This window comes from Haemaphysalis longicornis, unplaced genomic scaffold (genome assembly GCF_048455015.1).
Source record: "Haemaphysalis longicornis isolate Haplotype H1 unplaced genomic scaffold, Haemaphysalis longicornis Haplotype H1 scaffold_5, whole genome shotgun sequence".
Classification (NCBI taxonomy): domain Eukaryota; kingdom Metazoa; phylum Arthropoda; class Arachnida; order Ixodida; family Ixodidae; genus Haemaphysalis; species Haemaphysalis longicornis.
The window spans coordinates 192,238,098-192,483,362 of NW_027526385.1; the positions used below are offsets into that span (position 1 = coordinate 192,238,098).

Below are 245,265 nucleotides of genomic sequence, written 5' to 3' on the forward strand. Positions count from 1 at the left end.
TCTAACCAACAATCGTGCTTTTCTAACCACACTGCTCACTCGGAAAGTATCGATACCTGGTAAAAATGTTAAAGTTGAAGATTGCCTACTAAGTTTGCCCAATCGCACCAAAAGTCAGAATAACAATTTTCAAATTTGAAAAAATCACGTCTCGAAATTCCGGAGAATGTAGTTGCACAGGTCACGCAATAAACTAACATCTCACAGCGTCAAAGACCGCCCTTTCTGAGCAAACACTTTGAACATTAAACGTTGACTCTACAGTGGGCGCTTTGCCGACTACCGCCACAAATCTTCTCCTCGAGAACATGGCTCCTTATCTGACGAAAACATCAGGCAGGATTGCAGCCGCTCCAGAAATCTGCGTGGGGGCGACGACTCCTTTGAACATGTCTGGCGTGAGAGGCCGTCGGGTCGACAACAAGGAAGTTTTAAACAGACAAATCGTGTCCCCTATATTATCTCGCCTCTCTGCTTGAGTCTTACGCCCAGCTGACACCCAACAAATACTATTTAGTTTCACAAACGATGGAAGAGAAAGTTCCCGTTAAATAAAACAAGAAGAAAACTCGATGCCTATTTACATTACGTCATTTTGTTGTAAAAATATATTTACGTACTGCGCATATAGGTCACATAAACGCCTTTTGCATCACGTCTTTGGTCGTAAAAATTGTGCGTACTGAATTTATTAAACAAAACGTGTCCATTATGTTTTACGCCGGAACGTCGGGCCGTTCTCGCTCATAAAATACCGCGGTGAATGGAATTTTCAAAACTGCAGCAAAGCCTACCCCTATTACCGGGCTGACGTGTTTTTGAGTTTCGGCATTAACATTTATGTAATGCTGCAGGAAATTCTTGCAGGCACATTGTATGCCCTTTGAAGTCATCTTTGAGAACTTTGAGGTCATCATTGAGAACAGTTTTTTCTAAGCGTGGAGTGGATATGGAGTAGAACAGGTCACATTAGAGAAATGTTTTCTTTCTAAGCATGAAGTGGATATTTCTAGAACTTCAACTGGTCTGGTACTGGAGCGCAGGTGTATGTTGATTCCTAGTTCTCCTCTTAGCTGAGTCAGTGCCAGCACTCCTTTCTCGCATCCTTATCGGAGAAGAGAAGAAATAACGAACTTGAGAGCAGGCGCAGAACGGTTCACATGACACCCTTGCTTTAGTTGGCGGCTGTTCAGAAAGCGCTGAGCATTTGCCGCAAAAAAACATCAAGCAGTTCCTCGTCGCTCCACGAACGAACAGCGCTACGTGGTTAGCCGGTCGGCGTCGTGTACAATGAACGCTGCTTTGCTCGTCGCAACTATTTTCCTGATCTACGGTAAGCTCGTTTGTTTAATTTGGTGATATGTTCTTTTCTGACTCCCCAAATTGATATACCGCACCTGTGTATGTGAAGCCACTAGCTTTGGTGACGACTTCATAGTAATTGGGGAAAGCAAGCCCATTGATAATATTGTTTTGAATCCCAAAAGTTCGTCAAATGTTAAAGATTGTATCTATACCACAGAATCAAAGTAGAACTTCAAGCACGAGGGAGTAATAAAAAAAGCGCATGTGGCACAATAAAAAAAATATACCCGAAACAATAAATTTTCCTCAGCTTGATAAGCGTATACTTTAGTTTAGAATGCAATTTCAGCACACTTGCAAAATGGCCACAATTTTTTTTGCAATGCTTCGTTGTTGCAGAACTTCTTAAGCGCAAGAATTTTTTCATTGGTATTGAAGGACTGACATTCACTAAAACTGCTGTAATTACACCATATATTTTTTCAGCCCCAATTATTTTTGCTGTACAATTTTAGATGTATTCATTTTTTAAATAAATAGAAAGATTATAGACAATACGCAAACATTCGTTCAATCCTCCGGTGGCGCAGCTTTTCTCAAATCTAAAATGTTATCTCCTAAAAACCTAAATGTCTAATCAGTGATTTTTTGAATGCCACGGTTCGCAGTACTTTTTAGGAAGGGGACACACAAAAGTAAATGTACCGTTGTCGGCACAAGGATCAGGTATTCGGTTTAAGGTAATGCCTTACATTCCGTTTTTTGAGGTTTTGCTTCACAACTGGCAACGTACAGACAACGTATTTCTCAATGCTGTATAAGCGTCAATAAACTGGTACTAATTGAGCTCAACACGAAGTACGATTACAGATTGTATGTGATTCCCAAAACAACAGCGGTAAGTTGATGAGGTGGACGAGATGGTGTATTTTAAAAGCAGCTTAAAGAATAGGAATCACCTAGAAATAAAAAAAACTACATCGAAGCAATATGGGTACGAGAATTGACACTCTGGAGTGCTTTCAATCGCCTCACGCCTGGGCTCCCGCCTGCCTCAGTTGAGCTGGCTGCCCAAAAACTGATTTTCCTAATGCTGCATATTTCTGAATCCTAAGCTGCTGCAACGCAAACCAAATGAAATTCCCATGCCCGGAGGTGTTTGACAGTGAGCAGTGCAGTGTGTGTGGAAGTGCAACAGCGACTCTTACCCACATTCTCTGGGACTGCACTTCGGACCTGTGTCCACCCGGGTCACACCCTGGGGGCTTACCGACGGACGTGGTTTGGGCTATGCAGTCAAGAGACTATGAAGTGCAGTTGCAGGTAGTCCAGCGGGTCGAGGCGGCTCTCGCCCGGCAATCTCGAGGGCGGGCTGATGCCGCGCGGGACCAAGGGATGCGAGCCCTCGGGACCGCCCGCGGTCCGGCCGGCCCGAGTGGAGGTCGGGGGGACACCGCGCCTTGACGACAGGCCTAGAATAGTCGGGCTGTGGGCGATCCTGCGTGGTCCGCCTGCAGCCTCTGTAGGATTTTTGATCCAATAAAGTCGATTTCTCTCTCTCTCTCTCTCCCCTGATCAAAGTAACGAACAAAGGCCCAAGCTGCACCTCACTCAAGCGAAATGAACCTTTTCCCACGTTTTGCGAATTCACAAAATATTCCCAGCCTCATATTCGAAGGTGCCCTCCAAGTGCAACCAACAAGCCACACTCTACCTCACGGGAGCAGGGTGCGACCACATTAGCAAAGTCCCTCTTAAAAAACATTGGCCACGAATCTGCTCCTTTCTTTGCAAATGTCGTCAAAAGACGATAGTCTTTGTAGACATTTGCCAAAGAAATGGCCCCCTTTGCTTTCCCGCTCACCTCTCATGCTGTTCCTGTACCGTCGCGCTCTTCCCAAGGTAAACACACTAAAGGTTTCCGCAAGGCGATTTGAATTTACCGCGTTCCAACGCTACAGGCCGGGTTCCTCGATGCCAGCGCTGCAGTACGGCGGAGACACGCGTGAATGGAGGCGGTCGACTACAAGGTTTATAGATCCGCGTGGCCGTGCCCTACGTGCGTTCCAAGCAAAACGTGGAACCTAGCTAGTGGAACCTTACGTTCCTGTTGCCGCGTGATTTTTCATATGCCGCCAGGAGGCGGCGGTTTTCTACAGCATATGTAGAATATCATTTGTTATCAAGAAACCAAGCATCCATGAATTTTTCTAATAAAGGCACAATGTAAATATCCCTTGTGTACTAATTTCCTGCCTTATATTTGCGTAATGCCTTGTTGTTGTTCAACAAATTGACAAGTATGAGCATGTGAACCAGGCTTAGACGTTTGCATTTGGCTGTGAGTATGTAAGACTATTGCGCAATATCAATACGCTTTCTAGCGGCAGAAAACAAGGAGGTGGCACCCTTGGACCTGGTTATGTTGGTGGCCTTGCATAGCATATGGCGCTCGCGCATGGCCTGGCTCCACGGTGATGTGGACGCCCGCCCTACGCGGCAATGTTTTCGTGAGTCCATATCCCAGTACCTAGAAGTGCAGAAGCGCAAGGTTGCCGCTCCTGAGTGGCTCGGAAGGATTGAACCCTTGACTACGCTTGGGAAATTTTAGGGAGACATCAGCCTTCATAGGTTGGTGGCTTGTCGCTCGAGTTGCTCATGTAAATAAGTTTGTTTTGTGTTTCTGTGCTGTGTCGAAAACCGGCATTAAAAAAGAAAAAAAAAGACAGACCTACGACAGACATACAGACAGACCAAAATTTCTGGGTTGAAGTAGCCCGAGAAAGACTATCGTCTCTAAAAGCGCAGCAGAATTTGGGGCAATCTAGCACCGACTGTGATGAGCAATGACTAAAAATCGCCAAAGCAACAGCCGGTGGCCTTGATATTGAAGCCCTGTACAAGGGGCACCTATTAACTCATAACAATCAAGGAATTGATTAGTTATTTCTCTCGGTGATTAGTTTACGCTGGTTCAATATAATTGCTGGGGTTTCCTTGCTCCTACTGATGTTGAGGCCTGGGTGTTTATTGCAGTAGCTCCAGCTTTCTAAAAGCGGAGCCGTTTAGCAAATCGTTATTTTTGCGTCCGCGGTTAAAAATGCTCCGAGAATGCAACGCGCGCGCTTGAGCGCGTGCCCCACGGCAACGGGCAGGCCATTAAAAAAAATGACGAGCGCTCGTGTGTGCGTGCCACGCGGCGACCGCCTAGCGTCTCTGGCGCAGGATTGTCAAGCCAAGCCACGGCCGGACTGGAGGAGCGGCGAGCGCGCACGCGCCCGCCGCTCCTCCAGCCCGGCCGTGGCCAAGCATACCCAGTTAGGAAGATTCGCCAGGATTGGCCAAAGTACGCCTGCGCTCGCCTAAATCGTGGCAGCGCTGCCGTTATCGCAATCACACTGCTCGCATCACACACTAGTTATGGCTCCACCCACGCTATAGGTTTGTGCGTTAGTCATTCGCGTGTACTACAAGTTTGCATAATATTCCGTCTTAGAATTTTGGAAGCTCAGTCGAAGGAATTTGTCGGCCACGGATCGTCCGCACGCCCGATGAGGAGGCGGCTTCCCTCCATGCTGGTCGTCCTATGGATCTAGAACGGAAACAATTGCAGAGAGGCAACACGGACCACGTGGCCACACAGAATCCGGCCCAGAGGCCTTGGTTGCCCAGAACGACTCTGTTAAGCACAAACAGGCCACATTCTAAAGCAAGGTCAATAGCTAATGCACAGATAAAGTTTACTGTCCAATGATTGTAACTTACGCGTTACTGTGAGCTTCCCTATAGGAAAAGCGAATCCACTGCTATCACAAATTTACACCGTCGTGAGGTTGCTTAACCCTCTTCAAGTCTTGGGCCTTATTGTGAGCTTCCTTGCAATTTTTTCGCTGCTCTCCTCGCTGTTTTCTTCATTATTTGCTATTCGGCTTCGAATGCAGATTGCTATGACGCTGGTTCGGCTTAGTTCAATGCGTTACCGCGCTCTCACTTCTGTCGTTCATCGCATTGACGCGGCCCACTACAATTCATAGCTGCAGCTGAAGTAGATAATCAGGAGACCATCACCGAAAGCACCACACTAACAAAATAAAAATCAGTGTGGGGTATGCGATTAGCGTAAATTATTCTGCCGGATTTAGCAGTTTATAAATGCTTTGCCCATTTAAACATCTCGTTCAAGCATACCCAAAAAGGCACAGACAACCGATTTTTGTGGAGTGCATGTCCTTCAAGTCAAACGAAAACCACCGTTTTATGTAACTGTAAAGAATTTCTAAAAGAACAGACGGGAATAAATTTAATTTTGCACTAAAACTTCGGAACCCCTAAAGGTGGCGCCATGAATTGCTTAAACGGGGCACTACAGAACGTGTCCAAACAAGTCCGATACTTTGAACGTGTGATTTAGAAACAGCACAAAGGAATGGAAAATGCCGCACATTATCGGTGTCTTAGTGGGGGACAAGCTTTTAAACACCTGTTTTCATCCAAGGTGCAGTTAGACATATTTCCCCGTGCGTCTCTGGGTCATGGTTGCCAGTACAGTCGAGCCCACAAATAACGGCCCCACTTAAAACGAACATTTGCTTATAACGAACAAAACTCGTGTGACCGTCAAAGTATACGTTATTGCAATTGCACAAAATCCCACATACAACGAACGTCTTTGAGCCCTGCCGATCGGTTATAGCGAACGCTCGACGCCGCGATGTGTGTTGAAATGAAGGCCTCTGCCCAGCGCTGCTGGCGCACGAGGACGCGCTACGGAAGTGGTTTGTCGACGCACGGCTGGCAACATACCAATAAGTCACCGAATGATGCTGCGCAAAACCAGAGACTTCGCATTCATGTTCGATTTTCGCGACTTCTTCCTATGCCTGGATACATCGGTCCAGAGTGCGGCATGACATTGTTTTAGTCGATCGTCGGCCTGGCGGCGTCCTCAACTGATCATAATGTTGCAGCATGGCTTGAAAAAAATTGAGAAGTTTTTTCAAGCTATGCGGAGCGTGACGTCTATAACGCAAATGAAACTGCGTTATTTCTCCAGATGTTGCCGGATAAAACGCACGTTATGAAAGGGGACACGTGCAGTTGCGAAAAGCATAGCACGGTGAACGTCACAGCACTTCTGTGCACTAACATGGATGGCAGCGACCGGCGCATGCCCTTCGTGACTGGAAAATTGAAGAAGTCGCGTTGAATTTAGGAGCTATGTCTCCGTGCACTGCAGGAACAAGGCTAAGGCGTGGATGACGCACGACTTATTTGCGGAGTGGATGAGTGAGTTCTACCGTGACATGCAGAGGCAAGGCAGGCGCGTGCTGCTCGTGATTGATAACTGCTCTCTGCACCACGTGCAAACCTCCCTGACGGCAGTGACCCTGCTTTTCCTTCCACTTCAAAAGTGCAGCCGCTTTGTTTGGGAATAATACATGTCTTTAAGGCATCGTCTAAGCGCCGCGTTTTGGAGCGCTCGGTCATAGCTGTTGACCACCCGTAAACCAACCTTCGGCTCCGAGTTTCGCTGTATTCAGCTGTACAGATGGTGACGGCTCCCTGGTTGAAGGTGACAGCCACTTGCGTGCGGAATTGTTTCCGCAAGACCGGCTTCGTCAACACACAATGAGAATCCGAGCCTGGTGCTTCCGATGGTCAGACCGGCGACGATTTGTGGCAGCCAGTCATCGACTCCAACATGGGCTGTCTATGACACCGGCTCGGATGATTTCGTTTGCGCCGATGAAGATGCTGACACTGCGGAACCGTGCACGGACGAGGGCACCATTAATGAGGTGCGGGTCAAGAGCGATGCGGAGGAATCGGACGCGGACGACGACGAAACTTCTGAGCCTGCGCCTATGAGTGCGCCTGTTGCAATGGGCTACATAGAGGACCGTAACGCGTTTACGCCAAGGGACTCAGCGAAGAGCACGCGGCTGCTCTAAATAAACTGGCGCCCGCCCTCATCAAGTCTGCACTTGGAAACAAACAGCCATCACGGACTTCTTTGCTAAAAAATAAATACTGTTTTTACTTCTGCTTTTTAAACTGCGGTTCATTTACTACAAACTTCGGGATATAACGAACAGAGGCCACGTGACGCTCAGGTTCGTTATAAGCGGGCTCGACTGTATTGTTTTACGAGGGCCCCGTATGGCTGACGATTCTAAACATTCCGATTTCAAATGTTCTAGGTTGATATCAGCAAAGCAATTTTGGGCGTGAGTGTTTTACGTCACGCGCTTTCATTCGGTATAAAGAAGATATACTCGATTGTGCGTGTAACTTCTGGCCGTAGGGATGCGTCTAGGTCCGACGGACAGACCGACGGAGATGGAGAGCAAAGTTTTTGCGGTTAAGTAACTCAAAAAGCGTATCGCCTATAAAATAACGCCACTTGATGCGTTTTGAAAAATGCGATTAGCTGTATTTGCTGCTTTGAACACGGCAGTGTCTAATCAGCCGTAAATGCAAAGCCTGACCGACAACGGTACCATGCTTTAGAAAACAGGCAAATGAACATATCTAGTCGAAGCAGACATTCCTGAAACTAAATTTCCCGTTAGACGGTAGTGCCTGAAGTGATAGGACCGAAAAATTAAACAACCACCTAGCAAACCAGTAACATCTCTGCGACGTCCCAAGAAAATACGAATGTCTATGTCCCAGCAGTATCTCAATTAGACATCCGTACAAAGTGCAGTATTTTTATAAAAGTTTTGTATGTTGAGATGACGTTGCTGGTACCTTAATGTCAGATGCTCTTTCAACTATTCGAAAGACGTACTCTCGATGTTGCTGCTGCTTTATTTGTGGACGGTATTTAGACATATTTTGCTGACGTTCAGATGTGGCGGGTATGTCCGTTTTTTACTTCGTACATGTCTATCGCAGTTACATTTATTTTAGCTATATCTGTTATACTTTATTTTCAACCTCTCCGCAGGGGTACTCTTTTGAAGCTACCAAAGGGTTTTGTATGTGTTTTGTATGGGTTTTGTACCAACGGGTTTTGTGCAACTCTTCAAATCCACCAATATTTCTTTTACGGAAATATAAATACGGAGGACTAAATAAATAAATTAGACTCAACATATGCCTGAACAAAATTTGATGCTCATAGGAGGTTTTATTCAGTGAAACCACCATTTCACTTGGTCGTTATACCTTCGTAATGAAAATACTAATGCTGACCTGAGAAATCACTGGCGACACTGTTCAGCCACATATGTCGCCAAAAAAAGTTCCCCAGCTTGTACCAATGGTGAAAGGCTGGAGGAACAGGAGAAATGGCGGGCTTTCCCCCGGCCACTTTCCTCAGCCTACGCACATGTTACCACGCAACGGCGGAAGAGGCGGCAATAGCCCTAGCCCGCATCACGAGGATGCCACCACACATCGTAATCACTTATTCGAAGACGGCAATTCAAAACTTTATTCGTGGTAGCGTTTCGGCTACAGCACTCAAGATTCTCCAAAATCCTCATACTCAACCACTCGACATCGTCGGGCCTCCGGCACGTGGCCCACAAAGCAGCACGATACCTAAAAAGCCGTGCTGGGCTCGCTCCTGCTCTCTAACACAGAGCACGGTCGGCACGCGATCGTCTGCTCTCGTATCAAGAAGCCACGGAGCATTATCGCCTCTCCCGCCACCGTTTTCCCACTGCCCACACATCCCTCACCAACGCTCAGAAGCGCCAATGGCGACTCCTTCAGACCAGCTCTCTCGCGTGTCAATCCCTCCTCCACAAGACCTACTCCTCTGAGTTGCCGGCACCCAACTGCCCCTCGGTTACTCCCTGGACGCAATAAGCCACGGCATGTGGGCCTGTCCTCTTAGCCCATCCCACCCCATCTCCGGTGTCGAACTGTGGGAGGACGCAGTCGGCAGCTCGCAACCGGCGGCGCAGCTACCTCTGGTTGACCTAGCCGTCACTGCCGCCGGCAGCCTTTGGCCGGCAGCCACCACGCGTTCCTACTCAACTTGCTTGGAAAATAAAGTGATTTCTCTCTCTTTCTCTCTCCCTTCGTCGGAGACCCGGCTGTTGCTCATGACATGGATTTCCTAACTTGCTCCTCAAAGCTCTCCATGAGTGGCCGGCCGGAATTGTTTTGTCCGTTGGCTTAAACATATTTACTAAGGTTGACCGTGTAGTACGCGCTCGAAACGGCGGCTACAACGGCGTCTGCAGCGCGAGCTGTTCAGTGCTGCCTACTTCCAGCGCAAGCGTACGTGAACTGGCGAGTAGAACAGCACGCCAGAGATTACGTCACAAACGCTGGGCAGAGCATTTCAGAAGGGCAAGTTGCATGATGCCGGGTGCTCGTCCCGAGGCGCACGCTCACGTGCACTCGATAATTTTTCGTTTTTGAGTGCCCCTCACGTGGCGTAAACCCACGCAAAAGCCTAGATGAGGCTGGGCGCTCCTCGCGTGATTCACGCCCACATGCTCTTCTGTTTTCTGAGCTCAGTATTTTCTTTTTTGTGAGCTCCAGACGCTTTTGTGAGCTCCAGAACGTGGAACCTAGCTAGTGGAACCTTCCGTTACTGCTTCCGTTACTATATGCCGCCAGGAGGCAGCGGTTATCTGCAGTACATGTAGAATATCATTTGCTATTGAAAAACCAAGCATCCATAAATTTTATAATAAAGGAACACGGTAGATATACCTTGTGTACTAATTTTCGTCTTATATTTGCGTAATGTCTTGTTCCTGTTCAACAAAGTTGACAAGTATAAACATATAAACCACGCTTAGACTTTTACATTTCGCTGTGAGTATAAAAGACTATTGCGCAATATCAATTTTACTTTTGCCGGGTGGCTGAATCGAGTCACAGACAGACAGACGGACCGACCGACAGACAGACAGACAGACATACAGACAGACCAAAATTTCTGGGTTTAGGTAGCCCATGAAAAACTATCGTTTTTATAAGGCGAAAAGTTCAGTGCGCGAACCGCTATCACAAGGGCGCACACAGCGTTTCCCTCTCCAGGGTAAAGTCACGCGCAACACGAAAAGCGTTCAGGCACCGATCCGCCTTTCGAGCCACGCAAATTCTCGTAATATGGCTTGTGATGAGGCGTACCCATCACGATAATGTTTTTGTTGAATACCACAACAGATAAAAGGATTGAACAGAAACTTAGCCGAGCGAAGCGGGGCAAAAGAACTCAGAAACACGCCGTAGTTCATGTGGCCTACATCTTGAAATGCCGCAGCAACGACCAATCAGAAGGGCCGTTTCAACGCGCGCCGACAGAAAGGCCAAACTCGCTTTAGCATCTATGTCTTACTTCGTTTGTGCTCCTTTCTTTTTCTGCCAATCATGCGTTTGTGAACGAACGAAGATAAAAGAAACGGTAAGGACCGGAAAGAAGGTTGCTCGGCCGATCCAATGGCACTGAAATGGCCGCGATCGGCGGCCCCATTGGAGAGATACAGCGCTACGAAATTTGCCGTTTTTTCGCACATTTGAGCTGACATTGTACCACCTTGTGACGGTTTACGGCTGAAAAACTTTGCAAATGCACAGGAATATGTGGCTTTCAAAAAAAGGCGATGTTGTGGTCTTTTTTCCGAAGTTCAAAGACGGGTCCCCCCTTAAACTAATCAACCCAAATATTCGATAATGGATGATTTTTCGAACCCGTTCAAATATTCGAAACATTTTGAATACATAGTTGTCGAAGCGAATACGAATATATCATGTTTAATATTCGAGTAATATTCCAATATTTGGAATATTCACACACTCCTAAATTTTAATCTTGCTGTGTTCCTGCGATATTGTAAATTTTGAAGTTTGTTTTCATTCATTGGTTCATTTGGTGAGTCCGACTGTTGAAAGCGGTTGAAAACAAAACGGACGGCTAATCTTAATATTTTCTCTAGATTGTTGATATCTTTTTTAGAATGCGGTTCCCACAACTCACATGCATATTCCAAACCACACCTGGTTGTTGTATTGTATACGAGAAGTTGAGTACTGGGGGGAGAGCTTTTGAGTTTATGCCTTAACATGCCCAATTTCCTACGTGCGGATGAAGAAATCGTTAGCGCGGGAAGACAGAGTTAGTTTGCTAGTGGTTATTACGCCAAGATATTTGTAAGTTTCTATTAGTAAAATGGGCATTCCTTTTATACTATACCGGTAAATAAATGGCTGTATACTATACGGGTAAGTAAATGGCTGTTGCCTGTTAGTGATGCGCATGAACATAGTTTTATCAGGGTTTACATTCATTCCCCCGCGGTCACTGTAAGAATACTTCTCCTGTCGTTGCAGGTTTTTGAATTAACCCAGAAGAAGCACTTCGATATTTCGTTCGTTAAACTGTTTATTTTCACTTCTCGTTGGAGCCAATTCGAGCAGTCGCAGGAGCGATGCTCGTCCGTGGGCCCCTCCGAGTCGTTGTCCTTACTTTCCGCTTTCGCGGTCACCAAGCGCCAGGCCACTCCCCCTGGCTTCCCCGAATTCTCCGAGCGGATTCTCCAATTCTCGATTGGATTCTCCCGAATTCTCCAATTGTTACGGCCAGAGGCGCCTCTTAATGGCTTTTCCTTTCCTGCGCCCGGCCGTTCTGTCGTCCCTCTGTGGTCTCTCTCCACGACTGGAGGGAAGGTCTGCGCACAGTTCTAACAGTCACAGCACGTAGTTATGGCTTGGACAGATTGGTCCAGCATTGGCTGGTCATTTAAGGAGTTAATTGAACAGAATAAAGGACAATCATCTGCAAATAAACGAATTTCGACACCTTGTTTACCACATGTTGTAATATCAATAATATAAATAAGAAAAGTAAAGGCGCAAGGGCACTTCCCTGGGGAATACCGGAGTTAACAGGGAGGGGGTTGGAATAAACACCGTTGATGTCTACAAACTGCGTACATGAACTTAAATACGATGCAACCCATTTAACAATTCTAGAAGAAAAACCAATGAAATTAAGTTTTGTGAATTAGTTTGGAGTGCGGTGTCGAATAAAATGCCTTGCTGAAGTCAAAGAAAATTTATCGGTTTAGCCTGATTTATATCGAACTGAGAGAATGAATGGACAGAAGAAGTTAATTGGGTAGTTGTATAAAGAACTTCACGGAAACCGTGTTGGAATGGCGAAAGAACATTTTGCGTGTCTAAAAAATTGATAATTTTATTTTAGATGATGTGTTCCAGCAGTTTACAACAGGTGCTTGTAAGGGATATCGGTCTGTAATTGGTTATGAGGGGATTCTTTTCTTTTTAAGTACGGGATTGCTCGAGCGATAAGCCAGTCTGCGGGCACAATGCCTTGTGAGAAGGAAAAGCGAAATTATATAACAAAGAACACCTGGTTAGCAATATGTAGTTTCAGATAATACCATCAATTGCAATTTGTGCGAATATGTCATAATCAATCATCGATAATGAAGGTTATTTCAAATTTATATCAAACTCGACTGTATAATGCCAGGGAAAATATACCGTACAGACGAAACTAGTATAAACTGTAATTGCTTTAAAATGCGTAATATTTGGCTATAGGTAATGCAAAGCCAAGCAAAATACTAAAACAGCGACCAATAACTGCAAATGTTGAGTTTGCCACAGTTATCAGAGCTTTCAATAGAAGGAAATAAACTGAAGATAACATTAAAATCTTTTTAGTCAACAACCGTAAGTCGAAATAGACATTTTATGATATCGAAGGTTTTCTGTACATTTAGTCCCACTGTTTAGCAAGCTCCTACGCTCGTGCTGCCGCACCCTTTATTCTAGCCTTGCCAACACTTTTCGTTCCTGACGCCCTACAAAGTTTAGTTTCTCCTCTCGAAGCCACTCCTTAAAGCAACAGTGCACGCGACGCGATGATCTCTTCCTCGCAACAGACGTCCTCCGACATGTCAGTAGCGCCTGCGAACAACCCCCCCCCCCCCCCCCACCCCCGTAATGAAAAATATCCACTAAGTTAGAATAAAGTTAAAACGTCTTGAATAATGCTACATTAAAATTTAAAATATTATGATGATACGTGTCCAGTACCAACTTATTGCTCCAAATCGGTACAAGAACACAAACACTTTGATGAACAAAGAGAGTGAAGCAATAAAAATCAGTTATATTTTGCCCTAAGCATATTTCAAATATTTTACTTTACGTTGCGTCAAAATAAAAATATGTATATAAAACGTCAACCCATTATTTCGTGCAGGCTGGGTGAGGGCTCCGTTGTATTCGTTATGAGATGCACCCGACAGGGAATTGCGTCCTGTTTGCAAATGCTTACGCGCACACAGGGGGGAAATTTCGAGCGCTGACGCTTGGACAAACACGATTATCTTGCGAAGGAAGGGAAGAGCGCAAGTTATCACAGCACCAGACACGAAGACTAAGACTACGCTGGCGCAGCGCTGTGTCTATGGTTATTCTTGATCACTGGGGTCGGCATATTTGCGCTCTTCCCCACCCTCATAATTATTTAGAGAATATGAGGACAATACATTATTAGGCGAAGAATTTGAAATATATATCGAATTTGCCCTACTGGCACAGCGCTCATTCGTCGAGATGATCATGAGGATGGCTTACTGTGCTAGTTGGCGAGGCATCATAAAGGGCTTATTATCGACGGCTTCGTGAGCTGTTACGCCCTCGTCAAGATGATCTAGCTCAAATTAATGGGTCTAGAGGGAGGCTGGCTATGAACAGTTGAGGCACAAACCATCGTTATGAAGCTATGGTGCAGGGCGGGCAGGTACCCCGGTTCTTTGATTGGCGCTGCCGAATGCTTCGGGTGCAGCTACGGGGTCTGTAGTCAACGTAACCTACGAATTGTGAAGCCAACAATCCCTTCTCTTGGTTTAGGTGCCGGGATGTGGGGAACGCCGTCCTCAGGCTCGTACGGCGCGTTCACCTTTATGCCAAGCAGGTTTCTGAATAAGGAGAACACTTCTTGAAAGACGAATGGCGATGGTGCGCCGCGGGGAAGTGAGAATTGGGAAAGGGATGCGACAGGGAAAAGTCCCAATTCGTACAATGTGTACACTTCCAGTCTCTGGGTTCTATTCACAAAATGAGCGGTCAGCTTAGAGCATGGCACCAGACGTGCACAGTTCGCACTGTTGACACTGACTATAAGGGTACGGTCCGTCCGTGACAATCTGTCAGACTGCTACACCATTTGTAGAGAGGGTTTTGAAGGGCGCACTGGGTAATTGCTTCTACAGTAGCGGGATCGTCACGGACACGATTAAAATGCTTCAGTACAGTGGCGGTGCAGGACCTACAGGTAACTGATGCTGGTCACGGACGAATTCAGCACAAAACCAAATAATGTGGGAGAGATTTGATATGTCATCAGGATTACAGAGGGGCACCACCGTAATTCAGAGCATGCTGGACTGCCCATTTATGTGCAATCTGGGGAGTTCGGTGCATTCGCATGTACTTATTTGCAAATACCTAGCCCGCATGCGAGAAGGGCTTGAGAGGGGTAAGGAGGCAAACCGGTGGTTCATCTTGCAAACGCTTGCTACTTTCGTTTTTGTTGGAGCTGGAGTTGCCAATCTATTTGGAGAGGGGGATGGACGTATCGGCCTTTGTGGGACGTGATGATTGTACGAGTACACTAGCGCTCGGCCGCAGGGCGGAGTTGCTCATGTTCCTATAGCATCTCCTAAGTGGCTTTGAGGAGGGGGGAAGGCTCAGCCTGGGTGGACATTGCCCGGTTCGAGTACATGCAGCGGTCGCATGAAGAACAGCTAAGGTCAATACCTCCAAGGGAGGCCTGTAATCACTTGCGCCATGATAGGCGTGTCTCCTGAAGATTCGTGTTTCACTCTCCCGTATTTTTGCCTCCATAGTCTGCCTAAGCCAGCGAGCTTGTGTGATCCGAAAAGCCTTCTAATCCAAGTTATGTGATGGGATTTGCTTGAGTTTGTGGCGAAGGGTTAGTGGTCAACAATATTTTAACAGTGACCAATTGTGTTCTTAGAGATGCATTGCTTCTAGGAGGCGGGAAGCTGGAAATCTGACACCAAGCTGATATTTTTTTTGTTATTCTGAAATTGTTTGCCCAGTAATATGAAAATATTTTGAAAATACCCAGAGCACAACTAAGTGCAGGTTGAATGCCATTCTCGCACATGTCCCCAAAAATCTATCCCGGAAAGTCCGCCTGAAATTAAACTGCCTTTTGTAACATTGCTGTTGATATATTTTCTTGATTTGGAGTTTATTTCTCTACAGACCTCAGGCAACCGACCTTCCACAGCTTTCTGTTTCTTTCAGAAGGTTTTATTTTCTTTTTTTAATATTTCGCGGAGAATGTTGGAGCTTACGCGAAGACGGCGTAGAAACGGCGTAGAAACGCGAGATACAATGTTACTCACAACCCCTGCCCGCAATACATCTGGTATCACCTCTTCTGTGACAACACGTATCACCACCAGTGTCCCCACTGGTTTCAGTTGTATTCGGAAGAATCTAGTCTTAAGTCAACACTTGACTTCGCTAAGTCTTTGCAAAGATGCAGAACACACAGGGCGAAAAGTGGCAAATATCTTCTCCAACCATCCACCAATTCAACGTTCTTGAAAACTATCTAGTGTCTCTGCACCCAGCAGACGTACTTCACCGTGAGGGTGAAGCGATGACCGCAGTTCACAACGAGCATTTTGTTGTTCGTCACAGCGACCCTGATTGTAGATGGTAAGATATTGGGCTGTACTTCTCGAAAGTCTTAGACACTTTTTTGTGTCTCATGCATTGTTATCCCAGTGTTTATCACACTGATATTTCCCGCGGTAGCATTTTCGTAGTTAAAGAAACCAATTGCAACCACTTTCTTACACGGTCACCGCATTGCTTCAAGTATAATAGTGCTATCAAATGTGACGCGATTACAGCTCCACTTAGGTTGTGCTTTATCAAGAGCAAACGTATTCATGAAGTCGTGCATGCAGTTTAATATTTATGTCCTCAAAAATAGACCCACAATACACTTTATTACTGTGCAAGAACATTTTATTAGAAATAGCGGAGCGAATGACTTCTAGCACAAACGGCGCATCCTTGTGACGGGTTTCGTCTGCGCAGTATACGTTACAGGAGATCGTGCCTAACCATCATTAGTAAAAACCATTGCACGGGGTGTGAGCATTTTTATTTGCAGCACCGTCACGTCTGTCACCTTTTTCTGAGCCATTAATGTAACATTGTCGCTGCGTGGTGTAAAAAGAGCACCCGGCATTAGGTTATTGTTTCTTTTCACGCCACAAGCCCAATAAAAAAGTTTGGCGCGAAAAGTCAAGAATCTTTCTTGTTAATTGACGCTGCTCGATTGTCTTCTTTTTGCAGCAAAGAGCGATAACGTCAGTGTTAAATGGCGCGGCAGACGATGGGAGGCAAAATCAAAATGCGTACACGCGGAGTTATGATGTTCACAAAAAAAGTGTGGAGGTGTACGAAGCAGCCGCCAATACTCACGCCTACTCTCGTGACCTAATCGTACTGGAGATATGAGGCCTTTTTATTCCAGTGTGCGCTACACGTTCAGAAAGCCACGCTTCGTTATTCGTATTTGAATCCATTTTGATAGTACAGATGGTACTCTGACTGTAACAACGTTAAAGAAACGAGCACAGATCGTTTGATTAATGCGCTTGCAAAATCGACAGCTGTTTGTTCAATTTTTCTATGATCGCAGGAGTGATTACTGCCATTTTACGTGGGAAAGCGTATATAATAAAAATTATTTATTTTAATCGTCGAAGCAAAAGCACACTTTGCAATAGTTTTCTGCTAATTAATTCTAATGGTCCGGTTATATTTACGCTATTGTGTTTTCAGTGTTGTTTTAATGGTCACTAAACTACCGCCTCTCGGGTCTACGGCGTGGCTTCGTACAATTAGGGCCTGGGTACTCAAAATCTAACCTTTCATTATACAAGTTATGTTTCTCGTTATTCACGTGTCTTCTGCAATTACATGTTTCCGAAGCTCCATGTGCAAACAAAAATACAGACTGAAGCAGGCGCTCAGCTGCAGAAACCTGAAATTCTGTGTTAAAGAGATATAAAATTCTTAAAATAAATGTTTACCACTATTTACACAACCCGGTGAACAAATGCCGTGAGTGAGAAAAAAAATTGTTGCGGTACCAGTTCCAGATTTCTTCCAGGACTCAGCAGGTTCCAAACCCGCCTTTTGTTTTTTCGGAAAAGGTAAATTCTTCGCCTGCAAACCAAAATTACGGCACAAAACTCAGTATAACTACTACATTGATTTTTGTTGATTGTAATGTAAAGGCTTCTGTTCATACCATTCGCCTCGTTTTCTGTTTTCTAATGCCAACCGTTTCCCTTTGCAGTCCGTAACCTTGAAGGACAAAATGAAAGAAGTCATCCTGACGGACCAGAGAAACATCTGACCACACTTACAACAGCCGAAACTGAACCTTATCCGAGGAGGAGAGTTAAACGAGGTAAGTTTGAAATGATTTGGATCTTTATGTTTGGGTAAGTGCTTAGTAAATATACGGGACAGTTTTCATTTGGCAGCAATAGAAAAAAATTGGTACTCGCAGCCTCATTGTGTTTATGTGAAACGTTGTGGTCATTTACAGTACAGATGTGATAGCTGTCAAAAAAGAGAGCAGGGACACAGTACTTCTCCTAATCCTTCAGGCAAGGCTGCTTGACTGGCAACTTAGGATATGTGGGGAAGTGTGCATATCCTTACACGAAGTTCGTCACCGAGTCTGAGCAGTGCACAACCACTCCTGTGTTTCCTCGGACCTTTTTGATACGACAGCCAAGGGGCACTGCCTTTCGGCTTCTACGTTATACCTTCGGGACGGCTTCGTCACCTTCGGCAAAATTAGAGATTTGCTGTGCAGTTAACCGTTCATGTGGTCACGGTATGTTGACCTCTAACTGCTATTTCACAATTTTGCACAGCGCAGGTAATCGGGGGTGCATTGCAAGGCGTAACTGGGTAGTCTTAGAGGCAGCAACCGCTGTTGCTAGTGTTAGTGTAGCGTCTGTTACGTGAGGAGATAGTACGTTCTCGCAATGCCCTTCCCGGTACCGCATAATTTAGGCTTAGGGGTGCACAGCCTTGCAGAGTCAATCTCCAACCAATGTAGCCTAGTTTGACCGGATCTTTTAAATGTGATCAGATCCCTTGTAAACATGTCTGTGCTCTCTCGTAATATTCAATATTCATTTGCCACCTCATAAAGTTGAGAGCTAGCAACTTGTAGAAACATCCCATTTACCCTGAACTTCAGATTATTCTGGTAGAGCAGAGGCCATTCAACTACGTTTTACACACTAGTAGGAGTCACATAAATTACCAACAGCCAGTTGAATGCTCAAAAAGCAAAGTAAATTATCCCAGATGTTGTTCTAACGACTTTTTATAAGTAATTTCTGGAAAGGCAGCCGTTTGGCTTTCTTCTTTTTTTATACAAATTGTACAAGTTACACTCTTGCTTAGCAGTTTTGGCTGGCGTTCATAAATCACTCAGCCATGCAGTTGTGTACGTGCCCTTTATGTATAATCATGCCCTTAGATCTTTAACGTGACCGCGTTACAGGCTGCTCGCGGACGGTACTTTTTACTACTCTGCATCTCTCAAGGTTAATATTTGAGTCTCACGGGGCCTTCAGCAACGGGCGCGCAATCAGTTCATTTTTTATCTGTTGAGCCGCTCTCAGCATGGCCGCTGTGTTACCCCGTCACCTGGCCAAGGGTAAACGGCTGCTTCGCCCGCGCATGATCACTCAGCACAGGCTGGCACGTGGATGCATGCGGTTCACCGCAAGCGATCCGAATGAATAGGCGAGGTTTTAACGGCTGCTCCACCAGCCCTCGTTCCCTCAACATCGATATCGATCTCGCAACGGCTGGGCTTGCATTCCTGCCCTTCGCCGCAACGGAAGAGCAATTTCAATCACCTGATAGATATATCGAAACAGCTGCGTGGAAAACTGCAAGCAAAACCAACCGTTCCCATAACACTTTGTGTTTTTGTTTCGCTCGTGACAAGTAGGTTTTGAAGTGTTAAACCTGAGCCATTTTTGTAGTACTCGGTATTTTTCTTCCTTTTTGGTGGTTCTCTTCACGTTCTACTTGTTTTATTATCAAAAAAGTATATTTTTAGGTTTGTGATGCGTTTCTAGCTTCCTTTTATTTTCTGTGACAGTTTGCAAAAGACCAGCATTATTCATTATTTGAGAAAAATGGCAGAAACTCTCCACCTAATTGCTACAATGTGGCCGTGCATTATTTCAAAGGTTTTGTTTATTTGTGTTAAGCATTCTATATGTTATTTAAACTGTTTTATTTTACTCTGCAGAGGAATGTGGAGGTGACATTGATGGGTCATATGGGATAATAACAAGTCCGTCGTTTCCAAGGAACTACCCGGCCCGCACTAACTGCACCTGGAATATCATTGCTTCGGAAACGGAAGGAATTATACTTAACTTCACAAGCTTCCAGCTAGAGCACCACGTGAGTAAACAACTACAGTGAAATATAGCAAAGTATTGGCTTTCGTTACTCTCCAACATCGCTAGATGGCCAAATAATGGTTGTTCCCCAACTGGCACTTTCAAAAAGCATCGCTACCAGAGAAAGGGAGCTGCGAGACACGTGACCAATGCTTTCTGTGGGGATGAATTGGCCATCCGTGCTATAGAATGAAAATATTTCTTATACTAGTCAGTAGACAACTACCCGCGAGTTAAATGCAAAAAACGTTAATGTATAACTACAAACATCTTGTCATGGCATAGCATCTAATTCTATGTTAAAATCATTCGTTGGAGCCGGTTTAAACTACATCGCCGTTTCTCCAACCACTTTTCGCGTTTCCTTCTGTTCGATGGGTGGTGTTTGTTTGCACGTGTTCAAAAGATAATTGTTTGAGCCCTGGCTGCTCTGTCAGTTATGCCAGTAGCCACTAAAGTACGCACGTCCTTCATCAGCCGTTGTCGAAGATTCTCGAGTAAGTGTGAATGGTTTCCGGTCATTTGCTTTTTATTCGCCCCTGGTGAATTCATGTGTAATAATCTGAAAGATGTCTGTGACCTTTAGGGAGTGGGCGTCTTTACCTGCAGGGCAGCATCCAGGAAAGAGGACATCTGTACTCAAGTATAAAGCATCTGGAAATAGTATAACGATGATTTTGATGCTTGCTTACATCTCCATGGTTTTGTGCTGAAAAATGACGTCTCACTGCCGGCTTTGCGTCATCACTTTCTGTGATACGTAGCGCGCAGTACAGCCTACGACGAACGGAAATGGTGGTGCAGAGTGGATTTTACATCTGAAGGGAGCCCATTTTTGAGCTTTCGTTGGGCGATTTTTGCGCAATTGGCCCACAAGTCACGGCCGTCGGTGTTTGAAGCACATAACACGGCTATTTCACACCATCTGCAATTTACATCCGAACATTGTCTCTATAGACACTACTTATAAACATTTGCAACACGCATGTACAATTTCAAATGCTCTTAAACGTCGCCTGTACACGTGACATTTAAGAGCATTTTTGTGAGTTGCAATCGTCGTCATTCCCACTTCAACCGCTCAGCCAGCATTCACGATTCCCGTTCTACGGTGAGAAATGCGAATGCTGGCTGAGCGGTTCAAGTGGGGTTCAAGAACACCTACTGAGCGGTTTGAGAACACCCACTTGACACGCCAAGTGCTCGGCGCGTCAAGCAGGTGTTCTTAATTTTACGTTTTCTATCTAGTTAAAACGTTTATTCAAGCAAAACTGAAGCTGTTACCTCGTAAATAAGGGCTACAAATCAGAAATATGTGTATACGTTTATACGTTTTCTATTGCAGCAATGGTTAGAAAATAGTGGTCACGTATACGATAGCATGTTTACGATTAGGACTCGACCTAATTTATTAACTACTTATGCGATTGAGTTGCTTATGGTTTTAAGGGGAAATTTTGGTTATCAAAAACATACACAGCACCCTCAAATTTTTCTAACGGCTACATCATAATTCGTGTCGCAAAGGGATAATTTTCGTAACAGCGTACTGCTTTCGTGATTCCCCAATCTTGGTCGAAGCATACGGTCTGGCTATTGCTTGGCTTCACTTTAACCTGTACCTTACTAGTATTTCAATCTCCGGAGCTTCCACTCCCGGTGCCACAACATTTGCTTGCGCGCAGTTCCTGGTTCAGGCTCCGTTGCCCGCACGCTTCTTTATATGGACGATTCCCTGAAAAAATTTTCTACCTCACGTGTTGCATAAAATGCACAGGTATAAATCGTTCTCCCAAACGGAAGAACGGAAGATCGTGGCTCCGCAAAGAAGGCAGTCAAAGATAAGGCGAAGTATTTCTTTCCCTGTATTGTATACGTTTGTTTCCCTGCATTCATGTTGCATTGTATTTCTTGCTTTGAAAACTATGTAATTTCCCACCCTGCATGAACCTTCAATGGTCCGCAGTATGAAATAAATAAAATAAATAAATAAATATATAAATAAATATTAAAATTGGTGATATGCTGCCAGCAGTAGAGAATTCATAGATATGTGCGCATAACACCCGGAATGCATCTTGAGGAAGTGAATTCTGGTTCATTGAACCACTCAAAAATGATTTTTAAGCAACCTTCTGTTCTAGCCTATGATATTGTCACGAAGACAAGGACGATGCAGCATTCTTGAATGAGAAACACGTTTATTGGAGCGAACTTGTGCTCCCCTAACAACTCAAAAGAATACAGAGGCGGCGAAGCAGCGGTCAACAAAGTGACTTGCACGGGCGAGTATCGCCGAATCGAATGCCCCGGCGTCCGCACTGCAGTCTTTTTATCTTTCGGCGCGCGTGGTTCTCGAAACGTCGATTCGCATCGAGAACATAGTTGATACAAGAAGATTATTCTGGGTTGTTCACGTTAGATCGGAATGCTCTCCCTATCACAGCAGATAACACATGCGGCACAGAAAGTAAGAATGGAACACGCGCTTCCCTTGGCGCAGAGATAACCCAGACCGGAGCAGCCCGGCGGTAAAAGCAAAACACAAATAAACAAACCCAATGTATGGTTCGCGGCATTACCCCCCCTCTAAGAGTGCATCGACCCGATGCTAACATAAGCGACAGTCCGAACAAATGAAAATAAAAGTTCTTCATCGTCCGTAGAAAGGTTTTAAGCGAACGACGTGGACGACTTCAGGCCGCGTGCGTTGTCGTGATGTGCCGGAGTCACCATCGGGGATCACTTCGTAGGTAAGTTGGCCAACACGTCGTAGAATCTGGTAGGGTCCGAAATACCGTCGCAGGAGCTTCTCACTGAGTCCGCGTCGTCGGATGGGAGTCCCAACCCACACACGATCCCCTGGTTGGTACTGGGCGTCTCGGCATCGGAGGTTGTAGCGGCCCGCATCCACCAGCTGCTGGTCCGTTATACGAACTCGAGCGAGCTGGCGGGCCTCCTCCGCACGTGTAAGATATCCGTGGACGTCGGCGTTGAGGTCGTCGTCTTCTACGTGCGGAAGCATGGCGTCGAGCATCGTAGTCGGCCTTCTACCGTAGACAAGCTCGAACGGCGTCAGCTGCGTCGTCTCCTGGATAGCCGTGTTGTACGCAAACGTGACATACGGAGCACTTGACACATTGAGCACATTGACAGCATATCTGCGATTGTCTTGTTCAGACGTTCTGTTAGTCCGTTCGTTTGGGGGTGGTACGCCGTCGTTCTTCGGTGATCCGTGTTGCTGTAGCGTAATACTCCTTGCATCAGCTCCGCAGTAAATGCCGTTCCGCGGTCTGTGATTAGGACTTCCGGGGCTCCATGTCGCAGCACAACTTGGCTTATAAAGAACTTCGCCACTTCTTGTGCAGTCCCCCTCGGAAGAGCGGCGGTCTCTGCGTAGCGCGTCATGTAGTCTGTCGCTACGACAATCCACTTGTTCTGTGATCGTGACGTAGGGAACGGGCCTAAAAGGTCCATTCTAATCTGTTGAAATGGTCTCGATGGGACGGCGATCGGTTGCAGAAGTCCGGCGGGTCTTGTCGGCGGGGTTTTTCGTCGCTGGCAGTCACGGCAGCTCCAGACGTAGTGGGTGACGTCAGAGCTAAGGCCGGGCCAGTAGTACCTCCCCTTGATTTTTCCAATAGTGCGGGCTGTGCCCATATGTCCGGAAGACGGGTCGTCGTGGCACGCTTCCAAAACTTCCTCACGAAGGTCCGCGGGGATGAGGAGAAGGTAATTCGCTCTTGTTCCGAGGCTGAAATTCTTCATCACGAGGACGGAATTTCTCAGGCTGAATGCTGGTAAGCTGCGTTTGAAGGTCCTAGGAACGGCAACGTTGCATCCCTCGAGGTACTCGAATATGACGCGTAAGTCGGGGTCGGCACGCTGCTGGGCGGCTGGGTCGCTCTCCGTCACGATCCCGAAGAACGCGCTGTCTTCATCAGAGTTTTGTGGGGGTGGGTCGAAGTGGGCGCGGGACAGGCAGTCGGCATCGGAGTGTTTCCTGCCGGATTTATAAACGACTGTAACGTCGAACTCCTGCAGGCGCAAGCTCCACCGCCCAAGACGGCCAGAGGGGTCCTTCAAATTGGCGAGCCAACATAGCGCATGGTGGTCTTTTACAACCTTGAATGGCCTTCCATACACGTATGGGCGAAATTTTGAAATCGCCCATATAATAGCCAGGCAGTCTTTCTCAGAGGCAGAATAGTTTTCGTCCTCCTTCGACAGACCACGACGGGCATAGGCGATTACCCTTTCGCAGCCGCTTTGCTTTTGGACAAGGACGGCACCCAAGCCTATATCACTGGCGCCCGTGTGCATTTCCGTTTCGGCATTTTCGTCGAAATGAGCGAGCACGGGCGGGCTTTGCAGCTCGCAGAATGCTTTTTCTTGGTCCTTTTTCCAGATGAAAGGGGTGCTATCTTTCGTCAAGCGCGTGAGTGGCTCTGCAATGCGTGCGAAGTTTGCGACGAAGCGCCGGTAATATGCGCACAGCCCGAGAAATCTTCGCACGCCCTTCTTGTCTTTCGGCCTTGGGAAGTTCGCAATGGCTGAAGTTTTTGCCGGGTCAGGTAGGACTCCCGCGGCGTTCACGACGTGGCCCAAGAACTTGAGTTCCCCGTATGCGAAACGGCACTTTTAAGGCTTCAGCGTCAACCCCGACGTACGAATGGCCTCGAGTACAGACTCCAACTTTGCAAGGTGTTCATCGAAAGTCCGGGCGAATACCACTACGGCGTCGAGGTATACAAGGAAGGTGTGACACTTAAGGCCAGCTAGCACAGTGGCCATGACTCTTTGAAACGTCGATGGTGCTGTGCACAGCCCAAACGGCATCACCTTGAACTCGTATAGGCCGTCTGGGGTTATAAATGCAATCTTCTCTCGATCTATCTCGTCCACTTCAATTTGCCAGTAGCCGGTCTTCAGGTTCATCCATGAGAAGTACTTTGCGTGGCAGAGGTGGTCGAGGGCATCGTCGATTCGGGGGAGGGGGTACACGTCCTTTTTCGTGATTTTGTTCAGTCGCCGGTAGTCAACGCAAAACCTTGATGTGCCGTCTTTTTTCTTCATGAGTACGACGGGCGCAGCCCAGGGGCTTTTCGATGGCTGTATAATGTCATCGCTCAGCATGTCGTCGACTTGAGTCCGGATGGCTTCCCGTTCGTGTGAAGAGACGCGGTACGGTGACTGTCGGGTAGGTCGGGCTCCATCTTCGGTTATTATTCGGTGCTTCGCTAGAGGGGTCTGACGTAGTTTTGCGCTCGACGAAAAACATTCGCTATAGCGACGCAGCAAAGCCAATAATTTTTTCCGTTGTTCTTGCGGTAGCGCCGGATTCACGTCGAATGGCTGCGGGAGCTTGAATGTTTCTACGGGTGTGCGTTCAAAGTCGGCGACTGCGATCACATCACTTGCTTCTTGCGTTTCTTCGAGGAACGCAATTGCAGCTCCCTTGTTTAAATGCTGGTACTCTTCGGTGAAATTAGTGACCAAAACGTGAGATTGGCGTTGCTTAAAGTGCGCAATGCCTCTTGCGACGGAGACACCGCGGTCGAGAAGCAACCTTCGATCACTCTCTACGATAGCGTCGATGTCAGAAGCAGCATCCTCACAGTAGACAGCGATCATCAAGCTTGCGCGGGGTGGCAGGGTGATGTGATCGTCGGCGATCCTGACAGCAGCACGGTGATCGGGGTTCGGCTGCGGCGTCGTGGAGTGATTGGAGGAAAATGTTATCGACTTGGTCTGCAGATCAATTATTGCGCCGTTGTCCGTCAAAAAGTCCATTCCGAGAATCACGTCGCGGGAGCAGTTAGGCAGAACGACGAACGCCGCAGGGTACGTTGTGCCGTCTATGGTGACGCGCGATGTGCACGTTCCACTTGGCGTCACGAGGTGGCCCCCTGCTGTGCGTATGTGCGGACCGTCCCATCTGGTCATAACTTTCTTCAGTTTAGACGCAAATGGTCCGCTCATTACCGAATAGTCAGCTCCCGTGTCTACGAGGGCGACTACGTCAAAGCCGTCGATGGACACCTTGACGTCAGATGCAGTCGTCCTCGAGTTCCGGGTTCGTCGGGGCGTCGTATCTCTGCTTGTACGTGTTGATGGTCGGGCAGTGTGCATCGTCGTTGTGGTCGTCTTCTCAACGGACGTCTCGGTCAGGTCGGGTACGCTTCGCGGCGTATAGCTGTTGTCGTGTACGGGAGTCTCGTCAGGTCTGGGTCGGGTCGTCGGGATGAGGGCATGTTGTGAGTCACTGTCTTCCGCGAGTCGTTGCGTCGTTGGAGGGTTTTCATTTTTCCACGATCGTGCAACTTTACCTCCAGAAGTTGCTGCTTTTAGATTCCCCCGCGTGGGCTGGGGGACCTTCCACGTGAGAACTCAGCATTGCTACGGCGGTTCGGCGACTGGTATGGGTAGGGTGACGGCGAACGGTTGAAACGGGCTGGTCGACGGCTGGTGTTGGACAGGTACTCTTCGATCTCCGATGGGCGCTGGCCAGTTCGGGGGCGGGGTGCGTCGACGGAGAACCCTCGCAAACCGAGCCTCCTGTAGGGGCAGCGACGGTAGACGTGGTCGGCCTCTCCGCAGTGGTAGCACAGCGGACGATTGTCGGACGTTCGCCACACGTCGGTCTTCCTTGGGGCAGGGGGTTGCGCCGCAGGTGGTCGGGCCGGCGAGAGCGGACGACGGTACGGAGCCTCGTGACGATAGGGTGCAGGTGGGCGAGGGCGATGTACAGCAGCCGCGTAGGTCATGGCTTGCGGCTCGCGAGGTGCTACTGGCGTCGTTGAAGTTCCCAGCGCTTGCTGCACTTCTCTAATGACGTCGGTCAGAGAAGCGACTTGTGGTTGCGGCGGCGTCGGGAGCAGTTTCCGCAGCTCCTCCCTCACTATTTCGCGGATAGTGTCGCGTAGTGAGTCGGAGTTGATAGCGCTGGCACCAAGCGTCTCCGAAACCAGCGCATTGATTGGGCGGTCGTACTGCCTCGTTCGGATTTCGAGCGTCTTCTCCAGCGCGGCGGCCTCAGACGCGAATTCGGACACGGTCTTGGGGGGGTTGCGAACAAGGCACGCGAAGAGCTCTTGCTTCACACCTCGCATCAGAAACCGTAGTTTCTTTTCTTCCGTCATTCCTGGGTCCGCACGGCGGAAAAGTCGCTTCATTTCCTCGACGAAGATTACGACTCCTTCGTTCGGGTGTTGCGTTCGAGTTTCCAGTAAAATCGCAGCTCGTTCTTTTCTCACCACGGTCGTGAAGGTCTTAAGGAACTCGCTTTTGAATTGCGTCCAGTCGGTCAAGGCGCTCTCGTGGTTTTCAAACCAAGTTCGGGCTGCATCCTCCAAGTAAAAGAAAACATGCCGGAAGGTTTCTTCATCGTCCCACCTGTTGAAGATCCGCACGCGCTCCAGCTTCTCCAACCATTCCTCTGGATCTTCAGCGGGGGCTCCCCGGAACGATGGCGGTTCCCGGGGCTGCTGCAGCATGATTGGCGACGTTGTTTCTTGTACCATGGTGTTGGTTGCAGCGTTCCTTCTCTTGGGCCCTTCTGGCATCAAACCGAACTCGGGTGGAAAATCTTGCAGGCGGAGGCTGGCTCTTGTTGGACTGGCTTGGCGGCTTCCCGAGGTTGCAGTGGGCATGAAGGGTGCGTACCCCGCACCTCCACCAGATGTCACGAAGCCAAGGACGACGCAGTTGTCTTGCAGGAGAAACAAGTTTATTGGAGCGAACTTGTGCTCCCCTAACAACTCAAAAGAATACAGAGGCGGCGAGGCAGCGGTCAACAAAGTGACTTGCGTCAGCGAGCGTCGCAGAATCGAATGCCCCGGCGTCCGCACTGCAGGCTTTTTATCTTTTGGCGCGCGTGGTTCTCGAAACGTCGATTCGCATCGAGAACATAGTAGATCCAAGAAGATTATTCTGGGCTGTTCACGTTAGATCGGAATGCTCTCCCTATCACAATAGATAACACATGCGGCACAGAAAGAAATAATGGAACACGCGCTTCCCTTGGCGCAGAGATAACACAGACCGGCGCAGCCGGGCGGTAAAAGCAAAACACAAATAAACAAACCCAATGTATGGTTCGCGGCAATATATCCCTTCTTGCAAACCCCAGCTTTGATGCGCCAATAGATAATATAAGTGTTATCGATAAAGTCAACCCCAACCTCTCAATCGGCTCCTTCAAACACAGTTGTCTAGCTGTTGAGAAACGGCGACAGTCGAGGAAAAAATGGTCGATTGTTTCGGGGACCTGGCACCGCACACATAGTTCTGTAGGTGAAAGTTCTGATCTGAATAGCATGGTGCTGGTTGCGACGTCTTTCTTCTTCGTCTTCTCCGGTAGTAGACCAGACTCGGGTGGTAAATCTTGCAGGCGGAGGCTGGCTCTTGTTGGACGGGCTTGGCGGCTTCCCGAGGTTGTAGTGGGCATGAAGGGTGCGTACCCCGCACCTACATCAGATGTCACGAAGACAAGGACGATGCAGTTGTCTTGAATGAGAAACACGTTTATTGGAGCGAACTTGTGCTCCCCTAACAACTCAAAAGAATACAGAGCCGGCGAAGCAGCGGTCAACAAAGTGACTTGCACGGGCGATTGTCGTCGAATCGAATGCCCCGGCGTCCGCACTGCAGTCTTTTTATCTTTCGGCCCGCGTGCTTCTCGAAACGCCGATTCGCATCGAGAACATAGTAGATCCAAGAAGATTATTCTGGGCTGTTCACGTTAGATAGGAATGCTCTCCCTATCACAACAGATAACACATGCGCCACAGAAAGAAAGAATGGAACACGCGCTTTCCTTGGCGCAGAGATAACACAGACCGGCGCAGCCGGGCGGTAAAAGCAAAACACAAATAAACAAACCCAATGTATGGTACGCGGCATTCTGGGCTATTCACGTTGAGATCGGAATGCTCTCCCTATCACAACAGATAACACATGCGGCACAGAAAGAAAGAATGGAACACGCGCTTCCCTTGGCGCAGAGATAACACAGACTGGTGCAGCCGGGCGGTAAAAGCAAAACACAAATAAACAAACCCAATGTATGGTTCGCGGCAATATTAACAGTGTGCTATCTAAGCTCGTCATCATCCTTTCTTCTCAACATTCTTCCAACCGCAAGAATGACGCTTGCGGAGATATGCAAAGCACCCGCCGAGGAAACAGCACAAAATAAATTTATTTGGTCTCGTAATCTAGGTGGTGAGTCGTTGAGCAGGGCTAGTCTCAATTCGTCAGCCGGTTTCGTTTCGAACAGTGCTTTTTCTATAAAGGTGCTCTTTTTATTCGCAGCTTTGGTTGCGTGGGGGCCGCAAGGGAATTAAAACTCTATGAAAAATTGAGCAAAACACAAAAATGTTACCGAAAAACGTATACCACATCCCTAACTTACGTCCCAATTAACGTCTTGATGACTCGCACCAGTAATGTCCTAAGGTAATTTCCACGAGGTCGCCCTTTCCTTTTTAGCCACACTTCTTTGCCGAAGCTCGGGCCATCACTATTCTGTCTTCCTCCCTGAAATGCTTGTGTTGGAATGCAGCAGTATTCCGCATTGTTAAAATTGTATACCATCCCTTTCCTGCGAGTGGAGTCTCTCGCCTAATAATTTCTTAATCTCATTTGGAAGAGGCTGCCCTTTCCTCCTCAGAGCCACGCATCTTCAGTGCCCATCTGATTGTCACCTTTCTATCAGATTTCTTTATTTGAGGCTACAGACTCGGCGCTGATACTCGCATGTGTCTCATTTTGACGAGGGCCCCCTAACCTCCTCAAATTTACACTTCTTTACCGCACCTCCGGCTTTTCCCTTTCCTTTTTCTTGATAGAAGACGTATGCTGGAATCAAACAGCTGTCCGCAATGTTAAAAAAATTTCTACCCTTTGAACTGCTTGTCGCTGGAAACTAGGCCCTACTTTCCTGAGTCTCATTTTGAAAAGGGCACGCCTTTTATTATCAAAGTCACTCGTTTTTCGCGAACATCCGGCTATGATTTTACGCCCGTCTGATATAATTTTTTGCAATGTAGTAGTGGTTTGCTGTACTGGAAAGTATGTACTCTCTGTTTGGTTTCGGGCTATTGGCCCCGCAATATATTTTCTTAAATTTCGTTGTGGCCGTGCCACGCATTTTTTTCTCTGACCCATCCTTGGTTGCTGCCTCCACGCGTGTTACCGAGGATAGCTTACGCAATCTACCTCGAATCCGCCAGTTCCTTTTCCCAGACCCTACCTTTTGCCTTCCACCACATTTATTTTGCCTTCCAGCCCATTAGAAAAACTTCAAAATTAGGTATAGCGTATCATTACTTTCTTGCACCTGCAGTAACCATAGTCACATCACATTGTCGCCATGTTATTCGGTGTAATATATATTGGCATTGTATAACATATGTTCCCTTTACATTTAATGTCCAAACCTTCTCATACACGTTTTGCCTCTAAACATAAGAGGTTATTGCCAAAGGAAAGAACAAATCACGAAAAAAAACTATCGCATTTTCCGCAATAAGCTGTTGAACCATCTGATGCTTCGACATTACAAATGTAAATCCCCGTTTTCCGTCAAAAAGATCTTACAGATACACATTATGAAATAAAAGGAATTGGGCCACGAAGTTATTACTGGTTTTGGGCCTGTTGGTGGCTTCTGGGCTGTTGTTTTTGCCTACATCAAAAATTTTTAACCAATGTGGTTTTCAAGAAACTGCAATCAATTGTATTTTACTTTTCTCTTTTTCTTGTATAGAATGTCGTCACTTGGTCTATTATCATCATCATGTACATCATCATCATATTCATCATCATCAGACTTGTCTATTCCAGGACGACGGCCTCTCACAAAGACCTCAAACCGCCCCTGTCCTGCGCTGCTTGAATCCACAGATTTCCACCGCATTGATTTATTTCATTTCTCTATCGGGTTAGTGGCCTTCCCCTTCTCTTCGTATCCAGTGTGTTAATATACCGGTCCACCATTTGTCGCTTCGCGTCATCACATGGCCAGCCCAACTTCATTTCTTTACTTTATTTGAACTACTACATCTTCTAGTCTAGTTTTTTCACTGATTCAGGTAGGTCGTTTCCTTTCCCTGTGTATTATTCCTACCAATATTCGCTCCCTAGCTCGTTCAGCCGAACTACGTTTGCTGTGCAGTTGTTAATAAGGTGCAGAGTTTCAACTCCGTATGCCATTACTAGCATTATGCACTAATTGTTGATCTTTCTTTTCAGTGAGAGTGGTAGCTTTCTTTTGATTACTTGGGAGTGCTTGCCTTACGCTCCTCAACCCATACCTATTCTGCGACGTATTTTTCACTCGTATTTGGGCTCATCACTAACCACCTAGGTAAGGTAGCCATATTCTTTTGCTTCTACAGGCGTTTAGTTCCCTAGTTAGAACAGGAAGTTTTATGGTACGCTTATCCGTCATTACTCTAAATATATTCATATTTATTTTTAGACCCGCAGCCATGCTTTCTGATTCCAATTCACTGAGCATTGTTTGCCTGTGGTGGAAAGGTTTCCTCAGCAAGACTATGCCGTGCGCAAACCTCAAGTGGCACAAGTATTCACCGTTTATCCTCAATCCTAGGTATTCCCAGTCAAGCTCCACACCCTCCACACATGCCATGAATAGTTTTGCCTAGTAGGAATCTTCCTCTCTTACTCCCTTTCGGATCGGAAGTTGATCGCTTCGCTTGTGGAGGTTTATCCTGCCCGTGCATTTCTTATATATGTCTTCTAGGAGTCTTATGTAGCTTTCCTCAATTGATTGGTCATTATCGCTTTCACCACGCCCGTGGTGCGTACGGAATGAACCGCTTTCTCATAATCTAAAAATGTCACATAAATGGGTTTAGTGTCCTCTGATAGTTTTTCAATCACTCGATAGACGTCTTCAACGTGAAACCCAGCCTGGTCTCTATTTTGTTGAGAATCCAAGCTGTCAGTTATTCGGCTAAGTATAACTTTGGTAAAAAGCTTGTAAAAAAGTGAGAGTAGGCTGATGGGTCTGTATTGGGATCGCCCTTCTTATGAATCAGAATAATGCTGGCGTTTTAAGAGTCTATCGGCAATTTTTTACTCTTCGAGCATTTCTAAAATGGTACATAAAGAGTTTTAAGTACAATATCTACACCCTCCTTGAAATGAACCACGGTTAGGCCATCATACCGTGCAGTTTTGCTTTATTTTTGTGCTGTCGCGAGCCTTTCCAACGCCCTCTTCAGTTACTAATGGAACATCGCCTGTTGAGCTGGTACTCTCAGCAGTTTCCCCTGGTATAACGTCGCTGGCGTACAGCTTGGTGACGAATCGTTCTACTACCTTTATTATCTCGTCCGAGTTGTGCGTTATGTTACCCTGCTCGTCTCTGTGTGCGAACATCCTGTCTTTACCGACTGCCACCTTTCTCTTAGTTGCTTTCAAGCGTCCCCCATTTATCAGCGTTTTCTCCATCACTGCGGCGTTATCTGCACGACCGTTGTTTTTTCCCCTGTGTTAATTAGTTTTGAAAGCTTGGCTAATTCTATTCAATCCGCCATAGTTAAAACTTTCATATTTTTACTTCTTGAATTTAGATCCTTCATTTTCTTTTATAGTTTTCCAGTTTGTTCCCTACACGTTGTTTCTACCACATTTGCTGCTGATTCACTGAACGCCGATGTTTTGTTGTCATTTATCCTCTCTACACCGACCTCAATCTTCTATTTCAGAAGCACCAATTTGTTTTAAAGGGTTATTTTAAATTCCTGCGATCTGGCTCTGACTAAGTGCATGCGGAGTTTGTTATTTTTCACGAGTTTACTTTATCCTCTGTTGAAATTCTACCTTACCTTGCATCTAACTACGCTATTATCGCTGCTCCTAATCGTTCTTAGCACCTCTACGTCTTGCACGATACTTGGGTTGTTAGTTAAATAGGCTAAATTTCATTTTTTGTTGTACCTTCGGGACTTTCACCTGACCATTTTATCCTCTTTCGTTTGTAGACGAATGCGATCATCTACATGAGTGCATTTCTCGCTGAAAATCCTACCAGTGTATCTTCTCAACTGTCGCGATTGTCTATTCCGAAGTTTTCCACTGAACTCTCACCCATTTGCTTTTTACAGACCTTTCTGTTAAGGTCAGCCATCACTAACGTGAATGGCGTTGTGCCTTCTTCATTGCTGATTCGACGTCCTTGTAGAAGCTGTCTACGGCTTCATCATAATTACCGGTAGTAGGCGCATAAGCCCATGCTATTTCTAATTTGTATCCCTCGTTTAGCTTGGTCGCAACCGCGCGTCTCTTTCGCGAAAGCTGAAAGATCCTTTCACGTTTTTTCCTATTTCTCTGTGGATCAAAAATCCCACATCGTGTTCTTTCTTCTGAAGTGGTCCACTGGATCTGTACAGTATATCAATTCTGTGTCTTATTGTTCATAACCTGTACTATTGTTTGGTTTTGTACTATCTTTGTATTCCCGGTTCACATTGATTACTTGGACGACGATGAGCTAAGTATTTGCTCATTTTAACGTATATCTTTGTACAATGCGCGCCATTTATGGTGTAGAAGTAAAGGAGGTCCCGCCTGGGCTTTCTCAGCTTCTGGTCTCCTCCTGTATACATGCATTATGTTAAACATTTATGACCAAGATATTCTTTTTGACTTCAAACTTCGAAGGCACCCTTACGTAAGCATAAATACGTAACTTCATGTCTTTATTACCATACCAGCAAACCTCTAACTATCGAACGCCTTCGCCCCGCATCTCTCTCTAGATGTACGTGGGAGGTTCTAGAACACCTAATCCTTTCCCGACGCACCCCTCAAATCAGGAGCACGGCGGCCTTTCCACCCACAGTTCTGGATGTAGACGTAAGCTCTCCACTCAGGAAGTTTTCCTGCAGCTGCACCAAAACATCCCTTTCTAGCCACATAAATACGACGCAGCGGAAAAGCCTTAGATAGAGTCTCCGATAGCGCCATTCTTAAAGGCCTATACTCTGTCCGACCTGGTGATCGCCCTAACAACTAGGTGGCTAATTTTCTCACCGCACGCACCTCTCAACTTATCGTAGGCGCGCTCCGTTCTGACTGTATTTTTATTCTTTCCATTGGCACACATAGGATTTCAGTATTGTCCCCTCTCGTATTCAGTCTAGCAATCCAGAACATCCCCAATAAGAGAGATTCGGTCCCTGGCCTAAGATGCAGTCTATTAGCCGACGATGTCACGTTGTAGGTACTGGGGCCGAGAGAGGGGGGGGGGCAGCGATGCTCAGATAGAACCCCTCATTCAACAAGGTACCAATATTATTGGGACAGAGGTGCAGCTCGCTGGGTTATCCCGTCTTCACGAAAGATCTGCCCTTCTCATTCGCCATGCCCGGTCTTGCCGTGATTCACCGAGCACTACACCACGCTTGAAACACTTTGCGTCAGGCTTGGTCCTTAAAACAGCGCAATATCAGTGTATCCTCTAAACGTGGAACACTCAGCAACTGAATCATTCCAGAAGTTCAAACGCTGAGAGTTCTAGGCCTCGTTATACACAGCAGTCGGGGTAACAATTGGTTTCGTTCTCTCCTTAACACTCTCGTCAATCAAACAATTGGCCTCAATTGAAGAATCACTAGACGATGCCATACATGTCAACGCATAAATATTGCCTAGTTTGTTCGAACTGTGAAACAATGTATTTGGCGCGGTAAAGACCGGACAAAAGGAAAGACCACATAGGACTTGCCATGGACAACAACTGAAACTTTTACTACACACATAGGAAGATATTCAGGAATGGTGCTTCTGTGAACATGGCTAAAGCAACAAGAAAAATTCGCGACAAAGTTAAGTGGTGCACTTTGTTACGCACGTGGTAAGTGCGCATTCAGGCAATTAATTTCTTTTTTGACAAACCAACCGATGGCGCGGATACACATGTATCACCGGCTCCCATGATGCACCACGCTTCAAACTCTTCACGTGTGGCTTGGTCCTTAAAACAGCGCAATATCAGTGTATCCTGGGAAAGTGGAACACAGTGTGGAACGTACATGCAGCATCGGGAACGGTCACCTAACGGCCCCCGCAGCGAGCTCGCAGAGCCTGTCATTAATGCACCTACCACTCTGCACGATATAAGATTTTGCATAATATACAGGTCCAGTGTATACAACACCTTGCTTGTAACCAAAAAACTGCGTGGCATGCCTCTTAGCTCAGCGGTTGCCTTTATTACCTCGCCATTCACAACAGAGCATATTCGTGCTTGTTTTTCTGGGGGGGGGGGGAAACACAACGTCGGTATGAAATTTCCCCGCTACCCTTTTTAAGGTGGTGGGAGAACTTGCGCATGTAAGGGACCGCCATAGGCCTCCTGTTTTTGCGAATTTCATCTCGGCATTGACGTCGTGCCCCTAACTTAACGTCACGCAAACCGCTTTCTACCACTGATGCTATTACTTCCCGAGGGAAGCCGGCATCTTTCAAACGTGCAACTTGGTGCTGAACACTATCGGTGGTACTGACGAGACTACTCGAGGGCACGGCGCAGACAGCTCACGTCAATACCCCTCTTCTCTATTTTCGAATGTGCTGAACGAAAATCCAAAGTTGCTTTTTTGACCAAGGCCTATACACCCAAAACACCATGCTGAAGGAAAGAGAAAAATCTATATTTCAGGTTTTCCTCATCAGTCGGATCCCAAACTCAGTCCCATACCTTACGCTTATCCCCTCCGACATAGGCAGAATTGACTGCCTATCTGAAAGGCATTCAAGGGAGCAATACAAATTCTCCTCCACGCGTCCACTGCCGGACTCGCCTCGTTGGCAGCATACAACACAGCGTAGAAACTACTAAAGGCCCACCTTATGAACCAGCTGCGGCGCATTTCTACCACTCAAACAGGGTGGCACATTCTTCACCAGTTGCGAATAGACATCCCGGTAATAGTACAAACCGAAGCTTGCTTGCCTCCAGACAGCAGAGATAGCTTCCACATCCGTTCTGTCAGGCGCAACGTGTACCCCTTAAACTACGTGGGGCGTAGGTGCCAGCGCTCGCTTGCGCTTGCAGATAAACAGCCAACAGAGCATGGTCTTTCTAGACTGCATCGGTTCAGATAGATATAAACCCCTGCCGTTTGCACCAACACACTGTCTTCCCCTACAAAACTGTAACTCAGTATCACCTGGGCCACAAAATATCATTTTCCTTTTTGGTGGACAAGATATCCTTTTGGTGGACACAAATGGGCAAAGAGCTTGCAATGGGGAGTTGTTTTGCTAGGGCGAGATGGGATTTTTTTTCAACTAGAAAGCGCGACTTTGATATGTTGTACAAGATTTATTACTCAATATTAAAGGGCACAATTACAAAACACGCATTTGTTTCAAAGCTGTCGAGATTATTCGACAAGTTCGAAAGGTATTTTTGATGTAAAGTAGCTAGTGTGCCTCAATTGGACAGCATAGAAAACGAAAATAAGTAAAAAACAAATAGGTTCAAGGCCGAACTTTTGGGCCTAATAATGGCAAGCACAAGCCAAGGCGTTTTGTCCTACACACATTCACAAATACAATTAAGCAAACAACAAATACAATTGATGCCGAACCTCTGGGCAAAATTGAAACATGACACAAGCCATGAAGACCTGTTTAGATTCGCATACATTCAAGTGTCTATCGTGTAATCAGTCCGCGTTTTGCTTTTGGCAGCCACTTCGCCGTTATATGCTCTTGTCTAAACAGAAATTGAAATGTGCCATGTTAAACTAGTAATAAAAGACACACTTGGAGGAATGTACCTTCTACAAAAGTATTGTAAAAATAACTGTCCGCTAGCAAAATAAACAATAACTGGCCGCTGGGATTTTTTCTCAAGTGGCGACACTGTTACACTGAGGCCCTAGCGAAATACCTTATCTTAACCAAGCCAAAATATGGGTTTTAAGACACTACAGCGATAACTGGGCTATGAAGCGTGCAGTAGTGGAGGGCTCCGGAGTAATTGTTGCACGTAATTGTACGTAGCGCGCCGAAATCTCGACACAGAGGCCTTTTCCCAACTGGGTTTCTTCTAACAAACGCCGACAGCGGCCGTGATCGAAACCCTGCCCTTGGGCTCAGCAAGACAATGTCTTAGCCTTTGAGACACAACCATTTTATTTTTATAAAACGACATTTTGTGGCTGCATAATTCATAAATAATATGAAGGCAGTATGTTGCCTCAACCTTTATTGCTTCGCAGTAATATCCGCGGAACACGTCCCTCGGGTACGGCAAACGTCAATGTTTTAAAATACCCCTAAACGGCGCCGTTTAAGCATCAATTTCTATGCCGTTTTAATTCTTTAGTTTATTACTTAGGCTTTGTTAACAATGCAAAATGAATTCGTATAATGTTAACAACATCCGCACATTGACGAGGCGTGCACTCACGGTGCTATGCTTGGTGCTGATGACGATTGGCACAAGGGAGGTACCACTATATTCAGGAGTATCTTAACAACCACACCGCTTTGCGGACCTCTCTCATCAGTGGTACCTGAATATTAACACCCTTTATTTACTTTTTTGTAGGAGAACTGCAGTTATGACCACGTGGAAGTAAACACAGTCGAGGGCGGTGCGGTTTCCAGCACGCTCGGGATCTTCTGCGGTTTCAACCTGCCCCCGCTGATCACTTCCTTAAAAAATCTGGTGGTGCATTTTAGAAGTGATCCCGGTACCGAGTTTTCTGGGTTTTCGGTCGTGTACCAGAAAGGTGAGTGCCACTTTTTTTTCTCGCGGCTAATACTCAATGTACAATCACCTGCAGTATCTTTCCTGATAATTTTCTACGATAGAATACCGTTTGTGCAGTAATCGTGCACTGAAGATGGCAGCTCTTGTCAAATGACGAATGATATGTGAAATTCATTACACATAAAGCCTAAATGTTCAGTTACTTGTCTTAAGAGTCTCATTTTAGGGTGGTCCGAGGGCATGACGAAATAGCCTGTTGTAAAAATTGTTCTCGTTATATATGTCATTATCTTAGACTCATAAATTTACTTCGTGTACAGCCCCAATTTCTTGTTTATTGTTTATCAGAACTTACTGAATGTAAATCAAATAATGGAATCTGCTCTAGTTTTTTGAAGAACTAAGTTTACAAAACGCCCGTGAAATCCTTGCTGAGATTTAGTCACTTGTGAAACCCATGTTTTCCTTCTTGATTTCAAATGTAAAGCCAATGTAAAGTGCCAATTTGAATCCTGGGTGCGCTAATTGGCTGGTTTTTTTCTACCTGTATATTCAGTTATTGCCAATTTCACTCACCCAACCATTGAAAATCTTCATTACAACTCGATACAAACACTTAAGGGTTGGATACTTCGTCCATTTTTTTTTTCAATACCGCGAACCTGAACCAGACTGTGCGCACAAACATACCCAAAGGGAAGGGTCGCGAACCAAAGATATACAAGAAGAAGTGGCGGCAATTGTGGAAGTTTATATTCAGATAATATTTCTAATTTTTTGGATTTTTCTTTCCGGTAGTGCAATCCCACACCTAGGCTATGAGACCCACAAGTTCAGTGTGCCTACAAATTTGGGAGTGGGAAAACTCTGCTGGAATATGCGTTTACTGTAAAGGAGTAGAAATGTCTTACCGTAGCTCGGGATCTCTAGCGGACGCCGAAGTCTCATCACACGGGCGATGTTGTTTTTCGTTACAAGGCGAGAAGCGTAAGCCACAATTGGAATGAAACCTAACTGCACACTTGCAATGAGGAGCACAAAGTCTTAGTACTGAAACATCATGAGTAAAAATATTCACAACTTGTAAAAATACTATTAAAATATTCAGAAATACAGACGTCCTACTATAACGGTGTGCCCAGCTAGTAATGAAGGCAACAAAAAGGGGCGCATGGTTTAAAATGACTGCTTTTGATGCGGATTTTATGCCGCAGGCAAAAGAAATGTGGTCGGGTTGAAATGTAAATTCAAATCCACAATTTCTGAGGAGGGACAGTAGGAGGGAGAAACAAGCATTATTAGCACCAAAACTCTGGGCCTGTGGCGCAATCGCCGAAAAACATTTTGTTACATCGTTGTGGCTGCTTGCTATAAGATGCCTATGTCTAAGGACAATTTTATTGCTATATGTGCGTATACGTGCTTAGTTGCTGTTTGTTATAATTTTTGTTACAAAATTCAGTTTAGTGACGCTATTACAGGGGCAGCAGCGCCTGCGGCCGTCAGTGATTTTTTGTTGCGTATTTTTCCCGGAACTAACATTTATTCCTCATCCCGCTGAAATGTGAAAGAACGAATTACAATTCATTAAGACTGCTGGGGACCATGACATGCTATTGTTCGTCACACCGACACCACTCCTGACGCAGCAAACGCACATGCATTTTCTTGGAGCAATACGTTCATGGGAACTAACGCGCTGCAGACATACCTTGCGAAAATAACAGGAAATATTTTGCTTTTGCTGATGGGTTTGATTCCTCCCTCATTTGCCGGAGTGGTTCGGGCTCCGGCGCGAGCAGCGACTTGCATTCGCTGTGTTGATAGGCGTCGCCTTTGTAGGCTTGCTTTTCCCTATTCCTTTTTTGCGCGCGTGTGTTGACACCATAAATTTTGGCATTCTAGTTATAGAAGCTTTACTTATTATTCCGACACGTGTTTACTATATTTTTAAGTCGCGTTTCCTGCCATCTCCGCTGCATAACAGGAAATCACTAACATCTTAGTTCTAGGACAGCGGGGTTGGCTGTGTGCTTGTGTGATATCGTCCTCTTCTCTTCAAAAGGCGCGAAAAACACCGACGTACAGGGTGATGCTACTTAGCTAGGCGGCTTGTTTCTTTCTTGACATCCCGCGCGTTCTTCGATCCTCCTTCTTGCGGTGGCAGTGAGCCTTGACGTCCCATTCTCGGTTTTCATATTTTCTTCACGTGCTCCGTAGAACAGAACGCTGTAGGCAAACCTTTGACTGGCCTTTCGGTTTTAAACAAGACTTTTTACCGCTCAATTTCCGTATGTCCTAACTTACATCAGCTTTACAGCGGTTTAGGGGAGAGACTCTTTGACGGCGGACAGGCTTAACTTAGAACAAACCGTTAGGTGAAATGGTAATATTCTTGATGGTCTGGACAATTTTCTGAACTTGCTTTCGCTCCGCTGTTCCTTATTTCTGTGCAGTATTCAAAGAATGCGCTATTAACAACGGCGGCTGCAAGCAAATCTGTGAACGCGGAACGGATGACAAAACCTTGTGCTCCTGCCGAAGTGGATTTGTGCTTCATCCTGATGACCGCGATTGCCCCGAAGGTAAGCCTGAAAATATAAAATCCACTGCAATTTTTGCTGTTTTTGCTGTTTTTACAGTACATGACATCTGCCGGCGGAGTAAAGACCTATAAATTCGAATGACTTCCACTTAAGGTGAAGGTGAAAAATGCATATTATATTGTGTGCCTTTGTCTCCACAATGTATTTTTGCTGTTATCGTTACCGATTGTGCACATAGGGTTAATGCCGTCGCTGTGTACGATTTTTGGGAATTTCTAGCTCTTCTATTTGCAATTGGTCGGGGTCACCTAAGCGAAAAATACTGCTGCTTCGTGATAAAGTTCGACAACATGCTAGGTGTGTTTTAGCATGTGTTTCACCATAGAGGACACATTTTCAATGTGTGCACTGGCAATCTGACGCTTGTGTCAGACAATCACGGCCCTAATATAATGCGGCAATATTGGTAAGGTCAGGGGCGTGATTTATAATTTTGTGGAAGTTTGTTGCAGCTTGATATCACTCTATAGATTTCAGTGGCACAAAGCGAGTACAGGAACCTGTGCTGCGTCACCGCCCAAGAGTCTGCAAGTCCAATTAATGACATGGCGTCAACCTATCACAAACCCTTGCGAAGTGATTTTAACAGCTGACGTATATTGACGTATGTTATTGACGTATATTGGCGTACAGCTGACGTATATTTGGCTGACCTAATTTTGTACAATCATTTCTCCCAAACCCCATATAGAGTAAAAATAATGTCACATAATATTTCAGCATTCATCCTATTCCCTCCCATACACGCACGCTACTCTGTATATACTGACAGAACCTGAGATCACGTCGCATAGTTGCATGCATCGTTCTCACATTTCGCCCGTCCCAAAACGTAGCTTTTAAGCACCCGCCCACACCTTTGCCTAGGCTCGGACTGGTGAAGGTGTCTGGGTTTCTCAATTATGCTTGTTTCGTTTCGTAAAAAGGCAGGGCCTAGGGGTAGATATATTGCAGAATGGAAATCAGGCAGCGAACAGCAATTACTTACTTTTTGGAGGCTTTCAGCGCCTAATTCTTCTACATTTTATTCATCACTAGCAGTAATTTGCTGCTAGTCAGAAACACAGGAGCTGGTAAAGAATAAGAAGTGGGGCCCCAACTTCCCGCTTACGTTATTCGCAAGGCAACTGCAATCGGTTTAAAAGTTCCTATTTTTGTTTCAGTAAGTGCAAATCAAAATGTCTTGCAATGATGTCTCACTTGATATAACTTTCCGAAAACCATACTTGTTGGGAAAAAGAACTGGTTATAATCCAGATGGTTGTAAATGCGAGAACCGAAAATAGGACAGAAGTTGCAGCAAATATTTTTCTTGAGATTATAGTTTTTGTGTCCTGTTTTACGTATGATTTACACATGAAGGTAACGCTTTAATTCTTATAGTCCTGGGGTATTTTATCAGAGTAATATAACTTCCAGGATATATGGCGTTCACTTTTTGGTGTAATGGTGGAGGTACATTTTAATACTGTTGTAGTGATAGAAACACGTCCAGCTGAAAGGGAGGCCTTCAGGTTCTTATGACACGTGTAATACCCTCGGCCGTGCTTGAAATATATTGCTTTCAGTGGTAGCCCCAATCCGGCACGCTAGGTCAAGTGGATTTGTCGGAGCGAGTACACATTGAGACAAAAAATACTTATTAAAGGAGAACACCACTGGCTGTTAAAAAGAGGTTCGTGACAGTCATCGTATACAGTAGTGCACAGTAGTGCGGTTAGCTTTATGATGGCGAGATATATCCTACCAAAAATTCTTTGGATTGGGTTAACGAGGAAATGAAAGTTTGTAGAAAATATTTCAGTAGAAAGTATAGCATAGCTGTATGCTTGTAAAAAAAGTTCATACTTTTCGTGAGCCCTGGCTCTGTGTTGGCGTTAAGATTTTAGTTAGAAGTTTCTTCCTATTTACAAGCTAGCTCAGTGTCTTTGTGACCTAGACGTTAGATATATCATTGGATATGGGAATCTACGGCAACACAGCTTGGCTAAAGTATACTTCAATTTGGCTGTTGATGTCAGCATAGTTGGCTTCATTGTGGTCGAAATTTTTTGTTGTTTTTGCGGGAAGAAGTAGAAGGATATTTAAAGCGTACTTCAAAAACACTCTGGTCGATAAAAACTTGTAGGTGTAGAATTTGCACCGGTGTTTGAGCAGCTGTAGGATGCATGAAGTGTAAAATATTGTTTTCAAACGAGGAAGCGGGGTGGGGGGTGGTAACAAATTGTGGAAGCTTAAAGGCGAGGATTAGATCGATAAAATTGGTTGATTCATCAGGCGGAAATTGTGCCAGCTTCCACTCAATCCGCGGAAAGTTAAAGTATAAAAAGAAAGACACTTTCAGCGCCACACAAATTTATGACATCAATAAGAGTTTTGCAAATTCATATGTGAAGCAACTATTGGAGTGAATAAAGCCGTAACAATTTTCATCAGGCGGAAATTGTGCCAGCTTCCACTGAATCCGCGGAAGGTTAAAGTATAAAAACAAAGGCACTTTCAGTGCCACACAAATTTATGACATCAATAGGAGTTTTGCGAAATTCATATGTGAAGCAACTATAGGAGATTATAAAGCCGTAACCATTTTCTATAGGAACATTACTGGGGCTCCATTTAAATGCTACCCAAATTACTCAAGCGTTTATTTTCGGTCTATAAAAGAAAAAGGTACTCTTTTTATTGCCAGAAAGACCCTAAAGAATATTTCTCTCAGCGTGGTTTTTCTTGTATAGTTAAATGCGTTATGATTTAGAAGAATGTGGGATGTTAAAAACAGACCAAAATATAATAGCTTACAGGCCTACCAAAACTATAATTTCAGCTGTGTTTCAACCGTATAGCCATATTGCGACCACACAAGGCGAAATGACGGGATAAATAAATTTAATCATGTTGATTCCGCAATTTTACTGGATAACTTTGCAGCCTATTGATCGGCCATGTTTGGATTGTTAAAAAGGTTTTGTGCATTTTGCAATCGGCTTCTTCTTGTCGAATCCCGCAGAGTACACCACCGGAAAGATCGTGCAGCTGACCAGCCAGACAAATCCAAACGGGTCTCTGATATTTTCCTGGAAGTGGCGTGATGGGGCGGCACCCAGCGAACTCACGGGATTCTACTTCAAGGGAACCTCACCGGTTCATAGCTTCCAAATGACTTTGCCATCGGTATTGACCAACCTCACAGTTGGCCACCTCCATTTGTATACCGAGTATGACTTCACGCTGTGGCCGGTCTATCTTTTGAAAGGAGCCCCTTCTGAAAAGCTGGGGAAACCAATCATGGTTAGTGTCCGAACTCCTGCTGCAGGTGAGTTTGCACTAATTGAAAACTTATAAATATCCATGAAAGTGTCTTCATTATAGTAAATTTACAAGATATCGTCACAGTACCTCCTCTTCCCAAATATGTTGAAAAATTAACGTATTTGCCGCCTAAAAATCTTCATAAAAACATAGCCGCGATACATATAGGCGCCTTTATTGCACCATACTAGCAAGAAGCATTCCTGGAGCTGTAACTTCAAATTATGAAAGCAAAATGTTTGAGCACTACCTAAAACAATGCTTTTCATGGTGCCTCCTTAATTGCAAATGTACGTCAAGACAAGCGCGACGCTTCGCAGTAATCTAAAAACTAACAGGTTCTTTAATATTTTGAGTGGACGAAATAAAAAGGACCTGCAGATTTTAGCTGCACATTTATGTCGCCAAATACTAGTAATTTGACTCCTTATGACTGCATTACTACCGAATACATCTAAATTTAAACGCTTCTAATTGGGGCTGTTGGAATACAGCATTAATAATCTCAATAACTTCAAAATTGTGCACTTCGAATAGCTTCGACAAACTAGGGAAACAAATAACAAGTTGAAGTAAATGACTTCCAGATTTTGCACATCCGCATAATAGCATAACCCGTTTGTTGTTGCCCGCGGCTGTTAAACTATAGTGCATACACAGAACACTGAGTGGGCACAGGGTCACTACAAAATTGACCCGGGAACGTTTGAAGAAATTTGCTTTTGAAATGAAATTTTAAGCAGAAAAATTCGCTTCTTATAGAAGTTCAATATTCCAGAAAATACGTCTTAAAAACCACCAGCATTTACAATGCTCGCTCCTGTGGCGACGAATGCATGGCCCAGTTGACAACTGTTCTCCGTGTTCGATATTTTCCGCGTCTGGGTTACACACGGACTTTTATTTCGCATTAAACAACGTACGTACGAATTTGCTGTTGTCTCCTTGAGTTGCTGAGCGACTATGAAAAAGATAAAGACAGTATGGGCAGCCTAAGTACTAAGAGCATGACGCAGAATTCTGCTTCCATCTCTCATTGGAATACTATGAAGGCATAATGTTATCATTCTTCCATTAATTTATTAGCATAATTAAAGCAGGATCATCCGCGAAATGTATGATTTAGCGGCCAGTGCAAATATAAGAGCGAACATATTCCGACCCGAGTATCTTATTTCTGTTCTTGAGATAACCTTAAACTAATCAAGCTGGACTGTATTCAGAATTGTCCTCCGCACTCATAGAGATTACCGAGAATAAAGGCTATTCGAATGTCATTTTCATAAAGCTTGTGTAAACAGCTATTGCTTTTTTGAGAAAGCAAACAAGGACAGGAGTGTAGAGGCTGTTAGGTTGTGTCCATGGACGCGACATTTTTTCTTTGTTCTCAATAAATATTTTAATCCTTTATTTTCATGTCCTAACAGATTCACATACGATAAAGGCCTAACTAGCGGTGTTGCGTCGTGAGTTTGTAAATGTGTATTGTGCTTTCTTGTTTTTGTTCACCGCATTTTGTCCAGAAAATACGTTATGCAGTTGTTACGGCACCAACTAATCTTCTTTGGGTGTGTTTCAGTTCCAATGGCACCCAAAGCTGTTACGCTTTGGCTTCAATCAACTAGGGCTGAACCGGGCCTGCTGCCCCTATCTATCATCGGACCACTGGATTGGAACTCCAAGCCAGTAGGTTTTCTTGTGCGCTGGAAAGAGGCATACGCCGACGGTGAACACGAAAGAATGGTGGAATTTCCTCAATTGGTCGGAACTGCAGAGCGGAAGAAGTACGACGTTAACACAACACTGTCGCTGAAACCTGGGCGCAGGTACAGCATTTCTGCCAGCGCCTGTGGCTTGGGCGACTTTGGAGAAATTCTTGCAGGACCCGAAACTTCGGTGATATTTGGAACCGTTCCTTTGGGTAAGATGCAAACCTCTAAAACTAGACTTTATTTTGTGGAGACCTCTAACGTCGAATGACGGGGGTAACGGCACTTGAGTAGTTCGACGGTAAAGAAGCGAGCTACCAAATATTCGAATTGGTGACAGTTCACCTGACAGGAATTGCCCTTGTAAATCTCGTTTTTAACTCAGCTTGCCACACTCCATGTCTTGTTTTTGTCGTGTTCAAAAATGAAATGATGTAGCAGAGATATATTTTTGATCAAAAGTGACCTGTGTAGATATTTGTAACACCCACAATGCCATTTTTCATGTCTCAGTGAGCAACGAATTTAGTATTTTAGCGACAAAATCATGAAGATTACTCCTAATTCCCACCCGTACCAAAGAAACACAACAGGGAACTTTTGCGGCAGAAAAATGACAAACAACTTTACAAAATGGTGGTCAGTTCTGAGTCAACGTAATTTTCGGATTAAGTTTTACGCAAAATCTGCAAATGTAATGATGTAGGTAAAGGCGTGCGCAAAAATTCCAGGAACTGACGATTTGGTGCAGCGAATAAAGAGTTGTGCTTTTTTTTACAGTTGGAACTAATTCCAAACAAAAAAAAAATTTTTGTTGCACTGTCTGACGTTTTAATATTTAGTAATTCTAGGTTAAAAACAACACACCCTTCACTTTCACGGAACATAAACTTTCGTCGTAGTTTCTTCTTTTCGTTTTCTAGTTGCGGCTATATGGAGCCCAAAATCTAGTTGCAAGTGGGTTTCCCTACTTTTGTTAACCTTACAAAACCATTTTGAATTTTCCCGCCTGCCAGATGTCTTGACACCCAGCGTGGCTAGTTTATATACATTTTTACTGATCGGAAATATACCGGAAAGAAGGCGATACTCTAAGAATGTGCCTTGTGATTTTAATAATAATTTATCTAGAGCATTACGAAAGGGACTGACAGTATATAATTTCCGGAAAACAAAGCTTGTTTTCTTTTAACCACCGAAGTTTTTCAAAAAGCATTTATCTGCAAGAAATACGAATGGCTTTATATTTTTCTCTGTAATTTTTCTCCGCGTTGTGGCTGTAGTTGCCAAATAAAATTTTCTTGTGGCCAGAAAACGTCACTGAAAACTACCACAAAATAACCATAACATCTTAAACCCACAAGAAACATTATACAAAAAATTAAAAGCGAAACGTTTTAACTTGAATTCATACGAAAGTTTTATAGTCTAGCTCTACTTTGAACAAAATATAACCCGAATCTTTTGCTCCAAGACCAATCAAGAGAAGAAAGAAAAAACATGTATTGGTCCTTCCTTCTCTTTCTTGTAAAAGTTTACCTAATACAATAACTGTGAAAAACCCCTTGGTATACAGAAGCTGTTTAAAAAACCTCATGATGTACTCTGCACAATCATTAAGCAAATAGTTGAAAAACACTGTTATTGTTTACACACAGAGAAACCACTGCAAAAGACGGACATGTTTAACTACTAAGTTATGTTTTATTGTTGTTATGGATCGTGCCTTGAAACGGTGGACTTCGGATTAACCTGAATTTCAAACAAAGTGTTGTGCCAGCACTCAGAAATTTTTCTATTTACAACAAACAGACCATAAATTTGCATGTCACTGTGATACAATATACTTTTTCTTTCTTTTGGGACGGCCTAACCAGATAACTACCGTGGTTAAAATTATTTTGAGAAACCGACGAGGCGGACCAACCTACATTAGTAAGGTTTAAAACACATCAAGAAATACGTGTTTGGGTGCATTATTACGCATGTGCGGCCGTGCGTGTGCTTGGAAATAAAGTTTTCACTCTATATAACTTCGAAAACGTCTGAAGAAATGTATTCTAGGAACCAAATTCCCACAAAAACACACCAGAAACTTTAATAGCACATAGGTAGGTGACGGTGTTGTGAAGGCGTAGAAAGTACCTCGAATGCCTAAAAATACACCATCTCAGATATTGGTCCCCGGCTACATACAATGTACACAGCGGCACTCCCGCAAACTAAGGTGAAGAGGCCTTTTCATGTCACTACCTTGTCATGCCAATTCGGATTATAGGAAATGCGGGAGAAGTACAGTATCACTTGGAAGCTCAAGTAACTTGGACACAGAAACTGCTGGAACCGACGCGCTATGTATATATGCAGCTTATGAGCATTGTTACTGGCTGGATCGTTGGTTTACAGAGGAAAAAAGCTATGAGTCAAGAACGCCAAGATGGTGCTCTAGTGGAGTAAATTAATATTGTTTGTCGCAGTAATGGGAAAGTTAAAGTGTGTAAAAATTCGTGGAAATACAGACAAGACCAGACCCAAACGTTAGCGAAGGATGCGCCATCCCTTTTCTGCCTCACCATTCGAATGTAGGACCGGCTATATTCTGTGGCGCTTCATGGGACATACAGGGTGTTACATCATTAAATAAGCGTAATTAAAAAAAATTCCTGGCGAGTCGCACTTCGTTCGCTCCCACATGAGGTCCCACAGGGGGACTTCATTTTGGGGTAGTTTTTTTTGACACGGAAACAACGACAGTACATACCTACACATTTAAAAATAAACAACAACGACTGTGTTCTATAGGCAGATGCCGACCTATTCGGACGTTCACGCCCAATTGGAACGGCGCTGCCACCTTCCGTATGCGGGACTAAATGCACGATAAAGGGTTATAGCACCAAGGAGGCAAATGAGGTGTAGAAGATAGGCAAATCTTTTTCGTCGATAATTTGCGACCCCCGGAAATATATACATAAAAGTTCTTACGAATTACGGTAAGATATCCTCACGCTTTGGCCTTACAAATACCAATAAACGTTTTTAGACTGGTTTTGGAACATCTGTCACCTGCTGCGTCAGGTAAACAAGAATTACGACATAAATGATACTCACGACATCTTCTTCATAGTTTATTCTCCTTCAACGTTTATTGCGTACTTATGTTTCTGTGATTGTGACGGGTCAATATGCGATCGTTCGAAGGAGAAAACAGGCAGCCTTTTTTGTTCGCGGTGAATGATCACATATCGGTATGTCTCCAGAGCTGACAGTCATGCACAGAAGAATAAATGTAAAATGAGAACAAAAAACCTGCAACAGCAGACGGTAGACGATCCAAAAGCACATGAACAAATAATCACAGGATGAATTCTATTGGCAGCGGTGAACCGGTCAAACAGTCTAATATTTTCGTAAAAACGATTATATAACTATTTGTGGCCATCTGAAACCATCAACGAAGGCGGCTTCCTGATCCTTCTTTTGGCTCCTTCCGACTCTCAAGCGGCTTAGAGCGTTTCGTCAGACACATGGCAGGAGGAACCACCGTTCCAAGTTATTCATGAACGTCAAAATTGGCCGCGATTTTTTAATAGGCGAAAGTGGTTTTCATTCATTTTCTGAATAACAATGTAAGTACCCTCGTTGGCGCCGGTGTCAAACAAAATGAAGCTCAAAATACGACCTCTGTTTAAAGTTTGGGCGCGAACGGAGCTCCGGTTTTTACAATTAAAATTTTTAAAGGCGCTCATTTATCAACCCTACAGCCTGTATCTACATCTAACCTTAACTTTGCTTTGTGAGAGTGGTAAGAGCCTCTCCAAACACTTGGTGCTATAAACTTGTTTTTTCCTGTTTGGGCCACGACTCCAGTGTTACGAGTTGTCTTGATGTGGGGACGAGCGCCTGCCCTCTGAAGCTTATTTAGAAACCAATAATGCTAAAAGTGACACCCCTGACAGCAACACGGATTGTACACGGGCCAGTTCGTACATAACGGAGTTATAAACAGCGCAGGAACAGGATGACAGGACGATCACAAAAACAGGGGCGCCGAGTTTGTGTGTTTGTGTGATCCTCCTATCGCCCTGTTCCGGCGCTGTTTGTTAGTCGCCCTGACAGGCATTTATTTGACGCTTGTAATGGTGGTCTGGTTGAATGAACCCAGAAAGAAAAGCCAGCAATTTATAAGGCTGCTCATGCCCAAAGGAACAATTTGGTATGTTCTTGTTAGAAAATCCGTAACTCTCGAATGTTGAAATACACAAAAAATAGAATATTTGCGTCAGCACACCCAAGCATGCATGATTTTGTTATTTCGCATTGTTAGGTCAGAAAATCAGCCTCGTATAATTCCTATTCAAAATAAATCTAATCAAAAAGTTGTACGTCGTATAATATGTAAAAACATAAATTTTTCATTGATTTTGGAGGAGTGATTGCCCCCTGTGTTTTCTCGTGCCGGTACGATGGTTTCTGGATCATATTTTTAGTATTGCCACGTCTTTGACATCATTTTTTCTCTCAGGTGCATTTTGAAAGTCGGCTAGTAATATTTCGGGCTATATATTCACATGTTTATTCACAATTTTAGGGTAATCTCATACTAAGAAAACAGAAACTGTGCCAATTAACTGATAAAGGAACAAATAAATTATGACAATAATTCAAGTTTTTGCTATTTTATTTTCTTGTTTTGTCCAGCACCCACAAATTTCACAGCTCAAATTGCGGACCCAACCAGGGCTCTGCTTCGATGGGACGCCCCTGGCCAGGCAGAGCGATACGAGGTTCGTATACTTTACGGCGTATCTATTTACGCTCACATTATCCCTGTAATGCAGAGCGTAAAATTGTAGCGGCATTGTGAAACCCACACTGCGGTTATAAATGAACCATGGCTTGCGTACAGGGCGGAAAACAAAGAAAACAAACGCACGAAGACCGCGTCCAGTTCTCCCTTTCGCCCAAACTTGATTTGATGCTGTGTGTAGATTTTGTAAATAGCTATTCTACGTATCTAAAGCCAGTTTACCACACGGTTTTATTCACAAATAACTATGAAAAGAAACCTGGTCTTACCCAAAGGACTACGTTATAACTGTGAAAAAAGGCATTTCCGCTATCAAACAGCCATCTTGTTTGAAGCGCCGTCTGTTCCAAAATCTGACGCCCTCAGAAAAAGTATCTTATATCTAATCAAGTAGCATCACCTTCCTTAGAAAATTAACAGTTTTTATCCCGCCGAAAGGCCGGTCGGTGTCGCTCAGGTCGTCTTTCAAGCCACTCTAAATTGTTTAAAGTTTGTTCGAGAGCGATTGCAGTACAAAACGTACCAGCGATAATGCAATAATTACCAGTGAAACCATGTTCTATGAATATGCTACTGAAACATCACCACCCCAAAAAAATACAACTTTACCAGTCATTCTTATGCGGCAAGCCGCTTGATTTTTCACATTGTTGATACGCTACGCAACGACCATTAGTTGGCAAGCGCCGTTTTCGCAGGGCACCCAAAAGGAGTCGTAACGCTGGCGTCGTAAAGCTTCTCGTGCAAGCGTTACGTTGTGTTATTACTCAAAGCTACGATTTGTGGAACCCAGAACTGTTTTTATGCCGAGTGTTCATTTTGACGAAATTCATTTTTCAATACCGAGGGTCGATGATTAGAGCAGTCGGGGTCTTCGACGAACCAAATGAAGAGAAAGATGAGAATTCACAGACATCTGTTCGCGCTTTCGGTTGCTAAACGTGTCACTCAAGAGAGCGTGCCAGATTTTTGACGGTTTTCTTTCTACCCAAAAAAAAGAGCCAGCTGTTCGCCATGTCCAAAGCTTATTGGCGAAATTCTCCCTGCAGTGTCGGATGTCCATCAAACTCCGTCAAATGCGAAAGTTATTTTGGTGTTTGGCACTTACAAAGGGGTGTGGTTCGGCAGCCATCGCAGAAACGTTTTACGTCTTCTATCGTGGGCGAATACAGCTACATTTTTTAAATAGATTGGTATGAAATATGGTGTCACCGCTCAGGCACGATGTCAACAAAAATGTTGGATATATCTGAAATGTGAATGCACCTTTAAAAGACGGTCACCGTAACCAATCTCACCAATGCCAATAACACAAACGTTTCAGGTCACTGTACGCTTGCGAAAGATCACCCATGAAGAAGATTCCGAAGCAGAATTGTATTTGCGTGATGATTTTTCGGTAAGTATATTTTGTCCACTTTAAACACGCATAGCTGATGTCGAGCAGAGCAGATGCTTTTTTCTTTTTATGATGGTAAGGATGCGGACATTTTTGTTCTGCAATTGCAAAAAGTGAGGTCCAGAATTAACATGCAATATTTAGCACGAGTCAAACCACTGCGTGAAGTTCAACTCTATAATAGTCAAAGAGGGCCACAGGCCAGAAAAGCAAAATACTTTATAGTTTTAAACTCTGCACATAAACTTCTGCTAGAACAAGAATCGTCGAGGTCAGTTGGGAAATAAAGAAGTTGGTGAGCTATCAAAACGCACGATCTATTTTCAGGACAAGCAGACGTCCGGGTGGATGTTGTTATAAATATTTAAAACTTTCACTCCCATTAACGCCGTGTCAACATTCGCAGACCCGCCTTTTCGGTGGATTTTCTGACGTTTCCTGTCTCATATCGTCTTTTTCCCTCGAGTTTTCGGTACTGTCCTAATAATATGGTTCCATTCCTCTTTTCGAATTTAACTTTCCCTTTGGCGTCGTATTTAAACGCCGTCTATATTGTGTACTCCCCAATTTCACTGCTCATACACTCTTATAAAAAGAGGGAGCGTTATGGATGCGCAATTGCTACTTCTTAGAATTCCTCCCCTGAACGTGCGATGGCTTTAGATTGGGCTCTCATTGTGTGACCAGATTAGGCAAAAAATTGTTAAGCTACTATGTAGAATAGAAGAGAAATGTGCTTATCAATAAAATTACTTTTGCATTGCTCAATTTTACCAAACATTTAAGGTTTGAAATCACCGTACTCCAACTAAAGGGGTGTTGGCTTCTCGTGTTTTTAAAGCACCTATTTTCGTTTTTTCACGTAGAATTTGGTGACATCTTACTATATCTGTGGTAGGCTTCCCCCGAACCTAAATTTGCTATTATCCAACGTGTGAAGTCCGTCGCGCTGCTTGCGGGTGCAACGCAAAGAACGCCAGTGCCTATTGGGGGCAGCGTTGGAGCGCCCGCTATTTGAGAACATTCGTCTCCTCCGAACGCCAGGTGATTTTTTTTTCCACCTCCGCTGATGCGCCGCCACTTGCTTCCGAACTGACTTGAGCGATTGTGAGCACAGCGGCTGCGGGAACTGCAACTAGCGCGACTGAACTGAAGTGGCAAAGCTCAGTTTGCGTAACCATGCTTAGGTGGGTAGCCGCAGTTTCGTGTGCCGTGTAACGTAGCAAACTGCGGGGTTTTCTGTAACCGTGGTTCGCTTAACCGTGGTTTACTGCGCCCGAGTAACTAGGGTATTATGGGTAGTCGACCGGGGAAAGTCCGTCCAGCCGTTTGTAGCGGCAAGAAAGCCTCCTGAAATGAATTGTTCCCCTAACGATTGCATGCTGATGCAGTTGCAGTGGTCAGGGGAAGTATAAGATAAAGCAAGCGACTAGGTGAGACGGAAAGCTACCTTCTCTTCGAGCGTCGAAAAACAACGCGCTCACGCCGAAGGCAACAACCACGACGCACCACGATAACCTTGACCTCCGATCTGCTTTCCGTCGCTACCTCAAGAGGGCGCCACACCGCAGCGAAAAAGGCAGATTCCAAATGTTTCGAAACACCTATTTTCTCAACCTGAGAACCAGTATGCTTGAAATATGCTTTCGCTTTGAAATTTTTTATAGATTTGACCAGAGCGAAGCGTCTTTGAAAGAATTTTATATACTGCGAATCTACGTACCTACGGTAATCGAGCCACCCTTACGCAACTGTAACCCTGTGAAGACAAAAGAAAGATATGCCGCCCAAAAGCAAGGAGACACCTAAGACACCGCTGTCAATCAAATCACTGATGAGCCAACGTTATCTACAGCAGTGTTGTTTGGTGGGGGGGCGTTCGGAAGGAAATACCAAGAAAATACCGAGCGCACGTGAGCGAGCGCCTTGTGACGAACACTCGCCGTCATCCTGGCTTGCGCGCCGGCTTCAACCAGTTTAGAATCTCGAAAAAAATACAAAACAGGACCGAGTGCCCGTAGGCACGCGCCTGGTGAGGACCGTATGGCCTCGTTCATATCGAAATATTAGAACCCTCTGTCGAAAGTTTGTAATTGATTTCTCGCGTTCTCTGCGCCTCGCCAGTTAACGTGCGTTCGCGCTTGAAGTGCGAAGCACAGTAAAGCTCGCACTCCAAACACATATTTCTTGAAGCGGGGTTCAGCATGTCCTCATGCCTGATTATTTGTTCAAATAAGCTAGGCCCAGATGAGGTGTCTGGGGCCCACAGCCGGCGTTGTATCTCTTATCCTCGCCTTGTAAGTAATGTAAGGCATCACTCATCACCTGCCACGTCTCGGGTTTCCTTCATCCTAGCCTATCCTACAAATAATAGCTTATTATTTTTAATATTTACGCTGCTAATAAAAATGTAACGGCTATGTTGTAATAAAGCTAATAAAGGTTTAAATAACAAGATGACACATCATGTGCCCACTTCCCTTATTCTACAAAATACCAACTTGCCGGAAGCTGTATGAAGTGGCAGTCACAGACAGCGTTTTTTTCTCCATGAACCCCTGTTGCCGACCGCGCAAGGAGCAACTTCATTGCCCTCTGTAATCTCTTTTGTCCACACTTTGTATAATGCAGCGCGAGGGTCGTTTGCGGAAACGTGCTCATTCTGTAAGTTTCGGGTTTCAGTTTCATTTATATTTGCCTATATTCTGTTTTATCTGCAAAAAACTCAATTAAAGGTTTTCCCTTGTGTCGGCTGTCAGTTGAGGCTATTGCAGCGCCAAGATGTTGGTAAAGGTCCGATTTAGGTTCTGTCAGTTTAAATAAAATTTCAGTTGCGAGTCAGTGCCGTGGTTTCTTCATTTCCTTCCAATGTCTATTTTAAGATTCTGCTACTTGAAGATCTTGAACAGGGCTAGTGTACTTAACTCATATAAACTAGGCACTGAAGACGATTACCAACCTTAGAAAGCTGGTTTTTTTAATGTGGTAATACCGAGAGTGATACATCCATCGCGTGTGTCATCCCTCCTTTCCTGTCTTTACACCATAAGCTAACACATTTTTCTAAAGGACGAGACTTTGTGGGCGTATTTGTTAATATATAGACTCTCAAGATGAAATAACTCCACCTTAACCATTTGTCACGTATTGTGTAGTGCGAAAGGTCTGCGTCAACCACAAGAAATCGGTGACCATGCGCTGAAACCAATCACTGTTTTCTAAGAATCTATAAGGACAGTTTATTGACATGTGAACGCGTAAAAAAGTCTCGAAATTGTGGTGCTCATCCTCCGGTGGCGGTACGTTAAGCGACAACGCAGATTAACTCAAAGCAGCGTAAATACGGAGATGCAGACAATTTTCCCGGTTCTTCACAAAATGTAAATACTTATATTCTGACCTATTTTTTGCGGCGTTATTCCACCACAGCAGAAATTTTTAAAACAATAGAAGATGGAACGGCTTACCTCGCATGGTTGTGAGCCACGCTGTTTTTTACTAAAGGTTTGTTTACTGAAAAGTTTATTATATCCCAATTTGATCACAGAGTACGAGCCTCTTTTTGTTTTATCATTTCCCGAATGTTCTAAACGACCTCCACAAATTTCTTGCCCCACGAAGTATTTTTATGCTTCACAATTTATTTGTGTAAGCCAGCAACGATTCCTTCATTGCATTTTACATAGTTGATAGTCTAATAACTTGTCCAACTTGACATAAAGAATTTCAGTTGACAGATCTTTAACCAAGGAATATCAGCAGTTTATTTACCATCTTAGGGTCGACATATTAGGGCTTCCGGAGGAACGTATTGTGAAATATATGGTTAATTGTGTTCCATTTTTGGTGCTTTTGCAGGCCCTGTCTACTATAAGAAATGGGAGCGGAGGTTCTAGTTTTCCCCAAGAGCATGAAGATGTAATTTTAGACAACACCACTGAAACAACGCGGCTTGACAAGCACCCCTACTCACAGATTGCCAAAGGGAACGCGGGCAGTGACATCCTCAACACCACCATTGTTGTGGATGGCAGCTCCTCGACATCATCTTACAGCCTTCCTGTGTTTGGCTTGAGGACCCAGCGCGCCTATTCAGTTCACCTCCGTGCATGCGCGGCCAACGCCTGCAGCCAGGACCAGTCTACGCTCTTGAGAACACCACCGTCAAGTGAGAGCAATTGTAAAATAACAGTGATCACTACCTAACGTTTTTTAGCGTTGTTTTTGTGTGCATGCCGAAAGAAGGCGTTGCAAACCTTGTACTAAAGACAGTGTTCACTGCAAATATTTGTGTACACACCTTTTGTAGCATGTGTACAAAGCATGTAGTCACAGCGTGGACCGTCAGTTGTCATTTGTGTCATGCAATAGGAGAGGTTAAAAACATGCCTGGCACACCGTACGTCCATTGGCATGCTGTGTGTCAAACCTCCCAATGGTCCCCTTTGCACAATAAAGCACACTAAAAAGCTACATTTGCAAGGTTGTCATGTCCACGTAAAAACCCCACACCACTCAGGTACAATAAGAAAAGAATTATTATTGTCGGCCGCGGGACTTCGTTAAAAGAAGTTGAAGTTGCTAATTTTGTGGGCAGTAAATGTAGCCTGGTTGGTTTCTGCTTGAGAAGTTTCTCCGCGCTTTTAAATGGTGGTTAAAGTACAAACACCAATGCTGAAAAATGGCTGCGGCTTATCTGTTCCAGTCCCAGTTTCGCATGTGAGAGCAGACGAAGCACACGTTGCCAAACGAACGGTATGGCTAGATGAACGTTCCATGTTGCGAGCTCTGATTATCATCGTTTAGTCGGTTTCCAAAGCAGTCGCCGATGTGGAATGCGAAACGTTCATTGCCACCTCTAAAGGTCGCCGCTCTTGTTATTCTGCGTCCTTCTTGGAGTGCTTAGCTCGGCGAAGTTTTTGTTCTTAACAAGTTTCATCTTCCCGCTGTGCGCGCTCCTACTCGCCTTTCACTTTTATCTCAATTTTGACGCAAGCGTCCTACTTGAAGTTGGTACGCCGCAGCAGGCGGCTGTCAGTGCAGCGGGGGAGAACTGGACAGGCAACTTTGTTTCATCGTCAACCGTTGGCGAGGACGTCTTGACGCCTCAACCATTTGTCGTCACATGATGCGCCTCTTTCAGACCGGGGAGGCCGTCGCTCCTCCGAGTTCTACAAATTGTCGTCAACTGTGGCTATTCGCCCTCGCAACTCGCGAAACTCCGTGGACTAGGCCAATATTGATTTCACAAGAAAATTGTCGCTCTATCAGGTACACAAAGGCCATTGCACAAGGCACAACCTAATTAGGAATAAAACATCTACAGTGTAAATGTTTTGTATTGATATGGCGCTTACAATGACTGCTAGAGCAGTCATTGCAAACGCCATATCAATACAGCCATATAATCCCTCCGTAGACCCCCCCCCCCCCCCCCATGGCAGTTTTGGGGACATTTTGCTACTTCAGCATTAAGTTGCACTGTTGCAACAATGCTTATGAAAAAAAGTAATGTGATTGAAAAAACACAGGCGCCCCGCTGCTCTTGGACCGCCAATATTAGGCCTGATAACCGTGGAAGAAGATTTCCTATGGACAGTATCGTCTCATCGACGGTGCTTTCACACCCGATTTAGACCAGAGAGATTTCATCAGCATTCGTTCTAGGTGCTTTCTTGTGGTGTAAAACCGAGCGAGCAGACGAATATTAGCAGTGAAGCCCACACATGAATATTTGTTTCTCGATTGAAGCGTATTCGTTTTTCGGGCGGTCTGAATCCTACTGGTCGAATCGTCCCCGCGTGCTACACATCGGATTGCACAGGAAGCCAAACAAGACGTGCAGTTTCGGTTTCCATCATGCTATTACTTCACCAGCAGCTAGCGGCACTAACTTCAACGCATGTGTTTTGTTTTTAGTATTTGTTCACTTACAACTATATTGGGAAATATCCCCCCCCCAACATCAAATTCAAGTAGAATTATATTTTGCGACGAAAGCACCTACACGTAATTTCAATGCCTTTTACGCGAGTTTTGGCCTAACATCGCACCCTTCATACCTAACTTACCAGCAGGTGTCTAAATTTAGCTAGGAAACACCAGCATTTAGGCAAGGCTACCTTTGATCTTAATGAAATTCAAAAGGCGCTGTTCGCGAAAAATACGGGAGACAACTCGTCAATAAACGTGCTTTTCCTCATAAAACAGTCCAAAGATCCACCCAGAAGGTCAGACGGGAGTCAGCGTTATTCCTTGTTGCATGGAACTGGAGAGCCTGACATTTGTCATGATGAATGCCTCCACCTTGCGCTATACACCATTATCCCTCCTGAATGCGAAGGCCAAGAGAGTGCTGCCGTGCTCCTTGGTTGCGAAAGCACTGGCGTCATTGTATTTGTCTTTGAATATAGCACAGCAGCTTTGCCCTCTTCCAACCTGGACACTAGGACGCGGGAAGCAGAATATTTCGGTTTTTTGGGACCCACTTTACTTCCTGTGAAAAATGGCACAACTGCCCGACTAAGACAATAAAAAATCACGATTTTCGCCTTATTACCCATCCTAGAAAGAGTCACCCCATGTTTTGCTTGGCTCTCTCCTACCTCTGTTTCATTAATGTATGCATCAGATTTCCTTACTCACGGCAGCACGGAGCTTTTTAATGCTCTATTAGCTCGCGGAAAAAACGGTTGCAACGCCACTACTATTTGTTTATTCAATCATACCCTCTTTCTCAATCGTTCACACATGAAAACACGTTTTTATTCTACTCACTGACCCCACTGACACAACGGATGGCAGTTTGCAAATAAGGAAAACACAAGTAGCACCTTGAACTACCCAAACACTGACAACTTTGTTGGAACACTGCTCAACGAATAGGCTTTTTGGAATGGTTTGTTTTTAACAGAATTTACTGATAACACCGTCGTGTACGCTCTGCGGTCATCGCAGCCGCGGGCCTTGTTCTTTGGCCAACCCTGTTCGCGCTTTACCTCACTCATGGTACTTTATTCCCGCCCATCAGTTGTCTGTGGCATATCCAACCACATATCAAAGCCATTATTGTCTCTGGGATGCCCCTTACGTGCGGACGCCCTGTGCCACCTGCCTCAAGCCTGCACCTATGTTTCGTAGCAGCTCTAATTTCATCGCATTCTAGAAACCAATATAAGCGCCAACCTGGAGAACTCAGTTCTACTCTGGCTGAGTGTTAGCAAGCTCTAGAGCAATGGTACCGGCTGTTATAAAGTGGGCAGTTTGTAGCTCTAGCGGAGGATTTTTCCTGTTCATATCAATATTTTGGAGTCTTCCGGGTAGGCAAAAATTTCCTTACATGCTCATATGTGTTGTCTGTGGCCAAAGATTTCGCCTATTCTGGGAATCAAAGTAACACTTTGGGTGGAGCTATTTCTATGTAGGATGGTTCCCTCCTTTTCAGCGACGGGTTATCTGACAACGTGAAATGAAGTTCCCGCGGTCCCATGTACGCCGAAAACGTGTTTGCGAAAACCAATACGAACAAGAAAAAAAATTTTGAGAGGACCTAAAATTAAGGGCATATAGTGTGGCTGCGTCATGTCACTAAAACATAGCACGCCCGAAGATTGCGAAGGCGGGAAAAACAGGTCAAGCAACGACGGTGGCCAGTAGCAGCTGGCGGTGCGAACGAAGCAGCATCGACGTTACAATGAGGAACACCTACCGCAACCTAATCCGAAATTGTAGGTCACATGTGGCGCTTACTTCCGAGGAGCAGTCCGGTTACGACCAGGAACATCGCGAGAAGAAAACATGCACCATGTACTGCAAACGACTTTATTGAACCACAAAGACTAGCGCAAGCGTAACCACCGGCAGCACATTACAGCTCCGTGGTTAACCATCTCTGCGTAATGCTTAGGAACAGTTTATCATTATTAAACAAAGGTTGGGAAGTGATGTGCGCAACATTTATTTGCTCTCTACCAATCAGGTATTTCCGGATTTCGCAATTTTCTGTACGCATGCGGCGTTTTGAAGCTGCATACAAGGCGGCTGGGGGCACCTTGGACACTAACTGCGCAGAAAAATGGAATACTCCAGAAGGTTTGAGTGACCATTTAAAGCGCTTGTTACTGGCTGAAGTAGTGAACAAAAACATAGAACGGCATTAAAAAACTGTACGCAATAAAACTTATATCTTCATGAAGCGAGTAGTGAACCACGATTACGCGTTTTTTAATTAGTGGCGAAATTTATGTATGTTGTTTGTTTTCTGTGTTTGAATGGTACCTTCGGATCAGGATTCGTCATTAGCTTGTTTCCTCCGTGGCCGATTAAACGTATTGGTTTTGCGTCCTCATCACCCTATATCCTTGGTGCCTTATTTCCTGTAGCGCATGTACCGTACGTGCGGGTGGGCGTCATTGTTTGTATTTAATTGATATTAAATGATTTCCCCTAACTGCCTCACAATAACCACTCCCTCGGGTGCCATTGTTCCAAAATGTAGATTGTATAAACGATTGTAATTTACTGGCCGAATCCGGAACCTCATGCACGTTTTAGATACAAGTTTGCAGGATTCGTGACATCTTTATCGTTCCTTAATAACAGCGAAACATTGCCAGTGTTCCAGAGGGGAGCGCAAACATTCACACTGTCACCCAGGAATTCAATTACGAAGGACAAACAATTAAAGATATGTTTGTCGTCTTTTACCTTCCCGTCTCTCGCGCAATGGAGTGCGGGTTGCAGAGACCTGATTATGGTAAATGGCGAATACTCTGAAGAAAGCTGCTAATTATCAGTAACTTTAGCATCTGACAATGACAAAAAAAACAGTTTGAAAAGGTGGATAAAATTGCAGCTTCGAAACCAGTTGCCCTTGAAACTTGTATCCAATGCTGTTGTGATTATTCGTATTTCCGCTATAAATACAGGATTTTTAGGGAAGACAAACATCAGCTTCTGAAATTGGGGCACACTTCTAACAAACGTTTTTTCCCGAAATAGATCTGATGTTAATGAAGCGCAAGAAGTCTTGCAAATATGTTTGAAGTTTGAAGTATTTATTGAAACGCAAAAAGGTAGAAGTACTATGTACCCAGGGACCCATTAACGTTGTTAATCGGCTTAAAATGGTCTCTAGGACTTCACCTGCGCAGGGTACAATAATCCCGCTTTGAGCGAACAAAGCGCATTCGGTTTATTTGCGCATGCAGAAAATTACACAACCGAATGGATTATAGTTATAATTTAAAAAAAAAACGTCATATTCTTTGAGGGGCACATATCAGTGTTGCTCACCTTACATTTCTGTGTGCCCATTAGTTTATATTTCAATACATGTGCCAAATCACTCTTCAGAAATAGTGGACATGACTTTCTTGAACTTCTGTGCAGTGTTGCCCTTCCAGAATATCATGTAGTTGTTACAAGGCTTCTGAAGTTGCCAAACAACAAGTGACACTATGTCCCTCTTATGTGTAAATACACAATATGGTAAATATATAACTCCAAAAGCATAAAAAAACGCAATTACATGCTACTAAGATAGCTGAGCCATTCTATCCATTCGAAAGTAAACTGTAGTGTGAGGTAAACTTCGTAGGCGGCGATACAAACAGTCTGATTAGAAAAAAAGGCTCTGCCTTTGGAGTGAGCCTTTGGGAGTTATAACCAACTTTGTCACGAATGAAAGCCTACGTCTGTTTTCGCACTTTCACAACAATGTGAACTTAATTGCGAACCACCATTCCAATCATAATACGAAAAATTACAAGTTTATATAACTCTCAGTTTAGCATTTATTCGCCAGTATATTCGCGTTCAGAACATCTTTAGCTTTTAGCAGGTGATATTGAAAAGGCTTCGATTAATCATTTGTTCTTGTCACTCTTCCTTTCTTTAATGACTGCTAGGTATGATCTGTAATCATTACCCTTGCGATAATTCCTACGTGCTCCCTACGTGCTCCCTGTAATAAATAAATAAATACATAAATAAATAAGAATAAAATAATTACTAAAATAAATAAATAAATAAATCTACTATACCGCGGCACGTATGAAGAGCTGATTTCTTGAGACGTCTTTCAAACGTACTCAACACTGAGAGGGATAAAGGGATGAATCAGCATACATACATACACACATACATATACACATTCGTACATACATACATACATACACACACACATACATCCATAAATACATACATACATACATACATGCATGCATGCATACATACATACATACATACATACATACATACATACATACATACATACATACATACATACATACACACACACACATACACACATACATACATACATACATACATACATACATACATACATACATACATACATACATACATACATACATACATACATACATACATACATACATACATACATACATATATACATACATACATACATACATACATACAGCGAATCAGAAAATGGGAAAATGAGGGGCTCCGAGAAATAACACAGAAAATAAGGGTTGGCAGTCAAGAAAACCTCGGAAAGCAAAGGGGAGGTTGTGGTGGATCCTAGAAAGATGAATAATTTTTTTTATTCGAAAAGAAAGTGGTGAAAAAATGCCCGCCGGGTGGCATTTTTTCACCACTTTCTTTTCGAATAAAAAAAATTCTTCATCTCTTTCTATGACCCACCACAACCTCCCCTTTGCTTTCCGAGGTTTTCTTCACTGCCAACCCTTATTTTCTGTACATACATACATACATACATGTATACATACATGCCCCTGTACGACGTATTGGCTTAAGTGGCCAAAGACAACCTGCGATGTGGCTTGTTTCAGTGAGTGATTAAATAATCTTAGGAGTCTACAATGCCGCAATGCCATGTCCTTGAAGGCGGTAATTTGTACACTACAAAACCAAACCATCCTTAGAGTCACAGTGTGTACATTTCAAACGATGATTGGTTTTAAGATGCAGATACGTTTTTGATAACCTGGAAGTACGAATTGAAAGTGCCGCCTTAGTCCAACACGACAAACTGTCCAAGCTGTTCGCACAGGAATATTTTCTTTAAATGAACGTTGCTCTCTCCTCGGCGATGAATGCGCTCTACCAAGGTCGGCTAATATTTGAGCCTTTCGCGAACGTTAGGCTTGTATAGTGTCTCTTGTTCTTTTCTTCTGGAAAGCGAGAAATAAAAGTTTGATCAAGCAATCGCGGGTCTGAACCAAGACTTCAAGGGCTTGTATTCGTGTCATTTTGCGTTTTTTATGCTATCAATTCTCAGACATGCAGCCCCGTAACTGGTTCGTTTACTGGGGCCACGAAAGAAAGTATTTCACTATTACGACATTATTTAAAGGAACATAACAGTTCTTTTCCAGTTTGTAAGCGCTTACAGCATTTAATTGATATTTTCCGCCTGTGCCTGGGGTTAATGTTATACAGATACTCTGTAATATTGCTGTATTGCTCTGTGTATTGCTTTTTGAAATATTGCTCTGTATTGCAATATATTGCAATATTTCTCTGTATTGCTTTTTAAGACTGATAAAGTTCTGTTTTTTTGTTTTGCAGCCATTCCAGCGCCGATCATAACAAATATTTTTTCTAACACCTCCAATTCTATCAGCCTGGAATGGAGCTCTCTGAACCCGCAAGTAATGCTAAACGCTGACCTTGAGTTTCAAGTACGGGTGTACAAGGACAACTTTTTTCAACTGATTCAAACGACACAATCTGCAATCACAATCAGCAACCTCGGTTCGAGCACAGAGTACACAGTTGAGGTACGAGCTTCCTTATTGGTGGCGCCGGAAAGGAGGAAATACAGCAAACCGGCCAAAACAGTTATAACCACTCGGCCACTTGGTAAGCATAACATTGTATTATCGTGCGTTTATGTGTTTGTTTCTCAAACGTGTGTTTTTGCTGCGGTTTTTCACAGGCAGAGGTGTGAGGGTGAATTTCACACATGCACACGGCTACACTCGCAGTAAAATGTTATCTGTGTGTGTTCAACTGGTCGGTATCCCAAGACTTGAGCGATAGCGCAAAGTCGGTATTATCATAGTCGTCATCGTCATCGTCTCCGTCATCACCAGCCTATCTACGCCCACTGCCGGGCTATAATCTCTAATTATTACGGCCCTGTGCTTACTGCTACTAATTTATCCCAGCAAACTTCTTGATCTCAGCATTCCATCTAACTTTCTGCCGCCCTTTGCAACGCTTGCCTTCCCTAGGGATCCACTCTGTTACCCCTAATGACAAACGGTTATCTTCGCTTCGCATTACATGCCCTGCCTACGTCCATTTATTATTTCTAAAATCTACTAAAATGTCCTTAACACGCGTTTATTCTCTGACCCACTCCGCTCTCTTCTTGTCCCTTAACGCTACACCTATCACCTTCCGCTCCGTTGCCCGCTGAGTCGTTCTCAATTTAACTTGAACCCTCTTAGAGATCCTTCAAGTTTCTGCGCCGTAGGTGAGTACCGGTTAGATGCAGCTGTCATACACTTTCTTCTTCAGGGACAATGGTAGGCTGCCATTCTTTATTGGAGAATGTCTGTCGTATGCACTCCACTCCATTCTTATTCTTCGAATTATCTCTGCCTCAAGATTGGGCTCCGGGGTCACAGCTTGGCCTAACTTGATATATTCGCTTACCACTTCCACTGCCTCACCACCTATCTCAAACCGCCGTGCTGTCCCGAGGTTTTTGATGATTACTTTAGTTTTCTGGATATTAATTTTCAGACCCAAGGTTTCACTCTGTCCATTGCGGAAATCATGCTTTGCATTTCGCTTTCAGGGTTACTTCGCAAAGCAATGTCATCAGCGTATCTGAAGTTACTGGGGTATTTTCCATTAGCCCTTACTTCCATCAGTTTCCAATCCAATTTTATGAATATCATTTGTAAACAAATAGCGCATAGTACAAGATCGCAAACAACAACACATAAAACATATTATCAAACAAGGACACTCTGAGAAGCTCGCCCCACGCGTATTGATTTCTTTTAAATAATGATAATAAAAGGTTGTCTTTAAAATTACAAATCCATGTGTTCCTTCTTACTTGAAGGCCTTAAGAGCTGATTTTAGCTATTTTCGGAACGTTCACGGTCGCAAAATAGGCGCTGTTATTAGGATTCATAGAAACCATTGCATAAGGGGCCACTGAAGAATTTTAAGACCACACCGATGTCTCCATTAGGTAATGCGTCAGAGTATCCGAAATTGGTATCAATAACGGGTTTTCGTTCTTATTTCCCACGTACTCGCGTCTGTAAACGGCGAATTGTACTGGGGAGACTTCGACTTTACAACATTATGGCCTCTATTTTGTTCTAAAGCTCGGCTGATACAATGAAGGCAGCTGCCCTGGAGAGAACCTGCTTTCTCTTTTATTTTGATTGTGTGGAGCACTGCGAAAAATCTAGGCTGTACAACTTCTCGAAAACTGTAAGAATTCCGGTTTTAACCATTACCGGCGGATGTTAGCACACTGATTTTTAAAACAAACAAGAGCCGCCTTGTGGAATTATTTTAATGTCTAACTGCTGTTTAGTAACTAAAAAATTCCTTAATTGTATTATTCAGGTTAAGAATAAACGTCGCAGCTTACAGGGCCTATAATTTATTTTAGATCATACAGGCCCACGTTCTGTAGCAAAACGGTGGAATTGAAAAATACTGTTGCGACCTGACAGAGTAGTAAAAGTTCTGAGCGATTTCCTGCCGGGATGTTGGATGGAAACTCAACCTTACTGTCTTGTCCCAGCTGAAAGTAATATAAAAACATGAGATTCACCTATATTAAATTCAGCGGCATAATTACTGGCTTTTATTGCATAGATATCATTGGGGCTCCAGTATTATGGACATTAAAGAAGTGCGGTATAAATGTGCAGAGGTGTCTTGAAATATAGGATATGGTACAGGGAGTAGTACTTGGCTAAGAAAGTATCATTGTTAGTTGTGCAGTACTGGGGTATGCCCTTTAAATTTACTAATTTTACATGCGTCCTTTATTTTGATACGCGGTTTTTCTGGAAATAATTTTGAGGCTCTGTCGGAAACCCATCCAAATAATGTCACAATAAAAATACTGGATCCAATCCATGCTGTGAAGGTGGTTGGAAAGCAAAGCTTTAAGCGGTACCCAAAACAATCGCCCGTATGACGTCACTTGAATTCACACACGTGGCTCTACAAGGAGTGAAACAAGAGGTTCTAACAGCCGTTACATAGAATTCCCGATGGCGGCGTCCCTAACGCAGCAGCAGCATCGGCCACGGCCGGGCTAGAGCGGCGGACGCCGCTACTGTAGCCCGGCTGTGAGTGTAAAGAAAGAAAACAGAGACGAGCGTCTTTCGAAGTGTGAGACGGCGGAACGTAGCCACCCTGATGTCACAGCCTGCGGCTAAGCCACCTCGCGACACAAGCGCAGACACGGAAAAAAGTCGGCTTCTGAGCATAGTATTTCCAGTTTATGCCCATTTAAGCTAGTTAGTTTAGTAATATTGAGAATTGCGAGAAAGCTGAGGAAACTTTTTTAATCGCAATTTACCAGAACCAGCTGATACTTTCGCCTTCTTTATTACGTCTTAAAACATAATTAAATTGGTATTCCCCAATTTAGAAAATATGGTACCATTCCTGGCAAGCAGTGCGCAAAAGGTGGCGTTTCTCAAGCGCCCTTGTGTCTGTATGTGGCTTATACAAATTATTTTCCCGCCCTGAAAACCAATCCTAAACCTATGTTTGCCGTACGACCACGTAATTCCTTCGGGTATGGGTAACCCTGGAGGTGCTGTCGTACAAGTGAATCAAGCCGTGCCTAGGCAACCCCCCTTTCCCCCCCCCCTTCCCATCGCCGCTGCCTCCGCCCCGTTGGACGTTTGTTGTCCCGCGCACCACAAAAGAACCGTTGTCTGGTAGAGCCAGAAAGCTTTGCTTTAAAACCATGACCCTTTTTTCTACGTTTCTGTTGTACGCGATCATTCTGGAGTAGGGGATTTTAAAAACACAAAGCTTCGGTAATGCTGTAGTTTCTAGCTTGAAAAAAATAAAGCCAAAAACGTGCACATCCGTCAATCGTTTTGTCCGTAGTGCACACATTGCTTACATGTTCTAAACATATTTGAGGTATTTTTTACTTATCACCACCTTTTTTTTAATGAATATGTATGCACCCGTAGGCCTTTTTAACATTTATTTTCCTTCTTGGAACAGTTGCCTTGCCCCCAACATTATCGACCAAGGGCTTCGAGACTGCGCCGGATGTTATTGCTGTGTCCTGGAGTTTTGTCAATAGCAGCGTGGAGAACGTGGAGGTAACTGGATTGCTTTATTTTAAGGATTTCGTGGTGTTTTTCTGGTTGTTGCTTTGTTGCCGAAAAAGTATTCTTTGTGTGACAAGCACGTCGTCTGAAAGAAAAAAAGTGCCAGCCGATTTTTTGGTTTCCTCTCTTCAACTGATATAATTTTGAAGAGAAAGCTTTCTTAGTGAAACCGATGCCGTCCTGTCCTAAAAACTAAAGCTTTGTCCATAGAGCAGTTAGTCGACTGAAAAGCTATGATAAGATCCCTGGACAACCGGCACGTGCGCGAAACTTCACTTTCCATTGTGGGAAAACGGTTACTTCAAAATCGTGGGAAAGAAACGCTCTCAGATAAGACCGTACACCCATCGACTACAAAGCAGTGCAATTGTATACATTTACCTCCTATTAAACTACGTATTGGTATACTTTTCAATCGTTCGTTGATACGTTTAATTATTGCGCGAACAATTGTCGCAGAGGTTCTTTCGTCGTTTGGGATTTGGGCCCTCGAGGATTTGACGATCCAATGGAAGCAGTTTAAGCGAAGATTCCACACTCTTGACCGAATGTTGTGATAGACTTTTGAGGCAGGTTGGGTGTCAGAAAGCTTTCGCGCGTGTCTAAAATTTTTTTAAGAAGGGATCGTAAAACTTCTTCTCGAGTGGGTATGGACTCCATATCAAGGAAGTATTCTACTACGATCAGAATACAGGGCCTCTTCTTGTATACAGACAAGTGGTGGAGAAACCCATGGTACTACTTAAACTCAGTAAACTAGTAAAGACGTATGTAGAAAAAATAAACACCTATACAAAACACACCGAAAAAAAAAAACAATTACAACATGTGCTACGCGCCCTCCGAAGTAACTTGATAATATTTTATATTTGTAGAACATATTCGAAAGTCGCAGTTTCTCTTCGAAGACGCTTACTTTTTCTGTCGTTCAATCGGTATAGTTTACATTTTTATCCGTTTTCAGTTTCCAGGAAAACATATCCTGCTGCAGAAACCTTTCAGGTGTAGCAATGGGAATGATAAGGCCCGCTATACTATAGAAAACGTGTTTCCCAGCGGGCACCACCGGTGACAGTGGTTCTCATGCAACCTTGTGCCGCGAAAGATATTTAGGCAGATTTGGGGCAAATAAACGCCAATAGCTGTGGCTAGATTAAACTTTTTCGACAGCATGCAAATGCTCTTTTTATCAAAGTAGTGATGCAAAAATAGGCCTTCCTAGAAAAGGAGGTAAATAGAAAAACATTTTAGCGGAATAGTGCCGGAGAGTTTACTTTCCGTCAGCCATGCGGTGAGTTATGCGAAGGCGCTTGGCCTTCGTTACCCGGGCTCAATAGTTTCGGCAGCATGGCTTAATCTATGAGCATTCTTTCTCCACAATTCGCAGTAATCCATTCATAATAGAAAAAAAATGCCGTATGTGATCCCCTGTACACGAGTTTTGACGCAGAGAATTGATTAAAACTACACGCTTGATGGGAAATACTGTGTTCCGAATTCGCGTGGCGCACCTGGAAGATCACCGGCTGACCTAGCGCTCTGGGGAAGTAAGTAGAGCCGAACAAGTCGCTGTTACCCTGGAGTGTCCAGCCCATGAAGAACACGCGCAATCCCATTGACATTCTGGCGGCTTGCTGCACTACCTCAATTCCGTAATAGTATTTGATCGCAATGGTGACATGCTCATAATGCACATAATTGCAGTCGCAAATCTTTGAAAAACAGGTTCTGCCCTCTTCGTAGTCAAACTTTTGAAGTACGGCTCCTGCCACCTTGCGCAAGCTTAACTGAGAAGGAGAGTCCTCTGTGAAACTGAAACACAGGGCCGGTAGAGAATGTCGCAGGAGGGCCGAAACGTTTGTGCCACGTGGCTATCTGAATCAGTTGAAAACAGGGCTGGGTCGGCATTTACAAATTCGTCGGCAGCGGTGGGCTGCCGTAAAACATCTGCATTGCTAAAGAAGTTTCATGACGCTAGGAATACAACAAATATTAGCAGATGCAGATGTGGTAGAGGTTCTTTTCTGTATCTTTATTATTCGCCGATAACAGCAAGGAACCGGCCGCGCTGCCCTGTTTTTGTCTGTGAAGCCGTACCATCCCCGATCTCAGTTGAGAAACAGCTGCCGAAGCCGTTAGGTAACTCTTCGGGCAACGACGCCTGTTGAAAACCACAAAACATAATAGCGTGCAAACGAACAAGAGTCCCGACCACGCTTGCACGTGCAGGCTAGACATATCTGCTTCTTCTAACACACTCAAACTGTTGTTCGCAAAACTTCCATGGTAAAGAGCGCGGTACCTAGACCCTTTCATGTAACAAAACACCCGTGTCGAACTGTAATACCATGTAACGTTCCGCAACATACGTGGTCGTACATCGGGCTACCAGAAATAAATCTACCGAATTGGGTAATTTTGCGGGACAGAAAAGTTATTTGACAAACTGGGCCCGTAAATAAAACTTACAGACAATCAATTCGAGTGGTCCCAACAGCGCAGGTCCGGGAGTCAACTTAATATATTCGCTTTTGCGAGTTACTCGGCTGTGTTGAAATTTCAGAAAAATGTCATGCACAGACAATGTCTCTCCCTGCACGTGCATGATTGTTTTAAAACTGCCGCTTAAGAAATTTAGAAGTTCAAGGCAAACCATTACGTCTCAGTAATATGAAATTCCACCTCCGCTTTGCATCTTTTAGGGGGCGGTGCGCCAACGTAATACGTAGAGAGACGCCATACAAAAACGTACACTTGGCACGAAGCTAGCGCGTAATATCAAATGCCTGGACGCCAGCGTGTACTCCTTGAAGTTATCTGTCTCCATGATAAGTTTCACCGCAACCCTCAACACTGCTTTATTAACTAGCCCGAAGCCATGCTTCGTTCGAGCTATTCCCTGGCTCTAATCGCTTGCTCCTGAAGTCTGTCATACTTGCGCTGCCAATTGTCCATGGCACCTAGAAAAAATGTGGTTGTTTCCTCTTCTACAGGAACCGGTAAAACCCCAAAGTACAATGGGCCCTCACAGGAGCTGTTAAATGTCGATTGTGCATCGATATAAACTTGCACACCGCTATTTATATTTCGTCGGTATGGAATCGTTATACGCATCAACGTTAGACACTGGATTGCACGCGCCGGAGCATTGCGTAAATCCGACTGAAACCACATGCGCTCGCAAACCATCCGTGCGAACAAAACCAAACGAGTTGTCACCGAATCATTTTGTGAACACACGGTCCGCTACAGCGAAATGAGCAGCGGACCGTAAATGAGCCGCGGACCAGGTCACGAGCGCGCCACCTGCAAGTCGGCTTCTCCGCAGCTAAAGCTGCGTGTTCCCCGTACACGTAGGCGCTGGCATCGAGGCTGCAACTGTCGGCGCTCCTTAGCATCATGGCGCGCTACTTCGCTTCACCTCTCCTAGATGGCAGCACCTTCTGAAATGAGAGATATAAGGCGCGTTTGTCGTCCTATTCGCGCGTGTGTTCAGGGACGCACCACGCAGTTAGTTATGAATACGAAGGGCAGAAAATGCGTTTCTGTGTTATCGCCAGTTAGGCAAGGTTCCCCTATGCTGCCCCTCCTTTTTTGCATGTTTTTAGAGGCTTTTTGTTTAAAAATAATCCAAAGTTTTGGAGTTGGGGAATTTAGTTTGAACTCAAGTGAAGTGCAGTTGTTGAATTATGCGGACGACGTGGCAGTCTTTGTTACAGATAAGGAGAGCGTGCAAAAAGTGACGGATATTACAAAAGATTTCTGCGCAGAAACTTGTAGGGCAGTAAACTGGGAAAAATGTTCAGCACTGTGGCACTGAGCATAGCCACCGAACCCGAGTTTTTGGAAAACACCCAGGTTTCAGGTGCCGAAAAGATATCTTGGCGCACCGCTTGAGTGCTACCAAGGTAGTACAAAGCATTGTCAGGAAGGAGCAGTAAGATTGCGTGAAAAGGCAACCAGATGGGGAGGCCGCAACCTATCGATGTTCGCTCGTGCCACTGTCTGCAACATGTTCTTCCTGGCCAAGCTATGGTATGCCATGCAAGTAATACACTGTTCGGGGGTACATGTGCCGAAACTGTACCTTATATTTTCTGTATTTATCTGGGGTTCCTAATGGGAAAGAACCAGCCGTACGAATCTTTTTCGTAAAGTGCGGCGGGAGGGGTGGGCGCATCACAATTGTTTTTGTGACAACCTGTCAGCAGATCTATGTTTCTTCGCGATGCGAGTGATGCCTTTCTCCGCGCATTTATGCAATGTGTTTTGGCGGGTTCACTTCCGCAGTTTGCTGTTTCTAGTGTTGATGGACGTTACACGTTGAAAGGAAACTTTCAACTTACACGTTGAAAGGAAAAGGAAACCTGAAGGAAACTGTTGAATCTTTGAGATTCCTCTCTGTAAGGTTTTCTCTTGAATACCTTTCATGTGTTTCGGGAAAACGTCTGTCAGAAGATCCAGGAGATATTCTTTTTCCAGTACCGCTGTACGAACTGTGTACCACATTGGGCCAGGGCAACATATACTTTGTCGCGTCAAAAAGATTGCAGTCCCAGCATGTATTAAAACGTTCTTTTTAAGCTTAATTCGGGACCTCCTCTATTCAAACATGAATGGCGGAAAAATGGTTGTTTGTGCCATGGACAACAGAATTTTTTTCGTGTAAGAAACCCGAAACAATAGACCACGTTTTCTTACACCGATGGGATGCCATCTTTTTTTTTTTTTTTGGGGGGGGGGGGGGGGGGCGGGCGTCCATCAGCGTACCCTGAAAAAAGACTTGCCTGTGACACCAAATGGAATCTGCTTCATTCCAGTAGGCAAAGATGACAGTGTGCCGTATGACCTGATAATGCTTTCCGGCCGACACGCCATCTGGCTGAGTCGTGTGGTGGTGCGCCACTGTGATGTTGACACCAAGACTGTCAGCAAGTACTTTGCTCAAAAAGTCAGTAGGCTGAAGGAAGTAATTGTTATGCAGTGCACTGAGCTTGCGTGGTTACCCATTTTGAAGGAATTGTCTTCTTTCGATGTTTATGATAGTTTTCGCCTACCAAAGTTTGGTGAGCGGGTTTTAAACCGACACTGACGTGTTGTAGACGATCATCAGAGAGAGTCACGTGACTGTTTCTTAATATGCAATAAAGAAAAAAAGTGTTCGTAGTGCAGTCGGGAGCGCATTTTGTACCTCCTGTTGCGGCGAAAGAGTTCATGGTTCGAATCCCGGCTCTGCCACGTCAGTCGACGTTTTTCGGCAATGTAATTTCCGTGACGGATATGACGTCGTGAGATCTTGCTGGACCCCGGCATAAAACACTTCCGTGTTAAAAGAAGTAGCCAGGCCACCTTCGTCTATGCTAACTAGGCCGAAAGCTGTGCGCAACAATTGGGTATTTATTCACATTAGTTTTTTTTCGCAGCTGACCTGTCCATGCTGCGTAAACAGGCCATCCGAGTACAGATTGCAGTGTGTTCGTTCCCCAGGTACACAGATAATGAGTGGCAGGATGTTGCAATCAATGATTAGCGCCCTGTGCCTATATGTACGACTGAATATACGAAAATACATCCGTGCTAGTGAGGAATTAACAGCTTTCCCGCCATCGAAATCGTTCGACTCACCAGTTGAATGGTGGCGATATATTATGTTGATGCTTAGCGGCTTCCCTTTAGTAACGTGGTGGCATTGCACAGAGCCTTTAGTCGTAAGACGACTGTACAATTATCGCGCAATTAAAAACTTTTATTGTATTGTTGTGCTAGTCTGATGTCTTAGTTCTCAATTGTTCCTAGCTTCTTCCCTGCTCTTTTCCCGCCATCATTCTAACCTTCTTCTACTAACCTTTACTGCTGTCCAATTCATTTTTCCGTTAATATTAAAGCCGAGGGGTTGCGGGTTGCGGAGGCTAGGTGTCTCCCTCTCTTAGGACTGGACAGATACCTTAGCACTGCGTCACAATATGTCGCATGGTTTCTGGCTCCCTGCAGCAACCTGCGCACAGCTTTCCCTGTGCATGCTTGCGGATAATCGTTGTTGTTCGCAAGCAACGCGCCCGTGTTTCAAAAAGCAATGCTCTCCCTTTGGTATTTTGGAAGAACTTTTCCATCGTATCTCCCGCTTCACGATTATGTAGATATCTGCGCACTTTTTGTGTTCATTCTTTTTTTCCCAAATCGTTTTTTTCTGATTCTTCCCCTTCATTTTATTGTGTTGTGTGTTTTCCCTGTGCTTCCAGGTTTCCCATGCGTTGTCCTAAGCGTTCTGATTCCTTTTCCCCAATGTGTTCCTACGCTTTTCATGTTGAGATACCGTAACAGTCTGGCAAGCCATCTCTGGTCATAAATATTTCTAAGTAGTTCGTCAAAACATATTTCGGTCTGCGGTTCTGCCACTTAAACGGAGGCCTACTCCGCGCCTCCCTGCACTGACTTATTTGTTGTTTTACTGTGGGCTTCTTACAATATTTATTAAAAGCTACATGAAAACCATTCACAACATGTTTTTGCTTATTTATTTCCTTCACTAATGTTTTATTGTACTTGTTTTTGCTTCCACTGCTGCTTCTGAAACATTTGTCGTCTACTTCACCATCGAGGCTCCCAGTGCAGTCGCTGACTTCGGGACCCTTGTCTGTAAAATTCTTTCTAACCGTTTACTTTTGAGGAATGAACTTCAACTTAACTTGATTTATGCCAATCGACGTACCGCCATCTAATTGACATCTAGCCCTGACTGAATTTAGGACTCGTAGATCAATTCCCGTGGAGTTGGGCACCACCTAGGGCGGAGAGAGGTTACCTCAGGAGACGAAACGCTCTCGGAAACCTCATGCAAGTTGCGAAGTAAGCTCAAAAAAGGCCAACCTGTGACTTTCGTCGAAAGTATTCGTCAAGACTCCGCTACTGTTGGCGCGGGTATAGGAGCCGCTTCATTGATGTTGCTTCCAGACTGAAAGAACCCGGTGCGAGTGATATGCATGGGAGACGTTCCCGTCGTGCGTGCACAGAGGGAGTTGCATAAGAGGCGCTTTAAGTGGGAAAGCTAGCAAATAATGGTTTGGTGACTATTCTGTCCCCCACAAGGGATCACAGCGTTCAACTTTCTAGCCTTGAGGTAAAAACAACCTAGGCGGCTATAAGTCCGGCTGAACAAATTTATCCTCATATGGTGTGATTCTCGCCTACACAGCATGCTTCCCGCAAAAATACCATGTTCCGAAACTCCGCAATTGCTTTTTTGATTGAGCCTCAACTACACGGGAAGGACGCAAGCTTCCAAACAAAGAAGCTGTAAAAAATTTTCAATGCGCAGAAGGCTACAAAAGCACACTCCTCACTGCGTAATTGCACTCACGTACAAGCACTGCAACGGTCATGTAGGCGCCAATTTATTGAGGCAAATTAACACTTTTCGATGGTTACCGTGGCATTATATTATGTAGGTTTGTCGATCTGATTTATTCTTGGAGGTAGAATGTTTGTTTACTGCGTTCAGCACTCACGTCAAACATTTTTTTAACTTTTATGTAATACTGTTTAGGTACTAACAACTGTGCGATTGGCAATGGTACTGCAATTGAGGCGAAGGTAATAACAATGACTTTACTTTGTAATTTTCGAACAGTCATCGTCTGAGGCGCAAAAAATGTGACGGTAAAATATTATTATTCCACGGTCATGTCTTCTGAATGCAAGAATTTAAATGGCCAAGGTGATCCTAAGGAGAGCAGGCAGTACTCTTCCATAAACCAATGTTATGGTATGGACTTCCGCAACACACAAAATCTTGTCGAACAGAAATAATGTTTGAATAACCTTTGAGAGACGAGTACTTGTAGATACTTTGAGAATTATGTCTTTGCCATGAATTATGTGTTTGCATAAAAGGTAAAAACCTTGGGTATCTCGTTCCGCACGCGGCCTGAGCAATCGTGTGGCAAAGCTGCCGTAGTGGGGTGATGCGGAGGCGTAATATGGGAGTTTGATGTCAGGGGAGAAGGGGAATTTAATTGCAGCTGTCGCACACGCTAGGCAACCAAAGCAGGTCGTGCTGAAAAGAATAAATTCGTGTGGCACGGGCTTCATACCAAAATAGTGGGAGCGTTAAACTAAGGGGAAGTTCCAACAAAAAAGCCGTTTTACTACACGAAGATAAGGTTCATACGCATCGTGTAAGTAAGCGCAAAATGGACAAGGACGAACGAAGTGAATGGGACACGGCGCTCTATCAACTCATTTTATTTTCACTATGATGTCCGATTTTATACCGGAAGATACACAGCTAAAGAAAGAAAGGAGGAAAGGGGGAGGAGCACAAGCAAGTACAAAAAAACAAAAAAGTGAAGGATGACATTTCAAAGGTCGCGTTACAAATGCACTTTTGCACGGTAAATTCTAATGATTTGATAAGTATTGAAGTTCTTTCTTTGTCAATGCTAAAGAAGCTGTGCTAACGCAGTTGTCTTTTAAGGAAACTATCTGGTGGGCCTCGATGATCGCTCGTGTCAACTGATCCTCGTGACAAGCTACAACTCTAGTCTTATCAAAAAATGGCTTGCACTCACAATTTCTACAGTCTCTGCAGTGTATGCCCAGATGTCCTTTAATCTTATCTACATTATTCCTGTGTTCTCTAAGCCGATCGTTTAAGCAACGACCCGACTGTCCGACGTACTGCCTGCCACACGGTAGAGGAATAGAATAAACTGTGCCTACTGAGCAATTCACGAACAGGTCCCGATGCTGCGTTGCGCACTTGCTTTTCTTTTTTTCTTTTCCATTGACTCTGTTCATTAACTTCGACAGTTTGTTGGGAGCAGAGAAGACAGAGACAGAAGACAGAAGACAGAGAGCGCCGTGTTCCGTTCACTTCGTTCGTCCTTGTCCGTTTTGCGCTTACTTACACGATGAATGACCAACTCGCCCAAGAAACCACTCATTCATACGCATATTACGGTGTCGGGGGGCACTCAAAACATACAATAGTTCTTACACTCCTATAATGTGTTGCCGGCTGATGGTGCTTCAATTTTTCCTTCTAGGTCGCCACGAACGGGAGCAGCTTCATCAACTGCAAGACATCCTCCACCTGTGACCTAGTCGTGCTGCACGGCTGGAACTCATCTCTGATAGCTGGCTTCGTCAAGATATCGGGACTAAGCCCATACCAAACTTACATTCTCTCCCTCAGAGGTTGTAACTACCACGGGTGTGGTGAGGCGACAACTGTTGATGTCACCACTGGGATCTCAGGTAACGGCGGCTTACATATACCAGCAGAAGCGCGGAACTTCAGCATAGATATCGCTTGTTGTAGCTACTTCACAAAAAAGTGTAGGTTGTAAAAGAAAGTTGTAGTTTTAAGGGGTAACCAACGAAACCAAAAAGGATCCTGTGTGGAGGCTACGTATTTCCTAAGCAGGAGCTTTATTGCGCGCCTGCTTTCCAGAGATCACATATCGCACTAGGTGTGTTTGAAAATATATGCTATTGAAACGGTATTGTTAAATGATTCGGATCGCGGAAAATACGGTGTTCTCACTTAACTGTTCTGAAATATACAAATACCATATTCCTTAAATATCACTAAATATTGGCTAATAGATAACGTGCCTCTACTGAGTGAGGTACAACCAAAGAAAACAAAGCACCGCCGACACGATTCTTCCATAAAAATGTCAACTCAATTTCGCAGATTGTGGGGTGTAAAATAAAGACTAAAAGAAACATTGGTACAGCTTGCGCAAGTGCTATCAGGCCGGAGAATGAGCCGGGCTGGCGGCCCCTCTCCCTTTGTTGGAGACCTGGCTATTCACCTGACATTTATTTCCAAAGTAGTCGCTCAAATGTCTCCGAGACCGGCATGCCCGGATCGTTTTTTCCGGTCTACGGCGTTAGCATGCACTGGAACTCACGGCTAAGTCCGAAGCGAACGCTTGCGCTTCTAACCAAAAGAAAATTTCGTGCGCCCTGTATTTGATGCTAGCTCAATCTGATAGACAGGAGTTTCCTAACGCGAGGGACATGGGTTGGATTCCGGAAACGGGAAGAGTTCCATCGGGAGAGAGTTCTTTCCAATTGGCTGCACATGTTATTGTTCACCGCCCGGCTAACCACGTGCCTCTCAAACAATTCGGGTGGCCCAGTGCTTTGGTTGCCGGTATCGTGGAGTTGCCGGTTTCGTGGTTTTGTGGGGTTTGATCACCCAGAGCTTCCTAACCACGTTTTTTTATGGTCGGAGTTTGTGTGGCGAACGAACAAAGCTCTGCCTAAAGAGGTCTGCTATTAAAAAGGCGTTTATCCTGTTCCAGTACGTAGCAGGAGTCACTCATGTAACGAAGTGGCCGAATACTTAAGCAATTAAAATACATTAATGAATACTTTTAGCTTATGAGTCCCGTGCACAATTAAACCGTGGTGGTCATCGTTTGTAAGGGCACCAGCGAGTTTCTAGAACAGAAAAATTTAAACACTCACGCTGAGGAGCGCATAAAGAGTAAAACCGTAGAATAAAATACCCACAGATATTAACGCTGATATAGGTGCTTTCAGCGACACCCCCCTGCACGGGGAAAGACCTGCTATAGGAAGGTATAAAAACATAAAATATATAAATGATCAAAATGTGATTTTTGCCACATTCAAGGACAAGCTGCTGAGATACTCCCCTGTAAAATGATAGAGAAATATGTTCTGTTTTACGATAAGTTACTGAATGTGCGTGTTTTACATATCCTCAACATTATTTCATACCTTGCGCTAGTAATTATCAATATATTTCAGTGTGTCGAACAGAACAAAAAATAGCGTTGCGGTTACGGTTCGGGTTCGGGTGAACTTATTTTGTCTCGGGTCAGTTTGACGTCTACTAAGTCACCACCTTAACATGTACGCGAATTGGTTTGGTGAGTCAAATAATAAGGAAGGCGGAAAAGTACCTCGTAGTTAAGAGCGACGACAACGACTGAAATAGATTGTGGTTCATTCAAAGTTCTCCTTTTTCGCAACAAAACCTGTGCCATTATAAAGGCAACAGTAAGAAATAAGGAAGATACAACGGAAAACAGGTACGGAAGTGGTGATTTTGCACCTACTTTTTTATCCAACGATTGCGTTGTTCTAGGCAATGGAAGACACTTTCTTCCTTTTAACTGTTTTTGCTGGAATCTCAATCTTCTCTTCTAAATTTGTAACTCCCTTAACGAGAAACTCTGAGACAGGCCTTCGTACGGGCGAGTCACCTCCATACATAAAGAGGGGACACGTTTAAATACCACCGGTGTACTTTTTTTGTATGCTATTGCATATTAGAAATACTACAGCGACCACCTATATTTTTCCTGTGAATTTGATTCCTAGACCACCTGGGATAACTCTGTAGCAATGTCCTTCTCAACGGTGTGAGCCAAAACCCCAAATATGTTTTAAAAGTAAGCTTCTGTAACGCTCAGTGGCTGCCTATTGCTGTGATCAATGGATTGCATTTCGAGAAAGCTGCTAGTACGGAAGTGTCCGTAACCGTGAATTTGTCTGTGTTCCGACTGACCACCACCGTCGTTCCGTCTATTAAGTTGCGGAATTTTATTACAGATTACGCGATTTCAAACTGGAAAGGTGATTCGACGCGTGAATCACAATATAATCTCTTTTGAGAAGGCGCTCTTAAACTCCACCCTCTCCTTTGGAACATGTAGCGGGAGCATCAAAGTAGCAGGTTAAACTAGTCAGGAACAGGGAGCATTCCAAAACAAAGCTGGGCTGAAAGAGACCAAACATCAGAATAAGCAGTAAGGATGAGCGTTGGGCCAATGGGACAGCGCGGGCAGGGCCTGCCTTTCCGCATGGGCCATCTACTGTAGTGCTGTTTTTCTTTTGCGAAACAAAAAAAAACGTAGTACCTGCAAGTTGGGGGATGGAGGTTCTTGCATGAAGTTCGAAGGATATCGTAAGATTATACGGCTATTACCATATTCGGATACGTTAAAAAACGGAACTTGTCCGCTCTATGTCTCTTGAAACACTGACGATTATACCAGGCAGCGCAGCGCTCGCTGCCTTCGCATTGATGACAAGTTCTATTGTGAAAGGTCATACAAAGGAAGGGATGTCTACGGAAAAGTCCACGCTTGGGTGTTTTGGTTATTAAGTGGCCAAAGGCAGCCCAAAAAGAGGGAAAATGAGATATGTGGCAAGGCGGCGCGAAGTAATTCACAACCACGTGGTGGGCGCTATCTTTTTTATTCCCCGTAGAAACCCACCTACCAAAAATGTTGGTTTGTTTCATACACAAAAGTTACTTAGGGCTGTGGTATGGCCCGCACCGTATATATCATGCCGGTAAAATAACTAAACCAGCTGGTGATTTTTCACGTAAGCCGAAATCCACATAGACGACTTTTTATCCTGAGTACACCAGAAAAAAAATGGCTCCAATCCACTGTGTGAAAAAAATGGCTCCAATCCACAGTGTGAAGGTGGTTGGAAGGCAAAGCTTTAAAAGAAACCCACTAAAATTCACCATGCAACGTCACTTGAATTCACACACGTGAATCTCCAAAGACGAAACCAGAGATTATTCAAGCCGTTACCTGGAATTCGCGGGGGTGGCGTCCCGAACGCAGCAGTAGCGTCGGCCAAGACCGAGCTGGAGCGGCGGACGATGGCGCAGCTGCAGTCCGACCGTGCGCCGGGGGAAAGAAAACAGAGAGGAGCTTCTTTCCAAGGGCGACACAGCGGAACCTAGCCATCCTGATGTGCTAGCTCGGGGTACACCACTGCGCGACAGAAGTGCACACAACGAAACAATTTGGCATGTGAGCTTAGTGATTCCACTTTATGCAAATTCAAACTAGTTATTTTAGTAATTTTGAGAATTGCGAGAAAGCTCACGGAAATTTTATAATTCCTACTTATCAGATTCAGTTGCTCCTTTCGCATTTACTAATACTTGTTAAAACACAACCGAATTGTTAGTCACAGATTTAAAAAACGTGGTCCGATTCGTGGCAAGCAGTGCCCAAAAGTAGCGTTTCTGTAGCCGCTAGATGTCTGTATGTGGGCCCTACATTTTGCTCTCCCGCCCTGAAAACCAATCTGTAACGTATCTTTGCCATACGAGCACTTAATTCCGACCACTTAAAACCTTGTACAATGGCACACACAAATATCGGTCGAATGTAATGAAGTTCAGATAAAGCGACGTTGTAATGCTCTCTTGTAAACGTAACGTACCTCTATAAAAATGCATTCACTGCGGCAGCCGCACTGCGCCCTGTATGGAAATGTTATGAACGAACACAGCACGGCTTCTCGATGGAAACAAGGTTTAGAGCGGCGGTGAACATATCATGCTCGTGAACGATGATTGAGAAAAGAAGCCCTTTTTATATCCTTCAGTAAAACTTGCCAAACACTCACTTTCTGGATAATGTTTCCGCAATACATAAGGGAAACCCTTACGCAAAGGTTGCGCAGTGGTATTCCTTCCGTTCTAAGAGATATGTGGAAGGCACATCACATTCTTTATAAAAAAACACACTCACTATTAGAGAACCTTCTAAGAATCATTTGTTGAGAAAAATATTTTTTGACTTTGCCAGTGCTTGATTCTTAATTTTATGTAGTTATTTTGACAATTGTACAAAAACACATGGGACAAATAGGAACCGTTTTACACACATCAATCGTACAGGGTGATCAAAGTTAAGTCGGCAGGTTTTTTTTTTTTTTAAATTAGGCGTGTAATAATATGTGAAGACCACCTCTACAGGTACGTTTAGCGGCCAGAGGGAAACAGGATGCGGTGCTAATTAATGATGTTGGTCACTTAATTACTACCATTGAATAATTACTTTTTCTTGGCTGAAATAAGCAGGCAAGCTTGTATTGGAAAGTTAGAGGCAACAATGCCTCCATTCAGTTTCATTTGGCAGAATTCTTTTAGCCCATCCGTACTCCGACATTTCGAATGCGAAGTTTACTTGCCGTTCGCATGATTCCGCATGCCAGACAGTGACGACCGGTGCAAAGCTCCTCCCCTTTGTTCTGTTTCGATAGCCGTTTCCAGTGCTGCAGATTGCGATAACGCCAGCCAAGACTGAAAGGGTGCTAGTTATAACTTTTTCCTATGCCTCCACCCCGTTGTCGAACTAAACGCCATACACAGCAGGCGCGTCACAAAGGGGAGGAGCATTGCGCCGGTGTTCACTGTCTTTCAGGCGTAATATTGCGAACGGCAATTAAACTTCTCAGTTCGATATCTAGGAGTACCGATGCGCTAGAAATCTGCCATTTGTAAATGCGTCGAAACATGATTGCCTCTATCTTTTGCATACAAACATACCTGTTTACTGCAACCGCTAAAGGTTAATTATTCAATTTTAGTTAATTAAGCCACCGACATCAATAGCTACCACCTCACTGTGTGTCCCCCTTGTCTCATAACCTCAATGTAGTGGTGGTTTTCACTTACACCTAAGCGTGTCATTTTAAAAATACCTGTCGACCTAACTTCGATCACCTTGTATACAGCTTGCCTGACTATCCAGAAAAAAGTTCCTTCGTTAGAAGGGCCCTTGTAAAACATTTTATTTGGGAGTTAGGATATATTTCTTCGAATTTTTAGTTGTAGGTACATGTTTTGTATTAAACATGCCTTACAGGCGTTTGCTGGGTATCAGTTTTCGAATATTCTTTCATATTTCTACAGTTGAACTACAGGGGATTGGAAACGCTAGAAACACAAGCAACCGAAGATTGGCATTCACTGTAAGGGGGTGATATTTATCTTTATCAACAGAGAAGGGCTAATTACAAGCGACGTCATACCGTGTAACAGCCAACCAGAAAATAGTTTCTGGTTTTAGTATTCTTATCCTAATGATTTTCTTTGATCACTGTACTTCCCCTCTTTCTTTCTAGAGCCGAGTGAGCCGTTTGACCTGCAGGTGAGCCCGGTTGACAATTCGACAGTAACCTTCGAGTGGCAGCCACCGATTGAGCCCGCCGGGCCACTCACGGGCTACCTGGTTTCATGGCAGTGTGAAAATGGCCCCATCATGGCTGCCACAACGTTTCAGTGCTTTCTCACAATACCCGGTGAGAACGCTACCCTCCTTCTCATTAAATGCAATGTCAGAAATCATTTTTATACTCAACAGTGGACAATCTCACGAGACCGCTGCAGCCTACATCAGTTGTGTGCCTGGTATCTCACAATGTTTTGTTAAGAGTACGGCAACACGGTGTTATTGTGACTTAAACGCATAGGATGAAGTACAGCTAAAACTTGTGCCGTTGACTCTTTTTTTTTGGGGGGGGGGGAGTCTAAGAACACTATACAAAGTTAGATTGATTGATTGGTTGTAGGGTTTAACGCGCCGTGATGGAGGGCGGTGATGAGGCGCGCCGTAGTGGAGGGCTCCGGATGAATTTCGACCAACTGGGGATCTTTAACGTGCACCGTAATCTCGTAAAAACGGGTGTTTTTGCTTTGCGCCACCATCAGAAAAGCGGCCGCCGCGTCCGGGAATCGAAACCGCGACCTCGTGCTCAGCAGCGCAACGCCTTAGCCACTGAGCTACCGCGGCGGGTTATACTAAGTTTGGGTACCCAGTACAAGCATTAGGCAAAAAGCTAGGGTCTCGAATATTGGCTAAGGCTGAAAATATAACTCTTATGCCTCAGTAGGACCTCGTGTGACGGCAAAAACTTGCTTCAATGCTAAACCTAATCGTTCGTGACCCGTTACTCCTCCTTGGTTTGCTGAGAGAGGGGAACACAGTGACCGCAGGCGGGTGCTGAATTACGCTTGAAGTACGATCCCGTCGTTATAATGCGGCACGCGACACACCTGAGGCTAAATCAGGCATAAGCCATAACTTTTTACAAAAAGAGGTCGCCATCTCCCGAACAATCTTTCACTAAATTTTACACCGTGCGAAGAATGCCTTATATAACAGGTTTGGGTATATTGATAAAGTTTGCGGTTTTCTCCAGAGATTCAGAAGGGCTCATTGGTTAGAGAACGTGACGGTCAGCCAGCGATTGCAAAGCTAGAACACATTCCTGAGTGGTACCGAAACACCTTTTTCACTTTCGATTTTTTTTATCTTTTCAAAAGTGAATGCCAGAAATCGCGTCCACTACCTCTAACAGGCGATCACAAGCAATTTCAGCCTACATTTACTGTTTCATGCCCAATCTTGTAATTAGAAAACTGACGAGGGATTCTTGCTCTTTCCCGGTTTAGTGATTGTCTGCACGCTCCACTGCTGTTAGTAGAACCGTCAGGCGGGTTTAGGTCGGCATTTTATCATTTACAGCCGTAATGCTGTTATTAGTCACATAAAAAAACTGCAACACAACAAAGCGTTATCTAAAAGGTTATATCTTCTGTGACGAGCGAAGCACGCAGTGCCGCCCTTTTTGGGTGTAGAGTACTTTAGGACCACACAATGTCGGTCCGCATTCGTGCGCGTAGCATTTACAATGGCAAAAAATCACACAGGCACCGGCAGGATTCGCGCCTGTGTCTGGTAGACCAGACAGAGTTAGTGTCACTCGTCTGACCCATCGGGCTACGACCGTGAGTTAGTACCCGAGAGTCAAACGGCTTACGCGCTCGCCTGTAACGGTGCGGAGTACCTTAGGACCTCCCAATGCCCGACCGCCTCCATCCGCGCACACCACCATCAATCGAAAATAAAGCCACATTCGATTTGAGCGGTGTGTTGCAGTTTCATTTTAGGAATAATGAAGGTGGAACTCACGTGTCAAATAGAATGACGGTCGGGGCGCAAATGGGATGTCACTATTGGCGCAACTTGTATGTCATTTCGAGTACCCGTACTCGACACCCTCGCCATCATCCATGGCGTGGAGATGCTGCAATTTTTTTTTGGCGATAGCTACCGCTTTCGGGCTGCTTCCAGGCACTGCGAAAGGACCTACAGCACCTAGTAATGGTATTCCTGTCCCAGATGAAATGGAGCCAACCAAGGGCCTGTCATCCTTATTTGTGAATTAAACTTGGTATAAGGAAAGGCAAATCAATCTCGTCGTGATTTACCCAAAAAATCTATTATTGCAAGGCGCAGTCTCATTCTAGAGAAATAGCAGCCAGCCGAAAAAGCGCCGGGAATGTTGCAATTCTCGGCAATTAGAGCAGTAAAAATTGTGGGTTAATGGGTTTGACAAGCTAGTGGCAAAAGTTTACACTAGAGTAAAAACCGTTTGTAAGATAATCTACTGAGCAATATGCAAGAATGGTAAACGAGCTTTATTTTGCTCGTTTACTATTACCTTTACCGATAAAAAACAGAGCAATAAATATAAAGAGCGGCTCCTCAGCCTAAAGTTGAGCTCTATTACTTAGTCGTCATTATGCTTCAGCAATGAATAACATTCTGAGATGTTTCTAACGTTAGAAAATACTACTGAGCATGTAGCAGCTTTGCTGTGCAACAAGCGTTTCTTGGATTAACAAAATCGCGAAAATTACGCGTGTTTCCTTAGCTTCACCACAGTAAAACAAAGCGCAGCAACACTGCACCACAAAACTAAGGGTCATACTAGAAATTAGTGGCGGTCCTTAAACCATTTACTGTTTTTGCGCAGCTTTGGCATTTTGATAATCGAGGGCCAGGATTTGGGCCCAGTGGTTTGTTTACGTTTCTTAGAATCTGTGGCTGTTCAGCGTTGGATGTAAGTACTCTGCTTCTTAATCATAATAGCCGCGTTGTACTCAAGTCAGTTCATCACAGAATATTCTGAATATTATGGCTACCCACAGTAGGGCTCTCAAAAACAGGTTAAAACAAATATCTAGGAACATCGCAATTGGGACCTACAACAACCAGTTGCACCTGTGACTTCAATTTGTAAAATTTGATAAAACTGTTAAAATACAAAATATATTTTCACATCTGCAAGATACCGGTTGAACTTTGATGCGTGAGGAGCTAAGGCACTGGCCTGCAAGGCTGGCCGCCGGTGCCGTTTCTCTGCTGTAACAGAAAAAAAAGGACTGGGTATTCATATATGTGCACCCATTAACGATGCCGAAGTAGTCCAAATGACCCCTATGAATGAATCACGTTTTTATAACCTACGTAACCTAATTGCCGAAACAGTAGGCCATTACTGCTTGCTGCTGAAAATATTACGGAGACATCTTACGCCACAAAGCATTATTCTCACATAAAATAAAGGGAACGTTGATTTCACTTACACACTGGGCTTTGAATGTTGGCTTGGATGTAGGGCTAACAAACAGGGGAAATTGGTTCGCTTTACACTAATCAACGTATTCTTAACGAGCGACCGCAAATACTATGAACACAGTGTTACGTTTTTTTGCCTGTTCTTTAGATTTCGCAGCCCGCTGTGCAGCTGTATGAAGCCGGATTATTGGGTTCACCCTTTCGCTTGCGTTGAAGGCCGTGCACAGGCACCCCAGGCGGTGCACCGCAGATTGTGAGACTCAGGGACGAAGCGCTTGCGAGGTGCCGTAAACACTCGACTAGTCACGTGCTTTGCTTGCTCTGAAGCGTACGTACAGGTGGCCAATGGCGCTTAGCGATTGGGTGCATTCGATGCAGCCGTTTTGCCCAGGTATGGTCACGTGGTGGAGCAGTAGCGATGCTCAGAGCAAGTGAAGTGATCAAAAAAGGACCAGCCTAGTGCCAGCAGAAGAAGGTCGAATGCAACACTAGGCATAACTGTAAAGTTTTAGCGCAGTGCAGCGTTGGATGTGACATGAGCGTTGAATCGCCGTTGTAGTGCCGTTGCTTTTGTAGGACATTTTAGGCAATGTTTAGAGGAATACTAGCACAGAATTTAAATAGCTGGAAGAGCAAAAATGTACAAGGTATCTAGGCGCGTTGACTTTTCTCCTAGCCTGAGTTTTGAAGTGCTGCCAGTAAAGACCATCTTCACCAATGAATTTTGCATAACCTCGTTTACAAGGGAAGCCTGTAGCAATCATCTTCATCGCATGAGTGCTAGCGCGAAAACGTACTCCTCCAGTTGAACAATTTCTTCACGACAGGAGAGCAAAACCTTGGTTCCTGAGTTACAAACTCCATGCTCTGTAAAAATGTACCATTGATGAACGTAAAAATTTCAGTGCCTAATTATTTTTTTCCAAAATGTTTGCCACTATTCATAATTTTGTTTTTTCTTCACCAGACCTACCGCCGCAGCTCGATGAATGCTCGTTCTCTGTCTGCGCGTACAATGAAGAAGAAGACGGTGGAGAGCTCTATGGGAAAACCGCAACGCTAACCTGTGGCACCACGATTTAAATAACTGTCATTCTGGGTGTTATTGCTTTGTGTAATAACAAAGCACGTGTGCTAGGCGCTTCCGAAATGTGTTCTGTACACCCTACGGAAAACCCATGTACACTTGACAGACATGTAGCCTTCCTTTGGCAAAATAAAAAAATAAAAGCTCAGCTCTTCGTTGTTTGAGAAAGAGCGTGTGAAAGTTCCATTGTCCTAATCGGCACTACAATCGAGGGATGAACGTAATCTGAGCGTTAGGTGATGTGGGCAGTATTTGCATCAGAAATATATCAAATACCTTTGTTCTTTAAGGGAGTCTCCGTTCCGGATTAATACCCTAAAAGCAACTGCATTTATCATCGTTTATTGAAACAATCAAACTGATTAATTTGGTTGTCTTTGTGGAAGAGTTGTATAATTATCTAATATTTTTAAGTCTGTACGTTTCTGCTGTGCCAAATTTTCCGTCGCGTGGTAAGTTTTATAACACTATACCGTTGCAAAATTGATTCTGACCTGTGCCAGTTTTCCGCGTTACATTTGTAAAACTTTCTCCCTTTTAAGGAAAAGCGTTTTAATTCTTAAGGCACTAAAAGCAAAACCTCAATACTGGGCCTTTATTACTCAAGTGTTTTGTTTTTCAAGTGTTCACGTGTTATCATATGCAATCAGATTGAAATGTTTCCCTGTGTTTTTTTGTGGTAATATTGTTTTTGTGGTAATATATGCTTGGTTACAGCTGGTTTGTAGTACCAAAAAAGGTACCAAGACGGAAGCCGCTCGCCGGTCTTCCATTTGAAATACACAAAATAAAGATTACGACCGACATTGCAACAAAAACGTGTACCTTAATATAGTACTGAACATTACTATATAGCGGTAATCATAAACTACACAAAACCATAGCTACAACAACAATATTCGACACATATTGAGGTCAACGGAAGTGTAAACAACAAGCTACAATCCTAAACACTTACCTACATGTTGCGGTAAATGAAAGATTTGACTTCAAGCAGGTAGTTTCTCGTAAAGTTTCGAGCTTGTGGAATTATTCGGTTTTTCAGTTGAAGGGAAGGAATTATAAAGTAATATAGATAAAAATTGCTTTTTCTGTTTGCCGTACTTGTTTAGAATGTTAGGAAGAAAGGAATGTTTTGGCTCAAAAAATGCATAACATTTGTACTAGTGATTAAGTGACGCAGAAAGATGTCTAGTACAGTTTACGATGAAGAATTTCGACGAAACCGAATACCAAGGCTGTAGTGATAAAGTTGAGTTACAGGCAGGATCTGAAGTTACTGGAAGAACAGCAATGATGGTGATTGAAAGGAAGCAGTGCTAATAACGTGAATGGCTTGTTTCTGTAATTTATGGAGTACGAAAAGCCCCACGATGTTATAGAGTACTTTAAATGAGAGCAAAAGAACGCGAAATACAAGCCACGAAGCAGTTGGAAACTCAAATATGGGCATGCGCCAATCAACGCGCTGAGACCGAAGGACGCCTTTTAGCAACGGAAATCACATGCTCGTTAAACTTCAAATTAGAGTCGACGACAACGGCAAAAATTAGCACTGTTGCACACCGAAAGGTTTTTAGAAGATAACTAAATCTTTGGAAAGGCGGGTTAGTATTTGTTATGGGAGTGATGGAGCGTAAAGGAGGTTTTGCTAATGTTAACACACAATTTATTGAGCCCCATCTGTGAAGTAAGAGAAATTAAGTTTGTTTTTAGAGAATACGTTGCTAATATTGTTGCCACAAGGAAAAATACTTTGATCGTCATAATGCAGACTACATTGGGAACTTACCCACCGCGGTCACTCAGTGGCTAAGGCGTTGCTCTACTGAGCACGGGGTTGTGGGTTCAATTCCAGGCCGCGGCAGCCGCTTTTCTGATGGAGGCTAAAAGCAAAAACACCAGTGTGTACGAGATTTCGGCGCAGATTAAAGATCTCCAGATGGTCAAAATTAGTCCGGAGCCCTAACCTACGGCGCGCCTCATCGCCTGAGTTGCGTCGGCTCGCTAAAAACTACAATCAATGCATTTTCAACTTGTTAAACAGTGGGCAAATTATTATGTGCAACAGATCTGGGGGCACACTTTTTTCTATAATAACAGGGTGTGATAAGTGACCATTATCGCGCTCACCCAGGCGCCTATTTGTAACAAAGGTTTTCAAAATAGTAATAATGGTGCAACAAGTTCATAAAGTTGCAGTATACTCAAAACTACGTTATCATCAATCACATCAAAATATTTGGAATGCGTTCGAAAGCTTTCGATAGATGAAAAACTAAATGGCTTGATTACCTCAATGAATACCATTTGTTTTATCTCTAAAACATAAAATTTCGTGTTCAGTAGGCAACTCACAGCGAAACGTGAACTGGCAACTGCTGAGGTATTTAAATTTTGTAAAATACCGGAAGAGTAGTTTTTGAATAAGTTTTTCGAACACTTTCTGTGAAACCGAAAATAGGCAAAATGACCTGTAGTTTTCAATGAAGCTGCGATCCCTTTTTTTGAATACTCGATTTATTTTAGCCAATTTAAACTGCGTTGGAAACACACCAGTCAAAAAACAAAGATAAAAATGTGACTACGCGCATGAGAAATAGGATTTAAGGCAAGCCTCCCGTATGTAATCTAAACCAGTGCCTTTAGATTCAATCAGCTCAATAATGGACTGAACTTAGTAAAGTGCCCGTGCTTATCAACAATGTCAACCTTGTTCTTTTTAAGATTTTGTTTAACTGTAAATGACGAAAGTCGAATCTTTACGAAACCACATAATACAATTGCCGTTACAACTGAAAAATGTGTGTCGATCTTTTAGAAGTACACAAAATTTACTCATGCGTGTGTAACCTGCAAATTGGCTGCAGTGCGTCTCAGCTGAAATGGCCTACTGCATTATCAGAAACTCCATGTTACATAATGACTCTTTGCTTATAAATCTCCCTGACTGGCCTCGGCATCGACAGGGACGTCTGACTGTCAATGTATTATATGGCTGTCAGTTTATGAAAAGTCTTGCCAAAAAATTTCCCTAGCACCTAGAGAACAAAACCAAAACAGCTAGTTTTCTTGCAAAATTTCTTCTCTTTGAGGACACCTCTTCCGACGCATGTCCACATTATTAGATTTTTATATAGCCGAGGGCAAGAAAAAGGATGACGTTGCAGTGAAGACCAGACTGACGCCAGGGTGACAGATGGACTGAAATCCTAGTTTGATGACGTGGCTGTAAAACAAAAAATACTTGCACTACCAGCTTCATTTTTTGTAGGCCGGATAGTGCTTTTCAAAATTTACTAAAACAAGATAAAAACATTTTTGGGCTGGGAAATAAGACTTTTATGACCTGGTGACCTAATGAAATATCGGGCCTGTAAATGGCTAATTACGTCCAGCAAAAGCTGAAGTTTTGATTTCTAAGCTCATTGCGTTGAACAGTTTTAGGGAAACGCACCGAAATATTTTTTTCTTAATAAGTATTTTTTCTTAAAAATAAAAAAAATTCGGCGGCTGAAATGGGTAATGAAGGAAAACAGCCATACTTGTGGTGTGCATCTCCGGAAAGACAAAGAGGAATAAGAAGCGTTAAAACCAGGTAGAACCGACGACTACGTTAACCGAGACACATGGCGGTCATGCGCGAACCAAATATGGAAGTTCTTTTTTCGATTGGGCTACAGAGGGACCCAGAGTATGCCATGATAAAAGAAGGAAACGGTACTTGGAAGGCGAACAATCGTCATCAGAAGGACCAAATCTCTCTGTAGAAGAGGAAAGTAACGTGCAGCTACCAAGATTAAATCCCCCCCCCTCTCGTGACACTAGTAGCATTTGCGGAGTGCTGAGCGCGCCACTTTTGTACGCCGTGGGGTCAACCATGCTTCCCCTGCAGTGCTTGGGTTGTTCGCCGAGCTCACACCGTCTCAGAGGATGCCTGCGAAGGAATTACATATTTCTGTGTTCTAAGTGTCATTGGTAAGCACGTTTCAAAGAATGCCTTGCTTGCTCAGGTGTTACTTGTAGGGGCCACGACTTCGCCAAGAAGAAATAGACGGAACTCTGGACAACGGCCGAAAACACCGTTAAACAGATTTGGAGGATCACCATTTCACCTCTACGTGCCCGTCGTATGGACAAGTTCAAGGATTCCAGCAACATTGTCCACACGACGGGCACGTAGAGGTGAAATGGTGATCCTCCAAAGCTGTTTCACGGTGTTTTCGGCCATTGTCCAGAGTTCCGTCTATTTCTTCTTGGCGAAGTCGTGGCCCCTACAAGTAACGCCCGTCGTATGGACAAGTTCAAGGATTCCAGCAACATTGTCCACACGAGAGGGGACGTATGCCCTGCCGCAGTACGTCGAACACACTGTATGCCTCAGCACAAAGTTCGCAATAGAACTCCGGTTGGCGGCCACAGGGGTTATCATACTCGTCAGCAACTACTCGGCGCTGCACCACTGACGACAGCGACCAGTGTGTCTATGCGTGTGTCGACGTTGTTTCACGTCACATGCCGCTACGAACTACCGCACCGATGAATCAAGTGGACGCCTTCCTCAGAAAGGGTAACTTGCGTGTCAGTCGTAGCCCAGACAGGGAAGGTGGTTTATGGAGCTCCTTATTTACGTTCTTCACTAAAAGGCACGCGCGGCACAGAATGTGACGTTTCAGTTGCGCGACGACCTTCCTTTGTCTGGCATAAAAAACGAGCGAAGCAGCTTTATGAGCAGCTCCGCCTATAAAAGCCTTGCTGGGAGCGTCTAAGCCACAAAAACCCGGGGCCACATTTCGAGTAAGCTTCTCAGAACGAGAACTTGCGGAAGTGCGTTGCTTTGTTTTTGCAATACAAGTACGGCCTCCTTACGGCCGATGATGCGTTTCTTTGCGAAGACTCTGCGTCAGCCTTCCGTCTCCTGGCTTCGATTAGGGTTGAAGGCGTTCAGTGTCGCTGTCAAGGACTTATGCTATTCGCTGCCTCCAAGCGAGGCCATGAGGTGCCTAGAAGAGCGCATAGACTAAACAGGGCGGGTAAATTTCAAGAATACAGCGGGGGAGACTACTGGAGGTATCCTGGAGTCAGTGGCGTAATTACGGTGGGGCATGAGGGTACAAGTGCCCGGGCGCCACTTGTGAGGAGGCATCCAGCCGAGTCCGCCCAACATGTGCCCGAGGGGAAAAATGCACCAGGGCGGCGTAGCCGCAAAAGCCGCTATTGGAGAGAGTGCCACTTTTCGCTTGGGGGTACGACATTGTCACAAAATAGTAGCACTGTAAAAGACAAGGGCAAAGAGAGGGGAACACACACGGTACGCAATGCGGGGTACTGACACAGATTGGGCGCTTGCGCCCTGCGAATCCTCTCGTTAGCGTGGCCCTCTCTTCGTTCCTGTCTTGTTCAGTGCTATTACTTTGTTACAACGTCGCTGTTCAAGTGGTTGAACTGCTCTCCTTGTCGTGAAGCGCCTCACCTATATGTGTGAATACTTAGGTACGACCGGATCAAAGAGTGCAGGAGGCACCCCAGATGATATTAAGTGGGCGTGCGTGCGTGCTGCATGCATGTTTTAATCTGTTCTCGTTTGTATTAGAGCACCAGGGGGGGGGGGGCAGAGGATAAGAGGGGTGCATAAAATGTCCGCCTCTATATTTCGAATAACACTTTGCAGGTATTCTTACAGGAGAGATGATCCCCGTGCAGTGCACTGCATGGATCCTGGTTTATTTACTCACGAAAGCTTTATGGTCATGTTTCTTCAAAAACTACCCGCGGCGAATGCTCAGTGGGAAGAGTTGCGTGGCGGAGCTCCCGGTTGGTTCTATGTTTCCAGCCGCAACGGTTATTTGCTTGATGGCGATGAAACGTTGATACACCTATCTGCATTAAATTTCGCGGCACGTTAAAGAGAATCAAAAGTGTTTAACATTTATTAATAAACCAGTAAGGCAGCGGATCACTGTTTAGGTTTGAACTGTTTGATCATTCAATCGCATGTAGCCCATGCTGCAACGGTGGTGCTCAGTCGTTTTGCAACTGAACAGTAACAACAAAACTCATTATCTACAGAAAAAACTACGGGGGACGCTTATAACTTTCTAAGAATGTGAAGGCAGAAGTGGACCTTCCGTTGACATGCTGTTTAACCTTCTGTCGAACTTTCCGGCCACGTGCGTGACCGCTTGACCAGTCTTTCCGCGGGTTCCGTTCCACTCGCAAGCTATCGCCAGAAGAATCCGGTTGATCGGCTGTTGAACTTGCTGTACCAATTTGCGGCCGCGTCTGTCACCATTTCCCCGTAGACAGCACCCTCCGAACCTCGTTGCCCACCTGGCAAAGACGATCTCGTCGTAGACAACCCTTCTTAACCACCTGATCACCTTCCGCGGGGAGATCGTTTGAGCGCCGACGTGGGTTGCAAAATAAATATTTACTCTGTCTCCCTCGTTCCACTCGCTAGCCATCGCGGGGAGCATTCTGTTCACTCCGGTTCGTACCGTCACCTCACATGCTATTCCACTGCGGTAGCGGCCCACCATCCTCTGGCATTCCTGTTTCCCGTTCACGGCCCGGGCTGCGTCGCTCTTTTTCAGAGCCCTCCTTCTACCCTCAAGCCGCACTGCTGTTTCCCTTAAATGCCCGCGATGTCCGGCTCACGCAAATGCAACTTTTTTCAACCACCTATTATGTGTACCTCACAACGCGCATGCTCCAACATGTAGACTTAAGGCTTTCGTCTTAAAATAAACAAAATTTGCTCTGGATGTTGCTGAAGCGCAAGCACCTAAACCCACCCGGAAAAAGTCTTTGGAGGTCCAATCTCACTTCCCGAAAACATCATTGGACCAATTGGAACCCATTGCATTTTAAAATGGTTCCAAATGGTCTATGGGTGTTTACGGCAAGTCCACCACCAATGGTTTTTTTAGCTGGAAAGATTTCCAAATGGTTTAAATATAATCCGAGGCTTCTCCTACGGCGAGCCTCATAGCCCAGATATAGCTTCGGCGCGTTAACAAGTCAAAATTTTCACCCTGAAGGGGATTTCGAACTTTTTGTAAAGCCTGGTCAACGTCACCTTTTATTTGTAGGTGAGAAATTTCAGTTAGCCCTAAATTATCATAGCGGTTGCCATTGTGGAGTGAAGGTTGGTTTACGGAACAACCTGAAAGGCACTTGATGTGGTTCATCACCAAACACAACTGGAAAAAATTTCTAGACGTTGTTGTGTTGACAGGGAAGTTCTGTACGGCGAAGGGAAGGGAGATTAAGATCGAACATTGTTCTATCTGAATCAACTTAAATTTCGGTTGCCTTCCTATCATAATCTCTAAAACCACCAGTTCGCTGGAGGCGTTTCCCCTAACATAGGTATTTTCGAGTGGTGAATTTTTCCGCGCCTCCACACAAAAAATGTCAGGTTATTTGGAGGTGGTGCGAAAAAATTCGGAATGAGCCTCAACAAAGCATTTAGCCAGCTTTCAGAAGCCCACGGGGAACCAACTCGAGTCAATCAGTATCAGTTGTGGGTGCTTGGTTTGCCGTTTTTTTTCTTGATGTTTGTTTTTTTCTTTCGTTTTCTTCTAAAATTGTTAGCGTTATCTTTCACCGATGAACTTTCATTTACCGGCCGTGCCGGAACTGGCACATCGTCTCCATCCGTGTCAGATTTAATCATGTACAAGAAATTCCCGCCTGTCTATGAAATTGCTGGTTGCAGCTGTTCTTCGCGACATGAGGGAATGACTTCAATGGTGTTGGTAAATTTCAGACTTTCTTGGTGATCCTGCAGGGCATCGGCCCTTTATTTCAATGCTAATCTGCAGACTTTAAGCATGCAATAAATAGTTTTGAGCAATACATTCTATGCTAACTTCTCAAAAAACGAGAGCAACTGTTTACCTGTCTCCTTAATCATTTTGCTACGTGCGGTTATGCGTAATTTATGAGCTGCATTTATTCATTTATATCGTTTATTTTATTATTTCAAGCAGACGACAACAGGACAGGTGGATTTCTTCTTTCATATTTTAGATGCGACTGCATCTCATTCAGTCGCCTTGTCCCTCCATACGGCGTTGTCCGTCCACACCCCTCCCCCTACACTATAAAAGAAATAATAGTTAGCGGCACCCGGTTTCGATCCCACGACCCTGTGGGCAGAACGCGAGGTACATGGTGCTCTTCCCACTGCGCCACAAAACCGAGACAGAATCAAATGCTACGAACGCGCCTTATATCCTTGACTCATTCAAACTGCGTCAAGATGCTACTGGTACAACGCATGATGGGGCAATGATTAACACTTGCAATAAAAGAAAAGAAGCTCCCACTTACAGCAACAATGATTGAGTAAAAGTAGTTGCGACAGCAAGGCCCCAAGCATACCACTTAGAGAGATTGACAAAGATTGGCCAATGAAACATAGTATTAATATTAAAACATAAAAATCATACGCGTTCCTGACACGTTTCAAGCGATTTCAGAATCAATCCAACGGAAACACCAAGTGAACCCCACGATGCGTCGCATCTACACAGGGTTCCCCTCGCGGGGATGTGGGCGCAATGTTTTTCTATCCTCGTGGACTTCTGGTACCTGGTACGATGCATAGATGTGGTAAGGTGGCTATAGTCCACTGTAGTGAACAATCAACAAAGAATTTGCTCATTTGTTTGCCCAAAACATCCAGAGGTCGTTTGTTTCACATAGATGATGATGATGACGACGACAACAACCACAACAGCAACAACAACAACAACAATAATAATAATATTAATAATAAAAATAATAATAATATAATAATATTATAATAATATAGTCACCATCATTATCATCATCAGGGGCGTGGTTATATATGTGCCATGGGCGCCGTCCTGTCTAGTTACGCCACTGCTTGGAGTTTCGCCTCTTTCTACTTGAGGATGACGTTTGTGGACTAGAACGAAAACATGTTTATTCACAAGCAATATGCATGCTTCGGCTTGTGCGTCGCTCCGTTCATGAGTGAGCAGTTTATAGACCCACTGATGGAAAGTTGTCGGTGCATTTAGAAGGGGCAAATGTGCTTCGGGTGTTCCGTTATGTGGACGACTACCCATTAGTCATCCACTCATCGGTTCAGTCCTTCGACTCAGCGGTATCCCAAATCCTTAATTTCTTTCAGTGGACTACACGCGCGCTGGTGATTAGCCATGATGCACAGTACGGCCGCACGATCCGCATCTTGGATACTCGGCTACACTTCGGAACCGACAATTTTATTCGTTGTACAAGCCCCCCGCCAAAAAACACTGCTCAGTATTTTTCGGGTTACGCCAAAGTAGTGAAAGCGGAACTAAAGGGTGGAAACACATTGGCCTGTATCAATAAATTACGGTGCCTAGAATCTTAATAGACCATTCTCACAACAAGCAGGGGTTTAATAAGACAGAAATTGCCAGAAACGTAAAAAAAGGGGAAGACGCCCCATACGTTTTCATGTACCACGGTGTGAGACGTCACAAAAGTGGCGAACGGCTAGAGGTCATTGGAGAATCATGTATAGATGTTTTCCTGAAATAAACAGTTCCAAGGTTGCTGGAACCTGAAATAAACGTAAATTATAGCTTTTCGGGAGCTCATCGTATCTAAAAACACCGACTACAGGTTTTATACACTTGGAGGCAGGCTGCTTTCCTCACAATTAGGTCAGCTATCATGCGTTCAGTTTCCTTTCGAAAAGAGTTTGTGCGCAAGTAGCGAAATCAACCAACGCCGCTGAGCGCCCGAGGTTCCCCAACTAATATACTTGGCAGGGAGCAGCTAAAGTTTCTTCATTGTAATCGGCAAAGGAACCAGTCGCACAATGGGTGGTTAAGCGAGCCACCCGAACTGCCAATCTCCCGGTCTCCGCGTGCGGAGGAGATGGAGTAGGAGAAGCTCTCGGAAAAGTGCACCCGAATCGAACCTAATCGCCCTGAAATGAGCTCTCGTGAGTGGTTATCTGACCCATACGCCTGTTCGCTCCGAGCAGCTGTTGATAATCTGTAAAGCGTGCGGCACTCCCCGCGGGCGGCGAGGGCCGCTGGACATGGCTGCAGCGAGGAGTGTTTATGTCATGCTAGGTTCGCGCTGCGCGAGGGAAGATAATATCAGATGGCGGTGATTGCCAGAAGAGGTTATCAGCAAGCCGGAAGCCACCCGGGAGCCCCCAGCCGCTTTAGTATCTAAACACGTTTCTCATTCACTCCGTGAAAAATCAATAGGCCAAGCCTGCCTCTTTTCCCAGGGAGACCTGTGCGCCGCGCCACCGAGCCGCCTCCGGATGCTGCTTTTCTCGCACCGCTCTGCGCCGCCGCCCAACTCCCCAGCTCCTATTTTGTCACGCAAAGGTTACGTCACAAAAAATGATAGAGAAACGGGTGAGATAAACGCCAGCTTTGTTTACTTATTTCTCAGCAAATAAGGCATCGTTACTCGCTGAACAAAATCCGATTAGATTCGAAACGCATGATCTTTCAGTTAAAACAAAAGTTTACTCAGCCTTTAATGTCCCTTTGAGCGCAGCATTGCCAGACTTTGCCTCACCAACTTCCTCAGTAGCTCTTGCTTCCAGAGGTGCGGAAACCGTTTTGAGGGTTACGCAGACCGGCTACCCGCGGCATTTAGCTGCTTCCATCGCCAATAAACTGTTAAAGAACGCCCAACGTACGTCTCATGACGACCGTGGTGAAGGTAGGAAGAATGCCGGAAATCTGTCCGTAGTCACTTGCATCGACCCGGAGCCTCACAGGCTTAAGGTAATCAGGGCGAGTCCAAAAGTAAGTAAAGTTTTTTTTTCCGCACACCCAAAATTTCCAAAAAATGCAACTAGAAGTCTCCCACTAATAGCGAGAAGAAATGCTGCCAGACTTAACATAATGTAAGTGTGTGCATTGTGTTGCCAACGTCATCTACGTCATTCCGCTCTCTTGCGGAAGTACGTACGGCGGTCCCACTTCAAGGGGCCGCAACATCCGCCAACGTGAACATATTAGGATTGTACAGAGTGCCAACACAGGACACTTCACCGCCGATAAACAATTATTCCGATGTTTCTAATCAGTGTGCGGTCATATTTAGGAGCAATAATCTGTTAACACGGAGAATTGTAGAAGCCGCCAAAGTGGCAGGTTTTAGCGAAGGAAGCATCAGTATGTCGTCCCTCAGCCTTTGAGAAGAAGAACGGTTTGATGTGTTCCCTACGGCGGTGCCTCGCACGCGCCTAATCACGCAATCCTTTTTGATTTTTTTTGTTTTGGGACCTTCGTAAGAGATAAGTTGTTTTATTTTCATTATGTGCAGTGGCAGGTAGTTTGCCGGCTTGTTCCCGCAGCTTGGCTGATGCGGCAATACTAAAATACGTTTCTTGCAAAAAAAATTGTTTTTCAGGTCAGAGCTGGTCCGTACCACCCTACTTTGTCATTCGTCTTGTTGTTGTTCAAGCTGTATGCGTTATGCTCATTTACGCGCTACGTAATGCACTGTGAAACTTGAAAAATTTTGCTGATGTGTCTAATTCTTTTTTTCTTCTTGCCATTGTACTTTTATTTGCAGTAAGAATCACGGTACTGTGTGCATTTCAGTACTTAAAAGCAGGTGTTTCAATCTGATGGCCGAAACGGCAATTTCGCATGGGCCGCAAGGATTGCATGGGCTGTACTGTATGTTCCTTGGGTCTATTGTTAAAGAGTACTTAATGTTGAATGTTACTGCCAAACCAACGTTGTCTTATTTGTTTTTGTTCTGGTTGGGTGCCTTATTTTGTTTTCTAGTTCCGTATACCTTGTGTATTCAGGGTTTGGGAAACTTTCTTGTGTATCTGCCTGTAAAATGATACGCCCCTATATTACCACCTTATTTGTCAGCATCTCCAAATGTGGCGAACGATTAAATCACTTTTTCGTCTTCTTTGTGTCTTTTTTTTGCCTTCAGCAGCATAGTGTTTACATTTGATGAGTTCGGTGCGCCTGACATGGTGCACATTTTCACACAGTCTTTTCCTGTGGCTTGCTGCACCGTGTGTCGTGTTTACGCAACAGCCCAAGCGGCCCTGGTATATCCGACGGCAATTTTCCAGTGGTCTGGCGCCGGGTTCCAGACCACCACTCGCAGTCGAGCGATTACGTCTCATAGAGGGGAATGTGTGTGTGGGTTCTGCTTGTTCATGGCGGTTGGAAAAGACCTTATGTGAGCGCGCTAAGAGTGGCGCTGCACTGAAGAATTGACCTTGTTGTTCAGAAAAACAAGGCAATTATGAATATTCCGTTTTTGTTCTCTTATAATACGTGATGCAGTTATTATTTAATTAGCTTGAAGAAAAAAAGACGCACAAAAAGAACGTTTACAATTCTAGAAGATAACAGAGGGTGATCTCAGCAGAGACAGGGTTCACCCATTATCATCACAAATTCATTTCTTAGCTATGTCATTACCACAGGAATTATTTGAATGAGCCAAACACCAAATTGTTTTTTTAGGTTTGAAATGAATGAATGAATGGCATTTATTAAGATGGGGGAGGCCACATGGCCGTAGTTGGGGAAGGGGAAGAAGGTTCGAAAACTTGTAGCCTGTGTGTCAACATCTTACATCGCCATGCTATATAGAATTAAGACTGCACAACAATTACCAAGTCCTTGAAATAACGTTAATACTAAAACAGATTTGTTAGCGTCCTTTTTTTTTTACTTTCATAGTCATTATCTGTATATACCTTACCAGTTGCAATGGGCATCGCGATGGTTAACACTTGAAAAACGTCATTATCTGACCAATTTTAGACTTCATTGCGTTCGCCTTTATTGTATATCAGGTCATCCGCTCAAACTAATAAAACACACAGTTCATAGCACACACATATTTATACCGACGTTTACAGAGATTCTCAAAACACTTTCGCAAAAGCATCACCAAAAATGAGATTAAAACCGCTACGCGTATTACTACGAATACACAAATGTTCCTTGAACGTTTCACTTGGAACTTACCCACTAAAGGAGCACTCACAGGTGTTGTGCTTGAATCAAGCATCAGTGATCAGTTGGTAAGAATTGTTTTTTTACAAATTCGTTAAAGCAAACAAAGAGTTCAATACCAAAACATAAAAAATTTCAAATAATACAGTGTGCTATTATAACCCTTTGTTTGGGATATCGTTGCAGTGAATTTGGTGTATACACTTAGACACCTAGTTGTGGAAAATGAGATTTTGTTCTGCCTTTGCAGCAAACCTTAAATCTTTTTCATTATTAGAATTTACAAAGACTACGAAGGCGTAAAACCAGATTTTAACCGCTTACTTCCATATAAAAAAACAGAAAGATAGGCTGTACAAGAACATGTACACAAAAATGTACAAGAAAACCCCAGGCCCATGACTCCAGCGTCTACGACATGTCGAGAGTGGTCGACCAGCGTTGAACCCTCTTTATCTAACCGTGGTACCAAGACTTCAGAACAGAGACCCTCGCTATGCAGGTAGCGAATGAGAACGGGAAATGAGGGGCTCTGTTAATTAAGGCAGAAATAAGGGTTCGCGGTCAAGAATGCCAAGGAAAGCAAAGAGAAAAATGCATACATCATTTTTTATCGTTTAAACAGGTGCGGATGTTTGAAAAATAGAAAGAGAGTGGAGCAAAAATGACCGCCGGGTGAGATCCGAGCCCGCAACGTCCAGAATACGCGTCTGGTGCGATAACCGCGACGATGTCGGCTTCGGTATTCACCCCTCCACTTTCTTGGGTATTTATGTTAAGGTATTTGTTTCCTGCGCTTGGGGGTGGTAGCTGCGCCATTTGGACTAATCGGGTTCTTTCTAATCCCCGGGCCGTGATACGAGTGTCTACGACATGTCGAGAGTGGTCAACCAGCTTTGAACCCTCTTAAGCTCCTTTTGGCACCAAGACTGCCAGAACAGAGGTCCTCGCTATGCATGTAGCGAATCAGAATGGGAAATGAGGGGCTTGTTGAATTAAGACAGAAATAAAGGTTGGCAGTCAAAAAAACCTTGGAAGGCAAAGGGGAGGATGTGGTACTGCATTGAAACCGATAAGAAATTCGGAAACACGTATATATATATATATATATATATATATAGTAAGGAAATGAGGGGCTCGTTGAGGAAATACAGAAAGATAGGTCAGCAATCTACAACACCAAAGGAGGCATAGGGGTATGGTTAGGCTCTTTTCTTTTTCACTCCGCTTAATTAAGTAAACTTTTTTTTAATTATACAGAAGAAAGAAAGAAAGGAAAACACGCGTCCAGAGTGGGGACCGAACCCACGCCTTTTGATTACATGTCGAATGCCTTACCAATTCGGCTATCTGGGCGACTGTGTTCTCCTTCACTTTCTGGGCTATTTATTATTACTAGAAGTGTATCTGACGCTTGAGGGTGGTAGCCAGCGCCACTCTGACTACGCGGGGAGAAGGGGACCTTCTTTTTAACCCCCGGGGCGTGACTCGAACGTCTACAGCCTTCGACATGTTTTTCTTTCTTTCTGCGCGTGTTTTTCTTTCTTTCTTTCTTCGGTATAATTAAAAAAAAGTTTACTTCATTAACCGTAGTGAAAAAGAAAAGAGCCTAACCATACCCCTATGCCTCCTTTGGCGTTGTAGACTGCTGACCTACCTTTCTGTATTTCCTCAACGAGCCCCTCATTTCCTTACTAAATTATTCTGCGAAAGCCTAGCGAGGGTCTCGGTTCTGGCAGCCTTGATGCCTAGGTAGCATAAGAGGGCTTCCCGCCAGTAACCCGCTCATGACAGGCTGTAGACGTTCGAGTCACGCCCCGGGGGCTAAAAAGAAGGTCCCCTTCTCCCCGCGTAGTCAGAGTGGCGCCGGCTACCACCCTCAAGCGTCAGATACACTTCTAGTAAATATAAATAGCCCAGAAAGTGAAGGAGAACACAGTCGCCCAGATAGCCGAATTTGTAAGGCATTCGACATGTAATCGAAAGACGTGGGTTCGGTCCCCACTCTGGGCGCGTGTTTTTCTTTCTTTCTTTCTTCAGTATAATTAAAAAAAAAGTTTACTTATTTACCGTAGTGAAAAACAAAAGAGCCTAACCATACCCCTATGCCTCCTTTGGCGTTGTAGACTACTGACATATCTTTCTGTATTTCTTCAACGAGCCCCTCATTTCCTTACTAAATTATTCTGCGAAAGCCTAGCGAGGGTCTCGGCTCTGGCAGCCTTGATGCCTAGGTAGCATAAGAGGGCTTCCCGCCAGTAACTTGCTCATGACAGGCTGTAGACGTTCGAGTCACGCCCCGGGGGTTAAAAAGGTCCCCTTCTCCCCGCGTAGTCAGAGTGGCGCTGGCTACCACCCTCAAGCGTCAGATACACTTCTAGTAAATATAAATAGCCCAGAAAGTGAAGGAGAACACAATCGCCCAGATAGCGGAATTGGCAAGGCATTCGACATGTAATCGAAAGGCGTGGGTTCGGTCCCCACTCTGGGCGCGTGTTTTTCTTTCTTTCTTTCTTCGGTATAATTAAAAAAAAGTTTACTTCATTAACCGTAGTGAAAAAAAAAGAGCCTAACCATACCCCTATGCCTCCTTTGGCGTTGTAGACTGCTGACCTATCTTTATGTATTTCCTCAACGAGCCCCTCATTTCCTTACTAAATTATTCTGCGAAAGCCTAGCGAGGGTCTCGGTTCTGGCAGCCTTGATGCCTAGGTAGCATAAGAGGGCTTCCCGCCAGTAACCCGCTCATGACAGGCTGTAGACGTTCGAGTCACGCCCCGGGGGTTACAAAGAAGGTCCCCTTCTCCCCGCGTAGTCAGAGTGGCGCTGGCTACCACCCTCAAGCGTCAAATACACTTCTAGTAAATATAAATAGCCCAGAAAGTGAAGGAGAACACAGTCGCCCAGATAGCCGAATTGGTAAGGCATTCGACATGTAATCGAAAGGCGTGGGTTCGGTCCCCACTCTGGGCGCGTGTTTTTCTTTCTTTCTTTCTTCTGTATAATTAAAAAAAATTTACTTAATTAACCGTAGTGAAAAAGAAAAGAGCCTAATCATATCCCTATGCCTCCTTTGGCGTTGTAGACTGCTGACCTATCTTTCTGTATTTCCTCAACGAGCCCCTCATTTCCTTACTAAATTATTCTGCGAAAGCCTAGCGAGGGTCTCGGTTCTGGCGGCCTTGATGCCTAGGTAGCATAACAGGGCTTCCCGCCAGTAACCCGCTCATGACAGGCTGTAGACGTTCGAGTCACGCCCCGGGGGTTAAAAAGAATGTCCCCTTCTCCCCGCGCAGTCAGAGTGGCGCTGGCTACCACCCTCAAGCGTCAGATACACTTCTAGTAAATATAAATAGCCCAGAAAGTGAAGGAGAACACAGTCGCCCAGATAGCCGAATTGGTAAGGCATTCGACATGTAATCGAAAGGCGTGGGTTCGGTCCCCACTCTGGGCGCGTGTTTTTCTTGCTTTCTTTCTTCTGTATAATTTTAAAAAAAAGTTTACTTAATAACCGTAGTGAAAAAGAAAAGAGACTAACCATACCCCTATGCCTCCTTTGGCGTTGTAGACTGCTGACCTATCTTTCTGTATTTCCTCAACGAGCCCCTCATTTCCTTACTAAATTATTCTGCGAAAGCCTAGCGAGGGTCTCGGTTCTGGCAGCCTTGATGCCTAGGTAGCATAAGAGGGCTTCCCGCCAGTAACCCGCTCATGACAGGCTGTAGACGTTCGAGTCACGCCCCGGGGGTTAAAAAGAAGGTCCCCTTTTCCCCGCGTAGTCAGAGTGGCGCTGGCTACCACCCTCAAGCGTCAGATACACTTCTAGTAAATATAAATAGCCCAGAAAGTGAAGGAGAACACAGTCGCCCAGATAGCCGAATTGGTAAGGCATTCGATAAGTAATCGAAAGGCGTGGGTTCGGTCCCCACTCTGGGCGCGTGTTTTTCTTTCTTTCTTTCTTCTGTATAATTAAAAAAAAAGTTTACTTAAGTAACCGTAGTGAAAAAGAAAAGAGCCTAACCATACCCCTATGCCTGCTTTTGCGTTGTAGACTGCTGACCTATCTTTCTGTATATATATATATATATAATTATATATATATGAATATATATATATGTATACATATATATACTGACAGATAGGTCGGCAGTCTACAACACCAAAGAAGGCATAGGAATGTCGTTAGGCTGTTCTATAGTACAGTTCTTGCAGTTCCATTTTTTAAAATATACGTAAGAAAGACAGAACAACAGGCGTGTGGCGCATGTTTTTCTTTCTTTCTGCGCGTAAATATTGAATATACTAGAAACAAGCTAAACCCCGACAATCGCGATCAAAACTACCGACTGAATAACATAACTAGCTCTGCATGGATTCTTAGATCAACTATCTCTCCTTCGTGCCCTCTCACACGTTTTTTAGAATCATTTGTTCAAAATTGTTTTCATCCTTAGTTTGGTGTATTAGACGTTTTTTTCTAATTTCCTCTGCTTTAAATCTATATTTTGTATTTTATTTTCCCCTTGCTAACCACCCTTCCCCAACTTTGCCTAATAAATTGTCTTTCAAGTTTTGTTCATGTCTTGTGTGGTTTTCACCTGAGATTTCTTTGTCCTTTCTCAGCTCGCCTCTTATGTAAGGCCTGTTTGCCAGACCTTTGAGGTATTGAAATAAGTAAATGAATGAATAAATAAATAAACGTGACAATGAAAATTCTCTATGCAATTACTGTCAAACTTGCATTGTTCTAGTGTACTTAAAGGGGGGAAAATAGTCGACTATAGAGTAAGCTTAGTTTGGGTATCTGGAACGTTGCGGTTTTGTTATTCGCAGATCTGCAGCGCTCGCCCTCGTTCTTCCTTCGCGAAACTGAAGTTTAGAAGTACTTCAAGACAAAAGTTAGTTGCGGATGAAACTCGTATCTTTAAAAGAGTTTGTTTTGCCTAAACGATGCATCTATACATAGAAAACTGAGATTACACGGCGTACGAGACGTTCCACTGGATTCATTGAAATCGTGGGTCATACGTAAGAAGTTGGAATATGTATTTTTGTCGGATTCTGAGCAGTTGCATACTAGTGTCCAATAAGGGGCCGTTATCTGGGTCACTAGAATCAGCTGCTATATCAATGATATTATTAGTATTAGCTAAACTTCGCGGTACGTCTTATACAAAAAAGACAATATAATTTTTTTATCTTTAATTGCTAAACCCATGAATCTGAGATTAACAAAACAGTGATAGACTTCAAAGATGTAAGTGGGGATAATTATAGAGTAGTAGCAACAAAAAGAGGTTGCTTTGTTCTCTAAAGCATCACATGCACTCCCAAACACAAATTTAGCTCTTATAACAATACTATACGACTAGTGGCTTCAGTAAAGACAGATGGTTTACTTTTTCTCCTATTTATGTCTTCTAATGGTCAATATACGTCGTAATCACTCTTATATCAAAAACCTAATTTTCTACCCAAACATAGGTATTTTACTGGCTGCTTTTCAAATGAATATCTACGTCGTGTTAGTTATGTCTCACCGGAATTAGTACTTTCTTTTGTCGGGAAACATAATAAAAATAAACATAGATTACATGCTCAAAATAAAAAAATGCTCAATTACATAGTGCTGGCGCGGATCCGAATGCACACACAAAAATCCCATTTACCCAACTGAATTACACTTCATTTCATACACTGTTTAGTTTTTCTACCTCGCTCTTGGCGAGTCGGAGGTACGCCGTCCCATAGATGATACGCGATGCAATAAAATCTTGTACTAGCCGTGTAGCCTCCCGTTCACCGAGTTCGTGGCGTATATTTCTAATTTTTCTTATCATCCTGATGACTTGTTTTGTTGCTGCCCCGAGTTTTTTTAGTGTAGTGGCATTTCCCATGCCTTGTGGAATGTGTTGTCCCAGTATTTTGATACAGTTGGGTCGAGGAACCAGCTCGCCATTGATGTGAGCTGCGATGTTATCGCTTGCTCCTCTTCTGGGGTCCTTTAAGATCAGTAGATAGACTTCTCTGGAGCGCATTGCTGACCCCTGCTTTTAGCATAGGCATCAACTACAGCGGCGGGCCTCTGCAGGCTAACCTCCACTTCTGTGTCGCTCTCTGTTCCGCACCATACCGTGATATAGTCTGCATATAAGGCGTGACGAATTCCAGGAATGCTGTCCAGCGTAGTTGGCAGGTCTCTCATCGCCGAGTTGAACAGAAGGGGCGAGAGAACCGCTCCTTGAGGAGTACCCCTGGAACATAGAGTTATCGGGTCCGATTTGATGTTCCCCAGAAATATAGTAGCTTGTCGCGTTGTGAGAAATGTGCTGATGGAGCGGTAAGTCTTATGCCCGCATCCAATGTCCCACGCCCACCGGCAAATGTGCTCATCATACGGATGCCAGGACATACGGGTCACAAATGGAATGAGGCCGCCGAAGCCATAGCCCGAGGTCTTATCCCCGCCCCCTTGCACCAATACTCGTTCTTGGACATGGTGAGCATAACCTTCGCTGAATATTTTTGAGCATATTGAGGCTCAAAGAAGAACATTTTTACCACCTTACAAAAGCGTCACTGAAGAAGAAGAGCAGCATCTCAGGAGATTACAGACAGACACATTACCCACACTGGCTAGACTACACTGCTGGTACCCCAAGTTATATTCTCCTTTTTGCCCGCACTGCCGGGAGAGGCAAGACGCGTACCGCACAGTGTGGGCATGCCAGTACATACGAACAGTACACCCACTCACAAAGACGTCAAGAGAGCAGTGGGAAGCCATCCGCCGCGGCGATGACCCTGCCTGCCAGCGATGGCTGGTTAAGAGAGCCATAGTAGCGATGGAGGCCAGTGGAATCCCGGAATTGGGATAGCCACCTCCTTTCCTCCCTCTTTTTTTCCTTTGAATAAAGATATTTTCAATCAATCAATATACACTGCTCAACTTTAACCCGAAGAAACTATAACAATATCCTTTGCATAATTCCTACACGTACATCGTAGTTTGTGAAACTAACACAAATAACACGTAACAAGCCAACGCGTTCAAGGAAATATAGCTTGCGCCGTTATTGCTATTATTTGTGGTCACAGTACAACTAGGCATTTTGCCTTCTTTTTTAACTAGCGCTGCGGCCATGACACTACTGGTGAGCTTGTATAAAACGTTTTGTTAAAACTTTGCATTTCACAAGAGTCATTCTTAAGAAAATACGTTAATGATGCCACAAAAGCGATATTTTGGCAAAATATACGCGCTGTGATGGCTGTTGCTGTATGAGTTGACTAACTCACGCGAATTAAACTCACTTTCTTCCAAGCCAACCTTTGTGTCAGAAACAAGCAATTATTCGATCATGTCGTATCTTTTTGTGCAGTTGTACGGATGATTTGTTTTGGATTTGAAAACATTTCTTTGTGTATGCAGTGAGCTATCACGTGCTCCCACGGGGTCTACGTCGTCTTCGGGGCGCCTGCCGCGCGGACTGGTCCCCACTCGCCTTTGCCGGCTCGCTGGGTCTCTGCCGTGCTAGCGCCTCGATGGCCTGCTGAACGGCCCAGTGCTGATCTTCGGGGTTTCGCACCCTGCGGCTACTTCCAGTCGCGGTGGGATCCTTCTTCAGTTGGCTTCTTCCGAGTGTTTGGTGCAACCCCACAGGATACGTGCGTGAAGCTTGCCGTCTCTCCTCGGCAGACTTTGCACTTGTTGGTCAGGTGCGTCTCAGGGTACATGCGATGCATCACTGACGGGCTGGGTAGCGAGCAGTTTTGGGGCTGTCTAAATAAAACGACTTGTTCTGCGGTCACGTTGGCGGGAGAGTTCAGTGAGCCAAGCGGAAATCCTTCATTATTTAGCTGTACTCGGTCATATGATATTTCGTACAGAACCACGTCTGAAGCTCTGCCGAGGTGCGGTCCGGGAGTGCTTGCGTCTCGGCATGCGCCGTCTCGTTATGGTTGTCGTTGCGGTCCGACGCGTTGCCAGCGTCAGTCGGAAAATACTTGATTCTTATTTTTCTGCCGTTTTCGGTAACCGTCTGCAGTGTGCGTGCCGCTTCCGTTGCTACCCTAAAACCCATCGATTGTGGTTCTAGTCTGCTGATAACCGAGAGCGGCGGGGAGAAGCGGACAGGTGGTTACCCTACCTGCTTAAACATCCTGCCAAGATGAGTAGTGTCAGGAGCAGTCGCTTTAATTTGGCTTCCCTGGAACAGTCGCCGGGTGAAGGTCACTCAAGTGGAGCAACACTCGTATATCTCACCAGGAGGTTAATGTATGGTACATTGTAATTTGGTTCCATGGTTGGCTGCAACATATCTTAGATTTTTAGTAGGCATATTAGACATGTGATAACTACTATCCGGCTTTTGAATACTTTGATACATCGCGATATTATGGAGGAAGAAAAGGAAGGAAGCCCACACTAACGCGTAAGACTTTAAGGTAGCGAAGCTGTGCTCAACCTTTAAAGACCGGATTAATGTTCAATAATATGGTAATCACATTGCCTTATGTGTTTTTAGAAGAACTAAAGATGAAGTTAAGAAATGTTTTTCCCGGTTATACCATCCCAGCACAAAGACGGATTTTTTATGCACTCGTAGATTTATTAGAATTCGTTCGTAGCCTTTCATTGAACTCGGTTATAGAGGGTCAGGGTCAAGGACGTGTTAAAAGAGACAAATCGTGTGCAATGCGCTATCATGTTCTTCCATTTCTCAAAGCTTGCTAGCTGACACGGACGAGATAATACTCCGTCCGATGAGATAATATGAGATAAAAATAATACGGACGAGATAATATTGAACCGCGCCTTGAAATATTTGCGGATGAATTTGCAGTCCAGAGTTAATCGTTGTGGCATATCAAGTCTCCCTCCGTTGTTTTAAAAGTGTAAATTATTGCGCTTAGTGGCGGTTATACCAGTCTTCAATGTATTGCTAAGGGTCTGGAAAAAAACTCTAGCCAAAATTATTTGATTCGAGGTACTGCACTTTGCAGAATGTCGTGACCCCAATTGTAGCAGCGCATTGAGAAACAGTTCTCAATGGTATGCTTAAAAATGATCCAGCGAATAAAACCGTGAAACGAAGAACGAGATTACGCCCATTTTTAAGGACGTGGATGCAATTTATACGAAATCTAGGCGTTTTTTCTTCAGTGGATCTGATTACTGGAGCGCAAAGAGCCGCACCGTGTAACTTGATATCGTCTACCGGACGGCGCCGCAACGGAAGGTCTCATGTTGTGTTTTTAGGCGTTACGCTCTTGCCACACAACTCTCCTCGAGGCATAAGTATTCCAGAGAGCTGCGAGACCTCATGACCGGAGAACGACGCTGTCCACCGTGAAGAATGGGTAACTTGTGGTTCGTCACACTCGTTCTATTAGTCAGAGGTAAGACGTCACTCCTCATCTTTTTCGTCAATTTTTTGCATGAACGCTGCTTCAAGATTATATACCCGTGTATTCATTCGGATGCACAGTCCTGTCAAGCAGGTTCAACAAAACCCAGCTGCCACAAACTTTTTAATTATACACTGTACATCTGTTGAGCAGGGGAACGATTTAGTTTTCAGCGGAATGAATATTTTCTTACACTTACGTTTAACAAAAGCCAACTGTCAGAAAGTGACTCAGTAGAAAATGTGCATTGCTTTAATTGGAGGAGAATTAACATATTACCGTAATTTTTTGTATATAAACAACATTAACCTTCGCTCGCAGGTTAAATCAGCCAGAAAGACCTCCCTGTTGTGTGAAGACCTATTACTTACAACAAATTGGAACAAAACTATGTATCTTTATAAAATATAGTCTAAAAAACACGCAAAAAACACGCATACATGACGCTTGAACCAACCTGCACTATCGGGCATTGTTATCCCTTCTGTAATATTGCAGGACCTGTTAAAGTTATTGGTTCAAACGAAGAAACACATCTTATAAAAACGTATTTCCTTACTGCTTAGAACCTACTGCTACAAAAAAGCCATTCAATTTGAGTTCCTCTTTCGCAAGTCATCTTTCTTTTAAATATAATAATCGAAGGAGGATTGCTTCACTTCCCCCCCAAAAAAGCGTATCTGCAGTTGAAGCGCGAGCATAAAAACCGTTCGCCGATTTCATCTATGACAGTAGTGGCACCAGCCCTTTTCAAAACACCGTGATAAGTGAGTAATGTATAGTGCACCAATATTTTCATTGTAGGTTATTCTCACACAGAGAAGGTTTCGAGTCGAAGGCTTAAATTGGAGATTTTCGACTCATGCACTCTTTCTTGAATATATGTTTCTTGAGGTTCTTCAAAAATACCTCTGTTCCAAACAAAGCCCATATCCTACACACAAACATCTGCAAATAAAGAGAGGTTCCATCTCTTCTGGAAACACGCCAAAAATCAGCATAAATATATATATATATATATATATATATATACACTTTGGAGAAGGGCTCTCTTTGGTTGCAGTAGCAAATAGTAAAAAATGGGTATAGCTTCTAAGAAAACTGTTTATTGGTCGACGTTTCGATCGGATGCCGATCATTCTCAAGACAACATTTCGTATTTCTGTGCACGTGTTTATAAGCTCGTCGTCCAACGACGCCGGAAAAAGAGAGAGGGGGGATTTGGGGAGAAAAGCAGCAACAAACACACACTCCCGGCGAGGTGAGGTGAAGGTTTGCAAAAAACAGGGAGAAAGAAGAGAAAAAAGACAGCAAATGAAAGAAAACACAAACCCAAAACAAACCTAAACATGTGAAAAGAGAGAGGAGTACACAACTCTTTTAAAACGCTGTCCTCCATCGTTCGTCAGCTTGTAGAAAGAGTGACAGGTAGCGCCCGCTTCAGAGGGGGGCCGCTCTGCTCAAGAAGCGAAAGCGCAAAGCAGTAACAGGGACGCTCTCACACCATCACTGGGGGGCACAGAATTCCAATGGTCACTGACATTACGGGAAGAGTTGACAGGAAGCGGTCGCAGCCGCACACATGTCTCAGTGACGCCAACCCTACAAACAAACAGGAAGGCTCGTTAAGAGTGTAGGTACGATCTCCGCACTGCGGCTCAAAGCATGCACGATTCCGCCTACCGGCAGGACTGGCGAGCGCCATTCATCATTCTTAGCTCTATTCTTCTGCCCTGTCCGAACAGCCGACAGGGTCGTCCCTGACCATGAACCAGGGAAAATGAGCTTAACTAATCCTCTACCGGCACGCGGGAGTGGCGCGGGTCCTTTGTTGGAGTAAACGGCGGCGGGCGCCTCGATGTTGTTTGTGGCATATGCCGCCTTTGCGGAAACCCCAGGAAGGCAATAAATAAAATAAGAATAGCTTGATTACTTGTTTAAACAACACAGAGACTTACAATTTAGATAGGGTATTATTCTGCAGCCAGATTATCAACAGCATGTATAGACGACATAATGCCCGGGCTAACATACATTCCTGCCTATACTGTATTGAATTTGTAAATAATGTAAGATTCACGTTGTTCGCGTTCTCTTGTGGTAGAAAATCCACTCTGTAAAAGTGTGATTTGATGGAGTAGAACGGGTGGTTTTCGGAGTTAATATGTCGTGATAAGGGTAAATCCGGGAGTGAACGAACATGTGCGCGATGGTTGTTGAAGCGCATGCGGAATGCCGTGTCCGTCTGGCCAATGTATTGGATGCCACAAACACCGCACTCCAGAAGGTACACCACATTAGAAGAGTCGCAGTCGAGTGTCGCGTGAATTAGATGCTTGAAATGGGAGTTGGTGCTTTCTGCCACCGTGGTTGTCTGCATGTGTTTACATACGCGGCACCGTGCCTTTCCGCATGGTCGACACCCACCCTTGGGTGTCCTCTCTGTTTTGGCGTGTACAAGGTAATCTTTAATATTTTTGAAGCGCCTGTATACGACCCGAGGAGGGGTGGGGAAGATTTTCGAAAGCCATTCACTCTGTTGTAGAATGTTGAAGTGCTTTTTCAAGATTTTGTTTATGTTTGGGGAATTGTCCCCGAACGTCAAAACTAGGTTGCCTCTCCCTTTCTGGTTTAGTTCTTTTTCATGGTGCAGCAGCTCTTGGCGATCAAGGTTGACCGCTTTGCAAATAGCTTCGTTGACTATGGGTGGTGCGTATTGTTGCTTCGCGAGTACATTGCGCAAGTTTTCTGCGTTTGCCTCGAAGTCCTCGGTGCGGGAACAAACTCTCCTAAATCGGTGGGCCTGCGAGTATGGGATACTCGTTGTGCAGTGGCGCGGATGACAACTTTCGAAGTGCAGATACTGGTGCCTATCGAAAGGTTTTTAGCACACGGTAGTTTCAGTTCTCCTTTGTCTGTATTTATATGCACGTCAAGTAAATTGATTTCCGTGATTGAATAGGTATAAGTGACTGCGATCCTTGGATGGGCCTTGCTGAAACATTCGATGAAGTCGATTAAGTCTTCCTCCGTACCCGTCCAAATAAGGAATACATCGTCCAGAAAGCGTTTGTTAAAAAAATGGCTTAATTTCACGGGGTTGATAGGCATTTCGTTTCGAGATCGTTCATGAATATATTAGCGTAGTTGGGTGCCATTCGAGTACCCATCGCAGTGCCGTTTATTTGTAGGTAACACTGATTGTGGAATTCAAAGCTATTGAATCCCAGCACTAGCTTGGTCAAAGTTTCAATGACTTGTGGGCTTGGCGACTCGTGATCTCGACGTATGCTATAGGATTCAACGAGGGCTTCAATCCCATCTCGGTGAGGTATATTTGTCTACAGAGAAGTTACATCTAGAGTTACAAGGAAGGCGCCATCAGGGATTTTTATGTTGTCGATTTCCCGTAGGAAGTGGTTAGTAACACGAAGATATGCCGAATGGGTAGCGGGTATTTTCTTAATCAGGGAGTCTATGTATCTTGATATTGGTTCGGTGAGAGTGCCTCTTCCCGAAATTATTGGTCTACCAGAGTTTCCTTTCTACAAGCTCATGAACGAGGGAGGACAGCGTTTTGAAAGAGTTGTGTACTCCTCTCTCTTTTCTGCATGTTTAGGTTTGTTTTGGTTTTGTGTTTTCTTTCGTTTCCTCTTTTTTTTCTCTTCTCTCTCTCTATCTTTTTTGCAAACCCTCACCTCACCTCGCCGGGAGTGTGTGTTTGTTGCTGCTTTTCTTGTTTCGGCGTCGTTGGACGACGAGCTTATAAACACGTACACAGAAATACGAAATGTTGTCTTGAGAAAGATCGGCATCCGATCGAAACATCGACCAATAAACAGTTTTGTTAGAAGCTATACCCATTTTTCACTATATATATATATATATAACACAGCAATAAGGGTTGGCAGTCAAGAAAACCTCGGAAAGCAAAGGGGAGGTTGTGGTAGGTCATTGAAAACAGATCAAGAATGTGGAAAGAAAGAAAGAAAGAAAGAAAGCGGAGAAAAAATGCCCGCCAGGTGGGATCCGAACCCACGACCTCCAGAATACCGGTCTGGTGCGATAACCACTACGCTACCGGCGGGGCGATTTGCTCCCCCACTTTCTGGGGTATTTATGTCAATGTAATTTTTTCCTGTGCTTGGGGTTGGTAGCCAGTGCCACTCTGACTTCTCGGGGTGATGGGGACCTTCTTTTTAATCCCCGCCCCGTGACTCGAGTGTCTACAACATGTCAAGAGTGGTGAACCAGCGTTAAACACTCTTTAGCTCCCTATGGCACCAAGACTGCCAGAACAGAGGCCCTCGCTATGCATGTAGCGAATCAGAATAGGAGATGAGGGGCTCGTAGAAATAACACAGAAATAAGGGTTGGCAGCCAAGAACACCTCGGAAAGCAAAGGGGAGGTTGTGGTAGGTCATTGAAACAGATAAAGAATTTGGAAAGAAAGAAAGAAAGCGGAGAAAAAATGCCCGCCAGGTGGGATCCCAACCGACGAATTCGAACCCACTGTATTCTGGAGTTCGTGGGTTCCGATCCCACCTGGCGGGCATTTTTTCTCCGCTTTCTTTCTTTCGTTCCAAATTCTTTATCTGTTTTCAATGACCTACCACAACATCCCCTTTGCTTTCCGAGGTTTTCTTGGTTACCAACTCTTATTTCTGTGTTATTTCTACGAGCCCCTCATTTCCTATTCTGCTTCGCGATGTGTGTATATATATATATATATATATATATATATATATATATATATGATACACACAACACGAGTCACAATTAAGTTTCAAGCATTATCAAGTTTAGAAGAGTGGTAGAGTGGTAGCAAATAATGACCTCATTTTTATTCGCCGCTTACATATCTTCACACTCAAAGTAACAGGAAGCATTTGTGACTGTATAGTTGGTTAATTAAATTACAAAGGAACAAATAAATATACGTTGTTGTTTCTCTTTCGCCGCTCTTTTGTTGATTTTTCGACAGTCAGGAACTCCGCTGGAAACAATGAAGAAATCCAACTCTACAGCAAAGGTGTAACTCCGTGGTCAAACACCGGCCATCAACCGTACTCCACCAGTAGAGTAAAACGAAGTAAGGTTTGACTGCTTTTTATATACTACTTTCTGTAAATGGCAAGAGTTTACAACATAGGTCTTTATTTCAAAGGAATATAACAAACCTGTGCTCTCCTAAGGGAACCTTGTTAATTTTATCAAAGATCGTTATAAATAGCCCATCAGTTTCCCGTAAAATGTGTCAGATTGTTATAAATAGCCGTTACAGTCACTAAGGCCTTCCATGAAGATGGTTAGCCGGCTCAACCATGGCGCACCGGCCATGTATTGCTTATGATGTGTGGCCTACCCATTTCGAAATAAAGTTGCCTGCCCCGTGGCCTTACCACGTGTGGGCTGCTCCCGCCCCAAGGCAGGCCGTTATCTTTCGAGCTGTGCTTAGCGCAATTTTTCGCTGCTTGCGCGGTCCGCTGCGTATCTCACCCATTCGGTGTCTTCTTACTTCTAACTCCTCTCCAACCTGTTTTCTTTTCTTCGCACGCTTGCAGGGTTGCACGAAAGGAGTATTCTCCGTATATAAAAACACCGTATTTTCTTTTAGCTTAGCTATATAAATCTTCTTTTTATTAATTCGCATAAATAAACCCCATCGCATACAAAACCGCTTAACAAAAACGTCATGGCCCATTCTTCCCTGTGAAAGTGTAGGGCCAGCGAGTTTTTAAGTGCATTGCATACGGCATACATGATATTCTGGAAAGGATTTGGGGCAATTTTTTATCTTTAAGCGTGGCCGGTTGTCATTTTTTATTAACGGACATCTGCAACAAAATTCTAGGCCGCCTAAATCCTCTGTTTTCCGGTAATATTACTTTAGAAGGTCCTGCGTGTAAAATGTAGATGCCCGGGTATGTGTCCCTGCCTTATAGACGAGGAATAAAAAAAGCTATTTTGAAAACTGAAACCGTTAAAAATGATCCGTAATTACGACCGGCCGGAAGTGACGTTCCACTCAGCAATCAAGTGGGCGCAGCCGCCGGATTCTCCCACGTCTGCCTCCGAGTACACGGCGCGCATTCAATGTGTTTCGGGTCATCCGTTTCTTCAAAACCCAAAACATGCGCGAGTAGTGGTTGGCGAGTTCGTTCAACCATTATTGCTCTAGTGTGAGCGGCTGACACGCGCCTATAGTCGTCCTGTAAAATATAAACACAGGTATAGCGAGGCGTCATGGCGATGCTGACAGCTACGAAATAGGTATACAAAAGGAAGTATTGAGCGCTTGATGGGCGCTTTTACAGGGCATGTTGGCTGTGTTAATCGAACCATCCTGCGTTTGTGACAGCAGAAAATAAAAAAAACACTCCCGTGGGAGGATAGCGCAGAAGCACGACGGCTAGCGAGTAAGAATTCGGTTTCAGCGCCTATTATCAAAGTTCAATTCTAGAATTTTACAATTTTTGTTTACACGGTATAATGCTGTTCCTCTTAGCAGTGCGCCCTGCACAAAGCTTTAGATAATGATGCCCGCCCATATAAAATGCCATGCAGCGATGAATTCACGGCAGTGTCATCGCTGGCGACGTTAAACTGTGACGTTACCCAAGACCGATTCTGCCGGATCTTTTATTTTTCTAATCGGTGAGCGAAATGGTGTCAACCGCGGATAGTTCTTATTTATTTTTTGACAAGTTGGTTTGAACTGAATCGGTTGCGTGCAGTGTCACGTGCGCTACTTGATCGCGTCACGACCAGCTGCAACGACAGTGGCAACAGCATCGGCCTCGCGTCAGCCCTACTCACGCAACTTGAGCTCGCAAAGAGCCGACTGACCGCGATTTTGCAGTGTACCGCGCAGATAGCTGCCGTACCTGTTCCCGCACCAACCGGCCGCGTCAACAGCGAACTGTGTCGCGTCGGCCATTCTTGCTTATTGTGCACTCGTAGAGCTGGCCGGCCGGGAGCCTGCACTGTGGCGAACTGCTGCCTCACCCGTCCGCGCTCCCTGTGCAACCAGCAGCCGCGGCAAGAGCATATCGTCTTGCTTAGGTCGTACTCGTGTATCACGGGGGTCATAAAGTCAACCGAGAGCCTGCTGCCGCCGTCGCAACCGCGAAATCAGCCCTTCTGAAACAGCTGTACTCGCGCGTCGACGGCGTATTGCGACGCGACCTTATACACGATACGCGACGCGACGTATCGCGACGCGACGGCGTATCGCTACGCGACCTTATCTCGACCTTTTAGCCTCGCTTTTGCTGTGGCTTGTCCCTTGGCGTCCGTGTACACAGTGTTGCTCATGCGCGAGGAACATTGAATTGAATTGGATTGTATAGAATTGGATGGGATTTAGATTGGATTGTATTGGATTAGATTGTATTGTATTGTGTTGGATTTGGATTGAAATGGATTGGTCTGAATTTGCGTTTGGGTTCAATTGAAGTGGACACAAATTGATTGGATGGGATTGTATGGGATTGGATTGGATTGGATTGTATTGGAATTGTATATACAGTACACACGCTTTGTCGCTCATTTACATGCGCGAGTGGGCAATGTCACGGGTGATTTACAGTAAGAATGATCCCCAGTGCTTCGTGCACTCCTCATGATTTGCTTCATGGAGATGCGTGACTTTTTTGTCTTGACAACCCTGAGCTGCTTCATTTCTAGCATTTTGGAAACGCGGGAACGCAATTATTCACGCGAGATGCACAAATTACACTGATCACTTGCGCAAGGCCCCACTTCAAATGACGACTGAGGAGGAACCACGGTAGTAAAGGAGTCCTGACTGATACGTCACATCCGGAAGTTCGCCGCAGTGGCAATTAGTTGTGGCAACACTCCGCTTGGTGCGGCGTCGACTGAAATGGCGTGAAACGGTTCCAATAAACGTGTGCGCGCATGTGGAGTTCAAAAAGGACTTTGTGGTGTATCCACACATTGATACAGAATTTCGGGCAGATGAATATTTGTTGCAGTTGACCCTTAGGAAGAAACATACAGTTTAACGTGCTTTTAATAAGCATTCGCGATAGAGATGATTTTTCAGCAAGGTGTTCTTGCGCATGCATAGGCGTTCCCTCCCTGTTCGCAGCATGTGGCAATATTTAGCCCATATCACGAGGTTAAGTTTAAAAAAAGAAGCCAACTTCCCCGTGTGTTCTACACCTGCGTGGCCGCAATTGAAATTGTAGGCTGTTTGGAGTATGCGGCGAAAGACACTGCGCTATTCGTTTTTCAGCGCCTGGTGCTTTAAATTGAATCGCGCTTCCGACAGAAGTCCGAACTCAAATGTTTTTTTTCTGTGACTCAAAAATGCACGTGGCCCTAGCCATACAATATTCGCTATAAAAGTCCGTGGTTACATCACTACTACTGCACTAGTTCATATTCGAGCTCCTTTAACCGACGATATGAATCTTCGGCTACTAAAACCGAGACATTTGGGGCCTCTGTCTGTCTGTCTGTGTGTCTGTCTGTCTGTCTGTCTGTCTGTCTGTCTGTCTGTCTGTCTGTCTGTCTGTCTGTCTGTCTGCTTGTCTGTCCGCCTCCCCATCCGTCCGTCCGCCAGTCCGCCCGTTTGTCTGTCTGTGTGTCTGTACCTCCATTCAGCCGCCTGCCCGAAAAGTAAAAAGATTTATGAAGGAAATGCTTACATGGGCGAAACGTTTCCAAACTACTAGATCGCGTGCTGCGATATATTTCTCAACATCGTTTAGAAAAATTCAAACATACCTAACATTTCAGGGAAAATATCAGCACATTTTGCTATTTGCAGTATTATTTTAACTGACAATACAACTCTACGCGTGATACCCCCTATACTAAGAAAAAATAAAATACGGCCCTAAACAAGCTCTTTGGACCCGCCAATACAAATTGTGCTTGCGGACGAGCCTTGTGCTCAAGGAGGAATGTTCAAAAATAGCGAAAGGCTATATTTGCGTGTGAGCAAGGGAACTTCGTGAAATCAAATTGAGTTGAGCGAACCTCTACAGTAATAATTTCTGGAGCAGCGAAACGGTTGGGGAATAGCGTGATCGGTAGGCGGTGAGATAAGAAAGGTATTGACTTTGCACGGGTGGCAGAATACTCGTTTTTTGACGACAATTATGGTGTAGTGATTGGATACGTGAGTAGTTTTTAAAGCGAAACTTTGTACCTGTAGCAGCGGAAGGTTGTGTTGCGACCGTCGGCGTGGACAAAAATACCCGCCAACAAATAAAATAACTTACTGGCACCGCCAGGAATCGAACTTGAACCGAATAGAGAAGCATGGCGAGAGGTCGTTGTGTTACCAATTGAGCTACCAGAGCCCGCGGAGGCGGGGGAGACAGATGGTGTACTCGCCGAGCACAGCTGCTGGTTCACCCCATACATACCCGCTATATGCCACGGGATACCGTCACGCGACCTCTGGTACCGCTGTGCGTTCCGATCGCGGTACGTGTAGTGGCCGTGTGCGCGCCTTGCGCATGGACTAGTAGCAGTAAAATTTAAAGCGAGCTAACACCAACGCATGGCATCTCACTTCTCCATCTCTGCCGCCGATCTATGGATTACTTGCGTTTTAGATATTCAGTAGACAGCTGAACGATCGATTCGTATGAAATAAACCATAAGCTGTTGCGTTGCAAACCACACCCGGTGTTACGCAGCTGGGGAGCTGATACAAAATATAACTGAGTGTAAAACGCAAAGTTTCAGTGTCTGTCACACCTTTTATACCGTCGTTGTGAAGTGAAATAATAAAGAAGGTGTTACACGTACAGTGTAACCTGTGATTAACGCAAGCGGGCCGTAGTAACCCGTGGAAGGTGGTGTAAAAAGCTGCCCTTCCAACCACCTCCACAGGGTGGATTGGCCGGCACTTTTTTTAAAGGCGATATCCGCTGAATGGCCAGAAAATGCGAAACTTTTGTTCGGTCTGTCAGTTTGTCTCTCTTTCTGTGCCTTTCTGCCTATTTTTTCAGTGTTCCTGTAAAAAGCTGAAACAACTCGTGAAAATCGGGCACGTATGCGCATTCCATAGAACCAATGCTGCTGCCGTAAGTCTCGCAAGTAACCATCATTAGGCACGAAGAAGACACAAGCAGCATTTGGGATAAAATGTAGCTACCTAGAAAGTGATACCAGCGCTTTTTTTGTTTTTCAATACACCGTCTGCATAGTTTCCACAATTAATGCGTTAAAAATGGCGCACAAAGGTTTCAGCCTCAGCGAGATTGGGCAAGGAAAACAAGAACAAAGCTTCCGATGGCGAGGTTCGCGGAAGAACCAGGAACATTATACTAACAAAGAGACACGCGCTGTCCCAATAAGTAGACGGTAGCAGTTGGAGAATGAAAAATTCAGTTTCGTTTGAACGGGTCTTGAAAGGCGTATTGAGCACACTAAATTAACCATCGCCGTCGTTAATTGGATGGTCAGTCATCTGCGCCACTGTAATTTTTTTACATGCTGTATTAAGCTCGCACTCCCGTTGCGAGGTTTTTTTCCCTTTTCCCACGCCTTCTTGTGGGTTTTTGGACATTGCCATTTAAACACGTGTGCGTCATCGATTTTCCAATGCGCTTCAAAACCTGACTTTCAGCTAGTGGACCACATTTTTCTGAAACTTCGAACTTCCGGGAAGAGAAGCGTCATCTGCTTAGCATTGGCGGGCCGCGAAGGTAGCTTATTTTAAGTAGCGCTTCCGGCAGCATGCTTACACACTATCGTCTTCATCTATATTTGCCTTCTTACTCCATTACCACGCCTTCACGTAAGAACCGCTCACACCATGCTGACACGACGACAAGGCGGCAACTCCGTCTTCCGAGTTGGCAGACCTAGTTGTCGCACGATGCCTGCCGTGACACTAACATGTCGCAAAGCGCAATTCCCTTTTGTATGACCGACTGGCCGCGCGAACACGCCGAAAAAACGGGAAGGCCGAAAAGTCGGCCGACGCGTCGTCCGGAAGTTTTCGAGAAGCTAGAACTGCACCCCGATGCCGTAAGATATGCGTCTCTGTTTTGTTATTTTCTGGAGAGTAATAAACTAAATAATGTCCATGAAGGCCATACGACTAAACGCTAGAGATAGTGCGATCGGTATTTTGGATTGTGCCTGGTCGGCCGTGTACTTCAACGACTTCATTTTCCCGGTGCTTACCGCGGGCTGCATGGAAATGGGTAGAGAACTCAAAACGTTTGAAGAGTTGCGACATTGCTTTTTGCAATGCAGTGTAATTTTAAGGAAAGAAAGTATTTACGCAGGTAAATAATAAAATAAAAATGGCCGCTTTTAAAGTTTATAGCGGCGCAACCATGAAACTGATGATTGATTGATTGTAGGGTTTAACGCGCCGACGCAACGCAGACGATGACGCGTGCCGTAGTAGAGGGCTCCGGAATAATTTTCACCACCTGGGGATCTTTACCATTCGCCGAAATCTCGCACACACTGGCATTTTAGCTTGTCGCCTTCATCAGAAAAGCGGTCGCCGCAGCCGGGAATCGACTCCGCGACTTGCAACAGTGAAACTGATTCGCTTGGCACAGCACCAGACTTATTGCAAGGAGGAATGGGACAGTGTCCCATTCTCCCGCAACTCAAATGTCCCAGACATCCTTAGCTACATCACCCAACGACCAAAAACATTCATTGGGGAAATTCTTTTGTTATTTGTAGAATTGTTACTGCAGGAGATCGGTCCCAGATATGTGTTTCCAGACACAAAATCGTTTTAGCCTAGGCAGGGCCGTTTAACTCTGAGATTGGAACAGTTGAGACTGCGGATACTTACATTCGACTAGTGAAATCAACAATTACTCCTCAGAGAAAAGACTGATACGCCGAAGACGTCCACCATTACAGCCACGAAACGGATATGAAAGTGCCATCTCATGGGTAGTTGGCAGTGGCGTAAATAGGGTGGGGGAAGGCGCTACAAGTACCCCGGGAGCCACTCTGGAGGGGGCGCCCAGCCGAGTCCACCCAACATGTGCCCGAGAAGAAAAATTGTAGCCGAGCGGCGCAGCCGCAAAAATTCTTATTGAAAAGAGTGCTAGTTTGGCCTGTCGGTGCGACATTGGAACAAAATAATTACGATTAAGTAGACAATGACAAAGAGAGGAGGATACACACGGGATACTATGCTGAGGGACCCATCGGGAGCTAGTGTCCTGCGCATCCTCCGCACAGCGCCCCGTGTGTGTCCTCCTCTGTTCATCCTTGTCTTCTTCACCGCTATCCTTTTGTTACAATCTCGCTGTTCAAGTAGTTAAACTGTTCTCCCTGTTTTGAAGCGCCTCATCTATATGTGTTATACTTAGGTACGCGCGATCAAGGAGTCCAGGAGACAACCCCAGATTATATCCTCCAGTGCGCGTCCGTGCGTGCAGCATGCATGTGTTTTCATCTGGTCTCGTTTTAATTCCGGGAGAGGGGGGGGGGGTACTTAAAATTTGCGCCCTTATATATTTATTAACATTTTGCCGGTATTCTTACAAGGCTAGGTGAGCCGCACACAATCACTGTATAAATACTGATTTATTTACTCACGAAAGCTTTATGGTCATGTTTCATCAAAACCTACCAGGGGCGAATGCTCAGCGGAAAGCGTAAAGCAAAAGAGCTGGCCGTTCGGTTGTATGTTTGCAGCCGCAGTGGTTCTTTTTCTGATGAAGATTAAACACTGAAACACCCATCTGCATAAATTTTCGCAGCACGTTGGAGGGAACCAAAAGTTTTTTCATTGCGATAGCATGCCCGTTGGCGTACATACTATGCTACAAGTATAGGTTAACTCTCGTTTCGCGAATATACGCAAGGAGGGAGTGGTGCTGGAGTATCCGTATCCTCTGATGAAGGTCAGGTGATCTGCCAGGGTGGAGGCCTATGCCTCGAAGGTGTCTTGTTCTGGCCGCTTGCAATGAAGGGTACGTCCACAGCAAATTTTCTGTGTCCGCTTCTTCGCCAGGAGCCGTGCAAAAGGGGCAGTTCTTGACGAACGGGGCATGGTAGCGTGGTGGCCACTCCCGGGTAACAGCGGGAGAGAGGGCTACACCAACATGAACTCTTCGCAGCAAGACCCCCTCTCAGCAAGTGAGACTGCTAGGGAGGTCCGTTGCGCAGCAGACTGGGTGCGTTCCACACATACCCGGTCAGTCAGCTAATCACTGCCGACTTTCCGATCATTAAATCGCATATAGCCCATGCTGGAACGCTGGAAATAACAACTTGTTCTGCAACTGAGGAGTTCCCCGAAAAGCGGTTATCCATGAAAAAGAATTCACGGGGACGCTTAGAACTTTCAAAAATTATGAAGGCGAAAGCCTAGTTGGACCTTCAGCGCACATGCTGTTGAACCTTGTGTCGAACTTTGCGACGGCGTCTGCCACCACTTCACCAGCCCCGTGGGCAGCACCACGGACGCTCGATGGGAACTAGATACTAGTTCCCATCGAGTGACCGTGACAGCACCCTCTACGCCTCGTTGCCTACCTGGGCAAGACGACCTCGTCGTTGACAACTCTTCTTGACCACCTGCTCACCATCCGCGGGAAGATCGTTTGATCTCAATCTCCTAGAGCGCAGACCCCGACGTGGGTAGTGAAACAAATGTTTACTCTCTCTCTCTCTCTGTGTCTCTGTCATTTTTGCTCAGTATCTATAACCGGGAGCATCCTGTTCACTCCCGTTGGTCCATTCACCTCTCATGGCGGCTGGTATTGCACTGCGCCAGCGGCCTACCCGCCTATGTCGTTGCTGCTTGCTTCCCTTTCATGGCCCACGCTGCGTCAACCTTTCTAAGAGCCCTCCGGCTACACTCCTTCCGCACTGCGGTTTCTCTTTCGTGGCGTGCGATCCGTGGCTCGCGCAACTGCAACTTTTTTGACCACCAATTTTCCATACCTCACAATGCGCTTCCTCCTACATAGAGATCTAAGCCTTTCGTCTTAAAAAACCATATTTCGCTCTAGACGTTGCTGAAGCGCAAGTACCTCAAGATTACCAGGCGGTTTAAGCATAATCCGCAGCCCTCTACAACCATGCGCCTCATAGCCTAGATATAGGTTCGGCGCGTTAAACAGCCAAAATTTTTAACCTTACATCGGATTTGGAACTTTTTTGTGGGCCTCGTCAACGTTAACTTTTATTTTTAGTTGCGTTACGTCACTTAGCTCTAAACTGAAATAAAGATTTCTTATTGCACAGTCGGGGTTATTTTAGGGAAGAATCTGATGCGTTTCATCAATGAACACATCTGGAAAAATTTCTGGATTTTGTGTTGACAGGTAAGCGCTCAAGCGGCGAAGAGGGGAGATTAAATTCACATACTGTTCCTGTCTGAATCAAACTAAATATAGGTGGCCTTGCTACCATACCGACTAAAACCGGCAGTTCGCTGCTGAAGAAATTCGCTGTGACATAGTTATATCTCAATACAGCGAATTTCAAGAGACCCGTAAAAATAGTTCGTTATTTTGAATAATCGTCATAGTGAAAAAAGAAAAAATGCGCGGCAAAAATGGTGAACGTAACAAAATCATCCACCTACGTTTACTGGGAACACGTGCACAATCACGTTAGCCTATAACGCGGGTCTGGATGCCCGTTTATTTGAAGAAATCGGTGATCTTTGCCTGACGTGTGCCACTCAATTTCAGCAAGACGAACGATTCGAATCTGTCCACGTTCTTGTGCACTGCCTCGGTGGCATTGGTGCGCCTGCTAAGAACAGTGCGTATGTTTGCTACGCACTGCCAAAATCAGCGTTAGAGATGGCTTCTTCGCCTTGGCTTGCGGGCCCCGTCTCATCTTCGTCGTCCTCACTCTCGGCGTTCTCGTCGCTGGTTCCGTCATTGCGACGAACGGTGTTGACGATGTCTTCAGTCGTCAGTTCAGCAGACGTGCATGCTTCATACTCGCAGTGCACGTAATGTTCAAAGGTGACTGCAGCGTCCACGGCGAGATTTTCTGCGACCTCATCCTATGCATCGCCTTCTTCACTGTCTTCTCGCGCCCCTGGCTAGCATGGCGGTGCGACCCCCAAGCGCAGGCGATGGCGATAGAGCTAACCCGAATTTAGTATGCTGATGATGAGAGCTGTACATGCCCACCATTAATCGTCGTTCGCACCAATACAAGTAATTTTGTACACTCGTAATTCGTTCTTTTGAAATGTTGTTTTACATGAGGATGATAAATTTCGATACGCTATTCTGAAATAATCGATGATCAGAAATCCATAGTAGTGAAATATCTTTTCATCTAAATGAATGGGGATTGGGTAGGGGACGCTCACAATGTTCGTTAATCTGAAAAAAAATCGTTAATTTTAGGTACGCAATAACAGCATTTGACTTGTAGCCATTTTGTGGTGATCGGGTTTTTCAGGACTTCCCCACGAGCAATGTCACGTTATTTGCAGGTGGTGCAACAAAGTTTGGAGATGAGCATCAACAAAACATTTAGCCGGCTTTCAGAAGCCGACGGGAAACCAACTGGTGTCAATCAGTTGTGGATGCTCTGTTTTTAGATTTTTGTCTTGGTCTTTGGTCATGTTTTTTTCTTTAGTTTTCGTATAGAATTGCTGGGGTTATATAAAACCAATGAAATTTCACCCACCAGCAGTACCGTCACTGGCACAGCGCCTACACCCGTGTCAGATTTAGGCGCGTGCAATAAATTATCGCCTCTCTATAAAACGTCTGGTTGGAGCTATTCTTCGCGCAACGTGGGAGTGGCTTCAATGATGTCGCTGAATTTCAAATTTTCTTGGTAATCCTGCAGAGCAACGCCCATTTATTTCAAGACTAGTATGCAGATTTGAACTATGCAATAAATAATTTTGAGCAATACATTTCATGGTAATGCAGCAAAAACGACAACAACTGTTCCAATGCTTCCTTGGTCATTCTCATCCGTGTGGTTGTTCGTAATTTATTAGCTTCGTTTATTTCGTGTCAAGCAGACGACATCAGGTTACCGGCAAGTTCAATTTCTGTCTAACAATGTTGATTTATTGTGTATAAACGACGCATGATATGCGAAGGCGGCTATAGTGCACTGCAGTGAATAATCAATACAGAAACCGCTAATTTATTTGGCCAAAACAGCCACATCACTATTTTTCACATAAGTCATGATGCTGGTGGTGATGAAGATGATAGTAATAATAATAATGTGAGCATTCGCGACCACACTCCCGGCGGTGGAGAACTCCAGAGGACAATTCCCACACCTCGTCTTCATCTGTACATACTCATCAGCACCAGCCATGCGGCACTGTTCCATCATCTTCTACGGACATGATCATCATCATCGTGTGTTCTGCGGTGCTTGCGGCTCGAACACCTCAGTAAACGCCGTTCCTAGCCCTTGTCTCTCAAGTGGTGGAGGGTACGTCTCGGTCCCGCTGTGTACCTCTCCGTTCACACTCCTGGAGCTCCGCTCGGGTCGCCGTTTAGCACGCCTGGCCATGCCCATGACGCAGGAATCAGCCAACGCTGCGTCCCCCGTTCCGGTGCAGTGCTTCGTCATGAGCCATCAGCGCGATCCTCCGAAGTTCGCAGGCCGTCGGAACGAAGATGTTGAAGACTGGCTGGACAGCTTCGCAAGGGTCAGTACGTTCAACGGTTGGGACGATAGGCTTAAGCTACGAAACGCCGCTTTTGCCCTCACGGAGGTAGCCGAAACATGGTATTTGAACAACGCAAGTACCATCACTGATTGGGACGGCTTCACTTCAGAGTTGCGCCTGATTTTCGGGTCCCCGGCTGCACGTTCCGCAGCTGCGAAGAAAACACTTGCGGCCCGCGTGCCACGTCCGAATGAAACGTACACTTCATACATTGAAGACGTCCTTGCGCTCTGCCGCCGCGTTGACAAGGACATGATCGAGGCTGATCGAGTGCATCATATTCTGAAGGGTATCGAGCAGTTTGCATTCACCGCCCTGGCCCTTCAAAATCCTACGACCGTTTCGGCTGTGACTGCCACTTGCCAGCACCTGGATGCCCTTCAGTCTTCGCGCATTCAGCCAGAAACACCAGTTCGGCAGCTTGGAGATGAAGACCTTCGTTCTCTTATACGGGCCATAATCAGGGAAGAGCTCAACAACCAAGTCCCCTCATGTGCACCCAACTCTTCCTACTCCACTGAGACGCCAGGTCTGCGAGAAATCATTAAAGAAGAGCTCTCGTCGGTGACCAGTCAGGCACCACCCGGTCTTCTGGCTCTGTTGGCCATGCCCGCGTCCTACTCCGAAGTTGCTGGACGCCCTCCCGTCCAACTGGCACCGGTCAGCCCTCACCATCACCCAGGATATGTTTCTGCGTTCTGTTCCACTCCTGGGCCACGACCGTACTACTCCACATGGCGACAGACCCGTCCAGAGCCGCCGGCAAATCGTCACGTGTGTTTTTGCTGTGGAATACGGGGCCATATTGCCCGAGTCTGCCGCCGGCGCCAGCAGGATGAACGACGTGGCTATGACTTCTACGAGCGCGATGAAATGAACCCCCGCTTCAGTTACCTAAAACAAGCCTACCTGTCTCCGACACGTCGTTTCCGGCCTCCTGCTGATTCTGCTGATGTTCCTCGAAATACTCGCGAGTCTCGGCGCCGATCTCCCTCTCCGTTCCGCCGTTCGGTTTCACCCCTATGTCCCGTTGTGCACGATGATAACCGCCACTCGGATAACTAGACCATGTAGTTTTTTTGGGGAAAAAAGCATCGATTGGGACGACACAAATTCCTCCAGAGCATCCGTCAAACTTACTGTCAGTATCAGTTGAAGGCATTTTGGTTAACGCGTTGGTAGACACTGGGGCATGTGTCACGATTATCCATTCTGATTTGTGTGAAAGACTACGAAAAGTTAAAACTCCATACGAGGGCCCTCTATTGCATGGAGCTAACAAGGCGTCCATACGACCGTCAGGACAGTGCACAGTTCGCGTTTCTATTGAAGGAGTTTGTCACCACGTCCAATGTGCCGTGCTTTCCCCGTGCCCTTACTTGCTTATTCTTGGCTGGGACTTCCTGTCGTCGACGTCTGCGATAATTTCTTGCCGCTCGCCCAGTATCAGCCTCACGAACACAGAACATTCTGCCCTCCCTGAAACTTGTTCCCTTCGTCTTGTGTTGACTGACGACTATGTTGTGCCTCCGCGCCACGAGCGCGTCCTTTCGGTTTCTTCTGGAACAGCTATTAACGGTGACATGCTAGCCATCCCTTCTGGCCGTCTCCTTTCTCGAGGCATCGCCGTTGCTACCTGCCTCATCCGGTTTTCCCGCGGCCGCGCACTAATTCCTGTACAAAACACTACACCAGACCCAGTTCTACTTCCGGAAGGCTGCACAATCGCTTCTGTGTCCGACAACGAAATCACCATTCTTCCCAGCATTTCCGCCGCAGCTCGTCCCTGCCCTTTGCCGAAACCAACCTCTCCTCATCCTTCTCTCGCCCACACTATCAGCTCCGAACTTACACAAGCTGAGACTCTCGCAGTATTGGAAATTTTAAACAAGCATCGGGGCTCCTTTGATTCCCATTCCAAGCCTTTCACCCAAACAACAACAGCCACGCATCGAATTCAAACGGATGGGCACCATTGTTCGCCGCCGTCCGTATCGTGTCTCTTCCTCGGAAAGGAAGATAATTGAGGAAAATGTGGCAGACATGCTCAAACGCAACGTTATTCGGCCATCATCCAGTCCATGGTCCTCTCCAGTTGTATTGGTAGAAAAAAAAGACGGCTCCGTGAGATTTTGCGTGGATTATCGGCCCCTAAACAAAAATACCCGCAAAGATGTGTATCCCATGCCGCGAATAGATGACGCACTAGACTGCTTACAAGGATCCGAATACTTTTCAAGCCTGGACCTCCGTTCAGGGTATTGGCAAATTTCCATGCATGAGTCCGACAAGGAGAAGACAGCGTTTGCCACTCCCGGCGGTCTATAGGAATTTAATGTCATGCCGTTCGGGCTCTGCAATGCTCCCGCCACTTTTGGGCGGATGATGGATACGGTTCTTCGAGGACTCAAATGGAAAATTTGCTTTTGTTATCTTGACGACATCGTTGTCTTTCCGTCGACGTTTCATGACCATCTACGGCGTCTCGATGCAGTCCTCACGTGCCTCTCCAAAGCCGGACTTCAGCTGAACTCGAAAAAATGCCGCTTTGCTAGTAAAACGATCAAAGTGCTTGGTCACGTGGTCAGCAAAGAAGGCATACGACCCGACCCTGACAAAGTATCGGCAGTGCTACACTTTCCCCGACCGCTTCAGGTTAAGGAGCTTCGGAGTTTCCTGGGGCTAGCGTCGTATTTCCGTCGGTTCATCCGGAACTTTGCTACTATTGCATCCCCTCTGAACCAACTCCTACAGGCGGTCACAGCTTACGTCTGGTCGAGTGAGTGCCAACATGCTTTTGAAGCGCTTAAATCCGCTCTCACTTCTGGACCAGTGCTCAGTCATTTCGACGATAGAAAGCCAATCATACTTCACACCGACGCAAGTGGGCATGGAATAGGTGCTGTCGTGCTTCAGAGCGATGCCCATCTTAAAGGGACACTGAAGTGATATGTAAACATTGCGGGATTACTAGCGCAAATTGTAGTCCGGAGTCCCCAGGCCATGTTTCGACCACTCTAGGCGCGTTTACGCGATTTTATTTAGTAGAAAAACTAATTCGAAAATGCTGTCCTCCTCTCTTTACGCTCGCCCATTTTCTGTGGCGTTTTCGTGTGACGTTAGGAGGGGATGAGGTGGCAATTGGCTGGCTGCGCTACTGCACGGCTCCCCGGCCTTCAGACAGTCAGTCGGCCCAGCGTTTCGTCCGCCGGCCGCCGGCGGGTCGTCGCAATCAAGGAGGTTAAAAAAAATTGCTTGGTCGCAATTCGTTCGCTTAGTTGAAACGAAGCCAGGACACGTTTGTGAATGGAAGAATGTGCCTTTCTTTACTTGGTTTGTTTGTACACTGTATCTAGCTCCAAGTCAAGGTCGCTTCACACAGGCGCTGCACAAGCGCACATGCGACGCTTCGCTGACTGGTACGCCAGTAGGAAAATATAAGGCCTCTTGAAGGCGGGAGAAGAGTCAGCGAAGTTAATATAGGTACTAAATAAATAAAATCAACTGATATTTTTACCGTACAGCGTAAAACTAGGGCGCGGGAAGCACTTTTTTGCGCTGGGCGAACAAGAACAGCGGTCAGCAGCACGACTACGCATCTGCGAACGCTTTTCCGTCTATGAAATGCAATTGCTAGACGTGAGCTACTGTGGAAACTCGGGCGACGCTTACTGCACGAGCGCAGTACAACAAATAGTCACCTAAGCTGCTTGAAATGCCAAAACTAAATAAAAGTGTAAACCGGTTGTGCAATATATACCCTATATTAGGAAAGCTTGCGGGTTCGGCTTCGTGGCCGAGTGGGCTGAGGCGTTATGTAGTTCACCGCAAATGTTTTGCAAGTCACGAGTTCGAATCCCCGCGGGTACGTGCTTTTTTTTTTTGTAAGTTAACTTTTATGTTTTTCCGCCGATGTTTTCTATATTGAGTTCACCTTTTTTTGGGCCGCAACGTTCATGTCTACACGAACTAGTTCACAAAACACGCGCAGGCTGGCACTGGCGCGCTAGCGAGTTCTCGTTGGCGTGCTGTTGCCATAAGCACCGACTGCTTGCAGGCAGTGGGCACAGGCCAGAATGAACAGACCCTTGGCCTGGTGGGAACACGCTTTTTACGATACAGGCATGAGGGAGGCAAGCTCCAAATATGGGGGAAAGCGCATGACATTTGGGCGTCTGCGGGTACGCGGAGGGCGTTCATGCACTGCGTAGGTCTCGGCTAGTGAATGCTACGACTACAAGCCGTCCTGGGAGGTTTATCTTGTGCATTTTACAGCCGCCAACATGGCAGAAGCGCGGTACGATGATTACTGAGATATTGAGAATGTCCATCCAACAACACCATTGGTTATGTTTTACAGAACCGAAACCGAAACCGAAACTTGTTTGATTGCTAACCTTGGGCATCGTCCAATCACGGCGCCCCTCCTCTCAACGTCACAGCCTTAGTTGGTGCGGCCGCCGCAAACCGCGCATGGTAGTTTTTCTTCTTTCGCGCTTTGTAAAATAATTACCGATTTGTCAACCGGATAAGCGATGAAAAGTGTGCTAATTTGAGCCAGTCTACGCAGTGCAAGCAAAAACGGGAGCTTGACAAATTCACTTCAGTGTCCCTTTAAAGAGCGGCCTGTTGCTTACGCAAGCCGCTCACTCACACCGGCTGAGAGAAATTACACCATAACTGAGCAGGAGTGTCTTGCCGTCGTGTGGGCTATTCAAAAGTTTCGGCCATACCTGCATGGTCGCCACTTCACAGTGGTGACCGACCATCATGCACTTTGCTGGCTGTCCTCACTCAAACACTTGTCTGGACGCCTGGGCCGCTGGATACTACGGCTCCAGCAGTATAACTTTACTGTCACCTACAAGTCAGGCAAGAAACACATTGACGCCGACGCCCTGTATTGGTGTCCATTGGCCTCCCCTTCGTCTTCAGTTGTTCCGGAGCTCCCAACTGCAAAGTGTTCTCTCGCACCCATTACCTCTGAAAGCGTCGTCGGACTTTCTGATTTGCCATCTTTGCAACGTGCGGACCCCTATTGTGGCCCCATCATTGATCGGTTGACCGGCCGCGTCCCACCTCCAAACAGCCGTGCTCGCCGTCAATTGCAAAATTTCCAGCTAAACACCAAAGCCTGCTTTACCGGCGCAATTACCACCCTAATGGACACAAGTGGGTCCCAGTCGTCCCTCGTTCTCTCCGCCAATCAATTTTGGAAGCGTATCACGACGCAGCAACCGCTGGGCATCTTGGCTTCGAAAAGACGTACGACCGCATTCGTGGTCGCTACTTTTGGCCTGGCCTCTCGGCGAGTGTGGCTAAATACGTTGGAACCTGCTCTTCTTGCCAGCACCGTAAGCGACTGACAACCACACCTGCCGGCTTGCTGCAGCCTCTGCCCTGTCCGGTTGCGCCCTTCGACACTATTGGGATTGACTTGTACGGGCCTTTGCCTTGGACACAGTCGGGATACCGGTGGATTGTTACGGCGGTGGACCACTTGACTCGGTACGCCGAAGCAGCACCAATACGCTCCGGTACAGCTATAGAAGTGGCCGACTTTGTATTGCGTCACATAATTTTGCGCCATGGAGCACCACGCGTCCTCCTCAGCGATCGCGGCAGGACTTTCCTCTCCAGCGTACTCCAAGAGCTTCTACGTGCTTCCGACACCGTTCACAGAACAACCTCTGGCTATCATCCCCAGACGAACGGATTAACCGAAAGATTTCATAGAACCCTCTCGGACATGATTTCTATGTACATCAGCCCTGACCATCGAAATTGGGACCTAATCCTCCCATTCGTCACCTTTTCCTACAATCCTGCAGTACAACGAACAACTGGATTCTCTCCGTTCTTTCTCGTATTTGGTCGCTCACCTTCCTCAATATTCGACCCAACTTTCTTCTCTGCACCGGTTTCCTCTGATACACCACTTCACGAGCAGTATATTTCAAGGCTCGCCCATTGCCGCCAGCTGGCTCGGTCCCGCACAGAAGCTCATCAGGAACTCCGCAAAGTTCGGTACGACTCCTCCCATCATTCTGTTCGCTTTCGACCGGGAGAAGAAGTGCTTCTTTGGACTCCTGTTCGAATTCCTGGCCTTTGCGAAAAATTTCTGCACCGATTTATGGGCCCCTACGTAATCGTCGAAGAAACCCCCCCGTTGAATTACCGCGTCACTCCAGTGGACCCTTCCCCAGATCGCCGCCGTCGTGGCACGGAAATTGTTCACGTCTCGCGACTGAAACCGTTCCAGCGCCGTTCCCCACAATGACTTGCGGCCCGGAGGCCGCTTCCGCCGGAGGGGGGGGAATTAGTGTGAGCATTCGCGACCACACTCCCGGCGGTGGAGAACTCCAGAGGACAATTCCCGCACCTCGTCTTCATCTGTACATACTCATCAGCACCAGCCATGCGGCACTGTTCCATCATCTTCTACGGACATGATCATCAGCATCGTGTGTTCTCCGGTGCTTGCGGCTCGAACGCCTCAGTAAACGCCGTTCCTAGCCCTTGTCTCTCAATTATAATAATAATAATAATCACTATCATTACCATCATGAGGGGCATGAAAACGAATTTGCCATGGGCTCCGTCCTCGCTAGTTACGCCACTGGTAGTTAATAAGCGAACTGTACCATTTCTGAAACAGTCCCAAACCTTCTGACTGTCTCCCAGCAGCCTGCCTCAGTAAACCACTGGTACAGACATCACACTCGTAAGCCGAGGGCCTCCAGTTTTATCCCTGCCCAACGGGAAAGCAATTTTCTTTTCAAAGCATCTGTATGCGCTGAGCAGGCCACCTACTTCCTCGGTCACGTGAACGCGGAAGTAATCAATTACTTAAGACGGTTTTTATCAAAAATTGAACCTCTGTGAGAGAGAGAGAGGAACTTTATTGTACGATGCAGTTAAGAGGGCAGGGTGGCCGGTGGCATGAGCTTGACGGCGACAGCGGTGGCTGGGTTCACCAGGGAGAATTGGATCCCCGGATTCCACCTACCCAGCTCCCCCTCCCACTGCTCGTAACACGCTACGGAGGGGAAGGGATCATTACGACATGCCCACATGGAGTGCGACACGGTGGCTAGCGCTCCGCACAAAGGACAGTTGGTGGAGGGAGATAGTGTGGGTCAACATGATGCACGACAAGGAAGAGTGTCGGTCTGCAAGAGCCGCGACGTGCATTCCTGGGAGTTAGTAAGGCTGACACGAGCGGGGGGAAACGCGTGGCGAGAGAGACGGTAGTGTAGGACCAAGTCGTGATAGCTGAGGAGGCTATGGTACCCTGTGAAGGGACAAGGCTGGGGCCCGCTCGGATAGTGAGTTCTCGAGCAGTAGCATGGGCCGCCTCGTTACTCCCCACACCGGTGTGGGCTGGGGTCCTGATCAGTTCTATTCTAGGTGATGGGTGGATTTTCGGAGAGAATTTGGAGGGCCTCAAGGGTTATCAGACCCCGGGCGAAATTTCGAATGGCCGTCTTCGAATCAGAGATTACGATGGCTGGGGCTGGCCGTACAGTCAAAGCTACTGCAATGGCAGTCTCTTCCGCTGTCGCGGGACAGGTGGTACGGAAGGAGAGGGAGGTGACGGGGGACGCATTTCGTCGCCCGAACACTGCCACGGCGAATGCGCTTTGGTTTCGATAGGCAGCCGCCTCGACATAAAGTATGCCTAGATTTGTTTCAAAGCGCCTGCACCGCTCTTGTGCTCTATGCTCCCTGCGATTCTTGTGATGAATGGGTTGCATATTGCGCGGTATGGACCGCACTATAAGACACGCATGCGTATGGCGGGTAATGGGCCATCTCCTATCAATAAATAAAGTGGCGCGCAGCTCCAGACGATCTAGTATGTGGCTTGCGGTGGAGGTGGGTGAGAGAATCCGCAGTTAATATGATGGGCTTCCTCGAGTTCTTCCGCGGTAATATAGAGCCCAGACGTTCGAGTCCAGCCGTGGATGCGTACATGTGCACTTGTAACGGGGCTTATAAGGATTTCTATTATGGCAATCAATTTTTTTGAATTCGGTTTTTGTTACATGAACATAAGGGAGGAAGTAGGTGATGCAGCTTATCACGAAAGCTTGTAGCAGCTGGAGACTTTCTTTCTCCTTGAGTCCTTTGTAACGGGTGGTTGTTCGTCGAATTAGGTCGGTGGTTTGGTTTACATGCGATGTAATTTGCGATATAAATTGAGTGTTTGATCTCTGAAAAGACCAAGAATTTTGGTACTTCCTACTGTTGGGACGGTGTTCATCCCAATCTGAATTTTTATGTCCGGTGGGGCTTCCGATGTACTCGTCGCGGGTAGAACAAGGAGTTCAGATTTCGCAGGTGAACAGTTGAGTTCTGCCGCACCCGCCTCTTCGACAACCACTTGTGCACCAGCTTGTAAGGCTTCCTCTATGAGGGCATCACTACCAGTCGGTACCCATAGTGTAATGTCATCCGCGCAGAGTTTAAAGCGATGGTGAGGGATTCCTTCCAGCCTTTTGGGGATGTTCAGGCAGGCGAGATTAAATAGCAGCGGAGACAGTACGCCGCACTGCAGAGTGCCAACTGAGGGGAGTTCAACAACGTCTGATGTGATGTCTCGGACCTGCATAATTGCAGTGCGAGACGTGAGGAAGTCCCTGACGTAGTTGTAAGAACGTTCTACAAGGAAGGCTGTTGCCAGCCCTTGCAAGATTACCATGTGTGGTACGCGGTGAAATGCCTTCGTGAGGACTAGGGCAAGCCCATGGACACGGACAGCGGCCGTGTCCATTGTTGACGGAGGGGTAATTACTTCCCCGGATAGTTGCAGAAGAATATCATGAGTGAACAATCCTGAATAAATCCAATCATAAAGTGGGGAAGATAATTAGTAGAGTTGAGGTAACTTGTAAGGCGAACATGGATCATGTGCTCTAGTACTTTTTCGACGCATGAATTGAGGGAAATAGGCCAAATATGTTCAATTTTGAGCGGCTACCCCGGTTTACATATCAGCGAAATTTGTGCGTGCTTCCAGGACTGGGGTAAAACGCCGAGTATCAAAAAAAGTTAGAGTATTTTGTCAGTGTTGAGAAAGATTGGTCGTCAAGATTACGGAGCATCTTATTTGTGATGCCGTCTGGTCCTGTGGCCGACCCTGGGTGGATGTCGGTGAGGGCGACTCGTACCTCCGCTTTTGTTATTTCAGCATCTAGCTCAGCAATAGCTTCCCCTGAATAGGACGGAAGAGCCTGTATATTTCTTTTCGGGATGCAAAGAAAGCGTACCTTATTGAGAAGTTGCTGATTTGTTCCCGGAAAATTATGAACCATGGCAGATAGTCGATTCAACTGAGTTGTCTTGAACCGCTAGGTGTCTAGAAGATGTCTGAGAAGTGACTATGTGCGTGTAATACCTAACTATCTCTTCATCTGATCTCAGATGTGGCCCCATTGATGTCGCGCTAATTCGGCAGCATGGTTTTCTATAGACTCGGTTAAATCAGCTAGCTTCAGGCGGAGTTTACGGTTGTGTTGCTGTTGCGCCAGCGGCGTTGTATGCTTTTGAATGCTTCCCACATGTGCTCTAGCCGGGAGTCTACTACATGGGAAGGAATTTCCGGGTCTAAGCGATTGCTCACAAGTCGGCCATCGGAGATGATACTGTACACCCAGTTGTGGGAGTTCTCAGTGCCAACTACTGGCGAGGGGTTATTCCCACAGACGTTGCGGAATTTATCAAAATTAGTAAAATAGGTTTGTCTGGGTCGCATCGGACTGGTGTTGTCGAGGAAGATATCCGTTTGAATAATAAAGTGATCGCTGCCCAGCGATAAATCGGTGCAGGTCCAACGGCAGGGCTTGATTTTGTAAGTGAGAGTGAGGTCTTGGGACGAGTCTTTTCTACGCTATTGCCAATTCTGGTGGGGATCGATGAATTTGACTGAATGACAAGCCTGTGTGCTTGTATTTGTTCCCATAGCAGGCGATCCTTCTTTCTACAGAGAGAGTATCCGCAAACAGTATGAGGGGCATCGAAGTTTCCTGCTATAATCAGCTTGGGATGCTGGGCTTCCTGCTTCGCAAGAGAAAATATATCACCAAATTTGTGCCAAGTATTTTTAGGGTTGCTATATACGTTAAGTACGTATATTCTAAGTGCATCTCGTCTAGGGAGAAATGGGACGACAATATTGTCTGAGATATCAATGCTATCCAATCGAGATCTTTGAGCTGGCATATTTCGTTGAGCCACTTGGACATTTGGATAGGTGGCTCCACTTCCATACAACGGGGGTGCACCGGTCAGTGAGCCTCTCCTACTCGTTTATAGATGGCGCCACTCAAACCGATTACGGCGATTGACCGCGCACGGTATCAAATTTTTCACGTACGTCCCAGCACGCTGCGCGCGATATTCCTGATCATGACTGCTGTGACGCAGGAGGTGAAGTAGCCTTTGACTGTGACGTAGCAGGTCACGAGGTGCGCCCACTGGTATAGGTGTTCACTACTGACACTAAAATAATCCATATAAAATCTGGCTCAGCTGTGACAAAAAGAAATCAACTACTTTGTAAGGAATAAAGATCCTTCGGCATTCACTACGGTTTGTTGGAAAAGTGGAAAAGAGCTGTTGCAGTTTAGTTTGCTTTCGTGTTTAAAGGGGCCATGAAGACAAAACAGAAGTATGATTCATTCTAGAGACTGCCTGTTGAGAATCATACTGACACCACATTAAGCTCAAACTTCGCTGAGATAAGCAGCATGATTAGGAAAAATGAATGGCAATGCTACCCACTAGCTCATTTCCCGCAACAGAACCTATGATGTCACAAGAGCCAGCTCTGCGATTGGCGGAGGCCGGCAAAACCAAACGCAAATTACGCAGCTCTTATATTCTTGCAGCACGAACTATTTTTGCCTAAATATAAAGCATATAGTCATTTTAAAGAAGCAAGAATGGTGGTGTAAACATAGAAGTTACGAAAGTGCACTCAACAATAGAAGCACCAAAGCGTGACGTTGTTGGTACTGCGCACACTAGACTAGTTATAGCTGAGCAGCAGTATGGCGCTTTCGGGTTGTCTGACACGACCCGGCCGATTGGCGTAGGCGACATCGTCTTACCCTACCGTGTTTGTCCGGTATACCCCTTGTGTCACAAAACGAGTACTTTCTACCGCAACAAAAAGAAGCCAGGTGCGAGCACGGTCAAAAACAAAAGAAAGACGGGCAAAGGTCAGTTCCGATATGCTGGCGCCATCTGCGAGAATTGACGGTACAGAACGTTTGGTTGTTCTCTAAAAGCCTAGTGCCACATTCAGGTTCACTTGAAGACCTGGTCTTGGGACATCATCGCAAACGACATCGAGAAACACACAATTTGGCCGGTGATGAATATTTTAGTATAAATTGATTGATTCTTAGTGATTCCAGCATCGTTTGCTGCAGGACAAGAGCTGGGGCCCAACAAAATACCAAATCCAACGGATAAAACCAACTTGTACATGGTCTGCATGACCTCTTTAAGTGTCTTTGAGGAGCTGTACACGTGTTTCAAGCACCTGCCATGTGCAATGAGTAGCAAAATGCGCGGTTAGCCCTTTGCCGCGTCTTTCATTTGCTTTTTTGTTTGCTTATTATCGTGCAGCCGTTGAGGAGGAGCACGAGGAGGGAAACTTTTATTAATATCAAATAAGATCACTGTGAGTGTTGTCCTCAGAGGAGTCCAGGACCCTAGAAGAGCTTGCTGCCGCCTTCGCCCTCTCGATGAGCCGAAGCTGACGGTCAGGATCTGAGCTGGCCAGCTGTCGCTCCCACAGCTCTAAAGTTGGATTTCGTATTCTGTCTATATTCTTATTATGTTGACAAGCCCACACCATGTGATATAAGGTTGAGAGCTCTCCACAGTGCGGGAAAGTGGATGTATACATCGTGGGGAATATAGCGTGGAGCCTGGTATGGTGCGGAAAAGTATTGGTCTGTAGCTGCCTAAGTGAGGTTTCTTGCTCTTTTGTGAGGGATTTATGGCCTGGCGGATATATCTGTCGGGAAAGCCTATAATGTTGAGTGATCTCTCTGTACGTGGCTAAAGGCTGGTTAACCCTCTGCTGGTCTTCTTGTGGAGCCCGGCCGGCTAATTCTCGAGCACTCGTGTGAGCGACGAGGTTTCCACGATGACTGGAGTGGGCAGGTGTCCAGAGGATAGTCATATTTCTCCTAAGAGGGTTTTGCTGGAGGATTTGAAGGGCGGTTTTGGAAATTCGTCCATTTATATAATTCCTGCATGCTCCCTGTGAGCCTGATATTACAGTCATGGCTTCAGTTTGAGAGATGGCAAGCGCAATGGCTGTTTCTTCCGCTTGCAGTGTATTGGTGCGTCTGAGTGTCAGGCTCGTGAGTGTTCGCGCTGAAGGTATCGGTGATCATATGTGATTCAGAGAAATGTATTACTTTAGGGTTTTTATTGCTCATTTTTCTGGTTGTCTTTGATACAAATGCATTCACTTTGTCGCGACGCTGCTGTAGACTATAAAGGAGGCTCCGGCCTTGTAAACCTGTGTACTACAGCTTTTTTCTACCACTCCGTTCCATGTGTGTGTGTGTCTATTGATGCAGAAGAAATGTACTTTCATTTTTATAGCACATTTGACAGCTGGCAGGGATCAACTCTTAAAGTGTTATAAGAAATATGCTCGCAAATATTGGTGCGATATTTACTCCATGAAAATACTAACACAAATACCTATGTCAAAATGTTTGTTAAGTGGCTAGTTACTCTTGTTTTTGGCGTCTGTTTTTTTTAAGATATTACGGAACAACACAGACAGTTCAGTTAGTAAAGTTGGCTAACTGCTGTTGCTTTATTTTTTCTTTAGGTGATGCCACGGAACGGGGGTTCAGTTTGTAGAGCCGTAAATTGTATGTTTTTGTGTTCAACCCCACACATGTGTCAAATATTTGCCCGTAGATCTACAGGTTTTGCCTGCGTTTGTCCATATGATGAGCCTGCATGAACTATTACACTTAGCTCGCATGGAACGCCTGTACGTTTTGAACACTGGGGCTACTCAAGTCTCTGCGAAGGCCATACCATGTGTAAAAAATGTAGGAGCAGCCTTTGGATGAAGTCACCAGCCTGCATTTCTTAGCGGCTGAAACGCAGATTTATGCTGACAAATAACACAATTGTCGTCTAAGAGCGGAGACTCCGCGTATGCGAATTACGGAATTGCTGTTTGAACAGATGGGGCGCTGTTCTAATGCTACTTACGGAATTTGTCACAGCGAAGCTGTTTACAAAATCGTTAGTTTTCGTGTCCGCAGATAAAAATACGACATTTCTGAGCGCGCATGTTAGCGCAGGCTTCGCGGCGGCCGCAGTGCACTTAACAAATCAAATAAAATGCATAGCGCTTGTGTGTGCGCGCCTCGCGGCGACCGCCAAGTGTCCCCTGCACAGGTTTGTAAAGCAAAGCATTCCCACTTAAGGGGACTGGCCAAGATTGCTGCGACCCGCCGGCCGTTAATAAAATGAAGAAAATGTCAAACGCTCGGGTGTGGGTGTGTGTACCTCGCGGTGGATGCCCATCGTCCCATCGCACGTTTGTCACGCCAAGCATACCCGCCTATTGAGATCGGCCAAGATTGGCCAAAACAAAAAACTCCAGCGTTTGCCGCAATCGTGAAAACACTTCCTCGGAACGAGAAAGACTGCAGCGTTAACCATAATCTCGGCAACACTTGCTGGGAGCAAGGAAGACACGTCATAGCGTACACCCCTCCAAAGTGATGCCGAATGATTATCACTTCCAAAAAAATAATGCTAGTAACTCAAACCTATAGCAACCATGACGGAGTAAAGGTCATTGTGGCAGCGAAGAAGGAACAAATCTGCTGGAATTGTGGACTTAAACCTTCGTGATGGTTGTGAAGGTTGCGTACAGCTTCGATAACATCAAGTCTTACGCGTTAGTGTGACCTTCCGTAATTATTGTTGTTAGCAGAAAACTGAAACCTTACATTTTAGCTCGCAGACAATGTCCGTAATTGAGGTTAACGTATCCGTATTACGAATGTTCCGTAATGATGAACCTCTCCGTTTTATACGAATGGCCGCAATTGGCGTTATAAGATCGGGGCTCGCTGTAGAGCTCCCCTGATGGTACGCTTTTCTCGCCAAGAGGAAAGTAGAAGCAGTTAACGTCACTGAACGGAACATAGTGTCAACTTGCGCACCCCGCTGAATTCCAGGATGGATGCCACCAGTGAGGCGAGTGCTGCTAGAAACTCCGTTTTATCAATTGCAACACCCCGACGAAACCGAGGAAGCGTTTGCAAATAAGCAAAGATGTGACACGCCTAAACAGTGTGGAATATCCGCAGGTAAAGATTGCCCCAAGCCTGTCTAATTTTGTGCAGATCGCAGAAAGCCAGCTTTGTCTTGGAAACTGGAACGTTGCCTTCTTTGAAATTGAGTTAGGCGATAACATGCTGCCACATACCGTTAGCGAATAATTTCTCTAAAAAGCTGTAATAAGGTAATAAACATAGAATTTTGCTTTTTGAGTGAGAAAATTATCCATTCCTTAATTTTCTTTTCGAAAAAGTCCTGTTATATATACTCAGAGGCCACGACCAGCTGCACATTCGGCTCATTCGTGCCGCAGATTGGGCAGATTACACAGCACAGAGGTTTTTGAACTAATGGATAACGGTGTCTCGCTTGAATGGGATACGGTTATCGGTTGGATAACAGCACCTCGCTGCTGACGATCCCGCCACGCTCGGAGAGCAGCCAGGAGCGTTTCGCACCGGCGTTCAGCAAAAGCTCTTGAACATGTGGCCGTGCAAAGACCGGGTAGAAAAATGTATAGGCGTGCAGGTACAAGAGTAATAGAAAGGTTTTAGCGTAGCGGCTAGCGTACGCTACAGAAGCGTTGGCGCGAACGGGGACCGACTGGGAATGCACGCATTTCTTCCAACGATGTTCTACCCTGCTTTCATGCCCCCGCAATCGTTCTGCGGAGCGTGGCCTCCTCCGCCGTGCTCGCGCGCGCATGCGCATTCGGATACATGCCTCCGCTAGTGAAGCGTACATACGTTACCGCTATTCTAACGCCCAGCCGCGGCGTCTTCAGGTTTGCATAGCCTGTTTCGAACAGACCGCTTCGTGAAAACAGCTTCCCGAGCGATGTTTTGTAAGCTCTCCTTTTTTTTGCAGCAATATCTCGTATGCTCAACGGTAGGTGTGCAGAAGATGGAAGTGGAGACGCGGTTTTTCGATGACTATGATTAAGGTATAACGTCGTCAGCTCAGATGAAACGCCATGACGTGGTGCACCATGGAGTGATGTAATTAATGCACCAATAGTTGTTGAAGGAGTAGTAACGATTGATTTCGAAAGACCTCAAATTGCAATGTTTTAGTAAACCTGCCAATGTCCGCCGCACACCCGAAAGTTACTGCTGTTACATAAGCACCGTGATGCATCCAATACGGAGTAGCATAATTATTTTCATTTTTCACAGTGCTTCATAGTCATGAATACATGTTGCGTTCGGGAAACATTTTATTGGTGGCACCGATAAACTGTCTGTGAATATTTGTACTCGGTTTGTTTCCAGTTTTCTATTGCCCTAAGCATGGGCTAATTCGTTTTCAGGTTATCATCACATCACAAATCCCAATTGAGATTTCTCTTGTCTAAACAGCACCTTCGCTCCGAGGGGCTCCTTGTTATATAGTACGTTATAGTTTTTACCAGTGTACTTCCGAAGAATACTTCCGGAGCTAGTACGGAAGACTAACTGAAGCACAACACACCCTAAAACAGTCGCCAGGAACAAGCGATCAGAACGTTAGTACGTAGGTAAATTAGCGCCATTATGGACTCGGTCTTTAGTCTTACTTGTGTGTGGTTCGTATGATTCGCATCTCATACTCCCTATGGCGCGTCGTGATTCTGAAAGAGAGAAAGCAGTTTCTCCATGACGTGCCGTTACCGCTAATTTCTCTCCAATGCGGAAGTTGCGAGACGATGTAATAAAGTTTTTATGGCAAATTCTCCTTTGAAATTTTACAAAACAATGTCTCCTGCGTGTATCTCCTCATGATCTCATTCAAAACCAACCAAGGTCAAACCGGTTGCCGGGAAAGGAGTCTACTGCATTTTGAGAAATCCTAATTCTGCATCTTGGCAGACTGGTGTAGATAATTGCCATGCGTGTTTTTTTATTTTCCTTACAGGTGTTTGTGGAGGTGACGTCCGGTCTTCGCCGGGTCGAATAACCAGCCCAAATTATCCACTTGACTATCCAGCGAACATCAACTGTACATGGAATATTATTGCGTTGCCAACCGAGAGAATTTTTCTGTCTTTCTCGAGCTTCACCCTTGAAAACTGCGTACGTGAGGCCAAAGGAATGCCTTTGTTGAAAATCGTTGGTTTGGTACCCGTAGTATTTGGTACACTTAGATTGGTATACTTAGTTTGGTACACTTAGATTTGCGGAGAGCCATTAAATTTGATTACAACACCTGCAAAGAACACCTATAATAGAACTGCACAGCCATGCAACGCTGATATTCCAACCACCACCTCTCTGACCGAATGACTGGAAGAAGATGAGGACTTTATTACAGCAGCGGGGTGGCAATAGAAATGCTTATGCCACAAGAACAAGCATGACTGATTGCAAGTATAGCTCTCGACTCTTAGCAACCCTCGAGAACCTATGGATTTTGTGAAACAGGTACGACTGTAATGTTAAGTGTTTACGAATCGTTTAACAGGAGTTTACCAAGGGATTACCAAACGCTTACCAGTTATAATTACCGACCCCAATTTAGCAAGACTTAAATGAGCAGAGAAATGTGGCAGAGAATAAATCGAACTTGTGCTTGGCAGATGCAAGGCCACCTCGCCTCGGCATTTCTCGAACGGCTGGAAGGCTGCATTATATAGGCGGGAAATACATTACCAGTGTAGGGATGGTATGTACCCCTATAAATGGGTATGCGTGACTCTAGGGAAAACCGCTACAACCACGGGATAGAGCGAACGGCCTTTTGAGGAAAAGAAGGGGTTGTTCCTTCTTACTGCCCTGCCATCTGCGCTCTTTCCAGTTGAATCGATTTTTTTTCTTGGGACAAATCAACACCGTGTATCTGCCTCCTGACAACATGAGTGTTCACGCTTGACTTGCGGAAGTGGTCTAGAACAGTACGAGTTTATCATTCCTGAAGTAGCAACCAGGCGAGCAGCAAAGTGCGTTTACCCTGCCAGCTTTGCTTGGCGAAGTTGACTTGCATGAGAGAAAACAATATAACCCTTCATTATAAAAGGATAGCCGGTTTTAGTAGAGCCCAGGGTTGGAGAAAGAACCAGTGTTCGGATGGTTTTGTTGGTGTCTCCTATAATGTCATTTCTATTGAAGAGAGTGATTTTTGTTCCTGATAATTTTTTTGTTGCAGTGCGATCACGTAGTGGTCTACACAGAAAAAGACAGTGCGATATCACGAAAGCACGGACCTTTTCGCGGCACCGATTACCCTGGTATAATTACCACCGACGCAAACAGCCTTTTTGTCAATTTTTACACCGACGGCAGTGTACAGAAGTCTGGCTTCAACGCCTTATATCGGAAAGGTGAGTATTTCATCTTTTTTGCTTCGCATGCTTTAAAGGAAACTTCTTCTCCTGAGGCTCGGACATACGTCAAGTAGGAAGCGTAGAGAATTTATTTACAGCAGGGAAAGTTTATCGGCGCACCGGTGCCATCAAAAAGTCTAGAAATATGAAGCTTTATAGTGATGCTGTGCGTTTCTCAAGGATATCCTACCAAGCTGCCGGGGCAGAGGGTAGCCTAGTAGACCGTGCCACAATTTTTAAACTTGAACGAGGACGCCGTTTTTTTGCAGTGTAGAAATGCCCCAAAACTGATGATGATGATGGCTTTAGTTTACTGGCGCAATGCCAACAAGGGCAAGGAGCGCCAAAATTAAAGTTAGTTAAGGGAACAGATGCACAGTTAATTACTAAATTGTCGGGTAAAGACCAAAGTGAAGCGAATCCGCGAACGTGGCTGGTGTATAGGCCAGGATGATTACGCATGGTATGACAGGAGCTGTAAAAGCTTGACGTCTGATAAAAACTTAAAAACACGCTTGTTAGAAAACATTGGGTTGTCAGCCGAGAAGTTTGATGGGTGTAGCGGGATGTGTTGTCCGTACAGTTCAGGAAAATGTTTGTGTCGTGTGGGGTCGAGCGCCTTGCATTGAATGAGAACGTGAACTACGGATAATGATAAGGCTTCTCCGCACCTCCTGCACTGGGACATTGATGATCCCGTGAGCAGATACGACTGCGTTGCATTGGTGTGACTCAGGCGCAGCCTAGCCAAGGCGACTTTCGTGTGTCTGTTGTGTGAGTCAGCAGTGTACCATCCCAAGTGTGCCTTTATTACATGTAGTTCGTTGTCTGTCTGTTCATTCCAGTGTGTTTGCCATGTTCTGCGCAAGTTTTGTGTTATGTATGGCTTGAGGTCTGTATAGGGTGCTGTTATGTCTACAATGTTCCCGAGTACAGTAGCAGCGGCCCTCTCGTCTGCCAACTTGTGGCCAACAATGCCGGAGTGTCCTGGGACCCAGCAGAGGAGCAGCTCATGCTTTTCCACGTAGACCTACATATTGGTGTTGAACAGAACAGTCACTGGTTTTTATCTGAGGTGAGGGGGGGGGGGGGGGGGACGGGGGCTTGTGCCGATGATAGTGCAAGAACAACTCTCAAGGAATCTGTATAGATGATGGAATTAGAAATTTTATTTTCAAAGGTGTGTTGTACAATGAGTAAACTTTTATCCGCTTCTGCTGAAAAGTTGGTTGCGTGTATGCTCATAGTTCTGGCGGCATCGAAATTCGGACCATGAGCAGCGCAGGACGCCATAGTGAAGGTTTTAGAAGCGTCACTGTGAAATTGTGCACGTGGGTATTTAACCTCCAGAAATAGAAAGTGCTCCAGTATTCCAGCTCGTGGAAACCGATTTCTGCCAAGTTTTATAAAAGAAAGGTCACAGGACTAAGGGCGACCTTGCCAAGGCGGTAAAATGCTCTGAAAATGATTATCTGTACAGCGCTAAAAACGAAGCGCTGAGATCCGAGGCTCACTCTCTCACTCTAAGCGAAAAGGGCAGAGGAACGGATGGGTGATTTACAAACAGCAGACATGTGGATGCATTGTAAAGACAGGATAAAAAGGATGGGTATTCAGCCATGAAATTTTAAAGGCATAAAGCAAGCCCATGTACGTCCCTTATTTCTCAAGGCACCACTTGCTATTGTCGTCATAGAAACTTTCGACCGGGCTAGTCCGAAAACACCCGCCGCAAGACGAATCCTCAAGTGTAGCACTGGGTCAAGAATTGGCAATGCTGTTTTAGTCGCCGACCCATAGACCACACTGCCACATTCTAAACGAGACCCAACCAAATCAGTATAGAAGCGCAGCAGGAGGTCTTTGTCAGCACCATGGGATTGGTGGGGGAGAACCTTAAAGATATTTATTGTTTTCAGGTATTTATGCTCAAGCTCCTTGATGTGGGGAATGAAAGTGAGTTTGTGGTCTAACACAACACCTAAAAATTTGTGTTCCTTGTTCACAGCAATGGACACAATATTAAGACTAATGTCTGGGTCGGAAGGGATCCCACGCTTTCTGGAGAACACGACGCAAGGGGTTTTTCCAGGGTTAAAGCTAAAACTATTCTTGTTTGCCCAGCCGGCAATTTTCTTGATGCCCAGCGTGACTTGACGTTCGCAGATTGACATATTACAAGATTTAAAGGAAATCTGGACACCATCTACATACATGGAATAAGAGATTGTAGGAGGCAATGCCTCCCCAAGAGAGTTCATCTTATTTATGAAAAGTGTGGAGCTCAACACGCCATCTTGCGGCACGCCATTTTCTTGCACGTGAACCTTTGAGAGTGCACTCATCATCATCATCATCATAATCATAATCATCATCATCATATCTACGCCCACTGCAGGGCAAAGGCCTTTCCCATTATTCTCCAATTACCTCGGTCCTGTGCCAACTGTGACCAATTTAGACCCGCAAACTTGTTAATCTCATCCGCCCATCTAACTTTCTGCCTCCCCCTGCAGCGCTTGCCTTCCCTAGGGATCCACTCTGTTACCCTTAGTGAACAGCGGTTAACTCGCCTTCGCATTACATGCCCTGCCCACGTCCATTTCTTCTTCTTAATCTCTACCAATATGTCCTTAACACGTGTTTGTTCCCTGATCCACTCCGCTCTCTTCTTGTCCTTTAATGTTACACCTATCATTTTACGCTCCATTGCCCGCTGAGTCGTTCTCAATTTAAGTTGAACCCTCTTAGTGAGCCTCCATGTTTTTACCCCGTAGGTGAGTACTGGTAAGATGCAGCTGTCATACACTTTCTTCTTCAGCGACAATGGTAGGCTACTATTCATTATCAGAAAATGCCTGCCATATGCACCCCACCCCATTCTGATCCTTCTAATTATCTCTGCCTCATGGTTGGGATCTGGGGTCACAACTTGGCCTAAGTAGATATATTAGCTTACCACTTCCACTGCCTCGCCACCTATCTCAAACGGCTGTGCTGTCCCGAGGTTATTGATCATTACTTTAGTTTTTTGCATATTAATTTTCAGGCCCATGGTTCTACTCTCTTCGCCCAGTGCGGAAAGCATGGTTAGCAATTCGTCCCCCGAGTTACTTAGCAAGGCAATGTCATCAGCAAATCTGAGGTTACTGAGGTATTCTCCATTAACCCTTACTCCCACCTGTTCCCAATTCAACGTTCCGAATACTTCTTGTAAACATGCTGTGAATAACATTCGAGAGATTGTGTCTCCTTGTCTGACACCCTTCCTTATGGGTATTGTACTGCTCTCCTTATGGAGGATGATGGTAGCTGTGGACCTATTGTAGATATCCCCTACTATTCTTACATAATGCTCATCTACCTCCTGGTTCCGTAATGCCTGAATGACTGCTATGGTTTCGACCGAGTCAAATGCTTTCTCTTAATCTATGAAGGCTATATATAGGGGTTCAGTATACTCAGCGCACTTCTCTATCACCTGATTGATCATGTGAATATGGTCTATTGTTGAATAACCTTTATGGAACCCTGCTTGTTCTTAAGATTGACTGAAATCTAAGGTTGCAGAAATTCTGTTAGCGATTAACTGGGTAAGTACCTTGTGGACGACTGACAGCAAGCTGATCGGCCTGTAATTTTTCAAGTGCTTCATGTCACCTTTCTTATGGATTAGGATGATGTTCGCGTTCTTCCAAGATTCCGGTACCATTGCGGTCATTAGGCATTGCGTATACAAGTTCGCTAGTTTTTCAAGAACAATCTCTCCGCCATCCTTCAGGAGGTCTGCTGTTATCTGATCCTCACCAGGCCCTTTGCCCCCTTTCATTTCTTTAAAAGCCTTCCTTACTTCTTCGGTCGTTACTGGTGAGATATCTATCTCCTCTGAAGTGCACTACCGACTCTCAATCGAAATGTTCTCTTCGACGGGTAACTAATAAGGAGGTTTAGCATGTTACCCGAAACACTGAATGACGTGAGGCCACTAAGTATACCGTAACATTAAACGGTGTCATAGGCCTTTTCGGTGTCGAATAACACCTTAACACAGAGCTGTCTGTGAACGAAGGCGTCCTTTTTATATGATTCCAACGCAACCAGTTGATTGTTGGCGGATCTTCCCGCCCCGAAGTCAGCCTGGCAGCTCTCGAGAAGAGCATTGTACTATAAGAAAAACATGTCTCCTGTTGATCATCTTCTCGAGAAGATCAACTGCACACTATTATCACTAAAACGGGGCCACGCATCATCAGCGCCCGAATGCTGGGCGCCTCAAGCTCCGTAATCATCACTTTTGACGGTCTGCACGTACCCTTCTACATTGAGGGGTACGGAATTCTCACGCGATGCCGCTCTTACCAGCAAACCGTTCAATGCTGCTCCGTGTGTGGGGGGATCGGACAACGTCAAGATGTGTGTCCGAATCCTGAAACACCAACCTGAACGCAGTGTCACGTGAAGAATCCTGTCGCCGACCACGAGTGCGTGCCGAAGTGTAAGCTCTGCGCACTTGACCACCAGACAGCGAGCCGCGACTGCCGCAAGAAGCTGCGGCCACCACCTCCTCCTATCCGGGTCCGGGAACGAGGCCTCACATCTCACGCAACAGCAGGCTACTCTTCGACCCACCAGGAGCGGCAAGCCCCAAGAAATACAAAACCCCTCCGCCCGGTCTCCCCGCACATGAGCTGGTCGGCAGTCGCCGCTGTACTACCCACTGCTTCAGATATGTTCCCCCCCTTCCGTGCAGGTACCGAGCCCCCCCCCCCCCCACTACTCCCACGGACTCCCAATATGCTGAACTAGAACAGGAAAACGCCCAACTCCATGAGAAACTGGCCGAAAGCACTAAGAAATCCGCGCTCTTTGAAGAGCACATAGCGCAGCTCCGTGCACAAAATCCACCGTCAGCACAACGCCCCAAGACATAATACCAACCACTCCAACAACTGAAAGCGGCCCCATTCAAGCGGTTGTTTCAACCCAAGAAACCAGACCAATCAATCCAAGTGCTGAAAGCACCCCCATTCCAGCTGTCGTTTCACCCATGATTGAGGACCTCAAACGGTACATCCATGGGCGTATTTCGGACTGAACGCGACAATTCAAGCGTTTGACACACGCGTTGCCGCACTAGAAATTATCAGAGGAAAAAGCTCGTTGCCGCACTAGAAATTACAAACAGGAAAAAAACGCAAGAAACCCAAACAAGGCACTCGCCCACGACATCCAACCAAGAGAACAGTACAGCTCAAAGATGATGGGGACACCCCCTTCCTCTCCGCCTAAAGTCGCCACCTCACCTACCACCTTCCTATGCCAATGTAATTGTCACTCATACCGTAGCAAGAAATCATCACTCCTTCCTTTCCCTTAACAACACCGACCCGATATCACCACTCTACAAGAAACAGACACCACCAACGCCACCCTCAGAGATTATACGACATACACTACAGACGCACTTGCCCGCACCGCCATCCACGTCCGCACCGATCAAACGGACCAACAACACCCCCCCCCAGCATCGTTTGCAATTTTGTGGAGGTTATCCCCCGAAAAAAGACGCACTCACGTCTATTCGTCCTAAATATCTACAGCCCACCCGCTGTTCTTCTGTCATAAAGACAAGCTCTTCCGAGAAGTGAAACTGCCCACTAATAGATATAAATTAATAATACTAGCGGATTCCAATGCCCATCGCATGATGTGGGGCTACCATCGAAACGATCAAAAACGCCTTCAACTTCAAGACGCAATTCAACAGCATCGTCTTTATTTATGCAACAACAGACACACACCCACGCGCATAGGAAACAGCGTCTCCCGCGTTACTTCACCCGACCTCACCATAACTTATAACGTCAAGAATGACGAATGGGCCTGTCTAGACGAAACACTAGGAAGCGACCATAACATTATACAACTCTGAATCACTCATCCCAAAAACGCCAGGCGAAGAATTGGGACAGCCAGATTTACTGATTGGAAGACCTTCAGAGAAGACTCGCCTACTGAGTCAATCCAAAATATTGTGGATTGGGCCGCGGAGATTATTACGACATTCGCCAACCACGCAAAAGAACTTCCTCTTACCGAAGACAATACGGCAATAGACAATCACCTCAAACTTTTCTGGGACGCCAGAAACGGCCTTCTGAAGAGGTGGAAAAGGCGCAAGACTAACTGGGAACTACGCACTCGTGTAGCCTTGCTCCCACAAGAAGCAGAAGAATATTATCGACAACATAGCCAACAAAATTTGAAGCAATTCTGCAATTTGCTCCAGGGAACCCTCGGCACCTGGAGAACTTGGCACCTTTTCCGCTCCCTCATATTCTCCAAAGAATGAAAAGCCGCAACTGCACACAAGGTCAAAATATCAATCCATAACCACCACGGAACAGATGAAGACCTCCTGCAAGAGCTACAGTAAATATTCGAAGTCAGCTCACGACACAGGTACAGCTGTCCCTGCAGTACACTGGTCAACCGAACCCAGAACTGGATACGTCTTCCAGCATTGAGGAAATTGAAGCAGTGATACACGGCCTGGCAAGGAACACCACTCCTGGACAGGATAAGATCCCTAACAAACGTCTACGCAATCTGGACCACATCACCATCGAAAACCTGCTCAAATATATAAATGAACACTGGATCAAAGGAACTCTCCCGCCACAGTGTAAACCTGCAGATATCACGCTAATCCCCAAGCCCGGAAAATTCATCACACTCAAAAACCTCAGTCAAATTTCTCTCACATCGTGCGTGGGCAAACGTCTCGAGCATATGGTTCACAATCGTCTCGCGCATTACATAGAGGACCATAACTACTTCCCAACCACCATGTATGGATTTTGGCCCCATCTCTCTACCCAAGACATCCTTCTACAGCCTAAAGAAGAGATACTATCAAAACTATCAAACAATCACAAATATTCCATTGTAGCACTTGATATAAAAGGGGCATTCGACAATGTCACACACCAAAACATCCCACAAGAACTAGCTACTACCAACTACGGGCCCAGACTTTACAACTACGTCGCGACATTTCTTAACAACCAAAGCGCGATTATGCGCATCGGCCATCTGCGATCTGACACTTTTTCAGCAATTCCCAAAGGAACACCTCAAGGCTCGGTTATTTCACCCCTACTCTTACCTTGCTATGAAAGACCTCCCACCCCTGCTCCAAGATATTTCGCATCTCCGGCAAGCTTTCAATGCGGACGACCTCACACTATGGACACCCACAGGATCCATCGGAGATCGGGAACAGGCACTTCAAATGGCAATTGACACCGCCCAACGATATCTCCAATCCAGAAGACTGGAGTGCGCCTCCGAAAAGTCCGGTTTACTTACGCTCAGCAAGAGATCTACCCGCAAGACGGCACACAGAATACCAGAACCAGAATTATATATAAATCATCACTCTGTCTCTAACGTCCCCCACCTTCGGATATTAGGCCTCATTATACCTAGAGACGGATCTGGCTTACAAGCCTTACCACACGTACAGCGTACACTCAACCAGCTCCTGTACATCATCCGCCGAGTCTCCAATCGTCGCTTCGCACTTTGCGAACAGGACACCCTACGCATGGTCGAAGGCATTCTCATCAGCAGGATAGCGTATGGCCCGCTATACTTGGCCCTCAGACCGCAACTACGGAAACTCGCCGCCACCATAAGCCAGCGCCTACACGACCGCTATTGGGCTCCCAATCAGCATGGCAACCAAGAAACTGTTGCAGCTAGGGGTCCACTAGACCTGGGAGGAAATACAAAAGGCCCACCATGCATCGCAGATACGCCGACTACAGATTACGCCCACGGAAGAGGAACACTTCTCCGTCTACACTACAACGTCCCACCACGACAAGATGATCAAATTCGAATCTCAGCAGACACTCGGCAACACATCCGCGTAGCCCCCCTACCCCGAACTATGCACGTGGTTTTCAAAAAACAATGAGGAACTGCACGAGCACGAGTGATTCAAAAGGAAAATCACCATTTACCATGCATTCAATACACAGATGCGTCGCCCTATCCTCATCAGAAAGCACATGCAGCCTGTGTCGTTAGCACGCAAGACACAGAAAGACAAGACACAGCCATTATCTCCCGCTGAGATAATGGCCCGGTGTGCTCATGCACACCGGGCCATTATCTCAGCGGGAGAGAACAACGACAGGACCGCGTCAAAGCCAGCACCACTCCACACATACACCGAAATCTTATCCCACTACAAAAACGACCGCCGTCTTCTCGCCACCTCATTCACAATTAACACGCGACGAAGAAACTACTTTCCGGCGCCTACAAACCAATTTGCATCCACGTAACACCCTACTAAACGCCATGTACCCCACCCAATGACCTGTAACGCCGGCCCTGTTCCTGGCACCCTATACCACGTGGTATGGGAGTGCCAATGGACTCACACTATAACCCCAAATACCAACCCTACCTATGGGCAGTGGGTGGAGCAGCTGACCATCTCCGAGCTCTCGGATCAGCGCCGACTGGTGGAGCGGGCTCGGACGGCCAGTCAGCTCCAAGGCATCTTGGAATAAAGATGCCTATCACTGGGTGGAGGCCCTAAGAACATCCTCCTGCTCACTACTGCAATAAATGTTTGTCTCTCTCTCTCTATTTCTCGAGAAGCGTGCACAGACAGCTGGTCAGGGCAATGGGTCGATAGCTAGTGGGAGAGAAAGGTTCCCTCCCTTCCTTCAGGAAAACCACTACAATGGCCTCCCTCCTAGGCATTAGAAGCAGCCCCGAATGCCATATTTTGTTGTATAGTTGTAGGAGTGTCTCAAGAGTGTCTGGGTGTAGGTGTGGTATCATGGTATATGTAATCTTATCTGCGCACGGAGCTGAAGGATAGCACGTGCTCAGTGCAGCCCTCAACTCATAGAGTGTGAATTCAGAGTTGCTAGAAGTTTTGATTTGTCTTTGTCACGTAAGCGCTTTTCTCTGCAGATGTTTTGTTTTGCATGAATGTGTTAGTGTAATGTGCTGAGCTGGACACGTGTTGGAAGCGTTCTTCGAGCGTGTTAGCCTTGTCTTCAAGGGTGTCCCCGGTTGTACTAACTAGGAGCAGGCTGGGTGCCTGTTATCCTTTTAGTTTGCGTATTCGTGTCCAGACTTGGGGCTGTCGGTGTACGAAATTATGGATGTTAGGAATGAGCGCCAACAATCGCGTTTTGCCTCACGGCACACACGTTTTCCTAGCGGCTTGGCCCATTTGAATAATAACAGGTTTGCCGACGTCGGGCACCGACGGAGAATACCGCACGCCTTGTTCTGGTCCTCTGGCCCCCGCCTGCAGTCCTCATTCCACCACGGCCTCCGCTAGTTGCGCAGGGCACCGGAGGCGTGGGGAATGAATTTTTAGGCGGCGCCGAGGATTTGTGCCGTGAGTAGTTGGGTTGCCTGTTCAACCTGTACGGGTCCCATTAATGAGTAGTGTAGTTTAGATGAATCTGTAAATGTATTCCAGTTTGCTCTTGCTTCATTAAACCTGTTCTGGGAAGATGGAATGCTCGGGCCTTTACCTATATATGTTAGTGAAGTGGGGCAGGGGTCTCTATTGTATGGGTCTGTGGCCATGCCTTACTCAAGACAAAGAAAGGGAACTGCGGATCCAATTGACAAGTCAAGCTATGAATACGTGTTGTATCCTGTATTATAGTATGTAGGCTCTTTCTAGTTGAAGAGACATGCTCCCGACGATGTTAAGAATTTCTCAATAAGGCGACCTCTGGCATCCATGCGAGAAGACCCCCAAAGGAGTTATGTGCATTCAGGTGGCCTATAAAAATATACGGTTCGGGTATATGAGTTACGAGGCCCTCGAAATCTTAGCTTGAAAGCTGGAAGTCAGGAGGGTTGTACAGCGACTATAGTGTTACAAGCCTATTGAAAATTATCGTTCGGATGGCAACAGCCTCAAGAATGGCCTTTAGTTGGACAGTGTGGCACGCCAACGATTTTCGGACAATGATGGCCACACCACCTAAGGATGTACCAACCCTACCTATGAGCAGTGGGTGGAGCACCTACTGGGACGATCACTCTGTCGTTCGTAAATACCATGTATTTCTTTAAGAAATTTCTGTGTTTAGAGTTTAAATGCGTTACTTGGACGCAAATCCCACTTGGCTGTTTGGAATGAGATATTTCATAGATGTCGTCAAGATTTTTAAGGAGGCCCGTGCAGTTGCACTGGATGATGGTTTCTTTTCCCATAATTTAAGTTTAGAGCGACTTGAATATGTGCGTGTTTATGTGTCAACTTCCGGGGCTTGGACTCTTGCAAGGGGTTTTTTCAACTTCCTACTGACCTGGACGCCGCAGCCCGTTCCTTTCGCTGTGGTGAAAGCCGTAAGGGCTCGACGTCCATGCCGTCATCTGAAGGCAAGGGGGTGCCCAGTGGACTGCGCCCGCTTGACATGGTACCCTTCCGGGTGTTCGTTGCCTGCGCTGCCAGTGCCGAAGGCGTGGGGAGCACCACAGATGGCACAGGCCGTGAGCACGAGATAGGGTAGCAGCAACTACCTCCGCCTGCATCTCCTCCGTGCCCTTGCGGGTGCTTTGGGCTGGTGAAGAGTCAGAGGTGGATGAAGCGGCTTCCCCAACAGACGTGGTTGCCCCCACAGCCGCTGCTTGCTGAGCAAGTGGCGTGGTGACCGGGGCGGCTGCCACAGGAAGCCTCGGGGGGGGGGGGCGCAGGTGGGAGCAAATCAGCTAAGCTGCATTGTGTCGCCGACAAAACAAGGCACCGCTCCGCCCCCCAGAGAGCAGCGCCGGCGTATCTTCCGGAGCTGAAGAGTGGGAACCTCTTCTGGGCCTCCCGAAACCTGTTGTTTTCTTTGACCTTCATTGTGATGATTTTTTTCTTGTTTGAACGTTTCGCACGATCGTGAATATACTGCGGGGGGTTCATGGCAGTTAGAGCAGGTGACGTTTCTCGCGTCGCAGTTGTGTCTAAGATGGTCAGCTTGACCCCCCTCTGCACATTTGGGTCTCCACCGGCGAGAGTTTGTACCATGCCCATTTTGCTTGCATTTGTAGCCGCGGCGTGAGTTTGGCACGTACGAGCGCATGAGACATCACAGGTAACCTGCCATCACGGATTCTGGTGGCGGGGTTCTGTCAAAGTTCGAAATTTCGAGCTTTGTTTTGATCTTTTTGCCATCTCGTCCTATTGGGGTGTGGAGTATTGTTTTTACCCTTTGGTCACGCAGTGCTTCAAGGATGTCGGTTTCGGTTTCGTTGATCAGATCGAGTTCGGATATAACGGTTTGGGAAGAGTTTATGGTTCTGTGAGGTGTGATTGTAATTTCTAGACCATGAATGTTAGTTTATTGAAGGAGCTTATCTGCGTGCTCATTGTGGGTGACTTCAATCAGCAGATCTCCAGAAGTAAGTTTTTTCGCGTTGTAGTTTTTCCCAGAAACACTTTCAAAAACCTTTGCAACAAGAAAGACTGCTTTTCAACTGACAGGGGTTTCTTTGTGAAGAGTCTGCATAATGAGGAAGCGAGGAAAGATGCCATTGCTTCGGAGGTCAATGTTCAGAAGAGGTTTGGAAGGTACTTCGGTGCTGGCCCTTTTCAGGGCACGATCACTTGCTTTGGGGGGTTTAGAGAATAGTATATGCTATATTCTAAAAGCAGGGGACGGGGTTTCTTTCTCCTCAAACCTTACCCTGGTAGCTTGAGAGGTCCCGGAGGTCCCTGCCTGGTAACTAGACAAAGAGCCCATCCGCCGGAGCTTGACCTTGGCTCCGACGGCCACTCTTTGTGGTGTATACCCTTCACAATAGAACAAATCGCCACGGTTTGTTCCCGCTTATTTTCGGGGCTCGGGGTCCGCGGTATCGCTAATACCGTCTCCACGATTACTCAAGGTGCCACGTGCGGGTAAATGCCCTACAAATACATTGTTTTTTTGTTGGTGGTTTGGACTTTTGCATTTGAAGAATTGATGTCCAGTCTGTTAAATGCTTTTGATCCGAAAGTGGACTATGTAAAATCAACTTTGAAAGCATATACACATTGCTTGTGGGGACGTTCATTTTTGCGTTAACAACAGTAGTGAGAAATGAACGCAGAATGTTTTGTATCCTAACAAGGAGCTTTTTCGTTGTTGGGCATTTGGGTTCTTTATTTTTAGGTTGTAGTGTTATTCACGAATTTCCCATGCGTGCGCTACATTTTAAGAACTATATATGTTTTAAATACTCACCTGCTTTTGCGGGAAGAGGGTAGCTCAAGACAAAATGAGAATTTTATTACAACAGTTTCACCTAAAGAGGTATAAAAGAAGAAATTTAAATAAGTGGATATAAAATTTGTGGTAATATGTCAACAATAGTTTTTGCGATTTGTGCTTTCAAATACACTCTATTGCTGCTTTGAGCATGATTTCGAGGTATGATAAGGGTTCTATTTCTATGATACAGTGAGCACTGTCACAGTGCTCGTTAAAATAGCCAAATTGCCTTAAAACGGCTTTATACAACTGGCAGTGCAATGGCTACATAAATAATTACAACAAAAAATAATTTCACTGATCATGTGTAATAGCTTAAAATATTCCCTGCCTCTATGCACTCATTAGTCATTCAAAAATTATTGTTCATGCTAAAGGCAGAACGTTGTCCGTGTTACAATTAAATAAAACAACCTTACGGCTACTGCAGTATTATCGCAGCTTCACAGGAAGCGCAGGCTTTCATTTTCTCAGGCAGTCGTATTTCTCAGGACAACTGAAGTTCTGCGGAGTGTTGTATAGACTGGGGAGTAGATATAAACGGTCTGCTGCCAAGAAGAAACATTCATTAACCGCTTTTTATTAGCGGCCTTTCTGGTTTTTTTAAACTTAAGTAATGCTTGATCTCCAGTTTATTTGTGGTACATAGTTTGACGGGATGCGCTTGGTTCTAACACGGATACAGACACAAGAAGAAAAGCACACTCTTGTATAAACTGGGTACTGACAGGTGTTTATTATAAATAGGTCGTGAAACCTATATATAAGACACAGAAGAAAACCAAAATGCGAAAGGGGTAAAGTAAAAGAAGCACAATAAAAGCCAGATAAATGCGAAACCTGATACCTTGGAGATATGCGTGGTGCGATTGGTAGGAGTGCTAGAAAACCCTGCTAACGAGCTTTGTTTGGGTTTCCAGCAAAGTAAAATGCTTCAAAAATACCGCGAGCAACACACTGTTTTTCTAATAAAATGGTTGTCTTATCAAGCCTAATATTCAATATATTGATTCAGTACTTCTTTTTATTGATAGAAAATTCCCAGTTGGCACTCAGTGTGCAAAGATATCGTACTGCAGTAGCCTTCGGGCACTTGCAGTTGTGTTATCAAAACAACTCGCAGACAAAACATACTAGTCGTTGCAGGCAACACAGTTTGCTTTGGTAGCCATGGTAAATGATGTTCCCATTGTTCCCTAGAAGATGGGAAGGAAACATGTGGAGTTCTGGTGTTGGAGTGTGTAACTCACCCGAACGTTTTCGCCATGTATGCTCTTCTCTAAAAGGGATCGTGTAACGCATTCATAACCGTATACTCAGCCTTTTCGCAGTGAGACATAACTTGGAATTTTTTGTGTTAAAAGAGCCTCTGCACTGAAAAAAAGCGGAATCATACTTATTAAAGAACTTGCAGAAAAAACTGTAGAATGCGGGTTTCTATAAAAAAAGCTTTGCGTTAAGTTTGTGCAACACAGCCTAAACAAGGTTTTTCAAAATATCTCTGAAGTTTTTTCTTCACGTTCAAGATTGAAGACAAATGTGTCAGAAAGAGGTACACTCCAAAGGGACACTGCGGCCTTCGTCCGTAGACACTCTAAAATAATTTCCAGAGGACCGTTTTTCGCTACAAACGCCTATCATGTTGTATACTTTCTGAAGTGCAATGCTTGTTTGAGACTGGTTTAAATTTATGTGACGACTTGTCGTACACTGTGCCTGAAGGAAGCCTTACGTTATATATGAATGTTGAAAGATTGAAGAATAATTGGAAGGTTACAAATAATGGCACAAGTCCACACGAATCAATGTATATATTTTGTAGAGAAAGCATTACGAGCCCCGCGTGGGAAAACATCATTCACAAAATCTAGTGCATCAGCAGAAGAGCAGACTCTCACTACAAATATCATCGCAAATAAATATGAATACATAATCACCCCGTACAAATCTGATATGCACAGCTTAATCAAAAGACAAATTGCACAAGTAGCGCACCACAGCGTTCCCGCAACTACCAGCACCGACCGACAGGAAAACTCAACTAGCCTAAATTCCCGCCCCCGACAGGATACGGGACACTGTGGCGGACAGAAATTCTGTTTGATATATTGTCACCAAACCAGCATAAACACTTTACAGCGGCCGCAATGCGTTAACACCACTTTCTCACACGAAAAGACAATGTTCAGTTAAGAACCTACCATGGAAAAATTCTCAGCAGCCCATCATACGCAAAATAAGACTTTATTGCTGGCTAGGTGGTTCATGACATAAGAAGGAATAACTTTGCATTGAAGACAGGACGAAGATCAGAAGGCCAGAAAGAACTATTTTAACAGTAGAATTACCCACAAGTGCGTTATTACGGCACTGGTATACTTTCGATAACGCCAATTATTGATCCCCAAAAACTTTTATTCGAAGCGTAAAGTGCAAACCACATTTGGAATGGTGCCCAAAAAAGCCTTGAAGAATTTCTCCTCACGTGCTAAGCCAAGATTTAGTAGCTGAGTAAGCCTTGATCAACAGGCCGTTAGGTTGCCTTGGCTTAACAATATATTCAAGGACCAACAAATATACAAGAAAATTTTAGGGGCCAACAGTACCACAGTGTTTTGCATACAAGTAGGTGAACTAACTTCGTGCCTAATAGGTTTAATAAACCTGAAAAGAATTATAGCCATTTTGCTATTGTGATATTCTTTACGATCACGTAAGCCTCGCTAATGGATGACAACTGTGCGCCGACGGTATCTTGGATATTTCTAGGGAAATTAGGATGTGTAACGCTAATAGAGGTAATATTCTCCCTACGCAACAACAAAGTCGCGAAAATTCTAACATGAGCAGTGTGCATGGCAGAAGCCTTTTCCTGAAGTGAACAGGAAAGGGAACTAGGATTTCCTGCTCAATTTTCAAAATGTTTTTTTATTACCTTCCAGAGCGTTGTGGAGGAGAATATACATCGTCAACCGGAACCATCAATAGCCCAGAATTTCCGGAAAAGTACCCACACGAAAAGAGGTGTTTGTACGAAATTGTTGCTCCTTCTCAGCACTGCATCAACCTCAATTTTACTTTGTTTAAACTGGAGGATCAGGTATGCAACATAAACTAATACTTTTGTTTGATGCTAAGAGGTACCACTGTTGTATATATACACCATCTGTATTAGGCATATCATAACATTTTGTTACGCACAGGAGTTTCAACAATACCCTGTTTTTATCGCTGCACTTTTGCTTATTACGTCAGAAATGCTTACCATAAAACAGAGTCAAATTTTTTAACGCATTGCTCCGCAGAAAACCTAAAATTACAGGAGGGCTTATAAATATATATCCCATCTTTCTTCAGTAGTCTTACATCCTATTATGATGTCTTCAGTGACACCATTCCACCCAGGCAGTTCATAACATCAAAGGTCCCTGTGGGGCCGCGTGTTAAGCGGGCGGGCGTGTGGCCCGCGGAGGAGGATCAACGACAAGTGATGCCATAGTTTCAGCACAACTAAAAAACATATGTTCTTTGGCGGACACACAAACACTAGAGAAATGCACTAGAAACTTGAACGATAGCAAAATGGAGCAAAAGCGCAACGCGGAGGAAAAACTGAAACACAAGTCCGAACCAAAGTTCGAGCGGAGGGAACCAAGGAGGCGATACGCTCACGTTCCAGACTCCTCGACGATGGGCGGAATGACATCGTTGGAACGTGTTGAACGTCTGTGGAACGTCGTGTGTTGAGACGCAGAGGCCCCAGGTCAGAACACCGATGCCCGCGCTCGTGCTTGACCACTCTAGGCCTCGCCCCGAATCTTGGCCCGGAACACGCCTCGGGATCTTGCCAGCGGGAACAGGCACCCCGCGTTGCAGCAGAGGAGCCCCGGAACAGCTTCCGGGACGATTCTCGGAGCACGGCGCAAGCACGCTTTTGGCTTGCCCTCGAACCGCCTCCCGAGAGGAATCCTTGCGCCCGTTCCTTCAGCGCTGTCTGTTAGCTCGCCTCCTCCGGAACACCTCCTCTCGTGCCCGCCGCTCCGCGTGCTCCCGGAAGTCTTCTTCTTTCTCATCTTTTACCACCGGTTCGTTTCCATCGTCTGCTTGCGTGTTGTCGTGCCCGGTGGATGTCAGTCATCACAGTCCTGCATTTTAACTGATGTTCCAACAATGCATTATAAGAGTTAAACCTTACATATGGTATGCGTACTGCAAAAATACCTTGTTAAATTATGTAGTAAGTTGGCCCAATCGGCTACACTTCTGGCGCACGGCTCACTTTATTAAGCGTATATCACAGTAAGCAATCACGTAATGGTGTATAGAGTTTTGCTGTCGCTATGTGGTATTATGCGTAGTCGTTATGTGCCCATGCATTTTCATTTGGTGCTAGTTCGATTGCATTAACTCAAGAAAATGCGGGCTATTGTATTTGTGAATGTATTTACTAAAAATGTTGTGTTCTAGGGTCCATCGAAAACAGTTCACAATGCTTTTATTTATGGTCGAACCCCAGCCAATACTTGGAAGTTTGATTTGACTACTGCTGCATCAAACACGACAGCGCCTAAACAGAACCGAATTAAACCCCTATAACGGCGTCTCGGAATATTAACATTTGTTTAGTATTATTGTTATCGCCCAAATCGCGGGCTTTTATGTAGCCCGCCGCCGAATTACCTCCTGCTTTTCTTTGCGTGTGAGCAACTCGGGGCAGTCTAAGAAATTTGGTTCTGTTCACATCCAAATTCAGAATTCAGAATTCAGAATGTTAAGAATTTTCGGAAACACGATTTTTCTCAAAAGACGATTCTATGTCGATGCGGACTCAAAGGTGGAAGCGAAACTCCGCCATAGTGAAACTAAAAGCAGCCAAAATACTACTTAAGAAAAGCAAGAAGAATAATTCCGCCAAAATTAAAATGCAACGACCCAAAAAACGCAAAACCAGTGATCTGAGGAAACGAAGCCCGCTCATGTCGCTGATTTTCACCGAATGCAACAGTTTGGTATACGCTATTTTAAATCACTCTTCTGCGATTACTCGGACCGTTCACGTTGTTCAGTGCTAACCTAACCTTCCTTGAAGAAATCCACGAGTAGCTTACTCATGCCACAATAGAAGGTGAACTTCCCGACGAGGGCGAACAACCGCAGCTGCGATGTGTCTTTTTGCGACCGGCGATACTATGTGGCTACCACTGCGCCTTGATATAGCACGACACTCATGCGCGCCCGCCAGCAGCAGCTGCGAACCGCGAGCGATAGCTGCATTTGAGAAAGGAAATCATCGGCAGAGATTCAATCCACAATTTATACTAAAAGCTCCAAAAGCAGCTGAGTAAACACTTTGTCGTGGCCAATGCCTCGAGTGGGTGCATGCCAAATACTTCACGGCCATCATCACTGTATTCATATTTATGATTAAAGTGTGCATAAATTGCGCTTTAGAGCAGGCGTTTTGCCCTAGTCCCCCGCCCACGGGACAAGTCCTCCAACGCAAGCTTTCCATTAAAATACTCTTTGTTCTTACATCGCGTGGGTACGTTCTAAGAAATAATGTAAAACTACAAAGCTACTAAAACCTTTTATTGATCAGCCTTGAACTGCTACTTCAATTTTGCGACCACGCCCGCCAGCGCAAGTTCCGCCTGTGGACAGCAACCTTCAAAGCTTGTTCCATTCGCACGCAATCGCCAAGAGACTTCTTAGTGCCGCCGTCGCTTCCTTAACATTTCATGGCGGTTCATTGTGCACGTGCGGTGGTACAATACTCGCTATCGCATTCTCCTGCACTCGCAGTCACCTTTTCGCAATACCCTTCTCAAGTGCTAACGTTCACACGCTATGTAGATTTTTGTGTGCTTTACAATATTTTTGCTACCCCACGCGTTTAAGGAATAAAAATCTGATATTTTTTTATACACTTTTAAAGAAGATTCAGGGGTTTACGCCTAAAGAAGGTTTTATCGTCTCGTTCCTTGTGCTCTTTGTCCGGGGTTGTGCGACTAAACGTTTGTGGACACGTTCTATCTCCAGATAAAGCAATTATGAAAAAATGCTCTGAAGAACTCCTCAATACGGCTCAGTGTAATTCAGTACACTGCAAGACAAAGGCCGCTCCCAACTATTACCAAAGCTCATCCCCTGCTGTGATCCAGCCCGATTATTTCCCCGTATTTGTATTCATCCCACTTATCATACGTGTTGTCCCGTCTATCATTATCCTCTTCTTTACCTGTGCTCTATCACTTGCCATGCAGTTTCACTGCATAGACAACTGCTCTCTAGTTCGTTTTCGAAAATTGGGCTTTGATATCTTCCAAGCGTGTTGATCCGTGATCCAAGACGCTTGATTGTCCTCGACCTCGAACCTCAAGTGCCTCAATTACTTCCAAGCTCTTTTCGCGTCTGCGAATGTCATGACAAGACGTTTACACGTCTGTGGCTCGGTAGATGGGCTGTGGTTTTTTCGAATAGTTGAAAACGAACATGAATGCGATGAATCGTTTGGTATCTTTTTTATTCCAACCGTGCAAAATCAAGCGACGTTTCCAAGGAACTTGGGAATATAGGCCGTCGCTAGTAGGCTTATCTCTCAACTTAGCGTGTTAAATGTAACAGAGGCACTTACCAAGGTAATAGCTAATAAAATGTCTGCCAACTTTGATTTCAGTCAACCTAATGACAAGCATCACCTGACATAATTAGTGAGGTGATATTAAAGTGCGCGGAGTATACTCCACCCCTATATAAAGCAGTCAGATTATGAGAAAGCATTTGTCTCGGTCGACTTATGATCAGTCATTCAGGCACTGCGGAATAATTGTGCAGACGAGCGTTACTTTAGAATATTAGAGAATACCCACAATGGGTTCTCAGCAACAATCGTCCTCCATTAAGAGAACAGTAAAATACCTATAAGGAACGGCGTCAGACACAAAGGCACCTTTCCAATATTAGTCACAGCATGCTTACAAGAAATATTCAGAACATTGCATTAGGAACAGGTGGGCGTGAGCCTTAATGTAGAGTACCTCAGTAACCTCAGCTTTGCTGATGACGTTGCCTTGCTAAGTAACTGGGGGGACGAATTGCAAACCATGCTTACCGCACTGGACAAGCAGAGTAGAACCGTGGGCCTGAAAATTAGTGTGCAGAAAACAAAAGTAGTGATCAATAACCTCATGATAGCACAGCGGCTTGAGATATGTGGCAAACAGTGCAAGGGGTAAGCGAATACATCTTCTTAGGCCAAGCTGTGACCCCGTATTATCACCATGAGACCGAGATAATTACAAGATAGCATAAGAATGCGGTGGAGTTCATTCGTCAGGCATTCTCCGATAATGAATGGCAGCCTAGCATTGTCCCTGAAGAAGAAAGTGTATGAGAGCTGCATCTTACCGTTACGCCCCTACGGGGCACAAACTTGGAGGCTCGCTAAAGGGTTCAACTTACGTTAAGCACGATTCATCGAGCAACGGAACGGGAGATGACATATGTAACTTTAAGGGACAAGAAGAAAGCGGAGTGGGTCAGGTAACAAACTCGTGTTAAGTAAGTATTAGTTGAAATTAAGAAGAAATGGGTGTGGGAAGGGCCTGTATTGCAAAGCCAAGGTAGCCGTTGGTCTATCAAGGTAGCAGAGTCGATCCCTAGAGAAAGAAACGCGGCAGGGGGCGGCAGAAAGATAGATGGCCAGATGAGATCAAGAACCTTGCGGTGATAAATTGTTCGCAGTTAGCTCAGGACCGGTATAATTGGAGATGCATGGGAGAGGCCTCTGCCTTGCAGTGGGAGTAGGTAAGATGATGATGATGGTCATTGTTATTATGATGATAATCATGGTGATGACACTGATAATGATGATGTAACTAAGAGTAGGCTGGTGGGCTCATTTTTTTAAGCTCACTGACGGCTCATTTATGTGAATGTGCCCTAATCTCGCTTTCTCTATCCCATTGTGAACTTTGGACCCTTCAGGCATTTTAGACATAGTACATCAAGCTTATCTACTCAATTTGGCCTCCTCTACTTAAAAAAAAATCATTTGTTTTCTCCCATCACCTGCAGGTCTTTTTCTTCTTGTTTTCTACTAGCCCTAGAGTTATTAGGCAGTAGTCAAAATTTAAGTTTGTAGGCTAAGTTTCCTCCTCCGTTACAGCTTTCCTAGCGTAAATGCTTGTAACGAACCCCTATGTGACTTTAATTATAACCTTATTGCTGATTGTACTGTTACTTTTTCTCCTTCTACTCCGTACTTTGTGTTTTTGCCCATAACATTTTCTTGGATATCGCTTCTTGCAGGCCCAAACGCTGCCTACATTCTGGCCATGTTAGAAACCACAATTGTCGTTAGCTTTTTTTGTCTCCACCAATGTTCAAGGCTCTGCGAGTTGAAATTATTCCACAATATGGGATAAATCTGTATTCATCTATTTTGCACTGAGCTGCTTAATTTTTCGACTTCTTATTCTACAAATACTTTTTGGGCATTTCGATTATATTTCCTAGGTATTCAGTCGGCATATGCTACTTCTCGTAGGCCATTGCTCGTAATCTTGCCAGGCACCTCTACGACTTGTGCTAACCAAGTTATTAGTTAGAGTGAAGCAACTATTGTTTGAGTCAAAGTGAATGATCTTTTCTGTGTTTATTTTGTATTCGTTCCTTTGCGAATAATAGTTTTGTCTGCAAAACCAACCACTGTAGCTACTCGGCCACTGCGATATTATATATTACTGAAACTACATACCTTATGAAGAATTTGTAGGTAGCAAAGTGGAATATGCAGCCTCTGCTTGAGTCCTCATCTCGAATAACGTATCTACAAAAAACGAAGAGCGTCAAATCAAGCACTGTGTGACATTTTTGTAATTCCTAAAGCGCATCTTAGATCACATTCATGAAAACAATAAATATCTGCTTCTAGTTTTTTCGCAGACAATACATTCTGATGTTTCGGTTTTACGAAATTGGCTAGAACAAGGCGTTTCTTAGGAATAGGAATATATTTTCCCGCAGTATATTTTTGGAGCGTCAGTCATAATTGTGAGAATGTAGGTATTCTTTCAGCTATAACGAAGTATTTCCACTACTCATTTGCGGCCACCACATCAGATTGTTTAAATCGTGGTTTTACAGAAATTCTTGACACAACCGATTCAAATTTATTCAAAATTACTCTCATTAACGCTATTGTAAGCTGCCCCTTGTTCATATGTTTATTCTGGCGGGGTTATTAGGTTGTGATTTTTCTGCTTCTGTATTTTTTTATTTATATTTAGTAGGTAAAAACTTTGTAATACCCTTTACCTTCGAGTGTGCTGGTATAAAAAATTCGAAACATTATCAACAATTTCGCTGCCGCCTGCTTCCTACGTACGTTCATGGTACATGCTCTATTTAAAATTATGCGCCGTCGTATTTTCTTTTCGTCTTCGACCTCTTCCTAAAAACTCTATATGGCCTCATCATCGTGCCTACAAGTTGGTGCCTAGGCCTCCGCTATCTTTAACGTGAATTGCTTGCTTAGCTTGATCACATAGCGGCGACTCCCTTTTAGGCAGCAGAATTCCTCCACATTACCTGCTCCGTCCTAGTGCATCGAGAAGGAAACATGGTGTATTCACACTTTGGTGTATGTGGTAGCACAGAATATACACAGTACTTTCCGGCTCTAACCACACGCTGTTCAATGGTCCCCCCTCTCGTCCGAGACCTCCTTTACTTGCGCCGAGAGTTCGGTCGTGGAAGGTTGCCAAGTTAAACTTCGAGAGGTGGTCTGTTCGGCCAGAAGGAACTCAGTTTGCAGATATTTTACAAGTTAGCAAACACATACATCCATTGCTTGTTCCGCGGATTCCCTAATTAAAATAAGGTACGGATGATTCCTGCGTAGTTAATCGTCTGCAATTCCCCGCGATTTGGCACTATTTATTCCCTCTCTTCCTCACATGGGGACTATCCTCAAGCGCATGCCTTTCTTCAGATATAGAAGCCCAAAACTACGGGCTTCTTGCACTCCCCTCGCAAGGCAGGAAACCCCCGCTTACCGTTACAATAGTCTCATTGCTCTTTACTGCCGCTTCGCGAGTGAAACGAAAAGCCTGCCGTTACTGGTTATCACCTTCATACCAAAATGTGTCACCGGAAACACCCACATCGTCTTCTACCGCCTACTCGGCTCCTCTGCATGTTGGGAACACTCGATAGTTCTATATACTGCGGTCCTGAAAACAGTGGATATATACCGCTCGAGATTGTGCGAGGTAGACGGCAAAGGGCTCAACGGAATGGTGCCGGACGTAGAAGCCGGCGCCCTAGCAGCTGACTTCCAACGATACATGCAACACGCAGAGGATGCCCTCCAGCTGGCCAAACGAATCAGCAGCTCTTTGACGACGCCCCCTACAAAATCCCACCCCGTAAGCAGACCTTGTGCAGTTCGAGCGCAATCCGATCAAGCTGCGTAAGTGAAAAGGTGTTGCGACATTAGTATCGACCGTCAAAAAAATTAAACAATATCTTTATCAACCTAAGTACGAAGCTGTTGCGATGGCGACATCTGCAATTACGGCGACGTCCTCGGCCCGAGGTCGCCTACGGGCTGAAAAAAAAACGTTACCTGTTAAACAATGCTAATTTTCGCAAATACTTGATATGAGAAGGTTCGCAGCTTGAAGTAAAAGTTAGTGGCGACAAAACGTTTTATCTGGTCGCGTATATTGCATTGCCGCTGCGTGCCAATGTTCAACAAAAATGAGGATTCAAATATATAATAATCAGCTGAAGTAGGTCCCAAATTTCTCGCCGCTTTCGCAGCAACTAACATTTGATCTCTAATAGATGGCTGTTTAGGAAGAAAGGTGACGGACCAGGCACATAAATAAATGCCGTGCCCGACGGAAATAAATTCCACTGAAGGCACTTATTAATATTCCTGTACACTCTTGTTGCCACGGTGTATGCACAAAAAAAGCTTCAGCGTCTTGGCTGCCACTCGCCTCAGGACACAAAGACCTGGCCAAAGAATGTTTAAAGCTGTGACATTCAGGATATTACTTATTTAGCCTAACACATAATTATTGTAAAATATTCGCTGACTTGTTGCATTACACATAAATGCAGACTACACATTGTGATTAACATGAAAGTGTCATTCTCCGTGCAATCTAAGACACTGGCAAAAATAGCCGATTGGCCATGAGGTAACACGTTTGACGTACATTACCAATTTATCAGCGCAAACGCTATTACAGTTTATAGCAAAGCCGTGGTATCTAACGAAAAGTGCCTAATTACTGCATTGTCTCAACCTGTCTAAGCAAAGTAAGGGGCATATTTGACGTTGCATGGCCAGATTACACTATACGTGGCATTGATCCACAACTGGCTCGTGTATGAACCGATTGCACTACAGTGAAAGTTAAATCTAAAGTAATTGCAGTATCGGAAACAAAAACTCACACGCCAGCCTTTTGCCATAAAAGCCATATTGTTCCACAATTACAATAGCGAAACCTATACTGTAAATGTGTGTAATACAGAATGTGAAACAGGGCTGTAGTAAAATGGCCTACGCCGCTTTTCCACGTGCCGCTGACGGACTGTCACTGGCGTACATGGAGACACAGGGTGCCTATTACCGTCGAACAGTAACTTTGGGATCACATCTGTGCACCGTACTGCATAAAACATACCTTGCTCGAGTAAGATGGCTCGTAGGGTTATTGTTTTTCAGTACCCACAATGCACAAATCTATTACCAAGCGGGGCCCTGCCTTTCATTGGCACGACGTTTACGTTTAGAACTCCAACGTACTCCTGATGCAAGTCTTCATTGAGAACGGCAAATATACATATTATTTTTTATCAAGCTTCTCAACAAGAACAAAACGGGCAGTTGATTTAAATGCAGAAGTATAACTACTCAAAATTTATTTGCTGCGTTTTTAGATATTCCGAAGACTTTCGTTTGTGTTTCACCTCCATTTGCGACGAGTACATCAGACTTGTTTGTTTTATTATGCGACTTGCCTATTCTCTTTCGAAGCGCTCACACAAAAACGTTTTCCAATCCAATTGGTCGCTCAGTGGCTTGGTGGGCGCTGTCCTTTTTTTATTTCCTTTTTTTATGTCCTTTCATATCCTTCCAGACCTTCCAGAAATGTTCCTAGGTGCACGTGTAAGGCCAGTAACGAGAGCAAAAACCGACTTCAGATTTTAGGCAATGTTCATCTTCAGTTGGAAAACATTTCCGCGACATAAATCCTCAGATGTTCTATACTCCTTCAGAAAATACATTCTCCAGAGAACTTACTTCTCCCAGAGGAGGCGTGCACAGGCAAAACAAGAAAAAACTCATGGAGCATCATAGTCTTAAAGACGATACTGTGAACCTAGGGAGTTGAATGTTATAACCGTGGTCTTTAGGGCACGAACTGGCTGGAAGGCGTGCAGCTTCCATGCACTTGCCTAATCCGTAAGACGTTTAATTAGTCGCCCATCATCTCATCGTGATTGAAGAGGACTTGATATTGATTAATAAACCACGACAGTGGAGATAAAAAGAGCGTGTCGCCTCAAAAGGCAGTATTGGTGGTAGCTGGCGAAGAAGTGACGACCGAAGGCGGCGTTCGTGGTGATGTTAGGGCTTTTCCCAGTATTATAAAACGCATAATGAAAAATCACGATATTAAGTGTCCTCATTCCTTGCCCACCAATTGTGGAGAATACAGAGCAGGCCCTGGATGCCTCTAATGTCTGGAATGTCAACGCAGTTGGAGCATTCCATATCCGCTTTGTATACCATCTCACAATGTGGAAAAACACCAACTGAGAGAAGTTTGTGTAGCATATTTGGTTTTTGATTTGTAAATTTTCACGGCATCTCATATTGATACAGCTCCGGCTTAGTGAAAATTTATACGTGGTGTATAAATTAGCTTTCGCTTGGTGTATGCAAATTTGTTCTCATTTTTGTTGCGCTTGCGGTAGCAATAGCAGCCTCAGTTTTAAACGCGGTAGCTAATTTGCGCTAACGGAATAAAATATGCAAAAGATCAGGCCTCGCCCTAAACGTAGAAGGCTACCAATAGTTTTAGACTAAAAGGAATGAAGAACGCTGCAAAGGATGCTATTTTCCCCCCTACTGTGAAACTTTGAAAAAGAAAATTCCTTTGTCTGTAGACAATAAGGAGAGCTTTTTCCAAAGAAAGAAAACTCCTTTGACTGTAGACGATAAGAAGAGCCTTTTCCAAACAACTTCAAATGTGGATGAAGGAGTTGGAAAAAAATGTTCATGAAGAGCATCTGAAAAAAAAAGATGTTTAAAGAGGTAAATGGACACATATGAGAGCCATCATTAGGGGCTGGCTTCGTGATTTTTTTGTCTGCTGAGAATGGAACAGTTGAGAAAAAAATTAAAACTAGCTTCTGTCAGCCATGTTTCTAGCCAAGCTTGAGTTGTTAGAGTTCAACAGCCGCTGAAGCACCTGAAAACAAACTTCACCGCAGTGTCGAGAAATTACAGTCTGGGGATTGCTTGTGTCGTATGTCATTTTTCTTTCGTTTGCAGTCTGAATGTACCTACGACAGTGTACAAATCAACAGCACAAGGCACGATGGATCAGTCCACCAGTATGGCCGCGCTTGTGGTAACAGAGCGCCCAACAATATAACCTGCGAAGGCAAATATCTCCGCCTAGAGTTCAAATCAGATGGCTCCGTCTCGTATCCTGGCTTTACTGCTGTGTATCGCATGGGTAAGTAATCTTTTGCAACGTTGGTTATATTTATCGCCACTCTCAATATTGCATGGCCAGCCTCACCGGGGCTCACTGGCGACGGCATTCTCCTGCTGAGCTTAATGACGTGAGCTTTATCCCCTCCACCACGGGTGCTTTGCAGGTGGAGACACAGAATGAAATATCCCGTATTTTACGATTTCTGGGCAACCTTGTGACTACCTAGAAAGTCAAAAGTAATCCTAAGCCCCCCCCCCCCCCCCCCCTATGACGCTGCTTTCATCCCAGGTGTAATTGTGCCTCATTCAGTTCTCAAAATTTTAAACACATTTGGTTGCTGTTTAACTTCTGCAAACACAAAAACGAAAGGGAGATTCGGGTAATTGATGTTTTGTATAAAAATCATCGGGAAGTTTCAGCGTCACAATAAACAACCTTCGCATGCATTGCAATACCAGAACTTTACAGGCGTGCAGCAGTAAATTTATACTTCCGATATTTCATGACGGTTCAAAACTGATAAAAATAGATGACAGTAAAAAAAGAATACAAACAAGTACACATCTCTCGGTAAAACATTGTGTTAGAAGCAAAGGAACCGGGGTCATGCAGACTTGTTTATAATATTTGTGTATGCTAGCAAATGACGCGGATCAATATTGTGTTGACAGAAAAACCCAGTATCAATCCTGAAAAATTAAACAGAAATTATCTCACCGGCTGCATCAACCACTTGGGGTTTTGGGAGATCATGCCGGACTGAAGTCTTGTGGGGTCAGTAGAAGTGCGATTCTCTCTCTACAAAACATTTGTTTTATCTAGACCCCTCAATAATATTTATGCACCGCAGAGTGGCAACAAATACTACACATTGTGGTTTTGTTTCGCCATATTGTCGACCGATCAATAGCTTTTTTTAAAGAGCTAATACAATAAAACCAATCGCTTGGAACGACCAAAATTATGTTATAAAATCAAACCACAAAATATCTGTACTCTTAAGAAGTGGTATATCTAAAAAACATTTGCTGAATTTGGGACCTAAATACCATAGTGAGAGGGCAGCCTAAACCGCACTCTTGCATACTGTTCGTCTTTTTATCCCCATTACAATAAGAAGGAGCTTTCAGTGGGTGATACCAATGCTGTGAATAGAATTTCCGCCCCTGTGGCTGTGGAAAAAGCCAATATTTTAGGTTATATTGCTAGTAAACAACGACTTCGACGTCCTAATGAAGGGACAAAATAAACACGAAACAATAATAACCAAATGACGAGCTCTGAAATTTAAGAGATTCAATAGGCAAGAATATCCTGCATCCGGACATTTCTGAAGTTATCGTGAACGTCGAATACTTCATTCGGTAAATTTGTTCACCAGCGCAAACGTATGGTTTAAGTTAAAAAACTGGTTCGAATATCAACGAAATTGTCAAGGAACTTCTAAAAAAGGCTTGTGAAATGGCGGTTAACCCAATAATTGTACCTAAAAAAGGCTTTTTAATATATCAGGCTTCGTATGATTCAACTCGCGAGAAAGAACACAAAGGTAAAACTAGCGTGCAAGCCTTTGAGGAGGGATGTTTAGGCCGCCATTGTTTCAAGCTACAAACTGCGAGAAAGAAGCTCAGCACTGTTTACGAAACGTAGGTGCAGTACTTGCGTACCTTTAGAACTATCTTTGCACTGAAGGTTTCTTGTGAAACATTATTCATAAGAAACGTTTGTGAGAAAAAACAGCGTCGAAAATAAACAATAAGATCAAATGAAGTGAACATCATCCCTTAGTGACGAAATGGACCAAAGAAATCCTACCTCCACTGGTAGGAAAGTAGTGTTTATGCACCTGTGGGAGGTAGCGTAAAAGCTAGAAATATCTCCGGACCAAAGAAATCCTACCTCCACTCGTAGGAAAGTAGTGTTTATGCACCTGTGGGAGGTAGCGTAAAAGCTAGAAATATCTCCAAAGTGACAGGTGGACCACCAAAGAGTATTCTAAGAAACAGCAGCAGGCCCACCACTTCTTGAAAACATAACAAAAAATATATGGCAAAATATTTCATTACAATAACATTGCCTCTATCGAAAAAAATTCCCCCGCATTTCCCCGAGGGGGAGAATGTGAAAGTGCGAATGCACGGTTGTCGGCCCGCTTGCGGCGCTTGCGCTCGGCCCCCGCAGCCCACCGCCTCGCCGCCTTCTCTTCCATCTCTTCCATCGGGTTTGTAGTATCACGTGTACACCACGCAGTTATCAAGCCGCTATAACGCCGCTGAGTCGCCAACGCACGCCGCTGACGACGTAGTTTGAATGCGTTAAAGATATAAGGCGCGTCACTAACGCTGATATCACGTCGCGTCCGTGGCTTGGTCGGTAGAGCGTCGCGCTGCGGCCGCAAAGTCCGCGGATCGAAACCTGGCGCCGGATGCTGTTTCTTTACAGAGGAGCACTGCGGACGCCGCCGCCGCCGCCGACGCCGGCGGTGGATGGTTTGGGGTCGCTTATAAAGTGCATTCGCACTTAAAATCTCCGAAAATATAAAATTACGAGCTCTACTGTCATCAAGAAAATAGTGAGAGTAGAAAGTTCTGTTGGTCATTTTCTCGGTCATAACTGTAACTGTTATGGTAAAGAATCAATAAGACTTTTTGTTCCAACTGCAGTTGCAGAACATGAAGATTTCAAGCCGGCCATCCAAAGCATGTTATTTATTATCACATGAATTTCTTTGCATATAATTTATGTTTTGGTGTCGAGTACATTGTATGAGGCACATATAACATATTGTGAAGCAAATGGTATTTCCTCGAAGCCGTGCCTTCCCAAAGCAAAGACACCGTATTTAATGACATTAACCACCTGGTTTACCCGCTATTAGTTGTAAACTGTATCATCAGGCAATAAAATAAAAACGTTAGCGACGCGCTTTTGCCGTTTCGGTGCGACTTTGTTGACGAGGGTTGAAACCTCACAAACACTTTGTTAATAATTTCGTTTCTCTTTGGAGCGACAGTAATATTGGTTGATTCGTGTAAGACGAGGGTGACAACTACAGTTACATTTCACGTTTGATGGAGCATTGATGTTTTTGCTCTAATAGTATTCAGTATACGATTGCCATGCACTGCACCTATATTGAATTGTTTCTGAACTACCGCTGTTGGCTCGTTTGGAAATACTTCAATCAGGTCACAAGTTTAGAGGCATTTCGCACTGAAATCTGAATAAGAATAAATTGGGCAATCTTCTTCAGAAAAAAAAGCCACCAAAAGGACAGACTGACAGGGTCATTGGAAATAACAGGAAAACCTGTATAGAAAAAAATGTTTCAAGCATGAGTTCGCGAACCTCCGTAAGCGTGGAACAGAACATTTTCTCAATGTACTTTTATACCATCATCCAAAATAGCCAACCAACCTGACACGAAACTTTGGCAAGGGTGGACTCGTAAAACGTAGTCATTTGAAGCCCAAAATAGTAATTTTCATGTTGTGAAATGTGCGGAAAATAAGTAATACTACGGTGACTGCAAACATTCATACAAATGGTAAATGCACTAAACACAACCTTGCCGCACCTCACCCTGAACGATAGATATCAGAAAACCAGAAATAGGTTCAATGTTACGTGTTGCTCCTCCACTCGAAGAGCCCGATCGCTCAAACTTATAAGCCGATCGCCAAAAGCCCATTGCCTGAAAATAAATAGTGAGACGCCTGGCACTGAAGATATCATACAGTAGAAAGTCACTGACACATTCAAGGGTGTTGTGGAATCATGTAACTACGCTGTGCGTAACTAAACTAGCTAATTGTCTAGCAAGAAGATACTAGCCCCAAATATATATATTTTGCTAGTCTTAAAAATAAGGTGTATTTATAGAGTCCTAAATTATTTCGTTCATACTGTCATTTTATCGACTCATGCACACATGCGTACATACGTGCGTACAATCACTTATGTACAAATATGTAAATATCTTGCAGGAAAAAAAACTCAGAAAGAGTGCGGAGAAGTACGGTGATTAAATAGTCGGAGACAAGGCAACAACAATCACAAAAACGTTTGCTCAGTTATCGGCAAGGTACTTGGCCGATAACTGAGTAAGGGTTCTATCACCGCGATGCCATATAGGATAACGTGGTAAAATAATGAAGCCAAGGTCCTTTCCCGCGCGTGAGGAAACAAAATTTTCTTGGTATTTCCGTGTTTCCGACTATTTACTTTACTCATGTATAAATCATTTCACAGAGAGATAGAGGAAGAGACCTGGAAATATTGGGTACGAAGTTACGGCAAGAACAAAAAAATTTGTAGTTATACGGAGGTTCTGGGTTGTTTCCTCGCATAAGCTATTGTAAATACCTGGGTTGGGTACCGCGCGCGATACACGAACGTAGTGGGCTAATTTCCCGAGCGAAGAAGTCGGCTCCTTTTTCTTGAACTTTCAACTCTTTTTCCCAGTACCTCTAAAAGGTGATATAAATTATCTTTCCACATTTTGGCCGTATAAACATTCTGAACTTCTGAATAGAACGAAGAATAAGCGGTGTGACCCTTTGATACTTATATATTTCTTATAGTGTACGGAGGAAATGGGCGGACTAGTTTTTTCTCTTGAGGCTGTTCTATGGGGCGCTACAACTGACCCCTGTATGCTATTACAATAGGCATGTCTGACATTCTGTCAGTTTCCCCATACTTGGTGTATCTATAAGTACCGTCAGACTGCATGATTAAGGGTATTCATACACCGTGACAGATGTATTTGTATGGACATCTATGGTCTGTTTTCGATGCTCGCGAAGACAAAGAAATAAATGCATAAGCATGTTGTCTAAGTATTGCTTGCAATATTCTCCAGTGCTTAGATTTCATATACAATTCATATTTCTTTTATAAGAACTCAAGCAACAAAGTGCGTGGAAGATTTTGTCTCAGTGTACACAGCTCGTTGAAACTGTGATTATACCAAATTTATTTCATTTATTTAATTTAGAAAATTTAATATCCAAATAAAGCTTTGTATTGTAATTTGAACTACTTATTTTGCAGTGTACGCGGAATGCTCTGTTAATAAGGCCGGCTGTAAGCACATCTGCCAATCTAATGCCGAGGGAAAGCACACGTGCGCCTGCCATGCCGGATATGTGCTTCATCCTGATGGACACGACTGCAAGGAAGGTGAGCTCAAGCAAACAATGTACTTCTCGGTGAAAGTAGACGGCGAGGTGGGGGGATGAGAAGAGAGTACGTTTTTTACTCGCAGGCATATCCCCAGAAAAACAATGCACAACGTTTGATAAAGTTTAGCTTACCTTGAAAATATAAAGTGGAAGAGAAATTCACTTTTTCTGCGTGAGTTTTTTCTTCCCCTACAGGTGCACGTGGCATTGAATGGTTTTGATACTGGCTTGGATTCTATGAAAGGAAGCCAGATCCGCTGAACAATTACCACCCCCATTAGAAATACCGCTGCCATTCGGAAGATTTGCAGGATAATATACTCTGCTTGGTTTTCTGGAGAAGCCCGAGAGATTTTCTTCTGTGCACTGAATTCACTAGTAGTGAATTGCACGGCTCGTTACAAAAGACAGAATTTGTGGCTGGTGTCCATTTCTGCCATAGATCTGGAGTACAATAGGACGGCGGTTAGCGGACATGACTAATTATATTGTCAGTTTACAGACAGTACCGCATACGCGAATGGTCATGGAGGCCTCATGCGCACGTGAAAACCTATTTCTTGAGCCAACAGTTATTTCACGCTTGTTTTTGCATTCTTCCATAGTAGGTAATAGGCCCGAATAAATCTTCAATTTTAGTCTTGTGCTCAGTGATGCTTCCGGAAATTGCCGCTGTAGTTAATGTTTCTTCTGGGACTAATGATAGCGCCAATGATGGTGATGGGAAGCAAACAGTGTTGCCAAACTTCTCTTGCTGGTGTCAGCCGTTTATAGATTAGTGATTCTCAGCCTAAGATTTGGCACGAAAGACGGGCCTAAAAGCGAGGGAACCGTCTGGGTTCAGTCATTGGGAAACCTGTAGCTTTCGGGGCTATTTTGGGAGGAATAGTGTGGGAGGTTGTGCATATAGCTGTGCAAATTTTGATGCACCCTAGCAATCACATACCCAAGACACCCATTCTACTTTCAGTTTATCTTGTGTTCAAAAAATATTTTTCCAAAAGAAAACGGCTTTGCTCATAACCATGCCTCTAGAGCAACTGAATATTGGTCTGCTTGCCCAGCCATCTGCAGCTTGGACCTTAATCGGGAACACAAGAGCCCCAGACATACGCGCCAGTAAAATAATACAGCCGAAATATATATTCTCCAACGAAGAGGGCAGATTGTAAATGCTGTAAAAGCATTCTATCTTAATAAGATTGCTAGGGTGGTAGAATATAGTAGGGAAAATAAAGGCTGTCGTAGAAAATTACAGAAGCAGCTTGGTTCGATTGACGTTAAGCACTGTGAAGCCGGTCAAGTAACTGCTTTCTATCCGAGCGTTGATCTATGTTTTAGAAAATGGTAAATTGTTCACGTTGCTCCATCGGCTGTGCGAGGACAGCGTAGTTGGCCGCTAGTTGCAAAACAAGTGACTGTCTTAACAACCTTATCTGTAGAGGACTTCTCTCGGTTCTTTATTGTCTAGCAGTAATTTTTGACATACATTAGGTGCGTAGGCAATACGGAGCAGCCTTCTAGTCAGAAAGTGTTCGTCTTTGATAATGATTTAGGCCGACTTTTTGCGAATTAGGCTCCCGATTAACGGCACCACTACAACCAAGTTAGGGGAAACGTATACCTAAGTTCGAAAGCCGCAGCCCTGCCACTGGATAAACTAATAAAAAGCAGCTTTAAAATAATTAACCACGTATCTTTTTGGTTTAGTTTAAATACAAGGTGCAGGCAAAAGTCAGTTCCTCCTTTGCAAGGTTACATTATTTCCCATTTCCCCTACGTTTGGTGGTGCACCCCGCCCCTTATAATGCTGTTCCTAATATGAACACAGTGATTGTGCGAATAATTCATTTTTTGCTTTCGCGCAGCTGGCGCGCAAACCTTCAGGGCCTTTTCTTCCATACCTTAAGGCATCTTTAGCAAGCCCCCAAGTTCTTGGTTTACCGTTTGATTTCTCTCCTAATTTCCAGTCTTTATTTTACTGCCCTTTTTAGCGTGCAAAGCAATCCAACTTGGTACACTCTAAACTTTTTTTCCACCCATATACTCCCTAGAGGTTCTTTTTCGCCTGTCCTCTAGTGATCCTCCTTGTAGGAGTTTTTTTACTACATGGAACAGGGAGGTTTTGTTTACCTCCTCAAAACAGGGTGTTTTTAGGTGATAGAAAGGAGGTAGTTAGGGAGTGTTAAGAAATGTTAGGGAGAATTTAAGGAGATCAAAATGGAGTATTCTTTCCTTCCTCAGGGCGTTTTTAAGTGATGTTTATAGACTTTTTAGGCGGTTGAATAGGAGCTTATTATGGCTCCCTTGGGAAGTACTTATGTTATTTTAGGGGCGTTTTGAGGAGGTTCAAGGAAAGCATTTACTTCTTTTGCATGGAGTTTTACGTTTTGTAGGCCTCGCGAGGGGAGTTTTTAGGAGGTTCAAGGGAAGCATATATTTCTTTTTAATGAAGTTTTGCAAAGCTGGGGCGGTTTTGTAGGCCTTCCGAAAGGAGTTTTTTCAAGGCCACAAGGGAGAGTTTCTAGTTCCCTGCGGGAGTACTGATTTCACACGGTTTTGCTCGGTTTCAGGTTTATTTCAAACGAACTTTCGCATACAAGTTTACATGGTACATGGTGTACACAAGGAGGCTCCGAAATAAAAACTTAAGGCGACCTCCTATAAGAAAGCAAAAATGGTAAATTGCTAAAAACACGCCAGTTAGGAATGGAAGACATCAATAGAATGCTAGTTGAACAAACCGTAGAATTAATATTACTACAAGAACTGGAAATACGCGAAAAACAAAGATAGGCACAAACACAACCACATGGTAAGTGAAATCATTATATAATAATAGCGGATCAAGAACGCGTCAGTACTTATCAGAACTTATCAGAACGCATCAGCACTCAGTACACAAAGTGAAAAAAATGGTTGCAGTGGTTTACCACAACAAAAAAATTTCAGTTGGTGGTGAAATGAGCGATCTGTGTGCTAGTTGAACAAACTGTAGAAACAATATTACTACAAGAACTGGAAATACGCGAAAAACATATAGGCACAAACACAACGGCATGGTAAGTGACATCATTATATAATACTAGAGGATTGAGAACGCGTGAGTACTTATCAGTACGCATCAGTACTCAGTACACAAAGTGAAAAAAATGATTGCAGTGGTTTACAACAACAAAATGTTTTTTCAATTGGTGGTGAAATGTGCGAGAGCTGTGTAACAATTTGATATTGAAAGGTAACGAGCATTTTGTAGATGGTAAAGGCACAAGAGATAAATGATGTAGGAGACAGACAGCAATGAGATGGCTATGGATAAATGAGTAATATAAAGAACGAGAAATGTGATGCGGAAAATACCAGTGCGTTTTGATAAAGACACAAATGCGCCAAGAAAAGTGACTCAGTCTGAGGGGTTAATTGCAAGGATATAGAACAGAATGGGTGGTATCGCGACAGCTTCTTCAGAGTGAGAAGAAAAAGCCATGTAATTCGTGTTTTTCCGATAATTTCGAGTTGATTCATTTGGCACCAGTTGCCAACATTATTTAGATAATTGTTTCAAGTTATATTAGTTGGTTAATATTATTGCTTCACTAAAAGATAGCTGTATTATCAGCATACAGAAGGGCCCATGAAATATCCCCTGTTCAGTAAAAAAAAGAAAACGTCAGAAACATAATACGAAATTCTTTAAACTACTATCCAATGATTACAGGATTGAAAACAAATAAAATATTGGTGAGGGATATTGATGCGATATAAGTTAATTAGTTCTAAATCCTTCACACGTGGTTTGGTGCTGGCAAGGTCCAAAAAGGCATGTTCCACAAACGTTAGAGCTCTGTGTGCCTTCTTGGGATATTGAATGTTGAAAACCCTTAACGATGCAAACAGACTACACAGTCCTCCCAGTAAAGATGATGCAGTCAAGACACTCTGGCCATCGATGCGGAGGCTAATTTCCCCTTTCGCGGAATGCAGGCAGGGAGTCAAAGGAACATCTACCTGAAAAAGCAAAAAAGAAAAAAAAATGCCCCACATGTAAAATTCAAAACAGACACTATGGTTAAACGAACTTAATAATTCGGCACAGTAATAAAATAGTTATGCCAAATTCCCTGCGCATTTCAGTACTTAAATTAGGAATGCAAAGGCTTCATAAAACCAAGTGACAGTACATTAACCATCGTGGCTTTTGCAGCAATAAAAAAGATATTACTTCCGCACAATATACTCGCGCACAACTTTATATGACAGTGAAGTTAAATGCAAGTCTCTCTAGGTTGATAGATTAGCTCACGGGGAACACTATTATACCCCTCTTACACCCGGCATTTTTTTTTAAATAAGGTTGAAACTAGCAAAAACACGTTTTCACCGGAAGGGCTTAAGTGGCCTGACGCGCACAACTTCTTTCTTGGCTGCCGCTGGATGGTGCTACTCGTCCATACTTGGGGTGGCAGTACCGCTTTCCAAGGGAGCATGCGAGCTACGCATGAGAAAATCGTTCGACGCCAAAACTTGCGAGGCCTCAAAAGGCCAATGTTCTTCTTCAGTGAAGCGTAAATACTGATCACAGGTCCAATGGAGAAACATTTTGCTTAGTGGTCTCGAACGGCAAATGACAGGGGAGTTTGGGGAAGCATGAGCGATTTGACCGGAACTGACCAAACTGCTTGGTACGTGGTAATGTTGTATTCAGTTGCTTGTATACTGCTATTAATCACCGCTGCTTCACTTGCTTCCGGTTTATCCTGATGCAAACAGCGACTGCAGTCGTGTTTGCGTCACGCTTGATGAGCAGTTGAACAGCGATTTCTCAGCACTTAAGGCATCTTGGCACTAAATCAATGCTGAAATGGCTATGCGGAGGTCCGACTTCCGTTTGAAATCAACTTGCTGGTTGTCTTCAATGACCCCTTAACAACAAGTTACCCTTATGCCTCATCACTGCAACCGATTGTTCCTCCGTGTGGTGCAAAGTGTGTTAGTGTGTAACGTGAAACGAACCGTTTCTGTGATTTGTAGGACTGATTCTGCTATTAATTACTGCAGTGACAACAAGCTATGAAAGAAAATCCCACCATCTCCACGAAGTGAAAGATGATGAGAGGGGCGAATCTAAAATGCTTATCAGCAGACAATGTGACGCATTAAGTGCAAGCTGCTTTCATAGTGTGTGCATTGACATTAGCATATGGCCCCCTGGCAGATGATGCGCTGCGCGAGAGAATGATACCTAAAAGGACAGGCAACTCATTTTTACGGAGTATAGGATCTGTAAAAGGGTTGCGAGTTGGGCGAGTTGGTAGTTATGCATTGCGAAAAATAAACTGCGCGCAAATTAACGAGGACAAGAACACATAAAGACGGCACAAGCGCACACTCGCAACTAGTTTATTATTGCACAATTCAAAGCTTTATATGCCCAAGCGCCCAATTGCCGCGCCCCCAATGCGTCACAGTTCTCGGCGCACTCAGCCGAAAATACTAAAAAACCGTAACAACAAAACCACAAAACGAACTTTGAGGCGCACGAAAGGCGAAAAATCAGCAAAGATAACCGCATCATACATGGATTAAGACCCCCCTCCCACCCCCAACACGCATTCCCAGAAGCACCGAAATAGCGCTCAATGTGCGTCTAAATATGCGACTTCTCGATTAAGCAGGGCGATAGAGGGATGACTGACACATTCGGAACCAGCTTTTCTGATGTGGCTGGCTTCTACAATTTCTCGCGTTTGCTGGTTCTTATGTCGCAAAAGGATGGCTGTGCACTCAAACACAGGGACACAATCAGGTCTGCATGCGCGGCAATGAGAAGATAAGTGGCTCAGGTCACGTTGAAAAATGAAAAAAAAAAAAAAAAATATACGGTACTTTTAGAAGTCGTACGCTCGAGTTTGTGACAACGTACCCGTGTGCGGCTCTGTCCTGAAGTTCGGAGAAATGCAGGCGGGTTGTGTTATATTTCTCGTCTTGCATTACGCTTTCTTTTATATATTAGCGCCCTCTTCCCCGACCTCTCAACCTTCCTTACCGCTTCCGTCTGACTGCGCTGATTTTCGCCAGCACGAAGTAACCGTCACGTTGCTTTGAAACGACGCCGCGCGCGACAAACGATTTTACCTCGAATGCCCTGTTACAAACCAGCCTACAAAAGAATGCGAACGCATACCCCAAAACCCACAAACAAGTAAAATAATACGAGTGTGCGCTTTTTTCTTTGCCCGTGCGCGTACGAGCGGTGAGCGGCACGGGTACCCGGGTACTTCGCTGTTAACCCTATCCAAACGTTTGACAAACGCATCGACTGATGAAAGACCACTTACCAGCGAGCTGTCCACACCTGTCGCCGTATCCAAATGCTGTTTGCGGCCGTTCCTCGTGTGACAGGGGCACATGAAAATCTTTCCACCAAATGGCACTACTAGTCCTTCACAAATAAGAAAAAACGACCGCACAAGGCGAGGCTTGAAACTCCGGCCGCGCCGAGTCACCGGCCGCGCTGCATAGCACGGAGGTTGTTTACATCCGGGCAGCAAGTCCTGCCGCCAGGGCAAGTTGAGTCGCTGCAGTCGGGTGCGTTGGGGCGCTGGCACGAGAATTTAAATCGTCTATGAATGCGCAAGCAAGCGAAGCAGATGAACCTTGCAATTGTTTGCAACGGCGAGAACTGCCTCTTCGTTAGCAGCAGAGTTTGACACCACCTATCGCCAAAATAAACAGATTGAGACAACACGGCCGCGCTCTCTGCCTGTGATCGCGCTGGTTGAAGCATCTATACGGGTATACGTACGGTATTGGTTTTGTAGCTGCGTGCAACCGTTGCGTCCTGCTTACTCGTTCTAATTAGCATTAGGCCACGGTTGAAGTGCTGGTGCACGGAGACAACAGAAGACTAACATGGCGACCGCCCGCTTGAGATGATTACCTCAGATAGGGCGTTTATTGTGGACGTGGTAGTATACAAGGAACCGAACGGCATCTCACAAATGGTGTTAAGTCGTTCTAAATCCTCCCTTTTGCTACCCGGATGGGCAACGGTACTACCGTGGAGGTTCGTCCACTTCTTTAGATCATGCCTAGGGAGTACATTTTTTGCTATAGGTACTCTTCAGGGCACATTACTTGATTAAAACTCCATTTCCGGCTAGTTTGCGTTTACAGTGTAGTTTCAATGAAACCCGGTTTGCTCAAGTTTGTACTATATTTTGCGGATAATATGCCAGAGTATCCAATTTTCTCACTACGTCTGACTGGCAATAACCAAGGCAGCAGTATTCGTTGTTCCTGAATATAATACAGCTATTGTAAAACGCCGAACGGCTGCCACTGCCACAATGTGTTCTTATTTACGACACGTTCAATAAAGTCTATGAAAAGATTTATATAATGAAAAGATTTTATTGGTAGTAATATTTTTGTACTAGCGATAGAAGTAGCATTTTGAATTGTTGATGTGAATATAACGTCTTTATGCACCTTTATACGTCTTACGTCTTACAATCTTACGTCTTATACATTTCATTATGCACCCTTATGGAAGACCCCCCGACCTTCAGCGGTGGCTCTGGGGACCCCACCACCGCTCCCTTCTTGACTTCCGTCGAGAGACGGGTACCCATGTATATTTGTAAATAGGTTACTTTTATGCCAATGGGCATTCTATCGCAAAAAAAAAATTATGCACCCTTATGCAGTCAACCTGTATCTGTTTTTATTTTAAGGACCCGTCATGAAGAAGCGTGCGTTTCTGATTGTACATTTTATTGTAATAATTTTACTTCCTTTGAGCGTCGACCGGTCACGATCGTGTGGGAGCCTGGAGCTTTTTCAAGCCGTAAACAAGTGGCTTTTTTTCCGGCCACACCCTTTTTTCACTGAATGCTGTACTGGTGAATATAAAAAAAATTTGATTGAGTTATTGATAATACCGGCTTTACTTTGAAACCTAATATGTTTATCTTTCTCTTTTCTCTATGCCCCAGAGTCATCTACAGGAAAGATAGTACAGCTCACCAGCTTGACACATCCGAATGGGTCACTGATATTTTCCTGGAAATGGCGGAACGGCCTGGTGCCCAGCGAACTAACAGGATTTTATTTTGAGGGAACTTCACCAAATCATACGTTCCTGATAACCTTACCACCCTCATTAACAAACGTTACCTTTGACCAGCTGCGTGTGTACACAGAGTATGACGTCACGCTGTGGCCTTTCTTCAAGCAGGAAGATGATGCTTCGTCCGAAAAACTTGGAACCCCACTCAAACTCAGCGTACGCACGCCCGCTTCAGGTGGGATGCTTTGGTTGCAGCATGATGAAGAACCTCGATGTTTCCTTAGCAGAAATGTGCAAGACGTACGTGCACTACACTGTCCCTGAAGCACATTTCTCCAAATTACTGTAGCGAATGTTTCCCGTTGTACAAAGCATGCAATACGTTTTCGTTCAATCCGCCACTCGGATTGCATGATGCACCGGTTCTCAGCAGCGCGGTTTGATGGTGATCATAAAATACGTCTTTCAAAGTATCCCTCTCATGGAAAGCCTAACACGTATATAAATTTCAAAATGCATGTGATTTATGCACGATCGGTAGTAGGGTTCATGAGGAGTAGTAAAAACCCCATATCGTCATCTAAATACCTTTGCATTCACAAGAACAGAGCTAATAGTCGCTAGGGCATTACCTAAAGAGAAAGTTATGCAGTAACTGCATTTTTTGGAATGTTTCGCACCGCATACAGAAAGCAGGACTACATAAAGATTTACTGTGCCCTAAACACAGTTTTATTGATGTAGAGGCTTTATTTTGGGATGTCCAAAGATATAAGACGTGAGATTCATTATTTATTTTGTGTGAGGAGTTTGCGCTTGATATCTAATCTGTGAAGCAAAAGTCATTTTCCCCGAAACATAACTTTTTACAACGCATGCAAGCACTGGAAGACGAGAAATCGTGCTACCAAATGTAAGGCACGATGGAAAAGGGACATCAGTATTATATTTTGCCATAGGAATTCATTACATATTTATTCCAAGGGGAAGGTAATACTTTAGATTTCAGCATTATAGATTCAGGACCATTTTTTCTCCTTAGTATCCAACAAACAATCACCAACTGGAACGGGGAAACTGCCGTAAACAGAAATTCTCAGTTAAAAACGAAGAAAGTAAAATTTTTGATGTTAACCTTCTTGTGTTCAATTTTTATGGGATATTTTTCGAACTCCCAATATTCAATATTATGGAAAATGTGCATCGAAAAAAGCCGTTTGCTTTTTATCGCATCCATCACGCCCGAGAACATATACACTGCCCTTACGTACATTCAAGCTTATACACAAATAACTGGTCACAAAATTGGTGGGCTTTAAAAAAAAGGAAATGAAGGCGACATACCGTTTTCTTTTTCACCAAGAAACATTTGGTGAAACAGACGATAGTATCACGCACCGTAAATATTTGTTTTTATATTGTCAATAAAATAAACGATTTTGGACATTTCAGGATTTTGCTACTGCTCTAAAGGTGTGTAAGAGGAAAATCTTTATCTGTATTTAAAAAAAAGCTTCCACAAACACCTTAGCTAAATGTTTTGTATGCAAGCCAACAATGCAGTTCGTTTGGGTCCTAACACCCTCCGAAACCTCGCAGCCCCCAGTGCACCGACTGCCGTAACACCATGGCCTGAATCGAACCTGGCAGAACCGGGCGTGCGCGTCCTGGCAATCTACGCGCCGATGGAGTGGAACTCGAAGCCAGTCGGTTACCGTTTGCGCTGGAAGCCCAGAGATTCTGGTGACCAAAAGGAACTGGTCGTCAAATTCTCAGAGTTCAGTGGAATTGCGGCGCGGAGGATTTATGACTTGAACGTGACTGTGACGTTAAAGCCTGGACATGGTTACACCGTTTTCGCCAGCGCCTGCGGTCTTGGAGACGCAGGGGAAACTCTTGTAGGACCCGAAACTTCAGTAGCCCTTGGAACTACTCCTTTGGGTAAGTCGAACCCATTGCGTTTTCCTTGCGTTTTAAATATTTGCCGAGCTCATCATCACACAAAATGTGATTTTCCAGCCAGCAAACAGAGAGCGATTTAGTAGCCCATACGCAGCGGCTGTGGCACGTGGCACGTGTGTGATCGGTTTGTTTTTTATTTGCCGCTTGAATATGAGCGAAAAATATTTTCATTGACACTGAATTGTACAAAGATAAGTATTTTTCTACATAAAATTCGTTTATTAATTCTGCTGCCTGAATATGAGCGAAAAATATTTTCATTGACACTAAACTGTACAAAGATAAGTATTTTTCTACATAAAATTCGTTTATTAATTCTGTGTTTAATAAACAACCTGAAGAGCATACAAATGTTTATGTATAGAATAATTGGTGTTCTGACACAAGGCAAAAAACACAGGACAAATATCTCTGCTTGATAATTCTAAGTGCAATTTTTCTCTTAGGAATTCTTCTGGCGCTGCAAAAAACGCTGTTGTTTTGTTAAAGTACCGGTAATCTATCGTGGGCAAGTAACAACGATTTCCGCTCGAAAATAATAAATCCGCGAACAAATTGTGACCTAGCTGAGTGGAACGAATAAAATACCTAAATAACACATAAAACCCTAATTACGGAAAAATTTACTCCGATGCACTAAACAATTAAGAAAACAGACAATACTCAGACTAACAGTTTCTTTTCCCCACTTACGTGGAAAGGCATTAGAGAACTTTATAGAAAGGCATTATAGGGATTAGTTACAAACAGTCATGCGGATGTTAGAAGGAGAATGAAAACACGGATGCGCAAGTATTCTCACTTGAAACGTAGTACATATGGTTTTATTGCGTTAAGAACTCTGTATAATAAAACTCTGGAATAAATAAAAAAACCTTCCATAGCACTTGCCAAAACATGTGCGCTCTGCATACTGCAATAAACTAGCGAGACGCTACGGAACACCGCCGTCGAGAAAAAAAGTTAGGGTGCATTTGGCGTGCCTGCCACAACACCTGCGCATTGAAAAAAGCGAGGGTGCCAGGTACAGTCTTTGTCAAAATTTTGTGGGCCACGGCGACCGTGGCCGGAGCAGGCGCGCAGCCGAGCAGGGGCGCTGCGCTTGCCACTGCCGGCTGGTTACGCGGCTAAAGAGAGTAAGGGGAAATTTCTCGCTTCCCTTGGAAGCGCGATAAGTGCAGCGAGGCCGGTTTCTCAGAGCAGGCGCACTTCGCTTCAGCGCAGGCACTTTGCGCAGCTCTTGTCGCACCGGACACAATACAAAAGCGAGAACAAAAGTTCCCCTCGCTCTCTTTAGCCGCGCAACCAGCCGACAGCGGCAAGCGCAGCGCCCCTGTCTGGCCGCGAGCCTGCTCCGGCCACGGTCGCCGTGGCCCACAAAATTTTGACAAAGACTGTACATCACCCTTTTCTAGAAGCATAAGCTAAATTGATTCAACACAAAATACGAAACTGAAGAAGATGCGGCACCTAAAGTTTTAATCAGATGTCTTGACAGTGTGTGAACAGTGGTCGCTTAGGCTGGGGCGCCCACAGTTTCTTTGGAGGCCTATTGTACGAAGTAGTAAGGCGAAAAGTAACATTCAGTTGAGGCGGCATCGCGTGTCACAGTTCCGGTTCACATTGAATTGCAGCGTTTAAACGTTCGTTATATTCATCATAGAAGCACCCATTTTGGTACTTACCTTGAACACCATTGTTAATATCTGGATTTAGCCGGAGAAATGCATTCGTGAAACTCTGAATGGGATTCAGCGGGAGCAATAAATTTGTGAAACGTTTGGTTACCTTTTCCTGCAAAGAAAAGCTTGCTTGCTCAAAGCTGCAAGGCTCTTCCTAATTTGTGGCAGTATTTTACGCGTCGACACTGCAGTAACGAATTAACGGTTATGTGGCTGTTTCAGGTAAGCTACGTAGTATTTATTACACAAGGTGGCTGCTATGCTGCACCGTATTAGTGGCACAATTGCTGTATTCATTGAAGGTTTGAACCTTCCGTTTCAAACTTACGTCTTAGCGGCTAGCACTCACCGAGCATAGAAGTAAAGGTGAGCTGCTCCAGAAACCCGTTAGAAACAACAGTAAAGAAAAACATGCGTCCAATTTAATAGCTTATATGATTGTGGGATTCGGTGTACTGTAACTGACTATAGGTTCTGTTCTATAATTCGAGGCGAAGCAGTGGCATCAAACGTTCCCATGCATCCTTTTAGTTGTACCATTGGTGTGTAGAGCATATAACAGATTTTTTTATCCGTTTTCTGGGACACAAATTGATATTGGCTGACGCCAACATGGGCATATTCTGAAATCGTTAATTGAACGCTGTATAAACGAAAGCGTAGAAGTGAAAACGTATGACATTTAGAATTCCAAACAGAGGTTAAGCACTCGTTCCTGTTTCTCGTGTTTGCATATAAATCTAATCGTTTCAATGCCTGGCAATCGTTTTTAAATTTTTACCGTTGTGTACTCGATATATATAATCAAAATCCATAACCATAACAGAGAGCTCATTCCGAAACACGCGTTTCACAGATTGTAGGCGGGCCGATTGGTACATAACTGAGTTACAAACAACGCAGGGAACAGGACGATAGTACCATTGAGACTCAAGTCATAACATAGTACAGTCATAGCTCATAAAACATAGTGATAATTCCAAGTTCGAGTAGTAGCACAGAACTTATAAATGACTGCCATAATAATTCATCTTTTGTAACTCCACTGAAGAATGAAGCTTGTTACGTGTACATGTTAAGTAAGAATGCTAGAAGATATCTACAATGGGTCTACAGCTACCAACGTCCTTCATAAGGAGAGCAGTAAAATACCTATAAAAAGGTTGTCAGAAGAGAGGAGAATCTCTCCAATAATATTCGTAGCATGGTTACATAAACTACTCAGAACATTGCAGGAGGAGCAGGTTGGCGTAAGGATTGGTGGAGAATACCTCAGAAATCTCACATTTGCTGATGACTTTTCCTTTCTGAGTAACTCGGGGGACAAATCGCAAAGCGTGGTAACCGCACTGGACAAGCAGAGAAAAGACCGTGGGCCAAAAAATATGATGTAGAAAACTAAAGCAATGCTGAATAACCTCGGGAGAGCACAGCGGTTTGAGATAGGTGGTGAGGCAATGGAAGTGGTAAACGAATATATCTGCTTAGGTCAGATCGCGACACCGGATTTCCACAATGAGGCAGAGATAATTCGCAGTATAAGAATGGGGTGGAATACATTCCACAGTTATTCTAAGATACTGACTGCCAGCTTACCATTATCCCTGAAGAAGAAAGTTTATGACAGCTGTATCTTACTGGTACTCACCTACGGGGCAGAAATTTGGAGAGCTCAATAAAACGGTTAAATTTAAACTGAGGACGAGTAAGGGAACAATAGAACGAAATTTGATAGGTGTACCATTAAGGATCCAAAAGAGAGCGGAATAGGTCAGGGAAGAAACGCTTGACAAGGACGTATTAGTAGAAATTAAGAAGAAATGGGTATCGGCAGGACATGTATTGCGTTTGCTGATAAATGTGAAATAAGGGTGGACAATATAGATCGGGCAGCAGCCGTGACACTTTATTGACCGGAAATAGCGAAGCGATTGAAATGTCGACCGCTCTATAACATGACTTCTTCGGGTTATTTTTCACGATTCGCAAACCCCACAAAATTTTGGCGGCATTCGTGAGCGTCAGTACTATGCCTCCACAGTTGCACTCGTGGCTGCATACTCGCTTCGATCTGTGCTTACCGTATTCGCGGTTTACTGATTGGTAATTCAATCACATGGCACAGTATTTACTGCGATGCGTAGTACATTCTGATAATTAAGCTCAGATTAAAAGCTCAGAATAATTAAAACTTCTCCACATGAGTGTAAGTAAAACTGTTTAACAATAATAAATAATATTGGTCAATTTGTTCCGGTGTATGGAGAAAACGTTGTATCTAGAACCTTGGTGGAATACGTCGTATGAGAGCGAGTAAGGTAAGTTATTGATTGTTGTTTTTCTTAACAGCACCTGTCAACCTATCAGCAGCAATAGTTGACCCGGCCAGTACTCTGCTTACGTGGCAATGTCTGAGCCCAGCACAAACCTATGAGGTAGGTACTATAAACGGTCATTGCTGAGAAGTGAGTGCCTGCATCTGAAAATCCAGAAAGACCTTATGACGCTGGTCAGTTTTGCGGGCACTATTCCAGAATTCAAAAACGCCGTTAGGTACAAAAAAGAAAATTAAGTGCACACTTAAGGTAGCCGATTTACTTCGATGCCCATGGAAAGCTGAACGTGTAATGGGAGAAGTGTGCAGCGTATGTGAGGGGAAACAATCTACATTTTTACCAACATTCACTGGAAGTAAAATCTTGAATGATTCGGCAAGCTCGGTTTTATTACATTTATTTAACCTTAATACCTAGAATTTATGCCGCAGCTCTTTGAAGCTGTATGCCATATCTTGGGATACTTGAATAAAACTTACCCCCTAAATTCTCCAAAGAGACATGCATTTTTTTGCCTAGAGATATGCAATCTTAAAGAACGGGCCCTTTTAAACGAGTGAATAGGTTTTGGCACAACAAATTTTATTGCTGACGATTATGGTCGAATTGGCGCAAAGGAAATAAAAAAAAACTGATGTGTGCCGTGAGGGCTTTGCTGTGAAAATATTTACGCAGTGCTCGAATCAAACGACCAAAAAAGAAAGTTGTGCAGTATTGTTGTTTCTGCTATAGTTAAGGGGAGCCCGCGGATTGTTTATTTAAGTATGCCACTGAATGCATTAAAACTTTGCTGCTACGACACCAGTTACTGGTGCTACTACCCACGCAAGCTGAAAACGTGCATCGCTCTCGCAATTGATCCTGTGGTAAAGTGGTATCGAATCGATTACCAAATGTTCCACGCGGCCTCTTTGGGTAAAACCAGTATCAAGTCGCATATTGAAATAACCGAGTATTCACCGCACGCGTTCTTTTCATCAATTTCTGACGACCGCTCTATGCAATCTAGATAGAGATGGAATAAAAAGGAAACGTACAGTACCTCAACAGTATTAACATATATTTATTTATATGGCGAGGCACTGAATGCCATCTGATGAAGTGCGAGTAAGAATACACTTCAGTTTCAGGCTTTTTTTTCATTCTAAAAATGAGACAGAGCCTATGCATGAACTTTATCGCAATAAATTAACAAATACTGCAATAATTCAATTGATCAGATGCTTGTAATAGCCGAGGGGAATATAACAAATATTCAAAGTAACAGGGCCTCGAAAAAGAAACAATACAATGCGCTAAAAGCTACAAGGGCGTATTGCTGCCGCTAGACGATGCTTCTTCTCTTTCGCTGAGGGAAAGGTCGAATTTCGAGCACGTGCATTTGAAAATAAAGCAATAAATGAAATTCACTTTTCACTTCTTGTTTTTTAACTCATGTATACGTCTATACGAATAGCCGAATGAGTTTAGGCACTTCCCAATACTAGTCCTATTTTGTTCGCGCTGTTTGGGTTTCTTCATGAACACGAACCATCTAACTCGAACCAGAGTCCTGCTAAGCCAAATACTAGGAATGAGGCAATGGTACCTCAAAAACGCTCCTTGTCCACGTCTATCAGCAAGAAGCGCGAAGGTACGGTTACCTGTATGAAACGTAGTTCAATCGAATATTGTCCATCCTAATTAGGAATTGTTTGTTGGTGTTCCCGTTAAATAAGTAATAAATGGTGACGCCCGCCATGTCGCGAATTTGGGACATTAGCCTCAGTTTACCAAACTTATTGACAAGTTATATACCCTCCTTGTGTTGAGTACAAGACGTGTGCAGTGTTCGGCGCCAGTACTCGATTATTTGGGGGCCTTTTCTAGCAATTGACTAGATGACTTTCCGTAGAACACCCAGCGCACAACGGTACACCTTTTATCCGTAACACGAATGACCGCACAAAACAAAATGGCTCGGGTGTACACAGAAGGAGTGTCAATTGCTTTCAATCAAACGCAAATATTTTACAATTATATTCCTTCCTATTAGTCTTTCCAGAGAGCCGTAGGAAATCGCAAGAACAGAAAAGAGGATTATATTACTAGTATAACCCTGGGCGCATTAGGTTTTCAATATCTGTAGTTCTCTAACAACGTTGGTTCAACCTCCAAATCTAGTGCACCCGATATTTCAGTGTGTTTCCTGGTGCACGTACTTTTAATTCTACAAGCGGCATCAACTGGCATCTTGCTCAATTCACCTGATGCAGCTTTCCAAGGCTCAATTCTCTCATTTTGTTTTGCGTTTGAGACCTCTTTTACCGCTTGTTATCGACTATACATTTGGGAAACCTCAGCGTTGGGGAAATTGTCCCCGTGATGGCAAGAAGATTGAATGGGAAAAAGAGAAGGGGCATGGCGCAAAAGTTAATGCTTTGAGGCATTAAAATACCGCAGGAAATAGAACATCTGCTGACCCGATACCTTCTCTCTAATGTAGAAGAGCACTCTTGTGCTGCTGAACTAATTGGCAAAAGAGAAGACATCATCATTCCGTTTTTGAGATTGTGTTTGATAGACCGCCTTCGATATTTAGCCTATCTATTTCTACGCTACGTCATACTCTCTTCCATGAGCGCTTGCTCGTAAGTGAACCTTGCGCTTTTTAATTGTTCGTCGTGTGACTAATTGTAACCATGTAATCGATTGCAGCCAAAGTGGTAGAAGAACAACCTGAATAATACGTAATTTTTTCTTTTACAATACAATTACAAGCAACATAAATTTCTGCAGCCGAGAGCAAAGTACACGTGCAATTGCATTAGAGAAATTAAATCGCACCTGTCATGCGCCTTCAAGCTTTGATAGCAAAACACTGTATAGAAAGTACAGCGATAATAATATTTAGTGGGTTGTCAATGTATGCGTTTAGGCACCGACAGAAAAGAAACATTGCCATGATAGCGTCACACCAAGTTCTAAAACTTTCATGTTATTTTCATGAAATCTTTGAGGGAAAAATTATGGGCGCAAATGTCTTTGAAATGCGATCTTGCTCAACCTCACGAAGGCTATAGTGTGATGGGAGTGAGTTCTGACATATACTTTTATATAAATGAGCTTGCTGAAAGAAAGTTTTGTTTGCATGTTGCTTCCCCCCTCAACTAATTCCACTTTTATTGAAGTCACTACGACACGCTAAGAATGAAATTGTGCTGCATCAGAAAGCTGAGGCTTATAACGAGCATTTATTTGAAACCATGCACTGGTGAGAACATTCGTAGCTTGTAGGTGAGAAATGCAGGCGACAAGATAATTTACCATAAAATTCTTTGCGTATAAAATACCTCGTTTAAGTTTGCGAAAGAAGACAGAAACATACAAGTGCACTTGATTCTGCGTTCACATTTATATGTTGGAAATGACTGGAATAAAAGAAATGGAGGTATTACAAAACCACGAAGAAATCTGGTTTAGCTGCTAAGTCACCTATGTACCACCTGTGCGACAGGCAATGCAGCACTGCAGTTTGATATGCTACCGTACCTTATGCTCTAACTCTCGTTACGAAAATGATTTCAGGTAACTTTGATCCGGGGAAACTTCAGCCGAGGGGACAACCCAGAAGAAGCCCTTTTTACCACTCCATTTAACTTGGTAAGTTTATTTTATTGCGTGTGTACGTAACCAAATTTTTAAAGGCTATTCCATATTACGGCTGCAGAAAACAAACATTGGTTGTGACGCCACTTGTAAACTTAAAAATTTTAATACGCGTATGAACTTACGCTATAATCAATGTGGGTTGTAGCAGCAATGGCATCTTAATCTTAGAAGCCGGGCATCAAAATCCACGTCCAGCTCGAGCTTCCGAGTTTTTTCGGTGACCAATAAAGCTATGCGTCTGCCCGGTTACAACACAACGGGTTGCCCAGAACGTTTCTTCTTACTTCAAGAAACAAAAGCGTGGCGTTAGACAGGCCTAGACGAAGAAGACGAGATACGACAGATGTACGTGCTTGTATCGGAAGGGACTTGTCTCCCTCGTCCAGGTGTGTTCAGCGCCACATCTTTTCTTGATGCCCGATTGACCCTGCGGCATAGAGGTATTGTTACTGTCATGAAGATTGCCACAGCTTCATGCCTAAAAGCAGGAGTGGCTTTCGCACCAGCTGTGGTTTACGCACCAAAAAATTTGATAGTATCTTTCTTGTAGGACATCACTTCATGCCACGACTTGCCGGGTGTCCTTTTTCTTTTCTGTATTAGCAGTAAGAGTGGGTGGGTGATTGTTACAAGAAGCATATACCCTGATATCACCTGACGGCTTTCAATTTGCAGATTTTAGGCTGCGCTTGTTTGTTAAATCAATGTACCTTATTTAAATAGTGCTGGCGTTCTGGTTTAGAACTGGCAAAATTTTATAGAATCCATTTTCTTGACATAACCTTGGCGCTTTTTCCCGGTATGTTCTTTGTTTTTTTGTAAGTGTAGGAGAAGTGGACGGGCGATTGGTAAGGCAAAGCAAATACGATAATATCACCTCTGTACTTTTACTATACCCATTAAGAAGAAAAAAAACAATTTCAAGATTATTTGATCTTGTTTAAACAGTGCCGAATGAAATTCGGAGTCCTTTGAACGAAAACATGCGGCTTTGAATCTAAGATACAAAAATTAATTCTTTGTCCAGCAAGCACCTTCGTCGATGGAAATATGGACCATGGACAGCAACATTCGAAATGTTACAATTCTGTTGGATGGCAGCAGACTGAACTCGTCGTCGCATAGCCTTCCTGTTTTTGGCCTGGTGCCATACAAGGACTACGAAGTACACATTCGGGCGTGCGCGGCCAACTCCTGTAGCGGAGATGTTTCTACGACTTTCAGTACATCACCATCCTGTAAGGACATCTGTTTTGCTCATTGCACCAATTAGTTGAATTTTTTCAGGTTCTTTTTATTAACACGGCCATAACATGGTTCTTGTTACAAAGTGGGTAAGGTACTTCCCACACAAACGAATGTGGGACATACAGCAATATTTACTCCTCTCTATTTATCCCGCCAATTCAGCCGACATCAAAACAAATTTCCCTTATATAAAGGTGGCGGTCAAATTTTTTTCTTCGAAGGTGAACTCCCTTTTTCAAAAAATTCCGCCTTTCATGTAGCAATATTTAAACATTCCGTCCGCGCTAGAATTCTTTTCAAAATGTCATAGCAAATAGAATGCGTAATTTCTGGGCAATATGGCGGAAAAAGAATCTTAACGGTCAACCTTCTCGCAAGAAACTTGAAACCAATTTAGTTTAAAATAACACAATAAGAAAGGCAGCTTTTCTGGCCGCGGCGGCCGCTTTTCTGATGGAGGCGAAAAGCAAAAACGCCCATGTGTGCGAGATTTCGGCGCACGTTAAAGATCCCCAGGCGGTCAAAATTAATCCGGAGCCCTCCACTACGGCGCGCCTCATCGCCTGCGTTGCGTCGGCGCGTTAAACCCCCCAATCAAGAAAGGCAGCTCAGCCTCACCATGACAGTACGGGGCGAGCCTTATGTAGAATTCGCCCCAGTCTTTATCCTGAGAAGCATGAATTTTGCAGTGCACCGAAATATTCACTTAAATACCCCTGAACCTTTGCACACTACACGGGACGAAACCATACCCATTAGGTGGTAATTGATACTCACGTGATACTTATTCTTTCTTGAGCCAAGCAGAACGTTTTAAAAGTTTTTGTAACAGCAATTTTTCAGTATAACGAAGGGAGCATTCACCGATTGCGTTTCTTTTGTCTCTTTTTTTAAAATAAACCTTCACCAGGTGTGCGGCCCAAATAATATTGTGGCATATCATGGCGCAGAGTAAAGGGGCAATATACGCAAAAATACCTTGATGCTTAACACAGACATAAAAAGTCACACCACAGATATTACCAGGAAATGGATTGTCTCATAATAGGTCACCGAAACTGTCAAGTTGTCTGTATTTTTTATATTTGTATAATTTCTTGCGGTAGACTTACGTCCAGGGAAATCACTGAACGTTTTTGTGCCGTAATAAGGGGATTGCGAGAGCTACGGGACATGCTGTGTCTTTATAGGCGGTTGTTATCCCGGTTTGATGCAAAAAAGTCATTATTTGTACTCCAGAGCAATTTTATAAACATAGAACCCAATTCTTGCGTATTGATTGCACACTGCAAACAAATCTACACTCGTTTTGTTTACAATGCCCTTACTCTTGGCAAACAACGCATAAAGAGAAACTTCGAAATGGGGCACTTTCTTAATACCCTTTAACCCGGTGTATTATTTTGGAAGGGTGGAAGGGTGTTCTGAATAACAACACACCCTGAAAGGGTGTTTTCTTATGATACAAATGGCTTAGTTTTCTACAGAGGTGTGAATAAATTAGGAGTGTGTAAGGATTTTTCGCATCGTTCAACGAAATAAACGTAAATCTGACCTTTTAAATAATTTCAATTACAGGTTTAAAATGTGGTTATGTTCAACAATAACTTCTCGTGCAAACCCACGGACAACCCTCTTTAATTTCAATGTTCTCACTGAAACTTCACAGCTCCTTGGCTATAGTGTTTGTGCGTGTAAGGTCTCAAAGGCAGGCATTAACGTTCGAGTCAATGTTGTTGTTTTTGCTAGTTATTACAGCATTTGTACACCTACACTTATAGGATCACTATATTTTGCCACACACCAGGACTTCTGCTTGGTGTGTGGCGAACCTACTTCTTGCGCTGTCTCCTGCGTCTGGCCAATCGTAGCTGTCTTATATACGTTAAATGTGAAGTGAGTGTTCCTGTCAGTTTCTTTTGCATGCCCGGTAGGCTATCTTATTCCATAGAAACAGGGTATCACCCTCTCGTCACTCGAAGGAAATGTTCGTCTTTGACCACCAATGTTCTAGGTATCATTTGATGGTGCTCGAAGCATTAACCCCGAAAGATGAGTGCTCGCAAGGCAAGCATTGCTGTATTCGATTGTGCGGACCTCGCCGGCAAAATTCAATTAGTTGACTTCTCTTTCGCTGCGTGTCTATTCTTTGAGAGTTCGCGGACCGCAAGGTTACTCCAATAAATGTTTCATCATGAAAGCAAACATGCGTCGTCCTTGGTTATGTGACGTCGGGTGGAGTTCCACGTTAGATGCATCCTAATACTTCTTGAAGTCACCTTACCAAGTCTAACTCATGCCAGCCGCCAACGTCAAGGCTTCCAACCTGAATTTAGGCCGCTACCAGATAAAGCGCAGCAAGAAGATGTCACGAGCGGCACCGTGAACAACGCAGTCACGATGACTATCCGTGACAGGACTCACATAGCTCTGCAGCAACCCCAATAGCCCCAATCATTTCACACGTCACTTTCAGAAGGTCTTGAAGGGTGGCTAGAACATATCTAGCAGGCCCGGACCCGTGGGACGACTACGAACCCCTGAAGCAAGTGTTCGTTTGTCTTGATAACTCTGCACTGATGGAGAGTGTGCTCGCATTAGGTTCGAGGACCACGAACCAACAATTGCCACGTGGGAGTAATTGAAGGTATACTTTTAGAAAATGTTACGACTCTGTTGCGCAAAGAACCGGTCGACCAGTTGCCGGAGACACGCCACCAGCACCCTAATAAAAGCATACTCAGGTTCCTTCATAAAATGAACCGACTTTTTCGCCGTGCGAACACAGAATTGTCGGAAGAAAAGCGAGGGGAAAAGCAAGGGGTAAAGCAAGAAGTAAAGCAAAAGCTCCTTGCTTGCTTTGTCCGTAACCCACCTAAGAGGGAGTCCGAATTCACGTTTGAGGCGGCCGCAATAGAAAAGACGTTTGTAATTTGTGTGAGGCAGTGCCACCACCCGATGAATGCACTGGTTTTAGAGACAATCGGTGGCAGGACAATTAACTCCAACGCACTATGCGATACGATCCATAAAATAGTAAGTGAAGAGCTCCGGAAACTTTTCCCAACGATGGCGCTACGGTAAGTCGCCCTTCTGAGCGACGTTACCTACAAAGGTCACCCCGCTTTAGGACCTCTACGCGTTTGTACAACTCCGCACAGCACAAGCTACGGCCACCTCCACAAATTTGCCATAGCTCCGCCCACCTCAAACTCTCCGTCAGGAGGCCTCACCGCACCGCCGTCTACTGTGGCCCGGCCGACCACTTCGGATGAAAGCGTGCTATTACGGTAGACCGAAGTAAAGCGAACCGCCGAGCGTCGTCCTCTGCAGTACAACTGCTGTATTACGACAGTTACCACCACTGGTCTTGCAAACAACTCAGCCTGGCAGGCGTCTCCGCCGACGCACGAAGTACCATGCCAGCCAACGACGAAATCAGATCGAGGAGTGCCGGTCCCAGACCAGCCGAAACCCGCCGCGGTTCTACCGTTTACCATTGCCTTATAAATACCGATGAATGAGACGTGCAGCAATGACAATTTCGCACGTGGAAAGTCCGCGAGACCAAGAAGTTGAAACTAGAAGGACCAGCTTTTGGTGGTTAAGTTGCAGTGAAAGAAAATCAAGGAATGTTCCAAGGGCACGTGACGCTCGAAGATCAAGATTCACAACGTGGCCGCAGACCGACGCTCCAATGTTTTCTTGACTTGACCCCACACACAACAGCCACATGGCGCGACGCTTACCCGACGTAACTAAACCCGCAGTTTACAACGCCACGAACAACAAGACACCGCGTAGCCACCGGCCTTCATTGCGGTACAGCCGTGGTACGATGCCCCGATGAGCCTGAACCTCAAAAAGAACTAGTTTTCATTTACAGCTATCCACCGGCAGCCCTGACGTAGTCCCCCTAATAGACATGGTAGCTGACTATTCAGAGATGAGCGGAGCATTTGCGTGGAAGAATAAAAAATGCGACAAATTTTCACGGTCCGCACATACGCACAGCAGGAGGCAATCTCGTACTGCTCCTGCCCACGTTCTCCTGCGGATAGACTTTTTGAGCGACATTATTACTAATATCAATGTACACGCCAAGTAGATGACTTTCTAATGCAATTGTGCCGTAGAGTGGCAACCAGGCGACAAATAAAGCACTTCATTAAGGATTGCTGATCACCGCGTTAACCTCGCTTTCCGTGCAAGCCTAGTAATAACTGTTTATGGTCAAGATGTTTGTGGTCACTGCCACGACTGTGACCCTCTTCCTCGTGTAAGCTCATTCTACTGAACCATGCATAAAGTGCCTGCGAGAGGAGGCAGTTGTCAATACTCGACTGTCTCCAACCAAATTCGAACGTGATTTCATCCTCGCATTTTTGTTCCCTTTTTCTGTATTCAGGTTCTGTTCCTCACACATATCCAGCATTAGATGTACGTTGTTTGCCGTGTACCTGCCTAGATCTTGAATGTTGCCGTTCATTCCCCCTATAAATACAACTTCCCCTGATCATATCAAATCCTCAATGTGCATTTTAGGCATGCCACCATGTTTTCATTTTGCTCCTTCCTCTCCTTACCAGGCGCTGTTCGACACAGGCCGAAAAGGCTATAAAAGCCCTACTGCTTTTTTTGAAGGACACGGGCCTGTCTGAACGATTGTAGGGACATTACTGTAGTGCAGTGCCCTTAGTTCGCCCATTTTATCAGTGGACCGTATTAGTTTTGTGCATTTTCTGGTTGTGTGCGTTGTTTGTACCGCCTTTCTAGTTGCCTGGTCACGCCTTGTGTTTTTTCTTTCTTTTATTTCTCTCATTTTCTCCTTTAATATGTACCGCTGTCCTTTCTTTCCATTTCATTTCCCGTATCCCCTCCCCCCTGAGTAGGGTAGCCAACCGGACAGTATTCTGGTTAACCTCCCTGCCTTTCCTGTACTATTCCTTACTTCCACAAGTACGGCCCTTCTAAAGACACCTTCCTACACCCTACAATCCGTTTCACCAACACATGCTCTTTAAGGTGTTCTTTCACTCTTTCCCAGTTTTCCCTAGGTAGTATAAGCATACCTACTCATCCGCCTTTTCTCTACCCAAGCGTCCCATTTCAACCTTCCTATACTACCCTCCGATTACCGGCGCTGCTTCCATGTCCCTTAGTGCGTCTCGGTCCCTGCATATACACCGATATTTTCCTCTTTTAGCTGCTTACAAATTTCTATGAATTTTTATTGTTTTCTGCCATTCTCCTGATTTATGTACGAGATCTTCAGTGCTCGCCCCTCTCTTATTTACACGCCGTCCTATTTCTTCTCTTCTACCTGCAACTACCTTTACCGACCTAGCTCTCTGTCTTCGCTCCCCGTTTACTTCCTCCTCCCAAAGGGTTGCGGCCCCCTTGAAATAGTCATTGTTCGCGCCGCGTGACAGCGCCAGATAGCATCTCCCACCTTCCCGCCGAAGTGAACTCCATACTGCAGGAACACCCTCTTCCAGCCCACTTGTTGGATATTAGTGCTTACGTCGACGACTGCGAAATTTATCGCCTTACCTAGTTCTCGTATGTCTCTGTTTAGAGCCATCCTCCCTATCCACATGCACCCCTCTCCTAATATTATTGGGTGCTGTGCTCACGACGACCTGCACATTTTGGCACAGCGTCATAAGCTCGCTCACTCCTTTCTCCTAATGCTTTCGCACTCCCACCCCCGTTTCCTTGCAGAACGTCGCTAGTGTCCCTCCGGCAGTGCTGCCAACTCTAGGGAAATTTCCTTAGATCTGGCGGATTTGGGTCGTCTTTAAGGACAAAGAAAATTTTTTCAATATCTAGGGACTTTTTTGCGTCTACGTGGTCTGATGCTTTCGGTCGTACAATGCTGCCCTTCATTAAATTTTGCATTCATTTTTTACATGAGTCTGCATTTCACTTTCTCGCTGAAGCGCAGATATCTATTTCACATAAATGTGCAGTCAGCAAAGCTATAGCTCCTACAGTTGACAACATCGGTGTAAATATAAAAACATGCCTGATTATTTTTATAAACTTGCTTGCCCGAATATCATATGCACTACGCATCACCTGTGCTCAGTCTATTATTCTTTTAGATGCGAAGCATCTAATGCCCCGGGCTGTGTCCCTCCCTCCCTCGTTGTCGTGGTCGCTGTCCGCCGCCAGCACTCTACTGCGCATGCGCGTCTCTTCAGCCCCGTCAGCGTTTGGCCTGATGTCAACGCAGTCCACTATCAAAAGAAATAGTTAGGCGGCGGCCGGTTTCGATCCCACGACTCTCTGGCCGCAACGGGACTTACGTGGCGCTCTTCCCACTGCGCTACATTTTTTTTCTTTATTGCCAATCTCGGACAGCAACACCAAGTACCAGCTACAATGACGAAAAAAAAATCACAGTAATGCCACCATGCCCCCGAGGGCCGGTGTTGTCATTTAAAATTCCCTAAGCGTAGTTAGTGGTTCAATTTTAGACAACCACTCTGGTGGAGAGTTCTTTGCTGTCTGAACTTCAACAAACTGTGACACACTTTCTCTAAAATTCTGTCTCGTTGGTCGTGCGTCTACATCAAATTTCAGCCAAGCCATGCGCGAAGGCTAAATGCTGTGCAGACCTAACAACATTACACTGTCAAATGGCACACCGTCCTCTCTATCAATGCACAAAAAACGTACGCCGTGTGGGCTAGGTGGAAAATCTTTCTGGAGTGACCGTTGAAGGACATCCCAAAGGAACACTGCGGCCCAACAATGAAGAAAAACATGCTCCGCACTCTCAGGTTGTTTGCAAATAGGACAGTCGGTTCCCCATGGCACTGAGAGCCCCCTTTCTTTCACTCGAATTGCGACTGAAAGTGTACCCCTGTGCAGTTTAAAAAAGAAAGATTTGGCCCCAGGTGACACTTCCATTCACTTCACTCGTTTTAACACATCTTGTCCTGGACCATTGCTGTACAGAGCTCTATACAGTGCCACTGGGAAGACTAAGTCACGTATATCCTTATATAATTTTTTTCTTGTTACATTGGCCAGATATTTCATTGAAAAACGCGTTGCTAAAAATCGGAATGACAAAAAAGTTTTTTTTTAAATATCCATTGACACCACCTGGCATGCAACTTGAAGAAACCACAAATTCTGGCAAAGCACGCATTAACCAAACTTGCATTACAGTGCGTAGAAAAGGTTCCTGTACACCGCGTAGAAACAAAAATCGGTGTACGAGTTGCTGTACAAACAGATGAGTCAGGCCTAATCTGCCCTAGTGGAGTCGCCGAAACCTATTCGTCCTACTGCTCTTCTGCCATGTGGACCACCACACAAAAACAGCAAATACGCAATGTAGCTTCTGAACATTCAAACGCCAAACGCGAACAATGCAGCACTTGCATGACGAACCAAAGCTTTGATACGAAGAAAATATTACAAGTCGTGGCACTCGCGACCACTGACAGCCCAGTTTCTTTCACTTTTTCCGCTTTTTCTTTCAGTGTTTGCACCTGCCCCTGCCAGTAGGGCTCACTGTCGCGATAGTATTCCAGCGGGATCCCAAGTACTTTACTGGTGTTGGTACCCAAGTTACATTGGCAAATATCGCTGGCGTTGATATCCATTCACCGGGCCAGAAACCCTAGGCATTTTGCTCAATTTACCAGACTCCCCGAGACCTCCCCCAATCGCTTCTCCGTTTCCACCAGGAACATCACGCTTTCTTTGTTCGAGCAAACAATAGCAATGTCGTCAGCATAGGCGAGATGTTTGACCTCTGTGTCCTGTAGTTTAAATTCGCTTATTTTACCATTATGAATGATGCTCAGGCACAGCGCTTCAATGTATACACAAAACAATATAGGGCTGAGGGGGCAGCCCTGGCGCACCTAACGCTGCACCTCGATGACCGCTCCCAATTCCTTATTCACTATCAACCGTTTAGTGCAGTTCCGGTACGCCATCGCCAATCCCCGTGCAATGACAGAAGCAAGGTTGACCTGCTCTAAAACATAAAACAGGATCTTGTGGGAGACGCAGTCAAAGGCTTTCTCCAGGTGGAGCTGGAGAATCGCGATGTACGAGCCCATCGCATCGCAACGTTCCAGCACGCACCTCTTCTTGTGGATATTCGTAAATATGTTGCGACCCCTGATGCCTCACGTCTGTGGCGGACCTACACATTTCTGGATTACCATTTCTAACCTTTTCCCCAGAACCTTCATAAATATTTTGTAATCAACGTTTGTTAGCGAGATTGGTCGGTATGATTTAACATCCCGCAGTTTTTGCTTGTCCTCTGTTTTCAGATTAGTATTGTACGGGAGGTAGAAATAAGATGGAGGAAGCGCTTCCATACCGTAGGTTTGATTGTACATGTCGGCAAATACAGCAGATATCAAAGATTTCAGATGTTTATAGAGCACCACACTAAGCCCGTCAGGACCCGGTGGCTTGCCCGAATTCAGGTTTTTGAATGCCCCCTTAACTTCCTCGACCGAGAAGGGTTGTTCAAGCTATTCCTTTGTGTCGTCATCCAAGCCTGGCAACGCACCGACAAAATCTCGCTTGAAGTTTTCTAAATCAATTTGTCTGAATGCGAACACTGCCTTATCGTAATAAAAAAATGCGCGCACCACTTCTTCTTTTTCCGAAGTAACTTAACCGTTTGGTTCAATTTCTTTAATCGTATTCCGCCGGGCTTGCGTCTTTTCTATTCTTAATGTCTCTTTTGTCGGTGCCTCCCCGTTCGTCCAATGTTCCGCGCTCGCGCGTACTAACGTTCCGCGATAGCGGTCTTGATCAATGGCTTCGAGTTTGTGCCTAATCTGCCCCATGTCGTCTTTGAACGTTCCTGGAGTTTAGATGCAAAGCATCTCTTACACTCGGCCTGTCCCTCGTTGACGGGCTTAGTCCGCACTCCTCATTACGCATGCGCAAACTCTCCTCCGTTCTTCTCTCCGACAGCTTTGCGTTCTGCGCTCTCTCCGGCTCATTATCATAACAACAGCTAGCGCGCTTCGCCTACGTTCGCATGTGCTTCGGCGTGCTTGTGCGCGCATGTGTGCGCATGCGCAACTTTCCTCCGCTGTCTCCGCTCCTTCAAGCGCGCACATAAAGCGGTGAGCGCTCGGCGCCCGTTCAGTTAAGCACGCGCTTTCGCTTGACACAGTTGCTCAACTCCGCTTGTCTTTGCTCGCTCTTGGCTTGACGACGACGACTCCGTTGAATCTTCAGATGAAGACGGTCTTTACGTACTTGGAACTCTACGGGTGATTGAGCATAATCTAAGGTTCACTACACTTCAACCACATTTGGGTAACCAACATAACGGAGACGCGAATTGAACCCCGTGCGATGCCTTGCATCACCCCAGGGTTCCCCTCGTGAGAAGGTGGCGGAATTTTTTGTTCACCAGTACAATTAACTGTGTAGGTTCACTCGCATTAGGTTTTCTTGTCTTTTTTCCTCATATTTTATACAGCTAGACCTTTCTAAGGCTTTTATTTTAGCGTCTTGCTTATACATCTCCCACTTCTCCCCGATTTTACCGTTATGGCATTCAGCTATTTCCGTAATTTGTGCCAGTACAAAACCCATGAACATTTCGTCTTGTAACAGCTTTTCATTCAGTCTCCACAGATACCACGATAAAGGTGTGTTCAGTTTTTCCCTACCCAGTCTGCATTTACCCAAACAGTGGTCCGAGAAAGAAATCGGCTGTATATCTTAGCCATGACATTGTTGGAATAAATTTAGCAAAAATAAAACCTATCTAGCCGTGCGTGGCTGCACCCCTGAAAATGTGTGAATCTCACGTATCTCGTACCCTCAAGGCATTCCCCGACATCAATCAAGCCGAATTCGTCTACTATCTCAGCCAGCAAACTATTGCTAGCGTCGCTGTAGGTTGTTTCGCTTGTTTTATCGCGGCTAGACACTACACAGTTAAAATCCCCCAATAACATAAGCCGCCTTTCGGTGTTTAAGTGTTCTTGAGGCTATCAAAATAATCTAACCTGGCTTCCTATGCATTTCGCGCGTACACACAAAAAATTCTGTATTCGACAGAGTTTTACTGGCAATCGCACACAACAAGGCGGCCAGAAAGACATGCAGTGACTGCTTGCATTTATAGGCCCGGCAACTTTTTTACTACCAACACACCACCCGCCGACGTCCCCACAGCGTGACTTACAGAAGTGCAGTAACTCGACGTGAAACGGCGCATCATGCCCTGGGTCTCTTCCTCCCCGTCCACCTTCGCCTCCTGCACTGCTAGCACATGGATGTCCTGATCTATTAAAAGGCGATATACCTGGTTTTGTTTTCTTTTTGCAGCCAAACTCCAGACGTTTAGTGTTGCTACATTCAGAGAACCTTCCATTTCGCGTGCCTCTAAATATTAGAGACCGCCGGCATGGTGCTCGCCCTTTCGCGTCCTGCTTTCGCAAGACGCAACCCTTCTCCGCCGTGAAGACAGGGGGTGGCTGCTGCGTCGACGGCGTTGCTTGTGCCGGTTGCTGCGTTGCCGGCGTTCTAGGCGTCCGCCTCTGGTCACGACATTGGGACACGGTTTCACAGAGGAAGAGCGTCACCCCGGGTTTATTTTCAGCGGCGGCTCCTCCCTGCTGGCCGTGTCCCTATCTTCCTCTCCCTCGTACGTCTTTTCAAGGCCGCGTTTGGCGTTGTTCCCAGCGCTTCTCGCTTGCCCACCTCCATCGTCTCATCCGCGCATGGTTCGGGCTCGACTTCAGCGGCCTGTTGGTTCTTTAAGCCGTCCGTTGTAATCGCAGTAACACAAGCTGCCGCCTCCTCCTGGTTCTTTGGCTCCGCGTCTTGGGACGAACTTGCAGGGGTCACCTCCAACTGTTCAAGGTTTCCCGTGCCTTGTGCTGCTGCTTCCGCCTCGGCCACGTCCATCAAGTGCTCTGAAAACTCTTCTCTACCTGCAGGCCCCGGCACGTGGGTGTAAGTGCAGAAGCATTCCGCGTCTGCATGGCCGAACCAACGGCATTTCGAGCAGCGAAGCACCTTGCAGTCACGGCGAACGTGACCACTCCCTTGGGAGCGCAAACATTGCATGGGCCTGCCTGGCGCCACCAAGAGGGCGAACTCGCCTGCGACCCTGATTTGATCTGGCAAATCTTCCACCGTCAACGTGGCCTTGAGCTTAAGCGTTACCGCCCGCGTCGTGGACCCCTTGTCCTGCATTCCAATGACGCGCCATCTTTCCTTGTTGACTTAAATGACCTTGCCATAAGAATCAAGGGCGGTACTCACATCCTCGACTTCATCGCCGTGCAGCAGCCAGTGGAGCTTAAGCCTCACCTGCTGGTCCTGCGGATCCACGACGAGGCACCGGCGCCCTTCAATTCCTGCTCGCCGGCCGCCAGCATCTTCTATGTAGCCTCGGCACTTTTGAAGGTCACCGCCCACACGTGGTTGATCTGGTACGCCCCCAACGCTATCACGTCGGAGAGCATACCAACACGTGCAAGCGTGTCTCTGAAGTCCTCGACGCAGAACGGTCTGGCTTTCACACCCCCTTAAGAAACACAGTATTCAACACGATACGCCCTGTCGGCAGTTGGGGCAAAATAGCTTGGTACACGTCATCGCTGTTCACTTCAATCCTGTTACCGCGGCCAGACTGGGCCGCGAACGCCACTCCAAGGGAGCTTATGATTCGGCGTCAGCACGCTTCGATGGCTGGAAGGGGAATCATCATCATCATCATCATCACCAGCCTGTCTACGCCCACTGCAGGGCAAAGGCCTCTCCCATTATTCTCCAATTACCTCGGTCCTGTGCCAACTGTGACCAATTTATCCCCGCAAACTTCTTGATCTCATCTGCCCATCTAACTTTCTGCCGCCCCCTGCAGCGCTTGCCTTGTCTAGGGATCCACTCTGTTACTCTTAATGACCAGCGGTTATCTTGCCTTCGCATTACATGCCCTGCCCAAGTCCATTTCTTCTTCTTAATTTCTACTAATATGTCTTTAACAACAGTTTGCTCCCTGACCCACTCCGCTCTCTTCTTGTCCCTTAATGTTACACCTATCATTTTCCGCTCCATTGCCCGCTGAGTCGTTTTCAATTTAAGTTGAACCCTCTTAGTGAGCCTCCAAGTTTCTGCCCCGTAGGTGAGTACCGGTAAGATGCAGCTGTCATACACTTTCTTCTTCAACGACAATGGTAGGCTGCTATTCATTATCTGATAATGTCTGCCATATGCACCCCACCCCATTCTGATCCTTCTAATTATCTCTGCGTCATGGTTGGGATCTGGGGTCACAACTTGGCCTAAGTATATTGTCACGGTATAAACAAAACTACTAGCGGGATGGTTTATTTATACAGGCGAACTTGTGCCCTCAAGCAAGCTGCGGACGTCTAGCCTTGGCCGCACTCTCGAGCTCCTCTTCCTTCTCTTCTTCTCCGGGTCCCTTTCTTCGTCGTCGTCGTCTCCACAAGTTATCAGCGGCTATCCCCCAAGTTGGGTATGTGGAGAAACAAGAGCGGTTGGTGAATGCCTGCCCAGGGCATGGCGTCAAAGTTCAAACTCATTACCAGCCGTGGCATTGCCCCCCCTCCTGGATGGCATCGACCCGATGCCACTCGTTCAAAACAAGAGGATAATCATAACCACTGGGTTACAACGTCAGCATGCGCCGGGGATGCCAACGCGCACGAACCGTCATCACCTTGTCATCGGGCGTGATACGGTTTCAGGCGTACGACATGTACAACGTCTGGGCAAGGTTGTCGCCTTGGAGAGGAAAACGCGTTTCCTTCTGGAACCACGACGTAGGTAACGTCCGATAGACGCGACAGAACCTTATAAGGCCTGAAGTAACGCCGCAGTAGCTTCTCTGAAAGGCCGCGACGGCGAACGGGTGTCCATACCCATACGAGATCGCCGGGTCGGTACTCCACATCGCGACGTCCGGTATTGTACCGTCGGGTATCAGTTTCTTGCTGTGTGCGGATTCGAAAGCGGGCCAGCTGGCGAGCCTCTTCAGCTCTCTGCGTCAGGTTTTCGATATTGTCGTTGGTTATTGCACCGTTGTCAACAGGCAGCATTGCGTCTAACGTCGTAGTGACCTCGCGACCGTACACAAGTTCAAACGGAGTGAAGCGAGTAGTTTCCTGCACAGCCGTATTGTAAGCGAAGGTGGCGTAGGGAAGAATTTCGTCCCAGGTCTTGTGGTGAAGATCAATGTACATAGACAGCATATCTGCCAATGTTCGGTTTAGTCGCTCCGTCAAACCGTTTGTTTGGGGATGGTAAGCGGTACTTTTCCGATGAGCGCTGTGCGTCAACCGGAGGACGTCCTGCACTAAGTCTGCGGTGAATGCTGTGCCGCGGTCTGTTATAATAACAGCAGGCGCGCCATGTCGGAGAACGATGTTGTAGAGAAAAAATTTGGCCACCTCTGCAGCAGTTGCACGTGGAAGCGATGCCGTCTCAGCGTACCGCGTCAAATAATCCGTAGCAACAATAATCCACTTGTTCCCCGATGACGACCTCGGGAATGGGCCAAGTAGATCCATCCCAATTTGGCGAAATGGTGCGTCCGGCGGATCCAGCGGATGTAGTAGTCCTGCGGGTTTGACGGTTGGTGCCTTGCGTCGCTGGCAGTCACGGCAGGTCTTCACATACTGCTGCACTGAGGTTAGTAGTTTGGGCCAGTAGTATTTCTGATGGATTCTTGCAAACGTGCGGCTGACTCCTAGGTGCCCAGCGGTTGGTTCATCATGGCAGGCCTGTAAAATTTCAGTTCGTAAAGCTGACGGAATGACGAGGAGAAACTTCTCCTTGCTATGGTCGTAATTCCTTTTGTACAGTACGTCGTCTAGTAGGCAATAAGAATTTAGTCCCCGAAGAAAGGCACGTGGAGCCTTGGTAACGTTTCCGCGAAGGTATTCAATGAGTGGTCGCAATTCTGCGTCGGCCAATTGATGTGCTGCCATATCCGCAGTATGAACGACTCCGATGAACGGATATTCCTCGTCGGCGTCGGACGATCCGGCCGGAAGCGGTGCTCGGGACAAGCAGTCAGCGTCACAGTGTTTCTTACCCGATTTGTATACGACCGTGATGTCGTATTCTTGTAGCCGTAAGCTCCATCGAGCAAGCCGTCCGGACGGGTCTTTGAGGTTTGCGAGCCAGCAGAGGGAATGGTGGTCGCTAACAGCACGGAACGGCCTACCGTACAAGTACGGGCGGAACTTGCTGATAGCCCACACTACTGCTAGGCATTCTTTTTCTGTCGCGGAATAGTTACTTTCCGCTTTGGAAAGGGCGCGGCTAGCGTATGCTATCACTTTTTCTACACCGTTCTGCCACTGTACGAGGATGGCACCGATGCCAACGTTGCTGGCGTCAGTACGAATTTCAGTGTCCGAAGCGTCGTCGAAGTGAGCCAGCACGGGTGCAGTTTGCAAGCGCTCACGGAGTGTGTCAAACGCATTCTGCTGTTCCTCACTCCATTCGAAGGCTACGCTATCTTTCATAAGTCGCGTGAGGGGCTCCGCTATGTGAGAAAGCCTTCCACAAAGCGTCTGTAGTATGCGCAAAGTCCCAAGAAGCGTCTGACAGCCTTCTTATCACTGGGTCGAGGAAACGAGGCTACAGCAGTCGTTTTTTCGGGGTCTGGTCGAACGCCATTAGCACTCACAACATGGCCCAGAAATTTAAGCTCTTGAAAACCAAGGTGACATTTCTCCGGCTTGATAGTTAACTGCGCTGCACGAATAGCTTCCAGGACACTTTTCAGGCGGGACAAATGCTCTGCGAACGTGCGAGAAAACACAACCACGTCATCCAAATACACGAGGCACGTCTGCCATTTGAGTCCAGCCAGAACAGTGTCCATCATGCGCTGGAACGTAGCCGGCGCAGAGTATAGGCCGAAGGGAAGGACCTTGAATTCGTACAGGCCGTCCGGTGTCACGAACGCCGTCTTCTCGCGATCTCGCTCGTCGACTTCGATCTGCCAATAGCCAGATTTCAGGTCCAATGAAGAAAAGAATTTAGCATCACGCAGGCGGTCTAATGTGTCATCAATTCTGGGCAGGGGATAGACGTCTCGCTTTGTAACGCTGTTCAATCTGCGGTAATCAACACAGAAACGGAGGGTGTTGTCCTTTTTCCTTACCAGCACGACAGGTGAGGCCCATGCGCTTCTCGACGGTTGGATAACATCATCTGCCAGCATCTCTTCCACTTGCGTCTTGATTGCCTCCCGCTCCTTAGGCGACACTGTACGGGTGCTGCCGCACAGGCCTGGCGGACTCGTCCGTAATTATTCGGTGCTTCGCGACCGGCGTACGGCGCACTTTAGATGTCGTGGCAAAGCAATCGGAGAATTCGCGCACAAGGCGTATTAAAGCATCCTTCTCTGTGGTAGAGAGTTTCTGGTCGATTTCCACGGGTATGTGTATGTCAGCGGTCGGGGACTCATCCGAAGGTGTCCCCAATGTGGTTAAATTGGTCACTTCGCCGACTTCCTCGATGAATGCAACAGTGGTACCTTTCGAGAGGTGGCGACGCTCATTTGTGAAGTTGGTAAGCAAGACGGGTGTGCACCCATTCTGAAGGTGTACAAACCCTCTTGCAATACAGATACCCTTGTCCAGTAGCAACCGGATATTCCGTTCGGCTATACCTTCGTAGTCGGCGAATGCGTCACTTCTAACGTCGACAAGTACGCTTGTGCGGGCGGGAAGCGTTACGTTGTCGTCGACAATGCGAAGGGCCGTGTCATGTCGGTCGGTGATGCTTTCGGCTATAGCTTTCTTTGTGGAGAAGGTGATTGTGGACTTCGGTAAGTCAATAACGGCCCCATACGAGTTGAGAAAGTCCATGCCCAGTATCAAATCCCTCGAACAATCGGGAAGTACTACGAAGGTGCCGATGTACGTGAAGCCGCGGATCTCGACCCGCGCAGTGCATATACCGGCAGGTGTAAGTAGATGACCCCCAGCTGTGCGAATTTGTAGGCCTGTCCAAGGGGTGATAACTTTCTTAAGTGAAATCGCTAGAGCCTTGCTAATAACGGAGTAATCTGCACCCGTGTCGGCCAACGCAGTCGTCGGAAAGTCGTCGATTCGTACAAGTAGGTCGCAGGAAGCCGGTTGGGTGGTGCAGATTTTGTTGTCACTGGGCGTCTCGTCGTTGGTATCCGGTCGCTCCCGTCGTCGTCGTCGCAATGGAGGATCTTCGAGCGATTCGTCATCAGCGGCCTCACCTCCAGGGGTCGCTGACTTCAGTTTTCCCGGCTTTCGGGGCTGCACGATAGGCGGTTGGTGGAGTTGGGCGCGAAGCGAGGACTGAAGGAGCGGCGTCGGTTCGGGGACGGTGAACGGGACTCAGAGCGTCGGTGGGGGAACATGTCGTGACGTTCGGCGAGGTATCTTGCTATCTCAGGCGGACGTTCTCCGTTTCGTGGACGCGGTGCATTGAGTGCGAACCTACGCAAACCGGCCTGGCGGTATGGGCACGCGCGATACACGTGACCAGCCTCCCCGCAGTGGAAGCAAAGGGGTGTGCGGTCAGGGGTGCGCCAGATATCACTTTTCCGGGAGTTTCTCTCTTCTGAGTACAGCACGGCGGGACGTGGCGCGGCGGGACGCGGCATGAAGTTTACGGCGGTTGGTTGCGGTTCAACGGTGGCGATAGTAGGCGGAGGATAGTAGTGGGACTGACGCAGGGTCTCTGCATACGTAGATCTGGGCAGCGCTGGCCGTGCACACTGGTCAGCTGGTTCGGGAACCTGCACAGCCCTCCTGATTTCGTCCCTAACGAGCTCAGTAACTGACACAGTGGGACGGCGCACCTCACCATGAAGCACTGCCTGCAGCTCCTCCCGGACTATCCTCCTGACCAGTTCACAAAGGCCGTCGACGTTGCCTTCCAGCGCTGTCAGAACGTTCGTACCAGAGACGGCAGTTTCCCGGCGGCTATACTGCCGTGCCCTTTGTTGAAGCGCCCTCTCTATCGCGGTGGCCTCTTCAACAAATTCGGGGACTGTTTTTGGAGGACCCCTCATCAGTCCGGCGAAGATCTCTTGCTTCACGCCGCGCATCAAATGCCGCAACTTCTTGTCCTCGGGCATGGATGGATCTGCGCGCCGAAATAAGCTAACCATGTCTTCGACGTACATGGCAACGCTCTCATTCGGACGTTGGTTCCTCGCCTGCAGCGCAATCTCAGCCTTTTCTTTGCGGTCCATGCTCACATAGGTAGCGAGTAGCCGCTGGCGAAAAGCCTCCCAGGAGGTCATTGCAGCTTCGTTGTTCTCAAACCAGGTACGCGCGGATTCTTCCAGAGCATAGTAGGCATTGTGAAGCTTACGCTGCTCATTCCAACCGTTGAATCTGGCGACACGTTCAAACTGGTCGAGCCAGTCCTCCGCATCTTCGAAAGGTTCGCCATAAAAGGACTTCGGCACCCGTTGCTGCTGGACCACGTACCCAAGTGTCATGGGAGTCTCAGGCGGGACCGGTGCGCTGTTGTCCCGTCCCGTCATCCTGGCTCTGCGATCTGGAAGCAGCCCGTACTCCACCGGCAGACCAAGTAGACGGCGGCTGGTCCTCTCGTGAACAGGCGTGATCGGGGTGTCCTGGAGCTTACTCGAAGCCCTTGATGAACCGGGTATCATGTACCCAGCACCTCCACCACTTCTGTCACGGTATAAACAAAACTACTAGCGGGATGGTTTATTTATACAGGCGAACTTGTGCCCTCAAGCAAGCTGCGGACGTCTAGCCTTGGCCGCACTCTCGAGCTCCTCTTCCTTCTCTTCTTCTCCGGGTCCCTTTCTTCGTCGTCGTCGTCTCCACAAGTTATCAGCGGCTATCCCCCAAGTTGGGTATGTGGAGAAACAAGAGAAACAAGAAACAAGAGAAACAAGAGAAACAAGAAACAGTTTGCTCCCTGACCCACTCCGCTCTCTTCTTGTCCCTTAATGTTACACCTATCATTTTCCGCTCCATTGCCCGCTGAGTCGTTTTCAATTTAAGTTGAACCCTCTTAGTGAGCCTCCAAGTTTCTGCCCCGTAGGTGAGTACCGGTAAGATGCAGCTGTCATACACTTTCTTCTTCAACGACAATGGTAGGCTGCTATTCATTATCTGATAATGTCTGCCATATGCACCCCACCCCATTCTGATCCTTCTAATTATCTCTGCGTCATGGTTGGGATCTGGGGTCACAACTTGGCCTAAGTATATATATTCGCTTACCACTTCCACTGCCTCGCCATCTATCTCAAACTGCTGTGCTGTCCCGAGTACCGGCCACAACCTGACATGAATACGCCAACTAACCCTCGGCCCTCAGTTCCTCGGGAAGGGGAATGCTGCGCTACAAAGCGAGACGGTAGCATGTGCTACGAACGCACCTTATGTCCTTCACTCATTCAAAATATGTCAAGAAGCTACTAATACAACAAAGGCACGCGAAGCTGAACATCAACGGAAACGAAAACGACGAACTGAAAACTAATGGGAACTTCAGTCAACCTCATGGCTGCTTCGCATACTACCCAGGCTTCGCCTACGGGAAAGTGGTGTAATTTTATGCTTCTGTGTCGCCTAATGCGCACTTTTTTATATACTTGCGTGCTATTACAAGTGCACTGTTTCGTAGTGCAAAATGTTTGTGTCAAATGTTGTGTAGGGCAAGATTTTCTGTTTTCTTGACAAATAACCAAATGAAAACAACTTGAGGTCGTGTGTACTTCAATAATAGTATTGGGCGCTGTGCGGCATTCCTGCGATAGCGCTTCGCCATCGCTCGGGCGATCGCTGTCATGTGGCTGCATCAGCCAGTGAATGGGACTAGCGATTGCGAATTCCCGTCGCATCGTTCGTCGCATCGCTCACAAAAATTGCTCCCATGTGGTCACTGCTAAGCACATTATCTGAGAGAAAACATTTATTAACCGCATTCAGCAAAAATATAGATAAATCTCGGGAATTTATTCATCCGAACGAGGGGAAAAGTGATTGATTGATTGTAGGTTTTAACGCGCCGACGCAACGCAGGCGATGAGGCGCGCCGTAGTGGAGGGCTCCGGATTAATTTTGACCACCTGGGGATCTTTATCGTGCGCCGAAATCTCGTACACACGGGCGTTTTTGCTTTTCGCCTCCATCAGAAAAGCGGCCGCCGCGGCCGGGAAAAGTGGTTTCGCTTGTTGTCAGCACTGCCCTCGGGCTATAACCATGAGGTTCTGCCCTCGCATTTTCTGCCACATCTTGTCCTTCGCCTTTTTCAAATCTACCCTGACCGTCTGTCCCAAGAACACACCAACCTGCAGCCTCTCCAACCTCCTCACCCGTCATCTAATCGCCCCCTCGTGGTAATGCATCTTCGAATCGTATGCCACGTTCACCATGCGCCCATATCCTTTCTTTTACCTCCCCGCCGCCGTGGCCACCTGCCTGCTCCGGCTGCGTCTGAGTCAGCGTGACCTCCTTATCGCTCGGACCCTTTGTTACGGCTACCCTCCATTGGTATGGCCGCATAGGTACTCCATCAGGACTAGCGCTGCGCAGTCCGCCATTGTTTTCCTTGACGCCAAGCACACTCAGCGCGCTTTTGTTGCTGCGTACGCCATTCTTGGCGGTAATGGCGTCCCTCGTCTCTAGGTCACCCTCCATCTGTGCTACCTTTTGTTCGAGCGCCTCCCGCTGCCTCCGCTCACTTTTAAGCTCCTATTGTAACTCTCCAACGTGCACCCGGAGCGGCTGCTTTTCTGCCTCGAGCCGGTCGTGGCGCGAGGCGAGCACAAACACTCTGCACATACAGTCCTGTCCGTCCGCCTCCATGACCTACTCGAACCTCGTATCTTCAAGCGGGTATTCGCGCTCCTACCACATGCACACCGCACCAGGCTTCTTCTCTTGGTGGCAGTGTACTTCACTTGCACAGGCATACCCAACTATAACCTATGAACTGCTCCGTTTTCCCACGCAGTCCACGTTACTCTCAAAGGAAAGCCACAAGTAACAACCCCTTGTCAGATTTGGTTCGTTCGTTTCCCTACGCTAACTACTCCTGCTCCTTTCCACCTAACCCAAATGACTAAACTTGTTTTCTCTGACACATTACCAATCTTAAAACGGAAAAACAAAATTCAAACACTTATCCGCTTTTGTTGTCGGTGTCGCAGCTGCGCTCCGCACGTCCGTATTATCGTCCGGCGTCCACCTCACTGCGAGCTTGCAAAACTACAGCTCGTGTTGAAAAACATCAGCCCTGTTTTTTTGGCTCATGTGTCTGATATATTTTGTGTCACCATTCAGCCTAATTCATCCTCTTCTCTTTTTTGTCTTGTATTACAGTAATCTATACACCATCAATCTTAACATTATCTTCTGACACAACCTCTATCTACTTGGAATGGAGATTCCCGCACCACGAACAATGGCTACGCCTTGGCCTCCTGTTTCAAGTTCGGACCTACGATAAGAAGTTTTTTCGCCTCATTACAACGGCTGAGACGGCACTCACGATCACTAACCTCACTTCGGGCACGGAATACACGATCGAGTTGCGGCCTTTCTTGGAAGTGGCCCCGGATAAGCAGAAATACGGCTACCCGGCCAGAGCCGTTGTAAGCACGTGGCCACTAGGTAAGCAACATTTTTTTAGAGAATGCCCATGCCTCGGCGATTTTCAGCAAGAGTGAATTCTGGGTATGTTGTAGGTAATTCGTATAAAGCTCTCGATATCAAAAGAACGAGATGAACTTCAGCTCAATATACATAGGTTTTCCTCCACTTATAGGTTTATCTCATCACAAAACGCCTTCATTACACCTCCGAACACGGGCGTAGTTTCGGGAATTTACTGCGTGAGCGGCAATACTACATATAAAGAATCATTAAAAACAACAAAAAACCTAATTCGGTCAATGCGAGTGCAAACAGCTTCCAGTTTGCCTGGTTGGCCTTGGGCGAGTTGTTTTTTAGGAAAACCAGCCTTCCTTGAAGCTCGCAAATGGGGTGACACAGACTGAGGTGTTACAAATTCCAGTTTGTTGATTGCTATTAAGAGTTAAATACTGCCTAAAATAGTCGGCGTTACTATTCTGGTTGCAGTACTTTGCAATTGTTGTTTTAAAGAGGGCGCTTTCTAACGACTAAAATAACGTCATTCAGGAATAAACAGTGTTAAGTTCGGTGTCGTATATGAATGAGCTACTAAAATGTCATCATGCCTTAGAAATTTAAATAATGTAGTACCTTCTTGGAGCACGTACACTTATCCGAGATTTGCCGTTCAAGTTTGATTTCACAATTAGAAGCAAGGTGCGTTAGTTTTTTCGCACACTCGAGGAACAAGGTTTGGCTTGTGTTTAAAACCGCAGTGTCTACTAAACACAACTGCTTCCCTTGAGTTCTTTTACAAACCGACGAGCCAGTCAAAATTCCCCCTTCTTTTTCAGTTCCTCTGGCCCCGACATTATCAGCCAAGCGGTTCAAAACGGCGCTTACTGTACTTGCTCTCTCGTGGAGTTTTTCCAACAGTACTATCCTGCATGTGGAGGTAAGCTTCTGTTTTCAGTCAAAACCTACTGTGAAGTTTTGAGCAAAGCTTTACAAATCTCGGTCAGGAGTTTCACCGTCTCCCGCCATTTGACCTTTATTTGGCCGCAGCTCCGCCACACCCCTATTGCAGCGCATCAGGTGTCCCGCCCAGCCCGATTTCAGTGCTGCGCGCAATATACCGTTTTCAGCAGTTCTGCTCAAGCAAACTGCCGCCTAGCTCATACGTAGCCGACATTCCCTTCTGCTTCGCTCACCCGTAGCTGCTAGCACACGCATGCGGCGCTGGGTCGTCTCGGTCTACGCGACTCGTCTCGCGCCCGCCAAAGAGGAACCCCGCGTTCAACATGAATAAAAGCGTGGCGGGGCCTCCTTCTGTGAGCTTTGCACGGGACCGAATAGCGTTAAGCCGAGCTCGTCAAGTGCCATCTTCCCACTTGGCGGATATGGCTCGGCGAGCTGCTGTCCTAGAGGAAGCGAAATGCCAAACAAGCAACGCTGGCGTCGCACACTAGGGAAAAGTGAGCGTTTCGGTGATGCGTTCGCCCTGAATGAAAGCGAGGCCGGGCCTTCTTCTGTAAACGTTGCACGGAAACGAATGGCTTTGAGCGAGCTTGGCCAGCGGCTATTGAACATTCCGCTTGTGCCCAACGATGCGTGTCTATCCGAGACTAATCACAGAATGTCTAGCAAATGACCAAGCCGTCATAACTGGCCTAAGAATGATTGTATATCTGAGTATATTAAACGCAAAAAAAATGGTTCACCAAATGAAACTAACCCTTAAACAGGGTAAACTAAGCTCTCGCTTTGCGTATCCAGGGTTAGACACGCTAAGCTGTAGTGATTTCTTGTTATTTATTGCTGAATCAATTGACGAAACTCACGGTGTTGTGCAGTTTTACCAGAAGAGGTTTTTTAGGTAGTGCTATTTTTGCAGGTCCCCTCTTCTCGTAATATGAAGAGAACTGTCTCAAGGCTTTACCTTTCAGCGTATACAGTCTTCCTTGCGTTGTTCCAAACAAAAAAGAAATGTTTCACACACCAACTACCAGAAGCCCGCAAGAGCGAGATCAGTTTGCCCGAGTAGTATATATTTTACATCCGCTTATAGTTGCTTCTCATCTGAGGTCACGTTTCTGGAAATCAGTGTATACAATAGAGCTCATATAATTCATTTAGCGTTTTTGTGGTGAATGTGGTATTTATTTGAAAAGAAGCTGGATTTAGTGAGACCAATTTGTTGCCGATTGCCTTCTCTGCTGATAATTCGGCTTCCCAATCGTTGAATATGGTGCTAGGGTGATTTGTTAATTTGCATTTTGACAGATGATTTTACATTTTTAAGACCCCCGACTGTCCGTCTGGTCACAAATTTACCTTGAGAAAGCAATTTTGCGTTTTTCCACCTTTCCTGTATGTTCAATTTACTTGGACTAGAACTTTAGTCTCAAATACCTGTATTTTTTACGTATTATGGCAGTTGTCATCTTCTAAGTGTGAATGCTCAGAAACATGAATGGGGAGGATACAATCTCGTTAAGCATTTTAAAACCACAAATGTTTATCGCAATCTTTATTAATAGGTTACGAGTATTTCTATCGCAATATCTGCTAGTACCCTGCTGTTGTATCGTTACGTGCCCCTTATCCATTGAGCACCCATGCTTCGCGGAGAGTTTTAAGATTTACTTATTCTTTCGACTTGTTTATTTAGCATTTAGAGGCACTGAACTTGAAACAACTTTTCGTAAAAACACTGAAGATGTGTTACGATGTTTTGTTGTGCTTGCGAGTTTTCGTTTTCCCTCGTGCGGGGATTTGCTTATCGCGAAGTTGCAGTGAGCACCTGGCTTGCTTCAATTTCGAAGCTTATAACGGTGTTGAGCTATATGTCTATTTCGGGTGCCCCGTCATGAGTTTTGATGTCCACAGGTATACATTGTGCGTGTCCAATGTAAATTTTGGCGGTATGATTATTTTTTTGCAACACGTCGCCGAGATACGAAAAACTGCTGACATGTAGCAGCTCATAATTATTCGCAAGAAATCTAGTTAGAATGTTTTAGAACAGGTGTAAGAACTGACCTGATTTGTGCAAAACTGTACGTACTTCTGAGGTACGCTAAGTTGTCTTGTCTTCACCAAGCAAAAGTGCAAGGATACCACCTCGTCCGGATTTGGCAAACACCTCGAGCTACCGCTATTCCGTTCATTATTTACGGCTTATTTATTCTTCAGGCGTTTTGATAAAAGAAATCCCGCTGGTTTTCTAAACATGTTGCGGAAATTGGTAAGTTTGTTGAACATACGAAATATCTCAATTGCTTTAGCCTTATAATTTCCTAATATTAATAGCAATTACATAAAATGTAGTTACAAATACGCTGGCAAAGCATTGTTTTACATGTTAATGCTGAAACCAAGTTGGGGAACGAAAAGGATTTATTTAGATAACCAATCATAATCTGCAGTTCTCAGTAAAGACACTGCTCTTAAACGCATTCATAAAAATGTGAAAGAAGAAAGCCTTGGAAACGTGAAAGTGACTTGAACTGAGTCACCATAGATGAACCTTGTGAGGTTTTCTGAGGCACAACTCGGGGCACAAATACGTGTATAAACGATCAACTCTGGTTTACTAACGAGGAAAAGGCTGCCGTGACATTATATTTCAAGAATGATTAGGTATGCAGCAACTGGTGCTTTTTATTAAACGTTGATCCTTTCAGACACATCCGAGCTGGGCATAAACGATAAGTGGACCTCGTAAGTCACAATGTGCACTCGCAAACCCTGCGAGTTGAGATACGGCGTGAAGTGTTCAACACCGGCTACCTATTTTATCCCTACAGGTATCTACGAACAGCTCCGACTTCGTAAACTGCGAAGACCTACCGTCCTGCGATGTAGTAAGGCTGCAGAGCTCGAACGCGTCATTCAAAGCTGGCTTCCTCAAAATATCCGGGCTAAATCCTTACGAAGCCTACGCCGTCGATCTGCGAGGGTGCAACGAACATGGGTGCGGTAATTCAACCAGAGTCCACCTTCCTGCGGGCGTCTCAGGTATCACTCTTTCCACTAAACAGGTTTGGAGGGCCCGATACAAGATATTGCCTAACGGGAATTCATTAAATATAGATCTTCGGATACTTTTAAAGGTGTTTTGGGTGTTTCGAGAAACATATTGAGTAGCAAAATACCAATGGTACCTCTAGGGGCAGTGAAGACCACATCTTTAGAGCGCAATAATTTCAAAGATCTACCAGAGTGTAGTTTTCTTTGAAATGTTCGCTTGATAATTTTAAGCTTTATTGAAACATTGCAATTTTTGGGTGACTCATGCCCGTGAACCACTGAAAATTGCCTGGTCCGGACGACATCCCGCCGATGGCAATAACAAACAGCTGCTAGCCATGTCAGTATTTTCTTCGGCAGGTCTCGTGCTTTCAGCTACGCCGATAGCCGCTACTAGGATTTTTGGTGTGGTTTCAATTAAGCTAAGTATGAAAGCAATTTGTAATTTGAGATGCAGTAGGCATAATAGTTCGAGGGCATCTTCTGATAAGTTTGCCCAGAAAACGAGAGTCATTCACCGAGCTGCCGGATCGAGGTTCATAACTAATACGACGAGTTTCGTGCTTCGCAAAAGACCACTTGTGCAGTTCAATACAAAAATGTGAAATTCAAAGTATTTCTTTCCTAATAACTAAAACTAGAATCCTGCAATCACATAAAAATACTGTTCAGTCGTTGTTATAAACCCACAAGGTCGAAATCTAGCTCAGGCCTTGCAATATTGGTGGAAAATAAACACATAAATATACCCATACAAATAAACGGCAACGTTTTCAGCCGAAAAACTAGCACCATACAGAAAGATGGTTGCTATTGTACCAGTGACTCACAATTTTTTTTAGCATCAAAAATTACGGGAACCATGTATGTACTTGAACTTTGGGTAAGACAATTGCATCTTTGATGCCTAGAGAATAACGAGCCAGTAAAGGACATTTAGTAGGCAGCTAGGGAGATAGATCTTGCGGTTGTTGTGCCGGTAACTTGCGAATTCTCAGCTACTTAGTCGTTCATTTTGTGAAAATTTGTTTTCATAAGATTTATAGCGGTAATTACTATTATGTGCTTTAAAACGCCTACGAAGAATCAGTGGAACACCACTATTTTTCTAGCGCATAATCAACCCTACATACCATCTTTGTTGTGTATAAGTTTGTCTAGAGTTCCTATCACTTCAATATCATGATGCTGACATTTAGCTCTCGGCGGCACAGTGTACTTCGTCATACCTCAAGGGCAATCTTTTTTGTATGTAAGTAATCTTTGACCTCGACTTAAATATATGGCTGAAAATCGTTCCTGGGGATTTTCCCGATGAGCTGTCTAAATCAATACACTGACAATTTCACTTTGCTTGTAAGGGAAGCCTTTGTTTCAGTAAAGGAATAAATCAGCTAAAGATGCCGCGGACAGAGTTTATGTTTGCGTTCATATGCTATATCTCTCCTGGTGCAGAAAATGTAGAAAACAAATTGGTCAGGTTAGCGCGATCCTTACCAGAAATCAGTTTGGGGCAGATTACGCAGTCACCGAAGTGAGAGAGAGAGATAGAGAGAGAGAGAGAGAGAGAGAGAGAGAGAGAGAGAGAGAGAGAGAGAGAGAGAGAGAGAGAGAGAGAGAGAGAGAGAGAGAGAGAGAGAGAGAGAGAGAGAGAGAGAGAGAGAGAGAGAGAAAACTTTAATGAGCAAAAATAAATTGTGGGGTGGTTCCTAGTCCGGAACTTCGTGGGCTGTCATGGCTCTGTCCGCTCGGTCAATCAAGAAGCTTTATCTGAAAAGTGATATTAACTAATGTATTGTAAATAATTATTAACAAATGTAAACGCGCAGCTAAGTGCCTTGCGGAACACATGAAAAAAATCAGCGGTATTACGTGCCCTTAAATGAGAAAAAAAAGCACATGCAAGCGGAGTTGACAAGAAAGCTATCTAATCAGCTGCAATACAGTTAACAATAAATAAATCTCACAATGGAATTGCGAATATTTAAATTACAAAATTGTCACAGGTCATTAGCGTAAACGTTGAAGTACGAAACGCAAGTGCGGAAAACGATCCATCTGCGTACGCATATCTGCCTCGGAGAACCGGTGCGGATGCCAGAAGACGGTCGTGCCGAGCCCGCTTGCACGCGCGTCCTACGTGCTAGATATTTTTCCGAGCTACGTAGTAAACCGCATTACTCGGGCAAACATGGGTGGGCCGTTTAAACAATGGTAAAAAGTAATCAGAGAGGCAAGGTTCACATAAAGTGCAGGCATGGATCTACGTGCCTCGGGATGTGGCCGCGTTCATTGCACCATAGCTGCATGCCATCTTCTTGTGTCTTGAACCATGTCCACCCTACTATACAGTAAACGATACCTTATTTTAAATGCAAGGGCACTGCGTCTCAGTTCGAATTATTGACAGTTTGAACTTAGGAATGGGAACAGTAACAACTGTATACGGTTAATAAGGAAGCAGTAAGGCATTTCAATAATATATTCCTTGAAAAACTTCTTAATTGGCTTCCGCCATTTGCCCTATAAGGTGTCCGCAAGCACTTTTTTTCAAAGTAGAGGATAGGGCGGGAGGCCTCGTCTTGGCCTCTTAAGAAATTAATGAAGAGATGAGCAGTATTCCATACGACCGCGACTTGCGAGCGTAGGGCCGCACTAGCGCGGCGTCCCCCTCCTCTTCATCGTCACTGCGAGCGACGGGTTGTGTGTTTCTGGCGTAAAAAAAATTGTCCTGACCTGTCAGCGCTCCTCAAAGCCCTGCACTAGCGTTCTCACCAGCCTAGTCCACGTCGAAGCGGAGAAGACGTCTTCATAACCATCTGACAGGCCGTCGTATTTGGTCCTATAGAATATGTCCATCTCTCTCCGTTTTTCGCCACGTTACAGAAACGACGCAGCGTCGCGGGGAGGCACCAGAAGCGTTTCTGTGGCAGTCACCACACCTTCCTTGGCCCCAACCCCTGGCACCACGCCACCGGCGCCTGATGCGCGGAGATGGAATTATCCGTGACGGAGTCCACTCACATTCAAATTAACGGACTTGTTTTATTGACTGGCCTCTCCGGGAGCTTGGCTTGAAGAATCCTATAGTTTTAATTATTCAAAAATTTGAAATATTGAAGTTCTATCTAAAGAGCTTTCACTCTAATGTCCAGCGTAAAAGGCAAGGGCAACAAAAGAGATGGTGCCAGCAAGAGAAAAAAAATCACGCCATATCCACGGAATGAATGATGATAAGTGGTGCGAAGCTCGAGAGCGGGAGATCATCGGTAACCGTAACTCATCCGTGAAAGTTCGCCCATTACATCATTAAGAAAGACGTAAGACTGTGTGCGTACATTGTACAAATCAACTTTTATTTTCGGAGTCAATGCTCCCATGCCCAGACCTGGTGAAAGACCCCGCGCCATCGAGGACTACCCCGCACCTCAACCGCAATTTGTCACGTAGGATGGGACACAACGGTAAAGAAAGAACTTTTATTTAGGGCGAACTTGTGCCCGAACAAGACGAGAGAAAACGAGCAAAGGTCCTTGCGTCTCGTTCGATCTCCGAGAACGACTGCCTGCGTTCGTGGCGTGATCTCTTGCGTGATATCCCCCTCGCAGTGCACGTGCGCTCGCGCCTCCATTGGCGAACACAGACAAGCTCGCGCTCCCGGTGCCGAGTTTGCGCGGCCGGTTGCAGCCGGTTCTTGCGCGTGCAACGCGGCCCACTTTGCGACATCTCCTAAAGCATGCGGCGGTCACGTACCACGAGACACAAGGGATGGACAGACCCATTGCTTTAGGAGCTTCGCCCCTAAAAAATTAACGTGCGAAGTTACCTGACCGTTGTGGTATTAGCGAACATAAGGCACTTGAAGGCATTTAAACTCCTTCGGGCGTATAGTAGTAGTACTTTTGACGAAAGTCAACTAGGAGGAGGAACAAACTTTCATTGGAAAATCCGTCACGACAATTCTTCCTAGCAACGCAATAAAACAGTTTTGGTTGAATTGCTTTGACTGTGAAATTCTGTGAGATGGAATAGCCACAACGACCACTGTGACTTTATTTTCAAACGATTATCAATATTCTTTGCTTAACATTCTATTCTTGGTTTTTCCAGAAGCAAGTGCGCCCCTTTTACTTCAGCTGAGCGCTATAAACAATGCCACAGCCCACCTCTGCTGGCAACAACCAGCGGAGACCGGAGGAAAGGTCACGGGCTACCTGGTTTCTTGGAAATGCGAAAATGGCTTTACAACAGCAGCAACTACAACTGACTGGTGTGTCACTGCAGCCAGTGAGTGTTGTTCCCGTTTTCTCTGTCGAACTTTTATTAACCTATGTTCTATATACGTGGTGAGCCTACACTGCTACCGCTTGCTGACTGAGCAGTTGCGCCACCACGATAGATTTATCTAATGCCGCGTCTTTGTGGACCCCATTCGAGGGGGTGCGTGTTCAAGTGGTCAGATTTGTCATAAAGCTCGAGACAAAATTGTTTTAGCAGGAAAGTGTTTTATTCCCGGATACATCCACATAATACAGACGCCATATCTGTTGGAAATAACGCCGGTACAACGAAGCAAGCGGTCTGAAAAGGGTGCACCCCCGCACACAGGGTCTTCTTGCGGGGAAGCAACATTTAGTGCTATAGAGTACGTTATACTTAGGGTTGTGTGTTTTCTGGTTATCTATTTTAACACGAAAGTGTTTTATTCTGGGATACACCGAAATTTCACTGACATCATATCCGTCACGGAAATGACGCCAGCACATCTTTGCCGTCACCTGAAACTTTTACCGTACAGCGCAAAACTAGGGAGCAGGAAGCACTTTTTGCGCTGGGTAAACAAGCACAGCGGTCAGCAGCACGACCGCACATGTGCGAACGCTTTTCCGTCAAAGAAATGCAATTGCTAGACGTGAGATATTGTGGAAGTTTGGGGGACACTTACTGCAGGAGTGATATACAACAAATAGTAACATAAAGTACTTAAAATGCTTAAAATAAATAAAAGTGTAAACTGGTCATACATTATAAACCTTATATATCCAACTGGCCCACCGCCGGCTTGTGGCCTAGCGGTTTGAGGCCCTGGAATTTGTTTGAAAGTCGCGAGTTCGAATCCCCGAGGGTACATGTATTTTTTTTTTAGTTGATTTTTTCGTATGCGGCCGATGTTTTCTGAACTGAGTTCACCATTTTTTGGCCGTAACGTTCACTGCTCCACGAGCGAGATCGCAGAACGCGCGCATACTGACAATGACGCGCTAGAGAGTTCTCGTTGGCGTGCTGTTGCCACAAGCACCGACTGCTTGCGGGCAGTGGGCCCAGGCCTGAATCAGCACACCCTTGGCCTGGTGCGAACTAGCATTTTACGAACAGACATGAGTGAGGCAAGCTCCGAATATGCGGGAAAAGCGCATGGCATTTGAAATTCTGCGGTGACGCGGAGGGGGTTCATCCACTGCGTAGGCCTCGTCTAGTGATTTCTACGATTCCAAGCCACCCTGGGAGGTTTATCTTAGACATTTGACAGCCGACAACATGGCAGAAGCGCGGTACGGCAATAATTGAGAAATCGAGAATGCCCATCCAACAACGCCATCAGATGTCAAGCATGTTTTACAGAACCGAAACCGAAACCGAAACTTTTGATTGCTAACCTTGGGCATCGTCCAATCACGGTGCCCCCCCTCCTGACGTCAGCGCCTTTAGTTGGTGCGGCCGCCTTAAACCGCGCATAGTAGTTTTTCTTCTTTCGCGCTTTGTAAAATAATTACCGATTTGTCAACCGGATAAACGATGAATAGTGTGTTAATTTGAGCCAGTCTACACAGTGCAAGCAAAAACGGGAGCTTGACAAATTCACTTCAGTGTCCCTTTAATATTTGTACTCTTTCAACCGTGGTACTTCTACTTGTTGCACTGATACTGTTTTGTCCTCCGCGCCGTTGTTAAAGACAATGATCGCCCATTTTTCTCTGCTAAAGGATAGCCCTAGCTGCGTCGTTTCTTCGCCAGATATAACCATGAAGCCCTGCATATTTATCCGGTTGTCCGCCATCAACAATATGTCGTCTGCATACATTTGTCCTGGAATCCATTGTTCAACCACCTGCCAATTTTTCATGTATGATAAGTCGAACCTAAGCATACTGACCTCTAGCTTCCTTTCTAACCCCGCCATGTAGACCATAAACAGCAGTGGAGAGCAAAAGAGACATTCTTGTTTCAAACATTTGTAGATTTATACAGGCCTAATATATGTCATCCCCTCCCACACCATTTGCACTTGGTTCTCCCGGTATAGCTCCCTGAGTAAGCTAATGAATACTGCTACCAATCCCTCGTCCTCCAAGATACTTTATACCACTCGCTGTCTACATTATCATACGCCGCTTTAATGTCCAGAAAGGCTAGCCACAAAGGTCGGTTTTGCATCTTCGCGAACTCTTTGCATTGGCTTACAACAACTAAGTCGTCTTCTAGTCTTCTGTCCTTTCGAAACTCATCTTCGCCAACTCTTTGCATTGGTTTACAAAAAATAAGTTGTATTCTAGTCTTCTGTCCTTTCAAAACCCATTTTGAAGTTCTCTAATATACTTTTTTCTTCTACCCATTGCTCTAGTTCGAACTTCACGGCCTCCATTGCTAACCTGTACAGCACTGACGTGACGGTTACGTGCCTATACGAACTTGCGTTGGCCCTGTCTCCTTTTCCCTTGTAGACTAAGTTCATCCTACGCATTTGCCACGCGGCCGGTATTGCCTTTTTTCTATCCTTTTTATGATGGCTTGTAGGGGCTTTTCCTTGCGGCTCGGGCCTAATTGGTTATTCAACCTCATCGGCATTCCATCCGTGCCTACCGCGGTATTTTTGGGGCCTTTTCCCATGCCATTTTTTATTTCAGCTTGTCCCCATCTACCTCCAGAGATTCTGGTCTACCCGTCGCCACATCTCTGTGTCGCTCCGGGGCCTGTTCATCTACCTTACCGTAATTCTCAGTGATGATTTTGTCTAGGTATGCCAGTGCTTCCTCTCCCTTCAGAATCTGCCCCTTTACGTTTTCTATAGTGCCGCCTCCTGTGGTACTCGCGCGTTTTCCTAATGCCTGAAAAAAAGCTGGTTTGCAAAACATCTAGAGACATGTAGTGAAAAATCGATAAACCAGAATGTGTTTTTTCTGTAATTTTTATTTCAGCAAAAAGTGACACATTTTTAAAAGAAGCAAATTAGGCAGTTAAGAACATTTTTATCTGTAGAACGTTTTGTGTCGGAACACGGCAGTTTTTAAGCCCTTGGGTCATGAATTCGTAAGCCACAGGAATATGATCAGGTGTGTCCATGTTACAGAAGGCGATATCCACAGAATTTGCAAGGAAAGGTGGGGGAAAGAGAGAGAGAGAGAGAGAGAGAGATGCTTTATTAGAAGAGAAACGAAAGTCGACACTGCCGATAATTGCCTCGCTAGTTGAGGGCACCTCAATCAAGACTGAGTCTAGGAGGGTGATAGACAGGAAAGAGGGTGGACAGAAAAAAGATAGAAAGGGAGAATAAGATAACGGTTCACAAGCCGCGCAGCATGGATTGTACTGGCGGCATCACAGCCGGTCCGAGAGACTCGTGTCCTTTAAAAAGTCCAACAGGGCTCGGAACGCTTCTTCCCGAATTTATTTGTGACAATCCGGAACAACAGGTTTGATGAGGTGCATGAAGGCAGTCCCAGTTTCCCATACGCGCTCTCAGCGCTGATCGAGCCTGCGATTGATGTGGACACTCGGACAGCGCATGCGCGAGTGTCTCTATTGCAGGACAGTGTGAGCAGGCGGGTGAACTGGCGCTGCCAAGCCTGTGAGTTCTTTCCGTGCAGCGGTGACAGCCGCTAAGCAGAAAGAGGAGGGCTGGGCCGCGTTGTTCACCACCTTTTGACACCCTCCGCGTGATGTCGTTGCTTCTACTCCGCGTCTTCTTCCCCTCTACACAGCCTTTAGCGAGCGCAATGCACTGGCGCTACGCTACCTTTACCCTATTATTCACCGCTGCTTTTTAAGTGGTACTCCCTCTCTGCCTACAGAGTTTTGTAAGACGCACGCGTTTAGTGTTGGGACATTTACCGTCTTTTGCACCTTATGTCACGCATGCGAGATATGTATGCTAGGGATTGACGTTGGCTGTTTTGTTCTTCTTCCCACGTAAAACGTAGCGATCTGATGTAGCCAGGGAAATACTTTTTTCCTGTCGCAATAAATATGCAATATATACGTGTATGGGGTGAAATGTAGAAGCGTAAGCTTTCTTCACAGCATTAATTTTTCCAAACAAGAGTACCTACGCCGAAAAAATGAAAATGTGAGAATTAAAAAATAAGCGAACACGTATGTTCTGGCAAACAGAGAAAAAAACGAAAAAAAGCAGAAAATTTACATTTTGTAGACATATTAGCTTGTACGAAATGTCCAACTGTAAAATATCTTACGAAGACGTGCGACAGGATAAAGAAGTTCGTCTACCTTGTGAAATATAGGTTGGCCGAACATGCATCGCAGAAAACATTGGTTTTCTGCTCGGCTCTTTTTGGTTAGTAGCACAAATTTGAGCTTCAACAAATTTGCATTTTGTGGGGTTTGCGTTGAACAGGGGTATAAGGACGATGCTGGTTTTGTGCACTTTCGCTTTACATACTAAACTCACATTGACGAAAGTTTTCATCTGGGACAAGGCTGCTAATATCGTCCACGAATGCGCATGCGGGCACGTTTAAATCACCAGCAATGCGGCGGTTCTGCCGCGCTTTAGCAGGCGATGCCCATTCCATCGTGGTTTCACGGCCGCTTTGTGAGAGCAAAAGCGCTCTTAATCACGGGCTTTGGCCATATTTTCGCAGGGCCCGTCACTCGTCTCCGGCGGTGCTTTAAAAATCGGCACCGCTGGGAACAAAAAAAGCAAAATAGATGTAATTGTCTCTGCTACTTCGCTGATGGCGCGACAACCTAGAGCGGAATCAGAAAGCGCTAATTCGGAATTGAAAAACATCAAAATATGTAAACATGAACCCGTCAATAAACTTCTTTCGTCTTGAATAGGCGTGAGCAGGAAAGGGTTGCATCAAAGACACAAGACGTAATGCATCTTTTTTTCAAACATTGGAATACCGATAAAACCAGTGCTTACACGCATAGAGGAAATGTTCAAACACTGTAGTTTCTACCCTTACAAAAATTCTTCTTTACATTCTGTAGACGTTCTGTTGACATCCTACCAACTTTATTGCTATGCTACATACTCTTAAATTCTATTGACAGCTGTCTGTAAAGTCTATTGAATATAAGTTGACACTTGTCTATTGACTGTTGCATATAGAAAGTGTACTTAATTTACGCTGACATTTCTCTGTTGACGGTGGTTTATAGAAAGTCTGTCAAATTTTTGTTGACATTGGTCTGTTGACGGGCTTCTGTAGGAAGACGACTGAAAGTTTTTTGAGACCCTTTGTCGCAAGTTAAGTTGAAGGCAAACACCAAAATCCGTCGTCCTGGAGTCCGATTTAAATTATTTTAAATTGTTTTTTTTTCTAAATACCTAAAAAGGTTCACAATATTTGGGAACAAACTATTTACTTGATTTTAACCAAATTACGTTACTTTGTTTGAATCAGGTTTTAAACAAACACACACACACGCGCGCGCGCGCGCACACACACACACACACACACACAGAGACACAGACACACAAACACGTATCTTTATGTCTCCCTCTCTCTCTGCATATATCTGCACACTTGTGCACTCCAAGGAAAACAACTGGCAAAAGGGAGCAACTTTCAGTCTTCGTACCTCGAGTCGCGCAGTTTCTTCCTCGGAACAACCAGTTCATCCCTCAGCTGCACGGGTTGGCCCTTCACGACTTGTTCGCTTTCATGGCTAATCAGGGCTTCCGAACAAGCGCCAGCCAGCGGCATCAACCACTCGCAACCGCTCGTCACTGTGTTTTGATTTACGCAACCTAAGTGCTACATGGTTGAAAGGAACGAATTATTTGCGTAAAAATTTCGCAACAGACTGCTGGACGCATCTCTAACAACAGCGATAATCGAAAATCGCCCGCTATGCTAACGTTATCCGGCTGGCGCAGATGCTTTGACCGCTCTCGACCAACCGCAACCGGCGCCCCTTCCTCCGTGCGTACCTCCGGGAGAAACGCGTCAATCACCAGAGGCAGCCAACACGCGGCGCGCGGCGCGCTTTCTTGCAACCCATTCCAGTTTTCCGTTTAGTTTGGTTACAGCTTGCAACTATAAAGTAAACAAGAAGATATGTGCAATCGTTTACGTCCCAGTGTTTCCCGGTATTGTATTTTGGAAATAATAACGCCCAGTTTTGTAAACATGCAATGAGAGACACGCCTCACCGCGGCATCGGCATCCCGCGGATGGCGACTATACATTCATGAAGTGCACTGCTAGAAAGTGTGCAGTGGCGGTGTCGTACTTCTTGGCGTTTCTGAGGTAAAGTTGTGTTGTTATGTGACATTTCAGAAAGTGAGCGTGTGAATGGTTGCCTCCGAAAAATGTGAACGGTTGTTATCCTTTGAAGAACCCGATCAGCCTAACCTGTTGCTGGTGTCTTTTGTTTTCGTTTTTGCTGCCACTACACGATCTTTTAGAAAGAAATGATGACGACCTTCAATTAAGCGGTATTGACAGCAGGGTCTACGAACGGTCGGAATTTCCTACTACATCACATTTTTAATGTTCTGTCAAAAAGGCTTCGGTTAGCGACAGCGACTGGGTATAAAGACTACACAAAACTTTCTGTAGAAAGTTTACAGAAACTTTTCAGTTCAAACACGTTGGCCAATGGTTGACAAAAAGTTGGTAGGCTATTGCTAGGAGGTCTATAGACAGTAAGTAGACAGTCTACTCAATGTTGGTAGCTTTTGTCGACTTTTGTCAACAAACATTGAATTCAATGTTGGTAAAATTTTTATGAGGGTAAAAAGAGATGTGGGGCTTGTGCAACTGTGAGAAAATGTTTTGTTCAAAAACACCCCAAGGAAAATTTTTTTTACACAAGGAGGAAACACTGTGCCAAATGAGCAAAAATGGGTACAAGTGTAACGGTATTTTTCAGTCACAAGTGACACAATTACTTTATTCGAGGGGGTCTCGGTACACATGCTTTATTCTTCCTGTAAGAAAAAATATAAATTCTTAAGGTGGTAAATTCGGATAGCATTGCAGCAGATCATTTGCAAAAATCATTGAATATAGCGGTTACAGGCTAGTTAAATAATAAACGGTAGAGGTTAAAGACTCCGGTGAGTGCTTCGAGTACTGCCGCATTCGTCTTTGAAACTGAAGCCAGCGTTTACTTTTGTATTCTAAAACGGCATCTATGAGTTGCACCGCCCCCTGCCTTCGCCCCCCTCCCCCCCCCCCCCCCGGTACAGTGCCAAAGTGATGGCGTGTAATCAGTGCTACGTGTGGGGCAGCAACGAATTGTTCTGTCTACTGGAAGACAACGTCACGGTATGTCACATTTTATATCACAGGAATACGAACGCAAAAAGAACGAGTAGCCGCGATTCTGTTGAGGGAAGTTTGTAGCGAATAATTAATCGGGAAACGTGTGGAAACCATGAGAAGAGAAACCATGAGAAGAAAACACAAGAACAAAACTATTGTGGCACATCTGCTTAGTTTCACCAGTGCATGTCTATCTCTTAGAGGATGCAGTTGAAGTAAAACAATGAATGCGATTTGGATGCTTCCGTGCTGGATTCACTCGTGTTTCATTTTTGTGCTTCCAACAGACCTCCCAACAGATCCCCAGGAATGCATTTTTTCGGTCTCGGCTTACAACGTGGCTGACGACGGGGAAGAGCTATATGGGAAGCCAACAACGCTGACCACGCAGTGGCCGCAGGGCTACACGGCCACAACCGATCCAGCGCCTGCTGACAGCAGCCGTTGAGTAAACAGAGCTCTGGAAGGGCTTCCTATCCAAGCTGGTTATCTATTCACATGTCCCTTATTTAAAACGTGCGAAATAAAACCTTGCTGTCTCGAACGGTTCGAATGCCAAACACTGTGCCTGTTTTGTTTCAAACGCAAGTTTAGAAACCACATTTCACTTCAATATCTACACAGCGTTAGAGATGTCACTTTGTTAAGCTGGCGAATGTCGGTTATTGTATTGTGGCTGTGTCTCGGCCGTTCTATATGTGTCCAAGGTAAGAAGCTCGGCGGTTTCGCTAATGCGCGAGTGTTTATTGCCGTACGGTGTACATAGGCTCTGGCACTTTCAGCCGGCGTTGCAAACTTGCGTACTTCAACTGCTCCAATGACACTTACACGCAGTGGTCACGTAATGTTCTACAAGGAGCAATTGCTCATTGCACGCAAGCAAGCTGATTGTTTTACACACCATTATTCGTCACAGTTTTTGTTGTGCCGTGAAAACAGGAACTGATTTAAAAAAAACGTTTTGTGTTGCATGTGTTCTGTGGCAGAGGTAAAACTTTGCTTTGTAAAACACTTTTAAACACCCCCTTGAGTTCTCCAAAAATTCACCTGCCCACGGGAACAGTCTGTTGACTGGTCGAGGTACCGAGCAACCCTTGTTCGCGTGTTCCGACATGGTAAAACGTAATAGCGAAATCTGACCGAAGCCAAATGCATACAAAGCTCTTCGGAGGAGAGGCCATTCTAGTGAGCTCGATAATGAATTAGCGCACAAGGAATCATTTGGCGTGAATGAAAGAAAAATTGCTTACGAAGTCGTTACACGTGAGGAAAACTTAGGTTCGTATGGATATGAAATGCAGAACCGTGATCTTAACGAACGGTGCGGAGACCATGGCGTTGTTTATCGGCCGTCTTTAGGAAGCGAAGCCGCATTACGCATTACTACGATTATACGCGAAGATTTTTCAAGGATTGAGTGCGTTCATCAGTTGTGGCTGATGCGCACCTAAGCAAATGTTTGACGAGACAGTTTAGGGGATTTCCATCGGAACATGTGCAATAAGGACGGCCTTGGATGAGACGGCCGAAAACACGCAAATATTAGTCCGGCCAGTTTACGCAACCTGGAAGGAATGGTGTCCGTCAGTACAAACGTTCACAGGCTTTCTTCGGTCCGCAATATATTTCTGAAGTTTAGCGCGGATAAAACAGATTGATTTAGGTGATAACAGAGCTAAATGATTTGGAAACAGTCTTTCCCGTGGATATCCATTCCAAAGAACGTTAGTGTAAGCAATAGGAGATATTGAGGAAGTTTAAAAGATTTTAATCATCCTCAGTACAGCCGATTTAGTACAACAAGGAAATCCACATTGTGAAAGGATTTACAAATTGTTATGGCAATGACTTCCGGCACAGCTCACCCCGCCGGCTGGGCATTGCAGTTGCAGACAGACAACAGAACTGTTTAACATGCCGATGCTAAGCACAACTAACTTGAGCAAATAATAATAAAATTTAAGCCTAGACAAATAAACATTTTAATAAACGCAATTCAGTTATGCCAATTGCCGGACAGGGAAATGTAGAAAACGGATCCCGGAGCAGTATCCGATGGTTTACATTGCTGATATCGTAAACACAAGCATATAAACATAGACATGGTGCAGTGAACACCCAGCATTCGATCTGTAAAATAAATTGTTTTAATACTCTCCTTGGCATATTTGTAAAAGACGCGACATAAATAATGGGTGATAATGCAATTTTTGAATAAATACTTTTCTTCAAAACAAGAAAAAGTATTGTCATGTGTTCGAGGATAATATATATATATATATATATATATATATATATATATATATATATATAGAGAGAGAGAGAGAGAGAGAGAGAGAGAGAGAGAGTAGGCTCTTCATTGGAAATGCAGAGAGGTCTGCCGGCATATACAGGCGCCTACATGCTTCTTTGCGGTGTTTTGGGGATAGGGAAAGAAAAGGCCCAAGAAAGAGCTGGGCATGAAAGAAAAAGAAAAAAAAATTGTCGTCAACTTGGCGTTATAACAGACTTGTGTGCATGTAATCTTTCTTCTGAGGTTGGGCCACATAATTTACAATTTTGATATTAAGCCAATTACATCCAAATAAAAGGACAAACAACGCAGAGCTTGGCGCTGCTTAGGGGACAAATCCATGGTCCTATAATATACCTGAGGGTTATTGGTCCCTCTTCTAGAGTTTCAATGTTATCAAGGAAGTGGGATGTCTACTCCATGTAGGCCGTACAGTCTAATAAAATGTGTTCAATTGTTTCGACACAACCACAATTATCACAGTGCGGATTTGCCGTCTGCAAGGAGAAACAAGCGCTCACATTAAATATATTCTGTGGTTTTCGGTGGTAAGAAGGCAACAGGATTTGAAACACATTCTCAAATTTGAAAGCTGGCTCAAGCTGGAAGAAGGTACGGACAAGCTTTAGTTTAAATTGCGCCGCTCCGCATGGATAAAAAAAACAATTCAAAGTTGGGTTAGCTGAGGGAAGATGTCAAAAGCCGTTTACTATGTTGAAGCTGTTTGTGTTATACAAGATTGTAAGCAAAAGGTATTTCACACAGTGCATTTCAAGAATGCGGATTTAAAAAAAAAACTTAAACTGAGCCAACTTTTCTTTTTTTGGCAAAATATTGGTTTTTTGTGGAGTTAGACGCTGCCGCTACACCTAGGCTGTAAGGCGCGCGGTAGTTGTTGGCTAGGGATTAATTTCGACCACCCGGGGATCATTAACGTGCTCCGAAATATCGACACGCACGCCCGTTTACTTTTCGACGCAATCAAAGAAGCTGCCGCCTCGACCGAGGATTTTACTCGCGTTCTTGGGCTTAGGAGCACAATCATGCTGAGGCAGCACTGCAGGTTTTTTTACGAAAGACAGAGCTCCAGTTTCTTCCCTCAGTAAATTCATTATCCATTTTCCCTAATGCTTAATAACATGGGAAACGGGGTCTGTAGAGTCAACCTAGGTGGTTGATTTCATACCTCAGTAAGAGTACGTAAGCTTCCCATTGGAAGGTATATTCGTAGTAGAAATAGCAGCCGGCATTTGGCTCTCACTAGTAAGCAATTTCCTAAATTTTAGTATAATTGAACTTATTTGCACGTGAAAACTCTTCTCCAAAATATAACACCGAGTGGAAATGTTCGCAACGCATTTTATGTCTCCTAAATTCTTCTAGAACGTGTACTTCTAGCACTTCTAGAACGTGTAGCATGTATTTATCTTGCCTTTAACAAGTTACAGATCCTTGTAAATCAATTTTGCTTCTAAAATATCCTTCTTTTGGACCATTTACATCGAGGGATTGCGACGACGCTGGAAACCACCAAATCCGCAGGAGCGGCTCCTGGTGCCTATTTGCAGTTAAGTTGTTTATACTGTATAAATCAAGTACAGTATAAATTCTCTCATACCTTACCGATGCTTTTGCTGCAGGAATACAGTGCATTTTTGTAAGTTGTCCAACAGACGCGTTGGTATTGTGTACGCCATTGTTTTCACAGCAGCCCTTCCATCTATCGCCGCGTACACCGCCCATCGCTCCGTACACCGCAGCGTGGAAATTTGTTAAGGAATTATTGTGGTTAAGCGCGGAAATGCGCTGTGCATAGACTGGCATGCCTCCATTCTTAAACATACGTCCTTTAAATATAATCGTCTTTTTCCTTTCCCGGCGTTTCCTTCCGCTTTCACTTTTTGACATGCATGCTGTGGGATATTAGCGGGACGATGCTCCATTACTATTTTAATCCCTATGTCTGCATTAACACGATGAAATGCCTCCTGAAGCGCTGCGTATATCTTTCTAACAAATTTAAATGTCGAGGGCCCCAACTCCTTTACACATACAATACAACGACTCCTTTACACATACAAAAAGCTTTGTGCAGTTTTCTTCGTTGCTTGTCTCGCATCCCGGAGGCCCCTCCTTCGAATACCAGCCAGCAGACAGTTGCGCGGTTTTCTAGTAAATATAATAAAATTTGTTCTTTATGTAGGTTTTGTTGTGAAATTTGGTGCTGTTGCGAGCATTCATAGACAGGTTTTATCTTTTTGCAGTGGTCCATTGTCTGGGAAAATCAGTAGCCACTTTTATTAGTACGCCATTTCCTGTCTCATTAGTGCCCTATTTTTGAAAGACTTAGTTAAGTAATGCTTTCTCATATTGAGACTCATTAATCGCGCCAGACTACCTTTCATCTAACGACGATTTAGGCGCTTTCGAAATTACTGCTCTGGTTGTGAAAGGAAGGTAAGGTATACTTGTGCTTTTCCATCAAGCCTACAATAAAAATGCCTGTAGCTCTTACTCTTCTATAGTGGTAGCAGATTGTATTATTGAGTTACACTGCGCAGGCGCGAAATCATTTCCATGACCTTCTTTTCAGCATGGTCACAAGAAGTTGCGTACGACGCATAGCAGGCAACACTGCAATTGTAGTAGCAAGAAGTGGAATAATATCACGCAATAAAACATCGTGAGCTTACAAGCTTTCGCTGTCAGAAGAGACAGTACGATTACACCACCAAGGCGCACGCGCGCACTTCTACCATTCGGACAGACATCCCACACATTCCAGTTGCAGGCGCACATGAACTGGCCAAATCTTAGAGCTTAAATCGCGATAGCTGGCAGGTTGTAAATAATACAAAATTTCCAGTCCTCCGAACATAGAATAATTTGTCTTTTTGCCTTCTGTGTATCACTTCATTCAGCCGCCAGGGATTCTGAAAATTTAAACCTGAATCTTGCCTATAATTTTACGATGCCAGTTCTGTCTCTCTATCAACGAGGTTCAAGTTTTACTGCCACTTTGCTTATTCGCACTTTATATGCAGATGAAATTTAAAAGTTGCCCGCACGCACTCCTGGATAACTCGAGATCTGTTCATATAAAATGCATAATAAATCGTGAAGACAGCGATATTTTGCTTATGATTTAGTTCTAGACATTGTAATAGATACTTTAGCATTTAAATAAGGCATGCTAGGGACCAATATTACGCCGTGAAGCTAGGCCGCTTTGCGAAACGGAGTTCACGAAAATTTGTCCAGTCAAAAAAATGAAGACAACCATACTCCTGATGAACTATTCAATAGAAAAACCTTTGTCACAAATAAAATAAAATGGCAAACCCGATTATTGTTACTTAGGAACGTCTGATCAAAGTGACCAAATATGTGTCTTGTGACGGTATCAGGTCATTGGAACTTAAGAATCATAACCTGGTGAGCATCGCACGAATGGGTGATAGAACCTATATCGCGATTACACGGGAAAAATCAACCTGCTCTGATGTATTCAAGTTCATCTTTTTTGTAAAAAAGGTATGCGTAAGTATTAGCTACATCTTTTGTAATTATATTTGATGGTTTATTAAAGGTAGTGAAGTACCCGACTGTAATGGACCTCGAGGTCCTCCGGCTGCCAAGCCGTCGAGAGAGAGCGGAGAGCGCACGTCTGATGAGAATGAGGGCTTTAATGGAACTGGTCGCATGGAGCGCGAGCGCGTGCATCGCTCGGTCCGTTCTGGTGAAGATGATGATGATCAGCGTCGTCTGTTATGGCGCAGAAGAGGAAGAAGTTCCAACACTCTCCCCCGCCGACAGATGACGCAGGTGCGCTACATTTGAATGGTCTTTGCAGAGCGGGTGTAATTCTTGCTTGAGCGAATTTCGGCCGACGAAGCATCGCCAATGTCGTCTCTTTTTTAGTCGGCGACTGGTACCCAGCACCTCTTGCGCACTTTGGTCAGAATGTCTCGTACTCCCCCATGGAGGACCTGTGCGTGGGTGTGCTGGATGACGAGAGATGTTCAGTTCTTTCTTCGTTCCTTTTTTCAGGTGATCTAGAGTCGTTGCGTCATACCTTCTCACAAGCTTGACACCTTTTTCTAGCTTTTCCGTTGAGCTGGGGATCCACATCGTCGCAATAGCAAGGCTGTTTCCTAGGTCGAAGCTTGGTTTCCACGGGGAAACAACCTCTTGTCGCTCATTCGTCGCTTCGACGGCCTTTTTTACTCGTGTCATAGCCAGTTTGGTGGTGCCCCAGCTTTGTTTGTTCTTGCATTTGGCGCCAATGCCTCCAACTTGCGACGAACGGTTCTGAACCTGCGACACCTCGTTGGCTCCCACGCACGCACGGAGCACGATAACGTTGGCACAGTGCGTGACATTTGCTCCTACTGCCAAGAGACCCTGTACAGTCCAGCCTAGCAACGTTTCCACTGCTTTGAGCGCAGTGGTCAGTGGTTTTACAGTGCCGGTCACTAGATCCCAGTAGTGGTCCGCACCAACCAGGATCGATATTTTGATTTCACTGAATCGGTGTGCTCTGAGTGCCCTTGTGTCCAAGTGCATTTCTTTCGTCTTCGTGATGATTTCGTCTTCCGGTACGGGAATGTGCTCGTTGCATATTGTGTCGATTTCGAGCACCTCAATCTGTACGGGCCTCTCTGTTTTTCCGCTATTTATGGACAGACGTACTTTACGGAAGCTTTTTGTCTCTTTGGACCTCCAAAGACACCAACAGTCAAGGTCTTCTCTTCTAAAAACTCGCACCCCAGTTTCTTGGACGCTTCTGCAGTGATGAAACTGCGTTGGCTTCCGCCATCGAAAGAATTCGGTGGCGTCCCGAGGATGCGGAGCCCGCGGCTGTTGCTGTCAAAGTTTGGAGGAGGACCGTGGGGCCAGTTTGCCGAGAAACCCGGCTGCCCGGTGTAAAGGCAGCGTTGCGGGTGCTCTGGGCGTCTGCCGTGCACATGGTGGTGGCATGTTTTCGAACGCACTTGCCGCACCATAGTCGACCTCCGCAGTCCTTGGATAAGTGGCCTTTTCTCAGACATCGGAAGCATCGACCTTCCTTTGTAAGTAGCTGTTTTTTTCGCGTGAGGTTCCATTCATCAAAGTCGCGACCTCTGAACGATGCTTTCTGGACTGGCAGAACAGGCACCGCTGAGTGTTGTTCGCTGAAAGGTGTAGAGCCCACATGGTGTGTACGTCACAGCGTCGCTGCTTTCTAGGTTGCTCTTCTGGGGTCACAGTGACGTCCGAGGTCCTTACTCCTGTATGGTGCTCCACGGCTTCTCGACACTGAACTTGATGGTCGATGATTTGGAGAAGCTGCTGAAGCTTTTGTTCGGGCTGTGCTGTCTGGTTTTGACGGTCCCTTATTACTTCAGTTGAGGTGGATGCCGTTGTTGAAGGTGTCGGTGGGCTAAAGCGCTCGTGAAACTTCAGAACCATGTCGCATGGCAGTACTCTGAGGAGGATCTCCCGTAGCATTAGGCAGTATTTACCAGTACTAATGCCAAGTGCCTTTAAACTTCGTACGTGTACTTTAACCTCGTCGTATAGCCGTCGAAGTTGCTGCACGTTCGAATACGACGAAACTGATTTTAAGTCCAGAAGGCCTCTGAGGTGATCTTGAACGATGAGCCTTTCGTCACCGAAGCGCTTCTTTAGGATGTCGATGGCGTCTTTGTAACACTCCTCGCTGGCCTGGAGTCCAGAGATGGCCGATGCAGCAGCTCCGGTCACGAGGGTGTTCAGATAGTTAAATTTGTCCGCAGCGCTCAGTTCGCTGTTGTTGTGCACAGAAGATGCAAACTGCGCCCAGAAACGCTGCCAGTTCTTCCGGTTCCCGCCAAACTTGATTAAGTCAGGCTGAGACAGCTTAGCCTTGCTGGTGGCCGGAGTAGGGCAGCTCATCGGTCGTGTGGGCAGTCTGGATTCCAGGGCGTTCTGCAGGTCGAAACGCAGGCTCGCTGTCGTGTTCACGACCTTATCGCCGTATCTCCCAGCGTCCGACGTCTCATTATCCAGCAGGTCGTCTGGCGTCTCGTCGAAAATACGGTCGTCGAGCTTCCTTATCTCCTGGTGGAGCGCTTCGATTCGTTCAACCAGAACGCTCACCTCGGACGCCGAAAGTCCAGGCTGCCCTCGCAGCGCTGATTCCGCTTCGGTAATTACGCCGTCCAGCTGAGAGCGGAGGCTCTGGCGACGTCGGAGTAGCCGTTCCATGGCGGTCAGCTGGCGGCCGGGGATTCTAGGGCCAAGGTCGCCGGCGCCTCGTCGGTTCAAAGGGCTTGCGCGGCTCCGGGCGTCGATGAGGTAGGCCTTGTCGCGAGATCCCTGGTTTCCGGCACCATGTAATAGACCTCGAGGTCCCCCGGCTGCCAAGCCGTCGAGAGAGAGCGGAGAGCGCACGTCTGATGAGAATGAGGGCTGTAATGGAACTGGTCGCATGGAGCGCGAGCGCGTGCTACCGCTCGGTTCATGCTGGTGAAGATGATGATGATCAGCGTCGTCTGTTATGGCGCAGAAGATGAAGTTCCAACACCGACGATTAGCCAAAAACTCGTGTGATTCCGGCTTTTAGTAAAGGTAGCAGGATATTACTTAGCAAATATCGACCAATTTTCATTACTTGTATTTGATGTAAGTTACCGTAAAAATTTTGAATAGAATATTTAGAAGCTCTTCTTGAAAAAAAATTAAAGCTTTTCCACTCAGCGTGAATGCTGCCGTTATGCTGAGCAGTGATTTGCCATAGAGGCTGTAGCTTCTCTTTTGAGTAGTTTCGGTATCAGCCAGGCGTTGATATTGAAACTAGAAAAGCGAGGGTGCCCCCGCCCCTTTAATGGTGCATACCAAGACACACGATGGAGATTTTATTTATTTCATGGTAATGCGTAATGCCTAATGTTTTTTCTGTTGTATATTATGGTGTACTTATTTGCGGAGTACAACGGCCGCCTTAGTCGCACCAGCACAACGCAAAGGTCACCCCCAACACTTTGTAGATAAGTAACTGTGACACAATGGAATAGGCATCACCTTCGTAAAGCGACGGGCTCAGGATCGGTCTGTACCAAGGGAAGCGATTATGCATTGGAAGCCTCTGTTTGGGTGGGCAAAGCGGTGACCCCGGACGAGCTACAGCCACACGCCTGGCTCCAAAAGGGTCCCATGGTTACAATATTGTAACTCACAGCATGCAATATGACTTCCCCCACGGATTGTCGGCTACCGCGCAATTATTCACAGTTAGAGTTTTTCAAAGACCTTGAAAATGATTGCAGATTGGTGTCTTTTTGTGGTCTCTTCGAAGTCATTCGCCAAAGTCCCTTTTTTGAAAATATTTAACAAACATGTATCTATCTACATACCTCTGGAAATAATTAACTGGCTGATAGCAAATTTATTGATATATATAATAGCAGATAAGTAAAAACGGTGTCGGCTCGGCTCATTGCGTCGTTTTTTCTGGAGTGCCGCTACTATCAGCTGTATGGCCGGTGGTAGTTTCATCTATTGTCCTAGTTCGAACCATACACATGGCATGTCTGTTAGGTTATTATTGAACGACTCCAGCACTTTTAATGCCGGATATTTTACCGCTGACCAGCTTTACTCGTGGGACAGAATCAACTGGGTAAAGAGTGTGAAAAGAGTCGGAATTCGTGAAGCATATTTATGCCTGAGTAATAAAATCTGAAAGTTCGCATTTACTTATAGCGTATGCGGTTACAACAACAGGTTAGTTACCAAAGTCAGTACTGGGTTGTAGCGAACTCAACAATGCTCACCCGCAGAATACATATTAACAGCGTATATTCCACTGCCCGGAGGAAATTACGCTTTTAAATGCGCACATTGTATCGTTTTCTCGTTTCCTAAAACTTAGACCGTATAAAGCTGTAGTTCCTCTTCTGTTTACGTCAGCATTTTGTGGCAGCCGCAAACACTTGCTAATACCAAAGAATTAGAAAAAAATACAATTAGTAGCTGCCAGATTTCTATATAACCAATACAGAAGAGTAAATTCGCCGTCGAGCATGATCAATGTGCGAATGGCGAATTTGTGGCTCATTCTAGAAATAGTGCATGACTTGCTACCTTTCGCTTCGTGCTTTTTTATGTTAGGCTTGCAGGCTCCAAATTACGTAAAAGAGACACAAGCAGGGAGTCACGTCAAAAACATAGTCATACAATTATTCCCATATCTGCACGTACTAACAATTACAAGTAGTCCTTTTTTTCAGAAAAAGTTTCCGAGTCGAAGGATCTGCCCCAAGATTTCTGCATGCTTGACATGCCGAGGTGAAACTGTGTACATAAGGTACTTTTGCCGCTTGGTCTGTGATATTTGTGTATATTCTTGTTGCTTGTTTTGTACAGGGAGTCTTTTTCAATTATGACTATAATGCTTAGCGCTGTGCATATAGATGGGATTTCACAACTCCATTATCCTTTCTTGCAAACGCCGAACATGGCCTGCAGAATGTGGTAAATAATTAAATGGAAAACGACATTCGCGCCATCGCAAGATTTGCCTATAAGCTCTCTCAGTACCGATGCACAAACGTGGAACAAACGAGTCGCGTCGCTCATGGAGTGCTTGGAAAACTACGGGGTCATCGTCACGTGACACGTTCCAATCACGAAGAAAAGAGCAGGGCAACAGCCACTGAATGAAGGCTTCTCCTGCTGTTTGGCATACCTGGAAATACAGGCGCAAGAACTGTCAGCGATGCTACCGTTTGCTCGGAACGACTAGAAATGGACCATACAGCAAACCACAGCGCTGGTGGAAGCACAAGTGCAAAGACGGGGGCTACCACTATCCCCTACGCATCAGTTTTTTTTTTCGCCGTGGGGGGGGGGGAGGTTGTTGGAACTTCTTCCCGTGAGGACAAAGAAGTGATCGCCGATGGTAGTAGAAGAGAACGACGAAGAGCGATGGCGGCGACGGGCATTTTATGTGTGTAATATCATGTAAATATAGTTCTTTTCCTTTACCGGAGGCGTTGTAGTCGCGACACATGACATTAACTTACGTGCTGATAAAATCCGCCTTACCGAGTCCACGGTTACATATCTCGGTCACCGTATCAACGCGAACGGACTGCATCCCATGGAAAAGAATGTAGATGCTATCAGGTTAGCCCCCTCTCCACAGAACGCCTGCGAGCTACGCTCATTTCTGGGAATGATACCTTTTTATACAAGTGTATGCCCGAATTGTCTATTATTGTTGCAGTGTTGCACAAACTGCTTAAAAAGGACGCGAAATGGACGTGGAACGCGAAGGAAAAGAAACCCTTCGTTAGGTTAAAAATGGGTTGTTCGCGGCACCCGTACTGACTCATTTTGACCCGAACCGTGAGCTCTTCTTACAGTGTGATGCTTCTCCATACGGGGTTGGCGCTGCACATTTTCGTCACACTGAACGCGAGATGCCACCGGTAGGGTTTCGATCGAGAACGCTGACAACTGCCGAAAGAAAGTACTCTCAGGACGCCCGCGAGGCGTTGGCCTTGATATGTGGTGTTACTAGGTTTCGGGACTCCCTCTTGGCGCCAGAGTTCACTCTGGTTACGGATCTCCAGCCTTTGCTGGCCCTATTATGGCACGACCGTCGAACACCCGTCATGGCGGCAGCCAGAATCCAAAGATGGGCCCTAGTACTTGGTGCATACAAGAATATACTCCTGTACAAGCCCAGAAAATTTATGCTCAACGCTGCATTAAGCCGGTTACCCAAATCTCTTAAACAGGAGCTGCAGGACGCCAAGGATATACCGAGTACGTCCTCGTCGTGTACCAGTGGGACGAGCCTGTGGTGGCTGTGGAAGAGCTTCAAGCCCTCACGCAGTCAGACGGTGTATTGTCAAGCGTGGGCAGGTACGTCACCCAAGGTTGGCCGCAACGCACTGCTGAGGAATGCACAGAGATGCAGAGTACCACAAAATTCGGCACGAGCTGTCCGTGCAGTATACCTTGCAGCACTGGTGCCAGTGTGTTGGGTTCCGGCGGAAGCCAGGAAGAAGCTTATGAAGTTATTATATGGAGCTCATCAAGGAGTCTCCGCAATGGAGGCAGCTGCACGGTCAAACATTTGGTGGCCTGGCTTGGACCACAATATTGAGCGCTTAGCCACTGTATGTGAGAATTCTTTTGAGGCATTGCCCATGCCACCCACGCAAGCACCCATCAGCTGGGCAGACCAGGGAAGATGGTCGCGACTGCATGTCGACTTTGCTGGAGCAATCGAGAACAAAATTCTGCTTGTCGTCCTGGACTCCCACAGTAAATGAATTGAGGCCAATCTTCTGACTCATGCAACCTCGCGAAGCACAGTTGATGCCCTGTGAACGCTGTTCAGTAGATTCGGTCTGCCGCACACAATGGTGTCTAATAATGGCACGCCATTAACCGGGTGGGAGTTCAATGAGTTCTTGCAACAGAACGGGCTGGTTCACGTGCAAACTCCCCCCAAACATCCACAGAGTAATTAACTGACCGAACGTGTGGTGCGAACCATTAAAGACCGACTAAAAAAGTGTGGGGACGCAGACTTGTCAAAGACGCTGGCTAGAACCCTGCACTGCTACAGAAACAAGCCGGTTCCGTCAGGACGCTCACCATCGGAAATGTTGTTGCGTTACAGGCTGCGCACCCAACTAGACATGCGTTTTCCTCCCAGGAGCCGAACAACAAGGGATCTCAATTCTGCTAACAGCGCCGGCTGGAACTTAGCACCCGTAGATCCTGTGTACCTCCGCAAATACGGGCGCGGTGACAAATGAACACCTAGGAAGCTCCGGTCAACCTCAGGGGCACGCATCGTGTCTGTCGATAGGAAGAATTGGCTTGTTCACCGACACAGGGAAAGGATCAGGCTGAGAAGCATCGAAGAACCTTCAGCATCAGAGGATTCCGCTAGCCCCCAGGTAAGCCCGGACTCACCTGTACAACACCGCGAAGTGCCAACGACTACTTCCCCGGCATTCCGCACCACCCGCTTCCAGAGCTACGACGTTCCACACATATCAAGAAGCCAGTGGAACGTTATAGATTCTAAGGAAGGAGAAATGCCACGAACTGTTTTCCACCGCTACACAAGCGCTACCTGTCTACGCATGCGGGCGCCTTCATTCTTCTCTCCCTATCCCCCATTCCTTACATTTTGTTCTGACAAAAACCCAAGCCAGACAACAAACACTTTATTTTTCCCTTGCCACTCCGTTTGTGCATCTACTTTAGGAACGTTTGATGGAGGTGACGAAATTCGAGTCTTATGAAGGTATCAGGTCATTCAACCTTAACAATCATCACCTGCCGAGCATCGTTTGAATGGGTGATAAAACCTATACTGCGACTACAAAGGAAAAAATCGACTTGCTCTGAGGTATCTGAAAAGGTATGCGGAGGGATTAGCTAGGTCTCTTGTAGTAATAGGTGCTGTTTTGGTTAAAGCCAGTGAAGTACCCGACGATTTGCCAAAAGCTCGTGTGATTCCGTTATTTATGAAAGCTAGCAGATTATTACATAGCAAATTACGACCGATTTCCATTATGTATTTGTTGTAATCTACTTGAACATACTTGAGTTCAGCATCCAAATGATTGTAATAAAAAAATAAACAGTCCCGCTCGACCTGATTGATATCGAAGTGCTGACCAGTGGTTTGCCATAGAGGCTTTGGCGTTCTCTTTTGTGTAGTTTGAGTAACAGTTTGGCGTTGATTGTAAAAGTAGTCAAGCTACAAACGAGGGTGCCCCTGTAAAGGACCATAAAAAGACACGGGATTTATATTTTATTAGTTGGAGCTAATGCGTAATCTATGATGTTTTTCATATTGTATATAATTGCGTACTTATTGGATGTCTAACCATGGACACCTTACTGGGAACAGTGCAAGGCAAAGGTCACCACCAACACATTGGAGACATGTAACCTGCGCTTTTCTAGCGCCCTGGAACAGGCATCATCTTCGAACGCGTGGGGGTCAGGATCAATCTCGACAAGAGGGACCGATTCTGTACTCGAAGCCTCTGCTTGAGGTTTGTCACGCCGTCACCGCGGACAAGCTACGGCAACAAGCCAGGCGGGCCCCTAAAGGGAAGCCCGATTACAATATTGTAATCCAGAGCATGCAACATGACTTGCCCAAATATTTTCTGCTACCACGCAATTATTTTCAATAGTTAAAATTCTCCATAGAGGTTGAGAATGCCTGGCATTTCGTGTCTTTTAGAAGCCTTTCTAGGTCAATCGACAAAGTTCCTTTTTATAAATTTAACAAAGATAGCTATCTGCATACCTGAGGAAATGATTAACTGGTTGATGAATATTTATTTATTGGACAATGGCAGTTAGATAACAATCGTTTCGGTTCTACGTATTGCGTCGTATTATCGGGAGTGCAGCTACGGTCAGCTGTGTGGCTGTTGGTATTTCACATCTATAGTGTTGTGTTAGTTCCAACCATGGACATAACGTGTGTGTTTGGATTTTAAGTGCGAATGCACTTCTTAAGCGAGCCTGAAGCGTCCGCCGCCGTCCGCATCGCAACAGCTGCGGGTGCGCGCGCTCCTCGTCTTCTTTGGCAACGGGGGAGATGGGCGCGCGCTGCCTGGCCGCTGACATGGCACATACCCACGTGGGGGATTGGCCAGGAATCTCCTCGTCTTCCATGGCAACGGGGGGAGATGGGCGCGCGCTGCCTGGCCGCTGACATGGCACATACCCACGTGGGGGATTGGCCTGGAATCGGGCGTGAGAAGGGCTAATGCACCCGCTTAAAGGAGTACTGACACGAAATTTCAAAGCTGAGATCCGCTCTAGCAATCAAGTACAACGACAACACAAATAGGTGTCTGTGAATAAATGCATCTTTCTTTCTTTGTAGTTGTGTGTGTGAGTGTGATCTCTCTTTCGCGAACATTATCGAATCGCGCAAATTCAACTCGTGCATTCGCACTTTCACATTCTTCCCCTCGGGGAAATGCGGGGAATTTTTTTTTGTGGACGACTCCACCATTTTTCATATCGTATATTTTGTCTCTGACCAGGTTTACTTGTGTGAGAACATCAACGGCGTAAAAATTGTGCGAAGAGTCGGAATTCGTGGAATAGTTTGAGAAAACCGCATATTTAGGCCTTATTGATAAAATTCGCAATTTCGAATTTACCTATAGCGTAGGTGGTTACACTAACAGGCAACTGAAACAAAACAAGTACTTGGGCGTAGCAATCTCAACGGTGGACAACATATATTTTTGGCCTATATTAAAAATAGGGCAGTTTAAAATACACATTGTGTCGTTTTTCATGTTCTCTAAAACACGGAGCGTACAAAGGTGTTTTTCGTCTTCCTCCTGGTTACGTCAACATTTTGCGGGAACCGCACACAGTTGCTAACTTGCGATAAATAAAACAAATACCATAATTTGCAGCCCGATTTTTATATAACCAACAAATAATCTCGATTCGCCGGCGACCATGATGCATTATGCGAATTCCGAAATTCTGGATCATCCAAAGGAAACCGCACGCCCTTCTTCCACCACATACTTTTTCATGTTAGTTTCGCTGGCTCAAAAATTCGTAACAAAAGTTGAAACCACAGCGTTACGTCAAAAACCTAGTCATAGCATTACACCCATATCTGCCTGTGCTAACATTTAGAAGTTTTTTTTTTCAGAAACCAGTTCATGAGTGGAATGATCTGCCAGAAGATTTCCGTATGCTTGACATGCCGAAATAGAACTGTTTCCAAAAGTTATTCTTGTCGCTTAGTCTGTGCTACTGGTGTACATTTTGATTGCTTGCCTTTCTTAGTCTTTTGTAAAATAGGAATATATTACGTA

At 45.3% G+C, this 245,265-nt stretch overlaps 2 protein-coding genes and 1 non-coding gene across 3 annotated transcripts; all 3 read left to right on the top strand.

Annotated features, from left to right (window-relative positions):
- The first annotated feature begins 1,183 nt into the window (after nucleotides 1-1,183).
- Nucleotides 1,184-86,228, top strand: LOC144138911 (uncharacterized). The gene is made up of 15 exons (XM_077671429.1): nucleotides 1,184-1,333; nucleotides 17,669-17,782; nucleotides 19,661-19,818; nucleotides 37,417-37,600; nucleotides 40,038-40,166; nucleotides 43,195-43,500; nucleotides 45,076-45,417; nucleotides 49,907-49,992; nucleotides 51,340-51,414; nucleotides 55,273-55,582; nucleotides 62,974-63,267; nucleotides 66,640-66,740; nucleotides 75,794-76,004; nucleotides 81,672-81,848; nucleotides 85,941-86,228. The coding sequence occupies exons 1-15, from the start codon at nucleotides 1,291-1,293 to the stop codon at nucleotides 86,054-86,056; spliced, it is 2,646 nt and encodes an 881-aa protein (XP_077527555.1). The 5' UTR covers nucleotides 1,184-1,290; the 3' UTR covers nucleotides 86,057-86,228.
- A 16,695-nt stretch (nucleotides 86,229-102,923) lies between these two features.
- Trnat-agu (transfer RNA threonine (anticodon AGU)) lies at nucleotides 102,924-102,995 on the top strand. The gene has a single exon. It is a non-coding gene; the product is annotated as a tRNA-Thr (tRNA).
- A 5,308-nt stretch (nucleotides 102,996-108,303) lies between these two features.
- Nucleotides 108,304-229,684, top strand: LOC144138912 (uncharacterized). Its single transcript, XM_077671430.1, has 17 exons — nucleotides 108,304-108,460; nucleotides 113,454-113,561; nucleotides 141,360-141,517; nucleotides 142,587-142,761; nucleotides 158,003-158,160; nucleotides 168,643-168,829; nucleotides 173,867-173,995; nucleotides 181,995-182,303; nucleotides 183,668-184,009; nucleotides 188,062-188,147; nucleotides 191,616-191,690; nucleotides 192,727-192,937; nucleotides 213,305-213,595; nucleotides 214,411-214,511; nucleotides 217,366-217,576; nucleotides 221,699-221,875; nucleotides 229,395-229,684. The coding sequence occupies exons 1-17, from the start codon at nucleotides 108,418-108,420 to the stop codon at nucleotides 229,553-229,555; spliced, it is 2,922 nt and encodes a 973-aa protein (XP_077527556.1). The 5' UTR covers nucleotides 108,304-108,417; the 3' UTR covers nucleotides 229,556-229,684.
- Nucleotides 229,685-245,265: the final 15,581 nt, after the last annotated feature.

Coding starts and splice junctions, on each gene's coding strand:
- LOC144138911 (XM_077671429.1), top strand. CDS start 1,291: ATGAACGCTGCTTTGCTCGTCGCAACTATTTTCCTGATCTACG. Junction 37,601..40,037: donor TTCGGTCGTGTACCAGAAAG/GTGAGTGCCACT, acceptor ATTTCTGTGCAG/TATTCAAAGAATGCGCTATT. Junction 49,993..51,339: donor GCCAGGCAGAGCGATACGAG/GTTCGTATACTT, acceptor CAAACGTTTCAG/GTCACTGTACGCTTGCGAAA.
- LOC144138912 (XM_077671430.1), top strand. CDS start 108,418: ATGGGTAACTTGTGGTTCGTCACACTCGTTCTATTAGTCAGAG. Junction 141,518..142,586: donor GCTTCACCCTTGAAAACTGC/GTACGTGAGGCC, acceptor TTTTTGTTGCAG/TGCGATCACGTAGTGGTCTA. Junction 168,830..173,866: donor TACTGCTGTGTATCGCATGG/GTAAGTAATCTT, acceptor CTTATTTTGCAG/TGTACGCGGAATGCTCTGTT.